This window comes from Ornithodoros turicata, unplaced genomic scaffold (genome assembly GCF_037126465.1).
Source record: "Ornithodoros turicata isolate Travis unplaced genomic scaffold, ASM3712646v1 Chromosome20, whole genome shotgun sequence".
Taxonomy (NCBI): Eukaryota; Metazoa; Arthropoda; class Arachnida; order Ixodida; family Argasidae; genus Ornithodoros; species Ornithodoros turicata.
In genome coordinates, this window is record NW_026999334.1 from 162,634 (window position 1) to 450,991 (window position 288,358).

At 45.3% G+C, this 288,358-nt stretch overlaps 3 protein-coding genes and 1 long non-coding RNA gene across 6 annotated transcripts; 2 read left to right on the forward strand and 2 right to left on the reverse strand.

Moving 5' to 3' along the window:
* Positions 1-8,945: 8,945 nt before the first annotated feature.
* On the reverse strand, positions 8,946-9,560 carry LOC135373044 (uncharacterized). Its single transcript, XM_064606354.1, has one exon. The coding sequence runs from the start codon at positions 9,558-9,560 to the stop codon at positions 8,946-8,948; it is 615 nt and encodes a 204-aa protein (XP_064462424.1).
* Positions 9,561-15,138: 5,578 nt separating this feature from the next.
* LOC135373045 (uncharacterized) lies at positions 15,139-15,738 on the forward strand. The gene has a single exon (XM_064606355.1). It carries the CDS (start codon positions 15,139-15,141, stop codon positions 15,736-15,738), a length of 600 nt encoding a protein of 199 aa, XP_064462425.1.
* A 58,695-nt stretch (positions 15,739-74,433) lies between these two features.
* LOC135373078 (uncharacterized) lies at positions 74,434-108,211 on the forward strand. Its single transcript, XR_010416266.1, has 5 exons — positions 74,434-74,459; positions 74,827-74,975; positions 77,337-77,449; positions 77,502-77,639; positions 107,709-108,211. It is a non-coding gene; the product is annotated as an uncharacterized LOC135373078 (long non-coding RNA).
* Positions 108,212-110,766: 2,555 nt separating this feature from the next.
* LOC135373063 (alpha-(1,6)-fucosyltransferase-like) lies at positions 110,767-207,622 on the reverse strand. Of its 3 annotated transcripts, XM_064606365.1 has the most exons (11): positions 207,370-207,622; positions 206,213-206,392; positions 202,726-202,787; positions 197,544-197,691; positions 195,966-196,080; positions 175,807-176,065; positions 160,407-160,596; positions 147,744-147,917; positions 145,469-145,622; positions 134,773-135,019; positions 110,767-110,957 (listed from the first exon to the last, which is right to left on the reverse strand). In XM_064606365.1, the coding sequence occupies exons 2-11, from the start codon at positions 206,380-206,382 to the stop codon at positions 110,875-110,877; spliced, it is 1,602 nt and encodes a 533-aa protein (XP_064462435.1). In that variant the 5' UTR covers positions 206,383-206,392; positions 207,370-207,622; the 3' UTR covers positions 110,767-110,874. The 3 variants fall into 3 exon arrangements, with proteins under 3 accessions (XP_064462435.1, XP_064462434.1, XP_064462436.1); XM_064606364.1 differs by lacking the exon at positions 110,767-110,957 and having other exon boundaries at positions 128,229-135,019; XM_064606366.1 differs by lacking the exons at positions 110,767-110,957; positions 147,744-147,917 and having other exon boundaries at positions 128,229-135,019.
* Positions 207,623-288,358: the final 80,736 nt, after the last annotated feature.

Sequence of the window (288,358 nt, forward strand, 5' to 3'; positions counted from 1 at the left end):
GTCGCTCAAGTTTAATCAATGGTACGCTAAAAAATTATGCAACCGAGCACGAGTCGAAAATTGTGGCCACGGTTACATTACCTTATGCACTGGTTGTTTAATCAGAACTCCAGTTCACATTTACAATTAAAATGATCGTAGATTTGATGCCCTAAAGCAGCCATGAAAGGCACCTGGTAGAGCCTTGCACAGGCCCGTGCGGACAAAATATGCGGTTATGCGGCAGGGCGGGCATCCCGCGGAAAAGCGTATGCACGTTACTGCACGAAAAATCATTAATCAACCGATTTAGCGAAAGATCAGCGGTCCCCAGATGTTTTCAAGCTGCAGACTAGCACCATTTTATCCGTAGCCACCGCCATCTCTGTAGATGGAAATGGACTTCGAGAAAAAAATATAGAAATAATGCGACACATCAGAGTTTTAGACAATCATTGTTTGAATCCACCATCTTTTTTTCAAACCCTGAAACTATATATAAATCGCCAAATTTTGATTTGCGACTGAGCCGAAATCAGAACAATGCACTTCTTCAGCGCAGGGATAACGTGACCTTCGGCTTGTCTTTGCCGGAGGGCGCTCTATCTGGCAATCAGATCAGAGCCTCCTCCAATCGCTTTATCGCTACAAAACACGCGATCATCGGACGCGAACACCCGTGCTCCTTTTGCGCTCGAGAAGCGCGTGGTTCTGGTTTTGGCTCATTTGCATAGCAAATTTAGCTATGTGTATCTTAAGGTATGGTCGTTTCAGGATACTAAAAAAAATGATCTAAATAATAGTTGACTGCAATTTTTCTCTCTCGCAATTTCCCCGAAAACATGCAAGTAATAAGTTCATTAAGAAATTTTAGGCAATTAATCTCAAGCAGTTACATACGCTTTCAGACAGGATGTCCGCTTGGCCACGTAACATACCTAAGAAAACGACATCTGTCAATGATAAAAAGAACGTTCTGTATAGCACATATTTTTTGCCGCGTTATATGAACAATATGGAAGTATTGTGGAAAATATTTCCGCGCATTTCCTGACAAAATTAGATTACAAGAGTGCGCGCAAGCGGCTGCGACCTCTACCACTTCCCTCTGAAGTGTTGTGACGTCAGGTCATCCGTGCAATTTTATTGGTTTCCGAAAGCCGTCTGCTACGGCGCGGTAGCAAGCCGACCATTCGACTGCTCTGCTTGAGACTCGGCGAAGGCGGCGCAAAATACAACCGGAAATCGAAAGAAAGAAGGCGCGCACCTCACTATTGGGCGAATGACATGACGTGACAGTCTGGAAGAAGTGGTAAGGAGCTTTCTTGACCCGCGAGACGGAAAACTCTCGCTGCACTCGTATGTTTTATGTGAATATGCGTCCCAGACCTTGTAATCTTAATTATCCTAATTTCTCCCCTTCCTGATTTTTTCTTTCTTTTTTTTCTAGTCCACCCACACGATGTACACGATCGACACGAGGGATGAGTATATAAACCAGTTTCTACGGCTGACGTCACACTCTCGCGGTGGCGCTGCAGTCAGCAGATCGTCTGCTTTTTGTGGGCAAATCAGAGGTATCTTCGATTTGGCTGCACTCGTTCAACTAGTTCATGCGGTGCAGCACTTCTGTATTCGTTTTGTCAGTGCCGCTCGTGCCCTCTGCACTCTCATATCCGTTTTGTAACGGTGCAACACTAGTCCTGCACGGGTCCACGGGCGAGCTGCACTTGCTGGATGGAAAGTGCAGTACGAGTGCACGTGGAGCAGACTACACGCCTGTAACGCTGACGGTTCCTTGATATTTGTGCAACGCAATACCAGTTGCATTGTCGCGATAAACACGTGGGTAGCGATAATGCGGTCATATCTGAGACCTACCAAACAGATGATTCTGTGCACGTGTGGACTGCCGTTTGCCGAGTTTATTCATTTTACCGTGTGTTTCCGTTCATTTTCTCCCGCTCGGGAACCAGTGTTCTTCTTCGGGGAAAGAAGAACAGCACACAAGGGAGGACCGAGGAAGCAGGGAGGAGGGCAAAGGGCCACGTTCACGGTGCAGCGAGGGGGAACGACGACATCAAGGGCCCGAAACTCGGCAGTTCCTTTGCGGAATAAAGTGAGGCGCTTCATGCGTTTCACGTCATCGGACGTCAGAAAACGTCATAAATTGAACGTCATGGAGACATCCGGTGGCTAGTGATTACTGATTGGTTCCCATGAGGATGAATTCGTTTTCTGAGCGATGATTGGCAGTTTTCAAATTTGTTCGCGAGCGCTCGAACAGGCGACAGCGCGGCGGCTGTGCCGGTTGGAACCGGCGTCCACACAGAGTCACCGCCATCCGTTTCGGACGGCTCGCGTTGTGTAGCGGTTGTGTTGGACTATGAATTCTGATTTTTCCTGTTTAAAAACGCAAGCTGTATCATGTGAGTGTCCTCGAACAGCCGCAGCTGCCAGGGAAGATGCCTGCTCAACATTTGTGCTCTGCTTCTTGGTGTAGAAACTATTCGAGCGTCCGAACGCCTCGTACCCGATACCTGGTCAACGACTGCCGAGAGGTAAGTGATTTGTCGTTGCTTGTTGCCTTACAACACCGCATTCACTTCGTGTATTGTGAATAAGTTGCTTAACAGTTACCGGAGTACGCGGTGACCGAGACAGGCAGCGTAGCTTTGCAGATACGATGGTAGACTATATTTCTTTTCGTAAAACAATATCACCTAAAAGTTATGATTAAATACCCGTACACGTCGTACTGTATAAAGGTATGACGCTACTGTAAGTCTGATTCTTGGTGATTTCGCTCGACAAGTTTCGTCCGACGCGTTGACTTAGTAGCTGTTCTGTACGTTTCGTCAAAGTCAAGATTGTCATGCTAATCGGTCTGAATATATCATTGTGAAGTAGCGCAATAAAAGGTATTTTTGTACTAAGGTCGCTCATCACACCGCATGGCTGCGAGCTTCTCGCAACCCTACCACCGTTCTTATTTTTCGCGTTCAATAGCACCTTTATTCTTTCTATTTACATTGCAACTTTCACATGCATAACTGTATATCTGATACCAATTTTTTTCATCTTGCAGCCACTAAGCTCCAGTTCCCGGTAGCAGTCCTTGCCAGAGGCAGTCCGACATTATCAGGCTTCTTCAAGCAAATTCTGGAGCAATATTTTTGTCATCCTGTGTACGTCTTGCTTGCATAACCGTATGTCGCACAATAAAATACTTCATGTGACAAAAACAACCAAGACTCCGTCGTATTCCTGTAACTCCCATTGCATTCCGACAAACGCGAACAAAAAAAAAAAAACAGTGCATGGAAGAAAAAAAAGGAAGAACAAAAAAAGACGGGAAGCAGGGCAGAGAGGAGGAAAGCAGTGAGAGAGAAACGGATGACACGTCATTTACGTCATTCGCGACATAATCAAAAAAGAAAAAAAAATAGGGTGGCTAGTCCTCAGTCATTGGTCCAGCTCCGGAGGTCACGTGAGTTTTCAGCTACAGTAGATTTCTACTACAGCTTCGCGCCCCTGACGACATCCTCGGTCACAGAAAGGTTCCAGAGAGCGTTCCCAAGCGACATGCCAAATATAGCCCAATGTTGGCCCAAACTTGGCCAGCCAAAGTGGCCAAACATGAAACAAGTTTGGCTGTACAGCACATTTCCGGTTTGGCGTTGGTTCCTTTGGCCAAAATGGCCAAAGATTGGATTTCATTTGGCTGGCCAACTTTTGCCCAAATGTGGATATTAATCTATATATCTATTATATATCTATGTAATTATATATTATACATAGTACCTGTGTCTGTATGTGTATGCAATAGAAAACACTGTGAAGTATGGAACGATCATCATATTTATTGCGTACTTCTCGTGCAGTTAAAAAAAACGCATTCCAAACGTACAGTTTCAAAGAATATTGGAAGTATTGTACGAATAGAAGTAAGAACAAATAGGAGTAGGTTCTAAGAAATAGAATTCTATTCCGCAGTCTCCTTTCGGGTTCGCCGTCGTGACCGTCCACCGTTTCTGTCTGCAGCAAAATAGAGCCATTTCTTCACCATCGTCTTAACCGCAGCATCCGTCATGCCCTCAAAGTTGATGCGTACACAACCTGTAAAGGAAGCATCATAAGACATCACACAAGGATCACACCATACTTTCAACGTATTTGGTTCTCTGTTTTTCGCTATGTCTAAATGGGATGTAGTCCAAGTGGAAGCTGCAAGCATTGCAGATGGGAAGTTTTTAGGAACACCAAATGAGGAAAGCATGTATTAAAAGTACATCTAGCTGAAACTAGGGTTTAACCATGAGCAGATGTGTCCCCCATGCCAGGAAGATGTCACCTACTGTGAATGGACACACCAAGTTTGATACTGAAAAGTGGTGCACTGTACTAAACCCTACGCTTAAAAACAAATTTTAACGAGGTACACAAACACACAGGAAAGAAACTATCGTAGTATCTGGCTTTTCACAGACTATCACGCATGCCTTGTGCTTATTTGGTACACATAAATACGGTTTACTTAGACAATAATTTACGAAAAGCTTCAATATATTTAACTTAAATTTCATTGTGTTCCATAACCATAAGAGTATATAGCGCGCTTACAGTGTTGTGTACTGCAAGTAATAAAATTTATCATACCTCTAAAGGAAGGCAAAGTTCCTTTAGCCACCAAAGACTTGTGGGTCCTTTTCGAGAACTGGAGCAGAACGTGGAGACGCCACAAACGCACCCACGGAAGCACCTAGAAATTTGAAACGTCGCACCAGTAAATAGTCCATCCTTCAAAGTTTCGAAAGTCTGACACTCTATTTGTTCTCGCGAGGCATTATTACGCAATATGACTGTGTAAGCCATAGCACAACAACCCAAAACAGACAGACTTCACTGCGATTTCTAATTTTCAACGCCGATATATAAACTGAGCGTGTGTTTGATGGTTTCTTACTGACGCGGCTTCCACGGCTACTGACGAACTACTGTGGGATGACAAAATGCATTTCAAGATCCACAACGAAAAAGCTCGGGACAAGAATGTTGAAATACGTGCACCAACAAGACAACTTTGGAAGTATTCGAAATTTGCGGGAGCATGACGCCATGGGGGCAAACGCCTGCCGTATTGTTGCAACTTTGAAAAATTCGGAACCAACTTGGCCGGGTAACAAACTAGTGATGCTTACCTGACACACAGTGTGCAATAGTCGTCAACTTTGTTGTCAATAGCTCTGATGTAGAAGGACGGAAGCCTTGTTTGTACCTCGCGTCTGTACCTCACCGTTTGCACCGCTTTTTCTTGAATTGCTGGATCTGGATACGGATATCAGCCAACAGAGCCAATAATAGCCAGGGGACGCATGGCCGCGATGTCGCTGAGACCGGCATCGTTTGCGGGAGCAGCACACTACCTGAAAGCGGCCTTGCGACGATGCCGCGTGTGAATTTCAAATTTGTTGGTGTTTCATATCTCGTTTTCACAAATACGCAGCGCTAAAGTAGACATCTCGCTGCAAAGGTGTATAATTTATCAATGAAAAAATCGAGCAGCACTGCAGCAACGCATCTCATACGTTTTGCTATAACGCATAACTCTCCAGCTTGCCATCACCTTTAAAACCGCATGGTGCTAAAATAGGTGTCTGGTATAGGTTTGGCCAGAATGCTTGTACCAGATATGTCGTCCAAGCATGTTACAAACTTTGCTAAGCCACACTTTGGCCGATCCCAAATTTAGCACCGTTGGCCAATGAGCCGAGTGGCCAAAGACCTGCCAATCAATCGCCAATGATTGGCCATTGGCCACTGTCTGCTTGGGTTATCGACATGAAGAGCGTCGTAGCGCGGCATGTCGCTCAGAAAGAGCGATTCACTGGCGCAGTCAATAATGACGAGGTTGTCACGAAGAAAGTCCCAACCTAGTATAAGATCAAGAGAGAAACTGATGTTCTGAGGCTGCGTCGATTTCCGTCGTATGAATGTGTGTATGAGTGAGCAAAAATGTAAGGGTGAATGAGAGTGAGTGGCTGGTTTGTCGTCCCTTCAGATGACGCACCCCGAAAGTCGCTGGAGAGGCGTGTTAGCTTAGCTCAATTGGTAGAGCCCTGGACCGGTAATCCAGAAGATGTGGGTTCGATCCCTACAGCTGGCTAACCTTTTCAGTGACTTTCATATTTCACCTAGTATAAGATCATGGCAGCACGACGACAAAACGAGAAGCTCCACCGGATAAGTTACGTCTGAGATGGTGACGCGGGCTGTGCAACGGGCGAGGGGCGAAATATGACTTCCGGAGGCGTTTCGCAAGCTGGGACCATCGTAGGGCGTCGTGACTTTTCGTAATCGAGCACATAATTCCGAAGTGATGACCGATGTTGCGGCACCCGTGTCAATCAAAGCGGCAACAGCACAACCTTCAATGGACACGTCGACGAGGTTGTGCTGAAGAGACGGAGGTGGCTGCGATGGTGCCGCAAGCGCAGCCCGCCCTCATCGGACTGCGGCTACTGGTTTTCCAAAGGGGTGGGCGACCGACCACGAGCAGAAGGCCTCGGCGGTGATCGTCCGCGATATGGAGATGCTGAACGGCGACGCTGTGAAGGTGATGAGTCACGTCCGTAAGGAGGACGATCATGGAAGCGTCGAGAATCATCCCACACGCGCTGTGAGGATGGAAACAGACTGTTGTCAGGACTGCGCCAGGCGTAGTCAGCAGGAAAGGCGCTCTGTGACACGTAGAAGGCTTGTTGATCACGACGTCGCTTACGACAATAGCGCGTGATGTGCCCGCGAATGCCACAATAGAAGCATGTACGAAATTCGGGTAAGCGAGGCTGAGGAATGGCGGGTGGTGACGTCGGTATGCGTGCGTTCATCTGAGTGAGAGAGGCCACGGGTTCAGCCTGGCCACTTGACAACGGTGGCGCCAGACGCACGACGTCCGCATAAGTCGGCCGAGCCTGAGGGCTTGTGGCGCTGCGCAGTGTGTGAGCGAGCGCCTCACGCACGACCGTGTGAAGGTTGACTGGTGCCGGCTCTGCCTGGTACGACTCCTGTGTAGATGGAGGGAAGCCAAGGCGCGCAAGCTCTTCGCGTATAACATCCCTTACGATGGTACGGATAGTGTCCAGGGTGCCGGGGGGGAACAAGTTGGTGCTGTTGAGTGATGGCGATGGTGAGGCTTGTAGGAGGGTTATACGAGCGTTGGGCGCATCCTGAAGCGTCTGGCACAGTGTAACGATGTCGGAGATCGAGGCTGGGGCCATAGAGACAAGGAGTTGGGAGGCGGCTTCGCGCACTCCCTTGATGACGTGCTTTATCTTATCAGCTTCGGACATGTTAGTGTCGATTTTGGCGCAAAGAGAGATGACATCCTCGATGTACGAAATATATGTTTCGTCGGGACCCTGTGTTCGATGCGAAAGCTTGTGTTCGGCATCGGCTCTGCCATAGGCAGGGCGGTCGAAGAGTTCGCGAATGCCAGCGGAAAAAGTCATCCAGTTGATAAAATCCGCTTCATGGTTCAGAAACCACGTCTTCGCTAAGTCGGTTAAGTAAAACACGACGTTGTTAAGTTTTGTGGCATCATCCCACTTGTTGCGCCGACTGACCTGATCGCAGGTATTGAGCCATTCGTCGATATCGAGAGAGTCAGTTCCCGAGAAGGACGGTGGGTCCCGGGGCCTGAGGAGCGGTGATGAAAGCCCAGTAGAGTCGCCCGAAGGCGTCGGGTGGTCACTGACTGCGGAAGGCGGTGGCGACATTGTAGGCAGTATCCTGCGGGAGCGAAGCTCCAGGGTAGAATATTAGGAGTAAAGGCGAAGATCAGGCGCACCTCCACCAAACTGTGAGAGCTTTATGGGATAGGTCAGATCGCCAGGGATGCTGACCAGAAAAAGCAATCGAATCTCGCGCCGCGGGCTACAGGGCACCAGTCGACAATAGCGATGCGTCTGCATCTAATTCATTCTCACATCTTGCAAATATGGCAAGAAGTGAAGCCAAGACGTCCGTACCGAAGGAACCGTTCGGGTTCATTGCCAAAACGAAAAGGTAAAGTCGGTGGCGGATGCAAGGCGCGAGGTCACGAAGCCAGCGGTGACTCATCTTCCTTTACACTCCGCCGCCCGAAAAGGTGGTCAGCTGTCTGCTTCCAGTCTGTGGAGAAGCTGGACAGGCCTGTTGAGTGTCCGTCCTCCTGGCAGGGTTACTTCGCACGATCGTATCCTTCCGTCTGGGCTGACCCTGACCTTGCTGACGCGCCCTAGAGGCCAAGATATTCGTGATCTCGGCTCATCGGATATCAGCACCAGGTCACCGGCCTTGACACTGCGTGATTGGACAGGCTTGCAGGTGTTGGCCGATAGCAAGGAAAGGATATACTCTTTCGTCCACTTTTCCCAAAGCCGGTCTGTCAACCTCTCCTGGTAAATCCATCGTCGTCGTAGGTCCACGGGCCCTTGGCTCGCGTGATGGGAGAGCGGTGGGCCTGTGGCCTACTAGAAAGTGGGAGGGGGTGATGGCCGCAAAATCGTTTGGGTCTTCCGAGACGTATGTTAGTGGCCGAGAATTCATCACAGCTTCGATTTCGGCGAGCATCGTAGCGAGATCTTTGTATCCAAGGGTGTTTCTGCCTAGAATCTTGCGCAGGCACGTCTTTACGGTTCGAATCAGACGCTTCCAGAATCCACCCCACCAGGCTGCCCGTTCTACGATGAATTTCCATGAGAGGCGGCGCCCCGTGAGGAACCCGCTTACTTGAGGATGCTGTGAGAGCCTATCGAAGGTGAGATCGCGCCGCACTCGCTTGAACGTTCTAAAATTATCCGAATACATCGTCTCAGGGATACCTCTTCGCGACAGGAATCTTCTGAATGCCATCAGGAAATCTTCGGCCGACATAGATTTAGTCAATTCCAGGTGGACTGCTCTAGTCACCGCACAAGTGAAGATTAGGATGTAGCACTTCCTAGCGGACCGCTCCGAGCATTTGTAGTACAGTGGACCTGCGTACCGGTGACTGTAAAGGGTGGCGCCTGCGATAAACGGTCTCGTGGCAGAGGAGCAGTGGCTCCTGAGCAGGCCTGAGCCTTTGCTCGGCGACAGATACGGCATCCGTGCAGCGTCTTCTTCACCACTTGACGTCCCCGAATAATCCAATGCTCTTCGCGCAGTTCTGCCAAGGTTTCTTGAACTCCGACATGAAGCAGTCTTGTGTGTGCCCGGATAATCAGCATTGCCGTAATCGGGTGATCCGAAGGTATGACAATGGGATGCTTCGCTGATTCATGGAGATCGCTGTACTGCAGTCTACCTGGCATGCGGAGTACGCCTTTCCAGTCATGAAACAGCGATACATTCTGAAGGGACTTGTGAGTGGTCGGATGAGGCCCAAAAGACTCACGCTGAGCCGTCAAAATCCAGTACTCTTCCGCCGCTGAGATCTCCTCGGCTGTAAGGACACCAGTCTTCTTCTGGGAGGGGTGCGTACTGTTGTGCAGGAACCTCAAGGCCGAGGCGGTAACCCGCAGCAGCTTGTGAAGCAAACTGTACCTGTCCGCATTCATTATGGGAACCTTTACCGATGCGGGCGCGGAGTAGAAGTCGCTGCCCTTGGCCTCGTTCCGCACCTCCTCAGACGTTTCTTGCGGAATCCGCCAGGGTGGAGGCCAAGACTGCTGATCGATGAGCCATGACGGACCTTTCCACCAGAGTTTGCTCTCTATCAGGTGAAGACATGAACTACCCCTTGTGAGCAGGTCTGCAGGATTGTCATGGCCCGGACAATGTCGCCACTGGTGAGGATCCGTAACGCCTTGTTTTTCAGCCACTCGGTTCTGCACGAACGGTTTCCAGCCGCTTGGTGCTCCGTAAATCTAGTGCAGTGTTATCTCCGAGTCCGTCCACAGAATAGTCGCGGCATGAGTTATTGCTAACGCACTCTGAACGAACTTCAAAAGCCGAGAAGCGATTACTGCGCCCATCAGTTCCAACCTTGGCAGTGAGACTGTCTTGAGCGGAGCAACTCTGGTCTTCGCCAAAACGAGGCACGCTTCGGTATATCCACTACCGTCATTAATCACAAGATAAGCTGCTGCCCCATATGCTCGCAGACTGGCGTCGCTGAAAATGTGCAACGTACAGGAGACTTCAGAAATGTTGAGAGTTGTTAACCTCCGCGGTAGCGAAACGCGAGCCAGTAGGGGTACCTGCCTGTACCACGTAGACCACGTGTTCATGAGATCTCCTGGTAGCCGGTCGTCCCAGTTCAGTTTTGCCAGCCAAATACGTTATAGCAGAATCTTGGCCGTGACAACGTAGGCGTCACGTAGCCGGAGGGATCATAGATACGTGCAACGGCTTGAAGCACGTAACGTTTAGTACCGGTGTACCCCCCGAAGGTACGGGGATCGATGCCCCGCACCTCCACCAAATTGTGAGAGCTTTATTGGATAGGTCAGATCGCCAGGGATGCTCACCAGAAAAAGCGATCGAATCTCGCGAATAGCGATGCGTCTGGATCTCATTCATTCTCACAATATCGCATCGGCCAGCACTCCTCACGTGAACAACTGCGCATATCGCACGCGGAAGCAAGCAATCTTCTTTTTCCTTGATCTTTCGAATGTTGATACGCTACTCGGATGTTTGCCGGATGGATGACTGTGGAATGTTACGTTATCGTCAGTCACACTCATTAAAGACGGCGGTCACCAGTATTCATCCCAATGGGAAGAGAGATGTCTGCAGTCCCCCCCCCCCCTCGTGTTGTGTCGCCGTTGGGAACGAGACTATTGAGCGCACGGAGACTAGTGGTTTGAGAGTAACGCGACAAAGTCTACACAGTTTCTTGACCTGCGCAGGCATAGATCTGTCCATCAGAGATGCTGGGAGTACCACCTTAGATATAAAAAAGAAGTACTCCCATACATCTCTGCCGACTTTAAGATCGTAAAGAGGGGAATTGCTAAGACAGTGTTAGACACAACTCTGGCTAGATCATGAGATGACTTCCTTACCAGTAGCTTTCATGCGCGACTATAATGAAGATGAAAATGAGCGGATGTTCAGAGGCCATCGTGGTTGCGGTGGCTGAGAAGTTGATGGAGGAGGTAAAAGGAACAGCCACACGTATGAGAACGCGTCTGCCAGGGAGACCTGTCTGCACTCTCTATGTACACAGGTTATCTCACAACACCAAAACGGTCGCGGGCAGACGTGGTGTGCTTGTAATGATGTCAGCGCCCATTAAGCTCCATTCTGTATGACAGGTGCCACGGTCAGCAACAGTGCCAATGGGTCAACAACAGGTGGTCAACCGCCAAGGTGAGAAACACAAACGAGGGGGCAACATTCGCCACAGAGATGCATATGTGGACTACTGGCAATCTGTGGTCCATCGCATTCCTCTATGGAGCGGACAGGGATTGGGCAGACTAGCAGGTGTCTCAATGTGAGGCTCCAGGACCATGCTGCGTCAATTAAGGCCTGTTTCACACGACCGGTCGTCGTCCGTTTCCTCCAGAATAGAAGCTAAGGACAAGCGAGCCCCGTAGGCTCCAATGGGTCCGTTTTGCCGCTGGACGAGAAAAAACACGGACGAGAAAAATATTCGTGTGAAACAGGTCTAACAGGACGGCATCTGGGTATCTGCCACGATTGTGTCTGAGCCCCCTTATTGGAACGAACAGATCTTTTAGGTGCGCACAATGAACAGCTGACGAGAGAGATTTCTGAAGCATTTTTATCGCGACACAGGGTACTACACAAAGCGTCAGCGTCTGTGAGTCTTTCTTCTGTTGATGTAGATTATCTCAGCGTAAGATTCGTTGCATGCATTCTGTACTTTTCGATGGGAATAGTTATTGGGAAATGTTCACTGTCGGCAGCGTAGCATAACGCAGCAAAAAGTAAAAAGTATACCAATTTTACCTGTCTAATGCAAGAAGATAAGTCCATTGTGACGCGATTCCGATTCATAATGTACTCTTCGTAACGCGAGCAAAACGAGCACCGGCATCACTTGAATCCACGCTCTGATAACATAAGGACACTTGATTGATATGGGATGATATATGTGCGAATGAATATGATTTTCCGGACGTACATATTCTTGAATGATGTCCTTGTGATTGTTTTGTGCGGTCCCTCTTGCGTAAGCCTAGTTTGGCTAACATATTTCATGTTTGTCGGGAAATCCCAGTGCAAGCTTTTTTTTTTTAGCTACTAAAACCGAAAAAGTGGTATGTGTTCTGGCCTCATAACAAAACTAGGAGGTATGCAGAACCGATTTCTAAGTGGTGCGCTGTAGCGGCGCTGACGTTAATGATTGCGTCGTAAACCGTTTATTAGACCCGATCTTGAGACACTCGTTGTATTAGATGAGATGGGGCCTCCCAAGCGGCCACCACCCACAGAAGAGGAGCTCCTCGACCGGAAACGGCGACGGGCCAAGACCAAGTCTGTATGTCGCTTCAATGCACCGTTCTGGCCCATGAGAGAAACTCGTATCCTCATTACAATACCGAACCATGACGGTAACAAGGCCGGCAATAATGCAGAGACGTTCAAGAGCGTCGCATCGGTAGTGCCGGTGCAATTACGTCCTTGTATTCGTGTGAGCTGCGCCGCTAGTTGCGATGTGGCTATCTGGCATCGTAACAAAATCTGGCCTCTTCTTGTACGTGAGGTCGCCAGTCTTCATACACGCAAACGGAACAAATCTTCCCGTGGTGCTCCTGGGGATATCCTTTCCCGGTAATTCGGATCTCCTTGGGAGACAGACATTTTTCCGACAGACGTCCACCACCTCTCCGAGTGGCCATGGTTTGGACTTCCCACAAATATCCGTCGTTTATCCTCACAGGAAGTTACACGGTAGCCGGGACGTTGCACGGACTTACTTGCGTACGTGCTCAGGGCCCGGTATTTTCCCATTATTATTGATACTGTTTATTGAGCTGCTGCGCAAGCGGACAGACTCCTACTAGGCGTTTTTTCTGCCATTTTGTTTCAGCTTCGGCCACTGCATCTTTCTTTCTCAGTTGGTCCTCTTATTTTCTATCTAGTATTTCTGTTACGGACATTGAGCGTGAAGTTTTAGAAAGCAAAAAAAAAAAGGTCTTAGAACCGTGAACTTAGAAAGGCAGTGGCATACCTTTCCAAAGCGAAAACAGATACTACGAGGGGTGTTCAAGACAAACCGGGACTTTGTCTCCTGAGTGTACAAATGGCTCGCGCTACTTCTTTTTCGTCATTTTCACACGCAACAGGCCTTCGCGTTCACCACGTTACAGTGCCCTAGAAGACTGTAGTGGAAAATGCGACGCTCCCTCTGTGAGGCTCTTGAGGCGGATGCCGCTGGGGGGCGCTGGCGTAGTTACTCCGAGCAGAAACTGACGCCAGCGTACCGGGTTATCTCACTCCCTAGGATTGTTATTTGTGTGAGTGTCTCACTGTGAATTATTCCTTGTTACTTTTTTTCAAAAACTTCTACTACACGGCATACCCTACTGGCATATGCCACATAAAACAGGAAGCACGCGCAATGAGGGAGACAAGCATATGCTTTCAGCGGCTTTCAGGTATGGAATGATCGCAGGCTACGACGCTGTAATGATGGCTGACAAGAAGAATAAGACACAAGATTCTAACGTCCACAGAGCATGAATATAAAAAGCACAATAAAACTGCAATTAAATGCAACATAATGTAAAGAACAAAATTGATTACTGGCAGGTAAAAAAGACAAGTTATGTGCAGCGACTGAGCTTCAGATATTTTGCACAGTCACGTTTCTGTGCTTTGGCTCGATTCAGCGACTAAACAAAAAAAAAATGAAGCCTAGTGGTAACATAAAATGCCATTACTTCAGCACTCATTCGCTTGCAATGTTCGACAGTGCAACCAATGGCATCCTATCGAGTTCTACGAAGAAGTGCAACGACGTCCATCAGGCGCGGATCTAGGGGGGGGGGGGGGCAAGGGTCTGGACCCCCTCAATTCTGTACTTGAACATGGGGATCAATAGACCAATCCCAGCATGCACCTGCCACTTGTCCATAGCGGACCCCACCCCTCGGGAAAATCCTAGATCCGCCCCTGACGTCCATAATGCTTTCATAGTGAAGTTTCTGCGTACTGAAGCAGCTGGTAAACACGTTTTCCAAATTTTCCACAAACCTAAGCATACAGCCAGCACCATAAAGCTAAGTATAACAGGCCCCCCTTCAGTGATTTCCCCAGAAACTCACTGCTGTGGGGGTATGCCTGGTGAAGGTTCCGCTTACGGAAAACCTTAGAAGAAAAAAGCAGAATACCTCGCTTGATTGAGTTGGGCGCAAATGGTTCTTCATGATCCACATTGAGTTTGCGTGCCCGCACACATTTTTGCTCGTATATGTGCGCAATATATGCATTGAACAGTCACTTTCAAATGATTCTGGACAAATGCATGGTACGATCATCTGTATGACGGTGGTCCTACAGCATAAGTTTGACAGTACAGGATGTAATTCGATGCGCCGGACTCACTATACCAGAACGTGTTGGTGGCCGAGCTGGGTGGGGTCACCTGAGAAATTTCAGGGGGGGTGTCGCTAAAATGCAGGAAGGGTGTACATAGGGAAATCCCTGCCCCCCTTATCTTTCAGCTGAGTCAGCTGAGCTACCTGCAGGTTCTGTGCATCATTCTTGTCACTAAGCAACAACTTTCTATGCATGTCACACTTTGATTTAGACAGGAATTTTCCGGCAATATCAGGCCAGCATTGCAGCAGGGCACGAAGCAATGCCTCTCTACCCTCTTCTTCTTTTCCATCGAGGACTAGCACACTGAAATACCGGCAAAATTTACAGGAAGGTTCTCTATTTTGATGCGTCACACATCGTCTTCTTTCTGAGTCACCAAAGCATCACGCAAACCCCGCGAACACAGCAAAAACACTGCAGCGGTCAAAAGCGCTTCACAGTTTCTCCTCGGGAATTCGGCAGCAGCGCCAGGAGATCCAGCACCGGCCGTCCGCTCGTCCTTCCTCAGCTATCAGGCTGAAATTGATTCCGCTCTTTCCACTACACTCTTCTAGGGCATTGTAACCACGTGGTTGTACAAAGTTTGGGCAAAACAGATGACACGTGCTGGACAAGATGGCCGACAACGAGGTGAGCGCGCACATCGAACAGCGAATTGTCATGAAGTTTCTCGTGAATGAAGGCGTAATGTCACCTGAAATTCACAGAAGGCTTCAAGCACAGTATGGCCACGATACACTTAGCCGCAGCAAAGCGTTTGAGTGGTGCAAACGGTCCCGAGATTGCCGTACATCAGTGCAGGACGATCCCTGCCGTGGCGGCTCACACCCCAGTGTCAGAGTTCCTGAGAGCATCGAAGTTGTGGAGCGCCTGATCCTCAAGGACCGACGTTTAACATGTCTCGATATCAATAGTGCATATAGTGCGATCAATAGTACATATTACTGCCAGGTGCTCAGGGATGTGCATAATTCGCTGAAGCAAAAGCGGCCGGGCCTCATCACCCAAGGAGTCCTCCACCTACACGACAATGCACGCCCGCATACCGCGCATCTGACGACACGCACTTTACAGGAACTTCGCTGGAAGTTGTCGCCACATCCCCCTTACAGTCCAGAACTCGCCCCCAGCGATTTCCATCTCTTCGGGCCACTGAAGGCGTTCCTTGGGGGCCGCCACTTCAGCTGCGACGACCAGGTCAAGAATGTGGTCTGATCACGGCTGCTACGCGCCGGTAATGATTTTTACGCTGCTGGCATCCAAGCCCTCGTGAAACGCTGGGACATGTGCAGTAGTGCAGCTGGAATTCAAAGTAAAGGGTGAGGTGTTTAATTTTAATGCGATTGCGTATACCGATAACACTGGACTGAAGAACTGCTTGGCGTATTAACTCACTGCAACGATAACGTCTGTGTTTCTTACTGTTTTTGATTTGAGGCATTTAGCTGGTTCACCGAAAGTCGAACTCACGACGCGACACACCTTGCCATGTTTCTCTCTCTCCTCTGATAATGCTCCCTGCAACATCCCATCAGGGACCCTATTCAGACAATTCTTCGAACCCCCGTTACGGTACATCCGCAGGATGTGAACACAAACGTGAAGACATTGGTGGAAAAAACTTGGTGGAATGACTCGTATCTTGTTGTTACCTGTTTCTCTGCCTTTCTTTCTTTTTTTATACATACTCTTTATTAGCTTCGCGCTCACGATTTGGTTCTTCAACCTTTACAATCCTGAGAAAATAGATGTCCTTGTTTCATCTCCGACAGCAGTCGATACACAGCAGTATGACCTCCATGAAATACAAAAAACCTCCAGCTAGCTGACACCCGCCTTAGGTCTCCGGCTGTATACTTTCCCCAACACGTATCTCCCGTTGAACCAGTCACTGACCCAAAGAAGGTCTTCCATCTAGCTCTAGTATGGTCCGCTCAGCGAGAGACTAAACAAATCCGGAAAGTCATTTCTCATCGTCTTATTTCTTCCAGTGCCCCGATCCTCTGAGCGAAGGATGTGCCTATCTTACGGATGATCAAGCACGCGTTCACTATTCAGCAGTGCAATGTCCTCAATCGCGCAGGGAATTACCAAGTGCTTTAGTGCATTGTCCATCGAGAATCTGTAGTTTATATCCTAGCCAGGGCACAAATATTGTAGCAGTGGTCCTCGATGTACAAACTAAGCTCTTGTGTGATCAGAAAAAACGCTTGAAAGAGTGCTATTCTTCTGCCGCGCATGATGCACCAAGCATAGCACTTAGTAAGCGAAATGAATAAAGCGACTTCGCGCTGAACATTTTCCTGATTATGTGTTCAACAGATATAGACACCTTCTTTGTGGCACACTCTCTAACGAAGGTGCATAACGAAGGTCCATCATAACAGTATGTACCCCTAAACGTTGAATGCACTCAAGGCAAAAGTAACTATATGCGATAGTAAGAAAGGTTTCTATATTAGCGCTATAGGGTTACATATTATTGATTCACTTTGCCACCACATGCCCTTCACGGCTCAATACACAGGCATGAGTCGCTTCGATAGGAGCAAGACGCTGCCTTGAGACAGGATAAATTCGCAGCCTTGCAGTTACAGCAGGCTGCTATAACGCATTGCATAGTCATTTTCAGCAAAACAATACTTCGCTTTAGCTTCCTAACGACAACCATTATTGTGTGAACAGCAGCTGAAGATATAAGATCGCTTTGTTACGTGTAGTCAGAAATAAGAGCCCTTGTAGGGTAAAGGAAGCCGATTAGGAGCGTCGTTGCGCCTGATTAGAATTCCCAATCTGTGTCCACCTCTCCAGAGAGTACCCCTCCCCCACTCCATAGTGAGATCATACCTACGTATCGTATCATCGCACCTATACGTCGAACCTCGGCGATGGATCGGCGTCAACCTCGGCGTCATATACAGCTCATCCAACCAATACAGCTCATCATTAGAATCATAACAATCCCTGAGTACCTTTCCCCCTTTCTGTTCTTCCGCCTAATAAACATATTCCCCTCCCCCTGAGTGCACGATATCGAAAAATATCTCTCATTCGTGTGCTACGTCAAGTTGAGACGAGTCTAATCCTATCCGTAAAGTAGAATGCGACAGGGGCGGATCGAAGAACTCGGTGCAATCGAGTAGGTAGACTGTCACACCGAATGGTGTGTACTGACTGTCGTACTGACTGCACTTCACAAAGCTCAACAAGTGAATCACTCGGGAGCGCCAAATTACGCCGACGGCGGAGGAGAACTTTAGGAAAACCTGCAATGCGAAGCTGTCCAGCAAAGGCTTAGGGTACATTTATGCTGCAGCATCGCTGCTGGCACATGGCACATCGCTGTTTGGCGATGACGAAACAAACACATGTATCTCTGTGGGCGCGTTCATGCTGCAGCATCGCTGCTTGCCAAAGATGCACGCCATGATCATCGCCACAACAATGCTGCCAAACATGTTTGAACATGCCCGGGGACTACCTGACTTCTGGCGATGACAGGTCAAACACAGAGCTTTCTGTTGGTGCATTTACCCTGCAGCCTGGCTGCTCGCTTATCCTCGCCGCTGCTTGCCGCTCTGCTCGCTGCACCTAGGAATGTAAACATGTTTGTCTTCCTGGTATCATTGATGACTGGCGTCTTGGAATCCGACCTGCGATTGGTTGTGATGAAATCGGTTTCCTCCTTCATACTTTTCCTCGTTTCCATCCTTCCACAGTGAACGCTGCTAGGCGACTGATATAGCGAAAGCGAGCAGCATCTTGAGCAATCTGCAGGGTAAACGCACCCTAGCGGTTATGCGAGCAGCGATGTGCTTGAAGCTGCAGCGAGCAGCGATGCTGCAGCATAAATGTACCCTTATACAGACGGCACTCTCATCCACGGCAAAGACACGAACAGGAGCGATGTGGTAAAGGCTGAGCAAACAGGATGATCCCTTTGCAATGCATGTTCCGTGAAAACAGAATACGGTTGCTGGGCCACATCCTCAATAGAGACATGCGGGTCCTTAAAAATAAGGTTGTTGCTTTTGTCTTCGTATACTTTTACTTGTATTTCACGAAGCGACTTGGGCACTTTTGCAGAAAGCCGGTTGCTTGCCACAAAACAGGTGGTCCTTTATTAAGAAGAGACATCACTTCTGGTCACCTCTGGTGGGTGGTGGTGTGATCATCTCAGCTGTCCTGCGAAGTGACGTGATTACCGATTTGCACTCGGGGCATTAATCTGGTACAGTGTTCTGTGCCAGAGCTAAGATGCCGCCTGTTGCTGTGGTGTTCAATACGGCAGATGCATGGGAGGGCTTTACATGGTCTGTACGGCAACATCATTTCCCTCAACCACAGTTAAAGACGGTAGACATGGAGGTAGCCAAAGTGGCCGCGGATAAAGGAGCAGGAGGACGCGCCACTTCCGCTATATCACCGTTATCAGCAGGAACAACCGTTTCGTATCACCAGGGGTCGGCAGTTACCGCTCTCACTTTTTCATCCTCACTCACTCTTGCGCGTGCACTCCGCTTGGCACAATTCTCTGATGGCAGCACGTCTTTTTTCTGAGTTGGATTATAGCTTTGAGCCGCCGGACGTCTGCCCCCTTACGAACAAGTTCCAGCCCTGGGTCGCGCTCACTCATGGTCACTCACGCTCATTTTCTCATACATTCTCGCACGTGCTCGCTCGCTCGGTGCTCATGAATGAACGCGAGTTGCTCATGCTCAGCACTCGGTACGTGATCGTCACTCTCTTTCACTCATGCTAAGCTCACCCACCTTGAGCACCATTTCTGCTCACTCATGCTCAGCTGATCGGCCACAATGAGCACGAGTGAGTATACACGAGTAGGTATGCTCATGCGTGAAAGATTGCCAAGGTATGTGAATGTCTCCACACAAAACGTGCCAGATTTTGTACTCGATCACCCCTGACGGCTTTTTAAAATCCTCTTTTATTTTTTCGGTCTGACCAATGCCCTCTCAAGATGCTTTCTTCACAAAAGAGAAATCATCTCGAGGTTGCACCAACTGCCAAAGTGTTGAGGAAAAAGAATAGTTTTCTACACGTCGTACATGGCGAGACCCTCGAACACACTGACCCGTCAAGCTCTGACGTCAGAGGAGAGAGAGAGCTATGGCCATTCCCATTGGTAGTGATATAATCATGTCACCTGCCTCTCGCTGCCTCACTGATGGAGACGTTTGCAGCGATGTCACAGTCGGATGAGTTTCGCTATTCGCAGTTCCAGTGTTCTACGCCCCTATTACTCCCTTTGTTGTATGTTGCTGGCGCACGGGATGCGGGTCCATATATCGACGCAAATTATTATGTTTCAGATTTATGCGGCATAACATGGGCATTGCGTCTCAACCAGTTTAACATACGACAGCGCAACCCAACACAAATAAAAAACAGAGCTGCAAAAATGATCTTGTCTCGTACCGCTATATACGGAACACTTCATGGGTGAACAAAAGGTACAGCTTCTTGAAAAGTATTTGCTTCATTTTCCTGTGTTTGTACTCGGAATAAAACGTGTCAGATCGAACGTCTTTTTACCATTGTTAAAAAAAAATTATGCTGTCGTCACGGTCAGTCAAACTCTCTAATTTTGCGACACAAATATCGGGAAAGTGCTAAAAGAAGCTCTGAACTCGGAAGGCACTGCTATGATTATCTATGGCAGGTGGTAAACATTAAAGTTTACCACCGCAACGAGACGGAATAACTTTGTCATGCTGGTGGATTCGTACTCACTGTTTTAAGAGGTACGTCCCCTACGTCCACTAGTACAAAATGCTTGCGTGCAGTGACGTATACTCTATCCTCAGATTGACGAACTGTCTGCGTTGAATTCAGTGACTTTCTTTGTACCTCCAGGTTTCGTAGATTGCACCGATGAATGGGAATTCCATGGAGGATGGGCCAGTCAACCCCTCGGACTGGCTAGTGGAGTGCAACACGACATCACCGTAAACCCCACCGGCGTCAGCTCACAACGGGACTGCTCGTGTAAAACACTAACTGGCGCCTGGTGAACCACTTCAGGTGTTCAGCAGCCACGAGCTGAACTGCAGTTCCGGAGCTGTGAGACGTAACCCCATCATATCAAGGTCTTACTTCATGGGAAGGGAAGGCGGCCAGCTACTTAGGAGTAGCCATGAGGTGTTGCTATACCGACAGCACTCCAGCCCTATGCAGACGAGACTCATTCATTGTGGTCGACGAAAAAGCCGTCAGCACAGTCCCCATAGGCGCCAAGCCCAGGATTCAAAGAACTTTGGACTTTGCTGAGAGCTAGGACATTTGATAGAACAGGTGAACATCGTCCAATGCTGGAAGGTCGCAGGCATTCGCTATTATCACGACAATCAACAACAAATTTTGGAGGTAAGCGTAGCGAAGAACTCAGATGCACACTTACGGTTGTTCACCACGGCCTAGTACAGGTGACTGCTGACCACAGACGTTGCTTCCGCAACCGCTGTAGTAATGCAGGTGATGTTACGCAACAGAAAACGAGGATACTGGCAGGAAGTACGGCATAGGGATGGATTTGCACTTACCTGCTAAGTATTAGCGGCCGCTTGCTCAGCGCAGAAAACTACCGACGATAGGATGCTATCTCATTCAGTCTGTTATACGCGGTGTAAGATAGAAAGTAAAGCCGGAAACATTCTAAACAGCATCGTATGAAAACGACGGATTCTTCCTACTCGATGCCATGCACGGACGCTGAGGAAAACGGAACTCGTTATCCCCCGATGTTTATTGATTGGCTCTCAAGTAGAGTAGCGATAAAAGCAAACACAGATATGGAATTGCAAATAGCGGCTGTCATTTGGTGCATTGCTGTGTCTTTGCCATAAATATATGTAAGGCGATTTCAGACTAGCATTTGACCTTCTCGGGATAAAGTTCGGACAATTCTCATATCAGGTATACGGTTATATCTCCCGCAAATAGCAGCACTCGGGTTTGCTCCTGACCCCTTACACTCGAGACGCAAGTACTGTAAGGTCCGCCCGGTGATTGCTCATCTGAAGCATAGCGTTCTGCGTTTCGTGGTGAAGACAGTGGCTCCCAGTGCCCCTCCATGGTCTCTGTCAAGCCCATGTCAGCCGCCTAACTGTTCCTGGCCTTCATGGAAGGAAAAGGGATACAGTCCCATGTGTCGCCAGACAGCTTACCCTGGGCTTGATGAATGACAGGTGCACGGCATCAACGTCGGTTTTCGGTGCCGGGTCATATACTCGTCATCTCAGTCTCATGTGGTCACCATGTTTCTCACAGAACATCATCTACGTGTGCCGAGCTCTACGCCATTCTCTTTGCTATGCAAAAAATATCAGCCAGCCCAGCTCAGTCCTGCGTCGTCTTTACAGACTCAAGACCCGCGCTCCAGTGTGTGGCGAACTTGGGGATACGTGGGTCCCTCAGTCATGTTGTTTTACATCCTGCAAGTTTATTTATTTATTGGTTTTATGTGCCCGCCAACAGCGTGAGCCTACATAGAGGTTCACGAAAAAGAACGTGAACTTACAAGAAGATCAAAATATTTCAAAGAGGATAAGAATGAAAAAATATCAGCAAAAATGGCCACACTAGTATTTCCAATGTCATTAAATCAACACTGCATGCGCGCCAAAGGAGAAGACGAGTGACAAAAAAGTGGATAAAAAGTACGATGGACTGTACAATGTAAAGATGGCGCATGAAAATCGACACTGGCTAAGAATAAAGGAGCATGTATGTTACCATGCACGACATGGAACAAGAAAGTCAATATCTCGAATATAACGATGTTGTTTCGCTGATGTCATCTTAAGCTTCGTAAGGGGGTGATTGTATTTAAGAAAAAACATTTTCTTTGTGAGTACCGATCGTAGATGATTCGCACAAACTTCTTTTGCACATTTTCGAGGCGATCTGAGAGTGTGTTAGAGAGACAGTTCCAAACGACGGATGCGAACTCTAACTTGCTTCGTACTAGACAATAAAACAAGCAGACAGCAGTACGAAAGTCACTAAACTTCTTAGATATACGAGAAATGAAGCCCATCATCCTCATTGAGGAGCAATACAGGTATGACACATGGTTGTTGAAATTCAGCGCCCGATCGAAAATGACCCCAAGGTCATGAATGGTTTCCACTCTTTCTCTTTATTCGAACGCCCTTTATGTCATAATGAAACAGTAATGTTGATTGTTTTCTTGAATAAGATAGAACTTTAAAAGAAATGCCGTTTAAGTAACTCCCGTCGCTGATTTCATTTATGTCTTCCTGAATGCACAGGTGATCGCCGTAGCCAGATATGGAACGAAAAGTCTTAATGTCATCAGCAAACATTAACAATTGGCAATATTTCACGACACCGGCAAGATCACTTTCAAAGACCAAAGATAAAAGAGGACCTAGGTTACTCCCTTGCTGTACTCCAGACACAGACTCAAACGGAACGGAAAAGGTTCCGGCAACTCGTACCACGTTCCTCCTTCCGAACAGGTAATTTTTCAGTCATTGACAATATCTATTACACAATCCAAGCTGACAAACCTTTGAAAGTGGTTAACAGCTTATGGTTAACTCGATCGAACGCTTTCGTGAAATCAAAATACATGGTGTCAACTTGATAGCGATTACAAAGAAGTGGAGATGTGTAATTCAGGAAAGTACATAAATTAGTTTCCACAGATCTACTTTTCATGAAACCACACTGCTCAGGACAGACTCGTGTACGAAGTACGTGTATAATCTATCGTGAATTGTGATCTCAAAAACCTTTGAAAAGGCACACAACAATGAAATTGGCATATAGTTATTTACCAAACACGGGTCACCTGACTTGTACAAAGGGACAATTATAGCTGTCTTCCAGCATTCAGGAAAAACACCAGAAGATAATGATACATTGAAGATGTGAGCAAGTGATTGCACGAGCAGTTCGGAACAACTCTTCACAATGAAGTTCGGGATTTTATCTATCCCACAAGACGACTTAGGTTCCAACTTCTTCATCGCTAAAAGAACGTCGCCCTCAGTAACAGGCTGGATGGCAAAGCAATCACTGATACGATTTAGGTCATATCGGTTCTTTCCGTTCCGGTCTTATCGGTATTCGAAAAACACGAACTGAAGTAAGCCGCAAAAATGTTGCTCACCCTATCTGGGTCTACAACTGTAGATGATTGTTCTCGTAAGGCAATAACCTGGTTATGGTTGACTCGTTTATGTTCACGAACGTACTTCCAAAAGTCTTTTGGATTGGTAAGAAGGTTTCGTTCCACAAACACCTCGTTCCGTGCTTTATCACACCTGAACAAACGCTTCGAAGTTGCTCTCCCACAACCAAATTTTTTATACCAGTAATCAGAAGAAGTTTCCTTTAACATACGGTGGAAGCGGAGTTTCCACTTCAAACTACATTTCAACTCAGCAGAAAACCACACAGGATGTCTGCGTCGTTTTGACTGCGCTTTTGAAACAAACATATCAATTGCATTAGACACAATACCTGATAATTTCTCAGCTGAATAATCTACATTCAGGTCCAGTGTCACACTGCCAAATGATAGTTCACTAGGGTGCTTATATAAGCCAAGATAATCGCCATTTTTATAACAATACCACATGGAATCATATTGTACCTTATTAGAGCGAGGTACTCAAATGTTTAACAGAAAAAGGAACACGGTACACATCAACACGAGAAAGGGGTACACTCGCCAGTTGCCAAGATTCCACCGAAAATGTGGACAAAGCTAAATCAAGAATGTTACCAGCACGATTACAGTTCATGTTGTATTGGCTGAAACCACACATGCTTATGAAATCTAAAAGATATGTTGACTTTTGTACAATCTTTCTGTCAGAACTAGTTATGGTACCGAATTCCCAGTTCAACCCAGGCAAGTTGAAATCGCCAAACATTTGGACTCGATATTTCGTGAAATCAATTTTAGACATCACAGAATCGAAATGCGCAACAAATTGCTCACAGCAAAAGCCAGGAGGGAAATAATAACTACCCAGTAGAAGGTTGTAACCGTCAGAAATGGACATCTCGATCCAAACACATTCAATATCACCCTCAAGGTCGAATCTTCTTGCAGGTCGCAGGCTACTATCCGTGTCAATTAAGACGCCACCACCGTAGATTTGGCCTGTGCTAACATAATTTCTATCTTTTCTGTGGACTACATAACGGGAAGGAAAAGCAGATATAATTATAGGAAGGCGGTCGTTGCAGGACACACTGTCGCATTGCAGTGGATCCCCGGACATGTCGGCATCAGCGGCAATGAAGGAGACAGAGACGCCTTGCGCGCCCATCAGCACGTAGCTTTTTCCCCGATAATGATGTCTTCGGGCGACCGAAGACACATCCTTTCGACACTCACCGGCCCCAAGATGCAGGCTTAGTGGCAACACGACATAGCTCACCCCCTTCTCTCAGATGTAGACCCCACGCTTTCTCTCGTACTTCCTCCGCGACTAACGCGCCCCTTTACTGCACTCTTCCATCGCATGAGGCTCAACGTTGCCTTTACACCTGCCTTTCAACACCTTCTCGGCTCCAACTCGTCTTCCCTCTGCCCCACTTGTGGAGTGCACGGCCACCTCTGCCTCGTCTTGGCTTGTGGGCAAATTACCACGAGCGTGCACTGATGGAAGTTTCTATGCAACGTATTGACAAGCGGCCGTTCAACCTCGCGAAGATCTTCGGACCGTAGTCGAACGCTTCCCACCAGATGCAAGGCCTTCGTCTTCTTGCGGAGTACTTGCGCTCCACCGGTCTGGTGACGGCTCTCTGAAAGTGCTCCGCCGTCATCATCCCCTAGTCCGTTCCCAATGCGCAATAGGGCAATGTACCGTCTCAGCGGCGGTGAATCGCCCACCTCATCATCGTCCAATGTATGTGCGTGCGTGTGTGGCCCCTTACACATGAATGTGAATGCCAGGAGAAGAAGAAGAAGTCAAAGAAGGATGACGTATTCTGTCTGCTCTTTCACTGACCGAAGCAAGTTCCCTTCCCCAACCACAGGGTGAACCCATGCGGCGGATAGGGTCACAGGACCCCTGGAGTCCGCGGCACCGAGGAAGCGCCGGATCCCACCGATCCGACCCGACTAGCGCAGGCGACAGGAGTGGCTCCCGGGTGCGGAGACGCTCCAACGAAGAACTTTCGCCAACGTCAGAGACATCACAAGCGGAACTCCTTAATGCCTTCGATTACGAGGAGGTGACGCCCCGGCGTGCAAACGGAGACGCGCGGCCCATGGATGTTCGACATGACCCTCCTCCCAACTCGCCATTCCAAATTGTCACCTACAGGGACAGCCGACAAGTGGTATCCCAAATGTCTTCAAGTGCGTGGCGGAAACTCATTCATTGTGGTCTTTTTGGAATGTCAACCCCAACTCAATAGCTCATGATGAGCTCACAACGACGCAAGAGAAGGTTCTCCTCCACTGATTCAATAAACACTCTCATAGTTCACGTCTCGTTGGAGCACTGGAGCGTTGGAGCGTAACGCCTACTGTGCCTTGGGTGAGTCGCCGGGATCGCAGTCGAAGCCTATATCCCGCAATCCTACCTGCGCACTACCGGCAGAATCACGGACGCCCCTCAATGTTACAGCGAGGACGAGCTCCTCGAATGCTTCTGTTCCAGTGGTGTCACTGAGGTCAAACGAGAACTTGCCTACTCTCGGGAGAGTGATGGCTTGCGCACACCATCGTCAAGGCTAGTGTGCTCATGCCTTTTCAACCCGGCCAGACGGTACCAGCAGAGATTCCCCTCGACTTCACGTGCTTCCCCGTGTCGGAATATGTAGACCCGCCCACGGAACGTTTCAATTGCAAGAAGTTTGGCCACTATCCTCGTCGCAGCCCCCAAAGATGCAAAGTGTGTTCTGACCCACATGAGCGTAAGCAATGTACATCACGAAGTGAGCCCACATACACAAACTGTAGCTGTCAACACCGCAACCTACCGTGCATGCACGGTTGCGCGGGCAGGAGCAGAAGCGCCCAGCGCAAACGGAAACCCACAGGGGACCGCTGGCGTAGCTTTGCATCGTCCCTGTCGGCCCGCACTCCTCTGTCTCGGATTTGAGTTGTGCTTAAGGGCCTTTCGATACTTGTAGTACAGCGTCAACTGTTCCCGCTCCCTGTCCTTGACCACGTCTTGCATCGAAATACACATTGCAGATGACTTTTGTACTCGCCTCAGTACCTTGCCTGACTCAACCCAAGCTACTCCTCCGGCGCCATCAACTAGCGACGCAGAACTGGACTTAACTTTTATTCTCGGGGAGGTAGATTCTGCCCTATGTTCATCGCCATAACATCCCTCCTCAAGGGCGGGGCAGATCTCGTACAAGGCACTCCAGCATCTTCCTCGTGAGGGGCGGCAACATCTCTTACGCCTCTTCAATGACAGTTGGCGAAAGGGGAGAGTCCCCGAAGAATGGAAATCATTGATGTCACCTTACTCAAACCCGGCCAATCGCCTCATCAGCTCGATTACTTCCGCCCGATAGCCCTTACTAGCTGCATGGGTAAAACTCTGGAACGTATGATTTCTTACCGTCTCGTTTGGCACCTTGAGAGTGCTCGTTTTTTCCGGGAAACCATGATGGGCTTTCGCCCAGGCCGTTCGTCACTTGATAGTGTCATTAGTTTGGTCAGTGAGACACAGCAGGCTCGCGCGGACGGCTTCCTGACCACTGCTGTTTTTCTGGATGACAAGAAAGCCTATGACGGTGTCCAACATAACGCAATCCTTACTGCTCTCCAAGATGCCAACGTAGGGGTATGCTCCCTATCATGGGTCCGTTACTTCGTTGCAGATCGCTCCCTCTTTGTCCGCACTGCTGACGGAGATAATGCCTTGTATCCCGTTCACCGATGTGTCCCGCGGGGAAGCGTACGTCCAACATCATTATTGCCTCCCTATTGCACAACCGCCAAGCCACACCTGCATCATAATCTATGCAGACGACATTTGTATTTCGACCTCTGCTCTTCGTCGCGATGCGATCCAACGTCGCCTACAACGCCCCTTGGACAAAATCGCCCCCTATCTTGCCGGCAGCGACCTAGCTAATTCACCCACCAAGACTGTGGCCATGGCATTTTCATTGAGATAATTCCACAAATATCCACTCTTCATCGCCGGTTCGCCCCTAACTTCTGCCAAAAACCTGCCGATACCTGGACTTCAGCATTGACGGAGGCCTGACATGATCCTCCTACACGTGGAAACGGTTGTTGCGAAAGCCTCCGGTCTGGTTAACGTCCTCAAACGTACACTCTAAACCAGGTAACCGCATATGTAACGGTTAAGTACCGCTTTGCCAAAAGGTACATTTTTTTAAAATCCTCTAAATTTAAGAGGTACACGTGCCCTCACATGCGGTACATGTAACGGATAGCGCGCAGCGATTTAGGCCTACCCGTCGGGGTGGTTCCCCTCCTCTACGATATATTAACAGCCCCAGTGCGCTACGCTGTACGATAAATATCACAAACAAATACCTTTATTCGAAAATTACATCTATTTCAGGGGTGATGCTTGTCTATCGTGAGCGTGCATTGTCATGATCCACAAACGCCGAACACACTGGGCACAACGTATATGGATGAACGCTGACCACTGCATCTCTCCTTCACCGTTGCAGCTGCTCTGTGGTCACGCTTCTTTATCTCTTCCACCCCTTTGGATTGCTGTTCTTCCCCAACTTCCGTTTCTTCCGCAGAACGTAACACCAACCACAGAAGATGATTGACTCACCCATTTACGACATCGCCTGGACGTAACCTAGGAGAAAATCCAACAACCGAAATAGCTTGCCTGAAAAACGTGCCTACTTGCTTCTGTAATCCAGGTGTAATGTCAGGTGTAATCCAGGTTTGGAATGTCAACCCCAACTCAATAGCTCATGATGAGCTCACAACGACGCAAGAGAAGGTTCTCCTCCACTCATTCAATAACCACTCTTTCCTTTCCTTCCCCTTCCCTTTTGTTTGGAATAGCAAGCCGACCCTCGTCTGGCTGACTTTTCCTTTCTTTTTCTTAATAAACATATCCCCCCCCCCCCAGGTGTAAAGTGCAATGTAGGCTTCTCTAATACACGCATCAACGTTCGTGCATGAAGCGCAAAGTTCGTTGTCTCCGTCCCTCAGTCGTTGTGTCCAGCCTTCCGGTGATCAGGACCACTGGGAATCAGAGCGAAGATGAACGAAAATGCGTCGTGCGGACGAATAATTACTTCATAGATATAATACGCACCTTAAGTGACTCCAATCTTGAAAGCGTCGAACGAGTTTCTTCAAAGACCGAGCAGACTCGTCCTCGCTCCCCGACGTTTCAAAACAAACTGATTTGCCAGGAAACGCATTCTTCCCAAACGTGCGATCCCTCACGGTCACATGTTCTAGTTATTGCACTGCTTTGATAGAATGATAGTGCTGATCCATTACAGCACTGCTGCATAAGGGAATTTATAAACTCGTATTCGAAATCACGCGAAATATTTTTGCAGCGCATGGAGATCGTGAGAAGGCGTTCATACTCATGCGCCGGAAACACGCGGTACACATGAGGTACAGCTGCTACAGATCGCGCTTAAAAGGTACCTAGCCGGTACGGATGGGTCTCGGATCCCTTGTACCGTTTGAATTTCGCAGTGGTCGCGAACTGTACCTGCTGGTTGAGGACTGTACCTCATGTGTACCGCTAGGCCCAGGTGCGAGCCCTCTTTCATGCGGTACATATCGGGCGCCGGATTTAGAGTGTACCACAGGTGCGTCCTTGGGCCCGTCCTGCCAGGACCTCCAGCGGGTTCATAAGACTTTTCTTTTGGGCCGATCTCCCGAGCTCAACGCATGCTACACAGAACGCTTGTCTTTTTCCTTGATATGAAAGGCATTTTTCCGGAGGAAATGACCAGATTCAGAGCCCACCTAAGTGCAGCTGATACTTTACTCGGTTTTATCTCTGACGTGGATCAGGCTACCGAGTCCAACAACAAACAACAACTTTATTTCAGGATAATGGGTCGGGAGTTTCATCTCCGGGGGCGATACTCTACCCCATTGCTGGAGGTGAAGACCGGTGCAGTATTCTTTGACATTGAAGGGGCCTTTGATGCTGTATCTTCTAACACCGTGATGCTGGCTCTCAAGGAAGCTGAGATTGGAGCGAGACCTGCAACCTTCATTCATGGTTTTCCAAATGAGCGTACTTCTAGGGTGCGCCTGGGGACGACACTCAGCCTACCCAGACGCCAGAATCTCGGTTTACTGCAGGGCTGTATCCTCAGCCCTCTTCTTATCAATGTGGTTCTCTCTGGCCTACCCAGATCATTACCGAAATATATTCCGCAACTACACTGCTCCATTTATGCCGATGGCATCTGCGTATGGGTTTCAAGCGAGAACCCTGGACAGCTCAGACACCCATTCAAGATGGCATTACTGCGGTTGATCACTACGTCACTGCACGCGGGCTAAAGCTTTCCCCGGTCAAAACACGCTATATGCTACTAGGGTGTAGAAAAAGGTGGCCTCCACTACCTCCGTCTTCTTTGCACGGTACATCCTTACCAAGAGTTAGGACCCGCCAGTTCCTTGGCATTGTGATCGGCAGCCGCTTATCGTGGAGGCCTTTCACAAAAGAAATGAAATCTAGATGTCTGCCTACTCAGGACCTCGTCCGACGACTTGGATCCCCCTCATCTGGATGCCCTCAGCGCACAGTGGTGGCCATTCATAAGGCTACGACCGTTGCCAAGATCCTATATGGCCTTTCGTTTGCTCGCCGAAGTCCATCTGCACTTCAGAGCCTGGAGCAGGTTCGTAGGAAAGGCCTACGAAACGCCCTCGGCCTTCCTGGTTTTGCGCGAAACGAGGCCGTGTATGCGGAGGCACCAGCGCTACCTCTTCTTCTGCTCGTCACTCAGCAACTCCTCCAACAACTTACGCGCTTACACAGAACCACCGTTGGCAACAGAACCACCATCATCGGGAGACTGAAAAACCGCACAGACACCATCCGCACTATCACCGGGTCAGTGCCCGCGCCACCTGCAATGGCCCGTAAGAAGCCAGCTTGGACAATTTCCGAAATTCACATCGAGCTATATTTAGCTGGACTTCTGAAGAGCTCTCTGACGCCGTTGTTCAGTACATTGTTGTTCAGTGCTTGGAACTAGAGTGGGCAAGGAGAGCGAACATCAACCGACGCCGAACTCATGGCAATTACTGAAGCACTTAGGGCTGCAGAGACCGCGAAGTTGCCGGACATCGTCGTAATTAAGGATTCACGAGGCGCTATCTCAGGCATCGATCGCCACTCTGAGACATGCTATTTCGCAGGAGAGGCCCGGCACCAGCTGACAAGACCTACATCCCGCGGTACTGCGGTATCGCTGCAGTGGATGCCCTCTCATAAGGGAATTTCAGGGAATGACCGAGCTGAGCTGGCCAAAGCAGCTACAAAAATCGACAGGCCCATTCAAGTAGTTTCGCCTGCTCCAGAGCTCTCAAAAGACATGTATGGAGGCTACATCCCGATACGCAAATGGGAGACTGGTCTGCACCCCCAACCTGTGCAGCGAGTGGCCTCACCAAGGCTGAGGTTTCCCCCCTGCTTCGCATCCGATCTCGTAGTGCCTACACGTGCGCCCACACTTTCAAGCTCGGTCGCACTTCCAGTCCAAACTGTCGCCGATGCGGTGAGCCAGAAACGGAGGAACACATTATAATGGTGTGTCCGGCTACATCCGATGCCAGGTTCGCAGATTCCGTTTCTGCCTTGGAGTCCCTCGAAGAACGGAGACATACTTTGCACTGGCCGAAGCTAGGGAACAGCCTATCCCCATTCTGCGGTACTCAGCCACTCTCCGCGTCTTCGCCAGCTGTCTGACCGAACCTTCTCATCCCCTTCCCCTTAGATTGCTGTGAGCTGCCCTGCGTCCGCTTTTGTCAATGCTGTTGCCCGCTTACAAGATCATCCCCCGTGTTTGACATCTACTCCTTCCTTTGCGCCAGCAATGTGGACCCTTGAGCGGCCTCGCAATCACGCTACTGATCCGTATACTGCCGGCAAATCTGCACCGATGCCTCTGTAATGCTTGACGCAGCCTTTTACGTCACCAATACATACCATGAACAGGCCTCCACACTGCCCTACCCCATGCCCTCCTCCGAGGCCAAACCCTTTGGCATCCTCGCCGCCCAGGAATACATTGCTGCTTGATGATGATGATGACGAGAATTCGTTTTTCTTTGTTTCTTTTTGTTTTTTTGCGCAAGGGCAGCTACGGCCATAATGACAGCCAAATCTTGAGAATGTATTGCTGGCTTGCCACCTGGGAAATGGGTCGCCCTCCCCGACAGCAAGTCGTCCCTCCTCCTCTTAATGTCGTCCCTCCCCAACCTCATACAAGATATACCCAGCCTGATCATACAGACGCACAACGGGCTCCGCACCAATGGTCATGTGTTGTCCTTTTACTGGGACCCCACTCATGTGGGCCAGTGCGGTAACTCAAGCGCAGACGCGGCTGCAAGACGCGATGCTGCAGCTGCCACCCCTGCCACTGCACGTCTGCCCCTCTCCGTTTCGGCTTGCCATCTATCTATCGGCCGTTGATGTGCTGCCCATGGCACAGTGTTCAGATCTGAGGCTGCCTCCTAAAGCAGTCACATAGCAGTCTCTCGATCCCTCGGTTGCCATCTTCATTGCATGTCAATGCACTCGACACGGGGAATCACTTCTGCACCGCCTCAGTCTCTATGTTGCCGGACCGCCATTCCTTCTGTACAAAATGGGCCAATCCAGCTGCTCCTTGTGTTCCAGCTGTGGCATGGTGGCTGATATTTCTCACTATCTCCTGCACTGCCAGCAGCACCTTCCCCAACAGCAAGCCCTCCGTCGCCGTCTGATGCAGCTTGGGTGCAGCGCAATGTAAATGGCTATCCTCCTTGGTCACGTCCCTCGACCTATCCAATGGGTCGTCACCACAGCGCATCTTCGCTTCCTGCAAGATTCGGGCCTTGCGTCCACCCTATGCTAGCTTTATCGTGTTATGTCGTGCATGTGCTGCTCTGACTGTTTCTCTTTACATATATATTTGTTTTCTTGTTTTGAGTGTCTGTGTGTGTTGTGTCTTGGAATAGCGAGCCGGCATCAGCCGTGCTGACATTTCCTCGTTTCTTTTCTTTCTAGTGAACATAACCGCCCTCCTCCCCGTGAATGCCATGTTTCCTGTCTTTTTTTTTTTTCGCTGAAATACATGTGTGCATAGAAGAAGCAAGTGAACCTTACAGGCAGAACGCTTATCTGTCATCGATATTTCGCCCGTGTTTGAGACGATTCCTCTTTACCATTACATACTTCTGATGTGCTGTCTCGGAGCGTACATGCAAGTGACAGTGGCAGACGGTGGCCATGTGATTGAAGTACACATTGCTTCCAGCACCGTGTGTTTCAGATTTCTGGCGCGCGTAAATAACTCAAGGTGGTCGAAATTATCCGCAATCCCCCCCGCGGCATTTGTATTGCATGAGAACACATAAATGCACGCTGATTCACCTTACGTGTCGATCCACTTCTAATGCGTATTATTAGTTATTATTCAATTGACACTGTATGAGGCATAAGGTTAATGAAATGTGCAGAAAATATCGCAGAAATCAATCCGCAACACAGGTGTTTATTTTCTCTAAAAACTATAGACATATTTACTGTTTACAAACAAGAGGAACCACATGTGCATGGCACACCACGTGCGAATGCGTTCTGCAAGTGCGACAACGGTCGTGCTGGACTGTCCCCATGCGCTTTCTACTGTTTCCGTCTACAATGTCAGCCCAATTGAGAGCTCTGGAGGACCTCGTATACACAACGCCCCCCGATGGACAAGTGTCGCTACAAGACGAAGTCGTTTTTTACGGTATACAACATGGCGACCCCTATGCGCTGCACATCGAAGACTGGACAGCCCAACCAGAAAACATGTCGCCAACTTGAGAAGGGTTGAGGATTGGGCTACTTGGTAATGAGACATCTGAACTGAGAGCGCAAGATACACGGACAAAGAACGGAGAAACGGACAGGACGGGCGCTAACCGCCCGTCCTGTCCGTTTCTCCGTTCTTTGTCCGTGTATCTTGCGCTCTCAGTTCAGATGTCGCCAACGACAGCCGCTAGTATTGCATTTTATCTAATATTTTCGGCCAGCCAGCTCACTGCTGATACTGTACAAGCAAACAACTCCCCAGAAGCATGCAATTACTTCTCCTCAGGCGAGCTATTTGGTTGGGTCGCTTCGGAAAACAACAGCGCTACTTTGCTACCGCCACACATTTATGTTAAATTCGTTTATTTGGACACGGGTTTCGAGAGGGAATGTGAAATCCGCTGCCCTCCTGGATCCAGAGTTTGCTTCGTCAAAGTAAAAGTTATGGCGTCACAGCGGGTATCAGACGAGCCACCTGGAACGTGAGTTTGTCTTGACAGTGCCACGGGTCAGGTGCACACGGATCACTACACGTGCACGGCAGGACTTAGCACACGCCCACAATACTTCCTTTGAATGTGCAACAAGCAGTCTTTTAACGCTGGCGAACCTCATTCTCTCCACAAAAAGAGAAAACGTAAATTTTTTAAAGCTTCCGAGAACAAGCTCTACAATGATTGAATAGCTGGTCACGGCTGATGAGAAAGGCGACGGGCAGCTTTCCGCAATACGGATAGAAGCCCCTTGAGATGCTTCAGATGAGCTTCATTTCTAAGAATAGAAGTAGAAGTGGTTTTTTTCGCGCGGAATTATTTTTCGCGTTTTTCGCGCACACCTCCAAAATCGCGAATTTAAGTTCCCGCGAATAACTCTGGCCATATGAGGGCGAAAATCGTTCGGCGTTCGACGCTATACCGCGACTACCTGATACTTTCTACTCCATGTAGCATAGGCAGTTTAAGCAAGCGCAGAAGATTGTTTTATGCCATCAGGCAAGATGAAAAGAAATGAAAATTCAGCATGCTTTTGTTACTCCTATAAACGCTTTGCACTATACATGCAATATACCACTATACCACGAAGCCAGAACATGCCTTTCCCCGCATTCTCAAAACCAGCTTGAATGATAGTACCACATCTCAACCGAACTGGTCAGTGCCCCGAGTGATAATTAATAAGAACTGCTAAAATAAACTGGCTAACTTGCACACGGCCAGTACTATGGCCTCCTACAGGGTCCCTAAAGGCCATTTGGCAGGACCTTTCCTCCTATCTCTGTGAGGAGAAGAAAGGAATAGACCTAGAATGCCGCAATCCACGTGAACAACGGATGTCTTAGTACGTGCCGAAATATGCCCGAGTATTGACGGCGGCACGATATGCAAGAGCAAAGCACTCCTGGAAACCTGTGTCGCGAATTTAAGTTCTCGCGAATCAAACCTCAAAGCAGCTCTGCTCGAAAACGCGAAAATATTTTCCACGCGGAAAAAACCACTTCTACAGTAATCGTTAGCTATATTCGTCTATACTATAAACCCCGTGGTCAACACGTCGCGGCTTCGATTAAGAAGCTCACTTCTTCGCGGTCGAAAGAGCGTAAGCATATGTGGACTGGATAGGTTAAATGGTTACAGCGTAAGCATTGTAAAGAACGCTGCAATGTTGTGATTTCCGACATGAGCTGAAAAAAGCTAGAAGCAGGTTTCCGTGTTTTTTTGTTGTTGTTTTTTCACAGTTTACCCCATCTTAATTTCCTAATTGCATATTGATATTAAAGGAGCGTGGAAGTGACCCCCTAAATATTTTTGGTTTTCGCTGCAAGGAATAAGCTGAGTTCCTGCGAAAGAACGATGCGGGCAAGTGACCTACAGAGCACGCGCAAAGCTCTGTTCCGCACATCTTCAAAATACCCTCTCCACGTGCAATTAGCGCACCGGCGAACGAGTTGTGACGTATCACGGGCTCCGTCACGTGACCAGTGACGTCCAACGGCACAGCTAAAGCATGTATAAGCGGCGCGTGAGCCGAGAAAAAAAAAGAAAAAAGGCACCGAGCAGTTTCTACGTCACGCGGGGTTTTTATTTTATTCATTTATTGCAAAATACCCTGCAGCGCCGGGGGGCATTAGAGCAGGGGAATGGGGAATGGGTTCATGTCTTTCGTCTGCGACTGCTTTCTCCGACTGTCTTTTGTAAATTTTATTGCGCAGTGACAACACGCCGCCCAAGCAGCACAGAGGACCGGGAAAAGGTTGGGTAGGCAACGGGGCTACTGGTTGTGCAAAGGCCGGTATCGAATGGAGGAACCTGAGGCTATGCCGATAGTATCCCATTACCAAGAGAAAGGAGAAATGCGAGAGGGAAAAATTGTGAGGTCGCTCCCCGAAAATCCCTGATAGTCACACGATTCTTGATCACGTGGTAGATGTTAAAAAAAAGCAAAATCGTAGGATTTCATCCCGTTCATTCCCCGACGCCATGCCGATCGCATATCACGTGGCCGTGCCTCATACGGAGCAGTCAAGCGCACTTTTAGGACATCCAAGCTTAACATGCACAGGCTGATGCAGTACAGAACCATGAAGGCGCCACGGCGGCTACAAATTCAAACGGCGAGACGCGAGAGCAGGGAGGGTGAAAGGTGAGAGTGACAGGTGACAGTTGGGAGTTGGACATTCGACGCGTTGCGGTGAGTTTGTTTTGTCTTCGGTTGCCGTAGCAAGGATCGTGTAACTTCTGTGCAGTATTTGCGTGCGCTTTAGTGCGCTCTCTAAGACAATGCGATGACAGTGGTCCCTGCGCAACACATTGTCGATTTCCCGGAAGAGTTTTCACAAGAAAGGGACGGTGAAACGCCAACCGGACTGCACGTGGTGGTGCTTCTTATGTTGGAAGGTATGAGTGATGACCGTGATGTTTTGCTTACTATTAATTAGATGTTTCATTTTGGAAACTTAGGAGGGACTCAAAGAGATACAGATTCCGAACGTATCGTGTAGAGGAAGGGGGAATATGTCGCGACCTGCATGGAAAACAGGAGTGTCATCTTCTCTGGGAAAGTAGAAGATGTGAGGTGGCCAACAAAACGCAAAGCTCCCTGTGGTCCGTGAGTGCATCGCACAGTCAGACATATGCTTTGTCTAGACATAGGGAGTGATCAGACTTTTACTACGTAGTACGTATATATGGAGATGCATTGATTATTTCTTTCTGCTTAGTGTATGCTTTGACCAGAATAAACAGTATATTTACTTGAGCAATATGTGCATTTCCACGTATTATTTTCGATTATGCATTCAGTGGTCCTAGCTGCCAAGTGCTCTGATCCCGGACCACTTGCATAGGGGACCAGTGGATCAATTCCACTAGTTGTACTTCAGGTGAAACTGATTCCACTTTCAACTAGTGCCAGTCACTAAATGCTCCCACATTCAAAGTGGGACCTGTCCAATAAACCACTTTGTAGTGGTCGCACTCCAGATTTTTGCCTGGGCACAGTGGGCACTTTGACTCAGCCACCTATTTTACGCTACACAATGATGATTCCTCATTCCCGAACGCTACCATTTGCAAGTTTCACGTGTTTTAAAATGTTGGTTCGCAGATAAAAGTTGTATTTTCTCAAAATGCGGATTAAGTTTGAGTTTTCATGAGTGCTAATGCAGATGAGGTAATTGGGATGACCGTTCGTTATGCAAACTCGCCGTACGTTACAGGAAGAGGTCCACAAATTCCACAAACTATACCAAACGTTACATATAGACGAGCATGCCGAGAAAAAAACTGGTTTAGGAGCAGATGATCAGTTGGATATCATGAACCCAGACATACGATGTACTCTCATTAACCTTACCACCGTCTTTCAGTTTTACTTTGTGTGACAGCGTTGGCCTCGGTTAAATGCTGTTCTGATATTTTCTCCATGTTTGAACTGTCCCAACTGTGTTTGACTTGTACATGGTTGTCGTCGCGTGTTTTCTTACCTCTTTTATTGTGACTTTTTTTTAACTTCTGGTTATATTGCTGCAGTGAGTCTTCTTGGATCCTGCAAGGGTGTTTCATTATACGAGGGGTGTTCAAGTCAATCCGGGACTTTTCATTTTTCGCAAAAGTAAAATGAACTTACAGGCCAGAAATTAGTTTTATTTTTCAACGTAATCTCCAGCTGCACTAATGCACTTGTCCCAGCGTTTCACGAGGGCTTGGATGCCAGCAGCGTAGAAATCCTTACCGGCGCGTAGCAGCCATGATCGGACCGCATTCTTGACCTCATCGTCGCAGCTGAAATGGCGGCCCCCAAGGAACGCCTTCAGTGGCCCGAAGAGATGGAAATCGCTGGGGGCGAGGTCTGGACTGTAAGGGGGATGTGACAGCAACTCCCAGCCGTGTTCCTGTAAGGTGCGTGTCGTGAGATGCGCGGTATGCAGGCGTGCATTGTCCTGTAGGAGGAGGGCTCCTTTGGTGATGAGGCCCGACCGCTTTTCCTTCAGCGCCTTATGCACATCCCTGAGAACATGGCAGTAATATGCACTATTGATTGCACTATATGCACTATTCATATCGAGGCATGTTATCCGTCTGTCCTTGAGGATCAGGCGCTCCACAAGTTGGATGTTCTCTGGAACTCTGACACTGGGCTCTGAGCCGCCCCGGCCGCGGGATCGTCCTGCACTGATGTACGGCCGTCTCGGAACCGTTTGCACCACTCGAACGCTTTGCTGCGGCTAAGTGTATCGTGGCCATACTGAGCCTGAAGTCGTCTGTGAATTTCGGATGACTTTACGCCTTCATTCACGAGAAACTTCATGACAATTCGCTGTTCGGTGTTCGCTCTCATCTTGTTGTCGGCCATCTTGTCCAGCACGTGCCTTCTGTTTTGCCCAAACTTTGGACCACCACGTGGTGAACGCGGAGGCCTGTTGCGTGTGAAAAGACGAAAAAGAAGAAGCGCGAGCCATTTGTACACTCAGGAGACAGAACGTCCCGGTTTGACTTGAACGCCCCCCGTACTTTCCTTTTGACAAACAAGTACCACCGAGTCCAGACGAGTGCTGCTTTGTAGCGGTTTTGGTAGGCTAGAAAATATGTAGTCACTTAGTCAATCTGCTTCCCTTGTTTACCTAATAATAAATGAGAGCGTCACGTGAGCGTCTTGTTCTTTTCTGGATGCAGAACACCTTCCGAACAGCCGTAGGAGGAAAGCTTTTTTTCCTGTGGTACGTTAAAAACTGGCGGTACTAAAATTGCGGCCATTTTCAATGCAGCAAGTATTGCAGAAATAGTCAGTTTTCCTTTTATCGCTCGGTTCTGAAAGTGTACTTCGTTTGAAATAAAAATCTAGCCATAAAAGCGAAAAATGAAAAAGTAAAAGCGGGCGAGGAGGGAGGGGAGTGTAGGCTGCTACTCAGTACCGGGGACCGGTCGGGTTCGCACCCGGCTCCGGTACCAAGACCCAATTTTGGTACGATGTGTCTCTGGTGTCGCAAAACCGGTACCGGTCTGATGTTGGGCCCCGGTACTATCGTATCTCATAGCGCCGCCTAGTCGAAGTTTTCCCGACGCGCTGTGCTGCTTGGGCGCAGAGCGAAAATATTTTGCATGGTGACTCCTGGTGGACAGCTTGAGAGACGGGGCGTGGTTTCGAGCCATGTTAAATGTCACCTCCATGCTCTTTTGAAACGAAGCTGTGGGTCGCGTAATGAAAACATTACAACGTTACACACTCGCACAATGCGGTCTCATGCGCAGTCACACGAACAAAGTTGTATTCAACTCATTCCACAGTAACGAGTTTCCTTACACGACTGTTTTTGAATGCGAGAGCATCTCTTTCATGCACTTTTTGAGGCTTCGGTGCAGCCGCGTCGTGCTGGTTGGAGTCGGAGTCACTATCACGATGCGGACTCTCTCCCTCCTTTGTTTCTTGATCGATAAGAAACATTTCGACGAACGAACTGGTTCAGTAGGCGTTTAGCAGATGTAGCAGTTTGGAACGTGTTTACCATAACAGTTCCGAAAACATGAGATAAGCAAATCACCTGAATGATTTGAAGTGCCTGACATCATGTCGCTGATCTTGGATTTTGATAGCAATTCGTTTGACGCGTAGTCTTCGTAGAGCGCTTGCGATCTTCTAAAATTCCATAATGTGTACTTCTTTTGCAGCGATAGCTGTATGAGGGTACTTTTGTCAAGGCCGCAGCGTGGGTCCTGACATTTTATTCGGCGCGCCATTTGTTGGCGCAGCTGGCGCAGCAGCAACTCGCAGAACAGATAAAAAGGAAGAACGAAAAGCTGGCTGCGAGCGCAGGCTGAGTACCAGACGCTATGTGGAGGCCACGGGGAGTTGTTTGTTTGTTATGGGTTGTGTAAGAGGCTAGCCAAAGGGATGCTGGCATGCTACTCCGGTACCCCGTCTGGAGATAGGGAGGCTCGATGCGCCGGCTACAGCACGCGAACAGCATAGCACGTCGAGCAATTACGCGGCTCAACGCGCTTTGGCTGAACGAATACTGCACGCTCCGCAACAGTGAGGCAACGCACAGCGATTGCGATGTGAGGTATTCAAAGAGATTCGACACTTAGGGAACGCGAAGCCGAGCTCAAGAGACGAAGGTGGCAGAGCGAACCAGTACGCGAGCACGAAGCCGTGCCCATGGGATGTAAATGGTCCTAAACGTGTATACTTGAAACGAGCCTCCGTCGGAGTTTGCATTGGCCAATGCGGAGTTTATGAATAACGAGTTTGGACATGTTTGCGAAGTTCGCGATAGGCTGTGGTTTCGGACCGACTTGGCGCCCGCCCGCGTGCAACAAAGCGAACACTTGCGCGTGGATGATACTGTTATCGCTGCCACTTCTTCGCACATGAATGCGAAAAGGCGTGAATTTTTTTATTCCGTGTTAGCGGCCGCCAAGCAACTGCGGCTATGAGCGGCGTACACAGATGGAAAGAGGACAGCAGGTAGTAGTAGCGGACAGGGGGTTGGTGTGCGTCCTAGGCCGACTTCATGAGGAACTGTGACGACATTAGTCTGGAAAATACGCCGAAAAACCCAGGGAGAACCTTAGACTGCAATGCCGCTGGTAGGATTCGAACCCACCACATCCTAGTCTTCAGCACGCCCTTAGCTGTCACCAACGAGCGGACACTTTTACCCACTCGGCCATGCCGCAGTGTCTGCAGAACGCGTGTCACATCGTCTAGCAACGTCGTCTGATGTCGTCCACGCCGTCTAGCAACACGGATGCAGTGGAGTTACAGTAGGCGGTATGTGCGGAGCATTCGCGCACGTATAGAGCTCCCAGATGCGCTGCCATTGCTGCGGGAGATGTAGGCGCGGTGACCGAAAATGAGGAATGAACGGCCGGTACGACCATTAAATACGGTAAGTACGGCTGTGGAATACGGTAAGGCCGCGTACCCACATGCGGAGAATCTGCGCGGAAACGCGAACGCGTCGCGGTAAACTCCTGCCGCTGTGCGGGAAAAGCCACCTCCGCTTTCCGCTTTTTGGCAATCGCGCAGTGCACGATTTTTAGTGGCATCCGCACATGGTCGGCCAATCACGAAGTAAACGGATGTTGCGTGCGTTCTTGTTTTCTTCCGGCCTCCCCCACGGGGAGCATTGACGGCGTCGTTGACCAGAAGGTATGTCGCAATGATGCTCACGTTTTTCAGTCGGCGAATTTATGACGTAAATAAAATGTTATTGCTGCCTACATTATAGAGCGTTGCATTAAAATGACTTTTCGGGTAGACATTGGAATAAAATTTGGGACTGCAGGTAAGTAAAGTGTAAGATATTGACTGTCATAGTGTCAGAAAGTTGAAAGCTAAACATTGCTCACAAGAAAAGAATGGGCTATGACCACAGCGAGTGAACCCAAAGGATGCGTTTCTTCCGTCTGCGATGTTGATTTCGCAAAAGCTGAGATGTAAGAAAGCAAACGTTTACTACAGTCAGTAGTTCGACTTCGCTGTCGTTCGCCATCTTGTCAAGCTTTCGCTGTGGAGAGTCGCGGGCGGAGGCAGTATAGCTGGGGCGGCATGCATACGCGTCCGCTTGCGGCAGGCGGTTGCGCACATCTCTACCGCATGTGGGTACGCGGCCTAATGCGAGGAAGCGACGTGCGACAAAGCGTCCCGTCATAACGCTCGGCCGGATGTTCAGAAATGCGCACCAATGAGCACTGTGACTTCAGCAAGAAGTGAACGCGTTTGCAGGCGAAACCAGTGTTTCTGCACGAGGCGCACGGTAGCCTATCGTCGGGTATGCCGTTGCGCAGATCATGTACCGCTGCAATGCTGTCGCATTTTGTACGCGTTTGGCAGGGCGCCAAAGAATGCAGTTGCATTGTTCGTCTTTGTCGGATTATATTGATGAGTCACCTGTGGGCGAATAGCTTTTGTTGCGACTCTCGCGCCGGGGGTCGACATTTCGTTCTTCTGTTCTGTTTCGGATCCTGGCCTCGCTCGGTCCAATAAACCGGGTTCCCTGTTCTCCAGTGTAGTCTTCTTTGGGGTGTGTATCTAATACTGGCCTTCGCTTTACGTGAACTTGAGGACTTTTTCAAGGGCAACGGCGTCACGCATTTTTACGATTGCACCCTACCACCCTGTAACTAACGGTCAAGTAGAGCGCATGGTAGCAGAACTGAAGACCGCAGACAACCAAGAGCCATCCTGTATTCTCTCTATGACTGCGAAGAAGCAGGGAGCGCGTGCACTGCAAGCAGAAGACGACTGATCTCCCTGTATAAAAGCCGGATGGCGGATGGGAGAGGGGATCGCGAGAAAGAGGTACGGTAACCGGCAGCCATGTTAGTTGGCCCTAAAGCGCAGTGTGTTCTCGTAGCGATCAATGGGAAGCAATCGAAAGCGTGAGTACTTATTGCGTTCCAAGCCCCCATTGTTCTTTGGCACCACACATTTTTGTAAGGAGCCACTACACTGATCTATACTAACCATGTTGCACGGGTGTCCTGCTGTTTTGTTCTTTATTATTACATTTTGTTTTGTATTCCGAAACTGAACCGTCAGTGCAATCAGAGGTGGGGAGTAATGCATTACAAAGTAATGCATTACCGGTAATGCACTACTTTTGAGTAATGGGTAATGGTAATGAATTACATTTTGCCAGCAAGTAATGAGCAATGGTAATGCATTACATTTCGACTGAGTAATGGAGGGTGGCATTACTCATTACTTTTGTCGAATGTTCATTGCGCGACGTGGAGATTGGGGACATCCAGGTTTTTTTTTTCAACCCGCCTCTAACAATGAGCACAGGGCAACAAAGAAAGAGAAGGGCGCAGCCTGGGGAATTCTGCAAGAGTTCAACAGTCAGCGGTGTGTGTCAGAAGTGTCTACATCATGATATCACCGATTTTCTCCTGTGCTCATTTGGAGTAAAGGATAATCAACAACATAGAAACATAGCCTCTATGAGGGCAACATGTAGCAATTGCTGTAGTGATTCGCTATTTTGGTATGGTACCGTGTTAGTTTCTCTTGAGCTGTCAGAGGTAGTTTTTCTGCCAGGACAGAACTGTAGGGCTCGGCTTCATCCGCCGGCTCCATGATGCTAGAAAAGGCATCATCTGCAATAAATATTATCTATAGTTTTTGCCTATATGCCTCGCTTCTGCGGGGGTTTAGTGGCACCGATTTGGAGATACTTGGGTGGCTATTGCCTATAGCAAAAAAAGCAAGGAAGAAAACTTATGCATGGCATCTTTGAGGCTTATGCCCTAAAACGTAAATGTAATGCAGGAGTAATGCCATTACTTCGTTAAAGTAATTGCATTACTAATGCATTATTAACATCCAAAAAGTAATGAGTATTGTAATGCATTAGTTTTTTATACAAGTAATGAGTAATGGTAATGCATTACAAAATAAAAGTAATTTCCCCACCTCTGAGTGCAATGCAGAGCTGGGGCTTGTGCTACCGAAAGTTCCACAGTAAGAAGCGATGTCAGTTCCACAGCCATCATGTATAGTCCCTCATGCTGGGTTCTGGGCAAAAATTGCTGCCGAAAGAACGGTCCCGGAAAAGATGGTCCGAGCTGGCATGAGAGAAATATGGTCGATCCACTGGTGGATCTGACGGAAATACGTTGGCATTAAAACTTTAAAACCATTTTGGAACTCCCCTTCACAACGCTACACAACCCTTCACACGACCCTGCACAACGCTAACGTAAGACAGCATCCGCAGGCAAACAGCCTTTTGGGCTTGCAGCCCAAAAGGCATTCAGCTTGGCGGTGCCGTCTCGCAGCCTCAACCTTCTTTCGTGGCCGGTCCTTCCTCCCCACAGCTTTCATAGTCCATGGCAGGGTGTCGAACCGAAACGATTTTCGTTCCGGTTTTCGTTCCGGTTACATCATAAACGATCCGGTACCGGTTCTGCTCCGGAGCAAAAAAATAACGGTTCATACCGGTTTTTAACCGGTTCCGCTTCTGCTGGGAATATTTATCCCCACAAAAAAAAATCAATGTTACAAAACGTAAACCCGTTTATTCCGCATACATGGTATTTAATATTAATAGACAGCTGTGAAATTGGTAGCTCCTGGTTCCTGTAGGTTACTGTCTGTTCAAATAGGCTTTCTCCTTTCTTGAAGCACATGCTACAAACGGACTTGTTTGTCGTGATGTCATACGTAAAGTACTTTCTTGCTGGGTTGGAGCGATCGCGTCCCATCCGAATGTCTGTTGCTACTGTCCAGCCAGCAAGCACCACCGCACGAGTACGACGCAAATCGAGGAACACCTTCACTCACAAACGCGCTCGACGGCTCCGTTTTATTTTCTTCGTGTCCTGTCCACAAAAGAGTTGCCACTTCGCACGGGCTTGCCCTCACGTATACGTAAATGTATTCAACTTAGCTGCTCTCAAACAAGGGAGGCGTTGCGCGACATTACCGATAAAGAAGCCGTTATGCAGCCCCCTTGGGTCGCTGTTTAGTTGAGGAGAGTTTGCGGGGATCAAATTAGAACGAACACTACGGCACATTGCTAGAGAGTCACATGTACCTCTAAGTCTGTGTGCGTGCGCGAACGATAAACCATTACAAAGGGAGTCTAAGGGTTATAGTATACCGACATACATTCCACTGTAACCGTAACCCTCGTATGGTACCCATGACATGACTTCAGAGCACACGACGTCTGTTTCATTCGCCTATCCGTAGTTCAAACCGGCGAAGTTTTTTGGACCGAAAACCGTTAAATATATTTTCGGTTTCCCTCCTGAGCGAAAAAAAAAACGTATACGGTTTCGATTCCGTTCCGGTTCGCACCAAAATAGCGTTTTTTTTTTTCGGTTTTCGGTTCCGGTTCGCTCCGACACCCTGGTCCATGGCGAGCCTACGCAGACACATCTGAAACTATCGACCACCACAGCACAGCTGCATCTGCCACTGCCGCCACGCCTACGCCAGTGGAGTGCAGCTGTAGCTTCCACAGTTTCGCCACGCAAACCACCGCCCCCCTTGGCCACGTGATCAGCCGTAGCGAATCGCGAAGGCAGAGCCGGAAAATGGCGCCAAAGAGCGCGCGTAGACTTGATCGAACTGCGCATGTGCTTTGCGTGCCCTCTCCCATAACCTCTCACGCGGATTCTCCCCCCCCCCCTCTCTGTAGCCGGCGCTCCGCAAGGCATCTGCTAATATTATCGGGAAGCAGAAAATGAAAATCCAGAAGACGAAGGAGTGCACATGTACAAATTTATTGACACGGTAAACATATAAACAAGAAGCAACATTTGAATTGAAGTAAATGTACATTATTATTACAGAATACTGCAGAATAAATAAATAAATAATAAGTACTGCAGAACAACAGAAAGCGTGACTATCATTACGATCTTTAAAGGAACGTATTCGGTTTGGAGAAAGTAGATATTATTATGCACATACATAGCACGTAATGACGTGCAGGAATCGTTCGCTTCATCCTAGCACAACTGTAAAATTTTCAGGTGGCAGGGGCTACATGCTTGGGGATCGCAGTGCCACGAACACCTGTTGGTGATTGAATTAAGAAAAAAAAAAACTGGTTAACGATATGGTTAAGCAGATCATAAGCAACGTTAATTGGCTCAATACGCTATCCAAGACATGCTATCGTTACGCACCGACATGTCCACCAACGACAAAATTCAGGGAGCCAGGCCTACGCGATAGCCGGAATACAGCGACAGCATACAGCCGGAATTTGGCGGGAAACGCCAGCGGCGACACTATTTTCGGGGCGGCGAAACCCGCTTACTGTGCCTCCCGTGCCGGCACCGCGTCGGTATATCCAGCCCTCTCCTCCTCTCCCGTCGAAACGCCTCTCCCCACTTCCGTGGCTACAGACACAACACGCCTCTTGTTTAATGAGGACTCTAATGCTGACACATTAAAAAATCGTCCCGTAAAATCACAGCCTAGTACCTTTGTTTTAGAGAGGTGTGGGACGCTGCGCGCAGACAGACAGCCGCAGGCAGACAGACTTTCAGGCTTTCTCCTATTCAGTTTACCGGCGCCGCCTCGCAGCCTCAGCCTTCTTTCGTCGCCGGTCCCCCCCGCAGCTTTTATAGTCCATGGCGGACCTACGCAGACACATCTTAAACTATCGACCACTACAGCACAGCTGCACCTGCCACTGCAGCAACGCCTACGCCAGTGGAGTGCAGCTGTAGGTTCCACAGTTTCGCCACGAAAACCACCGCCCTCCCCATACAAACGAGAAGCAAGGTGTGCCACCACCGACTGTGCTGTCTGAGGTTTTCCCTGGGTTTTCCGAAGGCTTTCCAGACGAATGCCGGTACAGTACCTCATCAATTCGACCCAGGACGCACACCTACCCCCTGTCCCCTACTAATGCCTAATTTACTCTCACCATCTGTGTACGCCTGATCTGTGTAGCATGATTTGTATCAAGCATCGCCACAGAAAGAGTCATTTTAGTGAGTCACAGTCGTGTCTTAAGGCCTCGCAAAGTGGTCGAGGCAACCCAAATAATTAGTTCAGGTAGTTAGATTACGCCCGTTAGGTTAGGTTAGTTACGTTAGGTCAGTTAGTTTAGGTTACTGATATCAGCTTGATTAAGTTACTTAGAAAGCGGTAACATTTCCTTGAGTTCGAGGAACACACAGGACGATGAGGACAACACAAGACTTGTGTGTTCCTCAAACTCAAAGAAGTGTTACCTCTTTCAACAGTATACCAGCTCGTTTGTTTCATTCTTTATTTCTTCTGATTGTTGCCTGGTGCGGTAATGCCAGCTTGAATGTCCTCGCATATACTCATATGCTTTTGCTGAGTAAAACTGCATCGTGAAAGCAAAGCTGCGTGGGGATGGGGAGTACTATTCCATGCTGACCTTCCCATGTTTTTTTATGTATATAGCTCGTTGTACCAAATCCATCTGAAATGGAGCCGCGGAGCATGTCGCTGCACTGCTTTGAAACCAGCCACTTTTTCTGGAGGTCTTCTATGCCACTTTCCGAGGTTAGCTTTTTCTTCGACCTCAATGTCTTGTCGTGGGAGTTCTTCAGTTTTTCTTCACATTTTGCATCAACTACGATACCCACCTTCCATTCGAATGTGCGAGGGCTCCCTTGCACTAAATGTGTATGGTCTCCAGCAGGATCACGTGGAGCTTGCGTCAGTTGTAATGACGGCCCTGGCATACCCCAAGGGGTGTACACCCCTGGTGTGCCCTGTCTGTGAAATGATACCAATGGTATGATATTGAACGTCATGTTTAGTGGAAGAGGGCATTCTTGGCTGTGCGTTCTGTGTGACATAGATGTAACGAAATATGCTTTCGTAAACAAGCTGCGAGATGTTATGCTGGATGAATAAAGAGAATTTACCTTTCTCAAGTTCAGCGTTTATTTATTGCGATTATGCATTCAAGGAACAGTGAACGTGCAGGGAGATCACAAGACAAGACTTTTATTTCAGAAATGACAATACGTGCAGCATGCAAAACTGTTGAATCCAATTTTAACTTGAAATGAGTAATGAATAGCAAATGCCCTCCTTTTATTTTTCCATGCTGATCTTTAAATTTTAGTTTGGCGACCTGTGTGTGCAGTGTTTTACAAAATGCTTAATTCGAATAACACTCATGCTAAATTCAAGCTTTTCATTCTCTTCTAAAATGATCCTATCCTGAAGAGACCCTCCGCTTCCGCACAAAAAAAACACTCAGTATGTCTCACTCTGACAGTCTCTGCCACTGCCAGAATTTCCAGAATGTCAAATCTTCCAAACTGTGTGATATTGTTAAATATGTCGACACTTTTGCAAGCAGTTAGCATGCTCACAGGACTTCTGCAGCTAAAGTAACTACAGAGAGCTCCAAATTGCTCGCAATTTCAAGTTGGGAAAAATAAATGGAAAAATCGGATAGAAACAGCTAGCTGACATTATTGAGAATGGATGGCTTCGGGTTTGCTACTTCAATACACAGCTGAAGCTGGTAAAAAGTTCAGCTGTGTTTGAGACTTCGTGTTGTGTCTGTCCCTTCGTGTTCCCTAGTCTGGGGGTTTTTACATTATGCAACAAATTCTTTGTCATCATTCAACAATGAGGCAGTAAACAATACCAATACATGAAAAAAGGGTGATCATCTTGGTCTGAACTTGTGCGCGAAGCTGATTCAAAGAGATGACGGCACACTTTCTTAGGTAGAGAACACCGTGTACCGGGCTGGCAATGCATGCAGTATAGCGCTCGAGATACTGATGACAACACTGCCGAGATACTATAACATGTTCTCTGGAGCATATTATGCTCTTAAACTATATTTCCCGCAGGTTAAAATACAAGTGTGCTTTCTTAAGTCTCAGAAGAGCCATCAAGCAACTTGCATAAGTGCTGGTTTCGTGCAAGAAATCACTTCTGAATGGTCAAATGAATGTACAGAATGAACGTCAATTTATTCCTTGATAACGAGGGACTCGCCCCTGTGGAAAATTAGGCCCTGCCGCCACGGCGACCGTTTTGGGTACAGCAAGATGGCGGCCGCTGGACGCCCTCACGCGCTCCCTATCCGCGATCCAGCCTTTTACAATAGAGAAACCTGAACCGCGGCAATGTATTGCTGGCCGTTAGCATGTTGACGACGAACGAGTCATCCTGCATTATCCCTATGACGACGAAGAAGCGGGTAGCGCGTGCATAGCAATCAGAAGACTATCTAGCAGACTATGGTGGGTTATGGTGAGCCCACCATATAGCAGACGAACGACGGTGACAATAATGTTAATTAGACAGCGGGTTTTTAGGCACTAACAGGGGGAGCTTTTGACGGCATAGCACGCAGTATGCCAATTGTAGAGGAAGTGGTGTCCCTCTACACGAGTCCCGACCGGCGATGATGGTATGCCACGGAGAGGCGATGACGGTGGCCTAGGTCCATGGCTGCGCCGGTGGAACTGAGGATCGTGTGCTTCAGGCGCGTATTCATCCTCATCGTCGTCCACCGGCAGCCACATCACTCCACCACCACCCCTCAGACGCGGAGCGGCGATAAAGCAGAAGACGTCCACGACGTCACTAGAGGAGGGCACCGAGGGCGACCGTGGTTGACGTGAACGGTTGAACAGGTTGACGGCACGGCACACGTTGGCGAGGCATCACGGCTGGTGAGGCATAACGATCCGTTAGTCTGAGAAGAGCGGGGAAAAGAGGCGCTGCCGAAGTGGTGGTCCTGGGGTGCCACTACCGGCACGGAAGCCAAAGTTCTGAGAGTCGCAGGGGAAGGAGGGTGAGGCTGTGCGAGCCGTGGAGAGATGCCGAGACGCCGGCTGTAGCGTGCCGTGGCTTCGGCTGCAGCGACTGCCGCGACCGGCAGGTGAGCGCGAGGCTCGAGTGTCGCGGCCGGAAGTGAAAGAGCGTCGGGGTGCGGTGAACATCGGACAGAAGTGATGGTTGATGAAGCTGCGATGCATGTGTGCGCCGGTTGGTGGTGCTTTGTAGGAGAACGTTAGTAGGTCGGTATACAGCAGTCCGCTTGCCGAGCTCAGGAAGCCATTCGGGAAAGAGCAGATGAATGCAATGCACGGATGAGAGTCATGGCAGTGGGTCTGGACAGGTGAGGTTGAGGATACGTGGAGAGCATCAGGCTCGATTGGTTGCCGTGTAACAGAGCTACCGTAGCTGTCGGACAGGTAGTAGTAGAGGGGCTTCCAGGATGCGTGGCAGCGTGCCATCGGAGCTGTACTTGAGGGAAGGCTGCCAAATTTGAGATGGTAATAGGGCCGAATTACACCGAACTTGATGTTCATCGTTCGGGTCACCAGATGTGCGCCGGTGGAACTGTGGAACGTGTGCTCCAGGCGCGTGTCCATCCACATCGTCGTCCACCGGCTGCCACACAATCATCATCGCGGATGATATCGCTCTGCCTCCCTATAAGCTCAAGAGGGAGCGCACAGCTCTTTATGTATCCACTTCCCAGGGCGTCAGTCGTGACGTTGCCCACCTCTGTGAGGCCGACAACGGAGAGCACTTTCAGCATCACCACCACCACCACCATGTATCCACTTTCCTTCCAATCGGAAGATAAACAATAGGGTTCAGAATGCTGGTTGGAGTAGAGCGATCTATGCGTCGAAGAGCGCTACCTGTCAGTACCTAAACATGCGCTCTCTGATGGTAATAAACCAGCAGCATGGCCGAGCGGGTTAAAAGCGTCCCACTCGTTGGTGGTAGCCAAGGTCATGCTCAAGACTGGAAGGTGGTGGATTCGAATCCTACCACTGACTGTGCTGTCTGAGGTTTACCCCGTGTTTTCTGAATTTTCCAGACAAATGACGGCACAGTTCTCCCTGAAGTCGGCCCAGGACGGATACTAACCCCTATGTCCACCTCCTTCCTGCTGTACTCTTTCCATCTGTCCACATTTGTACGGCACTCGTAGCCACAGTTGCTTCGCGGCGCTAACACGGAATCAACAAAAAAAAAGGATAATATATAATCCTGCCATTTCTCCTCCGCAGTAACGCTAAGTGGCGTTCAAACGGCCACTAGCGCAACTAACCCATGACCCGGATCTCCCATAGGCGATTGCAGTACGTCCAGGTCTCTAGTAGTGTCGTATGTCGTGCTACTGACAAGCACGAAGGCGCGTTCACATCACAGTGTTGCGTCGAGCACATCTGCGTCATAAAACATGGCTGCGCCCATGTGTGTTTCGGAATGAATTATCTGTTTTTTCCACGTGATAAGATACCGAACTGTGAGAATGAAGGCGCACTTTGGCGAGAGTTCGATGTGGGCTCTCAGAATATCGGCGTAGCTGGCCTTTAAGGTATGCGCGGCGTACAGTTGTGAGCAGAAGTAAAGAATGGAGCCAAAAGAGAGTAAAGAGGTTAATTCATTGGCCCAGGGCGATTTTCATTCGCCAGGAATGCTTCCCGGAAAGTCTAGATACGACACAGAAAGTGCTCTTTATCCCTTCTTTTTCCTAATACTACGTCGTGTGTCTCGCACGCGCAGATACCCCTGTGGGCTATGTACTCTACTACGACATACGGCACAACTGGTTTGCTTTGCTAGGTCGCCCATGTCGAGAACAGTTCATTCCGTTCGTCCCAAACAAGGTTTCATTCCGAGACGCAGATCTTTATTTTTTTATACTTAATCGATTTCTTTCTTTTCTTCGTTTTTTTTCTTTTTTGTCCATTCGTTGTTCTGCGGCAAAGAGGGACAGTAAGGAAAGCAACAGCCTTATCACATGGGACGTGCAATGCAGTAAAGAAACAGTCCAGAAAAATGTCGTTAGAAGATAGCGTGAAGCAGAGGCAGAAATAAGTAGGAATAGAACAAACATTCAGCTTCGCAATCAGCACTCCCATCTCTCTTAAGGGGATAAGAATCATATGAAACGTAATTAGAACGGTTGCTCTTCTTCCTTAGACGCACGTCATAAAACAAAGTCTTTCTCGCTTGAAATTCAGTTCGGTGGTAATTATGAGGAAAATATAGGACTCATTTAGGCTATACTGAAAATGCGATAAACGGAGACGGGGCAGGGAAAAAAAAAACATTTTGAATTTTTTTTTTCCCCAGAAGCACGTACACATTCTCAAGATCAAAATCGTGCATGGAACGCGATGCGAAGTTCCTAAAATAAGCGAGAAAGAAAGACCACGACTACATTCAGTGCTTTGTCTGTGCCGCATTGTATTCGAGCAGCGCAGTCTGCAGTGCGAACTGCGTAGCAAACCCAATTCTCAATGAAATGGAACGCGCCGACAAAACAAAGTGCATCGCTGCATTGTTGCACCGCACGTCTCGCCACCGAAGAGAAGAAAAATTGTGGGTCAGTCATTGTAAAGCAACTACTTCTACGACGGTCCCTGAGAAAGAACCAAGTTCAAGGGGGTTGATGTGGCCGCACTGAGGTGAAAATAAAAGATATAGGAGAAATTCGTGCTCGAAGCTGCCGGTTCATCACTGCTGGGAAAAGTTGTGCAAGCCGAACAATTTTGTTTTCACATCCAAACGCTCCGAATGCATGTACGGGGTAAAATTTTGATTTTTTTTTTTTTCTGTGGGGCGCAATCTCATTAGATGTCATAGACACAACGTCACCGCTGGAGTCTAATTACGTGCAATGTTTCTTTACGCCCATCAAGAATGTCGTTGCGCGCACATTGTCCACAGAATGGTGTCTACATGTTGAAAAATAAAGAAGCCACAACAGACACTGTATTGGCGTCGCTTGTATTTCAGCTGCGATGTCGCGATTGTTCTACCCTCCCAGGTGATGTGCCTCGTGCAAACATAAGGTCTGTTCGATTTGAGATGCACTTCCGGCACCAGCTCAGGGGAGTGCCGATGTGGTGCAAGAGCGCGCTCCGCCGACGGAGCCAGTACAAGTGTAGGTTCAGCACCAGCGCTGCGCGGTCGCTTCGAAAACGAAGACGCGAGTGCAGGTGCAGGCTGGTTGTCTGCTATCCGCACCGCGGCCACTGTCATGTTCTTTATGCTTGCTTTCCTTTCACGTATGTGTGTTTTGTGCATCGTTCGCTTTATTAGTTATTGAAATTGCTTGTTATAGATCTGTAATTTGAAGCAGCTCTGGAGCTACTGGGTTCCGACAGCAACGACGGGTTGGACGACGTGCGCATTATCCTTGCTTGCGCGGAAGGGAAGGAAGATCGCCGTTGTGTTCCTGGCTACCACGAGAACATTGTTGACAGATAGTACGAACACGAGTTCTTGTTTTTCAAACTCGGTCTTTCATTTCTGTATAATTTTATGAAAAAGAGAGAGAGAGAGAGATTATCGGCCGATCAAAAATTTGTATCTTTTTCCAGCGCCGTAAGAACAAGTGTATATATGCTTCCGATGCTACCGTTCCCTTAGGTCTCAAAATATAACCGCATTATCGCTAACCACGCGTCGGGACCACGCACCATCATTGACGGGTGCCTCGCACACATGAACACTGTCTTCCTGCAGGAAAGAACCGTCAGACATCCGTGGCGCCGACGCGGACCCCCGTCGTCAGCTCCGTGTGCACTCCTACTGCACCTACTATCCAGCAAGTCCTGGGCGACCGTGAACTCGTGCAGAACTAGTGCTGCATCGTTACAAAAGGAATACGAGAGTGCAGAGGGCGCGAGCGGCACTGAAAGTACGAATACAGAAGTGCTACACCGCCTGAACTAGTTCAGCGAGTGCAGTGATATCGAAGATACCCATAAAGTGCAAAGGTGGCGTGGCAAAGGACTAAGGGTTATTTATAAAGTCACGAAGCTTGGTGCATGCACTTCAGACCTTAAGCGAAGTGCCCGCAACATATTCAAAACGCTGTGTTGGAAGAAAGGGGTCTTTTATCATGAAAACAGCGAGATTCTATTTTGAAGGTTAGGGCGAGCTTTGATAATGTATTCGTTTTATGCTGTATAAATCAGGAATGCAGCTAAACCGTCTCTACCGGAAAAGTGATATAAACCAGAACCAAGTATGTGTGGTACTGCCACACGTGGCCCGCTTTTCCTAGCGGTATTTCTGGAAAATAGCTCTCTTGCTGCACACGGAGCGAGCACTAAATTTTAATATACAATCACAGGCAACCGCGTTCGGGAATACTGGTCATGTTGTCCACGAGACGCTTCGAGCACACAGAGCACTCGGCACCCAAACAGCAAGTGCACTACCAACGGCGATGTGGTCAAGTTTTGTTTCATGTTCCTGCTTTTTTTTTTCTCAGAAAGAAATGAAGGTCTCTCTCACACAGCCCTTGACACTAATCGCCCACGAAGCGCGAATCACGGACAGGAAAAGCGACCGTCAAAGCTTCTGTAGCATAAACAGAAATTGCTGGCTGCAGGCAATGCTGCCGGAGACTCCCAGAAATACCATCAGGAACCAGAAAGAAGGAAATGGCGAGGCGGAATCACTTTCCTCACTGAGACCTTTCCTGGACGTGTGGGGACGCATTTTTTTCAGATACGGCTGTATTCAGCACCTTGTTTGCGAAAGAGATAGCGCTTTCAGGTAGTGACTTTGAAAGAGAAACGCGATCTGAACCGCGTCGCTGATTATGCACTTTGCACGGAAAAAAGAAACATTTTGGGAGTCAGCGTTTGAAAGTCCCCCTACCCAGAACGGCTACCTTACATGGATGGACACTGATGTACTATTTATAGAACGACTACGTCCAGAAATGAGCGCTGTTAAGGTGTGGGGGTGGGGGGTGGGGCGGACACTCGTGTATTCTAAAAAAACAAAAGGCAAATTCAAATGAACTCCGAGTTTTATTCTCCTGTTATTCTTTTTAAGTTCGTCGTCACTATCCATTACACTACGGGGATGACTTTTCTCCTCCAAGATTCCCGTTACACATCGGGACATCAGGGTGTAATCAAAAGGTATCAAAGGCCCACAGGATCGATCATCTTTTACGCTTTCCTTATCGAATATAATGTCGTTTTACATTCTTCTTCTTGGATATACCCTTCTGTTGCACTTATTGCCCTAACTTTGCTATATTTCATTTCGTAGCTTGCGATTTAGAAAATTTCTTGATGTTGCACAACGCATTTGACGGAATTTAGACGGTAAATGACGGTAGACGCGACGGGAAACGTAATGAGAGACGCAACGCCGTATTTTTTTTAATTCAATAGTTTTAGGACACCGTGATCGCCCTCCGATTCCTTTTCCGTATCGCTATCAGCCAATAGGCTAGTGCTACGCTGGTAGCTGATTGGCTGATAGCGATACGGAAAAGGAACCAGAGGGCAATCACGGTTTCCTAAAACTCCCTATTCTTTCCAGGACAACGTACTCTGTTGCTTTGAAAGAGAGCAAGAATACACTGCAAAATTTATTAATTTCGCTCTACAATTCGCAACCTCGCGAGACCTAAAGGGGGTATTCCCCGGAGCTTTACGTGGTGCATGTTCTAGTCTAGGTCGTTATACAACGAGCTCATCTGGGCCACAATGCTGGACGCCTGAGGTGGGTATATGTTTATTAAGAAAAAAAAAATAAAGGTAAGGTTAGCCAGGCAAATAGCCGGCATGCTATTCAAAAAAAGGAAAAGGGCGACAGAAAAAAACGAGCCTAAGAGAAGGAAGGAAAGGAAGAGGCTTCACCACCATGTCTATCGGGAATTGTCGGTGCTCTGCGACACCCACGCAGAATCAAAGCCTTCTTTGGCAATCCTAACGACTCGAGCACTCGTGCATGCTCGAGTTGAGGGCTGGGGTGGAATGACGAAATGACGTTCGAATGAGTGTGTTTCGTTTGTATTTCCGCGTTAGCGGCGCGAAGCAACTGTGACTATTAGTGGGGCACAGACGTTGACAGAGGACAGCACGAAGGAGCAGGGACAAGGAGCGGCTAGTGTGAGTCCTGGCAACTCCACTTAGATAGAGAAAGCCTGCTTACTCGTCCACGTGACGTAACAACTAATAGTCAGCCAATCAGGATCGTGTTTTCAACGGCTGTAGCCAATCACGAACGAGCTTCCAGCGATCGTAGCCGCGGAGACGAACCACCGTCGTCTGCGAGCAGTAATGGAACGTCTCCGCGTTCTAAACGGGAAAAAACTTTAAAATCAAGCTCAAAACGGTCTCATATCTTTCTCGTGACTGATTTTGTGGAAAGCGTGTTGCACTTTTTGTCTACAGATTCGTGTCTCACAGGTTCCAAGTTAGCTACCATCATTTCCGAGTTCCTGAGTTCGCAGTACGGCGAATCGCAACAGCGGACGAATTCTGACTATATATGTCCACGTTGCGAAGGAAGCAGATGAGGCAATAAGGGGGTCTTCGGTATCTAGGTGGTCCTGGCCGATTTCAGAGGGAACTGTTCCGACATTCGCCTGGGATGTCTGCCGGCAAACCCACCTCAGACAGCACAGTCGGTTGTAGAACCTCTACCATCACCACCTCCACCAACGAGCGGATTCTTTTATCCAACCTATCATGCCACTGGTATAGCGTGCAATCAATGTCCGACACCAGGACTGTAATCTTCCGCAATAAAGTTTATTCAGTGAGTCAATATGAGTTCGTGAATCTCATTCGTGCAAAATTACGCTTTTTTTTTCTATAAATTTCCGTCACAGAAACGATATTTCGCTCGACAATGAATTCGCAGAAAAAATTACGATCACGAAATCATCCTATCTTACTACTTTTGCAGTAGTGCCTCACTGCAGCGCGACTGAAACTACTCCCAATTACCCAACGTTACCCCCCCCCCCCCCCCCAATTAGTGAGTGCACCGAAAGACGTGCACCATATCCTTGAAGTGTGTACTAGGTACAGTGATCATTGCTGCGTCTCGGAGTCCTCGTTGGCCAGCTTGAATAATTGACCACTCAAAAAAAAAAGAAAACAAACACTCACCATGCAGATGGTGGCCCGTGCATCACTCAGTCACTGCAATGCAGGAATTAGCACAGTTCTTGAAGTCATCTAATATGAATGATCTTTTTTCCATTCTATCTCCTGAGCAGCAACTGACCATAAGCTGTTGGCCTACAATACACCCCCTAAAAATTACCATCCCTCAGATTACGTCGTCATGACCATTAAAGGTTTCGAAGTGGTGATGTCACTCTACATAAGTGTTGATCCAAGATGATAAAATATCCCGGAGCAGCTTCTCAAACCGTGACGTCATTCAAGAACTGCGTCAGCAGAACTGAACTGGTACGTTAGCGCATAGCGGTCGCTGCGCGTTGACCGTCGCCGTCCGCGACTCTTGCCAAGAAAAAAAGAAAAACACACAGATGAAACCAATAAACACCTGACGTCAACGAAACACAGTCAAGAAAACTTTACCCTTGTCCGCCAGAGCATTTTTGTCCCCATAAGGAGAAAAGTTGCCACCGGCAGTGTAACTTTCACAGGTGTTAAAAGAAGACTGAAATACATACGATATGACAGCAATCTCAGTGAGAGAGAATTCACACTCGCAAGAGGTTGTGTTCCTTACAGTGCCAGAAGTCTCACCTGCGCAAGAAGGGGCGCCAAGCAGTTTCATCCAAGATCCAACGAGTCGGCGCGAAAGCATGGGCCCGCCGACTCACCTTACCCCGGGTTGTAACTATAAGTACATTTTGACATTATATGTTTTATAAACTACTACTATTCTCAATGCATAAGTCGGGAAAGGGAACGACTGTCATTATTTGTGCGTTTGGATGTATCCTTTCATGGTTCTATAATAGCTGTTGTGGAAAGCAGTTGTACAGGCACGTGACATCACTTACAAACAGGGTTTACAGGAGCACTCAAGCATCCACTGGGCGGAGCCGCCCCTACCGACATCCTGTCTATCCCTTTTCTATCTGGACGTTTATTCCTTTGATGCTGTAATGCAACTGCAGTACTAATTATACGTAATACATTCACATATTATACATATTGGTGGTGCCCCGGTCAAAGCGGCTTTTGGCCGCTTTTTGGCTACCCGATACATGTATCCTTGTGTCTAATGGGGGAATAAACAGAACAAAACAGAAACAGAAAGCCTAAGCGATGGGCGACACAGAAAAACAAACGCGGTACATCGTGCATCAATCAGGATTTCTCAAGATGGGGTTTGTCCACCAGGTCGCCTGCATCTACACGCCATCCCACCTATAACTACGTAATGCATTCCGGTGATGATAACCGATAGTTGGTCTATACATATTGTTGACCATCCACGATAGTGTAGTAGTACACAACGCAATCTAGCCTCAGTCAATAATCAGGGCTGGCAATTAGAAGTTCAAGAACACGGTATCAAGAGAAGTCTGTTGCACAGACTGAGCGAGGTAGGAGAAATGTGCAAAGGGAAAGGGTGACATATCACCTTGCTGGAGCAGTACGTGGTTTCCCAAAGTGTATGTGGGTAGCGAGCCCCAGGGCGGTCGTGACTGATTCAGCGAGGGGGCGGGGGGAGTCGCGAAATAGCTCGGGAACTTGACACCAAATGATATCCTGTCATGCTTTGCCCACTATTCTCCATCACAAAAAGCTCGCGGTACACAAGCTCACTTTAGTGAATACTCCCCCTATCCCCCACGCCTTCCTGCTGTCCTCTCTCCATCTGTCCACGTCTGTACGTCGCTCATGGCCACAGTTGCTTCGCGACGCTAACACGAAAAAAATAAAACTTTAGTAAATAGGAACAGCCACTCCGGCATGCGATTTATTTATTTATTTATTTGCGATGCGGAAGTCTGTAGCCCAGCTGATTCACTTTGACTATATTAGTTGCCGAATTAAATCGCAGCCTCAATTTTGTATATTGCTGTTGATGCACCGAAATCGAAAAGCTGTGGCATAGCAAAAAAGCCGGAGTCTTCTACTTTTGATGGGTCGCAGAGTTTGGGAGCACTGACCTAGAGGAATTCCGTGATCCAACAGGAAGATCGTTACGGTCACGAATGCGACGGGATAGCTTACACTTTCTTGCCTCTACGGCAGATATCGAACAATGCATAAGTAAGGGGACACCAGTAGACGCAATTTTTTTAAATTAAGTTGGAACACATAAAAAAAAAAGAGCACCCCTACATGCTCAATCAATGATCTCCTCCTCCCGATAAAATATATAGAGCTGAGGCTATTAAAAGCAACCAAGAAGTATTAATAATTAGGGACAGGCATCACGCAGGCATCACGCTCTTCAAATCATTAATTAATCGTGGAATTTAAAAAAAAATCTACACAGACGATGAAGTTGTTTGTGCCTCTCGTACCTTTCTGTTTGAATGCGTGTGAAATAAAACCGACAACGAGATGAAGTCATCATACTTTCTTTTATTATTATCTTCTATATAGGATCTCCCTCGTGTAGAAGGTGGTGTTGATATACTGCTATAGGGATCGCACCGTTACTCAATCATTGAATGTGAACTGAACTGTGAGAGAACTGTGGCTAAGTGGTCTGTGGTAGCCAGTCTGAAATTCGTCGTGACTTACGTCCCCATTTATTTTCTTCCTCACATCACATCTGATCGGGAACGAGAACGGCGAGACCTATATCACCATTCGATCGTCTCTATACTATAGGCCATTTGCAATATACTGGACGAAAAGCTACACTGACAGTTTCGGCATCCAACGGACAACCGCGACAAGAACAACGCTAGGTTGTGAGGCAAGCATACGTATGAATAACACACTACAACTATTATTTGACGCTATTTAGTAGCTTTCGCGATTTAGAAACGTGTACGTTCATTGAATAACCCATTAGCAGATCATGAACTCCATTCTGTCTATGACTGTTTGACACGTTTGCTGGTCCTGACAACGGGAAGTCACAGTAGACCCGTTAACATTCACCTATTGTACGGGTGCCTTACATTGTGCTGGTGGACCTTTGTTTTCGACAGTAGGAAGGTAAAACGGGTATAGTAACACAATTAACCACCAGCTCGCTCGCTTGCTACCTAACTTTCCTTTCGTTAAAGTGTCTTGTTCATGTTAGTTGTAATAAAGTGTTCCTACCCGTTTTACCTTCCCTGAGTGTAATCACAGTTAATAAAACTTTGGCCTCGCTTTTTACTTCTTGTATTGCATCGTCAGTAGGAAGTTTGACGGCCAGTCCTGGCCGCGTCACTGCAGGGCAGCAAGGTGTGCTCTGTTGAGACAGGTCGCGCTGCGGGATCGTCCTTTCCGCAGTTGGCAAGTAGCTAACAACAACAGAAGCAGCAGCAGTGTTTAGGGCTCGTAGTTCGCAAGAAGTTGTTACGGCTGTTTGTGCTGTATTGTGTTGCACTATGCGTTGCCATGCACATTTGATATCGGCATGTCATGCACTTGCATCAACACATTGATGGCACTCTATCCCGTAATTTGCTCGCAGTTCGGAGTGTTACGTCGAGCGACATGAATTTTTATATTTTCCGAGAAAATTTGTAAATCCTATTACGTCACTTCCAACGATTTATAGTGTACGTATTACCTGTATAGTATATTTTTACACTGGTCTACACTGGTCTACACTAGCTATACACGTGGTCTTGCTGGTGCCTCGGCTCTGTACAAACTAAATTGCGAAAAATAAAAACGTGAAGCTCGTTCCATCTCGAAACATTAGAGTAGACTAGACTGGACAGGTGGTTCCGGCCTCGGTGGCTCAGTTGGTAGCGTGTTCGCCTTCTGATCCCGAGATCGCGGGTTCGAACCCGGCCGAGGATGCCAGCAACTTGGTGGCAGGGTACAAGTTGCTTAGACACGCCGTCTTCCGCGAGGGACGTTAAATACGGGGTGCCGTGTGATGAGCTTTCATCGCACGTTAAAGAACCCTCAGGTGGGCAAAAGCAATCCACAGACCGACCGCTGTCGCGTCGCCCATGATCTCAGTTGTCTCGCGACGTAAACACCCAATTATTCAAATTATTATTACAGGTGGTTCCTTTACCTGTAAGAGCGGTCTGGACTGGCTTCTGTAGCGATCGGAGCCGGGGAAAAAATAAACGGAAACCAGACAAATGAAAACCCCGAAAAGCTCAGACACACGAGCTCCGAAGAAAGAGTCAATAATGAGGAGCTTGGAAACAGAAAAAGAGGTATCGTACACAAATAGACAATAAAAGACAACAAGAAAAATGGGACATATGGGACATAGGATCGGCAATGAGATGCGAGTTCACATGAACATAGAACAATTTCTGGCTTTTAGGACTTCCATGCATTGCCGACAGTTGCTGATGCACCGGTCACGGCACCTTCATTGCCGCTAGTTCTCGCCTGGGAAAGACAAAACTTGTAACGAAGTTAATGTGTACATTGGGAGTGACTTTTTCCGGTTAAACCCCATTCCGCCCGGTTATCCGCCCCCCCCCCCCCTCCCGAACTGACCCCCGACCAATTCGGGTTAAACACGGCTTCTCGCCGAATTCCAGTCACTATAAAATCCTCAAGTGACGTTTCCACTGAAGGCGAACAAAGGTCGCCACGTGTAACACATGTAAGAATGGGTCACTTACGCTCCCAGCAATCTACCCATGTGTGTCAACACTGTCTATACCTTCGGGGATTACCGCTGGATTACCCCCGAATCTGAGAAAGGTATTTAACCCGAAAAAGTCACTCCCTATGTGTACACAGCTGTTGTATGCTTCCTTTTTCTCTCACTCTTTACATAATACAACCCTCGAACTTCCTGTGAAAAGTGATTGATCCATGTGTGCCGATATTTTGTGAATAAGAGAGACACAAAGAGGTCAGAACAAACGTCTTGGTTAACTAGGCGTCACAGCAACAACGACAATCAGAATTATGAGTCATGATGTCATGTCCTTGCTTAGGCGTCACACCCCTTGAATCTGCTTTTGCGAAACCCACGAGTGGCGAGAGCTTCGTTCCACTTCCGGACGTGAATACATTGTGTTGGGGGAAAATCCAGGAGAAATCGGAACAACTATGAATCCCGGCAGATGGGGTCAACCCTGTAGGAACTAGGACGGCTGTACGTCACAACGGAAATACCTGTGGCCCTTCGGGTCACTCAACCCTTAAGTAGAGACGGGCGCAGGAAACTGTGCAGTAGCAACCTGTCTGTCTGGCTTTTTTTCTTTTTTATTCTTCCGTTATATATAGGTTCAAAGTTGCGCTATCTGCCTATTGAGTTCAACTTTTATTTTATTTTTCTTCGAGAGATTGCTTATGAGCATAGACGACTACACATGAGTACGTTCCTACGCAACTCCTTCGTATATTGCATCAAGGGAACGGCGATTGAAAAAATTGCTTGGATGACGCCGTCAAGCAACGTGAAGCTATATGTACAGCTGCAAAAAGCTGGTGCCACTTACAACATCATTAAATAGATTAAGTAAAAATATAGCTGTTCTGGAAGCCATCCAGCCAGACCTGCGCGTAACGCGTTACTAGTACTTGCGTTACCTGTACTCAATTACTTTTTGAGTAATTTTTCCAGTAATCAGTTACTTTACTGCAGGAATGGGCTTAAATACATTTTGTGAGTATTTAAATATAAATACAGAATACTTTGCTGAAAGGGGTAAATACTCTCCATAAATACTTTTCAATATGAGTATTTAAATACAAAATATAAAAACAGTATTTAAATACCGTAACTACTATCATAAATACTGTGAGGAAGATGTCATCTGGAACTACAGGAATAACGAGGATCATAAGAACATATACCCTTTTGATTTTGTACACCACACTCTTAAAAATGAACTTCATCGCATAGCACGCTCCTACACTGTTAAAACAGAACTTCACCACATACCACGCTCCTGGCCAACCATCATTCCGAATTATATCATTCTGTGCATTGATTTGGTGAAAATGGGAGGAGGCGCCATTCTGGGACAGATTATCTTGTCCTAGATAGGCGCCTCCTCCCTGTTTTGAACAAATCATGACACAGAATGATATCATTCGGTATGATGGTTGGCTAGGAGCGTGCTATGTGGTGAAGTTCTGTTTTAACAGTGTAGCCAACCATCATCTCGAATGATATCGTTATCTGCCCTGATTTGTTGAAAACTGGAGGCGTACGCCTTTTTGTGACAATTGTGAACAGCATAAGTGTCACAAAAAAGGCGTACGCCTCCCGTTTTCAACAAATTAGGGCAGATAACGATATCATTTGAGATGATGGTTGGCTAGGAGCGTGCTATGCGGTGAAGTTAATTTTTAAGAGTGCACCTATAACTACGTCATGCATTCCGGTGATGATACCCGTACACATGGCGTTTTTCTTTTATTTTTTATTTTATTTTCTTTATTGATTTATGAAGAGATATTAGAGATAGCGCATTTTTATCATCATACAAGTGACAAATACAGTGACAAGCATTTATTTGTTAGATTATTATGGCGATTTTAATATTAGAAGTTTCTCGAAGGCTGCATCTTTTAGGCACCTTCTGTTCGGCCGTACAATCAGATTAGCAAAAGGAAACCGCCTTTCACAGGTGTCGATGAACAAAGTTTTGTATTAAATTTGACCAAGATGCTTCGTGGCGTTCTTAAAAATGGTGGTGGTGGTGCTGGTGAAGGAGCTCGTCGTTGCAGGCCTCACAGAGGTGGGCAATGTCACGACTGACGGAGAACGTGCGTCCTGGGCCGACTTCTAACGGAACTGTGCCGACATATATGTCTGAGAGCGTTTGAGGAAAACCCAGGAAAAACCCCAGACAGCACAGCCGGCACCGGGACTCGAACCCGGGTACCTCTTTAGAAACGGGGGGGGGGGGGGGTCGTAGTAGATTGTCGTTGTTGGCCGTACACGAGTGGTCATCGTCACGACTATAGCAAAACACACACACACACAGCACCACAACTTCGCCACATAGCACGCTACTAGTCAAACATCATCCCGAATAACAACGTTCTCGCCCGTGACTTGTTGGAAACGGGAGGCGGAGACTATTTTGTACCCACTATGCTGTACATAATGGTACAAAATAGGCTCCGCCTCCCGTTTTCAACAACTCAGGGGCGAGAACGTTGTCATTCGTGATGATGGTCGGCTAGAAGCGTGATGTGTGGTGAAGTTTATTTATTTATTTATTTATTATACGTCAAAGGCCCGTAGGCCCGTCACAGAGCTCTTATTTTAACAGTGTACAACAACGTAATCGGGTAGCAGCGACTGTTGTCCGCAACAACACTGAAAAACTCACCGTCTAAAATGTTTTTGGCATGCGCATGCTAGCGCAAACACGCACTGTGCCCCAAACTCGCCCTTCTTCCCAAAAGGTCAAATGCAGGGCAACTTTAAGATATGAGTCAGTATATTCTGTATTTACGAGTATTTATAAAATACTTACAAGATTAAATACCTGAAAATTGGTATTTAAATACAATTATAAATACATTTTTGAGTCTGTACTTAGATACAAAATATAAATCCATGTATTTATACTTTTATAGTATTTTAATTACAACGTATTTAAATACTGCCCATCCCTGCTTTACTGTCAAACAAATTTTTCAATTGATCAATTACTTTTCGGAGTAATCGATTACTGACTATTACTTTTTCCGCAGAGATTAACTTATCTTTCAGATGTTCTGCCCCAAGTGAAGCCCTTCCTGGTGTTAGCCTTTGTTGGGCCGTTTTACTATAGCAAGCGGAGGTCATTGTAATAACGTTCTGGAATTTAGGTGGTGGTGGTGGTGGTGGTGAAGGGGCTTGCCGTTGTCGGCCTCACGTATGCGGGCAACGTCACGACTGACGCCCTGGGGAAATGTGCGTCCTGGGCCGACTTCTAGGGGAACTGTGCCGACATATGTCTGAAAGTGTCTGAGGAAAACCCAGGAAAAACCCCAGACAGCACAGCCGGTACCGGGATTCGAACCCGGGTACCTCCCAGTCTCGAATTTAAGGATCTCTGCCCCTAATCTCTGCGTACACCAGTGAGGTGGTACCTAAAGCTCTGGAGATTTAGTGAGTCATGTGGACGCCCCAGGCAATGCTCTTCTACAATCGGGTCAACGTCTTCCTAGGCGATAAATACCTGTAGAGGAGTGTAATAAGTGTAAGTATAGAATTGTGTAATCAGATCTACCTGTCCTAAGTGTTTTTGTTTTTCCCGTTATTTCAGCAGTTCCGCTGTTGAACCTTTCCTTTCTTTTTTTTTCTTTTCTGAGGCACACAAAGAGAGAAAGTGAATGCAGAGTAACGACCGGAGTAACGCGTTACTTTTCTACACATTACACAGTTACATTTGGAGTCGAGTAATTGGTAATGGTAATCGATTACTTTTTTCGAGTAACGGACACAAGTCTGCATCTAGCAAACTCTGCTGCAGCGCCGGACAGACGGCGTATGAACTGGTTCAGACCTTAGAGATAGATACATTTTTCCGGTAAGCATTATTGAAAGCGATGCTTGTGTTTTCCGCGATGTCATAAAAATAGGAACGCAAGACGGTGTTTTTCATCCACCATCTTCGCGTTTTGTATCTCTTGGTCCCTAAACAAAATATGTCGAGGCAGGAAAGGCAAATGTTCGTAATTTTACTGAAATTTGTATCACTGCGTTGTACTCCGTAACGACAAACTTGAGCGGGGCAAAAACGAATCGATAACACAACACAGGAGCTCTACGTAACGTAAGTTTCATTTCCATTGGGTTCCGTCAGAAAATACATTTTCAGCCCGTATTGCAACACTTAAGCTTATTGCTATCCTTAGCAGTAAGAACGAGGTGAACTTTCACTGACAAGCACATCTTTTACTGGAAAAAGAAGAAAAGCCGTCGAGCACATTAAAGAGGAAACATTTCTGGTCGATGATTCATGCTCTCTAAATATAAACATAGGCACGTAAGACGTCCTACTGTGTTTTTCCTCTTCCTAATCTATCATTTAGCTCGGATAGATTGACGCTGATGTTTGCAGAAGTGCCAGGAAAGTTTCGTCTGATTCTTAGACTAAGCGATGCTGTCAGGGCGCTAACGATGGGCCACGTAGTCACGTGCAAAGCGTGAGAACGAAAGAGTCTCCATATGTGACTAGTGTTCAGCGCTCCTTGTTTCTGTGAACATAAAAGACCGTTTTCTAGAGTTTATTACCCGGGAAAAACTTACCTTCTCAAGTGATTGTTCGTTTCGCATTTTGTATCCTTTTATTAGTTGTGTGTTTTGTTTTTCAAATGTGAGTTTCAAGCGCTCAGCGGCTTACAGGGTGTAGCCGGGTCTCGTGGGTTGAGAGCCAGGATGACCGCATCCTGGTTTTTAAGGTAAGAGATGTCTTGGACGCGTGTAAGAAGGTAGCCCCCGGCAGAGTTCGCGGTGCACAGAATCAGGGTTATGAATGATATGGAGGGTGTACAGGTTACTGAAAGAAGAGGGAGGTGTAGTGATTGGTGGAAAACGGGTTTCGATACCCCATTGATTATCCGGACACCGACTTGGAAAAACAGTTAAGGCAGTACGCATTGGTGATTAAGACTCAAAGAGAAAAATATGGTGGAGAGCATGAAGACTGCGAAACTGGAGCAAGATTGGTAATCATGGGACTTAATGGCGACCCTCCAATTTTTTTGACGGTGAGGGGAGTCAGAATTGAGTGCCTGTATCATGGGGTCACACAGAGATGTACGAAGTGTGATGCAACTGATCACCTTGCTCGTGAATGCAAGGCTCATAGATGCCGCTGGTGTGGGTCTTGCTACGAGGTGGAGTGTGGGAAATGTAAAAGTGATCTGGCAAGAAAGAGGAACGTCCTGGCAGATGGCCATCGGCTTGGGGAGGCGTGGTTGAGCCAAAGTGTACGCCATGGATGTCAGGGTGTCAGAGGAGAACTTTCCACGTCTGGAAAGTACAGAGCAGCAAGAAGTACACCAGGAGGTTGCAGAGGAAGCAAACAAGTCGAGCTCCACAATGGTAGAGAAGGATGGTGAAGTTAAAATTAATGAAGTAATCAGTGGAAAGAAAGAGGGAGAAATAGGGGTCTGTGATAAGCAGCAAGAGGCAGAAGAAAAAGGTTTAGATGACGAGATGAAGGTCAGCAAGGTTGTAGAGGGAAGCGCAAATGATGAAAGTAAGGGTGAAGGAACGGAAGAAAAGCGAGGGTCAGAGGCTGGCAATGCCAATGTTGGAGAGGAAGCAAGCCCGGATGATGCTTCCTCTGTGACAAGCACAACATTAAGCGTGTCTTCAGTGTCACAAGTTACACATTCTGACAGTGGAGAAAGCTTCCACACGATGATATCAGAGGAAAGTGGGGGACAAGAAAGCGGGGAAGTTGATAAGAAGGGTCGTGGTATGGCTTTGAAAAGGAGAAGGGTGTCCAGAACGGCAAAACAGGTGGCAGAAAGGCGAAGGATGATATTTAAGACAAAGTTGTTAAAGATATTACTGTGTCAGGCAGTTGAGTGGCCTCCACTCTACTCCACTCCATTAAGAGATTTAGATTCCTGACATTTAATGCAAGCGGATTTAGAAGTAAACCGAAACAAAATGAAGTAACTATCGAAATTTTTGGGAGTTAACTGCATCCTAATTCAAGAGACGCATTGGCACTAACAAGAAGAAGCAATGGAATTCGATAAAATATTTGACACAAAGTCGTACTGGAGTTATGGAACGCACAACCCAAAAGGGGTTGGAATTACTTTCGTACAACCAAGGAGCATAAGAGTACTAAAATTCGAAAGAGACACCGACGAGAGAGTGATTACAGTAGACATAGCTCACGGATGAGGAGTACTTATAATAATTAACGTGTATGGGCCAAACAGAGCGAAAGAATCAGAGGAGTTCTACAAGGATGAACTTCCGTATTATTTTATTGGGACTCACAACCAGTAATCCAGTGAGGCGTCGAGGATAGTGACAATACTTTTCACTGGTGGGAAAACTTTAAAATGCTGTAAAGAACTGCCTTAAGACCTGGAGGAAGAAAGGGCGCATGAGAAGCGTGCATCGACGCACAAGCTCCAGGATCACATGCGGCGGTTGCAACAGTTCGGCGTGGGAGTACTCTCCGGTGTGAGCTACACCTCCGCCGAAGATCCTCCTGAGGGAGGAACGGTGGGAGGCGTTGAGGTACATGGCGGCGAGAGACAATATAGAGAATGGAGCCTGGTGCTTCCGGAGGCTCCTCTCTAAACGTCTGGCTTCAGCGCAACCGTTCGTGGCGGCCCTCATAAACAAGGACAGGCGAGTCACCAAGCAAGGTGAAATAGCTAGTGTGGTACGAGAGTTGTACGCCAACATGTTTGAGAGTGGACTCACGGCAGGTGATTCCTTTTGTGGGGGGAAAGTCAGGGAAAGGCATAGAACTTAGCTGCAAAGAGGTACAGCAGGCTAAGCCTGAAGAGTAGAAAGTCACCGTGACCTGACGGGTTTCCGGCAGAATTTTACAAACGGTATTGGAACATCATAGGCCCCTCTTTGGTGAAGGTGCTTAATGGTGCACTTCAGAAAGGTACATTTCCAGAAACCTTCCTAGAGAGAACGGTCATTCTGTTGTGCAAGGATCAGCAGCGTAAGAAGGAGTTGGGCGCATGGAGACCTACAACGTTGTTAAATTTAGATTATAAAATGTTAGCAAGGGCAGTCTTGAGCCGAATACAAGGAAATATGGAAGAGTGGCTGTCACCATCAAAGGGTGCTACAGTTAAAGGTTAAAAATCCAAAGGAAAATATGGGAGTTAAGAGATATTATAGAGTGGACAAGCAGAAGGAGAATAAGAAGTGACCAAGAAAAGGCATTCGACCGGCTTAAACACGCATATTTAAGAGAAGCATTAGAAGGAATTGGGGCAGAAAATCCGGTTTGTTTGTTTTGGTTTTAAGGAAAAATAGGAGCCATGTATGAAAACGCCAGGTGTAGGCTACTCATCAATGAGCAATTGGCCAAGAGCTTTCAGGTCAAAAGAGGAGTAAGAGGGAGCCTACCAGAAGACCAAAAATCATAACGCCGAACTATCAGAAGGCCGAATGCCAAAAGGCCGAAAAATCATAACGTTGAACTATCATAAGGCCGAAAGCCAAAAGGCCGAAACATCATCACGCTGAATTGTCAGAAGGCCAAAAGGCAAAAGGCCGAAAAATCAGAAGGCCGAAAATCAGAAGGCCAAAAATGGAAAGGCCAAAGAGACAGAAGATCCTGAATGGGGCTGTTCTTGTCATAAGATTAAAAAAAAGTTTCCTGACTCTTGTATCAGAAATCGAATAATTGGAATGCGTAGCATTTGTTGCTCAGAAATAGACTGGCTAGAGAAAAAAAAAATCTACAGCATGTTTACTACCAAAAGAAAGTGCCTCGTGGGTCAATACCAGTGAATGACTTGTACCACCCACTGAATGAATTGTAGAGGCGATGGTGTTTCTCTACATTTGGTGACCCGAACGTGATTTGAACAAGCAACCGTCTGAATCGTTTGCTATAGAGAAATAACTTAAACCCAGGTAATGACCAATGAATTTACCCCTACATAGGATATCTATGACAAGTTCTGTAGGATTTTCTTTCTTTCTTTTTGCTTCGCCTGCAACTTTCTGTACCGTTGTATTTCAAGAACTGTATAATGACCACGCTTGGTCCCTGACACAGGAACACAGTATATGATTTCTTCCAGAATAGTCATCAGTTGTCCCAGGTCATTCACTCGGATACTCACCCTATTTATCGAAAGGCCAGGTGCGGTTTTGAGTCAGGGCTGATGATAGGGAAGTGGTTTTAGGAATGACCGAGGTTGAATCCGTTGTTGAAAATGGGATGAGAATGGGAAATGTCATCCCGCATAGCTCGTATTTTTTCATTTTAATTTATTGCCATTGTGTAAAATAAACACATACAGTAACACAGTGGTTCATATGTCTACTTTTCCGTTTTGTTTTCCCTAAGTGATCGAAAGTACGTTATTAACGCGAAGTTCGGTGAAATAATTTATTTGTTGTATTAATTCACAACAAGTCTATCCTACTTAATTTGTAGGGCTAATTTTTTATCGCAGTTGGAATAAAAGTTTTCGTATCCTGGGTTCCTTATATTTTGGCCTTTCGATAATTCGGTTTTCTGACTTTTCGGCCTTCTGTGATAGTTCGGTTTTCTGGATTTTCGGCCTTCTGATTGTTCGGTGCTTTGATTTTTCGGTCTTCTGGTTTTCGGCGTTGTGATTGTTCGGTGTTTTGATTTTTCGGCCTTCTGATAATTTCGCCTTAGGAGTTTCGGCCTTATGACTGCCACCCGGAGTAAGACAAGGTTGTCCCCTTTCTCCCCTGCTGTTTGTGTTAGCCGTTGATAAGGTATTGCGAGAGCTGAACCAGTGTGAGGCAGTGAGGCAGGGTTGGATTACCTGGGGCAGTACAGTGTAAAACCATAGTGGCCTAAGCAGATGGTCTCACTATGGTAGTTCAAGGCGAAAAGGAAGTTGAGAAAGCTCTGGAAGTAATGGAAGAATATGGGACAATGAGTGGGGCGAAAATAAATAGAGACAAATCAAAATTGGTATATTTAGGTGGGTAGAAACCTAGGAAAAATCTGGGTCTGAGCATTGTGGAGGAGACCAAAATTCTCGGAGTCAGGTTTAATAAGGACGGGGTATTCATACAACAATTGGATGCAATTAGAAAAATACTTGAAAAAATTAAACGAAGAGTATGTTGAACCATGAACGGCCACTTACAGCTCGAGCGCAGATTGTCAAAAGAATTATGATACCGAGATGCGCTAACCCTCTCCTGAAATATGCCACATAATTGAGAAACTCTGCTTTCAGTTTATTTGGATGGGAAAACGCAATGGATAGCGCAAGAGAAAATGATGCTGCCTGTTGAAATTGGGGTCCTACAGATTTCTGATTTGAAACAATGATCACAAGCACATGCTTTACATGGAATATATTATAGGATGTTGGATATGGGAAGGACATCGGGCAGCAGGCAGCAAGATTTTATCTGGGAATAAACGTAAGACATTTTAGCCAACAGGGAATAGATCGCAGGAGTCCAATGTCGGAATGGCAGCCAGCAATTTATGTAGCAGGGAAGCACACATTGCTGTAAGTGAAAAGGTTACACAACAGCAAAGACTACAGCAGAAGCTCAGTCGCAGAATTATACAGAGATCTGAAGAGGAAAGAAATAGAACAATATCCATCTACGATAACAGCGGAAGGTTGGAAAATAATGCTTTTTTTTTTTTTTGTTAGAAGGCAAAAGAAAATCATTCTTATGGAAAGTGGCCCATGGGGTCATACCAGTGAGGGACTAGTGTTATCTGTGGGGGAAAAGCAGCAGAAGGGACTGCGAGCTTTGCGGTCACATGGAAGCGGAGAGGCACGCCGTCTTCACGTGAAAGGTACAGGCGTACCTGTGGTCCTGTTTTAAGAAATATTTGGGATTAAGTAACTTAACGTTTCAAGAAGCTGTGGGAATACACCTTGGAAAAGTAATCAACAGACAACAGAAATTTGACATGTTAGTAACAGTCGAAATCGCATATCAAGTTTGGGTAAACAGGTGTAGAGTGGTGCATGGTGCTAACCAGACTTGTGCCCGTTACCGAAAAAAAGGAACTAAATACCGTTACCCGTTACTTCAGAAAAAAGTAACTAAATACGTTACTCGTTACCAACATACAAAAGTAACTAGTTCTCGTTACTCACAGGTAACGAGTTACTTTTACGTTACCGCAGCATAGTTAAAGGAACCAACAAACACGCCGTCACTTGCCTTCAACTCTTTATTAATGAGGAATTGCACTTCAGGAGGAGCTGATACTCGAAATTTGTCGTCCGTCCTTCGTGTTCCGTGTCTCTCGGCCCGTTACCAGGAATCTATATCAATTTGCCTGGACCTTCTCCCTTGTTTCAGAAGTGGGGGTGATCGGGGATTACGAAAACACAAGAAAAAACACTGGTTTTCGTGCCACAGATCACCAACGGTTCCCCAAAACAGACGAGGGGCTGCGTCATAATTTAGAGCGCTCAGAAGCTTAGCAAAGATAAGAAAAGTCGAAACGCGTGTTTTCTAGCCATAGCACAATTGGTGGCCATTCTTGGGAAGGAGTGATGGTCGGAGATTACGGAAACAAGAGAAAGGACAACAACACATCCAGTGAGGGACTGCAATAATACTTTGAGTCACACGTCACGCAGGTCAAATCTGCAGGCATTGCACCACACGGAATGCCGAAATGTGCTCCCCGTGCTCAAGAAAAGGAACGAGTAACGTCAGTAACGAGTTACCAATTTTTGTAACTGATTCCGTTACTATTACAATTTTTTAAAAAGTAACTGAATCGTTACTTCGTTATCAAAAAAAGTAACCGTTACCAAGTAACGAGTTACTTGTAACGAGTTAGGCACAACTCTGGTGCTAACTGCTGGGGTAAAGAACGAATGAGAAATATAATCAGCTACTACGTACGAACTTGGCTTGGGAGGGAGCGGCCAAGGTTAGGAGCAAAAAACTTCGCAAATAATGGCAGTGTAAAGGGTTCAGGGTAGTAGAGGGTATTAATAAATTTAAATTAACAGATTAGTTAAATGAATTTAGAATATGCTAACGCCGCAACACAGGGAAGGGATCTATCGGAAATTTGGGGTGAGTTAATTGTAAAGCACAGGAGTGACAAATCGATATAGCATTACATTTCAATATAAAGGTCATTTTTTCGGCTGTCATTCATCCTCATTTTCTCCACAACGCGATTCTCTATCACGAGGATCGCTACAATGGGACTCACAATTCCTCCTGTCTTGTTTACTATCCTTTACAATCTTTCGTCGTTCGTAGCAGTCTGCCGAAGAACAAGCGCCTTGGTAGCGGCGGTGAAAGTTTTTCCTTTTTCAAAATTTGACGCAAATATCGACTTCTTTAATGATCATTGGGCAAATCACAGTACTCGTTCCGTCTATTCATTTTTCCTACGTGAGCACCACAGTATACCCAACTAATCGACTTAAACAATGTCAACAATTTGCTGGCTTGGCCGACCGGCTTCAAGCCCTCAGAGGTCAGTGACTCGTGATTAGCCCACTGACGCGTGCATGATGTAAAAAGTAACCACACACTTCAAGAACGGCAAGAGTGGGCTTCCTAAGTGAAATGAGCATTGAAGCGTCGTTAACTTATGCTTTCCTGTAACGCGTAAGTATGCGAGCAGCTGTTTAACTTGTATGGCAAGAGTCTTGGCATGCACCCGCATAGGACCTAACACTCAGTAGTCAGGGCTCTTCATTTTTTGCGACAAATGACTGGATATTTTACTTCCCGTGATATAGGCAGGAACAGAAAGAACTCTTTTGCTTCGGTTATCAATGTTTGGAGTTGGTTAATACATCGTTGTCTTGTGATTTGTTTTCTCCTGTTCATGTTCTGCTCCAGCTCCAGGCAGGTATGAATATGTCGAGTGAAAACGTCTTTTAAACATATCTAATGGAGGCTAAGGTAGACTAAGGAGACTTCGGAGTATATGTTTTAGGAATGAACGCAAGTTCCCCCAAAGATGGTTTCAAAATATTCCCTGAACACGTAGTCTAATTACTAGTGTTATTATTAGTGTCTCTTTCGCTTTGCGCGCATCTCAGATGATCAGTCCTTTCTACGTTTTGCACGTTGCCATAGAAACCAAGCCTGCAAGGAACTGCGGGCACTCAAGTGTGGTTCCTGAGGATGCTCAGTCGCGCCACTGCTCCGTTTTTCATGAGCCAGCTATATAAGGAACACGTGGTGCTTACCAGCAAATAATTTAACGGTCTTCCCCTCTCCCCCGAGCTACGTGCCGCCAGCCTAGGCAGGCAGACCGCTTGTCTACCCAACGTTACCCTCCCCCCTCCCAGCCGGCATTGTGAACCAGAGCAGAACGTTCATTCATAAAAATCCGTACGAAGGATGCAAAAAGAGAATCAAGTTGTTGTCCTTGAATTGTTTTAGTTACTGTGTATCTTTAAAAAAAAATACAGGATGACTTTGCGACTTGGAGGCAGACGCAATCTACCCTCTCAGTCCATACCTGGAAGCCATGCACGTGTTTCGAGTATCACGCAAAACAAACAACAAGAAGTTCTCCACGAGAAAATATATTTATTTACATTAATGAGTCTATGAACCACGGCATATGATATGTGCAGACATTTTGCTTCATTCGTATGCGGAAGCCATTCCAAATTGAAACGCTTCAATGTAATGCTACTAGAACAGTGGATCCTTGAAACGCAAGTCAGTGTAAAAGGATTTTTCAAAACGCACACACGGTACATCTACCAATGGTTACTGTCGTTAGGTCATGATAAAACTCATTATTCTATACATGGAGTCATTAGTAGTGAGCATCCGAAGAGACATTACGATGACTCCGGTATACATGACGCTTCGAGAGACAGGAGTGATATAAATTAGAAAATCAACAACCTAGGGGTGATTAGTCCAACAATGCTGAACGAACAACAACTATGAAGACGACGACCAGGGACAACGTCGTGTTACATAAATATACATACGCACGAGTCCAGTTCACGACTAGGAGGGAACAACGAAAGGAAAACGGGACCAATGGCACGACGTTTACACACACTCACGCACACTTGGAAACACATCACACAAAACAAGGAACGTTTGTTACTACGCCACTACCACCAGCCATGGCCATGGCCTCCAAGGTCCCAGCCGCCGTGGCCGCCAAATCCACCGCCGAAGCCTCCGCCCAAGAAGTGAGCGCCTCCGAAGCCTCCTCCGTGCCCATGTCCGTGTCCGTGGTGCTGAGCAGGTAGGATGACATGCTTGTAGCCAGAATGGGCGTGGATCGGGTAGTAGACTGGGTAGTGAACGGGGATCTTGGTGTGTTTCGTCACGTGGAAGGGAATGATGGGAATGAGCCTTGGACTCAATGCTTTGGCCAGGATGGCAACTTTAGCGATCTTTTTTGCCTTCAGCTTGTGGATGTGCGCATCAGCGACAGCTACGACGACCAGTGCGACGACTGCGAGTGTAAGTATCCTTCCTTGCGTCAACTGCATGGTTGGCGAATCCTTTGTGCTCGCTGCTGATAGAACACTGAGTTGATTTGAGAATGAGTTGGAAAGGTGAAATTCGCCTTTTATACCGGCCGCCTTATCCCCGTAACTGACCTACATGAAATCATTTACATGAGAGTGAGTTTTTGGAGAAAGGGAAGACAACTATGAAAGCCGTAAATAGCAAGCAGTCGTGGTGGTCTTCCTGGACGCCCTTGGCGCCTTGCTTTTCTTGCACTTTGTCAGGGAAAAGAAAAACGGACAGCCCATGTCGAAAATAAAGAAGCGTGGAAATGGATACCAATCCTCCTCACCTGGAAAAACCGCTTTCCTCCGATCAGTGGCTGCCAATTTGGCCGGACGAGAAGAAACGGGAAGCAAAATTTCAGGAACTGGATTACAATCCGCCGACATTCGCTTTCGCCTGTGGAAGTGGAGAAAATGGATCACGACGGCTGACCAGAATATCTATCTAGGAAGTAGGAGCAAGGTAAGTCAGAAATAAACTGGGTAGGCAACCTTTCTTAATCTCGCCGAACACGAGGGAATCTTCATGAGCGAGGAAGCTCGATAATAGGACCGCTACTTATTGCCAGCCGGCATCTCTCGCTTTCTCCGCGATTCTTTCACGTGATAAGTCCGCTACGATTGCTGCGAGGTCTGGCACACCGACGGACTAGAAATAGACCTGTTTGCGTCGCTTCTCTTGTGTCGACGTGCCGAGGGTCATTAAATACACAGTGTCATCGTTTTTTGTGTGTGTGACCTTCGTCGCAGACACTGTGGAACACGATGAAGGAGAATCCATAAAGAAACCTTTTGAAGGTATGCGCCTCAGACATGGATGTCCTGCACATTGTGTCGCTCACTGTTTTATTCACTTTTGCGAGGTAATACGAATTTACGTAAGCGATAGTGCGTTCCTTTATTGTTTCCAGTGGATTCACACTGAGGATTCACAATAGCGAGACATACCCGTGATAGTGGAAGACTCAAACGGCGTCGGTTCTCATGATTGAGCCTTGGTACGGATATGATCCTGCACACCGAAAGAATAGCGTTGTATTATACAAACCAAACAAGATGCCAGGTGCACGCTGTTGGACTGCGCAGCCGTTAAGGATCCCCCTTTTTTGTGTGTGTCTTATTTGTGTTGTCAGATCACCATCCAGGGATGACATGCTTAATCGGAACCCGTAATTACCGATCATTCCACCTGATAGCCTCACCTGCAAAAGGTGAGCTCTGAATTTGCGTTATCCATCTTTCTTAGCTGTGTGCTCTTTCATTGTCCGAGGCTCGTGTACCTTCACAGGTGCTAAGTGCAAGGCAACAATCAATCGTGGGTGAGCTTTATTGGCACGTTTGCTGAGCCTTACATCGTCTGTATGCGCATCATGCAGGTGGCAAACTTTGTCATCCAACGCCCGAAGGACGAATATGCGAATGCTTTCCTACACTTACGTAAAATCGCTAGAAAAGGAGAAAGGAAGCGTTATCAATTTCCCAGTCCGTTGTCATACGCGGACGTGTCCGTTTATTGATGCCACATCGATGCGCATTTCCGAGGGCGTCCTCCCGGCCCCGTTGGCATCCTTACGTCATTTTCTAGTGCTTACATTTCACCCACTCAATAATATTTGCACTTTACAGCATGTTTGCGTGCATAAAAGCGAGGTGCCATCACGTAATGTTATTTCCAGCACCTCTTCCTGTCCACTTCCCATAGCAAAAAGCTCTGGCGGGTCAGGAAGGAACTGGGCCGACATTGTGGAGACCTGTTTGCTATGCAAACACTATTCCGATACGCGCGCCTCCCCTACACCAGATCGGAGTTGCGTTCGCCGACTTGATTAAGCGCAGTGACCCCGCGGTGCCCGGCTGGGGATTCCCCGTAACCGGAGCAGACTGCATGTCTGCGGCCCTCTTTTCCAAGCGCATTTCGATGACCTCGGCCAATGGAGGCTGCGTGCTTTCTCGATCAGGTAACGCGTTTTGAATGGTTATGCTCCCTGGAGCTACCATATAACCATTCAAAACGCATTACCTGATTAAGAAAGCACGCATCCTCCGTTCGCCGAGGTAATCGAAATGCGCTTGGAAAAGAGGGCTGCGCCGGTGATGGGGAATCCCCCAGCCGGACACCGCGGGGTCCAGCAGGCACAGAGAAAGTCAAATAAGAGTTCCACTGACTGAATACAGTCAGGTGTTCGCTATACCTCGGTATAGCGAATGATTTCTACCTTCCCATGTGCCTTGGACATTGTACTTTTAAAAATGCCCATGTGTGGCCGACATTTACGTGCGTGTGTATCCTTTCCGTAGAGACAGAGCTTTCAACACTGGACGCCGTCAATCATGCGATGTACTGATATAATGCGATATTGGTTGACTGGTGTACTCTAGAGGAACGTCTAAATCGTTAGTGTCGGAGGACTTGGCGTTGAACGTTGTCAATGAAGTTGTCGCAGAGGCGCCTTTTGTATGATCCTCAATGCGAGTCATCAGTTGCCAATTTTCCTGCTTTGGTGAGTCTTTTTTTTTTTACTATTATGCACGTGCATACTCATTAGTGCATAAAGATGCGACCAAAGTTACTCGCATAATGTAACTCTCGTTTTCAGGCTAATTGTCCGTCAGACGTTTGTGGTTTTCGCTCTCGCCCATTCTCCTATCTTTTGTCTCTTCCGCTGATTCGGAAAAAAAAATTGCTTTTTGGCCGGTCTTAAAACCAATTATCTCAGATACCGTAGTTTCCGCTTTCTGAAGAAAACCAATAGGTTAACCCGTAGTGTACGACAGTTAAATGGCTTTCTTTGTTATCCTGTCTCATCTACATTTTCATTAGCAGATACGCGGAATGACGATGACGTCCGAGGTTTCCCAGACGGCAGGCAGCCCCATGAGAGAGGAATATTATAACAAGAAGCATGAAAGCAATGCATGGAGCTTCCAAGTTGAAAGGTGGGTGAACAACAAAGCTTCCTGAAGGTCTCCCTGAAGTAACTTTCCATAGTAGCAACTCTCCAGACCCGATGATTGTCACGTTATAGCGACATATGTCTTCGTCGTCGTAGCGACAACTGCTATCAGCATCTGGTGGAGTAAGCATCTCATCGTCTGGCATACAATTAGGATTTCGAATGGACACACAGTAAGTGAGGCTTACTAATGAGCTAAATGTAACGGATAACAGTGATATGAAGGAAGGAACGACTGCACAGTTCACTCGTGTCTTCGTCGTGTCCTTTACTGTGAGAGTGTTTCGAGCAACGAGGGTCAGTAAAATGAAAGCCTCCAAATTGCGATATAAACGTCTCGATTGTCCTGTAAGCTGGCAACTGTATTATTTCTCGTTCGGAGAGTGACCGACAGGTGGCAGTACGATGTAGGAGGTAGCAGAGCCGTTTATAGGGAGAGTTTGGCCATTAGGAGGAGCCTAACTTGAAGCGCGTCATGCAACGTCACGGCTAAGCCACCTCCCTCGCCGTGCTCTATTGTTGTCCCGTTGTCAGCCGGTCGCCGACGCCATGTTGATGCTGATCGTTGTTTACGATGCAAGGAGGGAAGACCCGTGCGTACATTGTCCTTCGAAAGCCCTTCGTCCTTGAACTCTTTCAGTATGGTAACAAAACCCCCCTTATCAGAGGCGGCTGTGGGTCATAAGCCGGTTATTCCTGTAGATTGTATGCATTGCGACAACAAAGCTGACGGACAGCATCAATATGGCGCGCATCAGATGGCTGGTAAGCGGATTCTGCTTGGATTCAGTCTTTTTGGGCGGCGCAATGACGACTCTGACGTCAAAATAGGCTCCACCCGCGAGACGGCAAAAGATCAGAGAATGGCCAAACTCTCCCTATAAATGGCTCTGGGAGGTAGTAGGGTGCCTCAATACTAGCTCCCTCTATATAGGGTGAAGACAACCGCGTCGTCTGCTACGAATATCCGCCGTATTGACTCCCACGCACAGCACGCGATACGCTCACAAAAGTGTAGCGATATGCTTAGCGACACACTGCATTTTAGAGTTGAATAAATTCGTAGCGAAGGAGGTTTCAAAAAGTTGGCGAAATCGGTACACAGCATTCATGCATGGTAAGCGTGGGAGTCAATATGGCGGCTTGGCGGCATTCGCTTCTACAAAGGGTGACTCCACCCTACACAGAGGAAGCTAGCATTCAGGCACCCTAGGAAGCAGAAACGTACTACTACTATGGCGGCTGCTCAGCGGCGCAGTAATAGTGCTATAAGACGGCTGCCGTACTTACAACATACATAATGTAAAACCCTTTAATTTCGAGACCCAATCTCTTTTTTTTTTTCGGGTCGGTCAAGGGCATACTCGCGGCCACTAAATTTCGCGAAATCTAAGTGGTAATGTTCGTTGCCTGATTGCCTCACTTTGTGATACGTCTTAGATTGCCCTTACTATATCCAACTAAAGCAGTATCCTAGGCGCTTGTACTGTAAAGCACTACAAATGCTTGCTTGCAACCAAGTGCGAAAAGAAAGCTGTAAGAAATTATTATTATTATCGTTAAACCTTACGATATTGTATAACTGTTTTCGAAGTGTCAATTCTTGTTGGGAATTTTCGCGTACTGGAAATTGGCGATTTTTCTATCAAACTAGCACACCAACGAGGAACAGCCTTCATTGTAGCCTTCTCAGTCATTTCTCGAATAGTGAAGAAGTGAAACGCACCGAAATTCATCGACGAATGAGAGCTTATAGTGTATGGTGATGTGACATCAAGTGCATACTTTTAAATGACAATTACATAGCCCGAATGAAAATGCCAAGTTTACCCCCTTTGCCCTTTCGTGACGCTTATGTTGATTTTCAAAGAAAGGAGTAGGGTAAAGGGGCTATACTTGAAGACGGGGGCAAGTTGCGAGGACAGTTTGGGTTCTTCGCGTGGCATTTTCTTAGCAATATTTTTTTTCTCGTCTGTGACACCAGGGTGAGCACAGTCGTTGTCTGGTTTTGAAGTAACGTGTTGACGTCCTGCACGTGGCTTTTTAGAAAGACGCTGTTTTGCAGATGTGGTCGAGTTAAGAAAGGCCTTTTTTTGTCCCATCTGTAACTTTCGCGAGCATTGACTTTCAATTTGTTCATTTCTGCTCCTCGGCTAATAAAATATGACCTCACCTTTATGATTCTGTGTCATTGCCCAGTGTTTCCATGTGCACTACTCGTGGCTGACCGTTTCGGCTGGCCCATTCAAAAGACAAAATTTAAACCCGGCATTAATTTTTTGATGTCCTCAACTTACCCATAGGGTGGGGTCAGTTTATGAAAATATGTAGCCTGCCATTTTTGGCTCGTACGAAAGAAATATCTGGTATAGCACCACAGTAACCTGTGCATCATTTCTCAAAGGTTTGGGGATTCAGTTAACGAATTATCGTACAATTTAGACGATTATTCTGACTGCTATTAACAAAATAGCTCAACTGTCTTCAACATAGACCACCTTACCCTATTGTGATCAAGTTATCTCTTTCTAGAGTGTGAAGTCCCAGAAAGGCGTGAGTACAGTAATAGACCTCCCGCGACAAGGTCTGCCACACCGATTAGTAACGCCTGAGCACATTGCAGCAGCTGAGGAATATTGGTCAAACAACCGAGCCTCGTACATAAAATGTTAGCGGGAGTTAGCATATACTGGGTGTCCCATCGAAATCCCCCGGCTGGATAATTCGTGAACAGGTGGCGCCATCGCCCCGTGCGTGAACCAGGCGGATGAACGAGAAATTGACAGCCGGATAGCTGATCCAAAGAGCGCGTTGGTGCACTGCTCCGCGCAAGAAATATGTAAACCGAAACCGATTAATTACTCGGAAAAATCACTAAGTGTCGATGCGTTTTTTTTCTCGCAATATTTTTCGCTGAAGATCCCGATGCGTAAAACAGAGGTTCCGTAAGTATGCGAATTAAAATTTAAAAGTTACGATGATTATTTAATTAGTGAGCGTACGCAAATGGGCCGCTCAGTACACAGTTCATAGCCGATGTCCCAAGGGTCTTTACCAGAAAGAAATTTCTTCGATGGCGCCAACTGTTGACGAATTACCCAGCCAGTGGATTTCGCTGGGACACCCGGTATAGGAGTGCTTCACAATCTGCATAAATTCGCATCTGCAGGGAATGTGTAAACGAATACGCCCCCTGTGTGTCTCCGCAACGCCCAATACCAAAACACAGGCTGGTGCATTGTCCAACAGCATTGCAAGAACAGCATGGACGGAGCCTTGGTTTGTACGTTGGTGTGACGCCAATAGCTTTGTCGTTTTCGACATGATGTCGGGGTACGCAAAGAATTGATCCCACAATGGAGTTGGCTCAGAACGCACGATCACGCCGAGAAACGTGTCGCCATCACATATAAGGCAGACCGCAAGAACACGCCCAACTTTATCCAGACTTCTAGGCTAGAAGTACTAGTTTTGCAGGTAAACAGCGAGGTACGTGCGCCAAGGCTGAATTACAGTAACAACACTTTAGTAACAGTTTCCTTTATGGCCAACGTGTAGTTCTAATAGTGGAGAATATTAGTTCTGTATTTCCAGAGAGACCTGTCATGGAAGGCATTCGTTGATACAGGGGCTTTTTTGTTTGCTTGTTTCTACTTGATGAATGCGCTCTGCGTAACAAACACGAGCAGCTACATGAAATGGTGTTGTTTCCAGGTGATGTACCTACAAAGTGATCAACACGAAGGGCGATTCGTCGGAGAACCAAGAGTTGACTTAGCAAGTAAAATTATTGCGAGGCCATCACTTCTGTGATGTACTGTGCAAAGTACCTACTACTTGCGAAGCTGCTAAACCTGTTAACACTGTTCGTTAACTTGCACAGATTCGTGAAAAGTGAGATTTTTTTTTTGATTGCGTGTTAGCGCCGCGAAGCAACTGTGGCTATGAGCGGCGTACAGATGTGGACAGACGGAGAGAGGACAGCAGGAAGGAGTGGGGGACGGGGGGATTAGTATGCGTCCTGGGCCGACTTCATCAGGGGGAACTGTGCCGACATTCGTCTGGAAAGTCTTCGGACAACCCAGGGAACACCTCAGACAGCACAGCCGGGGGTAGGATTCGAACCCACCACCTCCCAGTCTTCAGCACGACCGAAAAGTGAGATAACAAACGTCATTGTCGTCAAAGAGAAATGAAGTCTGGAAAAATTTCAATGTGGTAGTGAGAATGATTTCGAAAGAAAGAGAAAATGCAGGATTTGAGAGAACGCTTGCGCAAACTTGAGCAAAAAAAGTATAATTATAATGCCGATATAAGGAAAAGCATACATACGCATGGTGGCACCTAAATAACGCTTCTGTGATCAACCCGTTGGATGAAAAGTTGTTTTTAAGAAAAATAACACGATAATGACAATTCGCATGCATTGCCGCAACATGGAACGTCACCTAGCTATGACGAAGAATCCGGTATAATCGATTACGTTCGAGCAAGATCTAAACGACAAATATCCTCATAAATTTCAAGACCGAACGTTGTGGATGCCCGGCAATGGTCAGCAATGACGGACTGCGCATTAGAGCGACGGCGTTCCTACGGAAGACCAATTCATGCCTACAAACGATCCTTTACGAATCACATATACGCTCAGCGAGTCGATCCTTATACAGGAAGAACACGACACTGACATAAGTGTTTCTACCGTCTCTTTTCTGTTTATGTACTTAAAATTTCCTGTGGACATCAGCTTACGTTTCCACACGTTTATTTTACGCCTAGGCTCTAACAATAGAATTCACCGCATTGCACGCTGTGCGCCAACCATTGCCACGAATGATAGGGTTATTGCTTCGGATCCGAAATGAAAGGAGGCGTACACCTGCTTGCGGCAATTTGGACATATGATAATTGCCGCAAAAAGACCTGCAACCCCCTGTCTCTTCAAACCAGGTGCAATAACCCTATCAACCTATGGTTGGCGCACAAAGTGCTATGAGGTGAAGTTGTGTTCTTAGAGAGTAAACTGGACCAATATCCACAGATCGCTAATACGTATCGGAATTACTCTTCTATGCAAAGAGCAACTCCTCGGGAAGCGTCCTTATGTCCATATTTGAAACAAGAGCCGGCAAAGCGCCACAAAGAGAGCCCTAAAAGAAGCTTATTTTGCTCAAGGAAGGCGTGACTCCACCGTGAGTATAGAAGACGATGATGAGTGGACGTGAAAAGGAAACACAACAACACGCGTGCTCCAGGAAGCCAGCCAAGAACGGCAGCTTACTTACAGGGACGTTCCACAAGGGCAGACAATGACTCGGAAAGTGTGCAGGCGCGGAAGTACCTCACAAATAGCGCTCCAGCATTGTGTTGAACCGTCGTAGTTGTGTGACGATATTGGTATCCGCTGCACGATTGGTATTGATGATCTATTTTCACCTGCCCACTTACAAGGGATGTCCGTGGTACGTACGTCACGTTTTTGTTCGACATTGGGTATCCTTTCCCGACCAGGGTAATATATGTGTCAGTCTTTCAGTGGTAGAGATGACCGCCTTGCACGTCGAACCTATAGGTGACTCCGGTTCGAATTCCGGCGCCGGTTGTGCTGTCCGTTTGTTTTCTTTGGGTTTTCCTCAGACGTTACAAAAGCGAATGTACGCGGTTCCCCACACGAAGTCTGTCTCCAAGCACACGATTCCGGGAAGAACATGCCGCTATATCAGCAGGCAGAGCGCCCTACAATGATACGTCACCAACAAACAACTGCAGGTCACCCTTTTGCTTTGGAACACATGAAGCAATTATTTACTTCACCTTCCACTGGGCCTCCCAGTAGTTGGACCTTGTACAGGTAAGCTTGTTCCAAACGAAACGTATGCAAGATGCAAGCCACTCATTAAAGGAGGAATGAAGTGACATTTATTATGGAACGAAACCCTGCCTCATCAGTGAAGCTGTCCACCAGGAGTCACCGTGCAAAATATTTTAGCTCCGTGGTGTATTGTCACTACGCCATCGAATTTCCAAAAACAGTCGGAGGAAGCAGCCGCGGACGACAGACATGATCTACGACTATAATCTTATAAATAATATTATAATCTTATTATATTATATGGCAATTATAATATGAGAAAATGCACTACATGCTATTGCCTTTTACTATGATCTATCCCAGGTCGTCAAGATCTATACACTCGCGAATTCAAGAACCTTCTGCTTCAATACGTTATCTGTTCCTGGTGCCTAACACCTTTGACTGAAAACTGGGACTGCCAAGTACTTGGTGGACATTCAGATCACAAGATGGTTTTTTTTAGATGCACCATATAAAATTTAAGCATGACAGACCTAAAATCCAGATCATCTACGATTTTCCTTGGGCAGGTCCTTGTACAATTTTAACCAGATCTGTAGCATCTCGAGAAATGTTAAAATGGCCTGAAATTTTTTCAAGGCCACTGTACACATGTCCACAACAAAGTTCGTGTCCAAGAAGCCTTACAAGGTTTACACTCAAAGACCACACGCGAAGTTTAGCATCTTAAACGTCCCAAAAATAAAATTAGACGGCGATAGAAACTAACCCTGGTTCCAGGTTTGACGAAGGCTCAAATGGAGGAAATTAAGTGAGGCTAAAAAGAAATATTATAGCTACGTCTTTGTTGGGTACTCCTAGCAATTTTGGCGTATGATTACTCAAAGTATCGATCAAAAGAGGAACAAATTGACGCACAGCACAGGACAGATTATAAAGAAGATGTGGCAAACTCATTTAATCACATATCTACCACCGTTGTCTCACGACCTAAACTCCCGAATTATATTAGTATCACATTACTTTAAGTCTGTACTTGTATCTGTATTCCTTATTATGCCACTGAGGGAGGTAACTATCAAGAAGTCTTCTGCGGGTTGATTGGCAAAGGAAAAAAGTGTATAAAACAATAAACAATATAAAAAACAATATATTAACTCCAGGACGCGATATTGTGGTCTTCTGGGCAAGACAATATTCTGAATGATTTTCTCAGAAGGTACGCCGCGTAAGCTGCGCAATTCCTCAAAATTATTTTCCAGATCGCTGGACGAAGGGACTGTCCCGAACGAATGGAAATGCGCTCGTAAAACCGATACGTAAGGCAGGAGTCCCGACTTTGGTTTCGAATTTTCTGTTCTTTCCATCTGTTGTGAATTGCTAGAGCACATCTTTTCCAAACAAGCAGCATCATGATCAAGTAACAGCATTCCTTGCAGCATCTCTTTCGTGGGGACTACTTCGCTGTCATGGCCCTGTCTGATTTCGTCCACGACTTGGCATTTGCTTCAGATAATAACCTACAAATTGACATTTTGTGTCTGCATGCCTCCAAGGCATTTGACCGTGTACGTACCCTATAGAAAGCTGACACCTAATACCAAGACCATAGCTTGGCTCCGGGACTAATTCCCTGTGTGATCGAACCCCACACATCTGGGGTATACCACAGGAGTCAGTCTTGAGACTTTTTCTGTTTCTTGTCTGTATAAACGATATGTTAAGTAACATTAATTGTAAAGCATGTTTATATTCATTATTCGCTATTGCATATTATATTTATTCGCTGATGACTGCATAATATATCGCGCGATATATTACGAAAAACATATAGGGATATCTGAACGTGCGTCCTTAATATGCCAATCGTTCTCTCTCTCTCTCTTCTTTATTATTTTTTTTTACTTTGCTTATGGTCTACCTTATTCGCCTTATATTACGCCTTTGCAAAGCAGTTTAGAACACATCAACGAGTGGTGTTACAAATTGCACATCAAGTTGAACACCGATAAAACTGTATGTATGCTGTTATATGTAGAACAAGGGCTTTGCCAACATCGTAGTACTCGCAAGGGAGCTTAGTACAAATATCTTGGGATTGCCGTCCCGTTCGATTTTAGATGGAATTTTCACGTGTGCTTAGTAGGCATTACAGTCAAGAGAAAGCCTCCCCTATCTTAGAAGAACACTTCATTATGCCACTGCTTAGGTGAGACTACCGGTATATAGAACACTCGTGTTACCGATCGTCACGTTCGCGAAGGTAATTTGGGACCCTTTTGCTGCGTCTCTTATTCAGAAATAAATGAATAAATCTTTATATTTTCGTGTCGTCCCTTTTGTCTGCCGGATTCCTTCCCTCTACAGACTGCTCATATGCTGACTGTAATCAGCAATTCTATCGCTTCCTTTGATTAGCTGCAAGTAACGTATGTCTCACGCTTATAGCCCAACACCGACCTAAACATTTCTATCACAATTTCCCGTCACCGGACCTCGCAACCTAGAAGGTAAAGGTCGCTCAAATGAAGGGAAGGATGAGTACATATTACCAATATCACTACACAAAGGCAAAACCGGCTGCTCGAACACGTCTTTATCGTCATCACAGTACATATGTGAGTGATATGTCCCAGACACGAGGGCTGATAGACGCGCCGACGAATGTCAGCACTGATATCTAGGTGTGCCATTCTTTTGGCTGCTGCAGGTGACACTCAAGGGGCATTTTGCATTCAGAGCAAAGAAAAGGCACGCTCATGGGCTAACGGCAGGTGTGTATTCACGTGACGAGTAGCACTGAAATCAGCCGCAACAGGCGATTAGATCGCATAGCGCCAAGATACGCTTGGCGCCATCTCTCGGCAGGAACATCGGCGACTACATATGACAATCGCCGAATGGCACGCCAGTCTTTCTAGCCCACCATATCGCGGGCATTTTAGGTTGCCAGATCATAACTTCTCTTGAAACTACTTCTGTGCTTTCTTTGGTATCCATAAAACCGAAAATTATGACAGCGAACAGGAGTCTATTTTCTACCAACGCCCTAAGAAAAAAAAAAAAAAAAAACAGGAAGTAAAACGGGGAGTAACTGCAGCTTCTAGTCCACTATGAACTGCAATTACTCCCAATTTTAGTCCCCTAACCCCGAAATGCAGGGCTGCAAATAGTCGCTGAACTTCGCAAATGGTCTTCCGAATGCAACAGTCTACTTAAATATGCGCTCTTCGTGAATTTCATGGAATAAGGCTAGATATAACTTAGCTAGCTTAGAAATTTTCCACCCACACAGAGGAAAAAAATTAGAGGTTATTTCTTGCGAAATTGTGCCCTATTCATGTCGCAAGATTTTATGTCACTCGACATATCACGGTTGACGGTTTAATCCGAAGTATTTTCGTTCATGGACACAAATTATGTACCTGGGAGTCTTAGAACAGAGCGTGAAATGCAGTCTCCACTCTGTGATATCCATTTAGTCCCGTGCATTTGCTCCCTAAAGAGACTAATTTTTGTGGCAATGCGTTTAGTCCCCAAAAGGAGTAAACTTACTCTTTTTTTTCTTAGAGTCTAGAGTCGTTTCCACTTGGTTTTCCCTCTTCTGTTTCTCTTCGGCGTTGATCTTACGGTTGCATAGTTTGGCGTCGCAAAGTAATTGTATTGCCTTGCAAGTAATTGATTGTCTGTAGTGGTTAGGGTTAGGGATAGTGGTTAGTTAGCTCTCCGGTCAACGCCAAGTACTCCGATAAGATGCTCATATTCTCCTTTAACTTATTTTCTGCCAGTCTCCACTATCCTCTTGGGTAAACAAAATCATCCATAGCATTGGAGGAACGAGGTACTCTCTGATATTCCTACAAGAATCTCCCTCAGTGCACTTTGGCTCTGGAGTTCGTTTCTTCTGTGCGTGTTTTGGTCAGAACTGAAATTAGCAACGCCACCAATACGAAGACAGGTTTACTTGGCGTCTCTCTTCTTTAACCGATATGCCCCATATACTTTAGTGTACCTTACGATAGTTTCTTACTGTATGCATTGTTTTCAGAAAACGATGTCTTTGTTCAGAACGGCGAGCTACGTAAACTATAAGCTGCTACACTATATATGGATCGTAGCATCGCCCTGTTTTTCGTCCTGAAGTTGTAAATATGCCGACAATGGTAATATTGGTATGGCGCCTGCTTCACTTTTGCTTTGCGTGAACCAACAAAAGTCAGCTAATGGGAAATTTCCATATTGTCCAGGTTGAGTCCTTCGTCACTCTCGATGATGGAAAGTATTTGAAGTAACAAGTACTTAAGGCACTACCCTAAGTACATTTCTAAGAACTTGCACATTACTTTAAGCGAATTTCTTACTGCGTACTTTATGTACTGTATAATTAAAGTTCTTCTTTTCGACTGCCCTCAATTCAAATACTCAAGCACACAACTGGGACCGTCTCTCCTGACAGTGTCTTTTTTTCCTGAAATTATACCTTCTTGGATATTGCTGTCAAACTGGGAATTCCGGGTCACTTTTACAGTCCCAGGATTTCGGGATTTTTCCGGACTAATCGCGCGATCACGGGACGGGATTTCGGGAATGATGTAAAACCGAAACAACACGCATTCGGAGCCTTTGTGTAAGCTAGAATTTTATTAATTTATTTGCGATACCCTCAGGGACACGATGACACAAAAGAGGGGAGGGGCTTTATTCATTCGATGAGAACAACATTATTAAAAGGCTATTGTACCAGCCGAGAGGATACAAAAACATAATTGAATGAAGTACTTAATGCGCAGTACACAGCGTGATGGCTGCAAACTCTCAATTGAAAATTTATTCAACAGAACAAGAAACCGAAAGCATAAGTAGAAAAAGGCAGTGCCCATGCAACGCAGAACCACATGAATCTCTGAGAAGGTAGGATCGGGAGAGCAATAAAGAGAAATGACCGTTGTGTCTGAGAAAGAGGAACTCTGCAAATTTAGGACCAATATGATGTAGCCTTGCATGGCTCCACCAGGGCGTAGCAAGCCGACATATGTCTGGCTGACCTCTCCCTGCGTGGACGCAACCTCTTTTTCACTAAACTTATATACCCCCCCCCCCCCCCCCCGCCCATTGCATGGCTCACTGCGGCTGTGACACGCTTTGAAGAATTCCAGTAGGGGGCCTTCCAAGACAATGAAGTTTCGCTGTTTCACTGGGCACTCAAGTGTAGAGGATGCATCTCTAGAAAATTAATTCGCGTTCCTTAGTTCCCCCCCCCCATAACTGTACCTCAACAGGAAGTAGTCCTCTACCCTTCAAAGAAGCTAGTAGTTCTCATCGGTTTCTTCTCCTGCTGCTGACGTCATACTAATGTTCTGCACCTGTCCAAAGACTCCAAAAACGTCACAAAGTCTGCAACACGTAACAGATCTAGTGCTTCCATCTGTGGACTTTGCATACCTGCTTTCAGGTGTTTCTGTCATGTCAACTTGAGTGCCTTGATCATACACACACGAAGCAGTCTGGCGCCACTTCAACACTGGAAGGCCCCTAAAATAAATTTTTTTGATGTTCACAATGTTCAGTACGGGACAAGTAGGATAACATAAGTTAAATGGAATCGCTATATTATAATTTATACATGTGTGACACCTGTACGTACCTAAGAAAATCACTGGTTACTGAGCGTACTGAACGGTAGTTTGCTTCGGACGTCTTCGCAATTCGCCTCCTACGTCATCTTCGTAGTCATCGGCAGCAAAATGAGCTCAGCACACACGACGCGACTGCTGTATCTAATAGCAGAATGCTTCGAACCACATTCGTTTTCGCGCACTCCCCTGTGGAATCTTGTGGTAGGAAACGCCCGTCGTTGAAGATGAACGAAGATGATTTTTGCATCGCCGAACATCAAAACTACGCCAGACATATGTAAGTCTCTCGAATACATGACACAGCAGCCACAGACATGTCATTCACTTCCATTTTCTGCTTCGCGCGACCAGCATGACCACCCACGACGTAGACAATAAACCACAATAAACGCGATAACACGATAACACAGACGGCCTTGCAGATGGCGCGGCGGATCGTAGATCGTAGCGGCGAAGTAGGTGATGCTTTACTGACGCTTTATTAATGTAGAAACTATGGAAGTGAGAGTCATTTTTAAAATGGCGTTTAGCTGTAAGATAATGTGCGTCAACTTTGTTCTCTACAAAATTAACTCTCACGTGGTAAGGGTTGACCAGTCCATGGGAGCCCCGGACCCGAAACCCAAGTTGCTCTTTTTCGCCGTTCGTTGGCAGCACCGTCCGTGTTCCGGCAATCTTCAAAATATTTATACGTAAAAAATATGCCGAATTGAGAAGTAATGCTTTCTGTGTGTTATCAAACAATGATGTTGTGCACGATAGTTGGCAAAAATATGGGGGTTATTTTTCACTTTACAGACCCTTTAAATGCTTGCATTTGTTAATATCTAGTTCAATGGACCATGCCGAACATCAGTTATGATGCGATGCAAGATCAGACTGCAGAGAGTTGGTATCCGAGCTGGAATGAAATCGCTCTCGCTCGATATACGACGCTATCGCCAGCATAGAGTCGAATGGAGGAAGAGGGAGATCGTTGATGTAAATGAGAAAATGCAAAGTGTGTACGACAGAACCTTGGGGATCATACCGGAGACAAGACGGAAATTGTATTATAATCGGCCTATCAGGAACGAGTGAATCCATGAGAGAACTTTAGGATGGATATTTAGTCCAGCTATTGTGAGAAGTAAGAGTATATGTGATGCCTTGTCGAATGCCTTGGTAAAATCGAGGAATAAACTGTCAAACTCAATACCTCTGTCTGCAAAAGAGTGGATATCATGAATGAAAGATACTAGTTGAGACTCACGTGATAACTGTTTACGGAAGCCGTGTTGATAGGAACTGATGAATGGGTTAGATTTAAGGTGGGGTGGATAACATGCTCTAAAATTTTGGATGGTACACTAGTGAGGGATGTGGGTCAATTGTTGGTAACCAGATTCTTCTACCAGACTTGTGCACCTGCACGACTTTGCCAATTTTCCAGGCGTCCTGCAAATGCCCAACCTCGAGGGATTGTTCAAAGATTTTTCGTTAGAATCAAAGATGAGTACAGCTTGGTGTTTTTCAAAAACTTTGCATTGATATTGTCATTGATACTGAATGATTCCTGTGTCTGTCCCATTGACGTTCTGTCACTGCGTGTTATCAAAACATTCGTTTTTACTATGCGACACGCTTTATCGGAAAACTGATTAGGCGACGGTTACGTGGCAACCCCCCCCCCCCCATATTGTAGAGCTTACTCTTACTACCCAGAATACTTTTTTCAGTCAATAAATTTCCCCCTCCCCCAGAATACTTTTACCAATTACTCTTACCATCTTGTATTTGCATTCTTTCATGCATCATGTGCTGATTTTTTGTTCCTCTGAATTATTGGGACTTATGTTGTGCTGTTACGTGCCGTTTTTTTTATTCTAACATTGTTCGCTGCCCTGCCGAGACGGGGATGCGGCCCCCTTTGCAAGGGAAATGAGCAAAAGAAAAAGAAAAACTCAATCACGCAACGCAAGGAGATGCAGATCATGTTGGTTCGTATGTAGCATGGTATAAAGAACGCAACAGAGACACAGAAACGCAGGATGTGTTACCAAGCAACAGGAATGTCCAGGAAATGGCTGGTTTTCGAAAAGACTTGCTTTCCCTCCCCCCTTCTTTGCCCTGTTATTCCGCCGCCTGAACCCCTCATACGATTAAAGCTACGGAGGGAGCTCCGGCTCGTGTGTCAAAGGCGCCAACAATTCAAGCCTGCTTACTGGCACCCCGGAAACAGGGATGGGCATAAACACACTTTTTCAGCATTTAAAGATAAATACAAAATACTTTGTTGAAAGGGGTATTTAAATACTCTCCATAAATACTTTTCAACGTGAGTATTTAAATACAAAACATAAATACAGTACTTCAATACCGTAACTACTACCATAAATACTGTGAGGAAAATGTCATCTGGAATTAGAGAAATAACAATGGCCATAACAAATCAGCAACGAACAATAGCATTTATTTGTTCGATTATTGTGGCGATTTTGATATTAGAAGTTTCCCGAAGACTGCAAGTTTTAGGAAAGAGAACAGCTTCTCCACAGGTACCGATGAACAATTGCTTGTATTAAATTTGACGAGGATGCTTCGTACAACCAGGTAATTGGGTGGTCGCGACCGTTGTCCGCAACAACAGTGAGAAGGTTGCCTCTAAAATGGTTTGTCGCATTCGCATGCTAGCGCAAACACGGCATAACTCGCCCCAAACTCACCCTTCTTCCCGAAAGGTCAAATGCAAGGCAAATTTAAAGGTAATGTAAAGCAGCACCGATCAAATGTCATTTAGGGTGGCTATTCGATAGTCCAAGCCACCAGGACAAAAACTGTGCAAGTTTCATCTCCAATCGACGGTGCAGTTAATTAGAAAATTACAATTAAAGATTACGGGCAACACTGTACTAGGTATTCGAAATGAATCCGTACTTCTGACACATACGGCGGCAACCACATTGCATGCGTATAACACTGGGCCCGACATAACAATCCACCACAATCCACCATAAAATCCGCCCCTGCGATCCACATCTGAGGATAAACGGATAAGCGAACTGAAATGAAATGCTGAGCCGTTTAAAAAAATGTGTCAGACGTTCAAGAAGCCAGACAGCGTCGGGACTTGTTTGTTCACAGCACGACCTGTAGGTCGTGGTTCACAGAGAGTTTGTTCGTTCGAAAGAGGCCGCGAACAAAAGGAGCGCGCACGCGCAGCAGAGAAGTAGGGAGAGCCTCCATCGAACAGCGGCCAGCACTGGGTTACTTCGCAAAAACAGGCGTTAACAGGTTAAACTGTTAACAGGGGTTTTAGAATGCATAGGTAAACAGGAAAACTAATAATATGGTTACTAAAATAACGAAGTTCCGATGTCGCAGTGTGTAATACCAATTTTCAGTGTTGCCCGCTGTACAGGGGGTTGTTTGACACCAGGCGTCGCACCGCTCCACTACGCCGCATCTTTCATGGCAAATTAAAAATATTTATAGCGTGTTGTCGGTCGTATGGTTCCGCATATGGTATTTAGAAGCAACAAAGTCTCTCGTCACATCACCGGCATATCATGCTTGTCTACTGCTTTACAGTACCTTTAAGATACGAGTCAGTATATAACTGTATTTAGGGGTATTTATAAAGTATTTAAAAGAATAAATACAGGAAAATTTGTATTTAAATATAATTCTAAATACATTTTTCGAGTCTGTATTTAAATACAAAAATATAAATACGTGTACTTACGAGGGGCGTTAAGTCAAACAAGTTCAAGTTCAGGTCAAAATTTTTGACCTCGTCGTCGCAGCTGAAGTGGCGGCTCCCAAGGAACGCCTTCAGTGGTCCGAAGAGATGGAAATCGCTGGGGGTTAGGTCTGGACTATAAGGGGGATGTGGCAGCAACTCCCAGCCAAGTTCCTGTAAGGTGCGTGTCGTGAGATGCGCGGTATGCGGGCGTGCATTGTCCTGTAGGAGGAGTCCTCCCTTGGTGATGAGGCCCGGCCGCTTTTGCTTCAGCGCCTTATGCACATCCCTGAGAACCTGCAGTAATATGCACTATTGATAGCACTATATGCACTATTGATATCGAGACATGTTATCCGTCGGTCTTTGAGGATCAGGCGCTCCACAAGTTGGATGTTCTCAGGAATCTGACACTGGGCTCTCAGCCGCCCCGGCCGGGATCACCCAGCACTGATGTACGGCCGTCTCGGAACCGTTTGCACCACTCAAACGCTTTGCTGCGGCTAAGTGTATCGTGGCCATACTGAGCCTGAAGTTTTCTGTGAATTTCAGATGACTTTACGATTACATTCACGAGAAACTTCATGACAATTCGCTGTTCGATGTGCGCGCTCACCTCGTTGTCGGCCATCTTGTCCAGCACGTGCCCTCTGTTTTGCACAAACTTTGGACCACCACGTGGTGAACGCGGAGGCCTGTCGCGTGTGAAAATGACGAAAAAGAAGTAGCGCGAGCCATTTGTACACTCAGGAGACAGAAAGTCCCGGTTTGACTTGAACACCCCTCGTATATTTTAAATAGTATTTCAATTACAATGTATTTAAATACTGCCCATCCCTGCCCGGCAATAATGGAAAAAGACGCGTACGATCTTAGACCGCTTGCGAGGTAGCTAAGGACAAATAATTGTCATACAAAATGAGTGCTAGAAATTAAATAACTCGTCATTAGCACGCTGTTCTGAATCGGGACTACGCCAGGAATAGGTATGCAGTATTTACCGCAAATCCCGAAATCTCGGGATTTTTTACGAAGAAATCTCGGCATTTCGGGACGATGAAAAGCAGTCGGGATTATCGGGATTTCAGGATATCCCGGCTCCCAGCACTAGTCAGAGGTTAGCACCAGAACGCTGTGCGCTGGGAGGATGGATCAGTCAGGATATAACAATATTTTTCACCATAAAGGGAAGTTGACATTTTGTTCAGTTCAAATTCACAAGTAAGCAGCAGGCAAGTTTTACCCGACTTGGATTTACATTTTGCGACTCTTCAATGCTTTGGAATGCTTCTTTGCGACATTTCAATGGCGAAGCGCTAACTGACATGAACTAACTTTGATTTATGAGTACTTTAAGGTATTTTGCATAGTACTTTGTATTTTACTTTAAATACATTTGCAATTTGGTACGTTGTACTGTAAGCGTACGGTGCTAACAAATTGATGTACTTTGCCAGTCACTGGCCACTGTGAACATTATCGTGACATACAGAGTGTTTCAAAAAAACGTGTCATTCGGACTTTATAAAAAAACGGGGCGACAGAAAAATACGGGGTAAATGGCATTTGTGTGGCAACTGAATTTGCCATCTTGCAAAAATATTTTCATTTTATTTTAATTAAAAGAAATTGAATTTCTTTAATTGAACTCCAAAATTTCTCAAGTCAACCTAACGTGTTTTTTTCTTTTTTTACAGAATTAGAGAGCCCGTAGCGAACTTAGATCCACCAAGAAATCCGCTCAATATTGCAATGGAACTGCCCAAAAAAAGTCCCGAAATTGGGGTTTCAAAGTTTCGGGTGTTCAACGGCGCACCAAACCAGTCCCAAAGATGCGTGGAGAGGAGGACATGCTCCTGCCCCCACGAATCTAGAACAATTTATCGCCAGACCGGCGTGCAGCACGAGACGCGCCGATAACAAGGCGGGTGACATATCCCACCATACGTAAACGACAAAAAAAAAAAAAAAAAATGATTACGCCTCCTGTTTCTCGCCCTCTTTTTTTTTTTTTTTTGACCTTCTATCTTTCATGGGGGCAGGAGCATGTCCTCCTCTCCACGCATCTTTGCGACTGATTTAATGCGCCGTTAAATAGCTGAAACTTTAAAGCCTCAATTTCGGGATTTTTTTGGGGCTGTTCCATTTGCAATATCGAGCGGATTTCTTGGTGGATCCGACTAAGTTCGCTACAGGCTCTCTAATTCTGTAAAAAAACACACAAAAAAAAACACATTAGGTTGACTTGGGAAATTTTTGAGTCCGATTAAAGAAATTCAATTTATTTTAATTAAAATCAAATGAAAATATTTTTGCAAGATGGCAAATTTAGTTGCCACACAAATGCCGTTGACCGCATATTTTTCCGTCGCCCCGTATTTTTATAAAGTCCGAATGACACGTTTTTTGAAACACCCTGTATATACACAACGGTATCCACAGTGAGGTGCTGATTAGTTTACATGCTGATTACAACAACTGCTCACGCACGTTTTGTATATTGCATTCATTTGTTGACTCAACTCATCCATCCAGATTCGATAACTGCTGACTGCAGCGTATAGATTTTTAATGTTATAGAACACAACTTCTGGGACGCAAATGATCCACGCAAGAAAAGAAGAACGACAGCGATCACTCAACCGCTTCGTCGTCAGGATGCCATAAGGAAGAAACAGCTTCAATGTCAAGGCGGAGGGGGGAAAAAGTCCGTTTGTTTCAGCTGAGTAATTTCGGTCTCACTGATTTGGGGAACTTTCCTGCCTGCAGTGTGAACAGACAATGTGTTTTCCAGAGGACAGTTTCCGTATATGTGTAGCGGTTAAGTATTATCGCGAGGACAACATGAGCAGAAAAAAGTTTGGTAAGAATACGAGATTGTGCTTTAAATTTTTTGTTATTTCCCTCGTAGTACCGATGGAAAGAACCAGCATAAGATATGCACTGTAGCGGCCGTTCGTTGTGCAGTTAGTGCGATGGACATCATTGTACCCCTGTCACACGGCAAACTGAAAGTCATTCCCAGCTAACGATATTCGCATTGAGTGACATTCGTTTGGCGTCACACGGTGAAAAATGGCAATACATGCGAATGAGTTCGGGAAACTCATTCGCTTTTCGCTCTCGCACCGACAGCGTATACCATCGGAGTAGAGAGGTATCAAAAACAATAACGATAAACCGTTCGAAAAAATCCAAGACGAATGAAAATTGCACTCCAATATTTTAACACGAACTTGATAACTTTTGACTCGAAGGAAAGAAGGCTACACACTGTTCTTTGAAGAACTACCCTCGTTCCCAGTCGCCACGTTGCCAAGTGCGGTGTAGGGCTGCGTTCCAATACCCCGGTTAGTCGACTGCCTAGCGGTCTAACCGGAAGTGCCGCCATGTTAAGTCTCGTTCCAAATCTCGCCAAGTCCGCTATTCAGTCGGCTACCGCCTAGTGCGCATCGATGCAGTCTAGTTATACGCCTGACCATCTGACAGCCGGGATGGAGACGCGCGTTGACGGTACCAGCGTGCCCGCTGTTTCTGCTGGCTTTAAATGTAAAGTTGCACATAGTGGTATGTTTTTTAAGAGTGCGTAGAGAGTTGCAACACATGTTTAGTTGAGAAGGTGACAGTTTATGCACGATGTCCACAAACTTAGCGCATTAGAGTCCTGCTGCGCTTGCGCCGTACGCATTTCTTGCGTAAGCAACGAGATGGCGCCACAGGCGCCTCGGCTAGGCAAGCCTGTTCCAATAGTGACAAGCAAAGGGGTCTACTCAGCTGCCTAGTCAGGCGGCTTCGCGGGCGCGAGGTATTGGAACGCAGCCCAGATAGGCTTCTGAGTTGTCTTTGCTTGTGGCACTTTGCCAATTAAGTGTCTCTGAAAAGGCAACGATTTTGCGAACTAATACAATGTTTCGCTGGTTTCGAGCGAAGGAAATAAAAACATAAGTGATGTATCGTATAACGCTTCATATGTTCAGCCCTGGTGTCTTAATTATCGACACTCACATCATTCGCGAATGACATTCGGTGCGATTGTCATTTTGCTGGGACTGCCATTCGGTTTGCCGTGTGACACGGGTATAAGACACTAGGGCTCGCACTACGTGACTCTAGACTCATACTGGCACTTCAAAATGGTTTTGTACCTAATACGGACGTGCGGAATAAAGACAGACTTTTCCTCCGGCTCGCTACAGCACCATTGCGTTTCATGCAATAAAAGACATTTGCAAGCAATTGTTGAACGTTCATCCTGAAGGTATATATAGCCATGGACTAGGCACGTGATTGTCTAACTAAGGTGTAGAATTCCTCGTGTGAGGGAAGAAATGGGAAGGGAGTACCAGTATTCCTTCTTCATTATTTCATTGATCATAATCTTTCATAAAGGTATAAAACATTTAATCACTCGAGTCGGAGTTATTTGACAGGCACGCAAACCCACAAGTATCACCAACATGCAACATCGCCAGGCTGTCATTGCAACGTCTTCTGCGTTAGCGCAATGCGCATATTTCTTTGGTCCACGGAACGGTATCTTACAAGTCCTGTGACCAATGAGCAATGACAAGAATACTTCGCGATTGGTCAGCTCGGCCCAGAAATCTGTGATTGGCTTAGGCGGGCGCATGACGCTTCCGTGTCACACCGTAGTGCGCCCACGCGCTTCAAACTGTTCCTTGTGCACCGATCATCTTGCGGAAACCTTCATCGGGGACACGTATAGTTACAGCCCATTACTATGCTTTTAAAGCAAACGCGTGAAATATTCCCGTTGCATTAAAAGAACATGGGAGTCAACTTGTCCGTCCACCTGGCCTTCTTGTATGACCCACTGAGCGACTCACTGGTGCCGACTACATTATTAGCGTGCTGGCCATGTCACGTCGAGACTAGGAGATACCCGGGTTCGAATCGCGGTGCCGGCTGTGCTGTCTGGGGTTTTTCCTCGGTTTTGCTCACACGCTCTCAGACATGATGGGCAGTACTTGAAGTACCAAGTACTCAAGTAGTACATTAAGTACATTTCTGTGTACTTGTACTTTACTTGAAGTACATTTTAAATCGTGTACTTTGTACCGTACTTCAAGTGCGCTGTACTGTTGTACTTTTTTTCCGAGTACTTTCCCATCAAGTACTCAAGTACCCAAACTTGGGCTCCAAACGAAAAATCACGAAAGAGTATCAAAAATGCACCCTACTAAAAGCGTTAAAATGACAACTAGGATAAGAAAACACACAGATAGGGTATCTCTGAGTTTTTGTCTTCTTGCTGTCATTTTAGTGCTTTTAGTGGGATGCAGTACCAAGAGTCCCAGAACATTTTACCAAAACGGGATATCTGTGCTTTTAAAGAGCATATTTCTTGAAACAAATCTATTGTTGAGAGACTTGAAATGTCGAAAAAGTATCGACACTTTTATGATTATGTAAAACGAATGGAATGCAAGGACACTCACAAGTTATGACACTGCAACCGGCAGCACAATAACTTGGGCCATTGTCATTTCAGTTCTCCCAATGCAGGGTTCTATGCTTCTTTTATTTTTCCTTCATTGACAATTATTGATCATTTTATATCACATTATATGTGTGATTGCATTACATGATGAACACTACGAAAGGCACACATGCTTTCATTTTTACATTACGTTTTTTTAATTGGTCATAGGGATTATATTGCTGCAGATCACAGTGGTATAAAAATGAAGGGTTGCATTGTGCTTCATCCTTTTTTACTTTCTTCATATTATTTTTTTAACATGTTGTATTTCAAAAAACAGCAAGGAATGCCAAGAAATATGTAATCTCTGTTGGCTTGTACTTTCTTTCCTTTGGAATTTCCTAGCCTGTTATAGAAGAAGATTAGTACCGGAACACCACACTAGGGGGCGGGTGATCTTGGATCAGTTCATGTATAATACTATTTTGCATATTCACAGCACAGCTCACTGATTACCTCTCTACATGTAATTGCAAATTATGACATCTAAATAAGCTCATATCCACGGGTTAGGACTTAACCTAGGACTTTATGGGTTCAATGCATTTGTCAAGAATACTCGCTAAAGTTCTGCCAAAAAAGCAAGACACAGATACTAAACAGTGAAACGCAAAGTCATACAGATTAAATTGGCATACTTGAAGTACTTTGCCTAGTGCTTTGTACAAATGTGCAAATGTCTTTACTTGAAGTACATTTTGGATTAGGTACTTTGTACTGTACTTGAAGTACTAATGATGCCAGGTACTTGATACTTTACTTTAAGTATAATTTTGAGGTACTTTGCCCATCACTGCTCTCAAATATATGTCGGCATAGTTGCCTTAGAAGTCGGCCCAGGACGCACATTCCCCAGAGCGTTAGCCGTGACGTAGCCCACCTCTGTGAGACCGACAACGGCGAGCTCTTTTATTAATTAGCGCTACTACCACTACTGACTACATTCTCCGCTGGCGAAGGTACACCTTTATGATTGCAGCTCTTTAGTCATTTAGGGGTATAGTATACATATAGCTTTCAAGTGCGTGGCGACACTCCAGAGCTTTACGTACCCAGAGCCAATGTTCAAGGGTACAGTGGCAGGGGGCTGAAACAATTTTTTGGTGCAATAACGCTCCAATACCTGAAATCTCTAACGCATACTTTCGGAAAAAATGTTACTACTATTACACAAAATTAACAGCTCCTATACACTTCGTTCTTTTTCGTTTTTTTTTTTTTTTGTCATGTAGCAGTCACTGCAAGGCTATTTGGCAGTCGTAGCCTAAACAGGCGTGGTGGGATGGGATGGTGGGTGGGCTGTTGTACGCAGGAAAGCGCAATCAGTCTGTATGGAAGTGGAGGCTCGGTGCACCCAGGGGAGGGAGAAGAAATGAGGGTGTTAGAGAGTGGAGAGGTGATGGTGACACAGAAGAGGGGGGGGGGGTGCAGTTCATCTTGTTCTGGGATTTTGGTAGTCCTAAGGGCCTATCCACCAGAGTAAAGGCTGCGTAAATAAATCGCTTGACACCACTCTTTTCCGGAGAAAGACCAAATGAGTGGGAGCTGCATAATAGCCAATGCATTCCACTCAACCACCGGAGATACGAAATGAACTCGCCGAATAGGAATTTGCGGAAAACGGGGTCACGTTCGAGGTCATAAGATTGCCACATCACTGGAAGTTCCAGTCGATACGGGGCCAGACAGGCAAGAAGAGGAAACTGAAGTTGAAGAGTGAGCGGGAACGGCCTATTCTTTCGTAGCGCTGTACTGATGTAAAGCGTCTAGATAGAATACGGTACAGATGTTCCACAGGAACATATCAGGACAGCTTGATGATAATAAATTATCGTACTTGTGCCTTTGGAAGTAGTTTCTGAACTAAATATGATAAGTAAGCTTCTTGAGGAGCAAGGTAATCTGGCCGCTCGCAACTGTGACACAGAACAACGACAACGTACACCCCTAAAAGCGAGTTCGTAAAGTTGAAATTGACTCCCCGTTGTTGGTCACACGCGAGTGAGAAGGGTCATTGCCCTTAACCCTACATTTATTTTTTTGTCCAGCAAAAAAAAAAATCGGTCTCAATTCATTATAGTACCATTGAAATAAAAATACTCGAATGTTAATAACGTCAACCAAATTTGTGTATGTATCATGTATGATACATTATGCAGTGGAGGGTAAAAATGGGTTCCCACAATGATTCGGGAAAGTAGCAAAAAATGTACTTATTTTATATCTAAGTATGCAAAAGCACTGCAATTTAAAATGAAAATAATTCCAAGTGAAAAATTTGGCAGCAATTTCTCTCTTTTATGAAGCAAAAGTGCAAGGTTGTGACACAGGCACGTTCAAAACCAAAATACGCCGTAAATTGCTGATGGTAGTAGGAAGTAATACAAGAACACCAATGCTCACAGCAAAAAAAAGAAAGAGAGAAGAGAACAGAAAGGGAAATATGAAAAAAAAAGGAAAGAAAAAAGGTGCTGCCATGGTGGGTGATCCGGCAAAAATACCGGTTCGCATTTATTGCTAATCCGCATGGAAAATACTGCACAAAACGTAAAACACACAAACACACCGAAACACTGGGGAATCCCATCAAAGAACCACTCCTATAACTGCATAGAATATCATCGGCGACACGTACTGAAAAGTGACAGATAATAACAGACGGAATAATGCCAAAAATACAAGTGAAGTTTGATATAATAAAAAAAAACACGTAGAACAACACAGAAAATTATGTAACCTTTAGACATACAAATACAGAAAAAAAAAAGGTCCTTCAAGTACAATATCAATTCTCCTGCTTCACGTGTTACTTCTTCGTCTTCTTGGAATTCCTGGCTTCACAAATGACACAACAAATGGCTGTATCTTTGGACAGTGTCGTATGACGTTATTAAAGTGCAGCTCCGCTGCTGTTCCGAAAGTATGAAGACGTTGTGATATTCAGAACCCTGGTCCCAACTTCATTCATAAACGCACATTGCTTTCCAAATTTCCATACTCCTTCGTGAGAAATTTGAGAAAAACTACCGGGCGGCGGTTCCACTTGTGACGTCATACTTGGAAATGCGCGGATTGGATAGCCACACCTAGCCAGCTCTGCCTGGCATCCAGTTTGTGTTTACACTTCGTCATGGCCGCTGTATCGTGCTGAAATAGCTGTCACGAGCTATCGGGGACCACCGCACCGTTTTATCACGTTTCTTATAAGAAATACTTCGTCTTCGAGCACGTTCTCGTTCTCAATAGCTTTGGTGGTGCTTTCTGCACGCGCAGCAAGGCCGCGCATAGTGCGCTGCCAAAGCTATTGAGAATGCGTACGAGCACGTCACACGTTAGGTGTTAGGTCTTGTTGGTAGCATGAAGCACAGTGCGGGCACAGAATGTCCGCTCACGACGGCCGTCGTTGCACAACGAGGCCATCCTGTAAGGCTTGTTAAAGAAGACCGGCAAAACTATCTTTGAGGCTATTAACGACAGCAATTATCACGGAACACACCCAAAACATTCTCCTTCGCCCATAGATCTCCGCCATCGCATCGACGATTTGGCGTTAGCCAAGCCACGAGCGCGGCTAAGCCAGGACGAAGCCGGGATTGGTCAGGGTTTGCCGACCACAGGACCGCAGTGCCAGGGAAATTTAAAAAATTGTTTTCTTAAAAAGTACAAACAAATGGGTGAAAATTATTCACATATATGCTCCCTGTGCGGAAACGAACGCACAGCCCAAGCATGGCTCCATTCTGCCGCAGTCGAAAATCGGCGGAGCTGAGCTTTAAGAATATGGCATAGTTGGTGAAATTGGGTATATAGGGGTGGAAACGGTATGTATATTAGATATGTAACATCATGAAATAGTGGGTTTTCAATGTACTGTAAAGCAGTAGAGGTGCAAGCTCAGAAAATTTATATATTCAATAGGTCTGGGCCCTCTGTGCATTTGTGTCACAATTTTCGCCCTCACAGTTTCTCTCAAAATTACCAATAGAAAATTACGGGCAACGCTGTGTCCAAGTAGTCACCAACTGTGCATTCCTCGTCAAGTACGGTGGCAAAACTATATTTGAACCTGGGTCGGCTACGTATAGGAGCAGCAAAACAGTTGGGGAACATAGATTACTGTTGCCTCACGGACTGGGAATTATTTCCTACCAGACGGTCACCCGTTTCACCGCAATTTTCCTAGCAAGCTGTAGCTAATTGCTTTACGGTACATGGACTCTTAAAAGGAGCGCTATAGTGGTATCCAACATGGTCAAAAACGGTTGCCATCTTGTAAAGCAGTGTATGAAAATCATTCTCATAAAATATTTCTGCCAAAGTTTTTTCTCTCTGCGGCGCAATTTCATTTACAAAATCGCTACCGCGGCGTGAGCTGTAGGCCACACCCCTCTAGTATGACATCTGTGAGAGAGAGCCCCCTCATTCGTTGGCAGAAAAAATCGTCTGCTGTGATCTGCAACTGGGGAGCGATGTACGCGTCAGTCATGTGATGCAGCGCTCAAAGCGAGAATACTTCCGATGCTTTTGCTGTGGCGCGTCTGTGCATATCTCCATCGTATTCGCTAATTCCGAGTCACGGCAAAGTTTCTTTGATCTGTCGTGTCCCCATATCAGCTAAGTGTGTGGCCGTACAGCTCACCGGTGGTGCTGCGCGGAGTTCGGGGTTGCGTAAATGAGAAAGGCAACGCCTATACACTGGCTGTCGCTTGCGCAATGTTCCGCCGAATGAGCCAGAAAGAAGCAAGAGGCTCGCTTGAATTCAAAACCGGGACGCCAAGTCTGATACGACCCTTCGATATGCAGTCAGCACTTCAGCGAGACCGGTCATCAATCACCGCCGAGCGTTTTTGTCGTACATCAACGAGGGAACAAAAGAATATATTCCCCCGCTCGGTCGGCATGGCGATTCATTTAGAAAACACCTCCCCCCCCCCCTTACAGTTCGATTCGTATGTCAATGCCCAGATCAGTTGTCACGTCCCGGAGGCGTGACACGAAGCGGCTGCACTACTCGTTCTTCCCAAGGTGTCAGCGGTCCCAAAAAGTCGAAGTCGTTGGCGGCATTCGAATACTTCATTTCGGACATCACGTGACCGAAGAACGTCAAGCCTCTCAGAAGCGGTAGAAGACGCTCCGGCCGGCTGAGCGGTGTCCCTGACCGATGTTGGCCGACGTCATCTCAATCATGTGATCCCAGATCCAAAGAGGAGCGTTCCTTCTATTCGCGTTACATAGCGACGCGCGTCCCTGCGCTGATCACGTGTCTATTGTGAAAGCGAAGGAGGGTGTTTCGCGCACAGGAGATTCGGGGGGGGGGGGGTCGTATAGCCGTCGCAAGTTCTTCACGGTTGTACTGATTGCAGGAAAACAGTTTTCGTGCGCCTAACATTCCATGCCGACCGAAAAGACAAACAAAGTTGTGTGCCTCTAGACTGCTCCTTTAAAACATAACTTGACCGCATAGCGCGTAGCTATAGCCAATCTTCATCCAGATGACATCGTTTTCTCTCGGGTATGTTGAAAACGGGACGCCTTTTTGGGACATTAATGTGCGCCTCCTTCCACAAATCAAGAGGATTAATCATTCTATGTGCATTGGTTAGCCTTAATTCCTCCGTTATGTGTTAGTCCTGTCTTAATAGCGAATTCAGCTGGTCGTTTTCGTGCAGAAAAAGTTGCACTGGCTGGATCGTGCATATCAGACGGCCGTTCCAATTCAACCTGTGTTGCGGTTCATCGGTCCTGCCGTTCGCTCTTCGTTCGCTTCTAGGCTGAAGCCAAACCGGCACACAACACTGCGCTGCACGAAAGCGACCAGCTGAATTAACCATTTTCACAACGGCCTATGCGCATGCGCATGACCTTGATGTGCCGGAGAGGGTTATCTCAGTCTTCACTAGATGGCGCAGTATAAGGAGAGACAGCTCTGAGAGACTGAGCGACAGAAGTAGGGACCAGTGGGGGGGGGGGGGAGACCACACGAACGGCGCGAGCACTCTGCACCGGTTTTGGTGCTTTGTGCTACCCACGTGGATTTGTCTTGAAGCACTCCAAGCGTGGTTCGCTGGAGACCCGCTAGGATACGACGTGTATGTGAAAGAAGTCAATTCGCTATGTGCGTAGCGGTCGCAAGAATGACACCCGGAAGAGGCTTCCGTTTCTCGCGAAACCTAAAGCGCAATTACAAAAGCTCATATAGTGAATGTAGGGCGTCTTAAGTATTTCAACAGCGAAGACGACTTAACCGCCGTATTCTTACTCAGCCCTGAGGGATCCCTGTGCTTCAAAGGACCCTCCCAGTAGCTTTGGCAATGCGCTCGCTGCGCGTGTAGACAAGCCAGCATCTACGTAGACGGAGCCAATTTCTATATATTTTTATTTACACTCGCTCACTCACTCAGCGAAGACGACAGGCGACCTCTAAATATATGCCGGAATGGCACGTTCAGAAATCATTCCTGGTGACCTAGGCCATAAACCCTCAATTCACTCTATTTTCACTCTATTAAACATGCCCCCCCCCCTCAATTCAATCCATGTCGGTATTCTTAAAGGCAATGCACGTATAGAGCTATCGCAAAACAGTTAATGGTATTTTCAAGGTTCCTCTTGCATGTGCTGCAGACTGACAATATCCACGGTCCATGGCACACCTTTGCTTGTGCGCCTGTGCACTGTAACCTTTCCCTATGTCAGTTAGTCCCCGAAATATTACGCGTAAAATCGCAAAATAACAACGTAAAATAAGTCTAAACATAAAATATAGCAACGGGCGAAGTGATCATCATTAGTCATCACCATGTAAGCTATGCAACACTGAAAGGTCTTAATATTTCTGTGCCGCATACTGAATGAATATCGTGTGATGTCAACTCAACAACCCTTTTGGGGTAAGTTGAATTCACGTATGGTTTGTTCATGATTTAGTCGTTACAAAACTTGCAGAGACTGGACGAACAATTACGCCTTCTTTCAGATTTTGTTGTTCTTTCAGAAGACATGACCCTGAGTTTGTGGTAAAGACGTCACACGAAGTGGGCAGGACGACACTCAGGGTCAGGGTCATGTTTTCTACAAGTAACATAGTTTGCGTTCTTCTACTATGTTCTTCTTCTTCTTGAACGTAGCTGTGGTTCGCAAGTGCGTACAACAGGCCACGCATATCTTTAAGAAATATTTATAAAACGTTTTAGTACATCGTACGCTATCGCCTTTGCGTACGTAAGGGATAGCGTTCGCGGTTCGGCGCACTGCGCGAAGCTCTCTTTCTGTTATGGTCGTGCGCAGAACCATCAACGCTATTCCTTAGGTGCGCAAAGGCGATAGCGTATGATGTACTAAAACTCTCTATTGTCCCTCTACCAACATGGAGGGGACGCCAAAATCGTCTAAAGCCATTCCGCTTCAACTCAAAAATGATGTCACTGCTTAAAACTTGTTTGCGTAACTGCGTGCCCTTTTATGTGGTGCAATGCCTTCCTCCATATGATGGCCTTTACAACTCATCAATATAGGAATAAGCTGGCGCATCTTAGTTAATTTGGTCGTTGTAGTGTGCAAAGTTTACGACAATATGCTGCACCGTCATCAGATCCAAACGACCGCGTAGATAATCTATTTCCAACGTCTCCTGAAGTTTTCACACTCCCCCACTGGAAAAAATGATCGACGTTTATGGGGAATCTAGACGTGGCACTCCAAACAGAGAGTACTCCCCATTACTTCGGTGCAAACTGAATAACCCATCTAGGTTTCGCGGGCACTTGCATTTGGCCAAAATGCTTATTATTTTCACGAAAGAAGAAGACAGACAGAAAAGCAATCTTCAACGGCTCAGTACAGTGCGAGAATGTCATTTCCCTTTCAAAATCCTGTGCAGGGCGTTCCTAAATATAACGGCAGGATATTTCGTGAGTCTAAATATGTGACACTTAGCTAATGAGGCCAGGATTTTAAGGTTTGCAGTTGTTGCCTCGCTTCGTTTCGCCAAAGGACCGCTGACATTCTGCCCCCAGCCGTGCTGAGCAGAGTTGATCCAGCGCTCGCTTTCCACATGCCTGCACATATCTCTCGTCAAGATGCCGCCTTAGTTCATCGAATGCGCCTCGATGTGGCTTTTACAGCGCAGTGGCGTTACCGCTTGAGGCAAGTTTACTCTCCCCGATGCAGTCTCTGCGGTGCTATAGAAGAACTAGAGCATATTCTTCTCCATTGCCCACACTATCAAACCTTCCCGAACCGTACTCTCTGGATCACTTAATGAGCTGGACTCTCGCCCCCTCTCTCTCACAAAATTGCTTGGTCCCTGGCCACATCCAGCCCACCAACACTCTGCCTTCAAAGCTCTCTTCACCTTTCTGGACACCATAGGACTTCGATCCTTATTGTGAAGGGGCTCATTATTTAATTCCCCGCATCACCATCAGCAATGGGGTAGAGCATCGTCCCTGGCGACGAAACTCCCCATCCATCATCTCGAAATAAAGTTGTTGTTTCGCTGATATGACATCAATGAGTTAATATCTGGGACCACCCACTCGAAGAGTCTCTCTTGAGCGGACTAGAACATCACATGCGTATACATATGGTGAACTTACCTGTCTTTTACTAAATCCTCTGAAATTGAAAGTATTCGGAACAGGTTCGTAAGACTTAATGGATACACGGAGATTCATTATTCTTTTGGATATGCCAACGTTGAAGCCTTATATAATTATTCTTTTTCTTTCTTTTAAGCATAGAAAAATGGTAGCATACGTGCTGGTTGTATCCTCTCTCCGCGGTACGCATTAACTGTATGGTATGCGAAACGGTTGTCTGAAGTCAGGGCCCGTGGTTTACCCCATCTCAAATATCCAGGTGTTGCAAGATCATTTATTTCGAGTAAGAAACACGTACAGCATATGGTCCACCTTTAAATACAATTTTGGAACCACATGTTCGAGGGAATCACGGAAATATAGGCTGCAGAAGTGCTGACAGGCGATTTCATACAACCGTTTGGCAAGCGGTACCTTACGTTACGTCATTCGCTCGTTTTACCATGTGACTAACCACGTGGTAAACCATGGTAACCGTGTGCTCAACAGCTTATGATCCTTTTGATGCTTAAGATTTTAAACGATTTAAAATTGTACTGTCCATTATTTTGTGCTAATATGTGCACGTTATTATCTTAAACAGCATGAAGTTGCACTTTTGAGCGCCTTAAATTTTCAGGAGTCGCCGTGTCGTTGATCTTATTTTTATTCTCTTCAAAGTTAGTGCACTGCTCAGACTGCTGTCCCATCGCCGTTGTCAACCATCTAAACAAAACAAAAAGAAAAAAAAAGGAACATGAATCAATGTTCCTTCGTTTTCTTTTGTCCGATTTTAGTGTCGCATAAATTTAGACTTTTTATGCTACTGCTGCAACATGCTGTAAAGCATTATAAAATTACAAAAAGGAAACTCACAATGAAAAAACAACATGTTTGTGACAACATGAGAGAACTGATGTTCTGAGGCTAACCTTTTCAGTGACTTTCATCTTTCTTCATTAATGTTTGTGATATTTGTGTTTTTCAGGAGGAAAGGAAAAGACTCCGCCCTCGTACCGCGTAATTATTCTACATGTTATTCTGAGCCTCGCATGCGAACTTAGGCGTTGCCGTCCGCCCAAGAGCTGCCTAAAGGGTGACCACCAGCGTGTGCTGCAGCCGGTGCTTCAAAAGCAACTGTGTAAAGAACGGCGAACAGGCGGGCAACGGGCCCAGGAAAAATGCACGCCTGTTCCTGGAGCTACTTCAGGAAGTGCTTCCTCGGTTTCCGCATATAACTGCCGCACGGTGACGGTAATGCGGGGTTACAGGTTGGCTATATCGGTCAAATAAGTGCTTGATTCTTACACGGCCGAGTTCCCAGCCATTCTGCGCACGTGGGAGTTCTCATTAGTGGGCTAAGGTCAGATGAAAACACACAAGAATACGCTCTGTGGGAACAGTAAACGTGCATTCGTCGTCTTACATTCTCTGGCTCGCTTCTTTTCTTTGGGATCTGTGTCAATATTATTCAACGGTGTGTGCCATTGGGTACAGGATCAGCCGTTCATTCTCTTCCACGTATCAGTTTTCCTTTCGCTTGATTACGTTATAGGATGAGTTATTAAAGCAAATCGCTGTTCAAAGCGGTGCAACGCTGTATAAAATCGGGTTCCATTTTTTATGCTCAACCGTTGAATTAAAATGTGGCCGATGTCACGTTAGGTCAGCCAGGAAGGCCTCGTTGACGCGGATTTTGGATATGTTTACATACAGGGTGGTCCACCAACCATGATCGAAATTCATAGTAAATAACGTAGGCAACGAAGAGAGTGCGGTCAAGGGATCTGCCAGAAACATTTGCCACATATCGTTATCATTTTTATTTCATTTCAGTTGAGGTAAACTTAATTTATTCAATTGAACTCAGAAATTTCCCAAGTCAGCATAACGTTTTCTTTGCGGAAATGTGTTCCTCCGTGGTCATTTTACTCACTATAGCGCCTGTAATGCAACGACGATTGCTGAAATAAATTTGCTGAATCCACGTAAATGAGCCCTTGGCTCCACCTCTTTTTCGTCGGCTCTAGTTTGAGCATCAAACTGCGACAAGGAGGTTATATTGACACGTCATACGAGGGGAGAGGAATTATAATCCCAACCACAGAACAAATACGCGCGGTGAGTGCGGGAATCAGAGCTATCTTATCAAAAACGAGGCCATATACCCGACTTTTCTAGAGTCACTAAATAAACTTCGCTTCAGAGTATCGACACTGAGATCCAGGGGAGAGCAGGAGCGCCATCTTGTTTCCGCACCACATCGGTATCATCCCCATTTGAGGATCAAAGACGGCTAACATAATGCTCCCTGTGGGATAGAGAAGCGTGGATGATTGTTGCGCGATGATCCATGTATTGTCAACCAGGGCATCCCGAGGATGTCAAGGTGAGCTCAAGGCAGTCAACTGCTGCTTGCAGACGAAAAGAACATTTCACCCGCGCACGATAGGTGGCATCGTGCGCTAAAGTGCGCGGCGCGCGTGGGTAGCGTGGCGCGGAAACAAAATGGCGCATGCTCGCTCTTAGAAGTCGGTGTCGATACTCTGAAGCCTAGCTCATTTAGTGACTCTAGACTTTTCGACAGGCAGGGAAGGAAATCAAATTTTGGATTCTAGCCCTCTCCCCTCGTATGATGTTCAATGTAACCTCCTTTCGTCGCACTTTGGCGCTCAAAATAGAGCCGACAAAAACGAGGTGGAAACTAGGACTCATTTTCGCGGAGTTTCGGCCAATTTATTTCAGCAATTGTCGTGGCGTTAAATGACCACCATGAACCCATTTCCGCAAAGAAAACGTTAGGTTGACTTGGGAAATTTCGGAGTTCAAGTCAAGAAATTAAATTTCCATCGATTGAAATGAAATAAAAATGGTACCAATATCAATATGTGGCAAATGTTCCTGGCAGATCCGTTTGCCGCATATCTCTCCGATGGCTACGTTATTTGCTATGAATTTCTATCATGGTTGGTGAACCATCCTGTATATTCTCAATATTTGAAAAGTGAACCAGTGCTCTCTATTGTACCCTTTCTACGTGCCTAGTTTGTCTTTTCTGTTGTAACACCCTATTAAAAAATCGTTAAAAAATAACAGTAGAAATCGTACGTTACAGCCTGTTTCAGTTTTAATTCGTGAGCATTCGTCCTTTTTTGTGCGTTTTCGTTATGAAAGCTATGCCTGTGTTTGGTCTCCATTCATTCAGCTGTTAATCCACGAGCGTGAACTACACTACGCGGTCGTCCACACCTATGTATTTCTTTGTGTGAGCCCCCACGTCCCATTTGTGGCGTACCCATGTGAACAGTCCGTTTCGTTATAGAATCAGCGTTTACTTGCTCACTGGACTTCTCAGCAATCTTATCAGAGACCCATCTAGTACTCCTAAGTATTCGACCTTCATGTTTTCTTTTTAACACGTATAATATGATCTCATCCTGGCTACAGTCGTGACACACCCCAGACGAGTGAGGCCAACAACGGCAAGCCGGTCTCCTCACAACCGTACTAAAACACCCCAATCTTCTTTTGTGATCATCACCTCATGTACCAGCTATTGTCTTGCCGATTATGATGCCATTCCTGTGAGCTTTCACTCTTTAGAGAACCACATTGCAACTCGAGCATCAATTTGAAAATCAGCACGCGAACACACACCCGCACTTGTACACTGAGTGTCGATGGACAAATAACGAATGGGATAACGACGAAGACACAGAATGCAGACGTTATTTATGAATGACCTTCTCACACGCGCGGGTCCAACAACGCCGTCGACGAGCTGCCTTTGCCTTTCCGGTTTGGCAAGAGGGGCCCCAACGTGTGGAAGGCCGACCGGCTCAATGGCCGACGAAAGCGAAAGCCCAGGGGGTTGTTGTACTACGACGACGGCGGTTGTGGTAGGCGTGGCGCTACCTCTTTCCTGCATGCATCTTCCAAAACAAGACGATGCGCATCTCAGTGCAGGCTAAGCATCTATTCTTTCCTCACGGATGAATTTTATCCTCTACGCTCTAGTCATGATGTGTTTATCCGTCAGCTTTTCCTGCTGCTCCGTTGCGCATTATGGAACATGCCATGCAGCCTAGTTGGTCTCCTAATGGATCCTAATGTGTCGGATGACGATCGTCCCATTCAACACGGTCATTCCCCAGTCATAAGCTGAAACAGCTGCGCGTGATGTCACATTTTCCCTTTCCTCTTTCGCCTTGATGCACTAGCTGTGTAATGACCGGCCCTGTAAAAAATACCGTTCAGAGGTAATTGAATTATAATTACAAGTACAGGCTCACAAATGTAACTAAATAACACGTGCAAGTACAAAATCATAATTGTAACTTAATTAGGATTGCAGTTACTCCGACAGTAATTGAGTTACACGGAGATGCATTCAATCCAATGTGTCATCTTGGTGACGCGGTACAAATACGGAAATATTTATTGAGATATGACGAGTGAAATGTGCATTGTCATCCATTCTAAAAACAAAGCTTAACCGCATAGTACGCTCTTAGCCAACCATCATCCCGAATGACGGGGCGTACGCCATTTTGTGGTAATTATTAATTGTGGTAATAAATCATTATTCATTATTGTGGTAATTATGAACCGCATAATGCCACAAAAATAGCGTTCGCTCCCAGCTTTCAGCAAATCAGGAGAAAACAATGCCACATCGGGATAATGGTTGGCTAGGAGCGTGTTATGTGGTGAAGTTCATTTTCAAGACCGTAGGAAGCTAGAGTCACTAACCTGAAACCTACCTGACTAACTGAAACCTACCTGTAGAGGTAGGCCCCTCACACGTATTCCAACTCTACACCACAAAAGGAAGAATGAAATGACCAGTAGAGCACGATGACTAAAAATATACCTCTAGCAGATACATAAGAACATGCCGGGACTTTGGCTGCAAATACATCACAGAAATTTGGTGAATTTGGTCACAGGCATTATCAAAACGATTCAACATTAAAAATGAAGTTGAGTTTCAAATCGCATGCAAAGCAGTTACAGAAGTAACGCTATGTGACTGATATCATGGACACAAACGCAGGCGATATGGGAGGAAGAACTCCATGCTGAAAAAAAAAAAAAGCGTAACTCCGGGCAGAAGGAGAACAAGCTTATGTACTCGTCGCTCGTCCAGCGTCCAGACTCAGGTTATTTCAGTATGGACTCTATGTACATTGCAAATCATTTGCAAAGATAATGAAGCTACAGTTCGAGTTACAGAATATCGGATGTTTTCCTAAAAGTAATTATAATTCCTGAGAATGTAATTAATTGCAGAAATTGAGGTACTTGTAATCACTTACTTTACAAGTCTTGTAGTTACACAGAGAGAAATTGCTTGACAACAAAAAAGTAAAACCACGGTTCCTGAAGGGTACTGAAGGGTATTGAGGGACCGCGGTAAAACGGAACAACAATGACAGCAGACGACGGAGAAGTGCTGTTCACAATTTGACAATGACTGTGGAAATTCCCACATCTGGGACACGACCGTGTTTTCCGCAACTTCTTCGAGCGGACGTTCCCCTGAAAGTCATATCAAGTAGACGCAGAAACTCCCCACGAGAGACGTGGCGCCATCTATTCGCGTGGAGGTGACTTTTTATGCACCTTGTGGACTTGTGAATTTGCCATGACGAAGCTTGGTCACCAGCTTGCCCCACGCGCCACATGTGCATTTCTTTGCTTTTTTTCCTCCCATTCTACTTCCTTCCAATCTCTACGTATGTACCTATCTGCTCCCAAACCACACCAAGCGTTAGAGCCCTGCACGGGCCCGGGCTTGTTATTGGCTGTGTGCTACGGGCCGCGCCAACAAAAGACGCCTGTAGTGAAATAATATCTTGCGATATCCCACTCGTTACACAATATATGGATGACACCGTGAAGCTGTCGTTGGCCAGGTAAAAAGGGACCGATAAGAAGACACGTAACACAAAGACGTCTTTGCCCAGCGAGGTTTATTTTGCAACTAAAAAACTAATGCCTTTTCCTGGGGTCCAGAGACCTCCAAGTTCGAATAAGTAAGAAAAAGAAACGCAGTTAAGACACAGGAAAAAAAGGGAGACAGTTTCCCCTCTACTTCCAGGGAAACTGGAGTTCCGTGCCCCTCTTCTCCTGGGTGCGTCATGACAGCCACTTGTCACTCCGTGTCACAACCGTCCAGCTGCAGACCCGTTTTTGGCCGAACACAGTTTTACAACATCTTCCCCCCCGAAATGAGCATGCAAAGATTGCTCATTTAAGAAGGTGTGGGCGATTCTGAGGCCTCCAGGGGATACAGTAGCTGCGCGGGCCGCCTGGTGATGGTCCCTGTCGGCATCTTCACAGTGTAGGCCCGTACGTGCCCGTCCCTTCCAGGGTGGCTGGCAACAATGCGCACCGTTCTCCACATGTGTCGTGGCACATTATCCTCTCGAAGGATAGCGAGGTCCCCTTCTTTCAGTGATTTTGACCTCTGTTCCGGCGTTAAATGGGCTGACCGCAGCTCTAGGAGGTATTCCTTTTGCCAGCGCTGCCAGAAGTTGTTCATTAAGCGTTGTCTGTATTTCCACCGACGTGTGATGCTGTGGTGAGTGGGAACTGCTGGCGTTGTTTCAACTTTTGGCAAAGCTGTCAGCCTTTTCCCGATAAGGAAGTGCGCTGGTGTTAGCGCCACAGGCTCGCTGGCATCCGCGTGGATATAGGTTAAAGGACGGGAGTTGATTGATGCCTCGATGTCCACCAATACAGTCATAAGCTCTTCGAAGGTGAGGCTCAGCCTGCCGAGAACTTTCCGAAGTGAACTCCTTACTGTGCGCACCATCCCCCCCCCCCCCCCCCCCCACCAGGGTGCCCGCTCCACAATGAACCGCCACGTTATGCGATGTTTGCTACAAAAGTCCTGCGTTTCCCTTGTGCGGAGAATGTCCTTTGCAGCTCTTTTAAAGGTGAGGGCGTTGTCACTGTAGAACGTGCTCAGTAGGCCTCTTCGCGCGACGACGCGGAGCAGTGCCAGGAGAAACGATTCGGTCGACAAATTCGTCACTAGTTCGAGATGAACTGCACGAGTTGTTGCGCACGTAAATAGCAGAATGTAGGATTTTTTGTGTTGTCCGGTTGTCTTTACCAACACCGGACCGGCATAGTCAAGCCCTACAACGTTAAAGGGATGGCTCTGGTCGACTCGCTCTTTCGGGAGGGACGCAGTGGGAGCACTGGCAGGTTCCAATCGGCACCTTCGACAAATGAGACACTTGAAAATTGTCCGTTTCACCACCTGGCGGGCGCTAGGAACCCAGTATTTCTCACGAATATCAGACAGCGTAGACTGTAGTCCACCATGCAACATTCGTAGGTGAGCAGCGTTTACAATCAGCGTGGTCAGCTCACTGTCTTTTGGAAGAAGAATTGGGTGTTTCGTTTCCTCTGAAATATTGGCGTAGTGCAGACGTCTCTTCACTCTTAGACATCAATCGTCGTCTATGTAAGGTTGAAGGTCGGCGATCGATGAGCCACGTTGTACCTGACCCTCGTGTTCTAGATGACGTATTTCGTTCGCGTAGCAGTTGATCTGAGCCTGCTTGATCCACAGGATTTCCGCTCTGTTGATTTCAGCTGTGGTCAAAAACGTTTCAGACGCGAGAAGTTGTTTCCGACACTTGTTAACAAACCGCAGTAGCCACGCAGTGACTCGAAGTAACTTTGTGTAGGAGCTGAAACTTGACACTGTCATCAACGATGGTGGTGCAACCACGGTGGTGATAACGGTGACCTCTTGTCCGCGTTTTTCTACTTAAACAGACTGTAGGTTTTCCGTGCTGTGACCTTCCTGGCGAGGCCAATGTTCCTCTTGTTCTGAGAGCCAGCTCGGCCAGCGCCACCACAGTTGACTGTCACGTAGCTTTTCGACTGTTCGTCCGCGTGTCAGTGCGTCCGCCGGATTTTGAGAGCCAGGGCAATGATTCCACGCGTCCGGGTCACTCAGCGACTGTACCTCGGACACTATTTGCGACGAATGACTTCCAGGCATTGGCAGTCCCGCGTATCCAACAGAGCGTAATTATGGAATCTGTCCAGAAGTACACGGGCAGCTTTTCAACAAGGAAGGATGTCCGCAAGAATGACGCCATTCATGCCCCAATCACTGCTCCCATGAGTTCAAGTCGAGGTAACGTTAGTTTCTTCAGCGGTGCAACACGAGATTTCGCAAACACTAGGTTGACGCTGACCTGCCTATCGTTGTCTTCTGCTCGGAGGTAGGCGCATGCGCCATAGGCAAGCGGACTTGCGTCGGTGAATACATGAAGTTGGAGATCTTCCGCCCGACTCATACCCGTCATTAGGTATCGCGGAGCGGTTATGGCTGGTAGGTTTCTCAGCTCTGAACTCCATGATCTCTAGTCAGTCAGTGTGCCGTCTGGTAAAGGATCGTTCCAATCCAAACCGATCTCGCAGAGATACTGAAACAAGATCTTCACGCGGATGAAATACGGTGCGAGGAATCCAAGAGGGTCAAATACCCGTGCCGACATCTGAAGTACGGAACGTTTCGTGTTCCGTGGGATGGTGAAGACCTCCAGTAAGTGTTCACCCGAGAACCTGAAGCAGTCGTTCTTGTGGTCCCAAACTATTCCGCGTACTTTGGAAACTTCTCCCGCTTTTATATGTTTCTCGGGTTCCGTTATTGATGGAGCCGCAGTGGAGCTCGTGCCGTTGACATACCGCGGTAGCTCCGTCGAATTCGAACTCCATTTCGTGAGGCTCATGCCGGCTTCCGCCATCAAGGCTTGAGCTGTGTCCTTTATTGTCTTTGCCTCCTCCACTGTAGAGGCGCCCGCGAGAAGGTCGTCTACATAGAACGATCGCTCCAAAATCGTCGCGACGTCCGCTTGGTCATTCCGCGCATTCCTGAGATGGTATTGTAAGGTGGCTCCTGGAAGAAATGGGCTAGAGGTTGTCCCGAATGGCACTCGTGTCATGCGCCATTCCTCCACCGCTGGCAACGGATGGTTGACTGTCGGCACGTCAGCAAACCACAGGAATCGCAGAGCGTCGCGATCTGCTTCGTTAATGGCGATCTGAAGGAAGGCCTTCTCGATATCGGCTGTCAGGGCAATTGCGTTCATCCTGAACCGGAGCAACACTGGAACTAGGTCGGAGTTTATCTTGGGACCCTTCTCCAGATGGTCGTTGAGGGAACTTGATTTACTGGCATGCGAGGACGCGTCGAAGACCACTCGGAGCCGGGTTGATGATGAGTCAGGCTTTACAACCGCTCGATGTGGCATGTAGTACACACGCCCGTGTGTTCCAGTGGCGTCCGGAGCCTTTTCAGCATGACCTTGTCTCAGGTACCCCCTGATAGCTAAGTCATATTCGCTGAGGCAGCCATCTGAGGTCAGCCGGTTGACTAACCTGTGCAACCTCTTCTCGGCAACGGCATAGTTATCGTCCAAAGTGTTTGGCGTTGCCTTCCAAGGGAGAGAGACCCCATAGTGGTCGTCAATTTTAACGATGCTTTTTTCGAATTCTCTGTGGACCTCTTCGTTTTGTAGTGTGTTAGATTTTGGATCATCTGTTATTCCGATACTGTCCAGTTCCCATAGCTGGCGTAGGGAGGTCTGATGGTCATCGTTTTGTATGCCTGCTCGCAGCACACATACCATGACATTAGCGGCGTCGGTAAAGGTGCTTCTGGTACAGGGCTGTCCCTGAAATGTCCGTCCGAGCACGGTGGAGATGGCAACGAGGTCTGGATGGCTCTCACAGAGACTGACGTCCCCGCACAAAAGCTTCTACGTCTGGTCACCGGTAACAAGCAGGCTGATTCCCTCGACGCCAGCTATAGATGGGAAAAGGAGACGTCCGCAATCTCCATACCTTGTTGACGCAAGCTCGTTACGAAAGAGTCGTCGATGGGCGTTTGCACCACGTCTTCGCAGATGAACGGTATGGCGACTGCCTCGAGGATGTGTTCTGTGGTCTTGTACTGGCTCCTTAGACGCAACTGAACAACCCTCAAGCTTCTGCTGCGATGGTCTGCGCACGAAGTTGCGAAGGTATTGAGGCGTATATTGGTTGTTCCAATTACTGCTAATCCCACCTTGTCCACGAGGTCCTCACGGACGAACGTTCGTTGACTACCGCCGTCAATTATGCCTCGCACGTATGCACAGTTGAGATCCGTAACAGCCCAAGCTCGGAAAGTTTGAAGTAGCACCTCCGTGTGCGGTAAAGTCGGAGAGTCACTCGCGGAGAACAAGTTGGTGGTGGTCATCTGCTGGGCGGCATCCTGCGGTAACTTCGGTTTCCAGGATGGATCACATAGCGATACACAATGTCTTCCACCACATTTTGCGTATCTTCCCCCATACGGACAGTTCTTAGACATGTGCCCCTGCTTTGTACACCGGAAGCATCTTTTCGATGATCCAAGTTTCCTTTTCTTCTCCTCCAATGTAAGGTCTCCCGTGCAAGTATCTGCATTATGGTTTTTTATCCGCAGAAGAAGCAACCGGAGCTCACCTTGCCGGTGCTGTGGAGCACGAGCGCCGATGGAGGGTTCCCCCCGTGTTTACGTTTGGGTGCGGGTGTGTTGTCCCATTTACTGTCCAACACACCCGCGCGTTCGCGGCTCTCGATCTCCACGCGCAGGAAATTTAGGAGCCTCACCATTTCTGTAGAGGCCTGGGAGGCGTCCGACGCCGCATCCGACGATCCTCGAGATGCAGCAGAGGGCAGGAGGACTCCATTGTGCTTAACTTTCGGTGATATTCAACCACGATGTCGGACCGAAGCACCGATAAAAGAATGTCCACCATCATGGAGGAATATGTAGTGCTGGAGACCCCAAGTGATTGCAGGCCACGTGTGTTCGTTTGGACCCGGTCGTACAGCTTTCGGAGCGTCGGAACATCTTCTGACGACTTGACGCGAGGAAGGTGTCTCAGACTGTGAAGATGCTCACGTTCGATAAGGGGCGTTTGTCTCCGAAACGTTGGGTGAGAATGTCCAGCGCGTCCTTGTAGCACGCTGCTGTGCACTGTAATCCTGATATTGCACCAGCTGCTGGGCCAACCAGAAGCGAACGCAGGTACTGCAGTTTCTCTACATCTGACAGTTGATCGTTGTTGTGGACTGTATGTCGCCTCAAATTGTTCCCAGAACGGTTGCCACTGTGCTAATTCTCCCTTGAACTGAATCAACTGAAGTTTAGGAAGTTTTACACCAGTGTTGCGGGGGTTTTCGGGGCCGGTCGCCGAGCTGTTGACAGGAGGAGACGCGCTTGATGACATTTGTAAAGCAGCCAACTTACTCTTGATGTCACTCAGGGCCTTCACGAACTCATCTTCGTAGTCTCCGACGATCGAGTACTCGGCTTCCAGATCTTCATCCGCAACGAGGGGGTCGATCTGTACGTTAAGTTGCTTCAGTTCGTCGTTGCTATCGATGAGACGGTCACGCAGACTGTGGAGGGCGTTGACGGTGACGTGCGGCTCTTGCAGCAATGAACACACTTCGTTGACCAGCTTGGTGTTCTTCGTCCGTCGAACCGAACGCTTTGTCTTCAATCGATCCATGCCGATAGAACTTCACAAGAGTACTCCCGGGTTTCGGCATCAGAAAATGTAGTGGAATAATATCTTGCGATATCCCATTCGTTACACAATATATGGATGACACCGTGAAGCTGTCGTTGGCCCGGTAAAAAGGGACCGATAAGAAGACACGTAGCACAAAGACGTCTTTGCCCAGCGAGGTTTATTTTGCAACTAAAACACTAATGGCTTTTCCTGGGGTCCAGAGACCTCCAAGTTCGAACAAGTAAAAAACAAGAAACGCAGTTAAGACACAGGAAAAAAAAAAAGGGAGACAGTTTCCCCTCTACTTCCAGGGAAACTGGAGTTCCATGCCCCCCTTTTCCTGGGTGCGTCATGACAGCCACTTGTCACTCCGTGTCACAGCCGTCCAGCTGCAGACCCGTTTTTGGCCGAACACAGTTTTACAACAACGCCAGTACGGCAGGCCGGGCCTGGGCCGAAAAACATGTTTCCGAAAGTCAGGCTCGACAGGGTCACGCGGCTAATTCCATGCAATGCAGGACTATTAGTTCATACCTTCACGTGCTTGCGTCATTGCTGTGCATATATTTGCAAAAACAAGCAAGGGAAACTGCATTATTTGTATGATTCGACCCTCTATAATATTCTCAAATCCACCATTTCTTGCTCCTGAGTCCTCACATATTTCAAAACGACTCTCGCAAATCTTGGTGAGAGGGGTAAGGATTGGGAGGAGTTTGTCGACAGCATCCTCTACCTTCACGAAAACCGAAAACTTGGTAGTGTAACGATAACGCGCTTGCTCGCGTGCATTCTAGATTTAATTTTGTCTCGTGCTGTTGTAGGTTCAACCGAGACTTCTTATGTGTTTGTGGACGTGTCTGATCTTCTTATAAATTTATTTGATAAGCGCTAAAGACGCGTACGTCTCGGCCGAAAATACTAGGTCGGGCTCTATTCAGTGGGCGATCGGGCTGGGCCGGGCTGCATAAAAACGTGTAGGTCCGGGCCCGGGCCACTTTCGATGCGCCCGGACCGGGTTGGGCCCGGAAAAGTCGGCCCGTGCAGGGCTCCTCCAAGCGTTACTTTGAAGATAATGAAATTAAAATGTTACTGCCAGGCTCAGTGAAAAGAGCATATATTCGTTTACCTTTACCTGCTGTGGGTCGAACACTGTAGGCAGCTCCCAATGCAGATTGGAAGTACTCTATACGAAAATACAGGTTTGTTCCGTATTTTCGACTGATTTCCTAAAAATCGTTCATTAAATTTTTAATTATGAAATCTACGAAGCTGTCCCAATGAGAACATCTGTTCCTTTCGGTGACCTGATATCGTGGCCGTTTCCAGACAAAATTGTTTTTCTATTCGACACATTTTTTTATTGAAAAAAACTGTGAGAGCAGCACTGACGCCATTTTTACGGGCGGGACAAGCGGCAAGGCGGACTTTCAATGGGAAACAGCGCGTAACTGCTGGACGTCTAATTAGCTAAAATTCATTAACCTATTAATTACATGTTTTCTGGGAAATGCGAGATAACAGAATTTGAGCCAGTCATTATTCAAATACACCGTCCTGATTAAACACCCTGAGAAGCAAGCGTACTTTGAGACAAACATTCAAATTCTATTCTTTTCGTTACATATCTACATACAGATCAAGGTCTGTCGCCAAATTTCACTGTGCAAATATCGAAACCAGAACTACGCACTTTTGGAGCGCAGAAACGAAGCGACCTTCCCCTTATCTGGGTCGGAGAGCGTCTACTCCAATCAGCTCCCTCGCTCCAAAGCACGTGGCCCTTTCACGTGGATTGCCTGTCGCTCTTTCTCCGCTCCAGTATTCCGTATAGTTCTGCTTTCCGCACATTTGCATAGCGAAATTCAGCAGTTCATATCTCAAGATACATTCGCTTCTCAGGATGTTTAATAAGTGCGATGAATTTGAATATTGACTGACTCCCATTCTACTATCTCGCATTTCCCAGAAAACATATAATGAATAGGGTTGATGAGCTTTAGCTAACTTGTCCGAGTAGTTGCATACACTGGACAACAGGACGTCCGCCTTGCCGCATAACCCGCCTGCAAACATGGCATCAGCCTTGCTCCTCAGAACTTTCTATATAAAAAAAGTCTCCAGTTTAAAAAAAAATTATATATATTAGAAATAGGTATATTGTATTTGCATCCGATGGCGACTTGCACACGGGGAACAAAATTTACCAGGAAAAGCGTTTGAAGCAGCTAAAGGTACCACTGTGCTAGCTAATACAAAAACGAACCATCAGTCGAACATCAGTAAAACATTTATTTTAAAACATTAGTATATTGTTTGATTGGTGCTTTGTTCTTCTCCATTTATGTCCAGTAATTAGCGCTCTCGTTTTGACTGACCTAAACTTGAACTTGAGAGTTTAAAAAACGGAATAAATGAATAAGTCACCCGACGAATTATACTACTACTCCCATGATGAGTCCTTTCCCACGAACCTATAGGCTTGTGACCAACACACAGTTACGTAGTCAACTTTTGCTTTTAGAGTATGCGTTATATTCAAGACCATTGATCGATTGGTTGGTTGAGATATAAAAAATTTGGAGACGCGAGTCCCGTCGGGTCAGGCTGCTCCAGAACTCGTGAATAGAACATAATGTAGAAAAACCAACCTCAAGGTGACCAAGTGACGTTTAAAATAGAAGAAAAACCACACGAGCACCTCCCCTCAAAGAGGGGGGGGGGTGGAGGCAGGGCCAACTGATGCATGAGTCCAGTAAATGAACTAAGAGTGCAAATGAACGTTAGGCTAAATCAGAGAACACTAACGGTAATGATAACGGAAACGGTACGTTACCGGAATCGGGGCCGGCAACGGCATTGGAAACAGAAGCACGTTTACATACTGAAGAAACACGTTTACTATACACCACTATTAGCGGAGACGGAAACGAAAATGATATTCGGTTTGAATTCGGGTAATGGCTGTATACAGGGTGTCTTTTTTTCGATACGTATTTTTCATTAAGAAGCTGTAAGAGCTATAGACATACTGTTTTCACTTCTATCGTCTCTGGGCCCGCAGACGTTCCTGGCCATATGTTGCTGAACCGTCAAATGACTAATTACCTAAAACTCGTTAATTAACTTTTTAATTATAAAATCTACGAAATGTCCCAATGAGAACATCTGTTCCTTTCGGTGACCTGATATCGTAGCCGTTTCCAGACAAAAGATCCGTTCGGTAGATCGACCGCAAAAAATTCTTGCAGGAACACTTTTTTCTTTTTTTGTTCATTGCGCATCTTCGGAGACGCGTCTTTCCTTCAGCCCAATATGAGAGGGTGAAGGAGCCTCATGCGTCGAAGATGCCGCCACAGTGCCGCCTCATGCGTCGAAGATGAGCTTTAACTTGAGGAAACAAAAACACGTGTATCGGGTGACGCTTTTGGAACTGCCCTTATCTTGGGTTGCATATTATGTTCTGTTTTAATCTTTGTTCAGGACGCAAGAGGAGAAAGTGTGCTTTATCACCCTCTCACATTGGGGGTGAAGGAAAGACGGGTCTCCGAAGATGCGCAATGAACAAAATAAAGAAAAAATGGTGTTCCTTCACGAATTTTTGTGCGGACGATCTACCGAACGGATTTGTCTGAAAACGGCTACGATATCAGGTCACCGAAAGGAACAGATGTTCTCACTAGGAGAACTTCGTATATTTTATAATTAAAAAGTTAATTAACGCTTTTTAGGTAATTAGTCATTTGACGGTTGAGCAACATATGGTCAAGAACATCCGGCGGCGCAGAGATGATAGAGGTGAAAACAGCATGTCTCTAGCCCTGTATAGCTAGGCAGAGTGTATGACAGTCGAAGTTTTTCTTGAGTTTACTCACAGGAACGAAAGCAGAGAACTGTGGCCCAACGTCACCCGGGCCCCCCATTAAAGGGACGGTCTCGTACACCCTGGCCTATCCACAAAGCGTACCATTCGATTCCTTATATCTGAAAACGTAATACTGTGAATTCGCTCGTCCAGAATCGTCACGGTTATTAAATAAACGAATTAAGTTGATAAGAACAGCGCCAGCACATTGCGATTTCTGTTGGCAACAGCGATATCCCCTACGATGGCAGACCGCTTATTGGATGAACAAATCGTCTGCTCTCGCGCCTTCTTGCAGCGGTGAGAGCAGACGACTTCCAAAAGGTGCTCGAGGATCATGCCGACGGCAATAAATTTGCTGCATCTGGTCTGGTCAAACGAAAGACGCGTATTGTAAAATGTGGCCGAACAACAACGTCAATACGTCTCGCATCTTCATTTCGAGCGGCAGTTTACGTGGATGACTCCACCTAATAAAGGCAGTTGACGCTTATATCTGTCTCGTATCGTTCGGTAACCACGTCACATGTGACGTTGCATGAGAGGGAGTTTAATACAGCTGCGACTTCCGTCGTCTGCTGTCACGGCATATTCCTTCAAATTTCTCGAAAACCACTTCGTTGTTCTGGTTGAAACTTCGCGACTGTATTTCTGTAGCACTCTTGAATATAATTTCAGCTAAGTTTCGGAATCGCTCGATCTGTACGAGACCGTGCCTTTAATGATGAGTGTGAGCATATGAGCTCTATGAGCACTTGGAGTGGCGGCTTCATGACACGATAACTGTTTCTGTGCGCGGCTTTGGAAGCTCTCAAGAACAAAAATGTTTTTCTTGAACGGATAATTCTTGAAAAACTCAATTATCTATCAAGTTAATTATGCAGCATTTGGTAGTACGCACCAGTAATCACGCGAACTTTATATTTTCAGATCGTGAAAGCACTGCGTAATGGAGCAAAACTTTACTTAAATTGGAGACCTCGAAGCTAAAAAGCGTTAAAGGAAGTAAGAATTCCTATCTGCAGCTTTTGGTTACGGGTGTAATAGGTTAAGATACTGTGCAGCGTTAATACAAAACCGCACTTTTTTTCCCCTCCGCTCCAGTCCCGTGAGCACAAACCCCCCAAAACCACTGATCTCGATTGTAAAAGGCTGGATCGCTTATAGGGAGCGCGAGCGTGAAGAAACCGGCCGCCATCTTACTGTACCCACAACAATCGCCGCAGCGATCATGGCAACTTCTTGCAATTACGGTCGCACCAACCGTACTGGCAAGGTTACAGGGCCTAAATTTATACAGGTGAGTCACTCTTTATCGAGGAATAAATAGGCGTCCAATCTGCATATTTAGTTGACCATTATGAAGTGTTTTATTGCCCAAAACGAGCACTGGATGCAGGTTGCTTGATCGCTCTTCCGACGTTCAATCGAGCACACTTGCATTTTACCCGGCGGCAAATACAGTTTGAGTGCATAATATGCTTGAAAGAACACGTTACATTACACAGGTAGTGTTGTCATCAATATATGTGCGAGCACTCGAGCGCTTTTTTGCATGCATTGCTAGCATGGTACACCGTGTTCTCTGCGGAAGCAAGTGCCACATTCATTTCTTTGAATTACCTTCACGCACAAGTTCGGTATTACGTCATAATGAGACCACGATTGTCACCTTTTTTCATGTATTGGCATTGTTTTGTGCCTTGGTTTGATTTGTGACAAAGAATCCTACGTAACGGTGGTGTGGCGCGACTTGAATAACGCCTTTGTGTCTGAGCTGTATCGTCAGCTTGTTACGATAGTAATAATTTGTAGCGTGTCGTGCTATTTGTAGCAGTTTTTAAGGCAAAAGTGGTCTCTCAATACAGGTTTCGTCATGAGGGCTACCCAGTGAATAATCTGTGCAGTGTGATACGGCTGGGTGTACAGGTAAGTATCACGTTCCTCATCCACTGGTTTCTACTTTACAGGAAGGAACAACCTCAGTGCACGCACTGTGGTTAGCCTCTCTCAGTTTTGCATATTTTCTTACATGTTCACATCAGAAACACACCTTGCGCTTTAGGCTCCTTCATCCAGCAATATAATAATTAGAGATTATAATTCTTTTTAGAAGAGTTCCCCATATTCTTTTTAGAATAGTTTTTAATCTTTTTAATTTTTAGAAGATACAGGGATTGTAAACCATGTTTTAAACTTATGTTTTAATATTTGTCCAATGCATTTATTAAACAACATATTGATTTTTAACTGGTTGCACCCAAACCAATGTTCTGATGTATTATTTCCTTTGTTGTCGATGCACCATAAAAATTGGAATAATCATCATCAATGCAGGTTACTTCACAGCTGCCTCGACATACTCAAGAAATGGGTGCAGAACCTGCGTAATGCCCACAAACTTTGACTACCGCAGCACCTCCAGAAAGTAAAGGCATATGTGTCACATGGGATTTTTAAAGGCATTCACAGTATATAATACTGTGTATGAACTGTTGTAGATCTAAGCAGCCTCTACAGTACACTCTCAGAAATTAAAACTTGTCAGGGAACTGTGATAATTGTTTCAGTTACTAGGCATGCACATATACGCTATAAGAAGAAAATTATTTATTGAGAATGCACTTCTCTGGCTACTCATGTTGTTTACATCTACTGTTGATCACATTCATTTATCACATATTATATTCTTATATATTATTATTATATTATCACATATTCGATCACATTAAATTTAAAATTTAGCATATATGAGAAAATATCAGGAGGGAAGTTGCTATTCATTGCTCATTCCAACCTAAAATTGAGTGCTATAAATTTAGAGAGCGTACCTGACCATTGTCATTCCTAAAATATATATTGCCATTATAGCAAGGTCACAAAACAATAAATGTAGTCTTTTGCGACTTTTGTGCACGTTCATTGTATCCTGAAACGCATAAGTGCAAGAAATAAATCTTGAACTTCAATAAACTTGATGTTGTATAAACTTGACATAAAATGTTGAATAATATAATGAACGATATAAAATATTGAATAAACTTGAACTCGTATATTCTCTTTACTCATCATCAGTGATCTTCATTACAAAAGCATATCGTGTTAGACTTTTTTGTTTCCGTTTCACAGACTGGGTACATGAGGGCCAAAATGGCAAAATCACAACTGTTTCAAGCTCCAAATAGTCCTGTTGCAATTTGAAAACCATACGTGGAGCTGCATTTTTTGGAACATGCTCCACATAACAAGCATGACAAAGTCAGCACTGGATAGCAGGACCCCGTTTCCAAGCAGCTTTTCTCACGCTGCAGTTGTATTCAACAAAAGCATGTGAGTGCTGGAGAAGGACATTCAGTTTAGCACAACCGCGCCTGCAAATAATCAGAACAAATAAAGGAAGAAGCAAACAAACATAGAAGGGCTGTACTTCAAAAAGAGATAAGTCCTGTGTCTCAAGGAGGTGTTACCACTTTCTAAGTAACTTAATTGATTAAGCTTACATCACTACCTGATTAACTGTCCTAACGAGTGTGATCTAATTGCGTGAAGTAATTATTTGGGCTGCTTCGGTGTGTCCATATTTGCGAGCAAAGCACCGCTGTCGTTTACTAAAAGACTCTTTCTAAGGCGATGCTTGATATAAATCATACTAAACGCATATACAGCTAAAATAACGGCTGTGATTCTACAGAACGATCTCTTTCTGCCATGCGAGTATATCTTTTCCCGGACCGCTCTTTATGGAACAATTTTTGTCCAGAACGCAGTACGGGATATTATATAGATGGTTGTTGTTAATCTCACATCGTTTCTTGTTGAAATATTGGCTGGGAAACGTGCTGTAGTGCAATCCCCAGCGCTGCACTGCAGGGACGGTCTAGTGTCGGAATGCAAAACATAACGTAATTAAGAATCGAACGGCAGGACACCCGTGAAACACTGTTAGGATACATCAGTATACTGGCACCTTACAAAATTGTGTGACGACAAACAATGATTAGGGCCTGACTTTTTCGGGTTTTATTTTTGGCCAAATTCGGGGGGTAAATATCGGGTGATATTTTTCATTCGAAAATTCGGGTGTATTCGGGTTAAATCCCGTTACGGCATATTCTGTCGTCTGGAATTCGGGTGATTTTTTTTGTTTAATAAAAATTTGTCTTAACATGGAACTAATGTTTAGCAATGTTATCAAACTTTATTTTAATGCACGCTTATGAGTGTGCCACGCGACCCGGATGTTTTCGGGTAGATTCGGGTTAAACCCGAATTTTACAGATTTCGTTCGGGGGGTAAATATTGGGCGAATACGGGTTTAACCCTAAAAAGTCAGGCCCTAACAATGATCAATGCTAGCAGCGCAATAAATACTCACAATCTCCGTTGCCTCCCATTGTTTTCTATGGGCACACACAGCACTTTAGGGCCCACCAACATGGCGTCCCGAAGGCACGCCTCTCCCCCACGAGCCCCTCTCCCATGCGCGATCCAGCCTTTATACATAGAGATCAGTGCCCAAAACGCAGTGTCCTGTTTGAGATGGCTGGTGGCGCCGCCACCCTATACTCCTTCTACTCATTCCCCTTCCCCATACATAGCTCCTTTAATATAGTGACGGCCAAAGAACTCGCCTATATCCTTCCTTGTATGCTCACGTACCGTTTAGCTTGCACTTTGAATTCTTTTGTGTACAATAATAAAGCACTACGAGGTTATTAACATTACGCTGCCAAGGGCGCTGGTTTCGGAATCCGGCCTCCCAGGGCGCCATGGCGCGTTCGGAAATGCGGCAAATTAGGAGCCATGCTTCTCGTCGAGTTCAGTCTTCTTTCTACTCCGTGCTTCTGACAATGCACCAGTGAATGATAAAACATCTAATGGCGAACTCGCGTGGTCATTTCCCGACAGATTTCTTTGCCACATTCTGAGGACTTGAGTTTGCTTGTGCAAAACGTAACAATATCGCGTGGAGTTTTCCTAGCGCCAGGAATCCGACAGCTAGCACTTTTGCCCGATGTAGCCGGGCAATGGGTTGTCCAACTATATCCGGTGTCGTCAAACCCGCACCACAAGGGCCCGCATTGACCCTGATTGACCCGGACTATGGGTTAGCAGACGACGGAACCGGAACACGAGCAACAGCGATGCCCCTGGCGTGATCCAAGCGACTAGAACCGCTAGCTTCTGAGCACACATTTCGGGTGACAACTAGCAATTTCCGAGCAATACGTCATGTTGTCACATTTTGACCACCCAAAATTCGCCATAAATGTGACAGAGAGTTTGGATCCAGATTATAACCACATTGGTAAAGATTTGGCAAGATGACAACTTTAGTAAAGGAGTACAGAACGAAACAGAAGCAAGTTAGATGGAGCAAGGAGCGGAGAACAAGCAGAGCTGTTTATGAGCAGAGTCTTGCCATTCTGTGATCTTTTGCTGCCCGGAGATTGGGACGCGCCGTGACGTCATCGCTCCGCCCACTTGGCGACGGTACGGAGAGATTTCAAGGCTGTACCTCCGCTCCAAAATGACGGGATGGGAGATTTCAAGGCCGTAGCACTGATCCAAAATGGTGTCCTTGGCGCCGCCCGTCGTGTGATTTCAAATGACACGCTTTGACACAGGCTCCTCCCAATGGCCAAACTCTCCTAATAAACTGCCCTGGCAACAAGATACTCCTTTACGGCATCGTTTGACAGGGTCTACTCCTCAAATGCCATTTCAAAATCGAAGGGCCCTTAACGTCAACTATCACTCAGAAGACCATCTGACAGGGGTATAAGTCATTAAAACGTAAGGATACCATGCCTGCGTAGAGTTTCACAATACAGTCAACCCTCGATTTATGCATTCCCACTCACTTTATCAACGGTGCCTCTGGAACAAGAAACTTCCCCTTCCTCATACCAAACCTCCATTCATGAAGGATTTACATTAACCGTTCATAAATACAAAGTAGTGGTGGTGGCTGATGGTGTTCGTCCCACCACAATGTCATAGTGTGTACATCATTCATGCATGAACGTCAACAGGTCACATACAAATTTGCAATGCCTTTTCATTGGGTCTCATAGCCAACATTTATTTTTTCTCTCTCTTGTATATCGGCAAAATACTTTCTTACAAAAGGTTTAAGGGTAAAATGTGTTACTCTATCTACAGACATGCTCTGTTTTGTATCATACACCAATTTTAACCCGCAAAACAGAGAAATAATTTTAAAGCACTGGCTGTGTCACTAACACAATATGGAAGCACTAATTGTGTAGCCGGATTCTCAGGCAGCTAACCACACTGAAGAAGATGAGACTCACTACAATGCATTAAAAAGTGCAACAATATGAAATACATTAATACATTAAGATCTAAATAATATGGGCATATAAGCAGCATCCTAATGCAACAAAGCTCTGTGCAAATATCACAAACCTAAGAAACATAAGTCCTAATAAATATAAGTAGAGACCACTAGTAAGCTACAACCTCCGGAGGGGCAACTGGCAGTCTGCACATGTTTCATGGATCTGTTTATCCAACCCAGGGAACTACCTTATCACTCATCACAACCAAGTGGGCACATCGTGGCAGGTCTAAGCATTTACGGAAGATGGTGATATGTTCCCTAGGAAGGAGGCAGTTTCACGGGAATCATTCTCGATAACTTTCAGAAAACAACCGACGTGGATGTGGGAAGAAATCTTTCAGGCAGCACAGCTGATAATGAGATTGCAACTCAATTCATTTGCACAAATATTCCCTGCATTTATATTTCGTGTGCCTAAAAGCTGCATCAAAAGAATTAAAACGAGGTAGATGACCAAGGCACGACCTGTAAAATATTGTTCAATGCAGTTTAATAAAAAAAAATGTTCTAAAGCATCAAAATAGTCAGTGCAATCCCGTTAATTCGAAACATCTCAGTCTGAACTTATGGATCATTTGAACTGGCACTCAAGCCCCGGCAGAGCCATGTGTATTCCAATGGAGGAAACTGTCCAGTAATTCGAACATATGAGCACGCGTAACGGTTTATTCGAACGAGATTGCCTGGTTGCGCACGGCTCCCGACTACGCATCGACCCAAAAGCGCCTAACCACGTGCCGGCAAGCGCGCTGCTGGCATGTCAGTGATATGTTTACTTACACAATCCTATCTTATCAAAGTGATACTTGTGCCAGAGGAAAGAGGAACAAGTCGCTGTAATGGTGTGCACCAACGTGCAGAGCAATGCCACTTACTTGTGGTTGGTAAATCAAGTAAGAGTTGTTTTTTTAAAGGAATTAGGCCTTTTCCTGTTGGCAACACAGACAACAAAAAGGACTGGTTGACAGCCAATATGTTCTCAAATTGGCTTGGTGGTATTCATGTTCATGGGGTTCGCGATTGGATTGGGCTCAATATCGCAAACAATGTTGATTGAGTCGTGGCTGAAGGAACGAATGCAACCACGTATGATATATGTATTATTTTCTACCCAGAGATGTTTTCATGCCTTATTATTGTAGATGATATTTTGGAATGAATGAGTCTTATATGTCGGCATCGCAGGGCCAGGAATGAGCTGCAAGGCCTAGCAGGCCATAACGAGCCTCCCATGCAGCTGGTATATGCGCTTCCAGCGCGTAACGCCCTCATTCAGAGCAATTCCCCTTAGTTCGAATTCGCTTTATTTGAACAAATCTTCTGTTATTTTGTATTCAAATTTACGGAATTGCACTGTACCACACACTGTCATGAGCTCTGGAAGGTAACTTGGGCAGACACCAGAAAGGGCTGTGCTGAGCTTGATTGAAAGGCTACCAGAAAACCTTCGGCAGCAGGATACCCTCGTAGCTTTCATCATGACCTTCAAGTTACCACTAACTAGCAGATGCTCTACACACTCAGACACACTGGTATAGCCACTGTCCTCCTGTTGCTTCCTCTTTCAGGTAAATGCTAGACCATGGAAAACAGTTTTGCACAGTTTCAAGCAGCGCACACCCAAACACTAAAAGGGGAGGTACCGTATTTTCACGCGTATTAGCCGCGGCTTATGCGCGATTTATTTTTTTCGCGGACGCTCTGCGGCTTATCCGTGGGTGCGGCTTATCTGGTGACTATTTTTCCCTGGTACTTTCCCCATACCCCGGGAACAGGACCGCCCTGCCAGTGCACGAACAATACCGAACAGGGGCGGGTCCACTCCACATTCGAGTGGACTAACCCGTCAATCCACGAAAAACACGCAACAAGAGCACAATCCGATCTTAGTAGAACACTAGAACTGACCTCCTTTGTTATACATCATGCCGACACCGGAATGTGGACAGGGTTTATGGCCTTCCCTACAGTCTCTTTTGTCGGCAGACCCACAGGAAGGGTTCAATACACCTGACATCGGGATAAAACGTGGTCAGCTAAGCGTCAGTTCTCATTTGACGAGAGCAGCAGCATTCGTGGACACGGGCACGACAGTTAGAGGTGTGGCATGGCTCCAACGCTGAGGCACAGCCACGACAGCGGCTTCAAAATAAAAGTCGTCGACTTCGCGGACAAGTACGGGAACAGGGCAGCTGGCAGGGAGTACGGCGCTGACGAGCGTTGAGCGTCTCTGTTGATTTTGTATGTGCATCACTGGTTAAGCGCACAAAGCAGTCGCGTCGTATTACCCGCGGCTTATCTGCGAGTGCGGCTTATCTGCAAAAACATTTTCAAAATGTATCTAAAAACGAGTCCTGCGGCTTATCTGCGGTGCGGCTAATACGCGTGAAAATACAGTATGTTCATATTAGACCATGTTGTTATTCCCTCTGCTCAATTCCACCAGTGAGTGATGAATCAGACTTCCAAAGCGATGTATGGTCGAAGAGTGTGTTTGAATAGTTCAACAGCACTTGTGGCATTCAGAAGTAGCCCCATAGAAGACAGGCAGGCACGAAGCATCATACTGTGCTGTGTCAGAACAGATTGTGTCATAGATTTCACAGGAAATGCGTTTCGTATAAATACAGTCGCCAACCGATTTTTTGGACTTTTTCGGAGCCACGAAATCTGTGCAAATTATTGGGCAGTCCGAACTTTCTGTAAACGGCTATTGGCGTTTAGTGGGGCCAGTAGAATTATAGTGAATGGTGTAGCGAAAAATCTATTTTATTTCAAAAGCCTTCATTCAGAACATTTACAGTGACTTTTTAAAAGTTTCCACGTTTAAAAAATGACGAATAAGCGAAAAAAAAAAAAAGCAAATTTCAAAGAGTGTATCATTACCCTCGTACACGTTCATCAGTTTATCCACTGAGGCAAGGATTGCCACCGTAGACAGGTTGCGTCAACGACATCCTCATCACTGCCGTCGTTTTTTACCTTTTTCTGTTATCAGTGCCGAAAACGACATTGATGATGTTAGCGCTGCTGAAGCGGCAAAAGAGGACGCCACATTAGTGCTCTATCATTAATGAATTTGCGTCTTCGCCTCTATTAAACACATCTATGACAGTATCATCATTGACATCCTCATCTGAAATTGAGGCCAACATTTCAGTAGCCATAGACATAATTGTCGAAGGTTACCTCTTGTAACCAGTGTTGCGGATTTAACGAGTCAAATCGGATTTAAATCAAATCCATGTTTTTCGGAACACCTCAAATCAAATCCAAATCAAGTCCGGATTTAAACTTGAGGCAACAAATCAAATCATTTTAAATCCGGATTTGTTTTTGGTGTGCTAAATCAAATCTGGATTTAAATCCGGATTTAAGGAAACAGTCAACGAATCCGGGGGCTAAAGTTCCCGAAATAACTGTAACATGCATCTGACCATGTCTACAAGGTATACAATTACTGCATGCATTCGTTGGATAAGACCCGTGACATGGTACAAACACCTATAAACGTCACCTGGAGCGGAGAGTATGAACAGCCAACATAGCGATGCGAAGGTTGAAGCTGATATTTTATTTTCACGTGGATATCGGAGTAACATTTGTCAAATACGCCTACTCGGCACATATGATAAAGCGACCTGTCGGGAATTATGTTACGTTAAATGTGATGGCTGCGTGCTGCACACCGCAGTTGTGTTATAACAGACTCAATAGTACATCCGCCCAACACGCGTAAGCAGTCTTATTCTCTCAGGTTCTTGTTTAGAAAGACCAGCTGCTCCAATGTAGCTGGATGAAGCCTGTTTCCTTTCGCGGTCTTGATCTGGCTGGCTGCAGAGAACACGCGTTCAACTGCTCCAGAACTTGCACGTACTGCAAATACATGTTTCGCTAACTTCCGAAAGCAGCAGGTAGAAGGCCGCTGCGGACATCCAATAGCCGAGAGGGGAAACATAATCATCTACTGTACAATTGCTCGCTTAAATAAAGGACTATTTCGTCGTTCGTTCTTGCGGTACAAGTCCTGCGGTGGCATCAAGTTCACCATAAGCAAGCCACTTTGAAAAAAGGCTAGCAACATTCACATTCCTATTCCTGGACACAATGACCTCATATGCCTGGTTTTCATGTGCACATTGTCAGGACTTATTTTAGCAATCTCTGAGACACCAGAACGCGACATCAGTCGCAGTTCAGAACCAACAACAGAGACAAAATGTGTGTATGGTAGCCCTTTTCTTTAACGTACTTTGCCTGAGCTCAGTGACCCAGTGGTGCGCTTTCTCCAATACGGTCCATTTCTAAGAAATCATAGAAAGCTGTGATACCGTTGTGAATTAAACGTCGAACTGCCCATGTGATTATGTGTGAGAGTATTGCATGACGTACCCTTAGTGCTTGGAAGGAAAGATATCTATAGGCCTCAGAGGTGGTCTGTCCGACAGACAGACCACCTCTTAAGCTTGAAGCAGTCGACGGACAGTGTCCGTAGACTGTTTCACGCAATCAAAAAATCACGATTTCTTTTTGAACAAAACGGAACTTTCGGCGGGACATTAGGAACCGAGATGGCGGGATGCAAGGCATGCCATCCCAAATCCAAACATTTTTTAGACCTTTTCCTAATTAAGAGTTTCATTGCATCATGTGCAAACATATGTGAAATGCAATTCAGCCAAATGTGTCGTAAAAACGTAGTTATAGAGACGGCCTCAGATACGACTGACAAAGAATCTGCATGCCGGGCAACGTCAAATTTCGCAGCAGTCAAAATCCAGCCATTTCCCTTAAGGAGCTTGACCAAATACACATCCAATTCCGTTGGAAGAAACATGATTCAGTCCAAATCCAAATCATCTGTGAAAAATGTGATTCAATCGAAATCCAAATCCTCACCATATTTTCCCCGTAAATCAAATCCACGAGCCCTTTGATGAATTTAAATCCGGATTGAAATCCGCAACACTGCTTGCAACACATCAGACGCGGTGGGGTGTTCAGTTTCGGTTGGGAGGCGCGCAAATGAGCCCTGGCGTCCCGCACGCACATGCTGCGCCTCCACACGTGTGTCACGTCAAGAATGGCAGCCCTTTCGTAATGCAGTAGGTGCAGGAGCACATTGTTCTGCCGTATTTCCTGATCCTGGGAAACGGTAAGTCCCCAAAATACGGGTTTGAAGCGAGATGAGTACGAATAATCGAGCGGGTCTTCCGAGGAATGGTCAAAATTACTGGACGAGGAAATGTGTTTGTTCAATGGGGAGTTTGACAGTGCCAACAGTTTTGTCAAAAAAATTGCAAAGTCAAAATTTTTGGAGTCCAAATTATCGGTCGGCGACCGTAGCACAGGTAGTCCTTTCCACAAAATACCACTATGCTTTCTCCTTCACGACATCAAACAGCTTGCAACATGCACTGCATGAGATTTCACCTCCAAAGCAGCCTTGCACACACATTGTGAGCAAATAGATACTCCTAAAATCGTGAAATATTTGTTCTGAGCTACCGAAAACCCATCAGCTGGCTTCCACTATATGAAATGCACTTGATTGAAATACAACAAATCGTGTCATCGGGATTTCACAGTTCATGTGTTTCATTTAAGTAGCACAGGTGGTCTTTGTTTCCACTGGAGCACAACTATGCATTCTCCTCACAACATCACAGCCTGCCACATGTACTGCATCAGAGACTTTACCTCCAAACCAGCCCTGAAAACTCTTCAGCTGGCTCTCGCTAACGAAATGCAATTAACCGTTGATGTAATGAACATTGACACAGACAGTTCCTTGATGTAATAAGTGTCCCAGATTTGTCACGTTTCATTATACACGTTTGGGATCTTCCTTTCTAGGTGCTCTTCAAATGTATTAGACACCGAACAGCATTTCACCATGAAGGATCCCGAATACCTGATGCAATGAATTTGTCAGTGTTAAAATTTTTGCAATTCTTTGTTACTCTGAGGTTTAAGAGCTGTAACCACAAAGTACAACAAAGGTATAAATAGTAACATAATCCAAATACGTTACGGAGCTTGCTACTGTAAAGAGAACCAAAGCACGAATAGCAATTTGTTTCAGGGACATTAAAGGTACTAAATACCTACACACTCCCACGAACATGAAGCATAACTCATCTATGGGAAGTGTTAAATGCTGCATATTCCACGACCCTGTAGGTCTGTGCTGTCTTGTACGTAGGATATTTTCCTACTTTTGTCGAGCCCAGTATCCTACCTTGCTGGTAGCCATCGCAGAACTCTTTGCCTACAGCTTCATGCAAAGCACTGAGAGACTCTGGCTTCTCAATGAGCTGCCCTCTATCGAAGTCAAGCTCGCTATCAAGGTGAGCCCAGTTGTGAAACAAAGCCTTGCTTGGCGGGAAGGGAACGTAGGCGTAGAAATAGTCAATGTCCACGGAAACAGCACGTGAAGTTGCATCACTGTGGAGCGTCTGCATCAGTTCAAAGGCAACCCTGCAAAACTGAAGGCATACAAGCATACCGTAAATAAAAAATGTCTGAGGTAGATGTGAAAAACTTGCAACATCCCTCCCATTACTTAATCTCTGAAGCACATGCGATGCTCCCCTTGCAATGCTACTGCAGGATGGCCCAGTTTGTTTACTGGTTGCAATAACCATTGGCACTTTTCGTCGTTTCCTTTAAGGCCAATCCACATAAGATGTTTTCCACTGGGCTTCCAGAACAATATGTGCAGACCTGTTTTGCCAACGTCTGTGGTGAGCAGATCTCGACGGTTGACGCGAAGTGACGTGTCCTACCTGACTCTTTGGCTTTGTTGGTGCTTCACAATGCCCCATCCAGGAAAAAAGGCTACGGTACAGTACAAGCTTCGACTTCTTGTACACAAGTGCTGACCCATGCAATATTGAATACTACTTTTAGTTCTCCACCCTCCAAGATATCGAAAGACCAAGGCCAAATATTTTGATAAAATATACAGGGTTCCCCAAGATAAACTTTGGGGTTTGTAATGGGGATAAAACAAATAGAAACAGTGTCAGGACGCTAAAGTAGACGTTAGAAAATGTGTTATGCCCTAAACTTTTAGGTCAGTACTGCCACTTGGTCCGTTCCTCTGCGGATAAATTGTGAAAATAAAGAAAAAAAACACCGCTGCCTAACGTTTCCAATCGGCTATACCAGTGTTTCAACTCCTTCCATCACGTTGCAAAATGGTTGAATGCGGCATTGCAAACAGTATCGAAACCGGGTGAACAAGCGGAACTGAATACAAAGGTCTACTGTGCGAAGTACGAAGTCGTCTGCAACGCCACGTTCGACTGTTTTGCCATCTGACGGAAGGAGCTGGAACACAGGTATCGCTGACTGGAAATGTTAGACAGCGGAGTTTTATTTTTTTATTTTCACTATTTATCTGCAGAGAAATGGACCAAGTGGCAGTACTGAAATTTTGGGGCATAATATATCCTGTAACATCTAGTTTAGCTTCCCCACAGTGTTTCTATTTGTTTTATCTTATTTACTGTATTCTTACTTACTTTATTCACGGCTTTCGAATATTTTCGAATATTCAATATTCGTAGAGCGCATACGAGTGTCACGCGCCAACCCAAATGCAGCAGGCCTCGAATGGTGAAGTGCACGCGAAAGAGGCAACACAAAGAGCATTCCGCACCACGTGTTTAGCACACCAATGCAATATATCAACATTTCAATCGCAACGTCTTCACACCAGCACACGGTCGGCATCAGACACCACGCGGGACTGCCCAAAACCAGAAATTAACCATACATTATGAACGAATAGTACCTCAGCAATTCATTTTAAAGATATTTGGAATAGGATGTGTAGAAATAAGGGGTATAGGTAGGAAATAGGATAAGTTATTGAGTGAGCGACGCACGAATTGTCTGCTTCCGTGCAGCCACTATCAACATTAACATCACTACTTTCACTTTCTCCATGCTTGTTGTGCGGTCATGCATGTGGGCTCATGTCGTACTTTAAAAAGTTCCTTCTGTATGTCATTTCGGAGCATTCGGAGTATTCACTTCATCAAGAGTGTGTTATGTCAACAGCATCGGAGGACACGCGCGGTCGGAGCTTGGACCGGAAGAGTGCCGTATGGCAGTACTTAAAGCGAAAGACGTCGACAACTGCCGAATGCAACGCCTGCCACAAGATCCTCCAAACGCCAGTTAATACCACAATGCCACTGCACAACCAACTCAAGTTACATCCTAGCCTCATGAGCGAATTCCTTGCAAGAAAGAGTTGTGAGCAACAGATGTCCCAGCCTTCACTTTCCAATGTTATAGACAGGAAGCAACCAGTGCCGCATGAAGGATCAGCAGCCCTGGTGAGGGAGGCGGATTAAATGATTGTACTGGACGTGCAACCCTTCAGCATGGCGGAAGACCATGGATTAGGGCTCTTGTAACAGAAGCAGTTTCGGGCTATGCTGTACCGTCAAGGACGTTGTTTTCACACACTGTCGTGACGTGCATCTACCACAACACAAGAGAAAAAGTGGAGCGCCAGTCAGGCCTTTGACGACAGGACGCGTGTCATTGCATTCACCTCAGACATGTGGACATCACGAGCGAATCACAGCTTCTTGAGTGACGTGTCACCTCATCACTTCCACCTTCGAGTTGAAGACACTGCTCTTATGCACGTGACGTGTCACCGAAAGTCACACTACTTCAAATATACAGTAAACCCCTGATAACTCAAAGTCGTCAAAACTGGAAAAACTTTCGAGATAAGCGTGGTTTCGAGTTAAGCGAACAGCAAAAATTACATTGCCACAATGGTACCACAATGCACCATGTCATGAAACGTAAAAAAAAAGAACAAAAAGCGTTCCTATAGTAATAGTGCTCGTGAACAATTCCGAAACCATTTATTTTCAACATCATCTGAGAGGGAAGAACTCCGTAATAGCAGTCTGCTTGGCATTCGCGTCTGGGAGCAAGAAAGCATCGTCAACCACCTTAATGCAATGCATGAGACGCTCCTCCCCGCACGTCACTACTGAGGGCACTCTCGACGATTCCATTATCATTTTACCGCTTACTAAAACATCGCCGTCGTAAAGCGCATAGTCCTCGATGTTCAAGTCCTCTAAGCCATTCTGCCCACAACATGCGAGGCGCATCACGTTGTTGCACAATTCATCACAGCCACTGAACTCATCTGCAGGCTCCGGTACAGGTGGACAACACAACACAACAATACAAATGGAAGATGAGAAACCCACATGAACGAAACAGTTCACGATAAATGCTTGATGAACTTGCTGCCAGGCCTTTGATATGTGCCACCTTCCACTCCAAAGTCAGGGACTTGCATGTGCATTGTTCAGCCATCAAGACATCATGTCAGAAGCCGGCGAAGAACAAAACGGAACTGAGACACTCAGACGAATGCAGAGGAGAGGAGGAGTGACATTGGTTGGAAAAGGGAGTACGGTCTGCGTGCCACAGCTGGCGGCATGTTGGAAGGATAAGAGTGAGTAACTAGGACTGAAAGGCTTTGACCTTGACCTAGCCTGGGGACTGAAGAATGCACGTTATCAGCAGTAGGTACGGTGACCTACAGGTGATGGAATTTCGAGATATCCGCACTCGGGTAAAAAAAGGCGACTTAAAAGGGCCCAGCCATAGGAAGCGTAGGGATGCAAAAAAATTGGAGATAACAGATATTTTGAGACAAAAAAGTTCGGGTTTGCTGTTACGGCGGCCCTTGAAGAGCTTTAGATTGAGTGGGGCATACCTGAAAGTGTAAGAGTGTACATTGTGACTGACAATGGCAGCTGTGAGGCAGCTGCCATGGTCCAAGATTGCATGTTTTGCCCACGCACTACAGCTGGCCATCTCTGACACCTTTGCAGAAACACCGAGCGTTACAGTAGTTTTCAAGAAAGCAAGGGCAATCGCAGGACACTATAAGCATAGCCACTCAGCCTCACACAGGCTTGAAAGCCTGTCCAAACAAATGAACAAACCTCAACTATGCCTCATACAGGATGTTCCAACTTTATGGAACAGTCAGTACTTGATGCTGGCAAGACTTTTAGATTTGAAGGAATCCGTTGCAGTTGAACTTGCAACTTCTACTAATACCTTTGTTGACTGTCTGACACCAGAGGAATGGAAGACTGTCTCTGACCCTTTTTGTACACTTAAGCCCCAGTATGAGGCTACTGTTGTCTCCAATGCAGAAAAATATCGGACACTGTCATGTCAGACTCCAATAATTTTTGGACTGCTGGAATGTCTTGGTAAGCTGGAAGGTGAACCCAGATTTGCACGTTCACTCTGCAAGGCTGTCTTGTCACGATTGCATCCTACGAAGTCGATGAAACCGCGAACATTGCAATGTTTTTGGACCGAAGGTTTAAATGGGTTGCATACAGCAATGTGAACCAAATGCGGCTGTGGCTTAAAGGCATAAACCTAAGGGAGCCATTCCACAAGATGTGCGAACTTCATGCGTCGCTTCACCTCCAACAGTGAGCCCATGGAATATCTTTGAGAACATGTCTTCAGGGGCAAATAGCACTCTGCCTGCTCCAGGAAAGAAGCTCACAGGTTACACAAGTGAGAGTCCGCTCTCCAGAAACAGTAACCCATGCCACTGTGGGAGAACAATGGGGAATATATTAGGTACCCGGGCTTCGCGCAGTTCGCAATGACCTATTAAAGGGGTTCGGAAACCCATTTCCAACCTTTCGAAGAAATCACCTGGTACATATTGATCTATGTGTACAGAACATGCACATCAAAATGCTATGTCTCTGCGATCCCGTGTTACGAAGCTATTGCAATCCAAAGGTTACACGCTGAGCTAACTCCTCCATCGCTCTCAGCTCTTAACCTCCTCTACTGTTTTCAGAATGACGTCTCAAGTTTGAGAAAGGAAGCACAGTATTTTCTGCTTCCATGACGATGCAAGCTGCTGTAAAAAGGGAGATGGCCGCTGGACCAGTTTCGGCACGGTCACCCTCGAGAACGTCTGGCACATCTGCACACCCGAAACGGCACTTCCTGTTCGTCTGCCAACGTCTCTCAATGTTGTTCGGCAGCACCGTTGACGGTGGCTCGAAAGAAATGCCATTTCAAAAACCCAATAGTACACAAAACATTCAAGTAATAAATGCGAGACTTTGTGTGCCAGCTCCATGGACTACAACGTATGAAACGATGCTGTACATTTGGTGGGTTGCATTTGGTTTCTCAGTCCCCTTAAGCCATTCCTGCAACTTCACTCCCCAGTGAGAGGGTGGTTTCTGCATCTGGGAACAATGTTGGTGCATGCCGTGAATGTTTTTTCTCAGAGCATGTAGAACAATCTGCGGGTAATTGGATGATTTCTCATATACCACATGCAAAAAAAAAATCGCTTTGCACGAACTACGTCGACCGGTCGCTTCGGTTAACATGAACAACACGAGCCCCACGAGCCGAAAAGAGCGGCGAGCTGGGCGAACGCTTTTACACGAACACGGAGTCGGCGAGAGAGAAAAACACGCAAAAAAAAAAAAGCGAGGGAGAACAAAAAGATGTGGCATGTCATTGGGCTGTTTAGTTAGGCAATCTCGCTAACGTAAGCCAATAGGCGCACGGCTTCCTGGGCAGGCCGCGTTCGTGTCAGTTGAGTTTACGGCGTGGTTTACGGGCCACGAGAACGGAAAGTAAAGCCAAAGCTGGGTTCGAAGTCGCTGTTCTCGAAACCTTGGCTTGCGATACTGCCAAGAAGTTGCGACGATGTCGAAGCGAGCGTGCCAGTCCCTTCAGCTGGAGAAGAAGGTGGAGATACTCTCGGAGATAAATGCTGGCAATCTATCGAAGACTGCCATCGCAAAGAAGTTTGGAATCGCCAAAAGCACGTTGTCGGGTATCCTGAAGGACAGCTCTCGTATACTGGAGACGTTCAACAGTGGTGAATTTGGACTCAAACGTACGATGATGCAGACAGCTGCCCATAAGGATGTGGAGGACGTCCTTGTTGCATGGATCCAGCGAGCACGAAGTGCCAACCTGCCAGTGAACGGTGTTGTGGTGCGCGCTAAGGCATGGGGAAATAGCCTTACGTTTGAACATTGACTTTTCGTGCAGCGATGGATGGCTAGACAGATTTCGAAGATGTCATGGCCTGATTTTTCGCACCATCGTCGGGGAAGCCTTTATCGAAGAAACCCCACCAAAAACTTCCCTAAAAAATTTGATATGTCGCAGATAGTCCCTTAGACTACACACAGACGAAAAATTTTAATTCGGACTTGATTGGTAGGTGCACTGTGAATTTTTTGCCGACCCTATACGCTGAGCCCAATCAAGCCGTGACACCGTCTCCTGTGAGGGGCAAAATAGAATTTTCCAAACAGACATTCAGCTTCTGTCTTCATATGAAAAGTAACTGCTATCATTTGAAGTCGTTTTGTGCATTTGTGTTCATAACAGAGTTATAACTGCTGAATGTAGATTCTAGATCCAACAGATGGGCTCGCATTTTTTATTGAATGTCATTGAAACATCACTGATACATGCATTGAGGTGCTGAAGCCTTGAAGAACAGAATGCTTTCGCATGTTTTTAAGATGTAACAACAACAACAACCTTTATTTTAAGATGACAAACGGAAAGTTTTAATCGCCTGATGTGATACTCTACCCCATTGCTGGTGGTGCTGTGGGGAATTAAATAATGAGCACCTTCACAATAAGGATCGAAGTCTGATTGTGTCCAGAAAGGTCGAAAGAGCTTTGAGTTCACAGTGATCACATAGAAGCATTTTTGCTGTACAGATTATGTTAAGAGAGACGTAGTGATTTCGGTTCCATGACCCCGGACGACAAAAATTGCACACAGGAAAGTGTCGTGGTGTAGTGTCTTACACACACGCTCAAGGCTGCCTTTTGCCTTTTATGAACCTTGCCAAACAGCCCGACTGGCGCCGCTCGCCACCATCCACGATCTTCGGTCGGACATGCCGCGACCATGGGGAGGGTCCTAATCGCATTAACTCCCTTGAAACAACTTGCACCAAGTTCCGCATCATCCTCGGCTACAGAAGAGCACTGCATCACTACCCTATGGGAGGACCTCGATATTCCCGGTTACGAAATCCCCTATCTCGAAATTCACGTTCTCGTAACAAAGAAAGTCAAGGTGAATGCTCGGCTGCTTTGTAATATGACATGCCATGTTCAAAAACGCGACATCACTATTTAACCACTCAAATTCACGGTTTTCAATGTCTTCAACACAACAGTAAGCTAGTCCAAGTTCGGTGTTTGCATTTCCATGTCCAGGCTAGCCTAAGTTCCCTGTTTGCAGTTTCCCGCACGCGTCTCCGCATTTTATAGTCAGATTAATATGTATTTATGGAAATTTATTTTTCAACGGGGATTTCGATCACTTTATTTCGAAGTACACCTCCACTGTATCGTCCGTCGCATCACACCTGCCTCATACCAGTAAAAAATGCGATCGCATCTGATTGATCTAGAATCTAGATTCAGGGATTATAACACTGTTATGGATGCAAATGCCCAGAACGCCTTCTAGCGATAGCAGTTCATTTTCATGCGAAGACAAAAGCTAAAACTTGAAAACCCGAGACGAGGTAGGGACGAAAACAGACTTACACAAACACGGTCTCAAACTTAGCTGACAGGTTTATTGCAAAACAACATTTAAATAGACACTAGGTGGGAGAGTGGGGTAAGCTAACAAGCTCTTCAAAGCGGGAGACAAGGTTAGGGAAGCTTTGCTGACACAGTTCCCATAACTGAGGATAGAAAGGGTTTCCCGAAGGAGCCTTCTATGAAGGTCAGCCTCCCTGGCCAACACCATTGTTCGATTCCATAAGGGTTCACAGTTGTTACAATCTTGTAAATGTTTAGCTACTTCTGACACACGGTCTTTGTTCCTCACCTTCAATGCATGCTCACGCAGACGATCATTTAAGCAACGCTTACTTTGCCCAATATAACAAAAACCACATTTAAAAGGAATTTCATAGACGATATTCGACTGACAGGAAACAAACATTCGCTTATGATTTTTACAACTTGCTACAGATTTACTGAAAGGTGTCAGGGCGTCAAGACGAAAGTTATTGCGAAAGGCAAGGTTGACATTAAATTTTTTGGCAACATGTAGTAGATTGTGTGATACGGCATGAATGTAGGGAATAACCACACGGTTCTCGTGGGGTTTCACAAGGTCATTGGCAGGACCGAACATCTTAGCGCTAATAAGCCTTAACCCACGGATCACTAAAGACTGAGAATACCCCGCATCACCCAAGCGAACCATTTGGTGGCTGATAGAAGAGCGAAGGTTATGGATGCAAGACTTTTTTGCGGCATTTGACAGTAAGCCAGAGACGACACCGAATTTAACGCTTTTCGAGTGACAACTATGGGCCGGAAGTACCGGCTTAGGTTTTTCTTTGCCATAGGACCAACACAGACCTTGATTGAACATGATTCATTGAGTGAATTGAACATCATTCATGAGTTCATTGCCTGCACCACGTAAGCCTGAACCTCGTCCTGTTTCACGTAATATAGTCAACCTTAGCAATGTTCTATTATCTTCTTTTGCTGCTAAGATCCTTTCTAATGGACCCAAATTCTGTCTGAATGTAAAACCGTCCTGGCTCGATATAGCCGCATGCATAACGAAGCCTTACGAAACGTAGCCTTCTACCATTTTCCTCCATAAATGATGAGCTTCGCTCTAAGAGCTTATGTCTGTTACAAACGGACAAAAGTGCTAGCTTTGCGGTCCTCCATGTAAATTCTTTCGAAACTAAGAAACAGGAAGCTATTGGTAAATTGTTGACCCCCTTTTCCGGAAACGTTGGGGTTTTGAAAAAGCGAATATGCTCGGTTCTCAAGGATAGCGACCTTCAGTCACTATGCAAATCGATACAAGCTGCGCCGTTTGATACTCTTTCTGTCAAATTTCTTATCAAGGATCACAAGCCCGAGATGCCTTTAAGAATCGTTGTCAACGAAGGTCGTACCTGGCAGAAAATTGTATCTACTTATATTCAACAATCCTTGTCCACTGTATTTGAACCTAGTTCTCTCGTCCTAAGGAATTCACATTGTTTGGTTGAATCCTTGAGCCCCTTTCATGGTAAGAAATGTTTTGGCCTTTCTTTAGACATTAAGGATCTATATTACTCCCTGCAAGTTAACCTTCTCTTAAACAGAGTAAGAGATTTTTTAGAGCAGCAGCTGGTATTGTTCCAGTCCTTAGCAGGTATCTCAGTCAATGATTTTTTGCGAATCTTAGAATTGTACCTCAAATCCACTGCCATCTACATTGATGGCGCATTGTACACGCAGAAAACGGGTATTTGTATCGGCTCATCTATTGCGCCAATGTTGTCTGAGATTTATCTACGCACTGTTGATAATGCTATAATATCGTTTCTTTCTGCATTCCGTTCCCCGTTGGTACTTGTAAAAAGGTTTGTTGATGACCTTCTTATATTGTCTTGTGAGAATGAGAGTCTTATTGATGAATGCCGTGGTGTAATAGCATCTGCTGCTCCTGAGTTAGTCTTTACCTTTGAGCGTCCTACCGGTAATTCTCTTCAATACTTGGACCTAAGAATCATGTTCAATCAAGGTCTGTGTTGGTCCTATGGCAAAGAAAAACCTAAGCCGGTACTTCCGGCCCATAGTTGTCACTCGAAAAGCGTTAAATTCGGTGTCGTCTCTGGCTTACTGTCAAATGCCGCAAAAAAGTCTTGCATCCATAACCTTCGCTCTTCTATCAGCCACCAAATGGTTCGCTTGGGTGATGCAGGGTATTCTCAGTCTTTAGTGATCCGTGGGTTAAGGCTTATTAGCGCTAAGATGTTCGGTCCTGCCAATGACCTTGTGAAACCCCACGAGAACCGTGTGGTTATTCCCTACATTCATGCCGTATCACACAATCTACTACATGTTGCCAAAAACTTTAATGTCAACCTTGCCTTTCGCAATAACTTTCGTCTTGACGCCCTGACACCTTTCAGTAAATCTGTAGCAAGTTGTAAAAATCATAAGCGAATGTTTGTTTCCTGTCAGTCGAATATCGTCTATGAAATTCCTTTTAAATGTGGTTTTTGTTATATTGGGCAAAGTAAGCGTTGCTTAAATGATTGTCTGCGTGAGCATGCATTGAAGGTGAGGAACAAAGACCGTGTGTCAGAAGTAGCTAAACATTTACAAGATTGTAACAACTGTGAACCCTTATGGAATCGAACAATGGTGTTGGCCAGGGAGGCTGACCTTCATAGAAGGCTCCTTCGGGAAACCCTTTCTATCCTCAGTTATGGGAACTGTGTCAGCAAAGCTTCCTTGACCTTGTCTCCCGCTTTGAAGAGCTTGTTAGCTTACCCCCACTCTCCCACCTAGTGTCTATTTAAATGTTGTTTTGCAATAAACCTGTCAGCTGAGTTTGAGACCGTGTTTGTGTATGTCTGTTTTCGTCCCTACCTCGTCTCGGGTTTTCAAGTCATGGATCGTCACCACCAGCTCGCTTGCTACCTAACTTTCCTTTTGTAAAAGCTAAAAGTCTGCCTGAAAAATTTGATTTTGCCCCACGCAGAAGACGATGCCACCGCTTGATTGGGCTCAGCGCATAGGGCTGGGAAAAAGTCCACAGCACACTTACCGATCAAGTCTAAATTTTTATTTTTCTTCTGTATGTAGTCTACCGCACTATCTACGACATATAAAATTTTCTAGGCAAGTTTTTGGTGTTTTTTTTTAGATAAAGGCTTCTGAAATTCATCACGATTTGAGATGGAACTAGCCAGAAGCTGCAACCACAAAATTTTATGCAACAATATCTAAACCATCCCAGTTCACACCACTTTACAGCTAACTTTCTTACAAACGAACTCTGCTTTGAAACAGACGCATACATACCCCCGATGAAAAGGTGCAGACAAGGAAATCAGACTCTGCCAACAGGTAGACATCTCGAACTATGGCAAACAGAGCAGAGGATGAAGACCGAGATTTCTCATTGTGCGCCTCTTCAGCAGATGCTTTGTCGTAGATAAATGTGTACTTCGGAAACCTGATGGAGAAATATTTAATGTGGTATAAGATTTCTGAATATGTATTCCTTTCAATTGGCAGCACACCATTCTCGGTTACATGAAGGGCCATTTACATAAATCATGATCCCCATATCCCTGCCCCATCCCTTGGCAGGGTGACAAAAGAAAGGAACGAGACAGCGACGACGCAAGTCTTTTGTCGCCTGGCCAAGGGATATGTACCAACTGGCCCCATACATTATGTGTCCCTACCCCATATCAAGCGAGCAAGCAAGCAAGCATATGATCAGCACTAGAATCAAAATGTTTGGGTTATTCCATGCCAAAATAAGCAAGCCATATGCTCGACTACCACAGATTTTCCCACAAAATCCTGTTTGTTCAACACCGCTCGAAGAACGAAATTAAACACTTCACAAATGTCAGACACTTGCCTTACATGGCATGCAGTTAGCGCATAGGGCTAAAACCATGTTCTCCATCACAGTTTACATAGTTATCTGGTAACGTATGATTTGTTTGTTCACTGAAATAGATGTTCATAAATCAAAGGTTGACCGTATATCTTGCCAAGTATGTATGACACATACAAACGATTTTTTTCTTCAGTATTCCAGTGTGCAATACAACGTGTGCATGATGTAACGAACCACATCTACTAAAGTGTCATAACATCCTTTAAGTGAAGAGATCCACTTTTCCTTGCCACGGGAATGGGGAATTCCCAATGCGAGCCAATATACACAAAAGGAAATGAACCCTGCGAACCAGCCATCAGGGCATTGCCTGTCTTGTTGAGTGCTCTCATACAAGAGCCCTCAAAATCTTTCAGATAAACCCTCTGACAGAAGTAAGTTTTACAGAAGTATGTTTTTCATATCTTATCTGATGAGTCAGAACTTTATCTATGACCAATAATTAGAAGTCATATATGGGGTTACATGCACTTTAGTTCCTACACATGTCTGCAGTTTACACAGCAAGGCCCCCTTCTCAGCTGCGTGTGCGGTAGAGCAGAGTTTTAATGTGCCCATTGTAAGGCAGAAAATTTTTGTAGGAAAGGAAAGGTGCTATATCGGGCCATGTCCTGGGAAAATTCAACTGAAAGGGCCTTTTTGCGAAACAGACACCCAAAGCCCTTGTTCTTTCGAAAGAGTGCTAAGCTTGCTCAGTGACGAAACATATGTAATTAAACCGGAAGGTCGCACAAAGACTGTGTAGCTTGAGGGAATAACTGCCCCATACTGAGGAAAAGGAAAGTGCACACCACTTATTAATGCACCAAAAGCTTAAGACTGCCCATCCCATGCGTAAGGTTGCCACCCGGTCGGTATTTCACCATCTCGGACGGTTATTTGCTCACTCTGCCTGTTGCCCGTTGAAAGGCAATACTGGCAGCCTTTTGCTGGCATTTGCAGCTCAATGCCTTTCATAGAGGCTTTTCCATGGCTTTTCCTTCAACATTTCACAGCAATTCTAAGAAATCTGGAGCACACATCCAACTCTGCAGTCACCAGATCAGGAAACTGGGCAGTGAACACGGTCTTCGACCATGGTCTCTTCTGTACTCATACCAGCAGTCAACTCGCGCCACCATTCCAGCTACTGTTCAGCTAACTTAACCTGGGATTTCTTTCTCGTTGTCTCCGGTTATTAATTACATTGTTATTTCCCTCGCCTTTCCTCCTCTCACTCTCCACTGAGCCCCTCTCCTTGGCCAGTACTTTTCAGGGTGAAAGGGGGCAACCCTACTCAAGTACCACATGAACAAAATGGTTATTCTTGTTCAGTTGGAGTTGAGATAAAAGTTAATGGCCCCTTCACAAACACTACTTTTCTGCATCCATAATCGAATTGCAATTGATTGCATGGGTAAAATGCTGCTGAAAGAAAAAAAAAACGATAAAAGAAAGCAAACACTGATGTTTTGCTTTGCGATACGCAAGCACAGTGTGTGGAGTTATGGGAAGTTTTCCTGCTTTTCCTTTTCTGTTTGTCATTTTTTGTTAATTCTTTCAGTCACTTTGTAGATTCTTTGTCTTTCAAAAGCTTCTTTTTTTGTTAACCCTGATGTTACCATTTTTTGTTCCAAACCTCAATGTGACTTGAGATTAAAGTGTCTGTACATATTTGAGTACCTTTCTTCCAGCTGTGTAATGACCATTGGCTCATCTGTGGCGACAAAGACCCTCCTTTTCGTGAGAGGCCTCGTAAGAGATAGCTTCAGGTAGAACTCCACCACGTGTGACATGTACTGCTCCGCTTCATGATATGCAGCCTCCCGCAATTTGTCCGTCTGCCTTATGTGTATTCTGTGGAAAGAGAGGGCCTGAAATTGGGATGTTTGCTTACTTCCCAGTTGCACTGAGGGGGAAAAGTTCACGTTTCCACAGCATTCTGTGGCTCGGTAAAATTTGTAGCATTTGTCCACTGTCTTACTAAACACTTTCAGCACACTTTGATTATTATTATGTTAATACTTTGAATCTTTAAAAAAAGCTCCTCGTTTAAATGGTGCTATATGAGAACAGGATTGTACTACAAAGAACTTAGAGCCATGAGGCACAGGAAAAAGCATACAAAACCAGAGTTCGAGGTAACTCGTTACTGTAACTAAGTTCCTTTTTTTGGTAACTTGTAACTTAACTCGGTCCTTTTGCGCCATGGTAACTTTCAGAGGAGCTCGTTACTTTTTCAGGTAACTTTGCCAAAGTAAGTTAAGTTAGGTTCCAAGTTACTTTTAATTCGCTTTTCACTCACGTCCACATATTTTCTTGCTTTCTCTCCAGTTCCTTCATGATTTTTTTGTCATAAAACGTGATATTCAATCAATGACAGGATGTTATCCAGGAGAACCGCTGCCATTGAAATGAAACTGAACCACTGTGTGCCTACAGGAAGTAAGATGCAAAGCATTTGAATACACCTCAACCAGACAAACGTCATCACAACGTTGGTAGGTGGACTAAAAGCGAAACAAATCGGAATGAGAGGGCTTGGTTCCACGAACGGGCACTTGTTCGCTGCCTCCGACTGAAAGAAAAGTAGGACCGAAGGTGCCTCGCTGAAGGGACCATCGTAACCCCCTCAAGGACGTGCCTTTAGGGCGCGACCTTGTTCACTTTGAGCTTCGAGCGTAGTTCAACTTAGAGTCACTAAATAAGCTTCGCTTCAGAGTATCGACACTGAGGTCCAAGGGTGAGCAGAAGCGCCATCTTGTTTCCGCACCACACCGGTACCATCCCCAGTTGAGGATCAAAGACAGCTTACATAATGCTCGCTGTGGGGTAGAGTAGAGTCACTAAATAGGGGTAGCGACTGTAAGGTAGAGAAGCGTGTTTGAGTGTTGTGCGATAATCCATGTATTGTCCACTAGAACGTCTCGAGGATGTCAAGGTGAACTCACGGCTGTCAGCTTTGATGAGCTGCTTCCAAGAGAATGGAACATTTCACCAGCGCATGACAGATGGCGTCGTCTGCTAAAATGCGCCTGAAGTGCGCGTGCGCGTGACTACCGTGGCGCGGAAACAAGATGGCGCATGCTCGCTCTTGGAACTCAGTGTCGATACTCTGAAGCTAAGCTTATTTAGTGACTCCAGTTCAACTCTACCAAATTTGTGGCGATGTCGAACACTATGAGGTCATTTGTTCACAAACAGGGAGAGGTCTATTGTTGGACATAAACGAAAAGGATCTAAGCGAGTTACACTCCTCCGCAGGCAACTCAAGGTCTAACTCAACTGCTCACGCGCGCTGCACCTGCACAATACTATTTTGTGTCCAAAGTAAATTGGAAGTAACTCGTTCTTTTTTTTAAGTAACTCAGTAACTGTGAGTTACATTTCCAGCTGAAGAACTTCGTTATTAACTTAGTTACATTTTTCACATGGTAACTTAACTTGTAAAGAGTTCTTTTTGACAGGTAACTTCTCAATCTATGTACAAAACTCATAAAATGCAGCAGCACCATGCACCCAACATGCTTATTCTTTAATGATTACTTTTGTATTGGCATCACGAAGCCGCTGTAGCTATGAGTCATGTACAGATATGTTTTGATAACAGAAGAGGACAGCACACGGGAGAATGAGGCAGAGAAGGGGATTCCTATGTGTCATGAGCCGACTTTAGGGGGAACCGCGACGACATCAGTCTGGAAGGTTTGCAGGGAAGCCCAGGGTAAACCTCAGATGTGGCAGCCACTGGTGGGATGAGATTCTGAGACTCTGCAGCCTTTAGTACAACCTTCGAGTTCGCCAACTAGCATATGCTGCCTCTGCTAATTTTACAATAAGAGTACAACAGGTAACATGCAATGGACCTTTCGTCTCTTTTGTTGTTGTTGTTCTGTTCCGCGTAGTTCTAAGTTACAATGATGAGCATCTAGAGATGATTCTTCCCATAGCAGATAGAGCAGTGAAGCAACAACTCGCTCACTCTAAGAACTTTCAAATCAAACAACAGAATTGCCAACCACATAAAACTCGCCAATATCTGGGTGCATAATACATAGAGAGCTATAAAATTTACCTTAGCACACATTTTTTGCCTTAACTTCCAATAGCACCTTTTGATGCAGGAGCACAAATTAGCTGATTGGAAACCTACCCAAGTGATATGATTTGTTTCTATATATGCATATTCCAGCATTGGTGCATATTTCAGCACAAACACCTATAACCCACTTTATTCCCTGCCTTATTATCTGCCTTCCAACTCTGATGAAGTTGAAGTTTGCTCCACCGAGTTCCATCGATGCCAAACATGGCTTCTCTGCTTACAAGCAGGAGCTCAGTGATGCACGGCCGAGATTCAAACCCGTGAGTGTATGAATCGCGCTCGCGCCTTATGCACTATTGATGCAACTATGAAGTACTGGCGCTATGAATAGTGCATTGAGTCTGACTTGTAGCCTCCCCTTGATATACTAAGAACTTCTCCACATTTCCCCTCATAGAAGAAACAGGTCGCTTGGTGAGAAAAGCATTATATTTGAGGTTTTCTGGTTCTTTAGACAAGGTGTCACATATTGAAATATTTATGTTGTGTCTAAAAGCCTGGATAATAATTAGAACCTAAAGTTTTCGGGTTTAAACCAATTCTTCCCCAAATTTGCATCCCGAATTGAAGGTTGCCTCCTTAGGGTGAAACCCAATTTTTACCCGGCGAATTTCCCCCACTGAGAAGTCCGTAGGAATTCACACTAACTTGTTTGGCAGCAACTACAGTTACATCACCGTTTGTACCGAACCAGTAGAGTTGGTTGGAATAACTGAGCCTGATTTCTCCCCATATTTAGCATACTGAAAGGTTTTCCACCTGAATTCACATGAATTTAGAGCACATGTTTATTTTCCAGATATTTACCCTCTGAATTTAGAAGAAGATATTTCCCAAAAACTTCAGGCTCTAATAATAATGCGGCTACCATATTTTAGGGGCTGAGTTATGTCATTTACGTGGTATGATGACAGGAAAAAAAACTTACAATGATGATGACGATGACAGTGATAAGGAAAAAAAAAAAAAAAGGGACGTAACTTGCAACCAAGTAGACTTGAATGAGAACACACACACGCAAAGAAAAGGGGAATGAAGGAAACGAAAAATACTGCTTTCTCTGTTTTCTGCATTTGCGGAACCCAGAGCATCAGAAAAAGTGCGGTAATTTATGTTGCCTATAAATTATGTCTTTGGCGCCTTAATAGGGGTTTTTTCTGCCTGTTATAGGTGTCTAAATTAACAGTTTTCATGCCCTTAAATCCAGGCTTTTTTCACAATATTCACATATCTAATCTATATCTTTTGCTGTGTTGTTATCATTGAAGTATATGTTATATTATGGACATATGCTAACACAGTGATGGCCACTAACTACTTCTACAGTAGTTTAACTATAACTACTAACTACTTCGTGATGGAGTAGTTTAACTAGTAGTTCAACTACTTTTCAGGGGAGGTAGTGAAAACTACTTCTTTAACTACTGCAACGTACTTTAACTACAACTCTAACTACTTAACGTTGTCCATCGACACCAATCCCATTCTATAGTGTGCTTGGACACCTAAATATGAACCACAAGCAGCGATAAAAGTGAAGATTTAGTACACATGCACGGCACAATTGCTCTGCACCTCCGTTCTCATCAAACAAACAAGGTATCAAGGTAAAATCAATCAAGGTAAAAGTCGGAAGCACAATCGTGCCGTAAAGCTTGCGGCAAAATCGGAAGTAGTTGGCGCCTGCAGTAACCTAACTACTGTAGTTAACTACTTGAAATAGTAGTTTAACTAGTAGTTGCACACTACATTTCTGCAAGTAGTTGATAAACTACCTGATTGTAGTTAAAAAGTAGTTAACTAGTAGTTTAACTACATGTAGTTAACTACTGGCCATCACTGTGCTAACATATTCATGCTGTGGACTGTCACAACCAGACAGTACTCCACACATGCATGCATGCTCGCAGTTTACATCAGCCTTGCAAACTAACCAACAAAAAGAAAAACATGTTGTCATCACAGGCCTTAGAAGTGCCTCTAACGAAACCTAAAGAAACCGAATGCCTTCTAATACCTAGCAGTGAAGAGATTTGGGGATACTGATAGCTTCTTCAGTGCCTGAAGCAGCTAGAAGGGTTAGCCGAGGTACAGCCTAAGACATGCACAGAAAATATGAAAGATGAGCACTACACTTTTTACATCTTTTGCGAGCAAACTGCAAAATGTGCAAGCAAGCTTGCAAACTCTGCCACGAAATATGCCTTAATTTGTCCTGAAGCAAAGGACGTATCCAATCATTGACACAGAATCCTGCCAGAAGAATGTAGCCGTTGATTGACAGCATGGCTACCGAAGTACATTTTCCTTTCTGAGCTTCTCCTCAGTCAAAATATGTCTCTGTCAGTGGCCCTTTGGGAGCTGCTGCATACGGAACGATTCCCAGACACTGTGTGCATCGCATTATCTCTTCCTCCATCGCTGACAATTTGCGTTTTGACATATTTCTACCGATTTTGATATTTTTTATTTTGCTTTTGGCAGCATTGTTGTCCAAACCGAAACCATACACTCACGTGGTCCCACAGGGTGTGTGCCCCGATCATCTCCATGTGACTGAGAGGACTGGATGGCATGACGTAAGCCCGCTTTGAAAGGCTGTATCCGGAGGTCACGCCCCGCTTTTTTGCGTGGTAACTGTGCCCCCTGTGCACTGAATATGGTTAAAACTTTATGTGTGTACAATAGTGAGGGATCATGAGAACAGTTTCCAGCACAGTACTCGGAATTCCCGACAATCATTTGATGGTTCCTGTAATGAAATAACTGATTACACAATAACATAAAAGCAGGTAGTGACTGCTCGGTGGAGACCTTGGCAGGGAGTTCGTTCAAATTGGATACGATGTGTATAGACCTGTTTCGAAATACTGCCACCTAGCGGCTGTGGGCAGCTGCGGCCGCCATGTTGCGGGAGACGGAGCGCATCAGACACACTTGCGCCTACGGGCGGCAAGAACGGTGTAGGCGATTTAATGCTCGCCGCATGATATACGTGCCTGGTTTTTTATATATATATACCCACCCGCCCAAGCTTCATCGCTAAACAGAAATCACGAGAACAACAACCAAGCTACCGGGCAAATGGCAATTTCAGGGACACGCGGGTCGATTTTGTTGTGTAGCCTAAGCTGACACATTTTGATTTTCAAACACTGTTGCCTATATTTTCTGATTGTCAAGAACAAAACAAATAAGCACTTGAAAAGAAAGCTTCAAATGTGTATTTTTTACATAATTAATTTACACATTTCAACGAAGAGAAAAGGAAAGATAAATTCACAACAGCTCATAGGTTGATTTAGTCTGCAGTCTGCTGATGCGTCGGCTTCTCCCGCAACATGGCCGGCGCAGCTTAGTTCGACGAAAGCGCAACAGGTGGCGCTCATTTTTGAAAAGGGTCTATTGTGTATGTGTGATTGGATACGATTTTTTGTGCAGACCTAGGCAGCATCAGTGTCCCGGGCATTTGTAAATTAATTGAATCTTTGAAGCCATCCACGAGTTCAGGGCCTGATGACGTCAATACTAAAGTTCTACGCATGACAAAGGAAATTTCGAGTGTCTTCCTTTCCTACATATTCTCCCAATCCATACAGGAGCCTGTGCGGCCGAATGATTGGAAAGTAGGGAAGATTGTTCCAGTCTTTAAGTCAGGCGACAGCTTAGTCGCCAGTAACTACCGGCCGATCTCGCTGACCAGTGTCTGTTGTAAATGATTGGAGAACATTATTTACTCTCACATTGCGCAGTTTTTAGAGGAGAGCAACTTTTTTTACCCGCTACAACATGGCTTCCGCAGACAACAGTCTTGCGAAACACAGCTTGCATGCTTTCTTCACGACCTCTTCATGAATGCGGATACCCGCTCACAAACGGACACCATTTTTTTAGATTTTCTCAAGGCGTTCGACAAGGTACCTCACCATTACCTTTACGAAAAGCTCCGCACGATACATATAGGCCCAAAGTCTTACAACTGGATCCGCGAGTTTCTCACTAACCGTTCCTCATTTGTAATGTGCAACGGCTGTCCTTCTTCCTCCTTTGCTGTGACGTCTGGTATCCCCCAGGGCTCGGTACTTGGTCCCCTTCTTTTCCTAATCTTCATCAATTATCTCCCTAAGAACATTTCCTCCACTATACGTCTTTTCGCTGATGACTGTGTAATCTATAGGAAAATCTCATCACCTGCTGACCAGATTGCATTACAATATGACATCTCTCTAATTCACTCCTAGTGCCTGACTTGTGACATGCCTCTTAATCTTGATAAATGTAACCTCGTCTCTTTTCTTCGTCACAGTCCTAACCAAATGTTTTCATTTCTTTATTCGCTTGGCAGCTACGTTCTTGTCAGGGTTGTCTCTTACATATATCTCGGTATTCATCTTTCCCAGGATTTAACTTGGAACAAGCACATCGAATCAATAATTAAGAATGCTAATCGCTCCCTGGGGTACATTAGACGTCATCTTAAGTCGGCCCCACAAGGTATCCGAAAATTAGCATACGTTTCTCTAGTTAGATCCAAATTGGAGTATGGTTCAGCTATCTGGGATCCCCCTCAGCGGTACTTGTGCGCTGCTTTAGAGGCTGTCCAGAACAGAGCAGCTCGTTTCATTGTCAGCGACTGCTCGCGAAGTTCTTCGGTAACGGGAATTCAACAGCTACTTGAGCTCCCTAGCCTGGACAGTCGCCGAACCGTCGCCAGGTTATCACTTTTTCACAGATTCGTCCACATTATCCCACCTAACCTTTCCCCGCTTATCCGCTCTACAGTTATATTCCCACGTTTTGACCATCAATGCAAAGTAGATCGTTTTCAATGTCGAACAGACACCTTTGCGAAATCATTTTTTGGTCGAATTAACTGGAACGACCTTCCCTCTGAACTAGCTGAGCTCGTTGACTACGATAATTTCCGTGGCCAACTTTCCGTTTGATGTCTGTATTCTTTTTATAATGTACTATTATGTTTTTCTATTGTATGCTCTACTTTTCGTGCCAGCCAGGCAATATGACTGGTTCAGTGTTTTGTACTTTTTTTCATCGTCTTTGTGTTGTTGACATGCTTGTATCATCCTACTCCCCCATGTAGCGCTCTTATGAGCCTTTGGGGTACTTTAAATAATATAATAAAAATAATAAAAATGAGGTGAGTATGAGAATTTTTTTGTGCATGTGAGAGGATCATGCATTTTGTAAGGGTGATCATGTCTGGGAAATATCCTAGGGGAAGGAGGGCAGTACACAGGATGGCAGAGAGGGCACACGTGGAAAAGTTTATGAAAGAAAGCCAGCCCCGAGATTTCCAGTCTAATGTCTAGTGGAGTGAGAGAAAGCTGTTTCTTTATCGCAGCGATGCTGGAAAACATGCTGAAGTCATGTGCGATGAAGCTCACAGTTCTATTTCGGACTGCCTCAATCTTATCCATAAAGGATTTTTGGGACAGGTTCCAAATTATGGAGGCATATTCAAGATGCAGACGTACAAGTGCAGTACAAGTGAGGGATTCTGTTTCTTGAGAAGACAGGCGTAAGTTGTGCCTGACAAATCTGAGAGACAAGAATCTTTTTTTTTTTGTGCTTGTGTTTTGTGTGCGTAAACAGAGGTTCTTTCTTAAATATCCTTGAAGTTTACTGCAGCCCTTGCACTCTGTTCGTATGTAAGATTGATCAACACAGATTAAGGAGACTGATACGAGCACGCAGTATTTCATGATGACTATGTTCTTCATGGAAGTGGGGCCTTAACTTGACGAGAAGTGAATGGAAGTGTACTTTTTCTTTGTCTACAAAACAGCGATGACTTTGTGTACGGGAATAAACGCAAAACGTTCACTAATAGCCTTCCCAGAAGTGTACTGCGATGAGCGTGATTTGTGGAGCATCACGAACTATAAAAACCACGAAATTTTCAAATGATAGATATTACAACATGATGTCAATACAATCATATTTCTTAGGGTGTAACTTGCGAGGGAAAGATGTACCGTAATTTCACGTGTATAATCCACACCGCAGATAAGCCGCACTCGTAGATAAGCCGCGGGCAATACAACGCAACTGTTTTGTGCGAGTAAGGAGATCATAGAGAAGGCCATAAACCCTGTGGTCCATACTCCAAGGTTGGCATCGTGTACAACAAAGGAGGTCAGTTCTAGTGTTCTACCAAGACCAGACTGTGCCCTTGTTGCGTGGTTTTCATGGATCGATGGGTCAGTAGCCTTCTAGAAGACATGAATCACTGTCACCACTTTCGTTAAAACCGTTTGGGGAAGACAGCAGGAAGGTCAGCCTTGCTGAATGTGGACGCACCGCTGTTACGCACTGTTCGTGCATCGGCAGGGCGGTGCTGTTCCGGAGACACTGTCGGCCCTTTCGTTAAGACCCGCATATGGGGAAAATACTAGGAAAAAATAGTCATCAGACAAGCTGCACTGGTGGATAAGCCGCAGAGCACCCACGAGAGAAAAAAAAGTGCATAAGCCATGGCTAATACACGTAAAATTACGGTAATGCATGGTAAACGAAGTTAGCTAATGCTTGTTTCCTCATTTACATACCCATTTACATACTCGTCTTTGCTGAATCGGAAGCAGGAAGCAGAGGGAGGGATGACATTTTCTCTTTTTACCTATTCATTTTTCTTTTTCTGGTCTGCAATACGTGAAAAGTTTACGCGGCCCATAAACTAAACTCTCGAGCTCATTCATGGCCGTGAATAGTGCTAAAAAATATTGTTTCCTTGTCTTCATCATTACTTTCAAGCTAAAGGCTGACACAAGAAATTTTCTGCATTTCCCCTTACTTGTCTCTTTCCGGTTATTATATTTATTTGTCACCAGATACCGCGACGTTGTTCTCGTAAATGTAGTTTTTGGCCCATCCTAAAATTCCCTTCCGAGCTATGAGAACAGTGGCCGCTCCCAAATAAAACTTCATTCTGTAGCAGCGTACTCTGCTACAGTTTCATCATTTTAAATAGTTTGTTCATTCGAACATCCTGGAACTGATCTGAATGATAGGCCGAGGCTATCTCCAACGCGATGAACGTGACACCTGAATCTCACCAGCCAATTTCTGTATTTGGGAAGCGCTATTAGGGCCACACTTTAGTAAGCGGAAATTCTATCCCGTTAATTTAGTAACCCGGCTTGAATGATGTTGGAATCTCATTCCTCATTACAACTGGCTGGTCGGTCAATTCAAGCTGCAAAAAATTGTAGGAATACATGAAGTGTTCTTCAGAAAAATTATTATGGGATGATCATGCACATTATCTTTAAAGGGAACAATTAAGAGCCATTGCTACCTTAAGTAGATACATCCCTTCCAAAAGTGCGTAAAGATGGCTATCTACAATACGTCAATAGCGTAACACAGATCAGTTATTGTCAACCTTGTGTGGTGCGCAGCGCCACATTGAAAAACAACATAGGTTTATTTCTTCACCAAAAACGATAGAGTCATCTGATTTATAGCAGGTGTATAGCAGGTCTCTCATACCGCCAGAGACAACTTTCAGATGATCACAATGTAGGATTTCTATAAGTACTGCTTCTGAAGTCTTATCCGTCTGCTCAGAAATAGAATCACCTCACAATTTTACCTCTGCTCAGATTGCAACAAACTGCATGCTACGCGGAAAACAACAAAATCACGCATTTGCAAAGTTTTGCTCTCACGCAATAACTGCAGAGAGTGTCATTACTTCATAATGCATCACTAGTTTGTGTGATTGTGTAACAAAATTAACTAACACGTTTCTCAACCTTCAGTGAGAGATATGGGCATAGGTGGGGAAGTTACTTTTATTTTGTAGTGCACTGCCGTTACTCACTACTTTTTCAAAAAGTAACGTGTTACGTTATTCGCTACTGTTGCGGTAGTAGGTAACGCATTACTGACGCCGTTACTTCTGATAAGTAATGCCGTTACTTTTGCATTACTTCACCAGTTGTCCTTATAATATGTACCACTTTTGGTTGAGTCACATAAGTGCATTCCGCAAATCAATACAAGCCATGTTCGGCACAAACAAGGGTCACGCATGAACAAACTTACATGTACGATTTATTGCAACGCAGAAGTAGTTGATGTTCAAAATTTTCATCTGTGAGCTTCGCCCGTTGGGCTGAGAGGGCGCCTAATGACCAGTGAGTGCTCCTTGTCAAGGTTGATAGAGACGGTGACCTTTTATCTCACACAGTACAAACCCAAGCAGCCAATCCCTTGGTACTTTGTTACTTGTTCAGAGGGTAGAGGCTATTTTCCTGTCGCTTTTGCCCCGTTCGTCCGAAAAATACCAGAGGGAGTGAAAAACAGAGGTGGTAAACAAAGGTGACATCTCAACCAGGGTAAATCAACAACCCTTCTTTTGCATTCTTTGTGGGTGTCAATGTGACCTTCTTGTCAATGTTGAAGAAGAATAGAAAAAAAAAATCAGGGATTTTCCCGGATTCTGCAGGCACGGTCCTTGCTCAAGCTTTCAAGTTTAGACAGTGAAGCAATGTTTCTGAACACGCAGTAACGCATAACGCTGTTACGCGTTAGAAATTAAAAATGTAATGACGTTGCGTTACTCACTACTTTTCTCCCAAATGTAACACGTTACTATATTTCACCACTCGAATGTAACACGTTACCGGTAACGCACTACTTTGTAACGTGTTACTCCCCACCTATGGATATGGGCGAGAGCAAAATCAAAATTTTCTGTGTCAGACACTTTTCTGTGTAAAGATAACAACGAAAGTTGCAATCTACGCAGAAAATCTGAAAATGTATGCGCACTGAACTGAAATGTGCCAGCTCAACTCATGAACTTATTCGAGAATGAATTATTTCTGCTCGGCACACGAAATGAACTTTCAAATGAACTAGCTAATCCAATCAGCAAATCCAGGGATCATGACTTGACGTAACAACTAAGAGTCAGCCAAATAGGATCGTGTTTTCAATGGCCGTAGCCAATCACGAACATGCTTTCAGCGCTCGTAACCATGAAGACGAGCCACCGTCAGCTTCATGTGTTGCAACTATCGTCTGCCAGTAGTAAACGTCCCTCGTACTAAATGTAAAAACAAAAATAAACCGCAACATGGTCCCATTTTTTTCTAAAGACTGATTTTCTGGAAAGCGTGTTGCACGTTGCACTTTTTGTCTAGAGGTTCAAATTTGCAAAGTTAGCTGCAACCATTTGCGAGTTTCGCAGAACGGCGAACCGCGGTAGCGGACGAATTCTAACTTTATATGTCGACATGGTGAAGGAAAGAGAGGAGGCAATAAGCAGGCCTTCTGTACCTAGGTGACGTTGCTCCGACGTGCGGATCACCCGAGTTGAATAACAGAACACAACCATGAATAAGCCAGTACAAGCGAATACTTCTCTGTTTTCACACTTTTGTTGTTTCAAAAGAGGAAAAAAATCGAAATGGGCGCGCAATGTCTCAGAAAGTTCAACAATCGGCTTTTTGTAGCGAAATGTAGCAGGACCTCGCATACCGCAATCGGTGCAGCAATCACACCCCTGCATGCAGCAAACCAGAAAAAACAAAGAAAACTTCAGGGCGACAGAATGATGTGGAGAGGGAACATCCTCCTCTACTTCTCGCGAGCCCCTTCCACTGCTTTCCAAGTCGCGCGCATTGCAAGGCTAATATGATTGTACATTGTAAGGCTAATCTAATCCGTGGCAGTCATGCGCGGATAAACGCACTGCGTTCTCACTTTAACGCTCATGGAGGCTCTTGAAAATGCCTCCGTAATTTGTTTATGAAAAAATCCAATCTTGCTTTTCGATGTTCACACATTTTGCCGGCAGTCAGGAGAATTCCGATCGCTATACAAGAGCAAACACTTTCGCTGCAATCGTTAGATCAATGTGTCGTTTAAATGTACTTCAATGGGTGAGCTAACAGGAAACAGCTACTTGATCGTAACATCCGATTTAGCGTTATATAGAAGATCGTAATAAACGGGCTCGACTGTATCACTGGAATCCACCTGGTTCGAAATTCCAGCACAGAGAGGCATATGTGCGATATCAGTATGACAACAATTTGAAGGTGCCACAGCTTTCCCATGACATTTGGAGCTTCCAGCTTTCCCTCGGGATAGTTTATAGTACTGACTACTACTTCTGACGAAGTACAAGCAAGGTGATCTATGCATGAACCGACTGCATTTCACCAACGATTATGTGGCACTACTAGCTGCAAGAAAATGTGACATACCCGACAATTGGGTGTTCAAAATCGTGGGCCCTCTTAAACATGTCAATCTTCCTTCGTGTGGAATCCTGGAGCCTCAGAATGTATGCCATAATCTGTCCATACCACCATGCATACGGGGTGCCATGGTTGGCCACCAGGGTGTCTGCAACGGTCAAAGGCAGGTCCAGTATCTTGTTCCTCTCTTTTGGTGCTGGAAGCAAACAGGTGAGAAGCAGTGTAGTAGCCATCAACCAACAAATCAGACTGCTGCATCACATTGTGTATTGCTTTTGTATTGCAAGCACTCTGTATTGCTTTGGCGTAGTCAACACATTTTGCAACAGTGCTCATATCCCACTCAACAAATGCATCCAGTGCTACGTACATAGGGCCCAACTGTTTTATGCTATATATTTCAGCAACATTGGGAAGGTAAATATCGGGTTGCTTCAATAATACGGATGTAATCGGGTTGAACTAAACATGATTCAACCCAGTTCTGGTAGAATCTGATTGAATCAGCTGTGAATCTTCAGTTTACACTGTAAAATTAAGGCCTCTGGTTTTCTGCTGCGGCAAATTCAAAATTCCGCGGCACCAACTTGTAAATTCAGTGATTTTCTGCAGCAAGGGGTCAACGGCTGCTTGGAACGGGATACTGGAATTTTCTTGGATGATGTAGGAACAAAAAATGTTTTATAAACTTAGATACAAAGCACTGTTGTGGGTCAGCATTACGTCTATCTTGTGTTCTCCTCTGACGACGAATGCTGCCTGTTGCCTACAATCGTTTCATAGCTCTGGAAGATCTTTCAGCATCTATAGGGTTTATAGGAAATGACAAATACTTTATCGCAATGGACGCTAAATTCGGAGCAAGCATCCTCATTCAGTGCCAAAACCCAATTATGTATTTACCCGTATAATTGGCGTGTTTTTTCCCCCCAAAAAAGTCAGAAAGGTTTGGGGTTCTCAAATTACATGGGAACGTTCGTTATGATATTCAGATGATGCAAAATTTCAAAATTTTAGTATGGTACACTGCCACATATAAGTTGACCTTTTTTTCTGAAAATGGGGTCGTAAATCCACCAATATGCGGAGTCGACTTATACAAAAGGCCATCTAGCAACGTTGTGCTCTGAAACCCACATGGTCATGGCGATCATGATGTACGCACGTACGTCATATAACAACATGCACCACTGGCAACGAGCGCAGTTGCTTTCTGTCCCGTGTTTTGTCATCACGTTGTCATCATGGCACCAAGAAGGCAATACACCAGCACTTTTAAGAGGTGAGCAATCCTGTATGCCGAATAGCAATGAACAACATAGCAGTAGAGAGGAAGTTAGGCGTGTCCAATAAGTGTATCAGGGGATGGTGCGTGCAGCACGAGAAGCTCTTCGCTTGTTCAAGCACCCGCCGTCCATTCCGTGGCCCCAAGCAAGGCAACCACGTGAAAGTCGAGAAAGAAGTTCCGGGGTGGGTAGACCAACAGCGATGCAAAATGTTGGCAGTTCCATATGAAGATACGAGGGCAATCCCAAAAATAAAGTCTCCAAAGCATTGGGGATGCACAGAAACGTTATTCATGCAGCTGTTGGCCACACTGTTATGATTGGCGCATCCCCCATTCCCAAACATGCATGGGACGCTCAGTGTGGGCTTGGCAGCCGTTGAGAATGGAGCTCCCGTTGGACGCAACCACCAAGTGCGAAGTTCGCGCAGTTATTCAGTTTTTGAATGCAAAAGGCATTGAGACGGTCGTACTGAAATTCACAACGAACAAAGGAGCGGGAGATTATCAATTTCCAACTAGACTGTCCCAAAGGTTGAGCAAACCGTGCGTGAAGATCGACAGATCTCTCTGAATGATCTCAATATTTTGGTTCATGAGGTTTCCGAAAGCACCAGCCACAGGATTTTAACAGAGAAGCTGCAATATCCAAAGGTGTGTGCAAGATGGGTACTACAAATGCTGACCGAAGACCACAAACGGCACCAAGTTGATTCTACTCGGGAATTTCTTCGCCGCTATGTGGATGAAAAGGACAACTTTTTGGACTCGATTGTCACGAGTGACGAAACGGGTGGGCGTTCCACTTTACACCTGAGACCAAACAACCATCACGCGAGTGGCGGCAACCCTTTTCGCCCAATCCGCAAAAATTCAAACAAACACAATCTGCCGGTGAAGTCATAACGACTGTGTTTTGGGACCAGAAGGGGGCATTGTTGGGCGACTTGATGCTTGCTGAAACCACAATAAATGCTGACAGGTACAGTGAAACACTGAAAAAAGTCATACGGGCAATTCAGGACCGAAGCAGAGGAATGTTGAGCAGGGGCACGAGCATTCTACATGGCAACACGTCGCCCGTCAAACCGTCGTTCTCCCGCAAAACTTCGGCTGGAACCATCATCGCCCACCCACGCCATAGTCCGGACTTGGCACCCAGTGACTACCAGATGTTCCCTAAGTTGAAAGAACGTTTGGCCGGAAGGCGATTCAGCTCTGACGAAGAGGTGAAAGACAAAGTTCAACACTTCATCAAGGACGTGGCAGCGAGCTGGTATGACATGGGCATACAAAATAACTGTCGCACCATCTACAAGAATGTATCGACTGGAATGGAGATAATGTAGAAAAATAGCTAATTGTGCTAAATGATGTAAATACAGTTGAACCTCTCCATAACAAATGTTGATTTAACGAAATTCTCTGTGTAACAAATAAAAGCAGACGCTCATACGCGTCCCTATAGATGCCGATGTATTTTTGCGCTCGATTTAACGAAATACATTCGTTTGAAAAATTGGCTAAGAAGCAAGCGAGCTGGTGAAGATGATGCACAATGTAAAACCCCGAGACTAGGGAACACAAAGGGACAGACACAACACGAAGTCTCAATTTGAGACTTTGTGTTGTGTCTGTCCGTTCGTGTTCCCTAGTCTCGGGGTTCTACATTATACTACATTCGTTTCATTGCCTCTATTTAATGAAGTCTCTGGGCGGTGAAAGCCTTCTGCTCGTCTCTTTCTCCTTAAAGGGGCTGTAAACAGGTATACAAGGTGCGCATTTCTCTGCGTTATATTATTACAACTCAGGCAGTAAAAGCTCCTTGCCATTACTAACACTCAAAACCAAAAGGCGCTTGCATACGAATGAAATACTCACTGCACTCTTTCGCTCCGCCCTGCGCTCAAACTTTACGTCATTTTGACGTGGCGCTCTCCTCACCAATTACGATCAAGCGTTCCACGTGTGATTTTATTTCACTCGCGAAAATGTGCTAGATGAATGTGTGTCGTATTCTATTCAAAATAATCTAGCACGCAGCACACCGTGAGCGCGAATGAATATTCGGCGCTACAGTTCCGGAATCTTATAGGTAGATGCGCGATGGGTCATCTTCGTCATCTTCGAATGGTTCTAACGACTGGGCTGCCGTACTTTGGCTCGAGCCACGCGGCATCGCATCACCAGCTCGCGTGGCACAGCGGTTAGCGTGCTGGCCATGTCACGTCGTGACTGGGAGGTACCCGGGTTCGAATCGCGTCATATGATAGCAGGGTTAAGAAAAATCCGGGTATTCTTAAAAAGATCCTCTCCAGTGGGCTTTTTTGGATAAAACCCGGATATTTTTGGATAATATATACAAGGCTAGAAATGTGACACAGAGTAAAAACAAATGTGCTTTGCTGTTCTTGATTTCGGGTGACCACTCATAGTTTCCGTTTATGGAACTGCCTGTCCCAGCAACATTGCATCAGTCTCTATTTCTTCTGAAAAGTGGTTGAATGCGTGGTTGAGTGGCGTGGATCCTACACGCAGGGCCGGCGATAGGGGCTGGGGGGGCGAGTAAGGCGACCGCCTTAGACCCCGCACTTGCATAGGCCCCGCGCACGAAGCCCTCAACCAGGGATTACTTTTTTTTTTTAAATATCAAGTATGCATTTAATCGTGTGAAACAGGGCCCGTGATGTGCCTTTGTCTCATCCCCCGCACACCCCCAGCACCAGCCCTGCCTACATGCCTGGATTAGCTGTCGTGGTTCGGCGCACTTCAGCTACAGTGCCTCCAGGAAGCGGAAGAAAGTCTCTCCCTGAATGGACAAAAGTATAAGAAAATGGGAAAAAGCTGAACCTGAAAAGTTATAAATTAAAAAAAAGTTAAGTGAAAAGTAAAAAAGTTAAAAAAGTTAAAAGCTAATTTTGCGCGTTCCTGGGCTTTCGCAAACAGCCAACACTACAAGAAAATAAACCGGGAGTTTTCCGTGTGACGTTGAATTCAGATTTTCTTTCACGTCACATCTGGAGGAAATCTCTAAAAAATGCGGATAAAATTCTGTGGATCAAATCCAAAAAAATCCACCGGATAAAATCCAAACAACCCTGTATGATAGCAGCCCAATTACTGACGTTTCCACCAGTCGAAGATGTTGGAGATGTCATAACGCTGAATTTCGGAAGCACGGAGCGCAAAATGTAGTTCCACACAAACAGAGCACTCCGCCTCACAGCTGATAATGAAGCCTGTTTATTGGATGGTAATTTGAAACGTCATGTGCGGAGCTTGGACCCCCAATTGGACGGCAAAAGGCTAAGCATGTGACGTATAGCGTGGTGGAGAGGGGCGCGATGGATAGTCAACTTTGAAAGCGTTTATATGGCTCACTGAGCTGGCATGAGGTGAACGAAATATATATTTGGGTATTATGACATGCGTTCATGGGGTACCATTATTTGTGAAATGTCTGGTGGCCTGTTTCCGGCCCCTTTAACACGACGAAGAGGAGGAGAAACCTTACCCTCTCCGTTGTCCTCACGGCCCTCACGCAAGTTTTCGTTGGTTCTGCAGATGTCACATGCATGTGCTATAGGCACGCCGTAAAAGGAGCGTATAGACATGTGCGCTGCCTCCGTTGCCGGTAATTTTCAGTACGCCGACGCCGTTTCGAAACCAGCGCGAGGGCCTCTTCGCACCTGTTTTCAGACGAAAACGCGGATTGCTGGCCTCTCGCTAAGTCAAATTTGTTTTTGTTGATGTCGGTGGCAGTAGGTTGTGGTTTTGTGCTGTTTTCTACCTGTTTTTGTTCGCGCCACTGACGCTGATGGTGGTAGCGCATGACGCTGCCGGTCAAAGCTCCATCAGCACAAACATCTACGTGATATGTACCCATGTCTCGTTCCTTTCGGTATTCAACTGCAGTGTACCTGGCGTACCCTCGTTCTTCCCGGAACTGTGCATTATGTGCGTCAGGAGTGCAAGTGAACCAACCAAGAAACGTCTATAGTCGAGCGCGCAGGAGAAAGCAGTAGAGGCCATCCGGAGTTCCAAAAGTTAGGAACGTTCCAAGCGATACTGTGCATAAATTACGTATTACCTTATGTTATGTGATCAACAAAGCTTGATATTTTGTGACTTCATGGCTTGATACCTGTTTTATGACAAATGGCGTTAGGCGGTACACACAGAGCAGGTAATGAAACACTACGGACTATCTCTACATCGAAGGATGACAATCTGGCAGAAATTGCCAGAGGCATACGAGGAAAAACTTCAAGCTTTCCACTGGCACGTGATCCAGCAGCACATGGGAAAGGACTTTTTGTTGGGGCAGACTGGAAACGCCGATCAAACCCATGTGGTTCGACATGCCGTTCAGACAAACTGTAGCGACAAAAGGTGACCGGCAAGTTAGCATTATCAGCACTGGGAACGAGAAGACACATCTCACGGTGATGCTAGCGTGCACTGCCAATGGCCACAAGCTGCCGCCGTTCACTCTTTTTCGGAGAAAGACTCTCCCAAAAAAATGAAGCATTGCCCTGGAATGTGATTGTGCAGGCAAATGAAAGAGGCTTCTTCAACGAAGAAACAGTGTTGCAACAGGTTTTGCATGGCATGGTGCAAGTGCCCCGGCGCACTGTTTTGACCCAACAACAGTTGGCTTTCAATTCTTTCTGTGGCTATATCACCGAAAAGGTCAAGATGATGATGTCGGACGCTGGGTGTGACTTGGTAATCATCCCAGGTGGACTCACGGACATTTGTCCTAAACAAACTGTTTAAGTATCGCATGGCCGAGTCTTGAACGAATGGATGGAACAACGAAGGGATGAGTTGCGATGACCTTCCCATGATGGCGGCCGGCCATGTGACGCGCGCGCCTCTGAGCGCAATTGCCCAGTGGGTCAGAGGTGCATGGGAGCAGCTTCCACAAGAAATGGTCCACAAAGCATTTCTTAAATGTGGAATCTCTAACACCCTCGATGGCACCGAAGATGACGAGCTATGGATCGAGAACGAGGAAGACGAGAACGACTATCTTTTGTTGGACGACAACAACGATCTTTTGGAATAAAGCTTTTCCTACATATGCTGTTGTAATTTAGGGGGTCATCTTACACATAGTGTTGACTTATACACGTCAATATATGTTATGCCGGTCATAGAAGCTCTCAGCAGAGCAGATATTGACATAATCACTGCATTGTGCGAGCACAAGAGTATCCAACTACCGCTCAACTGCAGAGGTCGGGAGGCAAAATGCCTACTACTGCTCATGCAGGGATATTCCACATATTGAAACCATATTTTCAGCTTTTCTGGCTTTTTGGGACTTTCTGGCAGAAAATTTAGAGGGGTGTTGCAAGATTTTCGTGGGTGTCTTAGGGGGATGTAGGGGAGTGCTGGGAAAATCCCTGCGCTCATGTCCCGGTCAAATACGTCGAGATGCTGCTGGAAGATGCTGCAAGTCGCACTTGCCAACCAAAAGCACGCTATATTCGCCAGTGTTGTCATGTTGTGCCCTAAGGTTCGTCTTGCAGTGTTTGTCCAGCGTTTCCGTCCACATTTTGTAGTCCGATCGGCAGTATCGTCCATCGCGTCAGTGGACCATCCCTCGAAAGTGCGCGCAAATCAAACAAAAGCACCGCAATAACTTCAGTACCACTGACAGCATTACGAAAAGCAATCGCCACAGTCGCTGAGATGTACGTGCCAGGTATCCACGCACCAAAATGCGGGTAATTTTTTGTTTTCTTGTCATTTCTATTGCTAAATTAGGGGCGCACAAATTATGCGATGGCGCAACATATGAGAGTAAATATGTCTAAGGGTGATGTGTACCTTGGAGCAGTTGGGAGTGCATGTAGCACGCGCTTTTATCTGATGCTCTTTTGCGTGAGCGCCCTGTGAGGCTGCACATCATACTATGTCCACACCTTGCCAATTGTGTCCTTCGACCCAATTGGATTTTTGCGAAATTCCGTGCAAAACGAAGGATTCCACAAAATTTTGCGGAATTGCGGATAACCCGGGACCTTCATAACACAGATGACACACTGGTAGACACCGAGTATCAATATTTGGTCAATAAATCTATGTGGCAAAAGGTCTGTGTTCTGACAGTTTGTATGAGTATATTTACCCATTTACTGCTGTTGCGTGAATGAGGAGCAGCCGTCTCGTACAAAACCAAAACAGGAAGAACCTTATTTCAGTAGCCAGTGTCTTTAAATACTATTATCGCTGGTGTGGCGATAACAACGCCACCGGGGATAGAACACAGCGGGTAAGGATAAAGATACGGGAGGCACGTAACAACATGAGATAAGAGATAACAGTCTCGCAATATCTATCATACGATCTATAAACAAGACCGCAACACCCCCTCCCTGAAGTCACCTCGTAATGTCACATCACCGTATCAAAGATTCAGTCGTTTAGGGTCACTATCGGAGAATGTTCAGGGGCCTATTGTCCAGCGTCCGGTTGATGACTTGTGAACATTGCCGGGGAAGTAGGATCTTGACTCGTGAATGTTGCAGGAGAAGCAAGATCCGAAGTTTCCCCAGAAGGCAGTTGGACCCTCGAAGGTGTCACGGGAACAAGGTGATGCCGGTCGGTACCTCAACAACAAACGATCTCGGCCGCTGTGCTGGGCTGAGCACACGTCCCCAGCATTTCAAGTCTGATACCCATACCTCTCCCCCAAGAGTCAGAGAGGTTAAGGGAGCTGCACGATGACGTCGATTGTAGTAGGTGGTCTGCTTTGCCTTCAACGAGGCGTCTTTGGCTTTAAACGCACAATGATCTGGCTGGGCAGGATCAACAGCGTCCGGGAGAACGGGGAGGCGTGTATTTAAGCGACGCCCCATAAGCAACTGTGCTGGTGATACACCTGTTGGTCCTGGAGAGTTTCTGTAGGACAGCAAAGCTAAGAAGATGTCGTCGGATTTCTTCATGACGTCCTTTACTGTTCGAACCATTCGTTCAGCTTCTCAATTACTCCTAGGGAACCGCGGACTGCTGGTCTCGTGGCGGAAACCATAGGAGCATGCAAAGCTTGCGAACTCGCTTGAACAAAACTGAGGTTCGTTATCAGTCCTTAGAATGTCTGGGATCCCGAAACGGGCAAGGCAGGATATAAACCTAAAAAATCAGGCCCTATACAGTATACATTTGCTGACAGTCACTGCACCATTGCATGAGACTAAAGGATTTCCTGAATATTGTCTCTAGTCCAACTCCACGCGATGCAAGTAAATACAGAGCTGACGCAATCTACCTGTAGAGAACAAGGAGAACTTCTGTGCAGGAAGGCCGCAAATGCTCTAAGTGTAATAATACCTTATATAACAAGACTGCCTGGAAAAACACGTCTGAAGAATGTCCATTCAAAATACATTTATCAGGACAGGTACTCAACTATGTGACACTAAAAAAAACAGCGAGCTGGAGTCCTAAATCAACACAAAATGTTTCGTCTAGAAGGATGGCCATGTGTACAAATTAACAGACGTCATGTTGTGTAACCGAGCAAATTAAAGTGAGGTGCAATAGAAAGCAGCCTGTCAAAATTTTTTTGTGATTTATTTATTTATTTATTTATTTATTTATTAGTTTCACGTGCCCGCCAACAGCGTGAGCCTACATAGAGGTGCACGGAAAGAAGATTAACTTACAAAACGATAAAAAAGTTACAAAGAGGATAAAAATAAAGTAAAATTAGCAAAAATGTCCACACTAGTGTTCTCAATGTCATTAAAGCAACACTGCATGCGCGCCAAAGGAGAAGACGGGTGACAAAAACGTGGATAAAAAGTACGATGAACTCTACAATGTCTAGATGGCGCATGAAAATCGACACTGGCTAACAATAAAGGAGCATCTATTTTACCATGCACGACATTGAACAAGAAAGTCATATCCCGAATATAACGACGTTGCTTCAGTGATGTCATCTTAAGCTTCGCAAGGAGGTGATTGTATTCATAAAACCATTTTCTTTGTGAATACCTATCGTAAATAATTCGCACAAACTTCTTTTGCACATTTTCGATGCGATCTGAGAGTGTGTTAGAGAGACAGTTCCAAACGACGGATGCGAACTCCAACTTGCTTCATACTAGACAATAGAACAAGCAGACAACAGTATGAAAGTCTCTAAAATTCTTGGATATGCGACAAATGAAGCCCATCATTCTCATTGCGGAGCAATACAGGAATGACACATGGTTGTTGAAATTCAGTGCCGAATCGAAAATGACCCCAAGGTCACGAATGGTTTCCACTCTCTCTATTTGGACGCCTTTAATGTCATAATCAAACAGTAATGTCGATTTTTTCCTTGTATAAGATACAACTTTGGTTTTTTCACATTTAGAGACATGCCGTTTAAGTAACTCCAGTCGCTGATTGCATTTATGTCTTCCTGAATGGACAGGTGATCGCCGTAGCAAGATACGGAACGAAAAATCTTAACGTCATCAGCAAACATTAACAACTGGCAATGTTTCACGACACCGGCAAGATCATTTACAAAGACCAAAAATAAGAGAGGACCTAGGTTACTTCCTTGCGGTACTCCAGATACAGACTCGAACGGAACGGAAAAAGTTCCGGCAACTCGTACCACGTTCCTCCTTCCGCCTGGTTCCTCCTTATATACCTGGAGCTATGAGGCCACGTTCCCATGAGAACTCTCCTGTACGGAAGAATGTCGACCGTCAAGTTTTTTTCTTGGTAATCATGGCTCATACAGACTGGCACGTTACGTGGGAAAGTAGCAAGAGCTAATTGCAAGAAGAATGCTGAGAGAGTGAAAGCGCACTTTAGTGATTACAGGTACAAAGCATCATCGAGTCTCTGTTTCAAACGTCCACGTAATCTTCTAATCTGCCCCGACATAACCTCCACAAAACTAACATGGCAGCTGTTGTGGAACTTCCACTTTGACTGCAAGAACTCGACTAAGACGACTTTTATTCCATGTTAGTGCCACGAACGGCTATGAGCGGCGTACAGACATGGACAGGAAGGAGTGGGGGATAGGGGTGATTAGCATGTGTCCTGGGCTGACTTTTTAGGGGGAACTGTGCCGACAGTCATCTAGAAAGTCTTCAGAAAACCCAGGAAAAACCTCAGACAGCACAGCCAGTGACAGGATTCACGGGAGCTGGTAAACGCAAAACTTTCACCCTATTTCACCAACAGCGATAGCTGTCAAGCCCACCTGAGAGATTGCATCTGTGGCGAGGAAAGATTCCGCACATCTGCACATGCGCTGTGGATGGGTGGATGAATAGTCGCTTTTCTGGATTGCAACACCATGGATAGCGCTATAGTTAGAAAAGCACCGGGAGATGCGGCCACCGCGGATGGAGCTGTCTTCACCGTACACACATTACACCGCACATTATGCACAAATTCTTTTATGACGTGCGTCCCGTTTCTTTTTCATTTCAGCATTACGATAATTGTTTTTACAAATGCAATTCCAAAATTTGCTCAGATAAGGTCATTTTTTTTGTAACCGTACCAATTGTGTGTAAAGGAACGGAGTCACAGGTGGTTGGACAATACAGCCCAGGGTGCAATGTCTCGCCACGTCTTCAAGACGATTCGAGACTCAAAAACTTCCAAAGCTGGCACCTTGTATGGTTGCATTTGCACTGTGAAGAACGTGACTCTGCGACCATATGGGACACACACCTGGTTTTGATGGAAGTGTATGTGTTAACTCGCAATGTGCAGCTCACAAAGCATACAAAGCAGTTGTCTGTGTAGTGTCCTGTCCTGTCCTGTCCTGCATCATGTCAATGTTTCATCCAAACCAACTTGCTCGCATCCGTGCTCTTGTAGCTTTCGTTTTCTTTCTGTCGCTGAATTGTCGGTGCAGACGTTCATACGTGCGTGCTTTATCTGTTCACTTATTTTAAACGTAACAGACACTACTTGAATGGGATACAACAACTGCCTGCTTGCAGAGAACGTGTTGCATGTAGCAGAATTAATGTGACATTCCTTTCCAGTCGGCCCATGACACTAACTCTCCCCTAACCTCGCAACCGATTATCTCCCCACAATGAACATGACAGTCGCCCGCAGGTGGGTCCATGGCGATGTTTTCCGCTCAAAGATGGCGGACTCATGGGCTGGGCATGCGCATACGTGTTTTTGGAAATGGTCCATTCTCCGGGACAACTGGCAAAACGGTTTACGGCGGCAAAGGAACAAGGCACTGGCCCCCACTGACCGGCGAACCAGAACGAGTCTCCTTATACCGTCATCGGTGACGTGGCATCATTCCTCCTCATCCTCATTATAGCTGGAGTGGCGAGTTAAGGGTGAACGCGCGGAGCTATGTTTATGTGAGTTTCTTTTTAAACAAATTGCACACATCAAAACCTTTCGTGCTATACGGTATAATGACACACACACTTTCATCAGATGTCTTAATCTGAAATTTTTTTGGATGGCCCTCTGTACTCCTTTAAAAGGACGCAACCCTCGGTCCTACTTCTCTTTCAATGGGAGAGAGCGAGTGCGCGTTCGTGGAACCCAGCCGTCCTTCAGTTTTGTTTCGGTTTCAGTCTGTCTACCAATGTCATGATGACGTTTCTCTGGTAGAGGTCTATTCGAACACTTTGCATCTTACCCCCGGTGTGCGCACAATGGTTCAGCTTCATTTCCATGGCAGCGGTTCTTACTTCCTGAACAAAATACTGTCACTGACTGAATATCACGTTTTATGGCAAAATATGCCATGAAGGAACTGGAGAGAAAGCAAGAAAATATGTCAACGGGAGTGAAAAGCGAGTTAAAAGTAACTTGGAACTTAACTTAAGTTACTTTGGCAAAGTTACCAAAAAAAGGAACGAGTTCCTCTGAAAGTTACCACGGCGCAAAAGTACCGAGTTAATTCACAAGTTACCAAAAAAAGGAACTTAGTTACAGTAACGAGTTACCTCGAACTCTGCACAAAACAGAACTAACACAACAGCTGTACCATTTGTGCTGTCTGTTTTTGCCCACACTGAGGCTTTTTCACTATGGAGTTCTTCCACTGGCTTGTCTGTGTCTACAAAATTTTATCTGGAGTGGGGCCTTTACAAAATTTTCTGATGCCGGCTACTTTCATGGGCTGAGGGAGGCTTGAACCAAGCTTTGTTGGTCTTCAAGACAAATGCCTTAACACAGAGCTATGGACAGGTTGCGGTGTGTGTGAAACCCAGTGGGTAAAACTTGATTGCCTACTTGGAAGAGCACCATTTCAATGCAGTGGGATACAACATGGACAAATCCGGTGCAGGCTCAGTATCACATACTTCAGTTGCCACGTGTCATTAGTGTGTATAAGAAGAGTGGGCAGTCACACGTTAATAGATACCTAACGACCCAGACTGATAATGACACTAGCGGTGGCAATAGAGGCTACACTTGATACAACGTAATGGCATAGATGGCATAAACGTAAAAAATGTAATGGCATGTATCACTTAACAGCACTAATGGTAATGATCACACCACCAGGTTTGTGCTGACTTGTGTGAACTTTGCAAATGCTGTTAACTACCACCCTACTCAGTCAGCAATAGCACACGCTTGACTGCATCACCACAATCAATGAGTTGCATTTTGAAGTGGAAAAATATGCTTAGCTTTGGAGCACTTGATATGTTGTTTAATCGCACAATATTAGGAGATAACCTTGAGTCATTTCATGTTACACTGAGAAGTAAGCATATTCGAGGTGTAATTTTTATCTGCATACAGAACGATGGCACCAAAGCCCTGCCATAAAGGTTTGACTTTTATAGAATTGGGTCACAATTACCCCAGTGTTGCACACAATCCAACCGAAAATCTGCCAAATTTTGACTGTAGAAACCAGAACTGCAGGATGTGCACACCATTATAGTGGGTGATCAGGGATAGTCACTAATTTGCATAATTAAATTAAAAAAATTGCCAGGCACAGGCAGCATTTTTCTTCCTGATTTTAGAGGCCTGGTGCTGTAACACACTATTCCAATCAAAATCAGTTTTATTTTTCACAAAAGTGACATATATTTGACAGTAGAGAATTAGTCACTGGGCAAAGCGTGCTTGCTGACACTAATGATTGTGAAACTTTTGACTCCATCCAAATACAATCGTCCCTCCAGTGCAAGAAGAGAAACCACACTACAATCACACCTCTCACCTTTATCAACATGTCGGTCATCAGCTGCCAGCCACTGATAATGTCAGGTTGCGCAACAAGGTCCTCGATCAGAATAAAAGTGTTGTTCTTTCCACTTTCGCCGCATAAAGTCTGAGCCACAATTTTCATAAACTCAAATTTCACCGAATAAACTGCATCCAATGATGGACTTTCATCTGTCAAATTTTTGTAGAATTGGATTTTGTTACAGTCATAGGCTTCTAAATTTTAAAAAATTCAGTATTTTCTCTGCAATTTTTAGAGTTTAATTATGTAAATTAGTTTAACCAACAACACAGATGCCAACAGCCTCAGTATGTGGGAGAAGTTAGCATGAGTGTATTCTGAGAAGTTTTATGACTTTTTTTAAACGTAAAGCCTATTTTTAGGAATTGAGTGACAGCCTCTCGTGGAACACACTGTATATTCGACATATTTAACAAAATACTATTTGAAATGAACATTGGAGCTTTCTCACAAGAACGTTCTGTCGCGGAATCGGGTAATTTTGTCCTTTTTCGGCGGCATGTTCTAACGACACCCAGGGAGCAGGGCCCGCGTCGTCAGAGCCAAAGTGGCTAAAATTGTCGCCTACATGTGGTTCCGTTTGCTCAGAGAAGGGTTGTGTACAATAGAAGTATTATTCTCAGTCTGGATGGGACAAGCACTTAGACAAGCATGTAGACGGAGTAAATTGGTCCCAGCCGTTACTGATGGCTTATGCCGTCCCACCTATCACAAGGTCTTGATGGGCCTCAATCTGTGTGACAAGAGATTGCGGAAGTCTCACAGCTGTATAAAGAACACATGCAGTGGCGTGCCTTTGGATCCCCGCAAGTAGTTAAGAACCAATGTCTGCTGTGGGCCTTAGGGGTTTCGTCCTCCTCCGTTGTTTACCAGTTGTGCCCCTCCACTTCTGTGATCAATTAAAGTGTGTAGCAAGTGTGTGTTAGGTGCCAGATGTATGCGGCGTTGGAGACTCAAAGACGTTAAAGCCATGCGACACAGAATAAATCTTTTGTTTCAAGGCAGTCGGTAAAACATGTGACCAGAAGTCGACGTCTCAGCACCAACTCCCCAAAATTCAATTTCAAAACAGTTATTCCTTCTGCGATGGTTCATCAATATCGTTTGGTGAAGTGAAGTGTGTGTTGTGATCATCGATTTGGACTTTGTCTGCCAGCCACACCAAGGGGACCCTTTGAAGACTGCCATCATCAATTACCAATCAGCTAAGACTTTGATTCCATTTCCTTCCTTATACGTACCAGGACTCTAACCAACCTGTGATATCGATATTACCGTTGTCTGTTTTCCCTTTGAACAAATGTTAGCATGCTGTTGATAGTGTTCTTGCAATTCTAGTTAGAAATTGTTGCATTAATTAAATTAGTTGCTGTTAACGTTACTAGCAGCTTTCCTTTGTCCCATTGTGCGGCTTATGGGGACGTGTGTTGATTGACATAGGGCAGCCCGACAACTCTTCTTCATTTATTTGTCCAGAACGGTGTTGCTAAGTATCCGCTGTGCGGCCGGAAAACTTTCGCCGGTAAATTCGTCTTTCCTTTATCCAGAGGTTAAGGACGGAGGATATTTCACCTGGTGCGATCGAGAGTAGGTCCTAGTGGTATAGCATCCGGGGAATGCACCAGGTTTCCATGACACGCTCATATACAAAACGTTAATTCTGACATGATGCAGTTACATCAAGACAAAACATTCCTTTAGTTTAGTGAGACAAAAAGCAGAAATTCAAATTTGAATGGAGTCTAGCCCTGTCTACTTGTATTCCTGTCCATACCACCTCCCCAAGCTCAAGAAAATGATACCATCAATATTGTTACAACAGTATGCTTGCATTTTAAGGCATTCTTCATCAATGTCAAACTGCACAAATGACAAAAGATAAAGATATCACTTACAAGAATCATATCCTGGATAGCCTTTTACAGCACCAGCCAAGCTGACATTTGTGCATGTTATACTGGCAAGTGGGACGAATGTTTTTGACCAGTCACTGCCTGGGGCATGATGCCACTTGGAGCTCTCCAGAATGACTGTCCTACCCATCCGAAGGGCAGCAACGAAACACCAGAGAACATCGTGCATACCCGCCGCGAAGCCCCAGGGGTTGTCCAAAGTGCACAGTAGCTTTGGGGCCTTTTCGCAGTCCACTGGATGCTTCAGGGCAAACAAGAAGGGACATTAACTAACTTGCGACAAAAAGTAGGTATGGTACTTGGAGATGCAAATACATTCACTGAGTAATAGTAATCTGCAGGCCTGTGCAAATATTCTTGTTTAATACTGAAGTGAATACTTGTGCATTCGATTTGATTTCCAAATGGAATGTAGAATTCGATATTCAAATACTAGTTCTCAAGCTGCACATGTGAGGCCTGCATAAAAGAGGGCATAAAGGAAAGCGAGCGCTACTTCATATTCAGATCCGTATTAGCATATCGCGTACACATGCTGTACACATCTTTATAGTATCCGCATATGTGCTGTATGTGCACCCAGCCCAACTATCGAGCTATTCACTGAGGAATTCGATTGGGTCTTATAACTATTCACTCGGTATTTCCTCTGGCTATGTATATATTTGCTTCTGTTTTCAAATAACTATTCGCTATGCTGAGTAATCTGATAAGCTGTAAGCAAAGCACACACTGCAAACGTAGCTAGTAGATTTGATTTTCCTAGCATAACAAATGCGATACTCAATCCTCTTCAACCACTGAATACCACAATGAGACAAGCAAATTTGATTTCACATACAGTAAAACCTCTCATGTCAGACACCTCTGTATCTCGGACAACCTCCTAAGTCGGATGAAAAGTTGTTGCACCGGCGCGCTTCCATCGAAAATACAGAGGGAGAATATTCCCTATGTCGGACACCTCCCTATCTCGGAAGTAGGACAGCATTTTCTTGCTAAGTCGGACAAAGGGCCAAGCGCCAGCTTCTCAAACATAGTCTTAATTTCCGCTCCGAAGGCCCGTAGCAGGCTAATCCGTGAACCGGCGAACAATTCTGCCCGGATTACAAAGGAAAAGGGGTCTCTGAACCAGTTTGACATTTTGAGTCACCATGGAACCACTTGCGTCCTCGCGTGCTTACAAACGCAATAACAGTTGCCTGTCAGATGTGGGCTTCCATTATGGCTGAAGACATTGTAGGGAGAGCTCGGTGGACTGCCCAGCAATGCCAAAGTGAAAGTTCGTGGAATTGACGCTCGAGAGAAAGAAAGAACTTCTCCACAGGCTGTACGGAAGAACAACATGTAGGCAAGTTGTGGAGGAATTTAAGATTTCCAAGTCAACAGTGTTCAAAATCAGTACGGGTAGAGATGAAATATTACACACTTGGGAGTAGAACTCCAACAGCAAGAGGAAAAGGATCCTTAGGAAGACGGACAATGAGAGTGTGAACGAAAAGGTGCTGCACCTCTTTTTTGATTGCCGATCGAAAAACATTCCCACTTCCGGACCAATGTTGCAAGAAGCAGTGTTAGCGGCTTAGTTCCGAGTAAGATAACAGAATATTTTCGATACATACTGCTTCACATTCAGGGAATCTCTAGAATAAACTCTCAAACACCACTATGGCATCCTTTGTGTATCATTTTTCTCGCACTCCTAATGTTCGATTCTCTAACTCGGACATCCCTCTATGCAGAACAGGATTTGGTTGCACCACGAGTGTTCGACATAGGGAGGTTTTACAGTAGTAGCCCTAGATGTAGTAAAGGCATCGAAACTAACACTCAGAAGTAGCTTGGCTCAAACTAGTTAGTCCTTCATATACGTATTGTGAGTCAAACACAACAGCGTGTTGATGGTATCATTTCCTTGACCTTAAGGCAGTGGTAGGGACAGGAACACAGAACACAAGTAGACAGGACTACAGCTCCAGACTATATTGAGTCTAGTCCTACATACTTGTTTTGCGTTCCTGTCTCTACCACCACCTCAAGCTCAAGGAAATGGTACCATACCGTAAACACTGTTACACCAGTGTGCTTGCATTTTAATGCTTTGTACAACAGGGTGTGCCACAGTTAAAGGGTTGTGACAGACACTTTGATAGATGCGGTTCATTATATCACGCACGCATTGTACTGCGCGCTAGAGTACTGAGGGAAAAAGAATTATTTTTCTACGTGTCGTACTTGGTGAGATATCAACACTTGAACACACATATGCGTCAAGCGTGGTTCACACTACCGAGTTTCATTTCGTGCAGACGCAGACCAACTGGTTACCGTGGTTACCGCGACAACAGACACGTGCCAGTCTTTCCGCAGCAGAACTTTTTCTGAAGCATGCACCAACCCGCAAGAAGAGAACCAATCGCCACGTTCCGTGCATGTGTATTCAGACGCGCCACACTCTGATACCAGAAGGGTGAGGGCTATGGCCGTAGCCATTGGTAGTCATAAGCATGTGACCTCTTTCGTGCTGCCTCACTGGCAGAGACGCGCGCTGTGATGTCACACCCGGATGAGTTTCAGTATTCACTACGCCAATTTTCTATGCTTCTATTACATTTTTCACTGTAGAGTTTGGAATGCAAGTTCACATCAGTGACAAGAAGATTTGTGATTTTCTGGGATAAGTTCTGATGAAGTGTCGCAGCCCCCTTTAAGTAAACATAAAAGAAAGGTGACTTAAGTAGAAGCCAACCAGCACCAGTGGAACTGTCACGCACATTGCACATGACACGCTGTGAGGCAGAGATGAGGATATGCTTCGCCATGCACCTAATGTATGCTCACACTGAAAGACCCTCATCATTAATTGAGAAACCATGTGCAACCCACTAAATGTGTGGCTCCATTTCATATGTTCCAGTCCACTGATGCGACATGCAAGGTCCCATATTCCTCATTTGAATGTTTTTTGAACTGTTGGGTTTTTAAAACTGCGATATGATGTAGCCACTGTTGACGGTGGAACCGAACAGTGCTGAGAGGCTTCGGCAGACAAACGGGAAGTGACATTTTACCCATGCACGCTTGCCCAAAGTAGACGAAGGCCACCATAACAAAGGTCGTTCTCTGCCTACAGCGTCATGGAAGCGGAAAAGTATGCACTTCCTATCTCCACAATGAAATGTCACTCCAAAAATGAGCAAGGAGGTAAATAGTTGAGAGCAAGAGAGGAGCTCGCCGGGCGCTCCACCTTCGGAGCGCAATAGCTTCGTAATGCAGGATCGCAGAAATATAGCATTTTGATGTGCATATTTAGCAGACATAAATCAATATTTAAAACGTTATCTCTTCAAAAGTTTGGAAGCGGTTTCCCAACCCCTTTAATGGGCGGCGAAGCAACTCAAAGCTTAAAATAACGTAACAACTGCGCTTGTAACATGATGCCACATTTCAGGATTCCATTCAAGGTGCAACATCCAGTGACACATGTGGTATCCAGTATGAAGGGAAGTACAGGACGAGAGCCGCCAATATTTTCAACAGAGGCTGTTCTTCTTCTGGGCACTGTCCTCATCATTGGCATGGTATTTAAAGGGTTAGGGATATCTTGTGAAAGGTTCATGCGAATTGTGGGTCAACAGCCCAGGGGAAGAAAAGGTCCGTTCATGCTTTTATGACCCAGGTGAATGGCTGCTTCGTTAGAGTGTGGAGGGCCAACGATGAGGACAGTGCCAAGAAAAAGGACAGCTTCTGTTCGAAATATCAGCGACTCTCCTCCTGAGGCTTTCCTTCATACTTTCATACGTCCTTACCAGTTTGCTGGATTTTCAACCCATCTATGTGGTACCCTGTGTTCTACCAAATATGTTCAAGCTATTTTCGGACATCCAAGGGAGCCACATCGTATAGACATTTCAGTAAGTTTCAAACTGTTGTATGGTGCAGCATCGAGCCACTATGTACACCATAGGTGTTCCCAATAACTATCCCTTCCCGTCTTTTTCGCTTGAATGTCTGTAAGCAACAAAGACAGTGAAACAGAGACACAGTAGAAAAAGAAAGAAAAGCAGGAGGCAGCTATAGTCCATGGTAAGTCAACTGTTGAAATAAACATTGTAGCAGCTTAAAGGGACCATGAAAGGATATTTGACAAGCCTACGTGTAATGTAGCCATTGATTGTCAGCACGGAGTACGTTTTCCTCTCAGAGATTCTTCTTCTTTGTCAGAAATGTCTGTCTGTGGCTTTTTGGGAGCTGCTACGTACAGAACGATTCCTAGATGCTGTGAGCGTCGCATAATCCCTTCCTCCATTGCTGACAATTTGCATTCCGCCATATTTCTACTGATTTCGACAGCAGATATACGACGTCGTCGTTGTCCAAGCCAAAACCGTGCACCCACATGGTCCAGTAGGGTATGTGCTTCCCGTCGTCCACAACTGGCTCAGAGGACTGGACATTGATGACATAAGCCCGTTTCGAAGAGGGGTGTATCCAGCGGTCATGCCCCTGTGCGCTGAATACGGTTAAAGGTCTGTGTGTGTATGATAGTGAGGGATCATGAGAACCGTTACCGGCAGAGTCTTCGAAATTCGTAAAAATAATTTCATGGTCCCTTTAACAACGCTGCTTAACCTGCTTAACTACTTTGTAGCTGGTGTAAGGTAGCTTAAAAGCCGGTAGTAATTTACTGACCATCAATGTGTTGAGTCTCTTTCTATGTCTCAGGTAAAGTCTTTTTCGCTTCTCTTTTTTGGTCTTGACATAAGCGTTCCTCAGCCCCTTTCCTATCCATAGATGAAGACGCCCAGGCTCCGGGAAAAAGCTTGTTTTTGTTACATCGAAAACTGTGCCTTTCTTCGTGCGTCAACCTATCAACGTTGTGCAAAATGCGCTACCAACTAGCTCTTAAAGGGACGGTCTCGTACAGCCGGGGCGATTCCCAAACTTAGCCAAAACTACCTTCACGAGTACAGTACACATACAACCGTCAAACGTTCATTCGGAATAACGAAGTCGTTTTCGAGGTATTTGTCAAAACGTGCCGTATAGCAGACAAAAAACCTCTGCTTCTCTCATGCATATGTCACGCATGACGTCAACCTGCGAGTACGTCGTCGTTGCCATGGAAATTGTAACTTGCAGAAGCACCTTGGGTTATGTAATCCCCTTTGCTCTCAAAATGGGGACACTCAGGCATATACCTCCGTGAGCGGAGAATATAGTTCGAGCATTGACTGTGGGGTCCTCGATAATGTGGCGCATAATCGGATATGCGGAAGCTAAGTCACGTGTTTTCTTCCCGCGAGTATTTAATGCAGTTTTTAAATAAACACGCACACCTTCTTGATGTACGTCGTCAGCGACACTTCATTTGGAAACATGATCAGTGTGCAACGGGGAAGGTAATGGAAGTGCACGCAATATAATTTTGGTTCGGAGCTGTAATGCGACCGCGACAGCCGGTGGCCGGCGACTTCAGATTTGTGGTTGTCGGTGGGGTTGTCCTGCGACTTTTAACTTGTCTCTGAGGATTAACATAGTTGTTCTAAACCACCATGTTTGCCACTTCTTAGAACCTGCGGTTTTCACCTGAGAACTGTAAGAAAAGGTACGAGAGTTGCCGCGGTCCCCAGTAACTTCTGAAAGTCGTCTGCTCACGCCAGTGCACTAGCACGCGCAAAAGCAGACGATTTCTGTTTCCTATCAAGGGCTTTTCGGCAGGGCGACGTGGCTGTTCTTGTTGTTACCAACACAGATCGTGGCATGCTCTGCAATCTTTATCAATTTAATTCGGGTATTTAATAACTGTGGCATGTTTGGTCTGGTAAATTCACAGTATTCCAGTTCCAACTAAGGGCAATCGAATGGTACACTTTATGAAAGAGGCAGGGGGTACGAGACCGTCCCTTTAAGAATAAGAGCATTTATTTGAACCGTAACCTTTTAATAAACTGTTTGTATGTTCAGTCCAGAGCTAACAAAATTCCAGTTGTTGTGGAGCCTTTCACAATACAGACATGTCTCAACTATCCGGACACCTCGGGAGTCGTCCCTTTTCGTCCGGATAACGAATTTCCGGATAACCGGACCAAGCATACTTCCGAGGAAACCCGAAAAATTTGGGACAGCTCTTTATAGCTCCAGAAAAGAAAACAAGGAAAAGATCACTACTTGAAAAATGTGTCTTTGTTGTGACTTCTGATTTTTGTTGTGATATTGTGGACGGCATTCCTGACCACAAAACTGTCTTGTTTAATTGCTGTCTGTCACCATCTAGAAAGGATTCAAACAAATATGTATCTTTTTATGACTTTGAAAGAGCCGATGACACTGCAATCATTGATCACCTCGCCTTAGAATTTGATAGGTTTTCCGCAATGGTACCCGAGGTTGACAGTGATGGGGTTTGATCGATGTTCATTGACATTGTAATGTCCTGTTTGCGTTCCCATGTTCCTTTGCAGAAGAAACGAGCAGGAAGAAGGAGGCAATGGATTACGCGTGAAGTTATCCACATTAAGCGCCGCATAAATAGGTTAAATGAAAGGGATCGCTCTGATACCGAAGGTGTACGAGAACTGAGGAGAAAGCTTCGTGATACTATACGCAATAATAAACACACATTCTATAGTAACACCCTGCGTGACTTCATGGTTAGTTCTCCACAAAAGTTCTGGCGGCATATTAATCCTAATAGGCGAGGTACTGATTTAATGCCCTCAAGTGCGAGTCACACTGCAGATTCGTTTAATGATCATTTCGTCTCAGTTTACTCTGTTGATGAGCATACGAGCCTACTTTATAGTGTTGGCAAGGTAATTCCTCCAATTCCCGATGTGGTATTCAGCTCTCCTGGCATTTTATCTCTTTTACTTGGCCTAAACGTAAAAAAGAGTGTAGGACCTGATGGGATTCCAAACGGTTTCTTGAGGCGCTACGCAGGGTGGATTTCACTTTACTTACAGTTGATATATCAGAAAGTATATGAATAAGGGCGGATTCCTCGTGCTTGGAAAATTGCGAAAGTTATTCCAATTCCGAAAAAAAACCAGGCGTCATCCGTCAAAGATTATCGACCTATTTCATTGCTGTCAAGTTGTTCTAAGATTTTCGAGCACATAGTTTACTGTCACCTGTCTAGTTTCCTTGAAGAACATTCTGTGATAAGTGGGCTCCAGTACGGCTTTCGAAAGCGTTCCTCTACCACGTACGAACTTATTGAGTTTGTACATGATCTTGCCTTATCCATTAATGCTGGCAAAGAGGTGGACGTGATTTTTCTTGATCTTGAAAAAGCTTTTGACAGGGTGTCTCACTCAAAGCTACTCTTAAAACTTCGTTCAATTTTTAATAATGACCAACTTATATCTTGTCTCGAATCCTACCTTACTGAAAGGCAACAGTTTGTGCACCTTGATGGCATAAACTCACGTATTTCGAATGTAAGCTCTGGAGTTCCACAAGGATCAGTCCTTGGCCCTTTGTTCTTCCTACTTTATATAAATGATATGCCAAATGCAGTTATCTCTAGTATCAAATTGTTTGCAGATGACTGCGTGTTGTACAGGGAAGTAAGGTCACGCCAAGACCAGGAATGTTTGCAAACATGCCTTGACTCCGTCAAAAGTTGGTGCGACTCTTGGCAGATGTCTATTAATACGCAAAATGTGGGCACATGAAAATAACTAAAAAGAAAAATGTTCTTCCTTTTGAGTACTCCGTCAATGGGCGACCACTTAAGCAAGTCAGTAAACATAAATATCTAGGTCTTATATTTAGCGAGGATTTGAAGTGGGATCAACATATAAACGACGTTATCAGCAGGGCCAGTAGAAAGCTTTGTATGTTGAGGAGAAGTCTTTGCGATGCCGATAAACACGTGAAGCTAATTGCTTATGAAACCTTACTACGTTCGGTAATTGATTATGGGTCTCTCGTTTGGTTTCCAGAAACTACAACGAAAATAAAAGAGCTTGAAATGATTCAAAGACGAGCCATTCGTTTCGTGTACAACAAATTTTCCCGTTTTGACTCACCAACTCAAATGCCCCAGTCGGCAGGGCTTCTGAATCTTCATGTCAGAAACAAAATTATGTGCCTAAAAACTCTTTGGTCTATACTTAACGACGAAACTTGCATTCCCAAGGCCAAGTACTTGAAACTTTCCGACACTGGTAGTCGTCGCAGAAAGCACACCAAACATTTAGTGCAATATCGCTTCAAAACAAACTGCTTACGGTACTACTTTTTCCCTAAAACCATTGAAAAATGGAATAAGTTACACCAGACGGCCATTGATTGCGACACCCTCCCTTCTTTTGTCTCCTGTATTACTGAACTTTATCGTGACTCATAACTGTGTTTCCTTTATATATGTGTATGTGTGTATGTATGTGTGTGTGTATATATACATACGTATAGTGAATTGAGTACAGCTTCATGTTTGTTGGCATAGCGTTTTTCCTTTTTAATTTTTTTTTTGTTGTTGTTGTTGCCGTTTTATTGGTAGTGGAATATGCGCACTATGTATGTCCCTCCTTCCATGGCGAGTCTAACGCCAGAAGTATTTCAAATAAATAAATTTGTGGTTGTGGGTGGGGTTGTCCTGCGACTTTTAACTTGTCTCTGAGGATTAACATAGTTTTTCTAAACCACCATGTTTGCCACTTCTTAGAACCTGCGGTTTTCACCTGAGAACTGAAAGAAAATGTACGAGAGTTGCTGCGGTCCCCAGTAACTTCTGAAAGTCGTCTGCTCACGCCAGTGCACTAGCGCGCGCAAAAGCAGACGATTTCTGTATCCTATCAAGGGCTTTCCCGCAGGGAGACGTGGCTGTTCTTGTTGTTGCCAACAGAGATCGTGGCATGCTCTGCAATCTTCATCAATTTAATTTGGGTATTTAATAACTGTGGCATGTTTGGTCGGGTAAATTCACAGTATTCCAGTTTCAACTAAGGGCAATCAAATGGTGCACTTTATGAAAGGGGCAGGGGGTACGAGACCGTCCCTCTAAGAATAAGAGCATTTATTTGAACCGTAACCTTTTAATGCAATGTTATTGTACGTTCAGTCCAGAGCTAACGAAATTCCAGTTGTTGTGGAGCCTTTCACAATAGTACCACTAGATATACGGTCTTAGGCCAGAACAATCTACTTGAAAACTGCATAGTTGCAGCCACTTCGCTGTCTCATTTTTCGCTAGATTTTGTCCTGCTGCAGCGATCTATTAAATATACAGATAAACCTCCATGTAAAGAACTTCAGTACTTGATATAGCGTGTGATTAGCACAGCCATATGGCACCATCGATGATAGTGGATTTACAGCATCAATTCAGGAGCCTGCTCCAAACTGTGCATTACTATCAGGAACAACGCTCTCACGACTGGCCTACAGATCAAATACAGAAGGCACTGCCAGTGCAAAAACACAACAGTTGCTACCTCCATTTTGCATTGTGACAACCAGTGAGCTAAACTGTCCGACATTCTGAATGGGCCACTGATCTTCATTTTCATTCTGTCTGCTGTTTTATCACCACTTGCACTACCAATGCAAGTGTTCACTGTCAAAAGTGTGAAATGCATGAAGGATTTTCGAAGTGTAAGTTGTTTTACGATTTTCAGTTTGCTTCATGAGAACAACACATTGTTTCATTGTAAAAATAATTTGACTGTACATGTACAGAAAAGCATGTATGCTGTGTGTAAAGCAAATACATCTATATTCCTTTAGCTTCTTTCAATTCCATTCAACCTTTTATGTTTCAAATGCCCATAAACAACCTAAGTGTTTCAAGGGCATGTCCTGGGACACTTTTCTAAGGATCAGCACCAGAAAACCGTGACCATGCTGACCATGCTTGCTCCTTGGGCTTAGTTGTAGCAAGTTAATACTATTACAAGCCTTTATCCTATGACTTACTCCAAATGGACACACTAGGCAACCAGCCCCCACGGATTAGGATGAAAGGCGAAATTTCCAGGGGTGTGTGAATCCTCGAATATTCCAATATTGAATCCTTGGATATGAGAAATCGAGTAACTCGGTATATTCGGTTGATATTCGCAAAAGAAATTTGCTATTCGCCATTTTCAAATATTTTTCGAGTATCTGCCAGCAGGCAGAGATTAACGCGAAGACACCCGAGCGCACTGTTATTGCTGCGTGGTTTCTTCAACGCAAGTCAGCTTCCTCCTCACCTTCATTCCTCTCCTGAAATGAGATGACGTGAAACGCATGAGACACGCGCAAGTCACAAGCCGCGCGGGACATGGTAGACATGATGGCAGCTTCGGCAGATTCAGTGTGTTCACTTGAGGAAGTGAGTGGTGAACGCGGCGGCAGCAAAGAGGGCAAACAGGGACTGTGTGGGACTACTTCCAGAAAGAATCGGCAGTTTCTGCTCCTTGCAATCGGTGCTCCGTGTGCATCAAGACACCACTGGGATCCACAACTACCCTTCTGAACCATCTGAAGCGACATTACCTAGTTTATGCCGAGTTTAGAAGAAACACAAAGCTAAGAAGGTGGAACAGCCAAGAATCGACAAGTTCGCCACCAAGAGAATGCTACCACGTGCTCGTAAATAAGCACTGGGCGTTGAACTGGCACACATGATAGCCATGGACTGCCAACCACACAGTGTGGTCGAGGATGGCGGGTTTTAGGAACTTTTAGCCAGACCAAAGCAGAGCCCAAGAGAGGCTAGAGTGTTATCAGAGGGCAGCCGGGAATACTCCACTTCCCCTCATTCAGGACATCGATACAAGATGGAATAGCGAGTATGCTATGCTACAGACTTTTGGAGCTACAGGAACCGATCATGCTGGACACGGCTAAGCGCGAGAGCATGGTCGACTGTTTAGCCGGGACAGAGTGGCGTGTTACTTCCGACTATGTGAAAGTCCTGACACCTCTAGCTGAGGCAACAGTCGAGGCTGAAGGTGAGAAATACTCCACGCTTTCATGTGAAGTGCCCTCTCCCTACTGCATATTTCAGTCCCTGAATGCAACTGTGACCATGATATGACGTCGAAGGGAAAAACTAGTGGTGTGCGAATATTCGAAATTTCGAATACGATTCGAATAGTTTACTCTATTCGAAAGTATTCGTGCCGAATTTCATCTATTCGAAATTTTCGAATATTTTTCTAATAGTTCTCTGTCAAAATTAGCGCCATTGTGCAGCTATGGTCAAGCGCTTTCTCGACTGCGTTATTGGCAAGGCGCAAAGCTCTACCAGCCCCATCGGCATCACCATTCGTTCTGGCTATCATCATCATAATCATCATCATCATCATCATCATCGTCATCATCATCACGCCATGATCCATCTAGCATGCGGTTTCGATTCGCAGTGTCAGCCCGTACAACTGGAAGTAACAGCGTAGTAGTTTCCCGTGTCTGTGGCGAAAGCCTTGCTCTCTTTCATGATTGCACGACCGTTCCGTTGTCCATGCAAGAGCAGGAGGCGTCGGGTGAGCCATTGGCAAAAAGGAGGAGTGCCATATTGAAATATTTTGACTATTCCAAGACAGCTGGAACTTGTAAGACGTGCGGCGCAGCGCTGCGCACTCCAACGGGTGCGACGTCCGGTCTTGTAAACCATTTAAAGCGGAACAAATCAACCTTCAAGGCTTATGAGAAGGAGATCGAAGAGTGCAAGCACACAACTCAGCGAAAAATAACTGAAACTATGAAGACCAAAGATCGACTCCCGGCGCGAAGAACGGAAGCACTGGACGGTAAGATTGCACGAATTATTGCAATCGACCTACAGCCGTTCAGACTTGTGGAAGATCGGGGCTTCCGTGAACTAATGAATGAAGCCGGCCCAGAATACGTACTGCATTCGAGAACAACCCTTTCTCGGGTCACGATACCGACACTTTACAGAGACATCAGGAAGAAAGTACAGGAGAAACTGCGCAAAGCTTTTGAAGACAGCACAGAAAGCATCTCTTTCACATCGGACATGTGGACATCACGTGCAAATGAGGCCTACATTAGCCTGACTTGCCACATCCTGACTACTGCATTCTCTATTAAGCGCTACCATCTGAACACGTCTCACTTACCAGGGAAGCACACTGGAAGCAGAATTGCAGCAGTTCTAGAAGCACTGGTGAAAGAATGGGACATTCTTGCTGAAACATGCACAGTGTATATTGTTACAGATAATGCGCGTAACATGAAGGCTGCTATCAGCAACATGCATGGCACACAGCCTGCAGCTAGTGATCAGTGATGCAAAGGAAACCACGGTAGGATTTGAAGAGAACTGCAAGAAAGCAAGGTCTATAGTAGGCCACTACAAGCATAGTACACAGGCCCAGGAATGATTAGATGACTATCAAAAACAAAATAGCAGTGTGCCACTGCATTTAAAGCAAGATGTGGAAACAAGATGGAGCAACGAGTACCTAATGCTTCACCGTCTGCTTGAGCTTAGAGCAGCAATAAGTGTTGACTTTGCTTCCCATGATATGCCAATGAATGAACTCTCAAGCTCAGAGTGGAAGCAAGTGAAAGGGTATGTTGATGCCCTTGAACCCTTAGCCGAGGCTACAAGAACTGTTGAAGGTGACCTTTATCCTACCTTGTCCTCTCAGATACCTATCTTGTATTGCATTTTTGCACACCTGAAATGTGTAGCTGAAAAGGAAAAATCTGCATTTGCTCAAAACCTAATCAAAAGTCTCAAGACACGATTTCCGGATTACCAACTGGACGAGACTGCTAGCATGGCTATGTCTGTAGACCTAAGGTACAGGTCTGTTATATACAAAGAAGACCATGCAATGGAGATGTGGTTACGGGACTTGGTAATGAGTGAGCTGGGAAATTGGAAGGGGCCCTTCAACATTACTCTCCCACAGCCAAGGCCCTCCAGTGAAGAGCACATCTTTCTGGTACAGCTTTGACGTCCTTGTAAGGCATCAAGAGGACACAGAACTTGATCCACATACTGAGGTGGCAAACTACACAAGCAAGAAGCCCCTCAACCAAGATGAGAACCCTTGCGAATGGTGGTACAGGACCGGTCAGCACAGGTACCCACAACTAGCACAACTGGCAAGAAAATATTTAGCAGTGCCACATGTGCATCAAGTGACCGTCTGTTCTCGCTGTCTGGAAACATCGTTCATTCTCGAAGAACTTCACTCAGTCCACAACATGTCCAGCAGCTAGCTTTCCTGCATGATAATTCGTAATGCTCGAGTGCGTTCCTGCCTACGTCTGTAAGTACAGAGCTCCAACATACAAGTGACTATATCCATTACTATGCTATTGTAGCTACCAGCATATAATGTATGTCGCAGTCCTCAATAAACGTGGTAGCAGACCCTGAAACTGTCTTCAGTAACACAGGGACATATTTGTACGAGTAGTTTTGCTTGTCAAAGGAAGTTTTGAAACTAGGGTTGTGCACTGCAGCACCATGCCACTTAAAGGAATTCATTCCAGCAACATAACGCACGTTTGGATGCCTGGGATAGGGGAGTCTTTCTTTGAATATTATTCAGACAGAAAACCCAACGCCTAAGTAGTAGAAATCTACTGCTGGTCACACTTGTTACAAAAATTTGCTATTCGCAATATATTCGAACTGCCACCAGTAAATACTCGAATTTGATTCGCACATGCAAATAAATATTCGAAATGTATTCGCACTGTGTCAAAGATATTCATATTCGATTCGCACTGGAAATTTTGTTATTCGCACAGCTCTAGGAAAAACCTTCAGTGCCAATGTTGAAAAGAGCTAGGTTGAGCTAGAGCTTCAGAACTAGGTTCCCTGATTATAACACGGATAAAGATGCCTGTATGGCAATGTTCTGCAACCCACGGTACAAGACGGTCACATTTAGAAAATGATAGAGCTTGGGAAGAGTGGTTGAAAGCCATTGCTCAGGAACAATTAAACTATGCAGAAGCCAGAAAATATTATGGGAAAACGCACGAAGAAGGTGCTGTGGCATCATCATCTTTCTGGGCAGCATTTGGTACCATGGTTGAGGACAAGGAAAATGATCCATCCAAGGAAACTGGGGCATACACTGACGACAAGACTATTGGTAGAAATGCTGTGCAGTGCAAGTGGTGGAGGGAGATGGGGCAACATAAATATCCTGCTGTAGCCAGACTAGCACCCAAGTACCTTGCCATTCCAGCAATGTCAGCTTCCAGTGAAAGGGCATTCTCAGCAGCATGAAATGTTGCCACACCATGAAGAGCTGCTCTGCTTCCTCAGCATGTCAAGCAGCTGACATTTCTTCATGAGAACCTTTGAATTATGAAGTGTGCTGAGAGTATTCCAGTGTGTTGAGACTCAACTAAGAACTGTGCGAAGGAACTATTTTAGTGCGTTTGAGACTGTTCAAAGTAAACATTAAACTATGCCACCCCTAGTTGTTCCAAAATGTATGTTGTTTGTGAGAAGGAAATAAATAAGGAACGCATAACATGTCATTTCGTATTACTCGAAAGTATTCGAAATCGTGATCCAACTATTCGTACTCGATTCGCCGTGGGTTTCAGATATTTGAAAACTATTCCCAGTCCAGAATTTGGTACTTGCACACCCGTACATATTTCTGATGCAAGCAGCAAACTCTTTGGCATAATAATCTATTAGATTATATTAGATTAGATGTTCTATTTAACAAAGCCTGCAGCACAGGAAGGCCGAAAAAAATTTCTATTGCAGCACCACATGCACCAGGCACCAAATGCAGTGGTGGAACTGACAAATTCCTGTTCATAGCAGCCTTTGTAGCAGGAAAAATGTAGTTTTGTAGCAGGTTTCGCTGCTTTTGGAGCACAGGACACAGAGCTCTAATTCTGATGCAAAGAGGAGAAGAACATTGGTGTTCTACTGGCCCCGTCCCTAGACGCCCTGACAGGACACGAACTACCATCTCTACAAGTCTCATAGTGCTCTTAGAAGCCAATTTCGCTTGCCCTGAAACATAAGCCTGGAGTATTGGTTCTCTTCAGTTGTCAACTGAGACATTGCAGTTTTGCTGTCGGCACCAATCACTATGCTTTCTTCCCAGATTTGTGATAGGTTTGAGTCAATGGGTCTCAATCCCATACCGGACTTGTCGAAGTCAACTTCTACACGAAAAAAAAAAGAAAAGAGACGACGCAGGATCACTTTTTTGAGGTTTTTCATTTCGGACAAAAATATGTGCAGCAGGAGCTCAGACTGCCAGAACAGAATCGGGAGTCCCACAAAAACGTCCGCACAATTGTGCAGAAAAGGCACCTTGGCCATGAACTCTTGTCATTCAAGGACTGTCTCAAACAAATGTATTGCACCAGATGGAGACCTCCTGTGGGACATGAATACTGCTTTCAGGCCTGCAAACTCCTGGATCAAGAGTCGAACCAAGTCACAATGCAAAATCACAATGCCAAGAAAGACAATCTGAGCTACACCAAATGCATCCTGAACTTCACATGTTTGCTCCGCGACGCCCAATTCTCGAAGCAGTGGTAACAATCGAGAAGAGCAGCTTCCGCACGGCTAAACACGGCAAGTCCACGACCGAAACATTATACGCCTTATGCAAAGAGGAAGAGGAGCTGGATTCAGTTTGAGTTTGATTACAGAAAAAAAAACTAACTGGAATCAGTTGAGTTCAAGCCGCTTCAGGCTGAAACAGGTACGACGTGGTCCTACATGTAAAAACAAACAGAGAAAACACGATACCGAAACAGACAAAACCAAAGCACCGTCATATAAGTTTAGTTTACTTTCACCCTCAAACTTCCATGTTATTATATCGAGGCTGAACGCGACTACCGATTGGGAATGTAAATTCCATCATGGGGCTTCCTTTAGAACTCCTAGTATACGCAATGCAGCCTGCTGGTGCCTTGCGCACGTGCAGCATTCACCTAAACTCTTTTTTTTTTCTTTTTTTGGCTGTGTGAATTGTAACTGCCAAAAGCGTGGTTTAGGAAATTGCTTGAATCGTAACAGACGTTTTATGGAAATGGAACTGCTTGAAACGCAATGCAAGTTACGAGTACGATTGTGAATGCTGACTCGAGAATCCGAATCCTAAGAACAAGGCGTGAGCGACTCAAGACCCAATGAGTCTCTCCAGCACATTGCGATTTAACGATGACACTGAATTCGCGTTTGACGGGAGCAGCACGCTGCGGCTACAAGCGAGACGGCGGATCGTTGCCACGATAATAGTAACATTATTACAATTTTCAGTTTCGGTTTCTACGTCCAGAGTTCGTTTTTGGAGCAGCTTTGGTGCAATCCTTCGAAAAACCGGCTATTTGTAACAGCATATAGCAAGACGCAATGTGGTGCAAATGGCGTAGCAGTTCCACTACAGCAAGTGAGAGAGGGGTGAGGGAGAGAGGAGTACCTCCAAAGTGACAGTGCGTCCTTGTTGGTTATTGACGTCATGTGAAATGACATAATTGGAAGATCATCTAATCGAGATTCATCTAATTGAGATTCATCTAATCAGTTTTGCTATGGAAGTCACACGGTCACTTTCGTTTTTCTGTTGTGAGGCAAAATATGGGGGAGGCTGCGCCATATAAGGCAAGATACGGTTAAACCGGGAGTCTTACCAGGTGAAGCCGGCTGACGAGAAGTGCCGCTGACGCCTCGCAGTCGAAGAGCCCCTTTGCCCAGACAGAATTATTGAGGCCGAGAAAGCGGATGCTTATGCATAATATATTTAAAAGTGCCTTAGGCCACAGGTGACGATGAGGAATACAGATGAAGGGGAGAAGCTGGACAGTAGAAAGCCTAACCTTTGAAGGGTTGACGGGCCGAATAGGGAGCTAAGAGACACACTGGTGACGGTCGTGCCTCGTCGAGAACCAGATGACAACTGCACATGCAGCGCGGAACAACAACATCGTCGTCGTCGCGGCCAAGCCGCTGCTGCTAATGAAGATGAGGCTTGAAGGCGCTGACACGCCCTCTTCTAACAACATTGAATGTCCTCATTCAATTTCTCAATGGAGGTGAAGAAAGAACATTCAGCAAGGGGAAAAATCAAGGTGGTTCTCAGTTCCAATCGGGCAAAAAGCGCAACACGACTCATGCCAGGGCCCTTGGCAGAATCATGCCGAAATTGCCTTGTGCCAGAAGAATTTTCTAAGAACAGCCTGGATTGTACCAACAGCGTTAAGGATCGCGTTAATGATCCACCCGAACGCCAAGACAGAATCTCCCGATTCGCATTACAACTGGGAAGATAGCACGACAAGGTTGCAATGGTCGATGAAAAATACAGAGCAATATGCGACTAGAGAAGCGTTAAGAGGTGAACACAAAAGTGAAGCACATATGGGTGAACTATTCGTTTGCAATAAGTAGTGATGAAATTAACACCATACCAAACCAGGAGAGGTCGTTAAACACTTGCCAAACGGCGGTGATGTGTGTGTTCAGTGTTCAGTTACCCAAGATACCCAAGATACCCAAAAGAGAGTGAAAGGTTTAAGAAAAATAGCGTTAAGCACTAAAGAGTAACCAAAGTGGAGTACCCAAAGAACCAAGGAAAAATTCAGATAAGGTCGTACTCATGGAGAGGTACTCTTTGTTTGGTGATACGACCGTATCTTGTGATGTATTCCGGGGAAGTTACTTCAGAGTCCGAAGGAATATCATCTTCCGTTTCGAGGGGTCGGTCGTTTGTGATTGTTGAGTCGTGGAAAGAAAAGTCGGGGTTCCAATCTGGCTGATCTTTGAAGTGTTTTAGCTGGGTTACGTGTACATCCTTGGTTGTTTCCTCATCGAGGCACTGAATTGTGCATATGTCATGCGGATGAGTAGAAATAACCTTAAATATCTTGTGCTTGTATTTTGGATCAAAAGGCATTGCTGAATAAGATTCGAGCCAAACTAAATCTCCTACAGAAAATTGAGAAGACACTCGGCGAGAGTCATAGCGTCTTTTCTGTGATGACAAGGTGTTCTCCAAGTTATCTCTTGCGTCGTTACGTATTTCGTGAAGCATTTGTATGCTTTGAAGCTGTGGAATATCTGGTAGAACGGTGCCGATTTGAATCTTGTTTTCAACTCGAGGTTCAAAACCAAAGAGGAGAATGTGGGGCGAGAATCGTGTTGAGCCTTGTTTTGCTGTGTTAATGAAAAACGTTATGTCTGAAATGTGCTCATCCCCATTTGGAGGGGTTGTCAAAGCAATATTTCTTGATTATGTTCTTCAGCGTGGCTACGGACCTTTCCACAAGGCCATTCGCTTGGTGAAAGTAAGGACATGATGTCTTGTGTTCAATGCCGGTCGTAGTGAAAAATTTCTTCATAGTTTGACCGACATATCCTGAACCTTGGTCGGAAACAATAGTTAGTGGCGTACCAAAGTTGCTGTTTACTTTTTCCTTGAGGAATTCTATGATATGAGAAGTGGCTGTTGATGCGACAGCTTGCGTAACAACAAAACGTGTGGTGTGATCCACTGCTATGATAATGTACTTGTTTCTTGCTGCGGTTTCTGGAAGAGGACCAACGTGATCAATAGAAATGGTCGTGAAGGGCTGGGTAGGGATTGGACGTGGGTGTAAGTATTCTTGAGAACGTGCTTGAGAACTGTCAGACCAAGATAACTTCTTTATTCAAATAAATTGTCTTCTGGACTGAAGGAATATGACCACCTTTTTGTCTAGCGGTTCTTTTCTTGTTGCCACTCAATGTGAAAGGTGAGCTTGCAGGTTTTTATAATGCTCCCCATATGTTGAAATAGCACATTTTGGTAAATGATGAAAGATGAAAGTCACTGAAAAGGTTAGGCAGCTGTAGGACTCGAACCCACATCTTCTGGATTACCAGTCTAGGGCTCTACCAATTGAGCTAAGCTATGTCCCTTCTATGTTGTTCCAGCCTCAGAACATCAGTTCTCTCATGTTCCAACAGTTTTTTGGAACGGAGTGCGGGCATTAAGACGGAAGACATTTTTGAAAACCAGTTCAACGTGGAACTTCTGAGCTACAGCCAACAGGTTATGAGAAATGTTGCGATTACTGTGATGATTAAAATTTTAATATGATGTGCCGAAGAATGCTTGTTTTCTAGAAATAGAATGTTGCTAGTGGTGAAGGAGCACCTCAGTGTACAGTGTGAAAGTCATAAGTGTAGCCTTTGAGCTACCCTTATGCTGTACACTGGTTGCAGGTATGACACAGTCTGCATTCTGAACTCCAGGAAAGCATGTTCTTGTGACACACAGTGAACAAGAGGAACAGTTAGCACCTGAAGGAACATGACCTCATGGTTAGCTCCAAAAATCGAAGCAGAAGGCTTCGCATTTTGCTTTGCAAGCATATTGCAAGGCAGTCGTTTCTTTCTTTTATTCTCATCTAAATTTTCTTAACTATATGTGTCTTTATGAGGGGGTGAGAATTGGACAGTGTCACACAGACTATAATGTGCTATTTTGTCACAAAACCTTGTTTTATGTAAGGACATTCTCACGCTTACCCGTAGCGCTCGAGCGTGCGGCCCGAAGAGATGCTAGCAACAACGCTTGGTGGTGCTGGCATCTGTTCATGCACACATGCATTGCGCTTAAGTGTGATAATGCCTTTACTACGAAATAAACATGTCAGATAGAGAATGACTTTCTTATAGTGGTTTGTCCGTTAAGACGAAATTACCCTACAATGTTTCAAAAATCTACCACGCTCTGTGGAAGGCTGTGTAGATAACAAACAAAAAGAAAATAAAACTGCTACAGCACCTCCTTACATCTTCATTTGAAAGTGCAATGGCTGGGTTATCCAAAACCTGCAGAGTTATTCCTGCACATGCATATATGAAGCCTGTCGATAGGTATGTACTGCTGGAAGTGTTGGAAGTTGTGAACCATAGTTGCTGAAGTGTCTGCATTGTTTCACGGCGATAATATCCCAAAAGTAAAGTTGTACTTGTAGGAAACGTTTTGGAACACCAGACAAGAACAAATGTATTGTTTCCATCAAAAATGTGAGTTCCTGGAATTTTTTGGTGTTTCGAGAGCGTTACAGTTAAGTAATGGAACACTTTAGTGAAGTTCACACAAAAGGAAAGGCTTACCCAACACAGCTGCAAAGAAATGGCAATCAGCACACATCAAACCAATTCCTGTTGTTCTCACCTGCAGGGCGTGGATAGTTCTTTGAACAAGGGCTTGCAATGCCTTCAAGCTTGTATCTACCATTTGCTGGGCACCATCCAGCGTCTTCGTCACGTTGAGCTTTATTTCCAACACTCTGGGAAACAAAGCGAGAGAAATTTGATTCTGTAATGCAATTAGTGGGAAAACGTATTTCACAATGTTTCATCCTCTTTTGCCATATAAAAGCACATCTGACTTGCTAACAACCATTTCCATGCATACCTGCTACTTTCCAGTAGCAGGCCATAAACACAATTTTGTCGCACAATTAGCTGAGGTTCACTGGCTGTATTGCGCTAAATAGGTGCTATATTTTGACTGTTTACATACCACATTTGCAGCAATGCACACATACATAATTTCTTTCCATCCATTACTCTGCTTGAAATGTATTCTAACTGTTTATTCCGAATACTGGCATATGGATTTACAAGTAGTTAAATGTGGTCCTCTACGTTAAGTGAGTAAGACGCTGTCATGGTAAATGTGCTAGGTGGATATGATAACTGCAATGCTGCAGCAACCTAGACCACTGTCAGCAACTCAGCAACATCAGTAACTGCATCAACATCGTCCTCATCATAAACAATGTATAGAAAGAGAGTTCGCAAGATGAGCCAGGTGGATTATAAAAAATTTTGAAAGTTCTAAACCAACCTCGCATTCTTCTACACATTGTGCTGTCCCATGAAAACAAGACTAGCTACAGTGCAACTGCTGGCTACACTTCATATCCTTGCAAATTTGTGGAATGCAGTTGAGAACGCTGTCAGAGTGGACTGTTTCCATTACAATTTTTTAAGGCACAAAAGCAAAACATGGTAGAAAAGGGCACCAACACATATGTCAATGGTCAGCTTTAGTCGAAGACCTTCATAATTGCCTTATCATTTGTGTACCTTTCGATACATATGTTAATGGTGACAGCTACATTCAATTTTATGCTCAATAAACATGTGGCAAAATCACTTGTTGCTCTCGGTTTACCAGTGGAAAAGTGGGAACACTCCCACATTGCTGCTTTAATAAGATATCAGTGGAAAGCCCGGACAGCAACTGTCACGACAAAGATTATATTCGCCTTAACAACAGCAATTTCTCCAGGCATCAATATGCTTGCAAATGTGTATAGCAACAACGCTACACGAGCAGAACTTCCTCATGTTGCATTATCCAATGCTTATACACAAAGGCAGACACAGCAGACGATTTTCTAAGCTACTTTGGAGTAAAGACTTTGGAGGAAAATTACATCTTTTCTGTTTATTAAAAGTTGCGATTGCTCAATAATTTTAACTGAGTGAGAAGCTCCTAGAAGCCTAAAAAATGTATCGGTGACTGCATTTTGCTAAATGATGAAGCTGAATGACAAAGCTCCCTGCTGATTCATGGGTCTGCCTAGAATTAAACATGCATTTGTTACTGGATTGAACGAAGATATTTAAATTTACCTGGAAACTGTTCCCATATTATTTTTGGCCAAGATAACAGACAAAAGACTGATTTGTTCAATATACTATAGAGCACAAATACTCATTGCATAGCACAAAATATTACCTTAAAAACTCTCTAGACTTGGAAACAATAGCTGCAGCATTTTTACTCTTCATCAGAGAAGAGTGGAATGACGACACCAAGAAGTTGCGGAGGTCACGAACGAGACTTTCCATTTGAATGTGATGGAGGGAAAGTGGCTCCTTATCACCTGTGAGGAAGTAAAGAGACTATGTAATCAAACATTCCCAATAAGAATGTAATGAATATCAGCTTTCATAGACAGAACATTTCAGGAACAGCTGAAAATCACGCTCAACAACGACACAAACTTCGAAGATCATAATGTATATACGAGGGTGGATCAAAAAGTAGTGCCCCCTTGAGTGAAGTTTTGTTATGTACTAGAACGACTGTGAATGTTTATGTATGATGTTATGGAGGTGTCTTTACCCTACAAATGTATGCTTTTGTTTTTCACATTGAATGATTACAACCATGGAGGCTAAAACAAACAGCAGTGCTAGAGTTTCTGATGAAAGAGGGTTGTGCACATGAGGAAATCCACGATCGGCTGAAGAGGTGTTACGTGGATGTTGTAGTGGACGTTAGCAATGTTAGGCATTGGGTAAAGAAGTTCCAAGAAGGGTAAACCGAAATTGCAGGTAAGCCAAAAAATTCGAGGCTGCCCGATCAACACAGAAGGTGATGAAACACAGGGCGTTATTCTCATTGACATTTTGGCTGGGCGTCATAGAATCAACAGTGAAACCGTGTTACTACACTTAAGAAGCTGAAATGGGCCATCAGGAAGAAGAGACCACATCAAGACATTCACTCCATGCAGCTACATCACGATAATGCAAGACCACACACATAATTTTTCACAACTCAGGCAATTGCCAAAATAGGGTGGTCCGTTGTACCTCATCCACCGTACAGCCCTGATTTCGCACCTTCGGGCTTCTACCTGTTTGGGCTTATTTATGAAGGACAACATACATGGTTTCAGATTTGATGGCTTGAATGAACTGAAATCAGCTGTAAAGGTATGGGTCAGTAATCAAACTCCAGAATTTTTCCAAACTAGATTTGGTGCTTGGGTTCAAAGGTGGCATAAGTACATTGAAAGTAACGGCGACTGTGTTGAACAATAGCTTCATGCACAGGCTTCATATGTGTAAGTTTTGCTTAGGTCTGTTCATGAATGAAGTTGTTGTGACTGAGGAGGCATTACATTTTGATCCACCATTATAATATCGTATACATCATGCAAAACAAGTGCACGTCAGAAAAATCCTACTGACTCATGTGGGAACATGTTAATTCTGCTTAAATAAAGTGTCACCCAAATGAATCAAATGCCGACTGCTGCATATTTGTTACACACGAGCAAAATGTTTACATTTCCTGAAATGAGAGAATTCACTCCTCTGGCTAATTCCACATGGAGCAATCCAATCACGTGACTCAACTACCATGGATCTTCATTTTTTTTTTTTTTTTTACTGCTTGACACTGTAGAGGAACACAAAATACATTCGCCGAATTCGCAGGCATTTTCATGTTAGGTGGCTCAAAACATCTGAGGTTGACCTTAAAGTGAGGTGCCTTTGAAGGCTTCTCTAAAAAGTAAAAACGGCTAGAGTAATATTATGTCTGTAAACGTCAGAGGGGGCGTAGAGGATTGCACTTTCATTTTGCATAAAGAACCCCTCATGGTGATGAGTCTTTCGCGCCCTACTACAGAGTGTGGAATCCATGTATTGCTGTATGTTTGCTATTTTTTTTCTGTGTCACTGCATGTACATATGGACATAAAATTTGGTAGACGTGGAGCTAGTCACTTGGTTAACATGTGAAGAAAAAAATATTTCTCTGGGTATAAAAGACATCTGAAAAACAATTTGTGAAATATGCAAAATTTGATAAATTAGCTATATTGCTGGCTGAAAAAATCGATGCGGTGAACGCCATACGAGCATTCTGTCAATGCAAAAATGATGGTCAAGGTGTCCACTCGAGCCTATAAAAAAATTGGGGAGGGTGCTTTTTCTTGTTTTCTAGCAGTGATTTCTCATAACTTGTTGTCATTTCAGTGGTTACTTTTCCGTTCCACATGCAGATTTTTGGCACCTATAGCATGACAACGCTTAAATCAATTTCACATCTCACACTCGTGTTTGAGGTCTCCTCCGAACGTCCTGGAGGTCAATTTCAGTATGTGGTGGCAACTAATAGACGCAGTAAAGGTACCCAGCGTGTAGTCCAGCTAAGACGGCTGCTTCTGTTGATGACCAGAGCCGGTCTCTCTATTTACTGACTGCCCAGGGTTGCCAGCTGTCCAGAATGAGTTGAATGAACAGCTGCTACAAATGTTGGAGTTCTTGGACGCTATCAGGTTAGAGCAGTAGGCATCTGGTAACGTGTCTCTTCAAACATTTGTTGTACCATGTGAAAAATTTTGCAACAATCTTCTGCGTGTACTTCAAGCCCTCAAGAGACATCATTTCATAAGCTTGTCGTAATCTCGTTCAACCGAAACTAAAATAACTGAACTTTCTGAGGATGAAACTATCATGCAGCTCGACTTTTTCTAAACTATCATGCAACTCGGAAAACTACACCTTTCTTGCACAGATTTCCCTGCAATCCTTCTATTGGAACATCTCGCAGGTGACAGTACAGCTTCGGACAAAAGTTTATGTAACATGGCACTGGCACATTTCTTCATTGGAACGTCCCTGGTAGCTATCAGGAAGAAATCGAATAACAAACAGGTGACCACATTTTCTATCCATCTCTCAGTACGTGTGTCCGCTCCTGTTTGTTGCTAGGGTGTCGTGCCAATGAAGAAATGGAGAAAGCTGGACACCTGCGTAGTACATTTTAGGGACCAAACATATGATGTATTGCAACACCTATCTTACATCGTTATATCAGAGTCGCTCACCCACAACAACACATCTGTACATCTCTATCAGATGTTCCTGGAGTGGCTCCTCACTGCTCACACCCTTATCAGGACGCTGCATTATTTCTCCAATGATGCTGCTCCAGAATACAAAAAAATTTCATAAACGTGCTTTCACACAGGTTTTAGGGTTCCAGCGACATGGAACTATTGGAAGGAAAAGGACTACGTAATGGGATCGGAGCTACAGTGAAGCCACTTGAGGCAAAGGCTAGCTTATTCATCTCTTAGAACATTCGCACAGCAAATTTTACCTCCTCAAGACATTTTCCTGTGGGTTCAAGAAAACCTACAAAACATATAGTTTTAGTGGGGCAACATTGTACAACAGCTGGGTACTCTCGTGTGGCAACTGTGTTGCTTTAACAAAATCACTGCTAGAAAACACCAAAAATTACCCTCCCAATTTTTTTATATGTTCAAGTGGACACAATGACCCCCACTTTAGCGCTGACAGAATGCTCGTATCGCGTTTGCCACATCAATTTTTTCAGTTATCAATACAGCTCATTTATCAAATTTTGCATATTTCACAAATTGCTTTTGAGAATTTTTTTGTACATGTTCATCAAGTGACCAGCTTCACATTTACCAAATTTTATGTCCATATGTGCATGTAGTGACTCTGAAAAAAAAAAACAGCAAACATAGAGCAAACACATGAATTTCTAGGACTATAGTTCAGTATCAAAGACTCATCAGCATGAGAGGTTCTTTATAGAGAATGGAAAAGGAATCCTTTACAACCAATCTGATGTTTACAGACATAAAATACACTCGGTAGTTTTTGGAGAAGCCTGCACAGGCACCTCACTTTTAGGTCAACCTCAGACGTTTAGTGCTACCTAACGTGAAAATGCCTGCAAATTTGGCAAAATATTTTGGCAGCGTTTGTTCCTCCAGTCTACAGTGCCAACCAGTAAAAAAAAAAACATTTAACAAGATCAATGGTGGCCGAGCCATACGGTTGGATCGCTTCATGTGGATTCCTCTAGGAGTTAGACAAAATCTTTTGTGCATGCAGAAAAACCGTATGCCGTACGTGCATGCCGTAACTTCATGTTTCTGTTGCCTTTGTTTTTGTAACAACAAACTTCTTATGACTGCTTACTTACCCCCACACAGAGACATCACTTCTAGCCTACAGACTTGATGTAAACTGCTCTCTCAGTTCCTGCTACTCATAGCGTCAGTTTATGCACCTGTTTATATCTAGCAGGCTCAGCAATAAACACATTCCTGCTCTGATATAAACATCTCTCTTGTGATGAAAGATGAAAGTCACTGAAATGGTTAGCCAGCTGTAGGACTTGTGTTAGCTTAGCTCAATTGGTAGAGCCCTGGACCGGCAATCCAGAGGATATGGGTTCGAGTCGTACAGCTGGCTAACCTTTTCAGTGACTTTCATCTTTCATCATTAATTTCTTAGGCAAATTAAGGCTTTGTATATACTTGTCCCTTCTATGTTGTTCCAGCCTCAGAACATCAGTTCTTTCATAATCTCTCTTGTATTCATGTAGGTGACTTCAGAACTTGGCTTTCTGTTTATATAATGTGGTACATTGCTCGCACTTTGGTTTGTTAAAACTCAGCTATGCTGATTTTCGAGCGTTACAGAAAGGAACGATACTCATACAACGTTTTCGTCAGGGAATGCTGATTATGTGTGAAAAGTAGTCATCCGAAGCTCTTCGCATTTTTCACATGCAGAATAGACCTCCAGCCTCATACGGAAACTTATACACTCTGCCCGATGCAAAGCTTTCATCCTGCCATCATCAAACAGCTTTACTTACGAGCATAAAGTACAATTTTTCTCTTTTTTAACAAATTGCAAATGACTGGAACAAACTCTCACTATTGTTATTATGTGCAACAAATGTTTTCTAGTTTCTAGCAGAGATTCGGGAACATTTGCCTGCTAAGTGCACTTTGTTGCTTTTCATGGTTTAAAGTGTGTGTCTGTAATAATCTTTGCATTCAATTTTGTTGCAGACAGAGCACACTCGTACTTGAGCCCCAACAGGAGCTTGTAGTATATCCAAACAAATAAATAAAGTACAAGCCTAGCCAACAACGAGCAGCCACAAACAACAGTGTGTGAAGCAGATCAGCTCTGTGCAGATGTGGATCTCGGTAAGCTCTGCCTAGAAATACAAATATAATTCTGAACCGAATGTGTGAACCATGCTTAAACCATCCAGTTACTACTATTGTACTATTATACTGTTCGTGTTAACGTGAAAGAAATACAGAAACTGTTTCCCTCACCTAAGAGGTACCCAGGCTGCAGTGGATGCAAGACAGCATCGTTTCCTCTTGCTTGCACATTTCTGGAGGAAAAATTTGAAACACCATGATCCTTAAGAAGCAAAGCAATCCACGATGAGGCACAAGTTTTTCGCAATACAAAAGTTCCAAGAATGCAGAGTACGGGAAGCATTTTCTTTACACTCACCCCACCACTAACGGACAAAAGCTCCAGGAATCGCCTGATGAGCTGGCGTCAATCAACACTAAACCAGTGAGTCTTACGTACAATCTCCTTTGTGGAATTACAATATTCAATCTCAGTAAGCCTATTAAATGCTTCCAGAAAATGCATGAGCATGCCATTAATTGGCATTTCTAAGGTTTCCAAGAAAAGCCAAAGGGCAGAAATAGGTCAACAGCAGGCCTGAAAGAAACAATTCTCACAAGTAATTGAATCACAATTACATGCTAATTATAGTGTTACTAAATTAGTTAGAACTACAGAGGCTTAACTATAACTTAGTTACACTTACAATTGTTCTCAAGTCATTCAGTTACTCTGAATTAGACTAATTTCAATACATATTGATGTATGCCTCCTTTATTCTTCTCCCCTGATGCTCTTTGTCTTGCGTGCCTCGTTAATGTCTCCCAGACTATTCACGTTAGCCCTGAGATGGTGATACTTCTGGTATGTGAAGGTGCACCTAATACCATTCAGGCGCGCCCTTATAATTGCACACATTGTTGCTTACTCCAATTGCAGTCATGATAGTGTTGCCTTCCGTGAATTAGCAATGTTTGCACACATCGTGAAACTGATCTAAGGACGTAAAAAATAAGATGAATGCCAAATCACATTCGAAGTTACCCCACAAGTAACTCCAAACACATTACAGACTAGTATTCACAAAAGTAATTAAGTCACAGTTGCAGTTTCATAATGTCAAGTAATCATGGAAGTAATTAAAAACTGATAATGTTGTTCAATTATTACGGTTATTTATTTATTTATTTAGATATACTACAAAACCCCACAAAGGGTTTAAGTAAGGTGGGCCACAACATTTCACACAAAATGGCCCTCAATATATACAGGGTATTTGCTCTAACGTGTTCAGAAATTATATTTAAAGCGAGTTATAAAAGAGAAGCAAGTGGTACTTTTCTGCTGCTTGAATACTTCACTAGTAGCACCTGTTTCTTAGTCAAGTAGCTGAAAAGTAGCGCTTGTTTCGCTTTTATCATCCGCTTTAAATAAAATTTCTGGACACATTAGAGCAAACACCGTGTTTATATATATATATATATATAAAAGACACACGTGCATTCATATGTACACAAATACAAAAGTGTTAAACGTTTGGTCAGACTCAAAAGACCCCGCCAACACACTGCTCTAATTTTGTTAAATTATGTACAGCCTGTGGCATCGAATTCCAATTGCGAGTAGTGCGTGGAAAAAACGAATACTTGAAACAATGCATGCGTGTGAATGGTTCTTGGAGAAGGGTACTATGAGAGCTTCTACTTATAATTTGTTACTACTACTTATAATTTGTTACTATGCAGGTATGGTCAATAGGCTTTTTTGTTCTTTTTCAGGTATCAGGGAGACGTCCCCTACTTTCATCTCTTGGGAAAGAGTATGAGATGCAAGTGATCTGTCGCAGATGCGACTGTGCCATTTAACAATTAGAACAAAGATTAACGTTAATACGTACAACTTTGGATAATCAGGTTTCCAAGTTGTGGCATTATCTGGTTGATTGATAGCATAACAGATGTCATATGGTGTCGCTGGGTGCAGGAAAATTCCAACTCCGTTACAATAATTTGTTGCGTGGTCAGTGTTGGAGCAATACAATGGGTGAACACTGACATTTACAATACAGTAGAGCTTTTCCTCTTCGATGTTTTACGTAATGAAGAATTCACACAGTTGACACTGACTGTCTATCGTCGCCTGTGTTTACCTGTCGTATTTGTTGCCATAACTCTTCTGCTAATGTTGTCCCAGCTATTTTTTTATATTTTTTTCAGGAGGCTGCAATGTTGTGGCTGTTCCTAGCTGTTTTTGAACTTTGATTTGTTTGTTGTATCACTATATTGTGTTTTCGAAGGGATCTCTGATTTGTCTGTTTTTTATTGTACATGCAATTCCATCCTAATTCAAGGCTCTATGACCTTGTTGTGTATGTTATGACACAGATATGTAGAAAGCCATCTGCTGAAGAACAGGAGCCCAGGGATCAACTATTTATTGAACCAAAAATCTTACTCGCGCATATCCTCACGCACAAACCATCCAAGATCCCTCGTCGTCTTTAATCTGTAACACTGTCATCGTAGAGAGTCTTAGTTTCCCATAAAATAAATCCTGCCCTTTACTAGTACGATTCTCTGCAAAAACAGGGCACATAAGTGATCTAAATTCGTCGATATTTTCGTAATCAGTTTTAAGTGAACAGCATTAAGGTTGTCAAGCATGCAAAAATAGACAAAGGGCACCTGAAGAGAGCAAAGACCATGTGTTTGTAATGAAGCACGCTGTAGCGTAATTGCACAATTGTCTTCACTGATATAGAAATGATGTTGTTGCATGCATAAGAGCTCACCATTTTTTGGTGGCTCATCTAATAGGTCAACAACACAAAGAGCTCACCAGACCATATGTATCCTCAAAATCTCATAGTCTTTGAGCGAGTAAATGGTGAAACCTTCAATCATCAATGTTACCATTTTTATCTATATCCATACATTGCTAGCCTGTTTGAGTACTTTTTTTAAGTTGGTCAGTAAACCCCTGCGATCAAATGCCTTCTTTGCACAATATAACAGCAGTGTCAACACCTTCGCCAATAAAACACAAATCTTGCACGTACAAAACCTGATACATTATACAATGTATTATACTTTGTGATAGGCATAAATATATAATCAGTACAATTCTTGGAAGTATAATTATATCCTTTTAGTGAAAACCAAAGCTTAACAGCAGAAAGCTATTTTCCAAAGATCATACAATCAAAGCTTCGTTTAACTGAAAACAAAGCTAGAACAACGCTTTCCCCTAAACCTACGTCTCACTCTCTCTCCTCCGCTTACTCCTAAAAGTTTTTACCTTTAAATACATAATTGAAAGTCTGGGTGATATGTTACATGCCAGTGGGATAAATTCCACTACGACGTTACCGTTACAGGGATGTGGGCATCCCATCATGACTGAACTGGCTCAACACCATCGTGTAATATAACCATTAAATCATGCTGTAAAATCCTAGCACAATGTACATTCTGTTGATGTACCAATGTCACGTAATCTAGAGGAAATTTTTTCTGTCTGTTGCTAAGTGGTAAGTCCAGTTGCTTAAATAGGACTCCACATTCATGTGGCACAACAGCATGGTGGCAATGCAGTCTCTTTGGGACACAACCACAAGCTGTACTGGACATAACTTCGCAAGATTACATGTTATTTGGAGGCGATACAATGCCAACTTACCCGTGTATGTGCACTTCAGTATCCTGTGCATGTTGTACTATGCCGTACATCAGAAGGTTCGATGGGGCTTTGCTCAATGAGAACTTCAACTGAAATGTGGCTAAAATGAATAGGATTGCCAAGAGTCCTGCCAGGATGGTCTTCTTGTAGACAAAAAAATAAGGAGGCATCTTGAGTGACCTGTACGAAATTCAAATAATTGAGACAATAAGCCCGCTCATTCTATAGAGGTAATTTTGATTAAAAAGCAGCAGTTGATAAAGTGGCAGCAGTGTTCAACCGTCATTCTTTAATTGGAATAGCTCGGCATTGAGAAGCTCGAGCGCTGTGTTCATTCTACTCAGTTATATTTTTCCCAAGTGCTTTTATACTACAGGTTCTGCACCCTCCACTGATAACACACACATCGCTTGATTATCGGTATGAAGCATCACCATGAAACATGGCTCACTATTGGTCTTCCTGAAAGAGAGAGGGAATTTCTCGCGCCTTATTTGAAGCATACTCATATTCGTGTACTTATAGTGAATGAGTGCCCCCAGGCACCTCGAGGTTTGTGTTGTGTTTGTCCCCTTGTATGTTCCAGCCTCACAACAATTTCTTTCCGTCGTTCCTGCTCGATAAAAATGTGTTGTTAGTGCACTACCCCGTCTGCATCGTTATTCTTCTCGTCTTTGGTTTCAGCGCTTTTAATTTGCGACGTCCTACCAGCAGGCCCAATTAGATGTCCTATGAACTGTAACTAAGTTGACTACTGACACTACTCAACTTATCATTTTTGACAGCTGTATCGACTCTATGTTTCTCAAAACAAGGTAACTGTTAAGTGACGAAATTACTTTGTGTACAAAGAAATGAAACACAGCTCGAAAACAGAACTCGAACTGTAACTCTATTACTATTTTTTTTTTTTTTTTTTTTTTGTTGTTCGCTTTTCTCATGACTGGTGATAGCGGAACTTTTGTTGTCCGTGCCGACTTCGTCAGTGTTCGGCCTTGGGAGAAGCAAGCAAACACAACAACGTGTTTCGCTAAGTCGTTCTCTTGCATGAGATTGTCACACGAAACACAAAACATGCTGGCCCCTTGTTGTCAAACGGTGCGGATATCTAAATGTTGCAGCGTGTGTACCTGCCGCAGGCCTTCAACATGTCTTACCTGCACGGGCAGTCTTGAGAATGTGGAAGCGAAGCGTGTCTACGGGTTCTAACTTTGAGATTGTCACAAAGTCGTCATTGCTTTCTTGAGCTTCTCGACTTCTGGCCAGAAAACGCCTGACCCACCACGTTATTCGTGTTCATGCAGTTCATGGCACTTCGTCCATACCTCCAACCAAGAGTTGCTCTGCACATGGAAACCGCGCCTCCCTCGCGATACAAAAGGTGTGCGGAGAGATCCTGAAACGCCTGAAACCAATGACCACTGATCTCTATGTATAAAGGCTGGATTGGCTCATGGATTGGCTGGATGCTGGATCGCGCATAGGAGAGGGGCTCCTGGGAGAGAGGTGCGGCAACCGGTCCGGCTGCCATGTTGGAGGGCCCATTGGCGCCGGCTGCTCCCATAGGAAACAATGGGAAGCGATTCGATTTGGATCATTTGTTACTCTTTAAACGCTCCTTATTGTTGATTAGCACGCATCTTTCTTAGGAATCAGTGTGCTGGTGTATTCCTACCGTGCTTCGGCGGTGTGTCTGTAGTTTTCATGATAATTATACGTTCTTTTTCTCCTCCGCTTCCTGTACTCCGAATATGGTGTCGTTAGTTACGTGCACGGGAAGCATAAAAATAGAGGAATTTGGTGAATGACAACCTATAAATTTAATTCCTTTTGCTTAGAAAGGGTTTGCACTGTTTGTTATTGTAAGGTATAGTTTCGTTTGTGTGTGGTTTTCGCTTGTTATTGTGTGGTTCGTTAGGCGCTGTATATGGTTCTTGTTTGGCCTTTTCCATAATCCATTGGCATTCGTATAGACCTATCCCTGTTTCTAAGCAAATGACGTCATAGTCATAGTGTTCGACGGCACCATCAATTTGGTAGAGTTGAACTATACGCTGCAAGCTAGAGGCGAACAAGGTCGCGCCCGAAAGCCACGGTCTTGAGGGGATTACGATGGTCCCTGAAAGGGACGCGACCTTCAGTGCTATATACTTTTCTTTCAATAGGAGGCAGCGAACAAGTGTCAATTCGTGTAACCCAGTGTCGCGGTTAGGAATGCTCTATCGGGAACTAGTCTGCCCAGAACCCTACTGGCTCCACACGACACAGGCGGGAAATCCTAAGCATCCACAGCCGGAAGGGGAGCCGAAGCTCCACACAAGAGACGCGGGAAAAACTTAGCTTCCACAGCCGGAGTCTACCTCTTTCGCGACTTCCACAGCCGAGGGAAGACACAAGTCCTCACAGAAGGCGGGAAGCGGTGCTAGAGAGGCAGAGTGAAGGCGGGGTCCCATAGCCTCGATTTGAGCAGCAGCAGCCAGACACCTCTGGAAGACTTGCCGTATAAAGGATGTGCATCGTGGACGAGATGGGAAAGTGCGAGCTTGTACGATTATGCTCCCAGGAGGACGTTTGCTGAGACGCGCCATACAAATGTTGTATCATTTAGAACTGGGAAATTAACTAATGAGCCCTCGGCTCATTACGGGGGAGGTTGTTGATTCTTCTAGTTTCTAAAACGTAAAAACAGAGCAGAAACGGATTCGTGGAAACTCCTCCCGCGCAGGGTCGAACCGGCCAACGAATGTGACCGTCTCGTGTTACCAGAGCCGTATATAGGGAGAGTTTGGCCATTGGGAGGAGCCTAACTTGAAGCGCGTCATGTGACGTCACGGCTAAGCCACCTCCCTCGCCGTGCTCTATTGTTGTCCCGTTGTCAGCCGTTCTCGCCGACGCCATATTGATGCTGATCGTTGTTTACGATGCAAGGAGGAAAGACACGTGCGTACATTGTCCTTCCAAAGCCCTTCGTCCTTGAACTCTTTCAGTTTGGCAACAAAGCCCCCCTTATCACAGGCGTCGGTGGGTCATAAGCCGGTTATTCCTGTAGATTGCATTCATTGCCACAACAAAGCTGACGGACAGCATCAATATGGCGCGCATCAGATGGCTGATACGCGGATTCTGCTTGGATTCAGGCTTTTTTGGGCGGCGCAACGACGACTCTGACGTCAAAATAGGCTCCACCCACGAGGCGGCAAAAGATCAGAGAATGGCCAAACTCTCCCTATAATTGGCTCTGCGTGTTACACGAGAGGGGCGTCCCCATACGGGATCATATTACCGAGTGTGTGTGTGTTTCTCCGTGTAACGCATGTTGTTTTGGAGAGTCTGTCTTGAGTTGGGAATAAAGAAGGTTGGTCCATGCAACCAGTCTCCCTTGTCTAACGCAATATTTTACACCATTATTAGCGGTATTTGGAGCACGCGAAGTTGATGCGGAAGTGGGCAGAGGAACCACCCACATTGGGGCTCCCAAGTGAAGCTCCCTCAACAAGCTGAGCTGGAAAGTTTGGAAAATCAAAGAAACCTGACATTATTCACCCACAAATCTGCATCTAAAGGCATCACCATACGAAAAACAACGCACTACACGCGCTCTTTGATTTTCAATACGCGCATCCCGCGACGTTAGGTAGATGATGCCTGCTTTACGAGGCGAAATGAATCGACTAAGTGCTCTAATATCGACCTCTGTGCTTGTTTACCACCGCTCATATCACGATAATCCTTGCCTATACGCGCCACTGGCCTCAGAACTCCTCACAAGCTGCGTGCATCTATCAAGAGTCTCGTGACAGCAATATTTTATTCTATTTATTTATTTTTTGCATGCGCAACAAATTCTGCGAACTTACCTGTCTTTTAGGGTGTTTGAGATGCCGTACTGAGCATTCAACTCACACGTTTTTTGCAGAATGCATGGTGCATTTGCGTTAACTCATCTGGTCGAGGGCTCCAACCAGCGCATCAATGCATCACGAGAAGCCTCCTTTACAGGTCGGAAATTTGAAACGAAAATGGAACCTCGAAGACCCAAACATTCGCCAACGAAACTTGCACCAAATGTTTCGCTATGACACACACAACGTCCCACTAGAGAACGAATGCAAAGCGGTAATAATGGAACGTGCTGCACGCGCTTTTCTATTCCTAATACATGGCTTCTATGGAGCAGTATCAGGTGAAGCCTGCTTTACGTTTTGTCCCGAATTGCTTGGCTTGATCACACCAATCATCAGCAACAAAATCAACTGTTTTTGTTGTTTTGATATTTACCAACACGCACACCAATGCGATAGGCCTAATGGACTGTGCCTCTATTATCGCGACGTAATCACGATTAATTTTCAGTTCGCGCCTCCGACTCCACCACATAATGTAAAGACGTCTCCTATAGGGTTGCATACGTTTCGACAGTCCGTCGTACATAGTGCTGTTTTGTTAGTACGATTGAGTCCACGCTAGCTTTATGGACTTACATCACACGTGTATCCCGAGAGAAATGTGATCTCCTCACATTCAGATCAACATCCAAAGGCATGTTAGCCATTTTTAGAAGGCCTACCGGAAGACTAGAGCTGAACAAGGCCATACAACTAATAATATGTGAGAAATCACATTATTAGAATATGAAATGTGACCTAATAATATGTGAGAATTCACGTTATTAGAATATGAATGTGACCTTCTTGTTCCTTGTTTATTCATAACTTTAAAGTTACATACGACAGCCCAGTATGAAAAGTTAACTGCAATTTAACAAACAGCTAGATTGAAGCTGACTGGAAGTAATATTTGTGAGAATTTGCTCACTTAATTCAGCGAGAGACCTTGTTGCAAAATAAACTGCTGAAAATAAATGTTTCGTTGTCTCCCGATCGGAAACTGTGTAAACATCACGGTCGCGTGGGGGAAAATGCCAACAGCAATTAACCTGATTTGTTAACTGTTTATTATCAGGACTAACCTGATAATAAACAAACCCACCAACATATGCGCGCGTGTCCGGCGTATACGCAAGTAAGGCAGCCAAAATTGTATTTAAACTAATACCGTGCGTCAATAATACTTCAAGTACAGCACAAAGTATGTAAGTACGAGGGCCGTTCAAGTCAAACCGGGACTTTCTGTCTCCTGAGTGTACAAATGGCTTGCGCTACTTCTTTTTCGTCATTTTCACACGCGACAGGCCTCCGCATTCACCACGTGGTGGTCCAAAGTTTGTACAAAACAGAAGGCACGTGCTGGACAAGATGGCCGACAACGAGGTGAGCGCGCACATCGAACAGCGAATTGTCACGAAGTTTCTCGTGAATGAAGGCGTAAAGTCATCTGAAATTCGCAGAACACGTCAGGCTCAGTATGGCCACGATACGCTTAGCCGCAGGCAGACTTGTACGTATTTGGAGTATTGTATTTAAAATACTGTATTTTAAATACCATTTGCGGTATTTTGGTACTCTACTCAATACTTTTTGTTTTCTGTATTTGTACTCTATTTAAAATACATTTTATGGTATTTTCTACTCAATACTCTAATTACATATTTTAGATCTCCCTCTCGAACTTTCTGTGTCGAGTGTTTCCATTACCTCGCTTGTTCAGTGGAAATTCCCTGAATACATCGGACTCGACCCGGACATTGGCCCTTCTTGGAAGTCTTCATTTAGAGATCTTGCCCCGTACGTACTAATCCTTGGCGGGTGAGGGTTCTATTTTTGTAAATTATAAAACAAACTTTTGTTTCGGATCGGTGGCTCATTTGCTTGACAAAGCAGAAACTTGAAAGTACCGAAACCGTACGTTGAAAAGCGACGCATGAATACATCTATCTTTTTGTCTCTGCATAGATTATAGATATACGTGCTCGTTTGCTTAGGGTACCGTGCGTCAGCTCTCTTGAGTGCGGGGTGGCGCCTTCATTTCACCCACCTCCTTTGCAGGATTTTGGACGCTACAGCTTTGGATACCACGTCGTAAACGGCTTGGGCGCAGTCAACGGTCGCCAAGAGTATTATGTGTGCCCTGACGTGCGGTAACGCCGAATTGTGACCTCGCCCAGCAGGGACCTGCTAGAAGTTTGATTTGTTCTGGGTCACATATACTTAGTGGAGTTATATGATATCTCTTTGTCATCTTTTGGGGACTTGTGTTTAGATGACTCCTGTCACACAGGGACGGCTTGCATAGTATGCGTGTTTTAGGTGATTCATGTCACATAGCGGCGACTCGCCGCATTGACCAGTGACTGGTGACTTTTTGCGTTCAAGGATAAATAGTATCTTAATTGTATTTCAAATACTTTTTGAGGTATTTCGTACTCTATCTTAATTACTTTAATTTTCATGTATTTATACTCTATCTTAATTACTTTAATTTTCATGTATTTATACTCCATCTTAATTACATTCTAAGGTCAGTATTTATTATCTTATCTTAAATACATTTTTGAGTATCTTGTAAATGTCTGGCCGCAGGAAAACGTTTGAGTGGTGCAAACGGTTCCGAGACGGCCGTACATCAGTGCAGGACGACCCCGCCCGGGGCGGCTCAGAGCCCAGTGTCAGAGTTCCTGAGAACATCCAACTTGTGGAGCGCCCGATCCTCAAGGACCGACGGATAACATGTCTCGATATCAGTAGTGCATATAGTGCGATCAATAGTGCATATCACTGCCAGGTTCTCAGGGATGTGCATAAGGCGCTGAAGCAAAAGCGGCCGGGCCTCATCACCAAAGGAGTCCTCCTCCTACAGGACAATGCACGCCCGCATACAGCGCATATCACGACACGCACCTTACAGGAACTCGGCTGGGAGTTGCTGCCACATCCCCCTTACAGTCCAGACCCAGCCCCCAGCGATTTCCATCTCTTCGGGCCACTGAAGGCGTTCCTTGGGGGCCGCCACTTCAGCTGCCAAGATGAGGTCAAGAATGCAGTCCGATCATGGCTGCTACGCGCCAGTAAGGGTTTCTACGCTGCTGGCATCCAAGCCCTCGTGAAAACGCTGGGACAAGGGGATTAGTGCAGCTGGAGATTACGTTGACAAATAAAACTAATTTCTCGCCTGTAAGTTCATTTTACTTTTGCGAAAAATGAAAAGTCCCGGTTTGACTTGAACGCCCCTCGTACAAATGTACTTAAAGTAGAGTACAAAGTTATGAGAATGGGAAACACATTTATGGGACACACATCGCAACTGAACCTGGTGCATCTGGAAGATGAACAACTTGCAATGTATGTACAAGTGCGAAAAATTGGACTAAGGAAGACTGTGTGTTGCACCTCGTCCTTATATAGTCCATAATGTTCTTTGTCGTGTGTGTGGTTTCGCTTATAATTTCCGTTTACAGATGCTCAGGCAACCAGCTGTGCTACAGGAAATGATTTTTATTTACTCATTTATTTTATTCATACTTGCATATCTTGACTACGAAGAAGGAGGACAGAAATAATTTTCTTGTAAAAAGTACTGCTTGTAGACGAAAACTTAGTCAAGCTATTTTCCATTTTTTCTTTGTGCATATTTTCAGTCGGGTATATACTTTGTACTTAATTGGTAGGAAAGTATTACACAAAAGTACTTAAAGTACAGTGAAAAGAAAAGAAAAGAAAAAGCACACAACTGCAAATGGACTGAGGGTAAAGTATATACTCAGAAATGTGCTCATAGTACCTGAGTACGGTACTTCAGTACTGTCCATCACTGGATGATAACCACAGAGGTGCACAAACAATGGGTATATACTTTCCGTTTTTATATCAACAACATAGCGTAAATTGTGACGGCTTTTCAACCATTGAACCAGCTCAACACGCGCACACTGACTTCGACTGACGCAGACCTGCAAATTATGATGGCAATTGACGTTCTGAGGCTGGAACACAGAATAGACAACCACACAGAAAGCCTAAAAATACTCGCTGCAAAATATGTCCTCATTTCGTCTGCGAAATGAATAATGCTCTGAGAGGACAATAAGCGACAATACCACATCAGATAATCGTGAGGAAACAATGTAGGGATCTGCAACATAAAGTGACCTTAAAGGGTCTCTGACCAGAAGCTGGAGAGACTTTTCCGCAGTGGCTACCGATAGAATACACAAAAGCAACTTCACATACGAAAATGCATGTTTCAACACCTCGTAGTTTTCGTGAACTCGAATTTTGAACATCGCGGTTCACGCCGACGCTGGCACACCTAGCGCCAAACCAAGAAAACGTACGCATATATAGAAAACTCATCGGGTCATCCCACTGGGATGACGTCAATCGCCCATGCAATCAGCGCGCAGAATGCCGTCACGTGATTGAGCACTACAACAGCAACTTTCAGCAAGAACCAACATTTTTACACCGATATACTGTTGTCACAATGTCTGGAAATAAAAGGTATTTATATACAGGGTGTGTGCAGAAAAACATAACCCGCATTTAGGCACATAGCTTGTTGTCTACTTAACTAACGATCTTCCGGTGGCGCACGATGGCGCATTAATACGTGCGAAATCTGCAGAAAAATTGTGGAAGCCATACTCAGCTTAAAAAATAAACGGAGCAACGAAAACGTCGGCCTCCGTTCATCAGAATAAGGCAACATGGTGGACGTAGGAGAGTTGTGTTCAAGCACCGCTAGGGGAGCTATCGGTGCATAAATCGAAACGATGTCCCACATGCCCCACATGGATGCTCATCCGCAGTACCCCTAGCGGTGCCTGCGCATAACTCTCCTGAAACCCAAATGCAGTACCATGCACTGTGATGACCGCTGTATTCTAATGCATGGAAGCCCACGTTTTCGCGCTCTGTTTATTTCTTTACGCTGAGTATGGCTTTCAGGATTTGTTTGTAGCTTTCGCACGCATAAATACGCCATCGTACGCCACCGGAAGTTCCTCGAGTAAGTAGACAACGAGTTACATGTAAAAATGCGGGTCACGTTTTTCTGCACACACCCTGTACTTCGAAATCTGCGACCTGGGGCCCTATCCTGGTCAAAGTAATCTATCTCGATTACTTTAAATTTCTTCTGTCATTGGTGTACAATCGAAAAAGGCGGGAATATTAGAAGTGGTTGACACCTTCTATCAACCAATCGCCCCACGTGTTATCTTGGAAAGCGACCCGCCTTATCGGTGTTTCCTCCTGAGAATCCGAATGCCACATGTGTGATCTGCCCGCCCTGCCTTGTTACTTCGGTTCTTTGGTGTCGGAAACAGAAAACTCTACCGGCGTAAAACTGAATTTCGTGGAAAATGCGCGGAAAAGCACGCTCGTAATTTCCTTTTTTGCTCAGGCGTGCAAGACGGCAATGTTTGTGTGACACCGTGATTGTACTTGGCATTTATAATTCGGTATGTGCCCGTGAGATGGCGCTGATGGCAGGCAACAAAACGATAAAAGCGCGAAGGATCATTGCAAAGGGTCGAACGGACAGTGGTGCGCGAGCCGTAAACGCGTTTATGAGAAATCGGTTCGTGTTTTAAATCTTGAGCTTTATTTATGAGCTTTTCTTTATATTTTTTCTGTGTGTTCGTGTGCTCGATATGCGAAATGATAATTCGCATTTCAATATGCTTCTTTTGCTCGTGAGCTGTGGGGGTGGTAATGATACTGTAAATGAGCGTTGATAGTTTTGCTCAACAAACAGTGAACTTTGATCAATGAGTTTTTTGTGTGCACACCGCTACGTTGCAATAATATTGATTGTACGACGTACGGCTCTGACGACGCTTCGAAAAGCCCGCCACTTTCACGCATACGACGCCGCGATCGGCGCAGGGAAACGGTGTTATGCGGCGCTTTTCCATCATTATTAAACAAAAACGAAGAAAGATATGATTTTTTTTTGTGACGGGCACATACAGACTTTATACAACGCAATAAACGGAAATGCACATGCGGACCCATCACGAAACCCATCGCCGCTCAAAGTAATCGACCCTCTTTCGCTAGATTACTTTTCAGCTTTGAAACTAATCTTTTACGTCATTGTTACGTCAAAATGACGTAGGGTCACGGTCCGAGATTAGGGCCGAGAGGCTGCGAAGGAAAACTAGGTATAAATTTCAATTGAAACGGGCGGGATTTAAGGGCGGAGCATGTCGTGGCAGCCCCGCCCTACAGCTTGTGACGTAAAGTAAAGTAATCGAGGTCGATTAGTTTTGACGAGGATAGGGCCCCTGTTTTATAACTGCGATAATCAAATTAGTGACTTCCGTGGAAAGAGGAACTATAGCTACGAGGCTACGAGCTACGACGACTTTCGGGATCCAGCGCGCTGTTTCACAGCGTTATTGTAGTGTGTGTATTTCCAAGTTTTCTTTATTTATATCTCTTGGAACAACGACCAATTTATCAAGGTACACAGACTTCATTTGACATGCTTCCGTTGTGTCGTCAAAGCGAGATTTCTCGACGGGCATTCAGTTCCGTACGATACTGCGCGTTCTACCGCAGCGGCAGGTATTGTTGGCAGCGGATTTTGCCAATCGTATTTGAAGAATGCAGACTATGAGACGGACTCCTCAGTTTGAGTGCAAAGAACCTCCGCCTACAGCAGTCCGCAGTGCTTTCCTTGAATCAATCTTCCAAGACTGTTGCATCTGGACGTGAGGAGGTTAGTGTCTTCTGTATAATTTATACAGTGACTACTCTCCTTGTGAGAATTACGTTGTGGCATGCAGATGTTAGGAGACCATTTACGCAACAAAGAAAAATAAGGATGAAAGAAAATTGAAGCTTACTCACTAAATCAAAAGATATACTGTGCAATTCCGAGTGTTGTTCAGAATGCAGCCATGCCATTGCAGTAAGCAACATACACAGTACACTCTTAGAAATGAACTTCACCGCATAGCACGCTCCTAGCCAACCATAATCTCGAATGATATCGTTATCAGCCCTGATTTATTGAAAATGGTAGGCGCACGCCTTTTTTGTGACACTTATGCTGTTCATAATTGTCACAGAAAAGGCGTACACCTCCCTTTTTCAACAAATCAGGGCAGACGACGATATCATTCGAGATGATAGTTGGCTAGGACCGTGCTATGCGGTGAAGTTCATTTTTAAGAGTGTACCTAAAATGAAGCTGTGTACTCCGCATCTACACTGTTAAAACAGAACTTCACCACATGGCACGCTCCTAGCCAACCATCATGCCGAATGATATCATTCTGTGTCATGATTTGTTCTAAACAGGGGGGAGGCGCCTACCTGGGACAAGATAATCTGTCCCAGATAGGCGCCTCCTCCCATTTTCACCAAATCAATGCACAGAATGATATCATTCGGAATGTTGGTTGGCTAGGAGCGTGCAATGTGGTGAAGTTCTGTTTTAACAGTGTAGGTGTAACATTTTAATTGTCACAGCAGTGTGCACCAATGTAGTTCCATGACTTCCTTGGACAAGATGTGGAACCAAATGTTGGAAATACAGGCAGGGATCAGGTACAAGTTTTCTTCTATTTGTTTTCCTTATAAAATGCAGCATACTGCACATAGTAAAGAAGGGGTCTGGATTCTAAACCAACGCAGTTGAAATCCTTAGTTTACCCCAAGCTGTACTATTGTTGTCTAATCTGGGGAAACACCACAGAGGGCAACGATAAAATTGCAGTGCACAAAAAAAAAAGAAAAAGAAAGAAAGCCTGGTGTGCGACAATCATGTCTACAGGTGCAATGTGCTGGACCCTCATTGCAAAGAGGCCCACCAGGGGTGCCACTACAATCCATCCATCCATCCAGCCCCTTAGCTCCTTCAAGACATGCAAAACACAGTTGACAAAGTGTTCACTTGGAAATCAGACATTTACACAAAATTACCTTGCAAATTCAGGATCTTTTAGCGCCATCCCAAACACTTGCCATTACGGTACGAAATCCATCACTGTACCACCTTACAAGGTTCCACTGCTACGGACCAACTACGGAAATCAGCAGAAACCGTTCCTTTTCCGAACAAATTTTTTCAGCTGATTGGAAATGGCCTTCCTGTGTCCAGTTTCAAAACAGAGTTACACCAACTTGTTGAAGTCTTATTAGAGACAGGTCACTATGTTATGTATTTTTTTTCTGTGTGTGTGTGAAAATGTGCACAGCTCGGTGCAATTGTGTATTTTATTTATGTGGTTGTGATCTGCTGTATGCTCGTAGTGGTAATATCTCAGTTATCGCACACTGTATTGGTGCTAGGCACCTCATCAGGCTGATGCCTTTCGTGCCTGGTAGCCTCATTTAATTTTCTATGAAATGTGATCCTCGTAAATTTATATGGCTTTTTTTTAAACAATTGTGATGACTTCATGGAAGTGGAAGGAACAGGAGAGGAAGACATCTGCAACATTCATGACAGTTGTCCGTTAGGTATGGGACCGATTTCTTTGATAAATGTGGTATATAGCGTGAAGTTGTTACTAACAAAAAGTTTTTTGTTCCATTTAAAGGAATCTACAGGTGGTGAGCACGCGTAAGGACTTGACATAGCTCAATACAACTTAGACCTGCCTGTTGCACATGAGATGTGTGACTCTACTTACACACATAAGCTTCTGCAGGTTCGATGCATGTATATTTTGAAACATGAAAGACAGAGTGGCTCAAAATATAGCTGAGGTGAAGAATTGAGCAGTTCATTGCAGTAATTCTATCGATTTATTTTCAGCATTTTGGGAAATATATAGTGATGGCAAGATTACCTGTGTTGTACTGCCAGACCATCTGCTATTGGAGTTCCACGTCCTAGCTATTATATATAACAGCTGTTTGAGGCTATTACATATTTATTATGCAAGTTTTGTGCCTGTGAGTTCCTGCAAATGTGCTCTGCGATGATCATACTGGACAGAGGCCTGCATAATAACAGTGGCTAATGTTCTCCTGCCCATAAACCGATTCCTAGGGTACATCCCAACCCTTGGAAGTCACTGGAGAGGCGTGTTAGCTTAGCTCAATTGATAAGAGCCCTGGATCGGTAATACAGAAGATGTGGGTTCAAGTCCTACTACTGGCTAACCTTTCCGGTGACTGCCTTCTTTCATCATTCATTTTTTACGCACTTGACGCTTTGTATGTATTTGTCCTTTCTATGTGTTCCAGTCTCACAACATCAACTGCCATGTTCAAAAGAACTGGGATATGCCTCTGCAATCTGGAACCCATCCCAACATCTCTTAATCGACAAAGTAGAATTTGTACAGAACATGGTTTGTTGCTCGTGATTATCATCCTTTTTCCAGCGTCTTAGCCATTAAAGCCCAACTCTTTCTTACTCCTTTGATTACCAGATGAAAGATATCAGGCCTGGCATTCTTTCATCAGTTATGTTACGGTCACCCTCCCTCCCCACCCCACTTACTGTCAATCCCCTCACAAGTTACTTCCATGAGACTTGATGATCCACACAAAGTACTTGCTCCACCTACACAAACAATTCCTCTACTCTCCGCACAAGCTGATGATGTCAAACTGGAATGACCTTCCTGCCCACATAGCATCAGAACAAAATATATCTCATTTATTTCCAAGTGCTATGATCATTTTCAGATCAAATGAATTTCTTTGTGGTGAGTGAACGAATTTTGTGTATTTTTGTGTACATCATTTTGGTATTTGTCTTTTTTGGATACAAACCTCCCCTTTATGTAAATCCCTTCACAAGGGTCTGTAAAGTAAACAAATGAAATGAAGAACTTCGTGATACTTTCATAGTTGGAGCATTTTTAATGCATACTTTAAAACAGTGGCTGCAAAAAATGTGTCAGACACCGTTACAAAGGCTGCCGTCTGCATCAGGTGAATCATGATTTTTCCCAGAAGCCCAATAATGTATATGACGCTGCATCCCATATGCTATTTTGGAACAATCTCTGCAGACATATTATGAAGATATTATCTGAGTTCCACAATAAACTATATGAACCACATTTCATGTTACATCGTTTTTTACTACAACATGCCTATTTGAGCAGCCCAAGATACAAAGCTTAGTTCCTCACACCATCGCCACCACCCGCTCATCCGGAAACTTCGGGCAAGGCGCAGCACTGCAGTCTGCGCAGCAATGCAGTCATTCAAATCCCGCATTCCGAAATTCGTGATCAGCCCCGCCGCTGAAAGCACGGCCCCGTGGACACTTCCGTCGCCAAGCGTCACCGCCTCTGTCCCAGGGATCACGGACAACAAAAGGAGCTACCCCGACCTCGTACTACAGCAACTGACCATGGATTTCATCGACACCGCATATGACGGGTTCTGCACGGTCTTCACGGATGGCTCCTCAACGAAAACTTCGTCATCCGCATCTTTTGTGGTACCCTCGATACCGCTCACCCGGGGCTGCAGGTTGTCCCATCGCACCTCTTCGACCTCGAACGCCTAAACAAAACCCTTGCCGACATGATTTCGATGTACGTCGACGTCGAGCACAAGACATGGGACGAAACACTGCCTTACGTCACGTTCGCCTATGACACGGCTGTCCAGGAAACAACGGGATTCACACCGTTCCGCCTTGCACACGGCCATGACGCATCGACTATGCTGGACGCGATGCTGCCCCACGAACCCAGTGATGTGGAAAACGATGCTCTGGACTTCACACAGCGAGCAGAAGAAGCCCACCAGCTGGCCAGACTACGGATTGGTCAACAACAACGCGTCGATGAAAGAAGATACAATTTGCGCCGACGAGACGTACGCTTCAGTCCAGGCGACTTGGTATGGGTTTGGACGCCGATTCGACGACGAGGCCTGAGCGAGAAGCTACTGAAGCGGTACTTCGGTCCCTACAAAGTAGTTCGACGCATTGGATACCTGGATTACGAAGTGGTACCTGAGGGCAGCGTTCCCTCTCGACGACCCCCGAGGACTGAAATAGTTCACGTCGTTCGACTCAAGCCGTACTACAGCAGGTAGCGCTGAAGACTGGCTGGAAGGAAACAACACGAAAAAAAAAAGAAGGAGAAGAAACGGCATCGAGACGATGCCCCGTCTACGGAGGGGGCAATGCCACGAATCATCATCGCGAAACTTCCAGGGCAGGCACGAAACGGTACATCTCATCCCGGCGCATGCTGAAGAAGAAGCAAGAAGCTTCCAGACACATCGCTTGCTCTCTGGCAAACGCATGTGCTGTTTCTAGACTTTTCGGCGCGACGCTTAAATGCTTGTGTGCTCTCAGCTGGAGCATTCATTCTTTGGACTCAGTTGTGTTCAGAGAGCTATCACTCTTGTGTTTTGCTACCAAGTAGTCTAATAAACCGTTCGCTATTTATTCGACGACTCGCCGACCCATTTCGCGTCGTGACAATATGCTACTCTAAGAGCAGCTCCTTGCAACATAAGCACTCGACTTCTTTCGGCATTATTATGCATGAACCACTCCGGCCCCTTTACACGGCGCCGTCAAACACGAAATTTACACAAATTGTTCATGGGGGGGGGGGGAGGGGGTATATATAAGTTTAATAAACGGGAGGTGGCGTCCACGCAAGGAGATGTCAGCCAGACCTATGTCGGCTTGTTACGCGCTGGTGGAGCAAAAAAAGAAAGAAACAAAAAGAAACCTCCTGGTTTCTTTGCAGTGGGGGCGAGTGCCCAGGGCCGCGGCTGTTCATGGGCTTCATCATGATGGATGCTGAAAGCTCATCTAACAGTCTGTCGTTGGAACTTCCTCCTCATGCTGAAGTTGATTCGCGGCTCAACATTTCAAAATCAAGGCCTCCAAACTCTGCTGCATGTAGCAGGTCCCTCTCAGCTGCGGAAAGGTAGCTGAAAAGCTGACATGTCGACTCCGCTGTGCTTCCACGTCCATATTGAAAAAGCGCCCAGCATTACGGAAGTTGCGAAAACCACCCGAACTTCCGGTGTGGACTTTCCACCAATAAACGTCTTGGGCGTTTGACGTCATACACATGGGAAAACCACTGCATAATAGCTAGAGTTTTGCGCTGATCGCACGAGTTGAGGGCAGAAATCGAAACCGCTTTTCGGTTCCTTGTTTGGAATAGTTCGCGGCTCCGCAGAGATGAAACGTTTAAGTTTACGCCGTACTACCGTTACCAGATATGGTGTGCCAGTAGTCCCTTGTGCCCGGAGTGTGGTGTGCCAGCGACCGCGGACCATGTGATCATCGCATGTGCCACTTATAGGAGGGAGCGTCACTTGTTGGCAAACGACTTTGCGCGGATTGACAGCCGACCCCTTGACCTCAGACTCATTTTGGGACCATGGGACACACGAAAGCAGATGTCCGTCTTGCGACCCTTCATCAAATTCCTGCAAACTACCGGCCTGATCGACTCTCTCTAAAACGCTGTCAGCGTCGTCAGCATCATCCTCATCACCACCTTCTCATTTTTCCCCAATCGCAATGGGGTAGCATTCTGCTCAATGAGCGGAAGTCATCCCCATATCATCGTCATCATGTATTCCTCTCTCTCTTGGTTCCTCAAGGTCTACATCCTACTCGAACTGGGTGCGCACTTTGAACACAAAAGGAAGATTGAGGTTTTCGATAGTTAAATTGTGTAGTGAACACTTCTGGAAGACTGAGAGCAGGAACCGGATGTCACACACGGGGTAACCTGCATAACAGTCTGATTTGCTTCCACATGACAATCATTAAAATACTTGAGGTGCTTAAACAATACTATTTGGGTGCTATCAGATAGTAAGAGTTCGAAGTAAGAGTTCCCTCGAAGTAAGAGTTCGGCTCTGCTGCATGTAGCAGGTCCCTCTCAGCTGCGGAAAGGTAGCTGAAAAGCTGACATGTCGACTCCGCTGTGCTTCCACGTCCATATTGAAAAAGCGCCCAGCATTACGGAAGTTGCGAAAACCACCCGAACTTCCGGTGTGGACTTTCCACCAATAAACGTCTTGGGCGTTTGACGTCATACACATGGGAAAACCACTGCATAATAGGTAGAGTTTTGCGCTGATCGCACGAGTTGAGGGCAGAAATCGAAACCGCTTTTCGGTTCCTTGTTTGGAATAGTTCGCGGCTCCGCAGAGATGAAACGTTTAAGTTGCGTCAGATTACGTCAATTTTATTTCGCAAGTGTATATTCTGTTGCAAGTATCTTGCAACTCACCTTTAAGTTATGCTCCAGTGTCGATGTTTACCTGAAAATAACATGTTTCGTCGTCCTTGTTAGGCCTACTAACGACAGCAACCACAGGCAAATAGCAAGAAAGTAGTATAGAAAGGAGTCCTATAGCCAAGAGTTTTCTCTAATCCAATTCTAAGCCATAATCCAGTTATAATCCAACACAACCTAGTTCTAAGCCAACACAAGCCAAATCCAAAGCCATCTGATTGGTCGCCATTAGCTCCGCCCACTTCACGTTGATTGGCCCCTGCTAAGCCTACTGATCTTTGATTGGCTGACCGTAGCTCCGCTCCTTTATGCTAATTAATTGGCTTGACTCCACCCAGTTCGTGCTGAATGGCCCAAGCTAAGCCTACTGAGCATTGACTGGTTGACTGTAGCTCCGCCCCTTTATGCTAATTACTCGGCTCTTCACGCTGATTGGTGCATGCGTATCGCTGAGCACGCCCCCGTTATGCTAATTAACCGGCTCCGTTGATTGGTCCATTGTAGGCCTACTGATCACTCTCCCAGCCCCCTCTGATTGGCCGCCGCCGCCGCCGTTCTAAGCCCACCGATTGGCCCGCTGAACATAGCCTTCAGTAGCGCCCGCCAGACGGCGGCGGCTCCGCTGCGGCTTTATCTCAGATGTTCAAACTTACCTTGTGGTGTGCGCCCACTTCACGCTGATTGGTCTGATTCAGACGTCTAAGCCAAAGCCTACTGATCACCCTCTCAGTGTAAGCCTGCCGATTGGCCCGTTCTAAGCCCACTGACACCGGATGGTGCAACCCTTTACTGGCTCCACCCACTTCGCGCTGATTGGCCCATTCTAAGCCTACCGATGGCTGGCCCTGATTGGTCCACGCTAAGCCTACTGAACGGTGATTGGCTTACCTGAATTTGTCGCTCCTAAGCCAGGCAGCAGTTTCAGACAAGACACACGACAATTGTTGATTTCAACCTTTATTTGGTACAACAGCCTCCCGGTCCAGCTGCATCAGAGAGATCATTGGTCCATAATTCTATGTGGGCATCTCTCACGCTCACTCAGCTCCCTCAGTAGATTCCAACTGTTATTGGTTCATCTGACTGCACGTGGCCGCTCAGCCAGCTCCTTATTGGTTCTAGTTGGTCACAGCTCCCTCATAGGCTCCAACCACGATTGGTCCATCTAACAGCAAGTGGTCACTCACCCACTGCTATTGATCCATTGAACTGCAAGCCACTCATTGGTCACTCACACTCATGTCTAGACGAGATAAATTTAACTGTGGGAGATTGTAACTTTTACCATAGGATAACTTTAGCGGGGGTTGGTAGGCTCCAACTGCTATTGGCCCGTGCTAACCGCATGCCTCCACCCTGCTGCTCATTGGTTCACAACGCGCATGCTCTGACGGTGCCGAAGAAGGTTCCCCACACATTTAATAGAAATTATGCTATTGGTCCAGCTGCGTCATAGGGCACAGCGTGGTTCTGCTGTGGCTGGCCCTGATTGGTCCATGCTACTTACTTCGTGGCGCAACTCTTTAATGGCTCCACCCACTTCGTATTGATTGGTCCATTTTAAGCCTACTGACTTCTAAGCCAGTCCACGCTAAGCCTACTGATCACTCCACCAGCGCTCTGATTGGCCGCTACCAACTGGCCCTCGTTCTAAGTCCACTGACACCAGATGGCACAACTCTTCACCAGCTCTGCCTACTTCATGCTGATTGGTCCATTCTAAGCCTACTGACTTCTAAGCCGAACCACGCTAAGCCTACTGATTGTCCCTTCACACCAAAGCCTACCGATGTCTGGCCCTGATTGGTCCACGTTAAGCCTGCTGAACAGTGATTGGCTAGCCTGTCGCTCCTAAACCACAATGCAGCAGCTTCAGACAAGACACACGACAATATGCCTTATGCATAAGTGCGCGCCATCTGTATGCGGAGACGGAGACTACGTTTATGCGCCATGTTTGAGTATAGCTGCCGGTGGTTTCGGTTTTCGCCACATCGCATATCGCCAGCAACGCGGCATCCCGGGAGGTTGACCGGCAAATCCCCATTACTGCTCGTGCCACTGTGCACTCAAAATTGCGATATTGGCTCGAATACCGATAAGGTAAATCCCCAGTTGGCTATTATTGCCTCTAAAATAACTAAAAAGGCACGTGACACGTTCACGGTCAGAACATGCTTAGTATTAAGGTTGTTTGGCGTGTCACGGGACTGCAGCTTGTCTCAGAAGTAGGACTATACTAAACGCGAGCTACAGAGGACTTCATTTATGTGCAGGAGTGTTGAATTTCCAGTGGAAGCGTGCTGCGAGACCAGCATTTAGAAGATGATTGCGAAAATGAGCTTTGTGCTCTTAGTGGTGCATGTCCGTTTGGGACATTATTGCTATAATTGCTTTTAAAAAGGAGCTATGTACCAAGCAGATAACCAAGTAGGACACATCAGATTTCAGAGCAAAAGCAATGTGCTCCTTCTGATGTGCCTTTGCCTTTGCATCACAAAGAAAATGGCATATGATGCGAGGAAATCGTTAAATCATCACAGAAAGTCTGGTTTTCTGTGTCTCCAAGAAAGGGGCTCTTCCTCTTTCTTTGTGTGAACAGTCAGCTCCGCATGACTTCCATCTAAAAAAGTATGTATCCATTCACCTTTTGTTGGGTTACTGGTACCAAGCAATTACATGAGCGAGTATGAAAGTACATCTGATATTTTACTGGAAGTACACAAAATGTGTCTAGTCACAGGTGCTCAAATGCTTTTTTATTCCGTTACTGAACAGGACCAGCAGCTAAGCAGAGAGTCCTGTAGTAAGATCACCCATCGCCACTCCATGCTGCACAAACGCGCATATAGGGACCCGCTACGTAACTGCGTAACACACTACATCAGAACACTCTGCTGTAAAGTTCGGGCAAGCAGTTGAGTATTCATATGTACAAAAGCGACAGAGTCCCCAAAATTCCGCAGTTCGACGTGAGATTCAGTCACGAAGTTGCAGCTACGCCGAGCGTGCTTATCCGATGCTGTTTGCTAGTTGTAGAAGACAATAACGAAGTTGTCCGAAAGAAACTTTCGTATACCGTTAGCTTCGTGAGCTCGGCTGTGCATTCTTCCTGCTCGCCTGCCATGCTAAAAAGCTTGAATCGCAAGTTTCCCGACTTTCCAGCTGGTCCCGTTACAGGAAATCGCACATAGCGCCACCGCCCGAATACTCAAACATGGCACCGCCGCCAGCCGCCGTCACGAGATGGCAGCACTTATGAATAAGGCGTATTGTTGATTTCACCCTTTATTTGGTACAACAGCCTGTGGGTTGGTTCAGTTGCATCAGAGAGATCCCGGTCATCTCTTGCGCTCATTGGTCACTCAGCTCCCTCGATAGACACCATATGGCTCATCTAACTGCAAGTGCTCATTGGCCCATCTGACTACAAGCCTCTCATTGGTCACTTATGTCTAGAGCTCCCTAACAGGCTCCAACTGCCCATGCCTCCATCCGCGGCCGCTCAATGGTTCACAATGAAACTTTTTCACATGCTCTGTCCTACACAGACAAGAGATGGCGCCGCTTGTCTTTGCAAAGATGGACAGCTGCCATTGCATTGGTGACTCATTTCTATCCAACTGGGTCATAGTTCTAGAGAGCCAGCGTTCTGAACAGCTTACATGCCGCCGCCTGTTCACATAGACGCAGTTGGAAATGGGGAAATTTTTTTTTTCAGGGTACACATCTCAAAACACGCTCTACACAAGTAAAGTTGGCTTCCCCCGGTTGCATGCCTGCGTTAGGTGAAGCCCGTCCCATCTGGCTGCTCACTGGTTCACAATGAAACTTTTTCACATGCTCTGTCCTACACATACAAGAGATGGCGTCGCTTGTCTTTGCAAAGATGGACAGCTGCCATTGCATTGGTGACTCATTTTTATCCAACTGGTTCAAGAGAGCCAGCGTTCTGAACAGCTTACATGCCGCCGCCTACCGCTATTCACGTGGCCACAGTTGGAAATGGGGAAAAAATTATTTTTCAGGGTACACATCTCATAACACACTCTACACGAGTAAAGTTGGCTTTCCCCGGTTGCATGCGTGCGTTAGGTCAAGCCCACCCCCTGAGAACAAGCTTAGGATCGTTTAGGAAGTGTGTGTTTTGCAGTTCAACCTAAAAATTGTTTCAATCAAGCAGAATGGCAAATGATGCAATGGAGCGCGTTCATTCTTGAGAACGAATTTTGTGACAGAACATAAACAAAACAAAACATTTCAATGTGCAAAAAAGTCATCGTGACGCTAATCAGGAAAGCCAGCACGCGTTCGAAATAAGCAGGATGAAGCTCATGATCGAGAAAACAACGATAGTTGATGCTGTGCAGAGAAGCTGGTTTGAGGGAAAAACAGCTTGTATGATCAATAAACCCTATAGAGCTTGGGCCTGTTTTTATTTTAGACAGCGTGCATTCAACACACGAAATTAAATAAATCGAACAGAATGACAATAGCATAGTGGCGCTATGTGGTGAAGCTCAAGGCACACTGACACTCCAACGCTGATTAAACAATGCTATGCACGCGCATACTGAAGCTAAAAAAAAAAGAAAACTCAACCCAAGCTGAGTATGAAGAAACACAATTGCTCCCCTCAGAACATTCTGTTCAAACATAGCCGGCGTACACGACACAGCTCGCACTCCTGGACGCACTCTTACAAATATAAGTCCAAGGCACAACGGCGCACAATGAACGAGTTCATCTCGGAAAAAAATGCGCTCACCTTCGCAGACGGGTCACGAGCACCATGCCGCAATATCTGAAACATGCGGCGCGTGGACAGCTCACGCGACTTTACACACAAAGCAATCCAGCACAAAGCACAGTGATGCTATGTCGTGACTGACGCTTATTAAACAATGCTATGCAGTGAAGCTTCGCACGTACTCAATGTTAAAAACGGACACTCAACCCAAACTGAGTATGAAGAAACACAATTTCAGATTACCTTCACAGAACATCCCGCGCCTCCGCGTTCCTTCTCTATGCTGGAAGCAGCAATATTAAGATCGTCGCACTATGAACAAGTTCATCAAGAAAATAGGCTCACCTCATCACATCCGTAGAGCGCACGTAGATTCTTGTCGCGCGACGCGCTACAGCAGGGTAGGGAAACACGGGCGCGTGGACAGCTCACACGATTTCAGCCTGCCCGCGCACACCTCACAACATGCGATGACATACCAAAATGTCGCGCGCACCTTCCAGGCACCCGTTACCGTGCCAGCCGCACGGAAAACTTGATAGCCGAAACACAGGCGCGTAACACACCCCTCCGGTTGGGACCATCTCTTTTATATCAGTGCTCGCTCGTTTCCGCAAGGTTGCAAGTACGAGAAATTGGGTCACCTTGAAGATGTGTTGGAGCCATGTGTTTTATATCAAAACGCGCTTCATGGCCAAACTCTGCGGCGGACCCTAGCGTAAAAAAATGTTGCGTCAAGGTGATGTAAATAGACCTTCTCCGAGAAACTGGGTCACCTCGTAAATCATGTTTTCCGAGGCCGCGCGTATTAAAACCAGTGATCACACCACGCTATGCGACCACCTGCTCATTGCCGAAACAAGCACCAAGAACAAAGGGTTCGCTTATGCAGTTTCCAAGAAGTTCCAAATGTCCTTCGCAGCTAACGGGCGCGCGCTCGGGCGCGATTGTGTAAACAAAATCGCGCCACCCTCCAAGGGCGCATTTGAGTTCCGTCCGACAGTCGGCTGTGGGTCAAGCGCACAACGAAGAAGATGAGGAAAGTTCTCATTTTCAGTTCATTCGGTGTGCGTAGAAACTGAGAAGTCATACCACCTAAGCCAGTATCATCGTCTAAGCGAGTATAGTTTGTGGAGAGGTTACGACGCTTTCTTAAAGCAATTTTATATCATATCCCAAACGCTCTGCGCGGTCAAACAGCATTATGGAAAGAAGAAAACCGTTGCATGCATCACGGTGCGTGCGCGTTTCAGCGTGCTCAAACAAGTTCTTGCTATTAGTAAAAGAAGTAGTTTTGGGTTCCCAGGCGGGTTCTGCATAGTGTTTCCAGCGCATCAGGCGACAACGTAAACTGTTCTGCGCGATCAAACAAGTCCCGCGGCCACGCGCGTGCCATATCATAACTTGTTTCAGCGTGCTCAAACAAGTTCTGGCTTTTGTGGTCGTATGATGGTGCAGATTTGTAAGAAACACTGAAGAGATTCAAGAGGATGATCCTCCGACATGAGAAAAGTGATGAGCATCGACTTGCCAACCGCAAAAGTGCGAAGGCCCAGTGTGTCGTGTGAGATGGATCAGTTCGTATGCAAACGCATGCTGGCAGATTTACAACGTCTAAACAACTTTTTAAATGGACACGGAGAAGAGAGTGATTTTAGTGACATTTTGAGAGCTATTCCCGTGCGGAGTACTCATATACAAGTTGGAACTGTTGGAGCGATATAGAAACGGAGAACCCATCAGCGAGACAATCATAAATGTCGGGTTTTCCATCCCCGTGGTGCGTGACTACTGGAAAAAGAACCACACGAGCTTGGACATTACCGTCGTCGAGGGAAAGGAACGTGTTGTCTCCACGTTAGAAGACGTCCTCGCTAAAGTGTTGTGAATACAGTGTTTACCACAAACAATTTTTTCATAATCTTTATTGTTTGTGACCAGCGGCATGGCCGAGTGGGCTAAGGCGTCCGCTCGTTGGTGGTAACCAAGGTCGTGCTGAAGACTGGGAGGTGGTGGGTTCGAATCCTACCGCCGGCTGTGCTGTCTGAGGTTTTCCCTGGGTTTTCCGAAGACTTTCCAGACGAATGTCGGCACAGTTCCTCCTGAAGTCGGCCCAGGACGCATACTAACCCCCCTGTCCCCCACTCCTTCCTGCTATCCTCTCTCCGTCTGTCCACATCTGTACGTCGCTCATAGCCACAGTTGCTTCGCGGCGCTAACACCCAATCAAAAAAAAAATTGTTTGTGACATAAAGTTCGCACGAAATAAATGCGGGAATGAAGCAACCACTATATTTTTATGATGTAAACCAAATCCAACTCGCGAACGCGAACTACGCGGCGTATTGCCCACATTGAGGAGATATGTAGTGACAGCGCGAAATCTTCATTGTTTACGTAGATTGAGATCATCCATAGATTTTTTATGCAAATAAACGTTTATTTGCCTGAGCTGTTTCACTCAATCCTTGGGAATATAAACCGACCGCTCACTTGGTAAATCGTACAACAACATTGATTCCACCGATAGACCAGCATGCGTAGTAGAAGGAGAGCTTGAAGAATATCTACAGGTACAATGTCTTCGTAGCTCGACCTCCTTAGGACTTCATCGAGATTACGTGATATTTTGAATAGAAATGAGACTCCTTGCTTTCGCTCGATTACGTAGTACATGCGTAAGATCTTGTCCACGGCGCTGTCTACCCTGTCATCTGCACTGAATCTTTTGTTGATGAAAGCTTCATATATTCCTTCCGGCACTTCCTGTTCAGGTATCCATTGGAAGAAGGTTGTTACAACATCAAGGACCACGCGTCCTACAGAAAATGTGATTTTCGTCAGTTCTGTGAAGAGAGGGCGGGGGCAAGAAATCGATTTACCCCTTCTTCTATCAAACACTGTGTTGATGTGCTATCCCGAATGGTGTGCGGTGGGAGCTCGAATTGCACAGCGTGTTGCCTATTTACAGATATAGAGGGAGAGTATTTTCGCACATCAGGCTTCGAAAGTACTTTATTCCCCATACTTTGTTTTAGGGTTACTCCATGTGCGGTTATAAAGATACGCGATGTCAAACGCTCGCGTGGCAATTTCAAAAAATGCGTCGAATGAGGTAGGCTGGACGTTCGAAACCGTCTGTTCATGCGTGAAAAAATCTTTTGCGCGGAAGAAAGAGCTTTATTTGACGTGAGGATTACACATCAGTTTCACTCAATCTTTAGGGGGCAACCATCCGGTTCGTACATGATACGACAGCTTTCATTCCAGAGGTAAGCTAAGACGTGCAGCAGATGGAGAGCTTGAAGAATATCTATGCCCGCGATGTCTCTGTAGCCGTATCTCTTTAGGACTTCGCCGAGATCGCGTGATATCATGAATAGGTTCGCATCTCCTTTTTCTAGCTCAATTTCGTGGTATACTCGTAGGATCTCGTCCACAGCATCGTCTACCCTGTCGATGGTGGTGAATCGTTTCCCGATTAAAGCTTCATACAGACCCCGCTGTACTGCATCTTCCGGAATCCAACCGAAAAACGCCGTCAAAACATCGAGGACCGTTCGCACAGGAAGTGCCGGAAGGAATATATGAAGCTTTCATCAACAAAAGATTCAGTGCAGATGACAGGGTAGACAGCGCCGTGGACAAGATCTTACGCATGTACTACGTAATCGAGCGAAAGCAAGGAGTCTCATTTCTATTCAAAATATCACGTAATCTCGATGAAGTCCTAAGGAGGTCGAGCTACGAAGACATTGTACCTGTAGATATTCTTCAAGCTCTCCTTCTACTACGCATGCTGGTCTATCGGTGGAATCAATGTTGTTGTACGATTTACCAAGTGAGCGGTCGGTTTATATTCCCAAGGATTGAGTGAAACAGCTCAGGCAAATAAACGTTTATTTGCATAAAAAATCTATGGATGATCTCAATCTACGTAAACAATGAAGATTTCGCGCTGTCACTACATATCTCCTCAATGTGGGCAATACGCCGCGTAGTTCGCGTTCGCGAGTTGGATTTGGTTTACATCATAAAAATATAGTGGTTGCTTCATTCCCGCATTTATTTCGTGCGAACTTTATGTCACAAACAATTTTTTTTTTGATTGGGTGTTAGCGCCGCGAAGCAACTGTGGCTATGAGCGACGTACAGATGTGGACAGACGGAGAGAGGATAGCAGGAAGGAGTGGGGGACAGGGGGGTTAGTATGCGTCCTGGGCCGACTTCAGGAGGAACTGTGCCGACATTCGTCTGGAAAGTCTTCGGAAAACCCAGGGAAAACCTCAGACAGCACAGCCGGCGGTAGGATTCGAACCCACCACCTCCCAGTCTTCAGCACGACCTTGGTTACCACCAACGAGCGGACGCCTTAGCCCACTCGGCCATGCCGCTGGTCACAAACAATAAAGATTATGAAAAAATTGTTTGTGGTAAACACTGTATTCACAACACTTTAGCGAGGACGTCTTCTAACGTGGAGACAACACGTTCCTTTCCCTCGACGACGGTAATGTCCAAGCTCGTGTGGTTCTTTTTCCAGTAGTCACGCACCACGGGGATGGAAAACCCGACATTTATGATTGTCTCGCTGATGGGTTCTCCGTTTCTATATCGCTCCAACAGTTCCAACTTGTATATGAGTACTCCGCACGGGAATAGCTCTCAAAATGTCACTAAAATCACTCTCTTCTCCGTGTCCATTTAAAAAGTTGTTTAGACGTTGTAAATCTGCCAGCATGCGTTTGCATACGAACTGATCCATCTCACACGACACACTGGGCCTTCGCACTTTTGCGGTTGGCAAGTCGATGCTCATCACTTTTCTCATGTCGGAGGATCATCCTCTTGAATCTCTTCAGTGTTTCTTACAAATCTGCACCATCATACGACCACAAAAGCCAGAACTTGTTTGAGCACGCTGAAACAAGTTATGATATGGCACGCGCGTGGCCGCGGGACTTGTTTGATCGCGCAGAACAGTTTACGTTGTCGCCTGATGCGCTGGAAACACTATGCAGAACCCGCCTGGGAACCCAAAACTACTTCTTTTACTAATAGCAAGAACTTGTTTGAGCACGCTGAAACGCGCACGCACCGTGATGCATGCAACGGTTTTCTTCTTTCCATAATGCTGTTTGACCGCGCAGAGCGTTTGGGATATGATATAAAATTGCTTTAAGAAAGCGTCGTAACCTCTCCACAAACTATACTCGCTTAGACGATGATACTGGCTTAGGTGGTATGACTTCTCAGTTTCTACGCACACCGAATGAACTGAAAATGAGAACTTTCCTCATCTTCTTCGTTGTGCGCTTGACCCACAGCCGACTGTCGGACGGAACTCAAATGCGCCCTTGGAGGGTGGCGCGATTTTGTTTACACAATCGCGCCCGAGCGCGCGCCCGTTAGCTGCGAAGGACATTTGGAACTTCTTGGAAACTGCATAAGCGAACCCTTTGTTCTTGGTGCTTGTTTCGGCAATGAGCAGGTGGTCGCATAGCGTGGTGTGATCACTGGTTTTAATACGCGCGGCCTCGGAAAACATGATTTACGAGGTGACCCAGTTTCTCGGAGAAGGTCTATTTACATCACCTTGACGCAACATTTTTTTACGCTAGGGTCCGCCGCAGAGTTTGGCCATGAAGCGCGTTTTGATATAAAACACATGGCTCCAACACATCTTCAAGGTGACCCAATTTCTCGTACTTGCAACCTTGCGGAAACGAGCGAGCACTGATATAAAAGAGATGGTCCCAACCGGAGGGGTGTGTTACGCGCCTGTGTTTCGGCTATCAAGTTTTCCGTGCGGCTGGCACGGTAACGGGTGCCTGGAAGGTGCGCGCGACATTTTGGTATGTCATCGCATGTTGTGAGGTGTGCGCGGGCAGGCTGAAATCGTGTGAGCTGTCCACGCGCCCGTGTTTCCCTACCCTGCTGTAGCGCGTCGCGCGACAAGAATCTACGTGCGCTCTACGGATGTGATGAGGTGAGCCTATTTTCTTGATGAACTTGTTCATAGTGCGACGATCTTAATATTGTGAGGAAGAAGATGGTTGGTTCAACCAGGCGCTGTATGCACGCGATATATTAAAACCTTCCTTTTTTGCCGTTTGCACCCAAGCTCACCGGCTGTACTCGTCCTTCTTCCACAACCTAACATTTGGTGGAGGTGCGGTACTATCCCTTCTACCTCTCGCACCGTTAGACGTCGCCATGCTGCATCTCCGGGGCGGAAAAGTCCTCATGTCTCCACCATCAGTGTCCACGCCGGCAGACGGCACAGGACAGCCTGCTCAGCCCGTTCCTGCGCCTCGTTTCTTGGCCCGACAGCGGGACCCACCAGTTTTTGCAGCTACAGAAGATCTCTGCGTCGAAGACTGGCTGGCGCAAGTGGACCGCGTCGCCACGCATAACAACTGGGACGACAGCATGCGGTTGGGGAACATCGTTTTCTACCTAACATCTACCGCGCTACAATGGTTCGAAAACAACGAATCGTCCCTTCCCACCAGGGACACTTTTAAGACTGCTATTACAAACGCTTTCGGCAGGACAGAAGAGCGGAAGCAAGATGCTATCCGAAAGTTGAGCACGCGCCAACAAGGATTCCTGGAAGCTTTCACCACTTATATGGAGGACGTGCTCTTCCTCTGCCGTCGAGTGGATCCCAAAATGCCGGAACCTGACAAGATCCACCATCTGCTGAAGGGTCTGGCGGAGCATTTGTTTAGCGGCATTGCTTCGCAAGTTTTTACATCTGTAGGCCAACTCGGCCAAGCGTGCAGACGATTGGAGGACTTGCGCGGTCATCGGATCTACGCTTCAGTTCCTGGTGTAGCACTGGGAAGCACAACGCGGTTTCCGAGTAACGACTTCGATGCGGAGTCACTGTCCATACTTGTTCGGAAGATTGTTCGAGAAGAGTTTGCGGCCCTCGGTCACGACCTGGGCACGGACACTCCATTTCAGCCTCGTTCTGCGGGAACCTGTGACGACATGGCAGTGCGTCGCCTGGTACAAGATGAGTTACAAACTCTGTCTTCACACGTTGCTGCTTCACCTAGGACGTACGCCCACGTCTGTGGCTCTCCTCCTGTTTCGCAACCACGTGCGCTTGAAATCCCCCAGCCTTCAGGAGTGGTCACTGCACCACTTGTGGCGCGGCGGCCACCGCGTCGCTACTCGGGCCCTGTGCAAGACCGGCGGCCTCGCTACAGCGCTCCTCCAGTTTGTTTTTATTGTCACACACCCGGCCACATCGCCCGTTACTGCATCCGCCGCCAACAAGACATGAGAAGGCAGCGTTTTGGGACTCCCCCTAGGAGGTACTACGGCCAGCGATTCCCTACTTACTATGATTCAGCGCCAAGTACGGAATGGGAGCAGAAGCCGTTCGGAAGCGATCGTTTTGGGGCTGATGATTCCAGCGAGACCTCGTGGTACGGGGAACAAGCAAGAAGCAGGATGCCACGGTCACCATCTCCCCACCCTCGACGCCGGTCTAGATCTCCCTTACACCAAACGGCGCCAAAGTCGTATGCGGCTCCAAACTGAGCGCCGCAGCCTGCGATACTGTTGAGGGTCAGGTTGCGAACTCAAGATTGTCCAAAAGCCCTCCAAGTGTTACAAATTACGTTACCCTAAATTTTGACTCTTGTAGACTAGAAGGACTTGTTGACACTGGTGCTACGGTGTCCTGTATTTCAGAATCTCTGCGGCGACGCATGCGAAAGGCATTGACTCCTATCACTGAAGGCCATTGTGTGCAACTTGGCGACAACAGTGCCGTTCAACCGCTGGGATATTGTACTGCAAGGGTAACTATTGCAAATGAACTTTATGCAATCAAGTTTCTGGTGCTGCCGCGCTGCATCTGCGACATCGTCCTCGGCTGGGATTTCCTGAGTACTTCTAAGGCTGTCATCGACTGTTCGCGAAATGTACTGGATCTTGCCGTAGATACGCTCAGTGACGAAGCCGCAGTTGATTCGGATGAAATCCCCGTATCTGTGTTGAAGACGTCCAGAATTCCGGCTGATACGATGATGGCCGTACACGTGGAAATCAAAACTACCCTCCCATGTGTGGAAGGGATGTTCTCCTACAAAACGGATCTTCTCCTGCAGACGTCTCTTTGCTCCCCATGCTCACTGCTCACGTTTGAGGACGGCCACAGTACTGTTTGGGTGACGAATCCTTCTCGCGAAGATCGTGTCATTGCATCGGGGACTCGCATCGGGACCTTCTCATTTGGCGATCTCTCGCTCTCCGCGCTGGTGCCTTCTGCGCCGGAGACACTTCACGACTGTACGGCCCAACGTCTGCCCGGCAGTCTTGACTTGGCTGGGAGAGTATCCTCGGACCTATCATCCCACGACAAAGGGCGGTTTGTTGATCTCTTGTCAGAATTCTCCGACATCTTCGACACAAGCGGGGCGCCACTCGGTTGCTGTACGTCCGTGAAACACACCATTCAAACAGGAAACTCGCCTCCAGTTCATAGTCGACCATATCGCGTGTCCCAGGCTGAGCGTCGTGTCATCCAGGACCATGTGCGCGACATGCTTACCAAAGGCATAATACAGGAATCGAACAGTCCTTGGTCGTCACCTGTAGTCCTCGTCCGGAAGAAAGACTTAACTTGGCGATTTTGTGTTGATTACCGAAGGCTTAATAGGATCACCACTAAGGACGTCTATCCTCTTCCCCGCATCGACGACACACTCGACTCTCTCCACGGTGCTCGGTACTTCTCTTCTATAGATCTTCGGTCTGGCTATTGGCAGATCACCGTTGACGAGCAGGATCGTGAAAAGACTGCGTTCGTGACACCAGATGGTCTCTACGAGTTTCGTGTCATGCCATTTGGCCTATGTAATGCCCCTGCTACATTTCAACGGATGATGGACACGCTCCTTCGTGCCTTTCGTTGGAATTTCTGTCTTTGTTACCTCGATGATGTTGTAGTGTTCTCCGCAAGCATCGATGACCATATCTCTCGCCTAAGAGCTGTTCTGGAATGTTTTCGCGCGGCAGGGCTCCAACTCAATGCAAAGAAGTGCACATTTGGAAGCCAACGAATCAAGATATTGGGCCACGTTGTTGACAGGGATGGCATCCATCCTGATCCCGACAAAATTGCTGCTGTGAGAGACTTCCCTCGTCCCGACAAGCTTAAGTCCCTACGATCGTTTCTTGGACTCTGCTCATACTTTCGACGTTTCATTCAGGGCTTTGCTCATATCGCTGAGCCCCTACAGCAGCTATTGAAAAAGAACGTGCCATTTCTTTGGAGTTCGCGGCACGACGACTCATTCAACAAGCTGAAGGCCGCGCTATCTTCTCCACCAGTCCTCGGACACTTTGACGAAAACGCTCACACGGAAGTTCATACCGGCGCGAGCGGCCACGGGCTAGGAGCCGTCCTAGTCCAGCGCATGTCCGGGGCCGAACGGGTCATCGCCTACGCTAGTCGTACTCTGTCCTCTGCAGAACGCAACTACTCCATCACTGAGAAAGAATGCTTGGCCGTTGTGTGGGCACTAGCGAAGTTCCGTCCTTACATTTATGGTCGACAATTCCATGTAGTCACCGATCACCATGCGTTGTGCTGGCTGGCAAACATGAAGAATCCTACAGGCCGGCTCGGTCGTTGGGCGCTAAAGCTCGAAGATTATGACGCGACCATCGTTTATAAGTCCGGTAAGCGGCATTTGGACGCGGACAGCTTGTCGCGAAACCTACCCCCCACTACGACAGATCAGCATCAACCAACCACAGATCAACCATCTATTGTTGCGGCTCTGGACTTCTCTGATATCGCACGTCAGCAACGCCAAGACAGTACACTTGCTGAAATCTTTCGTAAGCTATCACCTGCCAACGCCGGGACGTGCCGTGAATCCAACCTCTTCGCAATTAAAGATGGCATTCTGTACCGCCAAAATTTCGAACCACAGGGCTCGCCATGGTTGCTAGTGGTACCCCGTTCACTCCAACGTGACGTCATCGCGGCCTGTCATGACGATCCCACTGCCGGTCACCTTGGCATCTTCAAGACGTACAGCCGTATCCGCAATAGGTTCTTCTGGACCGGAATGTATCGCTCGGTATCGAACTACATGAAGTCCTGCGCCCCTTGTCAGCGAAGGAAGCCACCCACGATCTCTCCCGCTGGATATCTACATCCTGTAGAACCCGCTGAAGCTCCGTTTCAGCGAATTGGAATAGACCTGATCGGCCCTTTTCCGCTATCGGCTGCTGGGAAAAAGTGGATAGTTGTGTCTGTTGACTACATGACACGGTATGCGGAAACCAGAGCGACTCCTACCGGCACAGCTTCCGACGTGGCCTCCTTTCTCCTTGAACAAATTATTCTCCGTCACGGTGCGCCACGGACGCTGGTCAGCGATCGCGGGACCTCTTTTCTCTCTGAGACTGTACGCAACGTCCTGGAACTCAGCAACACCGTCCACCGCACCACTACGCCCTACCATCCCCAAACTAATGGGCTTACAGAGCGTCTCAACCGGACTATTGCCGAAATGATCTCGATGTATGTCACGGCGGATCATCGAAACTGGGACGCCGTCCTTCCCTATGTTACTTACGCATACAACACCGCTCGTCAAGCAACCACTGGCTTCTCCCCTTACTATTTGCTCTACGGCCGTGAGTCGTCATCCCTCTTGGACTGCCTCCTCCCACGCTGTGTCGATGACAACCCGCTTGACCCACTCTCGACGGCGGCTATTTGCAATGCCGAAGACGCACGACAACTGGCGCGCTTACGGACGTTGGCCTCTCAGCAACAGCAGGCCATCCGTTACAACGCACGACATCGTCCTGTGTCTTACGCTGCTGGCGACCTCGTGTGGCTCTGGACGCCCACTCGTCGTGTTGGACGCTCGGAGAAGCTCCTCCCACGCTACACTGGCCCTCACCGAGTAGTCCGCCGCATTTCTGATGTTAATTATCAGATCGAGCCTTGCACCGCGCCGTCTACCCGACGGACCCCAGCTCTACAGACGGCTCACGTCATTCGCCTCAAGCCCTACACCGCCCGCCATGAGGACATGGCGGATGCTCCAGCGAAGGGGATATTGTGAGGAAGAAGATGGTTGGTTCAACCAGGCGCTGTATGCACGCGATATATTAAAACCTTCCTTTTTTGCCGTTTGCACCCAAGCTCACCGGCTGTACTCGTCCTTCTTCCACAACCTAACATTATTGCTGCTTCCAGCATAGAGAAGGAACGCGGAGGCGCGGGATGTTCTGTGAAGGTAATCTGAAATTGTGTTTCTTCATACTCAGTTTGGGTTGAGTGTCCGTTTTTAACATTGAGTACGTGCGAAGCTTCACTGCATAGCATTGTTTAATAAGCGTCAGTCACGACATAGCATCACTGTGCTTTGTGCTGGATTGCTTTGTGTGTAAAGTCGCGTGAGCTGTCCACGCGCCGCATGTTTCAGATATTGCGGCATGGTGCTCGTGACCCGTCTGCGAAGGTGAGCGCATTTTTTTCCGAGATGAACTCGTTCATTGTGCGACGTTGTGCCTTGGACTTATATTTCTAAGAGTGCTTCCAGGAGTGCGAGCTGTGTCGTGTACGCCGGCTATGTTTGAACAGAATGTTCTGAGGGGAGCAATTGTGTTTCTTCATACTCAGCTTGGGTCGAGTTTTCTTTTTTTTAGCTTCAGTAGGCGCGTGCATAGCATTGTTTAATCAGCGTTGGAGTGTCAGTGTGCCTTGAGCTTCACCACATAGCGCCACTATGCTATTGTCATTCTGCTCGATTTATTTAATTTCGTGTGTTGAATGCACGCTGTCTAAAATAAAAACAGGCCCAAGCTCTATAGGGTTTATTGATCATACAAGCTGTTTTTCCCTCAAACCAGCTTCTCTGCACAGCATCAACTATCGTTGTTTTCTCGATCATGAGCTTCATCCTGCTTATTTCGAACGCGTGCTGGCTTTCCTGATTAGCGTCACGATGACTTTTTTGCACATTGAAATGTTTTGTTTTGTTTATGTTCTGTCACAAAATTCGTTCTCAAGAATGAACGCGCTCCATTGCATCATTTGCCATTCTGCTTGATTGAAACAATTTTTAGGTTGAACTGCAAAACACACACATCCTAAACGATCCTAAGCTTGTTCTCAGGGGGTGGGCTTGACCTAACGCACGCATGCAACCGGGGGAAGCCAACTTTACTCGTGTAGAGTGTGTTATGAGATGTGTACCCTGAAAAATAATTTTTTCCCCATTTCCAACTGTGGCTACGTGAATAGCGGTAGGCGGCGGCATGTAAGCTGTTCAGAACGCTGGCTCTCTTGAACCAGTTGGATAAAAATGAGTCACCAATGCAATGGCAGCTGTCCATCTGGGATCACTCTGGTTTACACTTCGCAAAATAAACTTCGAGAATAAACTCCTCAAAATAAACCACGAAAAAATCCACGGTGTAAAGATAAAGCCGTAAAAATCAACTTTTCCGATACAAACGCTTCAGATTCAAACTTTCAAAATAAATCGTCTCTGATTGGTCGACAGGGACGGCAGCCTCAGAGCAGCGAAGGCTTTTGGCCACCACCACCACCACCACCAAGGCTTTTGGCTCCCGCGTCTCAAAATAGTTCCCCGCAGGGTGAGGCTTTTTGCGGTGGGCTGGGAACGAGAGTGCCGAGTCTGAACGAATCGTTTACTGTATTCTCCGCCGGCTATCAGGATTCTGTTGACACTGCTGTTAATGATTTGCTCTGCTGCTCGCCTGTCAAATTTGAGTATGTCGAACTCCGAATTCGTGTGGTGTCACCGAATGAGTTCCCGGTGTTGGTCCCAGCCGTCCCAGCTATGGTGGACACCTGCTATATTATGAACATTGTCGCGAACGTCGCCATTCTCCTGCAGCTGCCTTGGTTGTGAAGTCGTAGAGTTGAAAAGTGACGATCGACGAAAAAGCCTGATTCCGATACCGTGTGGATGTGTTGTGTTTATCCGTCTGTATGTGTTTGTGTGGGTTCCAGCCTCAGAACCGTAGAATCGTGAAATCGGAACCTGCCTGTGGTTTTCCTTGTGAGCCTACGTTCTGATTAACCTACGGAACAGGTACTGGACAGACTCTCGAAATGCATTTCTGCAAATAAGCTGCATATGAATGTGAAGAAATTGTGTGTTTGTTTGCAAGAAAAAAAAAATTATTTTCTCTCGAATGAATAACTTGAGTCAGCAGCGGTCCTAATTTTTTTGTAACCAGCATACGGTAATCTCAAAGTGTAACGAAATAAGATTCTAATTTCAGGAACATCCACATTGATTCGCGCACCTTCCTAGACAACGATTTGCATGCAAAAGCTGCAAAAGATGTATCTAGACATAATACTTCAAGCAGTTTGTTTTCACTGGTCTTTGAATACACTGGAACCGAAGAATGCCATTTTCAAGGGATTAAAAACCGTGAAATTTTCTCACAGGAATTTTTGCATCTTTTTTTATTCGCGTGGACATACAGTGTAAATTCTGGTTATCAGATGTTGGAACTGAAGAAAACTAAGAGCAATGAAGTAACTGAAATCAGAAGTGTGAGAAATGAATGGCACCCTCTGTTGTATTTGTTTGCCTTCCTTTCTCTCCTATGATCTTCGCGTTCAGAAATCCCCAAGTACGTTTATTAGCAGTCACTCTTTATGCCAAGCACCCACGCCAAGAAGGGGTCTAAAATTTACGGTACCAGCTACTTCACTGTATGGTACCCTTGCACCCATTTTGACAGCTTATAAATATTGTGCTGAAATATGAAATCACTGTAAAACTTGCATCCTGTACGACATTACATTAAATGTGCTGCTTGCAGTTCTGCAGCGTTGTTTCTTCCTCACGTTCAAGTGAAAAGGCAAAAAGAACGCTCCGGGACTTACTCTCACACAGCCATTATTTCGGGGCCATGTCCTCGCACTAAATGGTCACAAGCACACTTTGGAAAACTATAGCGGCACATAGGGAAACCGACATTGCATTTGCACCGACCTTCTATTTCTAATAATTAAACGAGACCTAATTAGTACATTCGCTTCATATGTAGAACATGTTGTCATCCTTTATAACTGCAAAAATATTATTTCTCTAAGAATAAAAAATCAGTCCATTGACATGCTATATGCACTGCACCTACTAGAAATTAACCAGTGCTTGCTGAAAATATACTGGTATTTGTGTCTTATGTGATGTATGGCCCACATTTTCTTTTTGACCAGCTATGCCAGTGTGAGAGCTCCTACGCCACACTAGCTAATTCCTCCTCTTTGTCCTCTATGTGGTCACATATATGTTACGCTACAAGGAAGCTACCTGATACCACAGTACCAAAGAGGTCAATTTACATGAAAACAATCACATAGCAGAGTGAATAACAACCACCATTATTGACTTAGTTTGCTTGGTCGATGACAACTGAAGGTGGCATATTTCTTTCCTCAGATTTTTTTTTATTGGTTTGTTCCAGCTAAAAACAGAAGCCATACACTGAGCAGCAGGGCATAATAAAACCGTCCATAGGCATCACTTTGCCTCTTTGGCTTTGGCAAGCGTGACTTTGCCTCCACAAGCATAACTTTGACATAATTGCTTTGTGCCGTGATATAGGGTACTGTGACTGTGTTCGCAGTACCATTTAAAACATTAGCACCTATAGGGCTAGTTTGTAGCCCCTTATTGCGTGCAAATATTCTGATGCCTGCAGAGCTGTAAGCTGTTCTTCCGGGTGAAAGAAAGCTTGAAGACTGCATACGTTGTGGCTCACTGACAAAGAGATGCGGTTGGAGAAGAAATTACTGGACATAAAGCACAGTGAGGCATGCTCCACCCAGGCCACAAGGAGGTACACAATTAATTTGAGCCACCTTCTGTTAATGCAGCAAAAACACCTATTTCCACTGAAAGAAAGACTTTTTTTTTTCTGTTGTGGTTGAAGGGCACACGAGATCATAATAAATTGTTTCCAAAAGCTGTTACGTCGCATTCTGACATGATCTGAGGCAATATGGTCAGCTGATGCTATAAGACCTACAGAAAACACATGCCAGCAGATTCTGAACATGCTATAGGAGAGGGTATGCCCTTGAAATGATGAGATTTGTTCACTTTCCAGATGACTTCAGGTATGTGAAAACAATCATAAATGTTGACAAAGCTGTTATGAAGCAGCGACTGCAATTAATCTGTAGAACTGGGCAGAACGGTTGAATGCAGAATTTGTTCAAAGTGTGCTATAGCATCATACAGATGGGATATGAATGAGCTGACGAAACATTTTTCTTGCGTAAGAGCAAATACACCTGTAGGTTCTCAAAATATTTTTTTTTGCTTCCTAGATGGCCTCAACTGACGAACAAGCTGCAGCACATTATGGTGACAATTTTTAAAAAATTTTCTTAAAGAAAATAAACCTCTAGATTTTCAATATGTTGCAGGAGAGGACTAGTTATACAAATAAGGGAAGATTTCTTTTAGACTACCTATATGTGAATATACTATCTGAAAAAAAACGTAATTTTTTGCAAGTGCTTGTTATTCTCAAACACATGGTTAAACAATGAATATAGATCAGCTTGATATTTTTATGTGAAGCTAATCGCAAGCAATCAGTTACAAGCATAAATAATCTGGGGCTCCTTCAAGAATGCTAATGTGTCAGAAATTTATTGTAAACTTGACTCCAAATGTGTTCCTTTCTCGAGTTCTCACCACGTCACCAGATTTATTCTCGTTCTACATACCCTTTGGGATAGCAGAGCCGTGGTTCCCCTCTAACACCAGGCAAGGAAAGCGCACAAATGATGCATATGTAGATGTCAGAAGGAAGCTCGTAAGGGACAACTTCATATTTCGGCACAGTTTAATGTGCCCCCATTGTTCAAGAAAACAAAATGATGAGTTACATTCGATATATGCATCATCTAAAAAATGCACACAATTTTTTTCAGTGATATTTAACAGAGTCAAGCTACATCTCTGGCTGGTTTTGGCTGGAATAGCCCAGGTTGACAGTTACACAAGCTGATGTATGTCAGCAATGAAAATATAAAGGAAAAAAGGCAATTTAAAATGCCTCACTCAATTTGCTACTTTTCATAGCTTACACCTTGATAGGTGTTTTTTATCCTAAAATGGTTTCATTGCCAAAATCAACGAGAATGACCGTCATCACATTAACAAGTTTCAACTGTATACCAAGTAAAAACAAACATGTGGTTACTTTTTCTGCAATCAAGATGTAGTAAAGGCAGTTTCTGCCGTCAAGATGCAGGCTTCAGTAAAAAATCACTGCTTGTGATGTCACTGCTGAGTGAGTACCGCACTGCTAGTGACGCAACATGTGATTCCAGTGTCTTTCACCCCAACCCCACGTTATTTCATGATGCATGATGCACTTATGAAGGGTAATTTCATGTGTGCCAATAAACATACTGCAGTGCTAATTTACAATGTAGTTTGTGGCTGTGGAGCACACTCATATTCAGTATGCCATGTGAACTAGGGGAGCATTTTCTGGCATAAACATTAGATGAGTGAAGACCCCCAAAAAATGTAACCACTGTTTACGTGCATTTGACAACCCGCATTTTTATTGCTGAGAGGCTCTCTTCGTAGCAAGAGGGAAAGGGTGCTGGCAATGTGGCGCATGTTCATAAGATGTAGAACCAGAGACACAGAAAAAAATAGACAGCATATCATAGTGTAGTTGCTGGATTTTAGCCCAACAGCAGGGGTCAGCAAATAGAGCACATCCAGAACATGCAAGGCATACATTTCCTCATTCTCCGCATTCCTCATTCAAGTAACGCTGAAGAAGTAACCATGCGAAGAAACAATACAACAGTGAAGCTGGCTTCAGTACACTACAACATGTAACAATATACAGTATGCCTCAGTGTTTCCCAAACCGTGTGTCAGGACCCCCATTGAGGCCGCGATAGCCCAAACGGGGCCCAAGAGAAAGCAGATGAAGTGAGGGCAATATGCCGCAAAACCAAGGAAACTATCTCTCTACGACTACATTATATTGAAGTTGTTTTACAAACATGCAAGTTCAGTTCAGCGCACAATCAGTCGGGAAACAAGCTAACTCGCAGCAATGCTTTGAATCAAGTGTGCCACAGTATTCCTCACTGTATCATGACGAGACCGTGGACCTACATCAGACGCTACTTGCATGCACTAGTATAACATTCATATTTCTTTATTTATTTCGAGAACCCCAAGGGTCCGGAGGACATTACATGGGGGGTGGGAACTGGAGCGTAAGATACATTTACAGCAACTTGATAGAAACAAACAAGCAAGCAGAAAAGAACAACACAATTAGCAGTAAGTAAACAGGAAAATAAAGAAACGACGACAGTACAATCTTATATGAAAACAAGTATTAAAGCGTGAAACAGGGAGTTCGTTCACATAAGTACAGATAATTAACAAATATGATAAGGGGGAGGTGAAAAATTTCATAGCAACTGACATACAAGCGTGGTGGTCTTGTGGGTGGCGTGAACGGGAGAGGGTGTTACAAAATAGTGTATGGTAGATAATAGTTGCGAGAGGTGATGGGAGGTTGTTCCATTCGATGGCAGTTGAACAAAAGAATGATCTGGATAATGCATTGGTATTACAATGAAAGCATGTGACCTTATTAGTGTGGTGGATGCGAGGAAAAATGACACTCGGACGGGTGATGGGCGTTGGTGCGGTGGCAAGATGAAAAAGAACCAATGGAAGAGGGCTAACTTGGCAATACAGCGACGATGTTCGAGTGAGTCGAGATTAAGGTTTGATTTTAACGCGGTTACAAGGGATCGAATTTGTAGTCGTTGGAAATGAAACGGGCAGCCCGATTCTGGATGGCTTCTAGGGCGTCGCAGAGATACTTTTGGGGAGGGTCCAGTGGCGTATCTAGGGTGTGGCAGGTGTGGACAGGTGCCATGGGCGCCAGGTGAACAGGGGCGCCATTATGTGGTCGGGTGTGAATGTGCCAGGTCGGGTACTCAACCTGGCACATTCATAAATGATCTAAAGCACCCGCCATTAGAGAGGTTGTAGTGTAGGCACACGAAAACGCATCCCCAAGGAGATCATGTTAACCATGTTGCCATGGGCGCAGGTAGCTCTAGATACGCCACTGGGAGGGTCCCAAATAGGTGATGCATATTCCAGCTTGCTTCGTACAAGAGTTGTGAAGGTTAGGAGCTTAAGATGGAGCCCGCCAACCTGAGGGTGCGTCTAACAAAGCCTAGGGAGCGAGAAGCGTTAGTTATTTTGTGGTTGATGTGCTCGTTCCAAGTTAGGTTGGAGGAAAGGTGGATTCCAAGATATTTGTAAGAATCTGCTCGGGTTAATGTGATACCACTTAGAGTGTAGGGGAAGGGAGGAAGGCGGGAGACCCGTCTTCGAGAAAACGACAAAATGCGACACTGTGCAATGTTCAGAGGCATTTGCCACTCATTGCACCAATGCCGGATTAGTTAAAGGTCGCTTTGTAAGGTTAGTTGGTCAGAAGGAGAGAGGATTTGCCTGTACACTACACAGTCGTCAGCAATGAGACACATCATGGAAGATATGCCTGAAGGAAGGTCATTTATATAGATAAGGAAAAGGAGAGGGCCGAGGACTGAACCCTGAGGGACACCAGAAAGCACAGGTACATCTGGGGATAGGTGGTTGTTGCAAGTAACAAATAACGTACGATTAGTCAGAAATTGAGCTATCCAATGGACGACATACGGGTCGAGGTCAAGCAGATAGAGTTTGTATAAAAGCTTAGAGTGCGGCACCATATCGAAGGCCTTGCGAAAGTCTAAAAAAGCGGCGTCAGTCTGATGATTATTGTCCGCGTGGAGAAAGATGTCGTGAACAAAACTGTCTACTTGAGTTTCACATGAAAAGAGGTTTCGAAACCCGTGCTGCAAGTGATAGAAGAAGCATTTTTCTTCAAGGTACTTAACTACGTTGGAGTATGCGTTCGAGAATTTTACATACTACAGAAGTGAGTGAAATGGGGCGGTAGTTATTAACGATGTGGCAGCTGCCTGATTTGTGAATAGGGACAATCTTCGCCATCTTCCAGTCCTGCGGTATGGCAGAATCTTGAAGTGACTCAGTAAATATGCAACATAGAATCTTGCTGGAAATAGATCTCGTGTTGTATAGAACCTTCGGGTTAATAGAGTCCGGACCAGCACTCGACGACAGCTAAGGTGACTCAATGATTCTACAAATGCCATGAGTGCTGATATGAATGGGGACCATAGGTGACAAGGCGATTACTGATAATGGAGTTTGGGTGTACCCGTTATCGGTGTTGAAAACGGATGAAAACAAGGAAGCGAAAGCGGTGGCGCAGTCGCTGTCGGCGGGTGTTAGTTAGACTGATACGGTGGGATTTTGGTGGAGATAAGATTTTCCAAAATTGTTTTGGTTTATTCGTCAAGAGAGACGGGAGGTCGATGGTAAAGAACTTATGTTTCACTTCCTTGATCGAGCACCTGTATTCCCGTTCACAGTAGTGAAATTTAGCCCATGATACGTTGTCGCCAAGACGCTTTGCTTTCCTGAATAAGCGCTTTTTTTTGGTTAGCAAGATTTTAAGACTTTTCGTGAACCAAGGATTGTGATCATAAGATTTCACTCTTATCTTTGGAACATTGTACTCGGTAAGGTAGTTTATGTTGTCACGAAAGAGGGACCAGTTATCCTCAATGGAGTGAGGCAAGGTGCCATGAAATGAATTTTCATACAGAGCTTCAAGACCCTCGTTGATGACTTGGAAGTTAGCTCGAGCATAGTCGTATATGGTTTTATCGTTGAATTTATGAACATTTCGACTACTTGAAGAGATATCTTAGAAAATGGCCTTGTGGTCACTGAGACCATCAGTGACATGCAAAGAAGTGATGTGCTCAGGATGGGAGGTTAAAACCAAGTCAAGGGTTGACTGCGTGGCATGAGTTATTCGCGTAGGATGTGGAACGACATGCGATAGATTAAATGTAAGGCATAAATTCACAAACAGTGTCTCTTGTGAACTCCGGGAAAGATTGCCGTGGAGCAAGTCCCAATTTATTGACCGTATATGTATCAGCGTATATTGAAGGTGTATATTACTGTATATGTATCAGGGCAGATTTCAAGCTTCCTGAGCGCGCACAGACGGTGACCTCAGTTGTCTCGCGACGTAACAGACGGAGAAAGACACCGGCTGACACACACAGACATCCCGAAGCCTATGCCCATCTTTGTTGATGCACCCACGAATCCACAGGAAGACTGCCGAAGCTCTCCCACTCGTATTAAGTACCTGTAGCCTGTAGCTTGAACTGCAAACAGTTTAGTGCCATGGAGGAAGGAAACACAGGAGCGGCCCTTCCAACCTTTTTGCCATCGGGACGGGCGTGCCAGCTTCGCACTGCATTCTGGGATGCTCCTGTCTACCATGTGACCGCTCACGTGACCCCAAGAGCATGCGCAGGCTAGCTCCCAAAGCAGACGACGGGAGCCGTGATTGTCTTGCAGTTCAGATATCTGCATTGTGACGAACGCCGCGCGTCCATCTTTATTTGTGTGTGTTCGGAGGTTTACTCTTGGTTTACTCTTGGTTTACCCTTCTACTACAAGACCGGTCAGGGTCTACAGGACAACCACGCAGGACTATAAACATCATTCGCGGCAGCGATGTTTGTGTGACGACGTGGCCGCGTTTTGTGTGTTTGTTGCTGAAGTGCTAAAGCATGCCAGTAATCAAATTTGTACAACGATTTAGGAAATCAATTGAATCTGCAGCTGTAGCACAGCGCCAGCTTGCAAAGGAACGATTCAAGACGACTCTTTCACAGACAGGGGTACGAAACAACCGGTCAAGTACGTGCTTACGAAGGAAACGTTATTCCCGTGACCGAGCTGCTTTCTGTTGAACGACAGCCGCAACCGCGGTAAGGACACGTTAACAAAACGTTGTTTCCGCAGTGGTGCTCACATTTTAAGAGTAAGTGACATTGGAAAAGCATAAAAGCACGAAAAGCAGCGCAAGCAACAAAGCGTTGCCAAACCGAAACTTTAGAGATGATCACGTGGTGGACAGGAAGTAATGGCGGTTTTGACAGGAGCGACCGCCAGAGGGGTCCCACGGAAATCTGCTCGAAACGGCCGCTCCTGTGTTTCCTTCCTCCATGTTTAGTGCACACTCCACAAAACGAGAACAGCTGATTGCTGCTTTCGGGAGGCGCTAGATCCTGAGGGGTATCATTCGTTGTGTTCGTACGCCTCGGCGGCGGTGGCTATGAATGTAGTGCCCTGGTCAGCGCATGAAGACATCGATTGTTCTCAGTCGTCGGTTTCGCGCTGTCGTAGGTGGACGTGTGTGTGTTGTGCTTCTTGTTTCATGCTAATTACCACATGGAGGTAAGTAATTTTAGTTCCTTGATGTTTGTACTCCCGAATTTTTAGTGAAACATTCGCGCCCGGTTTCAACTGTGGTGAAATCCGTTAAATAAGTTCAATTTCGGAAGATTTACAGGCAACAGTGCCGAATGATACTCCGATCAAATTTGGACAATCAAAAAACGTATATCTGTTTTCATATAGTCTTCTATAGCTTATAAATAGCCTCAGTGAGTGATTTAACGTGTGATACAGTTAGAATTTAGGGCTCAAACGCCTGCAGTGAAGCAGCAGTTACGAATGATACCCCTCAGGTTTTAAGCGCCGACCAAATTACAACAGCCGAACGACGCTTTTCCTGTTCTCGTGCAAGTTTCTATAGCTTATACAAGCCTCAGTGAGTGATTTAACGTGTGATACAGTTAGAATTTAGTGCTCAAACCCCTGCAGTGAAGCAGCAGTTACGAATGATACCCCTCAGGTTTTAAGCGCCGACCAAATTACAACAGCCGAACGACGCTTTTCCTGTTCTCGTGCAAGTTTCTATAGCTTATACAAGCCTCAGTGAGTGATTTAACGTGTGATACAGTTAGAATTTAGTGCTCAAACCCCTGCAGTGAAGCAGCAGTTACGAATGATACCCCTCAGGTTTTAAGCGCCGACCAAATTACAACAGCCGAACGACGCTTTTCCTGTTCTCATGCAAGTTTCTATAGCTTATACAAGCCTCAGTGAGTGATTTAACGTGTGATACAGTTAGAATTTAGTGCTCAAACCCCTGCAGTGAAGCAGCAGTTACGAATGATACCCCTCAGGTTTTAAGCGCCGACCAAATTACAACAGCCGAACGACGCTTTTCCTGTTCTCATGCAAGTTTCTATAGCTTATACAAGCCTCAGTGAGTGATTTAACGTGTGATACAGTTAGAATTTAGTGCTCAAACCCCTGCAGTGAAGCAGCAGTTACGAATGATACCCCTCAGGTTTTAAGCGCCGACCAAATTACAACAGCCGAACGACGCTTTTCCTGTTCTCATGCAAGTTTCTATAGCTTATACAAGCCTCAGTGAGTGATTTAACGTGTGATACAGTTAGAATTTAGTGCTCAAACCCCTGCAGTGAAGCAGCAGTTACGAATGATACCCCTCAGGTTTTAAGCGCCGACCAAATTACAACAGCCGAACGACGCTTTTCCTGTTCTCATGCAAGTTTCTATAGCTTATACAAGCCTCAGTGAGTGATTTAACGTGTGATACAGTTAGAATTTAGTGCTCAAACCCCTGCAGTGAAGCAGCAGTTACGAATGATACCCCTCAGGTTTTAAGCGCCGACCAAATTACAACAGCCGAACGACGCTTTTCCTGTTCTCATGCAAGTTTCTATAGCTTATACAAGCCTCAGTGAGTGATTTAACGTGCGATACAGTTAGAATTTAGTGCTCAAACCCCTGCAGTGAAGCAGCAGTTACGAATGATACCCCTCAGGTTTTAAGCGCCGACCAAATTACAACACCCGAACGACGCTTTTCCTGTTCTCGTGCAAGTTTCTATAGCTTATACAAGCCTCAGTGAGTGATTTAACGTGTGATACAGTTAGAATTTAGCGCTCAAAACCCTGCAGTCAAGCAGCAGTTACGAATGATACCCCTCAGGTTTTAAGCTCCGATCAAGTTGCAACAACCGAACGACGTTTTCCAGTTCTCGTGCAGCTTTCGATAGCTTATACAAGCCTCAGTGAGTGATTTAACGTGTGATACAGTTAGAATTTAGCGCTCAAAACCCTGCAGTCAAGCAGCAGTTACGAATGATACCCCTCAGGTTTTAAGCTCCGATCAAGTTGCAGCAACCGAACGACGTTTTCCAGTTCTCGTGCAGCTTTCGATAGCTTATAAAAGCCTCAGTGAGTGATTTAACGTGTGATACAGTTAGAATTTAGCGCTCAAAACCCTGCTGTCAAGCAGCAGTTACGAATGATACCCCTCAGGTTTTAAGCTCCGATCAAGTTGCAGCAACCGAACGACGTTTTCCAGTTCTCGTGCAGCTTTCGATAGCTTATAAAAGCCTCAGTGAGTGATTTAACGTGTGATACAGTTAGAATTTAGCGCTCAAAACCCTGCTGTCAAGCAGCAGTTACGAATGATACCCCTCAGGTTTTAAGCTCCGATCAAGTTGCAGCAACCGAACGACGTTTTCCAGTTCTCGTGCAGCTTTCGATAGCTTATAAAAGCCTCAGTGAGTGATTTAACGTGTGATACAGTTAGAATTTAGCGCTCAAAACCCTGCTGTCAAGCAGCAGTTACGAATGATACCCCTCAGGTTTTAAGCTCCGATCAAGTTGCAGCAACCGAACGACGTTTTCCAGTTCTCGTGCAGCTTTCGATAGCTTATAAAAGCCTCAGTGAGTGATTTAACGTGTGATACAGTTAGAATTTAGCGCTCAAAACCCTGCTGTCAAGCAGCAGTTACGAATGATACCCCTCAGGTTTTAAGCTCCGATCAAGTTGCAGCAACCGAACGACGTTTTCCAGTTCTCGTGCAGCTTTCGATAGCTTATAAAAGCCTCAGTGAGTGATTTAACGTGTGATACAGTTAGAATTTAGCGCTCAAAACCCTGCTGTCAAGCAGCAGTTACGAATGATACCCCTCAGGTTTTAAGCTCCGGTCAAGTTGCAGCAACCGAACGACGTTTTCCAGTTCTCGTGCAGCTTTCGATAGCTTATAAAAGCCTCAGTGAGTGATTTAACGTGTGATACAGTTAGAATTTAGCGCTCAAAACCCTGCTGTCAAGCAGCAGTTACGAATGATACCCCTCAGGTTTTAAGCTCCGATCAAGTTGCAGCAACCGAACGACGTTTTCCAGTTCTCGTGCAGCTTTCGATAGCTTATAAAAGCCTCAGTGAGTGATTTAACGTGTGATACAGTTAGAATTTAGCGCTCAAAACCCTGCTGTCAAGCAGCAGTTACGAATGATACCCCTCAGGTTTTAAGCTCCGATCAAGTTGCAGCAACCGAACGACGTTTTCCAGTTCTCGTGCAGCTTTCGATAGCTTATAAAAGCCTCAGTGAGTGATTTAACGTGTGATACAGTTAGAATTTAGCGCTCAAAACCCTGCTGTCAAGCAGCAGTTACGAATGATACCCCTCAGGTTTTAAGCTCCGATCAAGTTGCAGCAACCGAACGACGTTTTCCAGTTCTCGTGCAGCTTTCGATAGCTTATAAAAGCCTCAGTGAGTGATTTAACGTGTGATACAGTTAGAATTTAGCGCTCAAAACCCTGCTGTCAAGCAGCAGTTACGAATGATACCCCTCAGGTTTTAAGCTCCGATCAAGTTGCAGCAACCGAACGACGTTTTCCAGTTCTCGTGCAGCTTTCGATAGCTTATAAAAGCCTCAGTGAGTGATTTAACGTGTGATACAGTTAGAATTTAGCGCTCAAAACCCTGCTGTCAAGCAGCAGTTACGAATGATACCCCTCAGGTTTTAAGCTCCGATCAAGTTGCAGCAACCGAACGACGTTTTCCAGTTCTCGTGCAGCTTTCGATAGCTTATAAAAGCCTCAGTGAGTGATTTAACGTGTGATACAGTTAGAATTTAGCGCTCAAAACCCTGCTGTCAAGCAGCAGTTACGAATGATACCCCTCAGGTTTTAAGCTCCGATCAAGTTGCAGCAACCGAACGACGTTTTCCAGTTCTCGTGCAGCTTTCGATAGCTTATAAAAGCCTCAGTGAGTGATTTAACGTGTGATACAGTTAGAATTTAGCGCTCAAAACCCTGCTGTCAAGCAGCAGTTACGAATGATACCCCTCAGGTTTTAAGCTCCGATCAAGTTGCAGCAACCGAACGACGTTTTCCAGTTCTCGTGCAGCTTTCGATAGCTTATAAAAGCCTCAGTGAGTGATTTAACGTGTGATACAGTTAGAATTTAGCGCTCAAAACCCTGCTGTCAAGCAGCAGTTACGAATGATACCCCTCAGGTTTTAAGCTCCGATCAAGTTGCAGCAACCGAACGACGTTTTCCAGTTCTCGTGCAGCTTTCGATAGCTTATAAAAGCCTCAGTGAGTGATTTAACGTGTGATACAGTTAGAATTTAGCGCTCAAAACCCTGCTGTCAAGCAGCAGTTACGAATGATACCCCTCAGGTTTTAAGCTCCGATCAAGTTGCAACAACCGAACGACGTTTTCCAGTTCTCGGGCAGCTTTCGATAGCTTATAAAAGCCTCAGTGAGTGATTTAACGTGTGATACAGTTAGAATTTAGCGCTCAAAACCCTGCTGTCAAGCAGCAGTTACGAATGATACCCCTCAGGTTTTAAGCTCCGATCAAGTTGCAACAACCGAACGACGTTTTCCAGTTCTCGGGCAGCTTTCGATAGCTTATAAAAGCCTCAGTGAGTGATTTAACGTGTGATACAGTTAGAATTTAGCGCTCAAAACCCTGCTGTCAAGCAGCAGTTACGAATGATACCCCTCAGGTTTTAAGCTCCGATCAAGTTGCAACAACCGAACGACGTCTTCCAGTTCTCGGGCAGCTTTCGATAGCTTATAAAAGCCTCAGTGAGTGATTTAACGTGTGATACAGTTAGAATTTAGCGCTCAAAACCCTGCTGTCAAGCAGCAGTTACGAATGATACCCCTCAGGTTTTAAGCTCCGATCAAGTTGCAACAACCGAACGACGTTTTCCAGTTCTCGGGCAGCTTTCGATAGCTTATAAAAGCCTCAGTGAGTGATTTAACGTGTGATACAGTTAGAATTTAGCGCTCAAAACCCTGCTGTCAAGCAGCAGTTACGAATGATACCCCTCAGGTTTTAAGCTCCGATCAAGTTGCAACAACCGAACGACGTTTTCCAGTTCTCGGGCAGCTTTCGATAGCTTATAAAAGCCTCAGTGAGTGATTTAACGTGTGATACAGTTAGAATTTAGCGCTCAAAACCCTGCTGTCAAGCAGCAGTTACGAATGATACCCCTCAGGTTTTAAGCTCCGATCAAGTTGCAACAACCGAACGACGTCTTCCAGTTCTCGGGCAGCTTTCGATAGCTTATAAAAGCCTCAGTGAGTGATTTAACGTGTGATACAGTTAGAATTTAGCGCTCAAAACCCTGCTGTCAAGCAGCAGTTACGAATGATACCCCTCAGGTTTTAAGCTCCGATCAAGTTGCAACAACCGAACGACGTTTTCCAGTTCTCGGGCAGCTTTCGATAGCTTATAAAAGCCTCAGTGAGTGATTTAACGTGTGATACAGTTAGAATTTAGCGCTCAAAACCCTGCTGTCAAGCAGCAGTTACGAATGATACCCCTCAGGTTTTAAGCTCCGATCAAGTTGCAACAACCGAACGACGTCTTCCAGTTCTCGGGCAGCTTTCGATAGCTTATAAAAGCCTCAGTGAGTGATTTAACGTGTGATACAGTTAGAATTTAGCGCTCAAAACCCTGCTGTCAAGCAGCAGTTACGAATGATACCCCTCAGGTTTTAAGCTCCGATCAAGTTGCAACAGCCGAACGACGTTTTCCAGTTCTCGGGCAGCTTTCGATAGCTTATAAAAGCCTCAGTGAGTGATTTAACGTGTGATACAGTTAGAATTTAGCGCTCAAAACCCTGCTGTCAAGCAGCAGTTACGAATGATACCCCTCAGGTTTTAAGCTCCGATCAAGTTGCAGCAACCGAACGACGTTTTCCAGTTCTCGGGCAGCTTTCGATAGCTTATAAAAGCCTCAGTGAGTGATTTAACGTGTGATACAGTTAGAATTTAGCGCTCAAAACCCTGCTGTCAAGCAGCAGTTACGAATGATACCCCTCAGGTTTTAAGCTCCGATCAAGTTGCAACAACCGAACGACGTTTTCCAGTTCTCGGGCAGCTTTCGATAGCTTATAAAAGCCTCAGTGAGTGATTTAACGTGTGATACAGTTAGAATTTAGCGCTCAAAACCCTGCTGTCAAGCAGCAGTTACGAATGATACCCCTCAGGTTTTAAGCTCCGATCAAGTTGCAGCAACCGAACGACGTTTTCCAGTTCTCGGGCAGCTTTCGATAGCTTATAAAAGCCTCAGTGAGTGATTTAACGTGTGATACAGTTAGAATTTAGCGCTCAAAACCCTGCTGTCAAGCAGCAGTTACGAATGATACCCCTCAGGTTTTAAGCTCCGATCAAGTTGCAGCAACCGAACGACGTTTTCCAGTTCTCGTGCAGCTTTCGATAGCTTATAAAAGCCTCAGTGAGTGATTTAACGTGTGATACAGTTAGAATTTAGCGCTCAAAACCCTGCTGTCAAGCAGCAGTTACGAATGATACCCCTCAGGTTTTAAGCTCCGATCAAGTTGCAGCAACCGAACGACGTTTTCCAGTTCTCGTGCAGCTTTCGATAGCTTATAAAAGCCTCAGTGAGTGATTTAACGTGTGATACAGTTAGAATTTAGCGCTCAAAACCCTGCTGTCAAGCAGCAGTTACGAATGATACCCCTCAGGTTTTAAGCTCCGATCAAGTTGCAGCAACCGAACGACGTTTTCCAGTTCTCGGGCAGCTTTCGATAGCTTATAAAAGCCTCAGTGAGTGATTTAACGTGTGATACAGTTAGAATTTAGCGCTCAAAACCCTGCTGTCAAGCAGCAGTTACGAATGATACCCCTCAGGTTTTAAGCTCCGATCAAGTTGCAGCAACCGAACGACGTTTTCCAGTTCTCGGGCAGCTTTCGATAGCTTATAAAAGCCTCAGTGAGTGATTTAACGTGTGATACAGTTAGAATTTAGCGCTCAAAACCCTGCTGTCAAGCAGCAGTTACGAATGATACCCCTCAGGTTTTAAGCTCCGATCAAGTTGCAGCAACCGAACGACGTTTTCCAGTTCTCGTGCAGCTTTCGATAGCTTATAAAAGCCTCAGTGAGTGATTTAACGTGTGATACAGTTAGAATTTAGCGCTCAAAACCCTGCTGTCAAGCAGCAGTTACGAATGATACCCCTCAGGTTTTAAGCTCCGATCAAGTTGCAGCAACCGAACGACGTTTTCCAGTTCTCGTGCAGCTTTCGATAGCTTATAAAAGCCTCAGTGAGTGATTTAACGTGTGATACAGTTAGAATTTAGCGCTCAAAACCCTGCTGTCAAGCAGCAGTTACGAATGATACCCCTCAGGTTTTAAGCTCCGATCAAGTTGCAGCAACCGAACGACGTTTTCCAGTTCTCGGGCAGCTTTCGATAGCTTATAAAAGCCTCAGTGAGTGATTTAACGTGTGATACAGTTAGAATTTAGCGCTCAAAACCCTGCTGTCAAGCAGCAGTTACGAATGATACCCCTCAGGTTTTAAGCTCCGATCAAGTTGCAACAACCGAACGACGTTTTCCAGTTCTCGGGCAGCTTTCGATAGCTTATAAAAGCCTCAGTGAGTGATTTAACGTGTGATACAGTTAGAATTTAGCGCTCAAAACCCTGCTGTCAAGCAGCAGTTACGAATGATACCCCTCAGGTTTTAAGCTCCGATCAAGTTGCAGCAACCGAACGACGTTTTCCAGTTCTCGTGCAGCTTTCGATAGCTTATAAAAGCCTCAGTGAGTGATTTAACGTGTGATACAGTTAGAATTTAGCGCTCAAAACCCTGCTGTCAAGCAGCAGTTACGAATGATACCCCTCAGGTTTTAAGCTCCGATCAAGTTGCAGCAACCGAACGACGTTTTCCAGTTCTCGTGCAGCTTTCGATAGCTTATAAAAGCCTCAGTGAGTGATTTAACGTGTGATACAGTTAGAATTTAGCGCTCAAAACCCTGCTGTCAAGCAGCAGTTACGAATGATACCCCTCAGGTTTTAAGCTCCGATCAAGTTGCAGCAACCGAACGACGTTTTCCAGTTCTCGTGCAGCTTTCGATAGCTTATAAAAGCCTCAGTGAGTGATTTAACGTGTGATACAGTTAGAATTTAGCGCTCAAAACCCTGCAGTCAAGCAGCAGTTACGAATGATACCCCTCAGGTTTTAAGCTCCGATCAAGTTGCAGCAACCGAACGACGTTTTCCAGTTCTCGTGCAGCTTTCGATAGCTTATAAAAGCCTCAGTGAGTGATTTAACGTGTGATACAGTTAGAATTTAGCGCTCAAAACCCTGCAGTCAAGCAGCAGTTACGAATGATACCCCTCAGGTTTTAAGCTCCGATCAAGTTGCAGCAACCGAACGACGTTTTCCAGTTCTCGGGCAGCTTTCGATAGCTTATAAAAGCCTCAGTGAGTGATTTAACGTGTGATACAGTTAGAATTTAGCGCTCAAAACCCTGCAGTCAAGCAGCAGTTACGAATGATACCCCTCAGGTTTTAAGCTCCGATCAAGTTGCAGCAACCGAACGACGTTTTCCAGTTCTCGTGCAGCTTTCGATAGCTTATAAAAGCCTCAGTGAGTGATTTAACGTGTGATACAGTTAGAATTTAGCGCTCAAAACCCTGCAGTCAAGCAGCAGTTACGAATGATACCCCTCAGGTTTTAAGCTCCGATCAAGTTGCAGCAACCGAACGACGTTTTCCAGTTCTCGTGCAGCTTTCGATAGCTTATAAAAGCCTCAGTGAGTGATTTAACGTGTGATACAGTTAGAATTTAGCGCTCAAAACCCTGCAGTCAAGCAGCAGTTACGAATGATACCCCTCAGGTTTTAAGCTCCGATCAAGTTGCAGCAACCGAACGACGTTTTCCAGTTCTCGGGCAGCTTTCGATAGCTTATAAAAGCCTCAGTGAGTGATTTAACGTGTGATACAGTTAGAATTTAGCGCTCAAAACCCTGCAGTCAAGCAGCAGTTACGAATGATACCCCTCAGGTTTTAAGCTCCGATCAAGTTGCAGCAACCGAACGACGTTTTCCAGTTCTCGTGCAGCTTTCGATAGCTTATAAAAGCCTCAGTGAGTGATTTAACGTGTGATACAGTTAGAATTTAGCGCTCAAAACCCTGCAGTCAAGCAGCAGTTACGAATGATACCCCTCAGGTTTTAAGCTCCGATCAAGTTGCAGCAACCGAACGACGTTTTCCAGTTCTCGTGCAGCTTTCGATAGCTTATAAAAGCCTCAGTGAGTGATTTAACGTGTGATACAGTTAGAATTTAGCGCTCAAAACCCTGCAGTCAAGCAGCAGTTACGAATGATACCCCTCAGGTTTTAAGCTCCGATCAAGTTGCAACAACCGAACGACGTTTTCCAGTTCTCGGGCAGCTTTCGATAGCTTATAAAAGCCTCAGTGAGTGATTCAACGTGTTATACAGTCAGAATTTAAGGCTGAGAAATCCGCAATCACGCAGCGGTGTCGAGTGATACCGCTCAGGTTTTAAGCTCCGACCTGATTTGAACAACCAAACAACGTTTTCCTGTCCTCATATGGTCTTTGATAGCTTAGAAATGCCACAGTGAGTGATCCGATCGTTTTCTTTTCAAAAATTGTAGAGGACTTTATAAATGACACTGCCAAAATTTAAGGCTTGCAAATGATGATTACGGAGAGTGAAATGCTATCCAGCATGTTAAAAGCTGCAAACTTGAAGCTTTTTGTTGCCTAAATACATTTCACCCTGTTGTTTCCAGGTGGAACCCCTGTAGCTGACCAGAAAGGCCAGGACTGTCAGATGCCATACATGAATTGGGTATGGGATAGGGAAAGAAGTATTGGGATTCTATTGGAGAATTTGCATACCCCTGCTTATGCTAGTCCTCACTAGGCCAACCAAAGCAGGCAGACAATTGTTCTCGTATTGAGCTGACAGGTTTGTAACTGACACTGTTTACTTATAATTCTCAGTAATTTCGCACTACTCACAATTATGTTTTACTTTCAGTTCAAGGTCTTCAAACAGAGCTGACCCAGCAGAAGGCCTCTGGTGGCATACTGTAATTAAGTGCGCCACTCCCACGGGATTATTGCATTGGCCTTTTGCATTCATGCCTGAATGCTGTCCAGGGCATCCCCCAGGCACCAGCTGCGTGACGATGCCCGACCCCACGGATTGTCTTATGCCAACAGCGTGCTCCCGTAGGGAACTATGGACACTAGAAGATGGACTGTGGATATGCTAAGGAATTCTTCAGTAGCTTCATGGTGCACGGGAGGAGAAACAGCACACCTGGACGAAGTAAACAAACAGTCCTTGTCAGGGCCACCATATGTCTGCCACAATGGCTAGCGTTCTGCTGATAGAACAAACCCTGATGGTGATAGAAGATCACTGAACTAACCATAACTCAAGCACGATGGCTACAACAGTGCTGATAGAAAGCAATAATTGCAGTTGCAAATGCCATACATTTCGTTAAGCACTATATTTTTGATGACAGTAATAGAGTTGAAGGAGTCATGTTCTGCCACTTTTTGGATGGTCAAAGTATGCATCACAGAACATATTGCTAAGGTGAACATTATGCATACCTGCCAACTCTCCCGAGTCATCCGGGAGACTCCCGGATTCGGACCTGTTTGTACGATTGTACGGCCGAGAAGCAAATCTCCCGGAAAATGCAGTTTCCCTCTCTATATCTCAAACGCCTGCTTTTTCTCTGGGCACACAGACGGAAACGTCAATCCAATACCAGCCCAATTCCCATCGGCATCGCTGCCGCTTCCCGGAGCCTCTGTGTTACAGAGTTCAGGGGTTCTGGTCATGGTTCTAGTTCTAGCACTTCTAGTTCACGGGCATTTCCTCCATGTTTTCGGGCGACAAAGGTGCCTTTGCCCTAGCTGTTTCGACCTTGCGTACCTCGCAGAGAGAACAGAGACATAGTTTTGCGTCCTCTTGTTCTTTTGAGAAAGTGTCATAACCTTGTCACAGCTTGACACCCAGATAGTTTCTTGGAGAGGGCAAAGTCTGGTGCTGCAAAACTTGTGCCCAATGAGTCTGCTGGGGTGCTCCTGTTACATATGCAAATAAAAGTCACCCAACATCGGCTTTCTCTTACACCCCCCCCCCCCCCCCAGCTTTTGAAATATCCCTAATTTGGATGTTCCCAAGTTGGCAGGTATGATTATGTGGAACCGACTATAACTCCTGTTATTCATTCGCACATAAAATATGAGCAGAAAATGTCGGGGCTGTTGCGAGAGACCTGTACTATGTCTGTACTATGTCTGTTCTATGTCTTTTGCAAAAGCTATCACTGTTTCTCGACAAAAGTAACGTGGAGACTGTACTGGATGCCTCCATTTATCCTCTTTCTCTCTGTACTATAAAGGTAGTTCTTTTTGTGTAGGCCAATAATACGAGAATTTGAAAAAAGGTCTTTGGGTGTACTTGACATAATTATATGCCAGTCTATATCATTGAACCCCCGTGGCACTGAGGACAAAACTTTACGAGACAGTATATTTGGGTCCGAAGAACGCCATTGGAGCCACAGGGCACATTGACTTTAGACCACATCATGGAGGGCCACAAGGAAAAGAAACGACTGTAGTTACCATAAAACTTTGGTATATCATACATAACATTGTACACAAAAACAGGACCGACATAGTTATTGTGGAGTCGGATAGTGGATAACACAAAAAATTAATGGGCTTACTAGGCTAACGCCAATAAATGGGCGGCCTTTGAAATAGAGTGCTGAAAGTATGAAAAACTATTCGACCTTCACAAAGGTTTAGGAGAATGTTCAGGAGCACTCCAAATTATCTATTTATTTACTGTATTGCTGCCTTAGCTCACAGTTGGAAAAATAAGTATGGAAAATCAAAGAGAAAGAGCTAGCTGGCATATTCACGGTGGGTTATGGCTTCGGGTTTGCTATGTTGTGTTTCATGAGAAGTGCAGAAATTTGGGCCAGTTGGTACATAACTGCAAAAGGGAATAAGAGCATACAGACGGGACAATGGAGAGACAGAGCTGCTTACAACTAAACTATAATGATAGGAAACCCAACGCAGTCATGTGCGCAGGTGCATTGGTGTCCCACCATGTCAAAACAACGAGTACAGTGCTAGACAAATGTTAGAGAGCACGTTCCGGCGCATTCCTTCCTTAGAGTGACAGTGAATGGGACCATACAGACTTAGACATGTGCGTATAGGTATCCCAGTCACCTGTATGCAAGTCCGTACAATACCATTCGCTGCCAGCTTGTCACTCGGAGGGAGGAGTGCGCCAGAGTATGTTCCATAAGCTTTTGTCCAGCACTTTACAAGTATAAAACGGATTAACATTGTAGAGTGGGCTGGTTGGTATGACATCTTAGACTATGGAGCTACGGCAGACAAGGACAACACACCACTCCACAATCAACTGGTTTATTTCTAAAAAAAACAGAAAAGGAAGGTTGAACGTTGGGATTGGCGGTTTTGAGACGACCTGATTAAAAAGGAACTTTACACCTAGTGGTGATCTTTTCCTGCTGTCCTTGTCTGCCATAGCTCCGTAGTGAAGAAGTGTGTACAAGTATGTCAGACAAGACCCTCAAAATGACATTTCTAGGCATGTGCTAACGAAACCAGTGATACTAGATATACGAAACTAGTGATAAGGGGTGACACAAGTGACAAAAATTCCTATGATTTGAATAAAAATTCAAGTTCCTTATCCATCAGAAAAATAGAATCTTCTGTAGTACAACTGGAAGAACCACTTATTTAAGCCACTTCGACTACCTCTCTTTCGAACTGACAGTTTGCTTTTCGTTTTGGCTGAGTTCTTTCAAAAGCCGGCTTTTAATGTCACTATTTGATTTAGTACAAGAATTAGGATGGACAGCAGATCGACTCAATCCGCATTAGCTACGGTGTGCTAGTGTACCATACCGCACGCGAATGCCAGGTTGCCGTCTCCGTAATTTTGTGAGGTTCGAGAGCATGCTCGAACTGCTCGAGAACTGCTCGCATGCAGTGTATTCTACCTAACATGGACAGCGCAGCAGCAGTACGGCAGGCCAGGCTGAAAACAATGCCTGAAAATCTGTTCTCCTAATTCGTCTTTAAATTTTTCGAGAGGGTAGCTTCGTTCTCTTTGGCGGCCAAGAGGCCGCGTGTTTGAGATCCCTGTAGATAGGGCAATCGCTTTCGAAACTAAACAACAAGGATCAGAAACGTAACGCTGTCCTATATCTGCGCAGAAGCACCATAGCTCATGTACAAAGCAGGTTGGTTGGTTGGTAAAACAACAAGAGGAGATTGAATTCGCGCAAGCGAATTCTGCTACCCCCCCCCCCCCCCCCAAAAAAAAAAAAGGTCTTCCAAAGGCATGAACGGGTTTTTCCGAGGAACCACCACCGTGGGAAAACAGACACAAGTGCAAGTGGTAAATGTTAATCATGTGTCGCCCCCAAGATTTTTCTAGAATTTCTTTGAGAGATGTTCAAAATTTAGTTTGCAGTTTATTGAGTTTATATACGTATATCCAGCACCGCGGGTCCCGTGATTTCTGTCCTTTCTTTTTTTTTTTATATGATTCATTTGCTACAGCAATTCACATGTAACACCGACTTAGTGAAAGTATACTTTATGTAGTAATTGTAATTTTAATACTTTTCATATCTTAGGGCTCCTCTTTGTTCGGTTTTTCGATAGTTCTGTCTTCCGACTTTCCAGTTTTCTGATAGTTCGGTCTCATGATTATCGGCCTTATATGATTGCCACTGCTCTTGAGCCCCGGATCCCGACAGCCTCGAAATACCCTTATCTCGTGACCACTTCTCCTTCCAACTGGTTACAAAAAGTGAAGTGTTCATAACCAAAAGATTAAGTAGAAAGGAAGAGAGGCAGATAAAAATGACAAAAACATAAGAGAAGGCGACAAATTGTCTTCGATCAAGAATACTTCTTTATTGATACTAAGGTCACAAAATGATCACGATGATCGGGTATGTTTAGGGCAAATCGTGCAACACAGTCCTCAAAGAAAATGACAAAAATATATACACAGTACCGAGAGGATAGAGAGGTAGCAAGCGAGCTGGTGGTGTAGATCCATAACACAGACAAGCTTTCTGTGTTTGTCGTTTTTTGTCCCCCAGTCTCCGGTTTTTAATTTAGAGATAACCATATATAAAGTAATTGAACCTCTGTATGCAGTAAGCAATCCATGCATGTAATGCAATCCCCTTTCGTGTATTTTTGCTGCAATGACATCCACATACCAGCATGTACCTGCCATAGAAAATTTAGGACCGTATTGCAATTTATTGACCTGTTACAGGAGGGTAAGAAACGAGAAATGTATGTGTGTCAATGGGATGGGCAGTCAGATCTTGCCCCTTTTCTACACACGCATACAAATGATAGCTTAAATTGAACTGCGGCTTCCACTCGAAAAACACGTTCTTCCTAACTAACACGACTGTGTCGGCAGTGATACTGAGCGTTGTAATCGAAAAAAAAAAAGAAAGAAAAAAAAACCGTGAGCACTAAGCTAATAATTCATGTTATGTTGGTCACCTACGATATTATTTTCAAGATTGTGCTCGTTTAGCAGCGCGATACGCCCGACCCATGCTGCTCTGCAACGCACAGGTGACTTCACCCCAGGGGCGGATCAAGAATTTTCCCGGGGGTTGGGGGGTTCGCTATGGACAAGTGCCAGGTGCATGCTGGGATTGGTCCATTGAACCCTATGTTCAAGTCTGGAATTGAGGGGGGGTCAGGAGATCCGGACCCCCCCCCCCCTAAATCCGCCCCTGCTTCACCCTACCTAGTTCTTCAGCAATCCAAGTACGACTTGTGAAAGCTGCTTGTATTTGCGCGATAACTCTGTGTGCATGCGGTGTTACATTGAAAAATGATATATCATGCTCACGGACAATTTCTGCTAAGTCACAGACCCAAAAAACACAAACATACACATTTTCCATTGCATTTGTCGAGGTAACCCGGCTGCAATCACTTTACCAAATACCCACTTAAAGTTTTCTCGGTTTGGGATTTTTCGACTTATCCCCTCCTTCTTGCATACAGGGGTTCAATTGTCAACTGAAGGGAAACTATATACATGCCATCAGCACAAAGCTTGCCTGTCTGTATTTAAAAGAAAACAAAAATGAAAGAAAAGAAACACACGGGGCACCAAATTTATGAACCAGAGCGGGACGAAGAATGTGCTTGCAATGTGCAGAGCAGTGTGCTTCCCATGGAGAAAAACGACATTCCTATACCTAAATGTTGTTCGGCCTAGTTGGGCCGAGCTTGCGAAGAAGAGGGTTCGGCCAAGCTTTCATTGACATCGGCCTTACTCGGGCCAACTGAATACCGCCAACTTTGGGCCAGTATATGACAGACCGTCATAACAAACACGGGGACCAACATGCATTGCCGTTAGGGCCATTGTAGAACCAAGCTTGGTTTCTAGTCGGGCATTAGTTGGCTAGATAGCGTCCCATGAGGCACCAGCAATGATGGGCCAAGTATGGTCCAAATATAATGAGATTCTCAGCCAACCATGGTTATGAGGTACCCCATGCATCTTCTGCACCCCTCTACGCGATATTCTATTCTATAACACCAGTGTGCCTTACAACTGTATCTGGCAGGTGTGTATATTGCAAAAATAAAATCCAAAGGTTGAAAGTGCTGCTGCTGGTCGTGTGTGGCCTGTCTTACCATCGTTTTGCCGCTATTGGAATAGATATGTATACGTACCAACCTGCTCGACAGCTGTTATTGTCAAAGGTTATACACATTACAAACGAGTAGGAAATTCCTACTCGTTTAAGTAATGCTGTCCGTGTCACTATGGCTCAATGTATGAAGCTGGTTTTCACCTTGTCTGAAAATAATTTTGCAAGCTGAAGAAAAAATGTAGAAATGGACTTGTATACATCGAATTGAACTACATAGACTATATCGTTGGTTTGTTGTTTCGAGCAGCAGCTGCTGTTTTGGAGTTTCCTCTCAACGCTGGGCCAATATTGGCCCGCATTTATATGCCGGGGTTTGGGTAGTTTAACCCCCCCCCCCCATCAAAAAAAAAAAAAAAATTGTAAGTTTGGTTAGTGCATTTGGAAGAGGGAGATCATAATGAAATCCTCCTCACCCATGTAAAGTCCCCGTAGAACTCTTCCATAAATATTTTGGGCTAGGCCACTGCTTTGAGCCCAACGCAGTTTACTGCCTTCGCAGGTGACAATATGACGACGTCAGCCCAAGTTGCAGCGACTTGTGCCAACCAAATACTGATCTCCGGCAGATTTTAGGCAATTTTCACTTGGACTTTTTGTCTAGCTGGAGACAAGGCTAGTGAAAGATGTAACATTTCCTTGAGTTTGAAGAACACAGCAGACGACGAGGACGATACAAGACTCAATAACTCAAATACGAACTTAAAAAAAAAATGTTATAGAGTACATCAGTTCTCTTGCACTATATTAATTTGTTCATACATGATCATTGTTTTCAATATAGTAGTGTGGTATTGCAGCGAAATTGTAAAAGCTCCTCGTGACATATCGCACCCGGACTGTTTCCACACGCGTGTCAATTTGTATTCTTCGAAATCTGAAGTATTCCTCATATACAGGGTGTTTCAAAAAACGTGTCATTCGGACTTTATAAAAAAACGGCGGGACGAAAAAATACGGGGTAAACGGCATTTGTGTGGCAACTGAATTTGCCACCTTGAAAAAATATTTTCATTTGATTTTAATTAAAATAAATTGAATTTCTTTAATTGAACTCAAAAATTTCCCAAGACAACCTAACGTTTTTTTTACAGAATCAGAGAGCCCGTAGCGAACTTAGTCAGATCCACTAAGAAATCCGCTCGATATTGCAAATGGAACTGCCGAAAAAAAGTCCCGAAATTGAGGCTTCAAAGTTTCGGGTATTCAACGGCGCACCAAATCGGATGCAAAGATTCGTGGAGAGGAGGACGTGCTCCTGCCCCCATGAAAGATAGAAGGTCGAAAAAACACAGGGCGGGAAAAAAGAGGCGGAATCATTTTTGTTTGCCGCTTATCAACGTATGGTGGAATATCACCTGCCTTGTTATCTGCGCGTCTTGTGCGGCACGCCGGTCCGGCGATAAACTGTTCTAGCTTCATGGGGGCAGGAGCATGTCCTGCCTTCCGCGCATTTTTCCGACTGATTTGGTGCGCTGTTGAATACCCGAAACTCTGAAGCCTCAACTTCGGGACTTTTTTTGGGCAGTTCCATTTGCAATATCGAGCGGATTTCTTGGTGGATCTGACTAAGTTCGCTACGGGCTCTCAAATTCTGTTAAAAAAACGTTAGGTTGACTTGGGAAATTCTGGAGTTCAATTAAAGAAATTCAATTTATTTTAATTAAAATCAAATGAAAATATTTTTGCAAGATGGCAAATTCAGTTGCCACAGAAGTGCCCTTTACCCCGTATTTTTCCGTCGCCCCGTTTTTTTGTAAAGTCCGAATGACACGTTTTTTGAAACACCCTGTATATTCTTGATACCTTTAACTTTTTACTGCAGAACCGGTTCCGAAGCGTTGCGTGCCTGTACATTAGAAAAAAAAAAAGCGAAAAAAAAAAGAGCTAGGAAAGTGTACAGTTTGGTGGAAGATGCCAGAAAACTGTAATTGCGGGAAGACATTACATAAGAAATAATTGTTGTACATGTATATTTTTCCTTTTATTAAATCGGTTGGACATTCGGCGTCGTGGTGTATATCTCTCTCTTTCTTTGTGCTGTTTTTACACCGTACCAACTACCCCAAGTGTCTGCCTTACTTTGGATGCATTTGTAAATTTGAAACTTAATGTGTTTTATTGTTCGTCTCCGGCTAACCTGACACGTTATACTTTCAGTGAATAGCAGCACGACGCTCTTAAGTTGACCACCTGGCCATGTTTTCTACCAAATTCTCCAAATTTCTGGATTCTGCAGAGGATTTGACAAACCCGGATTTGAAATGGGATTTGATTTGGCATGAAAAAAGGCAAATAAGCAAGAAAGATGCTTCACTTTGTTTTCCATAATATTAAACGGGCTAGTACTCGAGTTAAAAGGGATGCATACATTACTATGGTTCGCCCTTCTTTGGATTGTGCATGTACAGTATGGTACAGTATGGGATCCGCACGAAATGTTTTTGATTCAGGAGAGGGTTCAGAATATTGCGGCCAGATGAGTTGCATGGATGTTAGTATAAGCGAGATAAAGTCAAGATTAGGTTGGGATAGTTTGTCGACAAGGAGACAACAGTTACGTTTGCAATTTTCAGATAATATTATTCATGGTAAAATTAGTATATGACAAAGGAACCTCCATCGTACATATCGAGATTGATCATTGCAGGAAAATTCAGCCCAACGGATGTATAGAGCTTATTTTTTCGGGATCTGAGTACCTGTTGTCTAAGAAATGTGTGCTTTTTAATTTTTCTTTTTGTATGCTGTACTTATTGCACTGTTATTTGTATGTATCCCCGCCACAGTAATGTCGTAAGGCGTTGTTGCGTAAGAGCAGAAATAAATAGATACAGAAAAGAAAAACTACAATTCTGGATACATAATGACTTCATTTGCTTCTCGAAAATAAAGATTTGACTTGAATCCGAGTTGTTCCATCAAATCCATATCACTGGCGTGAGGTGCCTCATGATGACCCATGACAAACATAGCGGTGATACAAATGCTGACAAATTACAAAGTGCTTCGCATGCTTCAGATACACGTTCACCGTTTCGAATATGAGCGGGCTTCTATAGCCATGACGGCTTCAACCGGTTTCAACGACTTCAACCTTCAACACACAAACCCAACACACTACAAAGCAGGCAAAAAGTTCCCAGTATTTCAACAACGCGAAAAAGATCGTCCGTGCAACATTCGTGTGAAAGCACAGGCCTATTAATAAACAGTACAACAAAAATAGATGAAATTGAAATAATGGCTTCATTTTTCCCGCGGAGGTAACTAGAATGCAAGGCGTCCCACGCAGCAGCCAATGAGAAGTAGGAGCTACATTTTTGCGCGGAAGCACCTGGTAGAGTGAGTGACGCGGCAATGATACCCCTCAGGATCTAGCGTCTTGTGCTGCTTTCATGGGCGCGGCCATGCGAGCGGCCATGCGAGCCGAGAAGGGCCGTTCAACACAGGAGCAATTTTAGGTAAGTTCGAACGTGGCGCAAGTCGTCAGTGCAACAATTTCCAGAGCGAACCGAGTCCGATCAGCTCAGATAACGCTTTTTTCATTATTTTTCTTTCTAGTAATATTTATCATTCTTTTTGATTCATTTCCAATTCTAATTCCAATTCCAGCTCAACCGCTCAGCGCGCTGACACTAGTGCAACGTAGAGTCAATAAATCTTTCGCTTCCTCGCTTCCCTAAGGAGAAGAGTACTTGAAGTATATTCCTGTTGTGTGATTCCTTTTTTCCCTCTCTACGTTCCAGAAACATACGGTTTCTGAGCCAAGACAATATAGTTGCGAGCGCAGTTGACTTACAGAAGTATCCCATACAGATCCCGTACCGTGAAGACCACCACCCCAAACGTGGTTGCCACGGTTTCGGTTTTGGCCATTTGCATGTCAAAATTCAGGGATTGATATTTTAATACACGTACGCGTTTCAAAATTTTTAAACGTGGATTTTAACTAGGACAGTCTCTCATATCGGTATCTGGCTTTTGTTCAAGACGTCCTTATTAGAGTTAAGTAATGAATTTAATTGATTAGTCATCCTTATTATTAGTCATTACAGTCTCTCTTGGAAAAGATACGCGCCCGTAGAACTCAACTGTGAAAATGACGTGCTCTGGTGACTTTTTTATAAAAGTTTGTCCCCCCCCCCAAGCTGAAACACACACACATGCAAAATAAACGGGGTGCCACAAACGCATACTTCGTGGTCGTAGCATATTTTAATGGATATTTTTTTAAATAAAACAACTAGGACTATATGTACATTAGTTTCGCACGTACGCGTACGCGAGTGGAGGAAAACCTTATCTGCAAGGTATTTTGGCATTCTAACTTGCATAATTCACTAAGATGTATTTTGTGTGTGTGTGTGTGCGCTCTTTTTCTTTCTTCGAGAAACAGAAAGAGCAGAATTGCTGGCAGTCGGTTTCGATATGAGATGAATCTTTCATCTATATGCTTCAAATTATTATCCCCAGAGGTGACATTTGTTTTTAGTGCACCGTTTCAGATTTTCCATTATCGAGATACTTCGCTCGCACTAACTCGGAAGTCGGCAAGGGGAAGCGAGCCCTAACCTAACCCAACCTAACCTAACCTGAAGGAGAGCACTGCTGGACATGGAGTTAGAGATTGAGAAGTACGGCATTTTCAAAGAGGTCCTCGGAGGGAAACTTCGAGGGTGGGGGGCAGAGCCAGCACTGTGAAAAGTCGAGGAGCGGTGGACTGTTCCCCCTGCCCCCACATTCCGATTTATACCGAAACTAAACAGGAGCAGCTTTCCAAGCTAGGGCTCCGGTACGAACCGACAATAAAAGCAAAAGAAAAACAAGAAAGACAAAAACAGGAAGGAAGCACAAAAAAGATATCTTCGCTTGAACCGCAACGGGTCAAAAAACATTGCAAACTCGTTTTTCTTGTTCCAGTCATCGGCATTTTTAGCAGCTTTTCTGAACCGTGATGTGGATTACAAGCCCAAATAATCACAAATGAGCAAGCACGCACCCTCGCTGCTTAATTTTTGGTCACTTTACGTCATTTGAAGTCCAAATTGTTGCGCCTACCACTAGCGCCACATTCGCGTTCAAATTGCTCCTCTGTTGAACTGTCCTTGTCGGCTCGCATGGCCGCGCCCATGAAATCGGCAATCAGCTGTTCTCGTTTTCTGGAGTGTACACCAAACTGTTCACAGTTCCAGGTGCAGATACTTATTCCGAGTGGAAAAGCCTCGGCGGTCTTCCTGTGGATTCGTGGGTGCATCAACGAAGATGGGCATAGTTTTCGGGATGGCTGTGTTCGACAGCTGATATCTGTGCGCTGAACTAACTTCTATTTTTTAAAAACAACTTCAATATATTGCACTTGTAGCGTGATAGTTTCCTTGGTTTTGTCGCATATTGCGTTCATTTCATCTGCTTTTTCTTTTCGCCAACTGGTGTAACCCCTGCTTTGACTATTGCGGCCTCCCTAAGGTTTATGTGTCAGTTTTGGAAACACTGATATTGTTGCATGTGACACATTGTAGTGTACTGCAGCCAGCTTCACTGTTTGACTCATAATTTGCACGGTTACTTCTTTAATATTATTTGGATTACTTTCATCTGATACTGTACCATTAAATAGGATAGAAATTCATTATGGTTCAGAATTATTTTTCCTTTGCAATGTTCCCACACTGATCTTGATGACAAGTTGTCTCTCATTAAATTCCTTTTGGGTTGTATTTCACACTGCTTACAGCATAATGTGAGAATGAGAAAATATATGCTTCACATGTTCTCAGCATCCTCTACAGCAACTGCTCCTGGGCTTAAAATCCAGAAACTACACACGAAAAAAAAAAAAAAAACAGCTGTAGAGCAGACGACACATCAAAAAGGACACGACAAAATGATTGGGACTGTGTTATGCTATACTTTTTTTTGTGTGTTTGTGTCTCTGGTTCTGCATTTTTGTGAACATGTGCCATGTTGCCGGCACCCTTGCCCTCTTGTCACAAAAACACCCTCAGACATAAAAATGCAGACAAAAAAGTAGAGAACTCCAACTTAACATAACAAGAGAGAACAAAGATGGGGACACAGGAAGCTTCTAGAGTCCCGAAACATACGCAGTGACCCCTCGGTTTTTAAGAAAAACCGTGACCCTTCCCCGAACAATACTCCCATCTCCTTAAATAATGAACGGTTGTGCAATCGCTCATTCAGTTAGGCACTGATGATCTCCGTCGCATGACGGATGAAACGTCTGAGTAAACCTTGTTATTTTGTTATGTTAAGTTGGAGTTCTCTACTTTTTTGTCTAGTTATGTCGTCTCTCGGCTTTTGGAGTACTTTTGCATAAAGATGCAGGTTGTGAGAGGCACATAAACACTGCTTACATTGCTAACCTGTCTATCACAAGACATGTGAAAGGATTGCCAAATTAAAATTCAGTAATACAAAAATGATTCTGAAATACATAATTCCAATAGAAGGGAGAGTAAACATTGGAATAACAGGTAAAGGTAAAGCACTGAAGTGTTGACATTCTTCTGATGTGTATGATATACTGCTCTATTTAACCCATGCCATATATGTTGTCAAACATTAACTTCTTGCATTCAACATCAAGATGCTGTACCTATTCCATCTAAGCGACTCGTCTTTACACGGACACGTGGCACACCATTTTGGCACAAAGATTTGATATCTCTGCTTGTTGGACATATCAAGCAACTACTGTGCCAAAATTGTGTTACCTACACGACATACTGCTTTGCTGAGATATGTTACGGAAGAAATACTCCTGAAGCGATTAAAGGAAGTGCATACGAGTACATATACTTTGCAAAGTTGTTCCAAAGTACCAAGTGTTGAATTGGCAAAGCGTTAGTCATCTCATAACAAAGTGATGAAAGAAACTAGTGAGAAATGCGAAGCCGCAAGCACTGTTGCATGGCCATGTTCACAATGGGCAATGACGCTTTTCACTTTGTGCACCGCGGACTGACTATGCTCAATGAGTGGTTTGCAGTATCTATGATTGATGTAGGCCATGGCAACTACCGATGCACTTTGCAGAGTGTGCAATGATGTCTTTTGTGAACGAGACAAACCTCAATATATTCCCACGTAATTTTGATCCTACAATTAATTGAGTTGAGGGTTTCAGGTATTTAAGTGTGCACCTCTCTTCTGATATTTAGTGGGAATCACACATTAGTTACGCATCCTCTAAGCCTCTTAAAAAAATTGTCCTCTTGAAGTGGACACGGAAACTACCTTTCGCAGACAGTAGACTGCTGGCATACAAAACCCTTGTACAAGGTGCCTTAGAAACGGTACAAATGACATCACACTGTCCATCATAAAAACAAATGACATCATACTGTTCAACAGTGCCACCAATTTGGTACAGTTGAGCTACGCTCAAAGCTAGGGGGGACGAGTTCGCATCAAAAAGGCACGGTCTTGAGGGGATTATGGTGGTCTTTGACAGAGCACGCGACTTTCGGTCCTACTTTTCTTTCAAGAGGAGGCAGTGAACAAGTGCCCATTCGTGGAACCCAGCCCTCCCCTTCCGATTTGTTTCGGTATCAGTCTGTCTACCAATGTCATGATGACATTTATATTCTGTTGAGTTTCTTACATGCTGTCCAGGACATATATAGGTAGGTTGGTATGCCAAGAATTTTTTTTATTACTACCCTTTTTTTGTAGTTTGAATCCCTCGAAAAACCATTGCACAGCACCAGAACACAAAGGCTACATAATGACCCAGTTTCACCAACCTTTTCAGCATCTGAACTAAGATGAACGGTCATTAAACTATCTGCTTCACCACATCACCGAAGGAAAAAAAGAAGTGTCAGTTAAGTGTCTGTTCGAGGATTGGCAACCCTTGATATTGGTTCAGTTAACCAGAGTTGGTGAAACCGGGCCTATGGAAGTCACCGAAACATTCATCACATCACAAACCAAAGTTTGAAAAAAGAATTGAGTGCTAGCATGAAGTTTTGGCAATTCTGAGTAGCATTTTAACTGCTGCCTATGTAGCTGCTGCATAATTACAAGTAATTCAGAAAAAGTAGTACAAAATTTGAGGGTACTCTACTCTATCTTCCTCTGCATGGTATTGAAAACTGTGATGATTCCAAGTGCTCATCGTCTTGGCCCAGATTCTGTAGCAGATTTATCAGCCATTTGTGTTCCTATTTGTGGTACTGTGGCAAACTAGTCACTCCACCCACATACCAGCATTCCTAGGTTACACATACCATGTGGTTGATATACGAAGAGGGGAGTCAAGTCCTGTAGATCGCATAAACAAAATACAGAAACCGACACTGAAGATTTTTGTTTAAGTTTAATTTGTACAATGTTTCGCATGGAGGTCCACGCTTCCTTAGGTCCTACCTGAGGAAGTGCCGGTTTCTGTATTTTGTCTGTATCATGTAGTTATAAGAGTGGTTTAAACCACCTCACAGAAGTTGCAGATGCTGTTCATCAACTTTATTTTGAGATGGACAGAGAGTTTCATTGCCTGGGGCAGTACTCTACCCCATAGCTGCTTGTGGTGTGAGGGAGGAAATAATGTCCCATGGAGTCCAAAATTGCCAAAAGAGCTTCGAGAGCAGGCATTCGTGGGCTCGATTTAGCTATAGGCCAAGAAATTTTAGAGAGAGGGGCAGGAGTTCAGAGTTACTGAGATCTCAAAATGGCAGTTTGGAAAGCTCAGTAGTGTGGGCAATGACAAAGAATATACTCTGGACCTTCTACAGCACTGCAGTGACAGCACCTGAGAGAGCCAACTTGCCTCATGTGGTAATGACACTGAGCTGTAAATGCCCCATTGAGTCACAGTGCACCACATTGGCGAGAAGTGTTTTGTGGCATCCAGAAACCAAGCTCTGGGCCAACATTTCTCAGTATAGACGGGACGAAAACGTCAGTTGTCCATTGACAGGAACACTATTTAAACAATCCATTGATATGTTGGTGAACGAGATCTGCTTTCTACATGACCAGTAACATTCCTTTGCTATCTCTCACTGTGATTTAATTAAACACATCCCTCATGTGACAGTGTTCCCAGCACAGTTTTACCTTGCTGAACCACTTTTCGCAGCTCTTATCAAACATCACATTAGCGGTTCTTCGTAGGCCGAGGCCGAGGAAAGCAAGATACGTTTCCATGATGTTTACTGTGATGTACGTGATTACCGTCGTGACAAATGGTCGACACAGCAGTTTTGCGGTACGTTTTATATGTTGCCTATCGTGGACATTTTTCGCTACCAGATTGCCTGTCCAAAACAGCTACGACTGCATCAATGTCACTTCACCAATGAATTCCTTCATAAGTTACACGCGCGTGTTAGCACACCAAGTCGTTACACGTCTGAAAAATACCTGACGAAATCGGCAGAAGCATATGCTTTATTAGAGCTTGCAGTGATTATCCTTTTCATGCAGCACATCACGCAACACCATACAGCTCCGTCGTTACTCCATTTTCTCGAATAGCCTCGTCCCCAATAGTAGCCGAACGGCCGAACCTCTGACTGAAGCGTTGTTTTCCTAGTATTCATACGCGTAGTTATTTATGCCTCTAACTTAATTAAATTGATGAATAATTGAGAGATATATGCTGAATACCACACAGAATTGCATAAAGACTCGTTATTCTGGAGTGTGACCTTCTTAAACACTGATTTTCTCACGTAAAACCATGCTTAACACTGGTCTGCATAGACCCATTGTGATTTATTTTGACAGTTTGAATTTGAAAGGATTGGAATTTGAAGCGTGGATTTCTTAGCGTGGATTTCAAAAGTTTTATTATTAAGAGTGGGTAACAGGGTACACCCGTCCATCTTTGCAAAGACAAGCGACGCCATCTCTTGTATGTGTAGGGCAGAGCGTGTGAAAAAGTTTCATTGTGAACCAGTGAGCAGCCAGATGGGACGGGCTTCACCTAACGCAGGCATGCAACCGGGGGAAGCCAACTTTACTTGTGTAGAGCGTGTTTTGAGATGTGTACCCTGAAAAAAAAAATTTTCCCCATTTCCAACTGCGTCTATGTGAACAGGCGGCGGCATGTAAGCTGTTCAGAACGCTGGCTGTCTAGAACTATGACCCAGTTGGATAGAAATGAGTCACCAATGCAATGGCAGCTGTCCATCTTTGCAAAGACAAGCGGCGCCATCTCTTGTCTGTGTAGGGCAGAGCATGTGAAAAAGTTTCATTGTGAACCATTGAGCGGCCGCGGATGGAGGCATGGGAAGTTGGAGCCTGTTAGGGAGCTCTAGACATAAGTGACCAATGAGAGGATTGTAGTCAGATGGGCCAATGAGCACTTGCAGTTAGATGAGCCATATGGTGTCTATCGAGGGAGCTGAGTGACCAATGAGCGCAAGAGATGACCGGGATCTCTCTGATGCAGCTGAACCAACCCACAGGCTGTTGTACCAAATAAAGGGTGAAATCAACAATTGTCGTGTGTCTTGTCTGAAGCTGCTGCATTGTGGCTTAGGAGCGACAGGCTAGCCAATCACTGTTCAGCAGGCTTAACGTGGACCAATCAGGGCCAGACATCGGTAGGCTTTGGTGTGAAGGGACAATCAGCAGGCTTAGCGTGGTTCGGCTTAGAAGTCAGTAGGCTCCCAGTAAACCACGAATATCCTGGAGACGTCCAAAATGTGTCGCAGACGTCGAAGACGTCGAGACATCCTATGTACGTCCCATGGATATTCTTGATTGGATTAAAACTATGTCGCAGATGTCACAACTGTAGTTATGTTCCATGGACGTCACATAGACGTCCAGAATGTCTCCTCAAAATATTTTAGTTGTTGGGGATATCCAATTCTGTATATCCCCTGTACGTCCCAAAGAGAATATCTTGGGTACATCGAGATTTGGATATTCTGAAGCGATCGCAATACGAACCAAAAAGTATGTGCAAACCGGGGCTGAATTACGTTTATCGGGAACAAAGAGCGGTCCTGTGCTAGATTGCAAGATTTCGTTCCTTCCAGAACTGACCGTCTATGTTACGTAGAGCACTCATTGAGAAAGAGGCAGAGATACGGAATTCTGTGGCACTCTCCAAATTTGGCTTTGGATGAACCTACTGAGTGTCTCAGACCAAGAGCAGTAAGAAACAGAGTCATTACCTTGTTGCAGAATTAATACAGCACGCAACTCCTCACTTGACTGCTGTTTTTGTACGTAATCGCATTATACTTAGGCAGCTCACCCTCCGTTTTCTTTCGGAGGCGAGCAGTACCCTCGCATTCGCGGCAGTTCGCGCGACAAGCAATATATAGTATTTGCTTGCTCTTGGAAAGGAAATGCTAGTACCTTTAGAAGATTTTTGGACTGTGAGCTTTTCCATTTCCCTGTTTGCTTTATTTAAACCGCCGCGCTTTGTGTTCTTTATGGGAAAATTCCAGAAACAGGCATATAGGAGAAACGGGGAACAAAATAGTTATGTGGTGGCCACTCTCTATATTTACGGGTCCGTTAATGGTATCGACACCAGCCCACCCAAGACTCCTACAAAATGTTTCAAGATATGCATGCTTCAGTATATTGTATTAGTAGGAAATTTGAGTAAGGCTCTGCAGCTAGCTAGCTTTGAAGATGATAAATGCAACTTCAAGCTTCCAATAAACGTCCATGCGGCGTCTCGATCTCAAAGCTGTCAATATCCCATGGACGTCTACTGTACGTCTGTGGGATGCTCGTGGAATGTGCAACAGGGGAAGATTTTTTCGTCCCCTGGACGTACAGATGATGTCTATGGGATTTCTGGCATGCTCCCTGGGACGTTCAGACCTCCGAGTCAGGACATCACATGGATGTTCACTGGACGTCTCTGGTTTACTGGGCTTAGAATGGAGCAATCAGCATGAAGTAGGCAGAGCTGGTGAAGAGTTGTGCCATCTGGTGTCAGTGGACTTAGAACGAGGGCCAATTGGTAGCGGCCAATCAGAGTGCTGGTGGAGTGATCAGTAGGCTTAGCGTGGACTGGCTTAGAAGTCAGTAGGCTTAAAATGGACCAATCAATGCGAAGTGGGTGGAGCCATTAAAGAGTTGCGCCACGAAGTAAGTAGCATGGACCAATCAGGGCCAGCCACAGCAGAACCAAGCCGTGCCCTATGACGCAGCTGGACCAATAGCATAATTTCTATTAAATGTGTAGGGAACCTTCTTCGGCACCGTCAGAGCATGTGCGTTGTGAACCAATGAGCAGCAGGGTGGAGGCATGCGGTTAGCACGGGACACGTCAGTGGGCATCGCAGCTTTACAATGTGGATATCACTAAACCACTTCCTACTCTTCACACAGTTGGTGCTATGGAAAACTCCGCTCGCAATCGAGGTTCCACCCGACGGGATATCATCAACCGAGCCGACTCACAGTGCATTCCCCAACTGGATTCCATCAACTAAGCTGTCGTGCACCTCATTCGGCAGCGCTGCTTCTGAGCGTCGAGCAACCTTGGATACATCCCTCTCTCGCTTGTTCGTTAAAAGCGCGGGCTTTTCGGGACACGTCAGTGGGCATCGCAGCTCTACAATGTGGATATCACTAAACCACTTCCTACTCTTCACACAGTTGGTGCTATGGAAAACTCCGCTCGCAATCGAGGTTCCACCCGACGGGATATCATCAACCGAGCCGACTCACAGTGCATTCCCCAACTGGATTCCATCAACTAAGCTGTCGTGCACCTCATTCGGCAGCGCTGCTTCTGAGCGTCGAGCAACCTTGGATACATCCCTCTCTCGCTTGTTCGTTAAAAGCGCGGGCTTTTCGGGACACGTCAGTGGGCATCGCAGCTCTACAATGTGGATATCACTAAACCACTTCCTACTCTTCACACAGTTGGTGCTATGGAAAACTCCGCTCGCAATCGAGGTTCCACCCGACGGGATATCATCAACCGAGCCGACTCACAGTGCATTCCCCAACTGGATTCCATCAACTAAGCTGTCGTGCACCTCATTCGGCAGCGCTGCTTCTGAGCGTCGAGCAACCTTGGATACATCCCTCTCTCGCTTGTTCGTTAAAAGCGCGGGCTTTTCGGGACACGTCAGTGGGCATCGCAGCTCTACAATGTGGATATCACTAAACCACTTCCTACTCTTCACACAGGTGAGAAATAACTATTCCTTGTTTGCGAGGAAGTCTAGTAATTTGTTTTTGTTGGAGCTGCCTTGCCCACTTGTCGTATGCTCAATATGTGATTACCTTGTTGCCATGTACGATGCCTTAGCTTGCCTGTTGAATACACCATATGACTACATGCGCACAACACTTCTGGTTTCTGGTGATGTAGAACTTAATCCAGGACCCAATAAGCATGACCCGCAGTCTAAGCTTGACTCTATCTTTGATATGTTAAAAGATCTTAGCTCACGGTCGAGCGCTTTTGAGTCTGGTCAAGCTCAACTCTTAGGAGCAGTGTCGACCATTCAAAAAACGCAAACTGAAATAAGCACCCAGATCAGCGATCTAAGCGTTAGGTTGTCTACTGTTGAGAAGACGGCATCCTGTCTTAATAATATTCAGGATGAATTCCACGTGTTGAAACAGCAAAACGCACAACTACGCTCACGTCTCAATGACCTTGAGGATCGTTCGAGGCGGGAAAATCTTATTTTCCACGGTATTGTTGATATGGAATCGGAAACATGGAAGCAAACTGAAGATAAATTGATCGCGGTGCTAAACGAAAAGATAGGTCTATCGCTTACTCCCGAGGCCTTCGAACGCGTACACAGACTTGGCTCCTTTCACTCAGCGAAATCGCGCCCCATTATAGCAAAGTTTTCAACATTTAAAAGTCGCGAACTTGTTTTTCAAGCCAGAGCAACAATTAGAACGAGTGGCTTTACGGTTTCTGAAGATTTCTGTGAGTCTACACGGCTCGCGAGAAAGAAGTTAATAGAATACGGTAAACAGACTGGTCTACCATTCAGACTTCGTTACAATAGGCTATACGTTAATAACAAGTGTTACCAATATGATGTCCATGCGAGTGCCGTTCGTGAGGTCAGTACCCATGTGTTTGCCTCGACCTCTAGTGGTTCTAATACAAACCACACGCCACATTCTCGTACTCACTCCAACCCACAATACTCGCCACCCACCACCCGTTCTGCAACGAACGCCAGTGCCTCTTCTGCATAGCAATTTTTGCCACCTTTGAGCACCTCTGTTCCTAAAAAATTTTCTGTTATGTACACTAACATTAGATCACTTTGGAAACATCGCGGTGAATTGTGTTCCTTTATAGATTCCTGTGAAGCTGACATTGTTTTGCTCACTGAAACTTGGCTTTCAGCAAAAGTGTCCAACCATGAGTTGTTTCAATGTTGTAAAAATTTTATAGTGTATCGTGCAGACCGAGGTCACAGGGCAGGTGGAGGCGTCCTAATCGCGATATCTGATAAAATCTCATCCTCTGTTGTGAACATCCCTACCAATCTTGAAATATTATGGGTATGTGTAACTTCCAATTTCAAGCGTCTCATCCTTGGCATCTGTTATCGGTCTCCTTCATCTTGCTCATCATTTGTGGATGATTTGCATGACGCTCTCAACATTGTTGTAAACAGATTTCCTACATATGCAGTTTTGTTAGTGGGCGATTTTAACTATCCCTATATTACCTGGCATCCTCATATAGAAATTTCCCCAATGTCTCGCGAATGTGACGCGTTTGTTAATGTTTGCAGAGATTTCAATCTTTATCAGCTGATTGATGGCCCAACAAGGATTACAACTTCTTGTGCAAATACACTAGACCTTGTTCTGACCACAGAGCCCGACATCGTTTCAGATATAACCATTGTACCTGGGCTAAGTGATCATTCAATCATTCACTTCTACCTTAATTTCCCAGCGCCACAGTCGCAGAAAAGAATTAAATATATAAGGAATTACAAGAAAGCGGATTTCACCACAATTAATAGCGAGTTATGCTCTTTTTTGGACACCTTTGTGCACGACTTTTACTCTCGTTCTGTGGAATGTAATTGGACACTTTTTAAAAACAAAGTTGCTGTACTCGTCGAGAGGTACATACCTCGCGTGAGACTATCCTGTCAGTCACGCTCCCCTTGGTACAATACAGCGCTCCGAAGGCTTTGCAGTAAAAAGAAGCGACTTTTCCGCGCCGCAAAATTTACTCAGGACGTCCTCAAGTGGGGTAGATACCATGCGGCTGCCTCAGAATATAAGAAGGCTGCGGAAGAAGTTAAATCCCGTTTTTACAGCTTGTCTCTTCCCCACATGCTTAGGACTAATCCACGTCAATTTTGGAATCTTGTCAATAAAGACAAAAATCGGGACTCTTTCATTGCTCTGCGTAACTCATCCGGTGATGACTTAACTAATTCTCAGTGTGCTGAGGCATTCAATAATGCTTTTGTAAGCTCCTTCTCTAGCTCCACTGTATTTTCTTATCCCCCCCTGCTACCTACCAATTACATTCCTATGGACCCAATTGTATTTGACTGTCGTGGTGTTGAAAGTATTATTGACTCTCTGAAGATCTCATCCAGTTGTGGTACTGACTTCATAACATCTAAATTCTTAAAGAATACGTCATGTTATTCATCGCTTATTCTGTCAATGATTTTCAAGCAGTCTCTTGAACAAGGATTGTTGCCTAACGACTGGAAAGTTGGGAAGGTAGTTCCCCTTCATAAGCACGGTGATAAAAGCTCTCCACTTAACTACCGTCCCATCTCATTAACTAGCATTCCTTGCAAGGTTATGGAGCATATCATATGTACACATTTATTTCAGTTTCTTGATTCTAACTCTTTTTTTCATGACAGCCAACATGGGTTTCGTAAATCATTTTCCTGTGAAACTCAGCTCGTATGTTTTGTACACGACTTGAGTTCGAACCTTGACAGTGGATTCCAGACTGACTGTATTTTTCTTGATTTCTCTAAAGCATTCGACAAGGTTTCTCACAGATTACTACTTCATAAACTAAGTACACTCAATATTGACACATACGTCCTATCTTGGATTCATTCTTTTTTGCTTGACCGCAGCCAATATGTCACAGTTAATGACACGAATTCTAGCTTAACATCTGTACTATCCGGTGTGCCACAAGGTTCAGTCCTCGGTCCCCTTCTCTTCCTAATCTATATTAACGACATGCCGCAATCTGTACTGTCTTCATCTGTTCGCTTATTCGCAGACGACTGTGTCGTTTACAGGAAAGTTTCTCACATCTCAGATATTACCCTATTACAATCAGATCTAGATAACATAATAACATGGTGCAAGACATGGCATATGGAACTTAATATCGGTAAGTGCAAGCACATGCGAATTTCTCGGAACTTCGAACGTCATCCTCTGTATCTACTAGAGAACGTCCCACTTGAGCAAGTTCAGTGTTATAAGTACTTGGGGGTCCTTATCACTAGTGACCTCTCATGGCATGCTCACATTAATTATATAACAAATAATGCCCATCGTACTCTTGGTTACGTCAGACGTAATTTTAGTCAAGCACCACTGGACCTCAAGCTAACGCTCTATAAATCTGTCGTTAGGCCCAAACTTGAATACGCAGCCTCGGTCTGGGATCCAGGTCTGAGCGTACTTGTAGATTCTATTGAAAACATACAGAGGAGAGCAGTTCGCTTTATCTGCGGTAACTATCATCAACGGTCCAGTGTATCTTCTATGAAATCCACACTCCATCTTCCCGACGTCGCCATACGTCGTAAAATTGCCCGCATATGCCTCTTTCACAAAATATATTATCACAACGGTCGGCTACGTAACCACTTTTTACTTTCTCCCACATATATTTCCCATCGCACTAGCCATCAACAAAAAGTAGGAATTCCTAGATGTTCTACTAAAGGCTTCTCAGACTCATTTTTTCCACGCACATCGATCGACTGGAACTGCCTTCCCGGCTCCCTGACTGCTACCTCTTCGTCTCAGTTGTTTAAAAATGCGGTATGTGTGCACTATTCGAATGATTGACTGCTGTGTGAAATGCCAACCTTTAGTGTCTTTCATTTATGTGCTATGCTCAATAACCATTCTGTACACCACTCCCCTCTGAAATGCGTATGCCCTGAGGGTAAAATAAATAAATAAATAAATAGCAGTTGGAGCCTACCAACCCCCGCTAAAGTTATCCTATGGTAAAAGTTACAATCTCCCACAGTTAAATTTATCTCGTCTAGACATGAGTGTGAGTGACCAATGAGTGGCTTGCAGTTCAATGGATCAATAGCAGTGGGTGAGTGACCACTTGCTGTTAGATGGACCAATCGTGGTTGGAGCCTATGAGGGAGCTGTGACCAACTAGAACCAATAAGGAGCTGGCTGAGCGGCCACGTGCAGTCAGATGAACCAATAACAGTTGGAATCTACTGAGGGAGCTGAGTGAGCGTGAGAGATGCCCACATAGAATTATGGACCAATGATCTCTCTGATGCAGCTGGACCGGGAGGCTGTTGTACCAAATAAAGGTTGAAATCAACAAATGTCGTTGCCTGGCTTAGGAGCGACAAATTCAGGTAAGCCAATCACCGTTCAGTAGGCTTAGCATGGACCAATCAGGGCCAGCCATCGGTAGGCTTAGAATGGCCAATCAGCGTGAAGTGGGTGGAGCCAGTAAAGGGTTGCACCATCCGGTGTCAGTGGGCTTAGAACGGGCCAATCGGCAGGCTTACACTGAGAGGGTGATCAGTAGGCTTTGGCTTAGACGTCTGAATCAGACCAATCAGCGTGAAGTGGGCGCACACCACAAGGTAAGTTTGAACATCTGAGATAAAGCCGCAGCGGAGCCGCCGCCGTCTGGCGGGCGCTACTGAAGGCTATGTTCAGCGGGCCAATCGGTGGGCTTAGAACGGCGGCGGCGGCGGTCAATCAGAGGGGGCTGGGAGAGTGATCAGTAGGCCTACAATGGACCAATCAACGGAGCCGGTTAATTAGCATAACGGGGGCGTGCTCAGCGATACGCATGCACCAATCAGCGTGAGGAGCCGAGTAATTAGCATAAAGGGGCGGAGCTACAGTCAGCCAATCAATGCTCAGTAGGCTTAGCATGGGCCATTCAGCACGAACTGGGTGGAGTCAAGCCAATTAATTAGCATAAAGGAGCGGAGCTACGGTCAGCCAATCAAAGATCAGTAGGCTTAGCAGGGGCCAATCAACGTGAAGTGGGCGGAGCTAATGGCGACCAATCAGATGGCTTTGGATTTGGCTTGTGTTGGCTTAGAACTGGATTGTGTTGGATTATAACTGGATTATGGCTTACAATTGGATTGGAATTGGATTAGAATTGGATTGGAATTGGATTAGAGAAAACTCTTGGCTATAGGACTCCTTTCTATACTACTCAAGAAAAACGCTACGGATTGCCAAAAATTTGCATTTTTTGACAGACTTTTATTCATGTATCCTTTGCCCAATCTTGATTCAATCATGTTATGTTTTATAGTTAAAATACGTATAATACCGGCAGTCTGTTCGAACTAGCGGTTCTACCGGCCAATCAGTTCAGCTAGCATACACTTCTGCTTCTGCTACTTCTGCCCTTCTGCTATTCTGCGTCTTCCCAACATGTCCCTCTCCATCCAGATGGTGCCGTTAAAAGTGGACGCAAAATACGTTATATTGTTTGGTCGTCAAGGAATATCCAATCCAATCCAATCCAGTTTCCCGAAAATGTCGGCACCCAGTGAATAGAGGTTATTTATAGCTTGGATAGCCTGGGATTAATAGCGAACTGTATTCTGCCTCACGATTGGCCAGAGAGCTCAAAAAGTGGGTGGAGCTTCAGGTATAGGCAGGTCCCATTAATGGTCAGACTCCCTTTGGCATACACGGCTCTGACCTAGGGAGCCTGCATGCGCGTTCTCCTCCTCTGTCGCACCCAGAGTTCGAGGTAACTCGTTACTGTAACTAAGTTTCTTTTTTGGTAACTTGTAACTTAACTCGTTACTTTTGCGTGGTGGTAACTTTCAGAGGAACTCGTTTCTTTTTCAGGTAACTTTGCCAAAGTAACTTAGGTTAAGTTCCAAGTTACTTTTAATTCGCTTTTCACTCACGTCCACATGTTTTCTTGCTTCCTCTCCGGTTCCTTCATGGTATTTTTGCCATCAAACGTGATATTCAATCAATGACAGTATTTTATTCAGGAAGTAAGAACCGCTGCCATTAAAATGAAGCTGAACAATTGTGCGCCCACAGGGAGTAAGATGCAAAGCGTTCGAATTATTGGACATAAAGAAAAAAGATCTAAGTGGGTTGCACTCCTCCGCAGGCAACTCAAGGTCTAACTAAACTGCTCACGCGCGCTGCACCTGTGTAATGCTATTTTGTGTCCGAAGTAACTTAGAAGTAACTCGTTCTTTTTCTTTAAGTAACGCAGTAACTGCGAGTTACATTTCAGGCTGAAGAACTTCGTTATTAACTTTACATTTTTCACACGGCAACTTAACTCGTAACGAGTTCTTTTTGACTGGTAACTTCTCAATCTATGGTCGCACCACAGCCGCAGCGCTGGCTACAGGCGGTCTCTGTGTCTCTGCTCGCACTTCTCGGTGCGCTTTGCGCTTTCGCTGAAGAGGCACACATTGTGGTGTCACTGAGGTCATCGTATTATTGTTTGTATACGATGCTGAGTTTCGACTGCAATTTGGAGCGCGTACGCCGTTTTGGGCCCCTGCATGAGCTCTGTTTTCACACAACCTGGAACCCAGTATATCGAGCAGAGCGCGTTCTTTTGGTAGCTTTCGTAGGCGTCGCCGTTCCGCGCAAGTCAGCTTCTCCTACGTACGTGCGCCAGGCAAAGCCCGCATTAGACTGAGGTCATCGTTGGATTACCTGTGAATTATGTCTGAAATGTCGTCTACAGTGGTTTTTAGTGAACGTTCGTACATTTGACAACTACTCCGCAGTCGGAGTGGGATGATCTCAGAAAGTATTTAGCATTTATTTCAAGGAGAAAATAAAAGTTATGCAAAGTGCAACTAAAGAAGAGAAAAAAGAAAGGCAATTCGACTATCAAAACGGCAATTTTCATGACATCTGACTCTTTGCATTCAGGGGATCAATATTTCGAGTTTTTCTAAGTTCATCTGCACGCTGGCCAAACCTATTCAGAGTTCTACAGTGTTCACGTTTGCTGTGACCTTGTGCCTTTTTGAGAGACAAGTAGCTCGGACCTGTGCCTTGGGCTACAGTTGTGTGCTTTCTTTTGACCTGCCCTGAACACCCCTTTGTTGGTGATCCTCTGAATGCAGGACTCGAACCCACAATCCAGAAGATGTGGGTTCGAGTCCTACAGCTGACTAACCTTTTCAGTGACTTTCATCTTTCATCGTTAATTTCTTAGGCAAAGTGAGGCTTTGTATGTATTTGTCCCTTCTATGTTGTTCCAGCCTCAGAACATCAGTTCTTTCATGCTCAACAATTGACGCCTGCGTCGATCCCGTCTTATGAATGTGTGTATGAGTGAGCAAAAATGTAAGAATGAAAGGAGGATGAGTGAGAGAGAGAGAGTGGCTGGTTTGTCCCTTCAGATGACGCACCCTGGAAGTCACTGAGACCTCTACCTGTTTGTAAACAAATGACGTCATAATGTTCGACAGCGCCACGAGTTTGGTAGAGTTGAACTACGTTCAAAGCTAGGGGCGAACAAGGTCGCGCCTGAAAGCCACGGTCTTGAGGGGATTACGATGGTCTCTGAAAGGGACGCGACCTTCGGTCCTACTTTCTTTCAGCGAACAATTGCTCATTCGTGGAACCCAGCTTTTCCCTTCCGATCGGTTTCGGTTTTGGTCTGTCTACCAACGTCATGATGACATTTGTCGGGTAGAGGTTTATTGGTAGAGCCCTGGACCGGCAATCCAGAAGATGTGGGTTCGAGTCCTACAGCTGACTAACCTTCTTAGTGACTTTCATCTTTCACCTTTCCCAAGCCAGTTCCCTGTGAAAGTCACAGAATGGAACTTTGCTTTCGGGGTAGCTCTTTAAAATTGCAGACGGTTCAGTCTGTGAACAATCAATCATCCAGTACTGCGGCTGAAATGTGGGGCACCAGCGTCTGAAGATAGAAAGGGCTTCAGCTATGCAGTCAGAGGTTTCAAATTGGGTGACGAACACACCTCCAATCACATACCCAACTGGTGACTTCAGGACAATAAAACAGAGGGGTGTGGTGTAATCCGTCGTCTTATAGGTGGCATCCAGGCATGCTACACTACATCCATATTTCGACATCATTTCACACATGAACTTTGACTGATAGCAAAATAATAACTTTTGCTCATACTCCTGAGCAACTGCCTCTTCAGCGTTATCATTTTCTTCAACCTCCTGTGGTACAGATGACTTTGCATACGGCCTGAAAAATATGTGAGCCCTTCAGAAAGGTTCATAAGGTAGGTTTTCAGTTCCTCCTGATCAATGCCACTAGCCCTGTCTGCCCTAAGTGCAGCCTGTATGTGGTTAGCTATGTCCTTTCTTGTCTTCCTTGTCGGGGAAAACTCCCTGCACGATTCATCTGGTGTGTTCTTACCAGAAAAAAAGCACGTCTTGCACATGGTGTCGTATGCACTTTTTGTCCGTACATTGCAACATTACCAAATCCATGCTCAGTATGATAACACTTTTTCGACATCCTAATGTAGATCCTTTCTTCTGCTTGCAATGTGGACCCAAAGAGTAGCTGACTTGTGACCAGCTTCAACTTTTCCGATTTCAATGACTTTTGCTTCGTCTTACTCATGCCAAGAGAAACGTCAACCTGAAGCAAGCAAAGAAAACACGTGAAAAGTAAAATAAAAAAGGAAACACATATAGGGAGCAGTGTCTGACATTGCTGGGTAATCCATTTAGAAGTCCATGTATTCATTTCATATTTAATGCTAGTAATATGGACTGGACACAGACTGCCGCCAACGCTACAAGGCTTCTGGACACGTTTAATGAGGAGTTAGAGCTAATTGGGACCCCCCGTTAACCAGAATCATCCAATGAGTCATCACACTAATTGGGAAGCATCTAACTCGTGTCCAGATCACCCTGTGCGTTGGCGGCAACCTGTGTCCATAAAAAAGAAAAACATAGATAGAGATAGAGTGGAGAGAAGGAGTTTAGTTGAAGATCAACGACGCCATCTGGAAGAAAGCGGTACGGAACAGCCCTGACCATCGCCGGGCGACGGAGCACAGAGGCAGGTTGCAAGCATCGCAGCTATGACCACAAGTACCGGACATCCTGTGACGTCATCATGACATGTCTGGGCAGGTTAGCACAGCTCTGGACATGCGAGGAGAAAAACACTCGTAATACATAGGCTGGGAAAGCAAGAGTAAATATGCTAACCATCAATAGCTAACAACAAATCAGCCCACCACAACAGGAGCGCAGAACGATGCGACTGCTCCATCCGACAGCCAGGCACAAACTGAGCCGTGCGGGGACTGCGGAGCGACCGAGGACACGTCTGCACTCCACGAGATCCAGCGAGCAAGTGACTGCGGCCGCTACGCATGCACGCGCGCTCTTAGCGCCCTCTGCGGCGACCACCTGCGAGAGGCTAAGAGACAAGTGCATTCCTGCGCCCTCTTCTTGCGTTGCTCATTGGTCGTGACGTCATCCCATTGTCCCAAGGCTACAACGCTTTTTTTTCACATGGTCGACACAACTGGACAAGGTCAATCTGCAATGAAGCCATGCCATGACATCATCATGACAGCGCTCTAGACAGGGGACCTATTATTTATTGAATCACTATCCCAAGGTTATTTTCTTTGTTCTTCTATAACGATTGCATAGGAAACTATCGCAGAAGAGCACCATGCATGAAAACTGATCGTAGGAATTCCAAAGTCTTACTAAATGAGACTTGCAAAAGAACAAAATGTCCTAACACGTAACTCCATCAATGGCTAATAAGAGCACTAGGTACTCAACAAATCAACACAGAGTACGGGTAACAAGGAACGCAGAACGATGAGTCTACTCCATCCAACAGCCAGGCACGGAACTGAATTGTAATGCTTTTTCTCCTCTATAAAGTTATACATCTGTCCCTCTTGCGGTTCATTTCTGAACTAATTTAATCGCAAAATTATTAAGAATTGTTCTAGCACTATTCCCATTCAGGTCAGCACTATCGACATCGTCAAGACAAGAATGTTCCTTGTCAAAAAAGAAAAAAAATACAAAGCGTCAACAAAGGAAAGCATGCATGTCGGGGCATGTCAGGACACGTCAGGACAAATCGCACGACTGCTGCGCAACAGAAGAAAACAAACACAGAG

What these genes read in the sequence shown, in the direction of transcription:
- LOC135373044 (XM_064606354.1), bottom strand. Translation starts at nt 9,560, where the DNA reads ATGAATGCGGACAGGTACAGTTTGCTTCACAAGCTGCTGCGGGTTACC.
- LOC135373045 (XM_064606355.1), top strand. Translation starts at nt 15,139, where the DNA reads ATGGCCGACAACGAGGTGAGCGCGCACATCGAACAGCGAATTGTCATG.
- LOC135373063 (XM_064606364.1), bottom strand. Translation starts at nt 206,382, where the DNA reads ATGCCTCCTTATTTTTTTGTCTACAAGAAGACCATCCTGGCAGGACTC. An exon ending in AAGTCTAGAGAGTTTTTAAG is followed by an intron (nt 196,081 to 197,543) that starts GTAATATTTTGT and finishes TTTGTTTCCCAG; the next exon opens with AGTGTTGGAAATAAAGCTCA. An exon ending in GAACTATCCACGCCCTGCAG is followed by an intron (nt 176,066 to 195,965) that starts GTGAGAACAACA and finishes TTTGCCCTGAAG; the next exon opens with CATCCAGTGGACTGCGAAAA.